The sequence below is a fragment of the Trichosurus vulpecula genome, chromosome 5 (genome assembly GCF_011100635.1).
Source record: "Trichosurus vulpecula isolate mTriVul1 chromosome 5, mTriVul1.pri, whole genome shotgun sequence".
Classification (NCBI taxonomy): domain Eukaryota; kingdom Metazoa; phylum Chordata; class Mammalia; order Diprotodontia; family Phalangeridae; genus Trichosurus; species Trichosurus vulpecula.
This window is the reverse complement of record NC_050577.1, coordinates 57,791,656-58,034,611: the sequence shown is the minus strand read 5'-3', so window position 1 is coordinate 58,034,611 and position 242,956 is coordinate 57,791,656. Positions and strand designations below refer to the sequence as shown.

At 38.3% G+C, this 242,956-nt stretch overlaps 3 protein-coding genes and 1 long non-coding RNA gene across 6 annotated transcripts; 2 read left to right on the top strand and 2 right to left on the bottom strand.

Moving 5' to 3' along the window:
* Positions 1-14,787: 14,787 nt before the first annotated feature.
* On the top strand, positions 14,788-51,566 carry NSUN6 (NOP2/Sun RNA methyltransferase 6). The gene is made up of 11 exons (XM_036762137.1): positions 14,788-15,258; positions 17,254-17,409; positions 18,877-18,956; positions 21,219-21,328; positions 23,637-23,790; positions 31,389-31,470; positions 37,135-37,254; positions 41,324-41,462; positions 44,783-44,931; positions 48,655-48,780; positions 50,840-51,566. The coding sequence occupies exons 1-11, from the start codon at positions 15,184-15,186 to the stop codon at positions 51,050-51,052; spliced, it is 1,404 nt and encodes a 467-aa protein (XP_036618032.1). The 5' UTR covers positions 14,788-15,183; the 3' UTR covers positions 51,053-51,566.
* A 5,648-nt stretch (positions 51,567-57,214) lies between these two features.
* Positions 57,215-235,470, bottom strand: CACNB2 (calcium voltage-gated channel auxiliary subunit beta 2). Of its 3 annotated transcripts, none has more exons than XM_036759212.1 (13): positions 235,182-235,470; positions 169,171-169,290; positions 91,682-91,804; positions 88,506-88,642; positions 84,517-84,593; positions 78,163-78,296; positions 73,373-73,453; positions 72,172-72,230; positions 66,583-66,692; positions 60,105-60,256; positions 59,461-59,556; positions 58,728-58,913; positions 57,215-58,544 (listed from the first exon to the last, which is right to left on the bottom strand). In XM_036759212.1, exons 1-13 carry the CDS (start codon positions 235,230-235,232, stop codon positions 58,053-58,055), a joined length of 1,818 nt encoding a protein of 605 aa, XP_036615107.1. In that variant the 5' UTR covers positions 235,233-235,470; the 3' UTR covers positions 57,215-58,052. The 3 variants fall into 3 exon arrangements, with proteins under 3 accessions (XP_036615107.1, XP_036615108.1, XP_036615106.1); XM_036759213.1 differs by lacking the exon at positions 235,182-235,470 and adding an exon at positions 208,413-208,656; XM_036759211.1 differs by lacking the exon at positions 235,182-235,470 and adding an exon at positions 170,201-170,440.
* On the top strand, positions 122,543-124,279 carry LOC118850032. The gene is made up of 2 exons (XR_005010452.1): positions 122,543-122,657; positions 124,220-124,279. It is a non-coding gene; the product is annotated as an uncharacterized LOC118850032 (long non-coding RNA).
* Positions 201,277-201,651, bottom strand: LOC118850029 (ragulator complex protein LAMTOR3-like). The gene has a single exon (XM_036759214.1). It carries the CDS (start codon positions 201,649-201,651, stop codon positions 201,277-201,279), a length of 375 nt encoding a protein of 124 aa, XP_036615109.1.
* Positions 235,471-242,956: the final 7,486 nt, after the last annotated feature.

The following is a 242,956-nucleotide window of genomic DNA, read 5'->3' as shown; positions in this document are numbered from 1 at the left end:
TATTTTTTATGAAAAATAACTTGTGTTTTCCAAAACAAAAAAAGTGAGAAGAGTGGCATTGTGAAAAGTTTTTGCAAATCTGATTTCTAGCATAATGGAAGACAGCTGATTTCTCCTATTTCTGCATTTAGTTTATTGCAATATGTTGTTCTGGTTGACATATATAAAGAAAATCTAGCCTCAGATACATATTTGGATAGTGGAGTATTGTAATAGCCTTTTCAGATCATTGTGGATATTCTTTGATCTTACACTGAGACTCAACAAATAGTAGTTTCTTAAAGCTTATCAATATCAATAAATTTTTTTGTACTATGTTACCTTAAAATCTATTGACCTATATTGCACTTTTAATGGATCTTTTACCCATGCATGATTTTAACATTATATATTGGTCAAATGGAAAATATTGGTTAACTTAATTATTCAAATCTTTCAAATGTCAACATATTTCATTATACAATATTTAAAAAATTACATTCCTTCATGTCACCATGGATCTCATTAGAAAAGTTTTTAGGTATTGGGAAGCTGTCAAGCTCATGGCGGCAGATAGAAGTCTTCCAAAATTCTAATTTTAACTTGAAAGCTCAAATTTCATCACTGGCAACAGATACTGTCAGTTGTTTTTCTAGGAAGTGACAAGCTTACTTCATTCATTTTCAAGAAAATGTCTGCCAAATGTCTGTCTGAACAACCATACTTTGTCATTCTTTCAAGTGAAAATCCATGAAAAAAAGGGTGGGGGGAGTGTAGCTTGTAACTCAAGTAATCACAGAAGAGCTTTTCCTTAAGACAACCATCACACTTTGATGTAAATCCAAAGTATTTTACTCATAGGGTGTCTAGGTGGCACAGTAGATAGAGCACTGGCCTTGGAATCAACAACTCTCATCTCCATGAATTCAAATCTGACCTCAGACATTTACTAGTTGTGTGACCCTGGGCAAATCACTTAACCCCTTCTGTCTCTGTTTCTCATCTGTCAGATGAGCTGGAAAAGGCAATCACTCCGGTATCTTTGCTAAGAAAACCCCAAATGGAATCACAAAGTGTCAGATACAAGTGAGCAACCACAACCCTTTATGTATACTTCATATTTTGTAACTCAGGGTATTAAAAAGACATACACTCAAAAGTTGAGATTGAATAAAATTAATGGTTTTCATTGTTTCTTTGAGGATATTCTTAAGTGAACTGGGCTTTTTTTTTTTTAAACTGCAAGTGTGTGTCAGTGAAATACACATTACTGTATTACTAGTATAATTTGGTGCCACTACCTTGATTAGTATCAAGGTGCAAGCAGTTTTACCCATCATTACTTTTGCACAGTCAGTGTAAATGTCAATAGTGTTCCAGGATGAATCATGAAATTCAAAGAAGTTACTCAACCCTTTCAATATTTCAGCGTCACTCATGTTTATTGTTGCCAAGCATTTACATAAAAGATCATCAATAATTAGGTGATGCCAACACTTGATGAATGTAAGTAAAACAGAACGTCCAAAAAAATCTGTAGATTCATACATTTGTAAAGCAAAAGTCCAATTCTCCAGACAAGATGTTAAGTTAGTCTTCTTGTTTGCAACTAAATCTTTAATTCATAGATCATATAGCCTCTGGGAAACTCCATCGTACACTGGCAAGAGAATGAGAGTAAGAAAGGCAAATAACGTGTCATTATTATTATTGTGAAAATGGTTTTAGCCTCACAGATCCCCTAAAAAGGTCTCAAGGGCACCCAAAGATTCATGGGCCACATTTTGAAAACTGCTGCTGTAGTTCATTACATTTTTTGACAATTCTAATTATTTTTAAATTTGTCTTTAAAATTTTTGTTCTTCTTTACATTTCTTCTCACTTCCTTATAAATTCTTCCCAACTAGCTCTGCCCTCTGAGGTCCAGTAGACCAATTCCTTTTCTACATGATAATACTTCAATTATTTGAATACAGCTACCATGTGTCAGTAGGTGACTCAGAGGATAGAGTGCTAGCCTTGGAGTCAGGAAGATCTGAGTTCAAATCCAGCTAGCCTCAGACACTTTAACTGTGTAACCCTAGGCAAGTCACTTAACCCTGCTTGCCTCAGTTTCCCCACATGAATAATAAGCTGCAGAAGAAAATGGCAAACCACTCCAGCATCTTTGCCAAGAAAACCCCATGGAGAATGCTGGCATGCTATCGTCCACGTGGTCATGAAGAGTTGGACACAACTGTGTGTCACTATGATTATAGAGATAGTTCAACCTAACATCGTTTCAGTTCAAAATTTCCATTACTTCAAGCATTTAGAAGAAACACCATAATGGGAGTAAGGAGATGTGAGTTCAAGTCCTGTTTCTGTCAATACCTCTGTAATCTTGGGCAGGTCACTTAACCTCTCTCAGCCTCAGTTTCCTCATTTGTAAAATGAGAATTTTGGTCTATATCATCTCTAAGGTCCTTTTCAGCTTTGACATTCTATAAAAAGGAATCCAGATGGCATAGTAATAAGTCAGCTACCTTCTGTCTGACTTTTACTACTCACAGTAAGTTTTAACTGGTGGGGGAAAATGGTACTAGACTATTTGCATAAAATTGGGCTAACTCTCATGCATAAGAACATACTATCACATAGGAACTATTAGGACCTACTGAGGATTGAGGTGTACTATTGTCTAAAAAGGCCCTAAGACTGCAGAGAATTTAAAGGAAATTTGAATTCTATTCTTGGTATTATATAAACTGTAACCTTAGTCACATAACTTCAATTTCATTTGTATACTCGGCAGATTTTCCAAAATAAATCCACTAAGGTTTATAATTTGCTGCAGCTTTTAGAATAATATGTTCAACATTATTAAAAAATACCATGAAATGAATTTGTTCAGTGATGATAACTATAAAGTAGATGATTACATGTACTTAAAGATGTTTTCATCTTCTATATTTTTATGACAGTAGAATGTTACTTTGTAGATGTAAAATAGAATTACTCTACTCAGTTATATTTGAGTGAAATAAAGACTCAAGGAGAAATGCCATTTTTTCCTTTTGAATTCTCAGATAGTTCTGCAAAAATGTTTGGTACCAACATCTTTTCCCAACTATTGGTTTGCCTACACAAAGCACTATTCTATGTTAATAAAACATTTTAAAATGAAATTACGTGTACATTGGTGATCCAGGAAAATTCAATCAGGGCAAGATTAATGAAATGCTATTCTATAAACTACTATTTTAAAAATATAAAAGCACATTTACTAAAGCAATATTTTAATAGTAAAACATCTAAAATTAATTCATGTATATGCTGTCAATCTAGGAATGCATCTAATTATTCGGAAAAGAAATGGAATGAGACTCTCTAAATTACAATTTTATATGTATGAAAACTTGTTCACAAAGCAATACTCTTCAAAAAGCAATGCTCTAAATTCATAAAACTATAAGATGTATTCATGTGTACACTGTCAATCCAGGAAACTTTATCTAGTTATTCAGACAAGATGAATGTAATACTATTATATAAATGGTTATTTTGCAAACATGAAAACATGATCACAGAAAGCAATACTTTAAATTCATAAAAAGTATACAATAAATTCAGGCTTGCAACACTGATCTAGGAAAATTTATCTAGTTATTCAGACAAGATGAATGTAATACTATGCTTTAAATTGATATTTTACATATTTGAAAACATGTTTGGAATACAGAAAAATAAATATGACTTTCAAAAGCAGCCTTTAGGGAGAAAATATGAGTTAAAACTGTTCTTTTTATTGGTAATTACTAGGTTTATACCCCAGTTTGCTTACTATAAATGTAAATTGGCAATTGTTTCCTATGGTTAAAATTTGGGACAGGTCATTTCATTCTTCTTGGGTTGATCCAAATAATTAAACAATTCAGTTTAATTCCATAATTGTTTGTTTCTACCAAAGCACTGTGCTAAGTGCTGGAGAATACAAAGACAAAATCGAAACAATACCTGAATTCTAAGAGCTCACATTCACTAGGGAGAACACATGGAGACAGGTAAGTAGAACGTAATTTGCACATGGAGAATAAGTTCAGGGAAGGCTTCATGGAGGAGATGACACCTGAGCATATTCTTGAGGAAAACAGGATTCTGAGAATTAGAGAAAGGGAAGGAGTCCATTTCAAGTATGAGTGGCTGATTTTGTAAATGCACATGCATGAGAGATAGAATGCCAAATTCAGACAACAGGTTGTCCATTTTGTCTGGAACATAGTGTTCTTTGGCGAGTAATGTGAGATCAAATTCAGCCTTAGGGGGATGCCCCTAATTCCTTTTCTTTTATTCATTTGACCCAGACTTTCCCTGGGAACATCAGACTGTAGCTTATGTCTAGATCTTCACAGCTGTGAATAAAAGGGTGCTGGCTACCGCAGAAGAAGGAAATGGCAAACCACTCCAGTGTCTCTGCCAACAAAACCCCAAATGAGGTCACAAAAAATCAGACACGACTGAAAACAACTGAACAACAAATATCATGGAAGCCCTCAAGCTAACACTGCCAGAGAAGTGCCGAGGGGCCAGCCACTTCCTCTTGCTTACTAGAACTAAAGTGGTAGTGGGGGCTGCCACAAAGACAGACAGCCCTTTCCCTTTTCCCACTCCCCTGACCCTGATCTCTACCCTTCACTGGGGCAACAGTGAATTATTTCCCTGGACAGAGCATGCTTTGGCTCTCTGGGACCCAACCCCTACTGTACTTACATTCTAAAGGATTCTGTGACCCGGAGGGACTCCTGACCAAAAACTGCTGTCAAGTCCTAGCACCTGGTGACAGTTTCTAACAAGGAACAATAGGATGCTCTGCTGGGTAGCATGCTTCTTTCTTGCTAATGTAGCCTACTCAGTAGTGCACATCCTCAAAGACTGTTGTCATGGACCCACAAAACCATACCATGACCACTTTTACCTGCAACATCCACCATGCCTGGCTAATACTGGTGGTGGAGGTGGATGATGTTTACTATGTGAAACTTGGAAACAGTGGCTGGTCTGACAGGAGGCCTGGGGGTTCTCCAGGGTTGTCCAAGAATTGGGCCTGATCCAATTCAAAAGCAACATGACCAAAACCATCACTTTTAATATGTCTTAGCCATAAATCAAGGTGAAGCTCCTTGGTGAAACTGCCCAGGAAATGACAAAGAAGGCAAAGGCAAATACTCTGCCAACAGGTACAGAGGAGATCAAGGATCTGGCCAACGAGGCAGTCACTAAGAAGCAGCAACAGAAACAGTATGCTTGAAGGGTCTATTCTGGGGCCTCCCCTGCAACAAAAGGGCCCTGTTACCACCAGTGGGCTGGTAAATATTTGACAACCAGCTCTCAGGTTAAAAAAAAAGTACATAGGACAGATACACATTTAAGTTTAATTTTTGTTCTTAACATTTTGTGTATCACTTTCTTAGGTCTAGACAATCAAAACAATAAATCAAGCCCTGATTTGTAGCATTTGCTGATTTCTAAGGTTAAATATCTAAAAATTGGCTCTCCAGAGACAGTTTGAGCTTTCACCGGCACACCCTGCTACCCTCCCAGACTGCCAGTCCTCAGGGTTGAGAGTCTGTTGGCAAGAACTGGCATGGGGCACAGAGCCTTAGTCTCTGAGCAGATTATCAGCATGATGCAAATAAACAGACAATCAAGCGTTTGTCCCATTGTCCACCCTGTCTTTATTTCGCTCTAATGAAAGAATATAATGTGTTATCTGGTTTTGCTGAACTGCTTTCCCCTCTTTGGATTTTAATCTTAGTTACGAGAAATAGCTTGGTGGGTTGGAGAAACACATACAGAAATAAAAGTGCTATAAAAATTAAAAGCATCAATTTTTTTTTAAATTTAATAAAGGTAACACCTAAGCCAAAGCCCCCCAAAAGAAAAAAAACTAGTCCCTGTCTTCAAAGAGCTTATTTTCTACTGGGGTTTTAACTGTTGTAATCAGATCTTGTATTTATAATTGTATCAGTGACTATGTATTTATTCTCAAAATCCACAATCACACTAACATATCTGGTGTTTCTTTAATGCTATTGGTTCAAGCCTCCATTCGACCATCTTGTCCCTACTGTCAATGCTCATTTACAAGATCTCCCTTACACAGTGGCATCCCTTTCCCTAGCCCTTTAGCTGAGACCCTGAGCTCCTATCTTACTGAAAAAAGTGAAAACCATTCAATAAGAACTCCCTCCTCTTCTCTCCTTTTCATCTCATGCTACCCAGACATCGTCCTCCAGGAATCTCCTTCTTCATTCTTATCTCTCTTGAAGAGGTGGCTCTTCTCCTTCTGTATTCATCCTTGATCCCATTCCCTCCTGTCTTCTCTAGGAGATTGTCCCTATTATCCACCCCCCATCCACCTCATCTTCAATATCTCCCTATAAACTGACTCTTTCCCTACTGCCTACAAACAAAACCTCACTTGATCCTATCTTTCTGCTATATCTCTCATCCCTTTCTTGGTTAAATTCTTTGAGAGTTGTCTACACTCACTACCACTTTCCTCTTCTCTCTTCTAAAACCTCAGTAATCTAATCTAGGTTTTGACCTCATCAAAACTGTTCTCACTAATGAGTTCATTCTGATTAGGATGAGTAAATTTGCTATAAGAGACTCTAGAATGATCCCAAAAAAAGGAGACTTCATTTGGTTTGAGAGAAGTATTAAAATTCTGGAAATAAAGAGAAGATTCTTTTTAGCAGTCTAGGGATGAAGCTTCAATAAATTCCATGGATAAGAAGAAAAACAAATAATTAAAACAGCCTAATGAATTTTCCCTATCTTTCTAAATAGCTTTTTATGGAGCCAAAGAAAAAAGTCTTCAGGCCTCTTTCTGAATAAAAGACAATGGAGTGTTGGCTCCAAAGAGTTTACAACTTTCCCTTAGGATTCTACGTATAAATGCAATTCCTGACATATAATAATCTCATTGATTGATTGATGGGCATTGGAGGGGGATAAAAGGGAAAGGAGGAAAGCTGCAGGATCTTAATCTTAGGGAGAAAAATATCTCAATTTACTAATAGGGCTACAAAAAGATCTATATGCATATATACAATGTCTAGCAAGCAATATTTTTTTCACATTCACAAAAGGATATTTGCAGTCACAAAAATTCTAAATAGCATCAAGAATTATTAAGCAGGGAATAACAGACATGATCAGACTCATATTTTAGAAAGATAATTTTAGGAAGAGCAATTTGGTAGGTTAATATAGTAGTTCAGTAGAAAGGTGGTGAGGACTTCCTTAGGATGTTAATATTGTTTTCAAGAGCTCTTTAAAACTAATCTCAAATAGCTTTAACTATTACTGTGTTTATATCTAAAGCTGGTTTTGAATTTTTTTAACAGTTAACATCAATTAGTTTCTACAAAGAGATATTTACTTGATGGATATAGCAGTAACATAAGTACAAATATTTCTTCCCAACACCCAGGGACACACTTTCTTCTATACCACCTTGGTCCCAGGGAAGAATAGGTTCAGGCTTAACAATGTTCTACATAGTATTCACTCCACAAGTTCACTTCCAAATGTTCATGGCAGCTGAATAGATAAGTCTTATATCTCTGCTACTGCTGGACAGGGCTAGGTAGGTCATTCAGGATTTCTATCCTCACAGTGGTAATCCTGTGTAATCCTGACACTAACTCCAGCTCCTCGGCTTCTGGTTGTTCCATCTCCTGACCTTCACAAGGTCATAGCTCTTTCCAATCTCCTTCATCTAAAGCAAGGACGCGTAGAATAGAAGCCTCCATTCATGGGGCACATGTAGGCCTCAGATGGAGAGGGCCCTCGGCGGCCTCTCCCTTTACTGAATTATCTCTCTCCCTGGAATTCAGTGGGACAGGAAAGAACCCAGTACCGTTTAAATGCAGATCAGTTCTGGCTGAGTCAACAGTCTATCTCCTCATCATATGGTTAGCAGACTGTACCAGCTTATAGAATGTCTGCACCTGCTCCAAAATGGGGTGAAGGTCACTTCCATTCCATGTCATCATCATGATACCTTTCCAGAAGCAAGCCTGAATCCTCCTCCACTGGGGGTTTACATGCAGCTCTTGCTTACCAACTCCACTTGCACCTTTATCAGTACAAGTTGTCTCCTCTATTAGAAGTAAGCTCCTAAAAAAAAACCTGAACAAACAAAAAAAAAAAAACCCAGAAAGTAAGCTCCTTGAGGGCAGGGGTTCTTTTCACTTTTTCCTTTGTATCTCCAGCACCTATCACAAAGCCTAGAAAGTAGAGTGTTCCTTTCTTTGTATTTAAATCCATAGTACAGTTCCTGGCACACAGTAGGCACTCAATAAATGCTTCTTGACCAAATCGATCAATTGGTGTACAGACTTTAAAGCATTTGACTCAATAGAATAAACTTCAGGTTCTTCTTATATAAGGTGATTCCCAATCATAGGCTAAGATCATTTAAATTTGACATATGCAATTGTAGAGATAACTTTGTTATCTCCTGAGGAGAATATTTAAAAGAGGCATAAATGAGGGCAATATATGTATTTATGCATGGTACCAAATACTCCTATTCACAGAGGACATTGTACTAATTTCATCATCTTTGGAATCCCAGGAAGCTTCAGTGAAATTCACAATGTTCTAGAGATTAGGCAATAGGACACTGGAAAAACAAAATGAATGAAAAACATATTGCATATTGGGACACAAAGGTGGATGATCATTGAGTTAATACACACACAATTCAATATATAGAGAGATTTTTTTAAAGGGGTCTGGAATTCCTAGGGAAGAACTTTTGGTTTTAAGAATGGAGGCAGATTAGCACTTTCTCTACAACTAAGTCTTGGAGAACTGCCTGCAGGCCTTGAGATGCTGTCACATAGCCTCTGTGTGGCATAGGTAGGATTTACATATATAAATATATACAGCATAAATATAAAGTGAAGAACTACAAATATGTACAAAATAAATATAAAGTAGTTTGGGAGGGAGGGCATATTGCTGAGACTAGGAAAGACTTTATGCAGAAAATGGTGTTTGAACTGCATCTTTTAAATTTTTATTTATTTACTTTTAGGACTGGTTCTCCCCAACTTCTCCAGGCTAGAAGAGCAGGACTACTCACAGCTGATTCTATTACCAGCCTGGGAACTTTGACTGCTGTTTCCAACCTGGGGCAGTTTTCTTTAGTTAACTTGGTGGTTTCCTGCTCCTGGGCCTCCCTATATTAATGCTAAATTCGACACATTATCAGCATAGCCAACTGTGGCCCAGAACTCCTGAGCTCAAGGGATTAGCCAGACTCAGTGGACCCAGTAGCTGGGATCGTAGGCACAGGCCACTGTGGCTGGCTTTGAGCCGCATCTTAAAGGAAGAAAGGGACGCTGTGAGGTGGAGGTAAGGATAGAGTGCATTCCAAGCATGTGGGGCACAGAGATGGGAGATAGAGTGTCACGAATGAAAAAAAGAGAGGTCCATTTGGCTGTATCGAAGAATTTGGGAGGGAAAGCAAGGTCTCACAAGTATAGGATGATCAGTAGGTTCGGTTTATGAAGAACTTTACAATCTAAACAGAGGATTTTCTATTTTTGGTCAGAGGCAATAAGAAGACACTAGAGTTGATTGATTAGGGGAATCACAAGGTTGTATCATTATTTAAGGACATTACTTTGGCAACAACGTGGAAGGTAGACTGGACTGTTCAAAATCGACAGGTAGGGAGATTAATTAGGAGGCTGTTGGTATAATCTAGGTGTAAGGTGAACTATGGTCCTAGTCTGGTGCTGTCCAGCTCTATCCCTATGAGCCTTTGAGATAGACAGGGAGAGTTGTTGTTGTTTCACACCCTCAGCACTTAGCACAGTGTCTGGCCCATAAAAGGTCCTCAATAAATATTTCTTGATTTCTTGATTGCCATAATGATATCCATGAAAGATTAAAGAGCCGGGAAGAATGCCTCTAGGTGAATTTCTTATGGACAATTTAGGAAAAGACACGGACAAACTTGCAGGATAAGATGGTATGGAAGGATCGTAATGTGTGCTAATGGAAAGAGTACAGACGTTGATGAGGTGAGGGGTCCATCCAAGATAGATTTGAAGAGCTACGATTTCATCATTGTATGGTAAAAGAGAAATTTCTTGCTCTTTTCCCCTCCCATAATTCATTATGAAACTGTACAATGCTCTAGAGGGTTCCCTTTTGTCCCTTTTCAGTATTTGTACTGTTTAGATCACTCATGTATTGATTCTCATTCTAACCACATAATTAGTTGACTTCCTTTTCTTCTAATACACATCCCTGAGAAAATTAAAATATTATTTATTAAATCTGGAAAAGAATAAATAGTTGTTGAACAATTTGGTGCTAGAACTCAGTTATAATTCAGCTACCTCATCTGGAAACATCAGGGAAGGACAAGATGACTGGTACCAAATGGCCTAGACAGGGCCATTCCTAAGAATGAGATGTAAAGTGGTTTTTAATACTGTAAAATAGGAGCTTGGAGAGAAATTTTGCCAGGGTCTTTTCCCAGATGGGCCTAAATCAGGGGTTCTTAATTAGGGCCCATCAACTTTTTAAAAAAAATATTTTGGTAACTGTGTTTCAATAGAATTGGTTTCCTTTGTAATCTTATGTATTTTATTTGAATGCACTTAAAAACATTGTTTGGATATGGGGCATATATGCTTCACCAGACCGCCTAAAGATCTTAGCATAAGGCAACATTTGAATGACATCTTTTATGAAGAAAACATTCTCAAATAACATATACTGAGCAGCCTTCAGATCTTGGATTTAGTTTCCATATGACAAAACACACCGTGGATTTGGTTTCCAGACAACAAAGAAGTAAAAGAACAATTATACCCTTCTTTGACTGTCTTACTTATTACAAGAAAGTCTATGCTACCATAATTCAATATAGTTGCCATTGGCCATATGTAGCAAACTGGTGACTTAACTGTAGCAAAGTATTCCAACAGAAGTACTAGTAAATGCTAATATGCTAAAACTGCTACATTGATTTGTGATATTATCACTTTCCATAACACCTGCTCCTCCTATCTAATAAGAGCTCTTTCCTCTACGCTCCCAACAGAATCTTCCATTGGGGCAAATATGCAATACTGCTTACTCCAAAGTTGAACAGCAAAATTCTATTAGGAACTAAAGTTGTAGTAATTTTCCACATTTCACATTCAAATGTTTTTTGTCATGAACTAATTCCATGACTATCTCTTAGCCTTCTCATTAAATTTCTAACAATCAAGCTAATAGAAACAAGAAAAAAATGGTAGTGCAAATGATCACAGATAGCTATGGAGAAAAAGAAACCCTTATGTTCCTACTCATTTGTAAAATTCTAACAAGATATGATTGTATTTTAGTGTCTCCAGGATATTATTTATTTGTTTATTTCTATGCATGGGGTGCTGGGTCAATGTGCTTCAGAAATACTGTCAGGGAAGTCCCTTCAATTTGATCAAGTAGTTTCAAGGTCCTGGAATTTCATCAGTGTGTGGTAAAAAGAGAAATTTCTTGCCTCTGTTTTCCCATAAATCCTTCATAGTGAAACTGCCCAATGCTAGTCTAGAGGATTTCCCTTGGTTGCTTTTTCAGTATTTTGCACTGCAACGGATCACCCATTTATTGACTCATTCTTCCTACATGATTAGTTGACTTTTCTTCTAATACATATCTTTGAGAACTTTAAAATACCATTTATTACATCTGGAAAAGGATAAACAGTTGTTGAACAATTTGGTGCTAGAGCTCAGTTATAATTCAGTTAGCTCATTTGGAAACACTGGGGAATGGCAACATGGCAGGTACCAGATAGCCTAGGCAGGGTCATTCCTAAGAATAAGATGTAGTGAAAATAGGATTAGAATTAAGTCCTGACTCTGGTACTTACCAGTTGTCTAACTATGAAGATAAATAATTTAAACTCTTTTTGCTCCTGATTTTCCACAGGGTCATGAGGAAAACACTTTGTTATCTATAAAATGCAATACAAATGTAAGTTACTATTATAGGATTATAGGCTTTACAGTTGGATTAATAATGCCAACAACAAATTATAGTTTAACAAATCAATAAACACTTAATAAGTACTTATGTACCAGTCAGGATGGTAGGGGTTGAATTTACAAAGTCAAAAATGAGAGGGCCCCTGCTGTCCAGGAGCATACATATTATAGGGAGGAGGGCACATAAAAAGCATTCATGAGAATAAGTACAAAATGCACAAAATACAAGGTAATTTGGGGTGCACTTAAACTTGGGGGATCATAAAAGTCCTCAGGTAGGAGGAACTTGAGCTGCGGTTTGAAAGGATTGAAGAATCTTAAGAGGCAAAAGTGAGGATGTAACATGTTTTGGGCTGTGTGGACATCCTAAGTAAAGGCACTTAGGGAGAAATGGATTGTTGGGTGGATGCTTTGTAGTTGAGTTTTGGAAAAACCATGGGTGAGAGTCTCACAGGATGGGCAGGCATGGGTGAGTTATATGCTCTGCCCTGTTGAATCAAATTCGTAAAATCATGAGATCATTTACATATATATAATTGATATATTGCTTACCTTTTTAATGGGAGAAGCTGGCGGGAGCAAAAGAAGTTGGTACTCACAATGAAGAAAAAAAAGAATGTTAAAAGTAATAAATTAAAACAACAACTATGAGTTCATAGATCCATTAGAGTATTTGAGTGCTATACTGGAATCAGACTGTGAAAGGCTTTGAACACCAGAATTTTGTCTTTTATTCTACAGGCAATAGATAACTACCACAAAATTATTTTAGCCGGGGAATGACTTCATCAGACTTGTGCTTAAGGATATCCCTTTAGCAAAATGTATGGAGGAAGGATTGGAGAGGGACAAGGTGGAGATTAAGAAATCAATTATGAGGCTTTGGTCCTGGCCAGATGCAATGAGTGCCTGAACTAAGACGAGTAAGAGAAGGATGGGGATGGAGAGTGAAGCATAACGAAGGTTTTGAATCTAGGTGACTGGTAGAATCGTGATGCCTTTAACAGAAACAGGAAATTAGGAAAAGGAAGGGCTTTGGGAGAAAGGTGAGTTCTATTTTGGATCTGTTAAGTTTGAAATATTTTATATAGTACTTTGTACAGTTATAGATATACATGAGATCTGGAAAGCACTTTGTATTGGAAGGGATGTTAAGAGACGATCTATCTTACTATCTTGTTCACCTTCATTTTATAATTGAGTAAAAGGAAGTGACGATGGCATTACTTCGCTTGTGTACGTCATACATGGATGGTAGGAAGGCAGTCTAGGGTACTTTCCAAGACAGCACACTTTCTTCTTTTTAAATATAAACAGCCTCCTTTATTATGAACTTAGTCATCAACAAACATCAACAGTTCAGTATACAACAATAAAAAAAAAGATTGTACTCAAATCTAGTATACCCTTTAGGTATATTATATCATATAATATATAAATATGTATTACATTACATTACATTATATTATATTATATCATACCCTTTAGGTATATTAAATAACAACTGACTAGAGGGCAGTTGTTTGTGCTTAGCTCTTGAAGAGGTCCATGACATCAGGAAGGTGATGTCATGACTGGAAAGTGAATTGGATTTGAGTGAGGGTGTGTGCAAAGTCACCAGCCTCACTCTCTCCTCCAGAGCCATCTGGGTCCAGAGGCCAGATATAGATCGGGACAACTGGGACGGCCCCCAGGAAGCGACATGGTACAATGGAAAACAGGATATGCAGAGGTGTAATGGAAAGGGTACAGATCTGAGTCACAGAAGCCATTTTCTAATCCCCTCTCTGGCACCAGTGTGTGACCTCGGGTAAGTCACCACCTCCCTGGGCCTGTTTCCTCATTTGTAACGTGAAAAGGTTAGATCAGATCAGCTCTTGAGGTCCCTACTCTATGTGCTTCTGCCCATATCTAGATGAGACCTAGAACCGTAGGACTGGCTTCCCCAGCTCCGCCACTTACTACCTGTGACCTCAGCCATCACATCTTAGTCATCGGCTTCTCTGGGTGTCAGCTTCTTGATGGGTAAAACCAGGGGCTTGGACTAGATGACCCCTTCCCCTGCCGGGGTCCTCTCGGGTTCTAAAGCCAAGATCCTACAACCTCAAGACTTGGAGAAAAGGACAAGGAGGTGATTTGGGAATTAGAGATTCAGAAGCCAACAACGGTATTTCAAATCAACAAGCATTTATTAAGTGCCTAGTACGTGCCAGCCCCTCATTTTACAGATGAGGACACCGAGGGCCAGGGAGGTGGTGACTTTTACAAGAAGACCCCGAGGGGGCATTTGAACTGGTCTGAAAGATGTGGGAAAGCACACCTTCCTTCCCTTGTACCTTCCTGGACTCCAAATGGATAGGAAGCCTCGTCACCATGTATCAGGAATTAATAAAAAGAAATAAAAAAAAATAAGAAGCTGGCCAGAGCTATTAGAGGACAAAGTGAAATTGGGGGGAAGCTGTCAGTCTTTTCGTTAAAGAGCCCACCCACTTTGAGTCTCCTGAACTCGTACGGTTCCGGGTGTCAGCCCCCTCCCCTCCCCTCCCCTCCCCTCCCTTTCCCGACCTCGGAGGACCAGAGGCTTCCAAAGTGCTCCTCCGAACCACCAGGGTCTCCACCGCGCAAATCGTGCGCTCGAGGGGACTTCACCACTACGCAACAGGATGCACATGACACTCGCAGCGTAATGACGCATGACGCACGGCGACGCAGTGACGCCGGCACGTCAGCATCATCCCGCATGCGGTATCCGGGACCTCCTGGAGCAGTAGCGTGTCTGTGTAAGGAGGCGGGAGGTAGAGCGCCCGGCTCTCTGGCCGCAGCCCGAGCACCGGGGACCCTCGTCCCGGCCGTCGGGTGCGCGGCCCGGGTTTATTGGGCGGCTTTGAGCTGCAGGCCGGGGACGCCGAGGCTGCTGCTCTCTACCGCGTGAGCGGAGGCTGAAAGAAGCGCCGCAGTGGGCTTCTGGGCTCGAGGCGCGTCTCCGACCGGCGTGGCGCTGCCAGTCAGCCCTCGGTCCGAGCCCGAGCGGGGCGGGGGACCACGTGTGTCTGTGTTTACAAACAAACCCAAACTCACCGATATTCTAAAGAAAAGCAAAAAAAAAAAAAATCCTCTTCAAGTGCTTTTTCCGTGAAAAGGGAGGAAAAATAAGAAAATGTCCCATTTCCCCAAAATATCTTTGAGACCCGAAGTCGAAGACTACCTCAGGGCGAGCTTTAAGAATAAGGAGGTAGGTCGGACGGCCAAGCGGTTAGAGAGGCCCGGGCGGCCGAAGGTGTGAGGGAAAGGAAGGCGGCACCCCCAGTGGGGAGGGGGCGGCGCCTGGGCCTCGGAGGGTCAGCCGAGGGTCTCTGCGGAAGTGCCCGGGTCGGGAGGAGTCGGGGCGAGATCGGACATGTGCACGATGGATTTATTATAAAGGAAAGCGAGCTGTGCGGAAGGGAAGTTACTTAAATAGAAGAGCGAGCTGGGCCTTTGCCTATAAAATGCTGGTTCAATTTGTTTTTATGAAGGTCAGGCCAAAAAAAACTGCTAGTAAGGAGCTAGAGAAGACGGTGCGAGAGGCATCACTTGGCCACCAGGGGGCGACGGGGAAGTCAGGAAGGCGTGTGTTCCAGTCCCGGGTTTGGTCACTTTGTACACACGTGCCTTGACCTGTCAGTGCTCTGGGTGGCCACCACCCTGAGCGTCTGCAAAGAAAGCGCTAACCTGCTCCGCTAAGTTGGGATTTCCTTACCCAGCGGTTCCCCATCCCATTGAAATCAGCGTTGCATCACGAATTTAAGGTTTGGGTGGGTTATAGATAAACTAGAAGGGACCTTAGAGGTCGTTCAGACCTACTCACTCATTCTACAGAGAAGGAATCAGGCTTTGAGAGATTTGCAGGTAATCATGCAGCATTCTCAATTTGAACCCAGTTCTTCCGACTACAAGTCCACTTCCGTGGTAACTGTACTATATGGGAGGAGGAGGTGGAGGGAGCACAGTAGTCAGTGAAATCAGCGCATAGTAAGGAGTTAAGTAATGGACTTCCCTCAGCAGTAAGGAGTAAGTACCGAACGTTCTCCCTTAGAAGATTCTCCGAAGTGGAAGATGCAGATTTCTGCATAGGTGTATTCAGTCTGTGTCTTTTTTCAGTTTTAATATCAGACCACTGATTTCATCTGGTGCGGAAGCACCAAATGAAGAGCTGCTTCTGCCCAATGGACAGTTACCTGCTCTGGTAGCAGTGTTGTTTCCTTTCCTGGCAACTTAGATCAATGCGTATTGGCCCTTGTTTTGCAACTTATAGGCCTAGGGAGTGTTACCCGAGGCAGGAAGTTAAGTGGTTTGCCCTGGGTCATAAAGCTTGTGTGTGAGAGATGGAACCTGAACTCAGGTCTTCCTCAAAAGGCCCCAAGCTCCCCTACTGCCCCTAATGTTCCTAAGGTGTACTTAGGGACAAAAGGAATCTTAATTTTTTTCTACATTTTATTGTTTTAAGTTAAGCTACCTGCATGTTACTTGTTTTTAATGTTTTGCATTTTTTATGGAAGCTTTGAGTTAACTTCAGAAATCAAGTTCCTGAAAAAGCTATTTAATTGCACTGGTTTAAATAGCACCCCAAAAAGGCAACTATTCACAGTGTCTGTCCTCTTGGAGTTCATAATTAAGAAGCATATATCTAAATTCAAGTTTTGTAAGGCCATAGTGTGGTATAGTTGTGGCAACAGATTTGGAGATAGAAGGCCTTGGTTCAGTTTTATGCTACTCCTAGTTATGTGACCTTGGTAAGACACTTAACTTCCTTGGTTTTCCATTTGTAAAAGAAGAGGGTGGGCCATATGATCCCTGAGGTTTCTTCTACCTTTTGATCCTGCCACATCTAATGCCAGAAAACCATGGGTTACATATGGGTCTTCTAGTATATTTTTTCCTAAATAACATATTGTTAATTCATGCCATAATTAATTATAATAGAAGCTTGAATAATTATGAAAGTTACTCATAGAATATTAATGAATGATACTTTAAAGATTTCATATTTAATTTCTCAGTGTTAATAACAAAAGTAGACAAAACAAAATGCAATGGAATCAGATCGAATGCTAAAACATGCTTCTTGAAATAGAGCAATAGTCATAAAAATAAATGGTTCTCTTGTTTAGGACTTTGTTGTAATTGAGTTTTCCATTTGAAAAAAAGAAGTCAATCTTGCATTATTGTTTTTTTTTTTTCTTTCCAGATTGTAACTGCGGTAGGTATGCGGGAAGCAGAAAGGAGATTTGAAACCTTGTTAAATCACTTGTCACACCCACCAGCATTCACAACTGTTAGAGTGAATACTCATTTAGCATCCGTAAAACATGTGAAAGATTTGCTGCTTGAAGAAATAAATAAGGTTTGTTGAATTCTTTATGCATGTTAGTAATGTTTATTGGACAGGTGAAGTACTCTAGCTAGTTATAGGTTCATGGGCAGGATATCCCTAAATTCTCTGGGTTTTAGAATTTCCTTGGCCATGAAGAAATTTGTGTTGGGGGAGTGGGTTGGAGGGCAGATTCAATGATTTCTAAGGTTCCTTTCATAAAAAAATCTGAGATTTCTATGAAAAAAATTAAGTGTCTTGGCTATCTATGAGTTGACTCCTTTGTAACTTTGATTTTCCCTTCTGCCTACCTGAAAGAAGAAAATATCTATGGCTGTCACATTTCTAAGTAATTGAGGGAGTCAGCCTCTCTTGTCTTTTCCTCCCACTAGTTTTTTTTTTCCCTTTAAAATTGGCAGAAGTAGATAGTTGTGTGATCTGGCCATTCATTTCTCTGAGCTTCCATTTCTTTACCTATAAAATTTCTCCTTAAATGACTTGTACTGTTTAACCTATGAGGTCATTTTAACAGTCAAGTGAAAATGTACATATGCTTTGTACTGTAAGACTTCGTAAAGTGAAACAGCATATAAATCATGTATACTATTATTTCTTTTTATCTTAATTTTTTTCAATTATCAAACTTTTTTCCCCCTCTTTACCTCCTTACTCCCACTGGGGTGAAAAATACAAAACCTTTTAACATAGAAGAGTCATTTGCCATGTCCAAAAATGAGTTTTTTCTTTTTCACAGCAGTCTATCACCTCTCTGGCATAGAGTTCTTCCTTCTTCATTGTCAGTTCTCTAGAATCATGGTTGATGGTTGTATTGATCAAAGTTCTTAAATCTTTCAGAATTGCTCGTTTTTACAATATTGATGTTATATTATAAATTGTTTTCTTGATTCTCCTCACTTTATTCTATTTCAGATCATATAAGTCTTTCAGGTTTCTCTCCCCTCACTCTTAGTACGGTAGCAAAAGTACTACAGAAGAAACTTGAGAACCTGATACACTATTGTGAATCTAGCACATTTCCGGGCTCTTTTTCATAGTGGCATAACAATCACAAATATTATCCAGAGCTCAATCTATCTATCTATACATGTTTGTAAGAGAGATTTCTTTCTGACTAAATACTATCTCTCTCCATTTGTAACGTGTTTGGTAAAGTGCTTTGTCAATGCTAGCCATGGCTGCAAGTATTGTTTAAGTCGTAATATAATCTTGTTTTTCCGAATAAGGACTTGTTCAGAAATTATTCTAAAACTGAGTTTACATATAATTGTATGCAAGGCCAGCTTTGCTAAAGTCAGCAAGGCTCATCATTAGAAGGTTGGCCAGTAAGTGACCCTTTTTTAGGCCACAGCTTAAAGCCTGTTTATGTTTACTAATGCACAGAGGGTGTTGTAATCTTCATCTGTGAATGGAATCGCTACACAGTTGAACTAAGTGTCTGTTATGTTTGTCTTTAATAATTGTATCTGTTTATTTTGACAGCAATTTAATGGATTAAGTCTTCCAATTCTTCAGCACCCAGATGTTCAGGATGTGTTACTTATTCCTGTAATTGGACCCAGGTTTGTAACAACTTGGTTCAAAAACCGTATGTTATTAAATAATAGGACACTTCTCACCAGTATGTTTTGATCATTTTTATGTTTAATGATACATCAAGTTACTCTACCTTGCTTTACAAATTTTATCTGGCCTCATCAGTGTTGGCTGGGAAAATTCATGTTAAGCCTGATAAAGAAGAGAGCTACCTAAGAAAGAGCCAGAAGCATTGCAAAGGCAAAGTGGAAATGGGCCTAGGATGCATTTCTTTTAAATTGAGTGAAGTGAATTTTAGGTTGAACTATGCATAAGCAGCAGGCTTTGTCATCAGGGAAAGTATTGTGCTAAAATCTTTTTCGACAGCAAAAGTGATACATTCACATGTCATAACTTAGATATTGTAAGATAAGCACTAGGCACATACTGGTACTCAGAATATTCTGTCTTGATATTCTGAGATTTAAGCCATGGTTTTAAAGACATGAGATCTGAGCTTCCCTTTGTTATCAGATACTGTTGAGGGGGATGAGGAAATTGAGGAAAGAAAGGAAAAAAAAAAATTTGTTAAACACTTCCTATGTGTCAGGCAGTGTCCTAAGTCCTTTACCAATATTATCTCATTGAAGCTTCACAGTAACTCTGGGAGGTAGGTGCTGTTATTATCCTCATTTTACAGTTGAGGAAACTTGAATCAGACAGAAGAGAAGTGACTTGCCCAGGGTCACGTGGCTCAGTGTCTGAGGCTGGATCTGTATTTGAGTTTTCCTAATTCCAGGCTCAGCATTCTACCTGGTCTTCTAGCTGCCACCAAATTGAGTCTGTATTTATCATTCTTTCTGTTCATTTATGATTTCCTTGTGGGTCATTGTGGTCTGACAGAGAGCTTGTCTTGTAGCCAGGGAGACCTAGATTCAAGCCTCGCCTCTAGCTCCTACTACTTGTGCCCCTGGGTGCCTACCTTATCCTCCCAAAGCTTGAAGTCACCCTGAAGACTCTAGGTGCAGCCAGGTGTGGATCTGCAGCAGCAGTAGAGTCCCTTCTCAGATCTCCCTTTGCCAAGGACATCTTCAATCATTTTCTGATTCCTCGGACTGTCCTGTAGTTCTTCTCACAGCTAGTGTGCAGCATAGAAAATCCCCCATTAAGAAAACAGCCTTTCTTCTTTGGACATGTCTGATATGTTTTCATTATCCAACATGTGCATAGCACTGTGCCAGGAGTAGTGGGGGTGTACAAAAACAAAAGGGAGACTGTCCCTGCTTTCAAGGGGCTCATGTCCTAGGAGGGGGATACAGCATAGATGTGATTAGAGGAAGGGGTGCTCAAAGGACAGGGCTTGGGAAGTCTGTTTGGCCATATAAAATTAACTCTCTCCTTGGGATTTAGCCACTTGGCTGTACATGTAGCATTCCTTGAGTAGAGGTTTTTGGTTTTGAGAATTGCTTATTCTCTATCATCTTTCCTTTGTCTCTTGTACTCATAGGGGCTGGACTTGTGATGTTACTGGTTTGGGGAACTCCTGGGGTGGAGCTTGCACTGCTAATGATGTAGGTCAGAATCTTCACTGTATCTTGCAGTTTGCTTACCTAGAGAACTTCGAGGTTGGGTGATTTGCCTAGGTCACAAAATCTCTGTCAGAGGCAAGACTTGAACCTAAGCGTTCCTGGCTCCTTGGTTTTGTTAGATCCATTCAGGCAAAGGCCTTAGCTTCTGTTGCTTTTGTTTTTGTTCTTCCAGTACTCTGCTACGTACGGATATTCAGGAACTGACTCCATGTTACCTGAGTGATTTCTACCACTGCCTACCAAATGCCTACCAATTTTTTTCCTTTCTAATATTCCTCACTCCTTTTTACTACTTTCCCTTTTTTTCTTTTATTCATTATTTCCTCTTTTGCACCCACCATTTCTTAGATGGCAGTATCTCATGGTTTTGCTTAGCCCCAGTGATAATACTTAAAGCTGAAAAGTTGCTTAAAAAAATAGCCTGGAGTCAGGAAAATTCCTCTTCCTTAGTTTAAATCTGGCCTCAGACACTTAATAGCTGTGTGACCCTGGGCAAGTCACTTAACCCTGTTTGCCTCAGTTTCCTCATCTGTAAAATGACCTGGAGAAGGAAATGGCAAACTACTCCAGTATCTATGACAAGAAAATCCTAAATAGGGTCATGAAGAGTCATACATGATTGAAAATGACTAAACAAAAAGAGGAAAACTGGAATTTGAGAAAACTTACAGATTTTAGGATACATTATTCTGTTTAACTTTCATGGTCTTATATTTTTAGGAAAAATATAAACAAACAACCCTCTGAAGTCATAGTTGGAGCCCACTGTGGTAATGCCGTGTTAAGGGGAGCACATGTCTATGTTCCAGGAATTATATCTGCTTCAAAATGTAAGTGCACATTTTTCTTTTTGAGAGAGTTGTCCAGATGTGTTGGTTGTGTGCCTTTTTCTTCTAATTATAAATTTCCCTTTGCCAAGCAAAATATTAGAGTTAAATGCACATAATTATGATTAATAAATGAATTCCATCCAGCTTACCCTTTCTTCCTTTCCTCTGCTCCCCTCCACACTTGCAGTTCTTGGACCTTATGGCATTACTTGGTTGCACTAATTGGACTCAGTTCTTTCTTGGTATTTTTCTATTTTGTTAGAGGTTAGGATTTATTATTTCAGAATTGGCAAGTGATGTGTTTTTTTCAACATAAATGTTTTTCAGAATTAGATCTATTTCTAAATGGAAAGCCTTATGATTTATCACTGAGTGGATGGGGCATATCTGTGTGTTAGTGTGTATATATATGTGTGTGTGTGTGTATTTGTGTGAGTGACAGCAATATTTTTATTTATTTTATGACTTCATCTTTGTGTGTGGCTTTTCAGTAATACTAGGTACACATACATTCTCATAAACTTTTATAAGAGTCTGTAGATTGGTAACTAGGTTGAAATTAATTACAGTTTAGTTTGATTACTACTTTTCACATGATTTGGATAGCATAGTGCTTAGCTCATTTAAACTGAGTGATTTTTTGTTTTGGTTAGTTTACTGTCAGCTGTAGGATACTGCATGAAGTTTCAAATTAAAAAAAAAAGAAAAATAGCATTGGACGAAGGGCAGCAGCAGACCATGGGAACATCACACTTGTTATTTCTGGAGTTTATTTTTATGATCATTATGAATATGCCTGTTTTAAAAAATTGCTATACATTTGCAAATTAAAATGTGAAAAAATGTTTCATTTTTATATAATTAGTATTTGCTAAAATGTTTAAAAAGAAAATAGCTAGTATAGTGTGGTCTGTTATTTATCTAATAGCTCTAATAGTAATTTCTTGGGGTTGTGCTTTTTTAGAAATTTAATTTTTATTTCATACAATTACCAATTTTATTGCAGTGTTTTGATAATATATAATTATTTGTCAGCTTACACTTGAGTTTCTTACAGGAGAGACTTCATTTCAATGTAAGAAAACATTTAATTTTTTGAAGACATTGAACATATTTAATATTTGCATTACTCACAGTTTTGAGAGACAGCATTGTGTAATGATTACATGGCCAACCTTAGAGTCAGAAAGGCCTGGATTCAGATCTTGCCTCTTAGACTGATATGTGAAGCTGGGCAATTCAGCGAAACTTGCAGTGCCCCAGACGATTCTTTAAAATTAAAAGTTTTAGAATAGCTGCCGATCTCCATTGGCAGAAGGAATTTCTTCGTGGGGGATTCTTGAAATCACAAGTCTAAACCAAATAAAATTGCCCCCATCTTTGCAAAAAACAAAAACCAACTAAGTTAAACTGTAAGATTCAGTGGCAGAATAGTGTAAAGATTGCAGATACAGCTGAATTACTTACCTCAGATGTCTAAGACTTCGCCTATATGAACCAGCAATGCAGTTTGACATAATTCAGAACCTGTAACTGTTCCATCTTGGAGGGAAGCATGCAGAAGTTTTCTAGAACGGAACTGGATTGCAAATAGTTATAACTCTCTTATGTGTCTGAAATTATAAGGCTAGAGGCAGCATGACACAAAGAAGATACTGTTTTATCTATGTCTGGCAAATAGTTTTTGCCAAATCTTCTAAAATTGTATTGTCTGTACAATTTATATGAACACCAAACCAATCTCATTCCTTTCAACTTCACCCACTTTTTACTACTCCTCAGCTGATTAGGCTTAGAGTAAAAGTATCTTCTCATGGCAAATATACCTTAATTTCTTCCATGAACATTGCCTCTTACATGAACTAAGAAAAGTTTTTAAAGAAACCAGAAAAAAAATCCTAAAAATATTGCTGATTTGCATTTGTTCAAGTTTTTCAAAAATTGTGAATACATGTCTTTGTTGTATTGACTCTTCCTCAAAAAGTGGACTGGGAAAATACTTGTATTCAAATGGTATTTACTGAAATAGGATTTGACCTGCAATAAAATGTTACTTTCTTCACAAGAAGGAAGTAAGAAATTTGCCCTTCTGACATTTCTTCTTTGAAAGAATTGCAATATTAAATTTGCTATTAGCCCTGATATAAAAAAGTAAAGCCTGATTTTTTTGATCAAGAACAGTATTAGAATGATGAGATAAGTTTGGTTTGATGCGTGAAAGAACTCTTTAAAGGTCCCTCCCTTGATGTTCATTCTTCTTTGAAAAAGCGTAGTTTAATGGGATCTTTTGATTTTCTCCTTTTTCTAGTTATGAAAGCTGGAGATGTTGTCTCTGTTTATTCTGATATTGAAGGAAAATGTAAAAAAGGAGCCAAAGAGTTCGATGGGAAAAAAGTATTTCTTGGAAATGGAATTTCTGAATTGAGCCGCAATGAAATTTTCAGTTTGAGCAGTCCACTGAAGTATGTTATAAGGTGTTTTATTAAAGAGCTGTATTCTTTTATTTAAAGAAAATTTAAAAAATTTTACATATACTTCAGATTTTATTATAAGAGTGAATAAATTTATTTAATATCAATTTGTGTAGAAAGCAGGACTTAGAGGGCAATAGTTTTTAAAGAAATGAAATTTCTTAGGCATAAGAGTGAAGACAAGTCAAAGAAAGTAAGCAAATGGTTACCTTTTCATTTGTCATTTTTTTTTACTTGACGAAGTAGATTTAATCTATGTATTTTTTCCTTATTCAATTAAAGTATTTACTAAATATTTTAGTTTGAAGGGAAAGAACCTATGGCTAATAATTGGAATTTTGTGAAAAGGCATATTTTTATGATTGAAAGGTCATAAATAGAAAAAAAAAGGTAGAATTCAAATAAATGGTTAAAGTAATTCCTACTTCTGTTGATCCGTGATCTCATCAGTGTTCATACTCCCTCTGTTAGAGCAGACTATAACCCATCAGTGCCTCCCTATCTCATGTGACATATTCACATGGGTAGCCAGGTGAGCTACTAGGCCTAGAGTCAGAAAGACCTGAGTTCAAATCCAGCCTTGGGTACTTACTAGCTGTATGATCCTTGGTAAGTCACTTTCCCTCTGTCTCAGTTTCCTCACCTGCAAAATGGGGGTAATAATAGCACCCATCTCCCAGGGTGTGAGGATCAAATGAAATAATATTTATAAAGCACTTAGCGTGGTGCATGGCACATGGTATAAGCATTCTACAAATACTAGCTATTCTTATCTTTGTTGTTGATGATGTTCCATACATCTTTTACTGGCGATCCATCAACATAAACTTCCCTCTCTCCATCTGCCCAGCTCATCTCATTTCCTCATCATACATAATTTTTCTCAGATTTCCTACATAGCTACTTAGACACAGTCACCGTATTTCACCTTTGAGAATACCTGCAATTTTGTTTTGGAGATTGTAGTGTTTCATGATTTCCCATCCCAGTGTGTTACCAGAAAAACACTGGCGTTAAGATGATGGGCTTTAAAAAAGGAATCTTGGGGGAGGGAGGGGAGAAAATCTGGAACTCAAAATTATGTAGAACCATGTGTGGTAAACTAAAAATAAATAAATAAATAAAAAATAAAAAGATAAATAAATGAATAAATACTGGAAGGCTAAGAGAAGCTGTTAAAGCAAGTTTCTTTATCTTTTCAATCTGAATATTCTTATATTATGAATATATCCATTATATGATTATTAGAGTATATTTTTTAAAAAAATCTAGAAAATAATAATAATAATAATAATAAATTACTATTGGGAGAAAAACGTGGTAAAAATCCTATTAGGAGATCTTTGACTGTGAGGTTCCATGGGTCAAGTCCTACTGCCAGGATATTGTGAAACTTGGGAGCACTGCCATTTGAGGAACTAGGACCTCTCCCACCCAAAGTGGAGAAATGAAACTTTTCAGTAATAAGTGGATGTCATTTGGGATCATATAGATACTCATGTATTTTTATCTTTTAATGCTATTATTTTGAACCAACTGTTCACTGTGTATGAACTTGTGGTAAAGAAGAGGCAACAACTGTACAGTGCTAAGCAGGTCTCTTGGGTCTGGCTGACTGGGATCGGTAAGCCACTCTTCCCCAGTGGGGTCATTGTGGCACACAAGGGATGATAGATTTACTAAGCAAGAGTGGGTAACTCCAGACATCACCCCAGTGACAATTTGCATGAGAGCCTCTTGTCCAACTTGTAAAGCTTTTAATCATCTTGCCTTTCAAGTCATATCCACTGGTGGCCGTCTGCTAGCTTCCACCCCATTTTTGAACACTTACCAAAAAAAAGATTATTATTGGGCACAAGTTAGTCCTTGGCCAAGTTTGAACTAACCCCTAATTCACCTATGGGTTTGAGACCTGTCAGTTATTCTCAGCCTGGTTTAGCTTGTCTGCTGAGACAGTTTTACTAGAGTATGACTGCTGTGCACACTATAGCTTTTTGGAGTCACAGGGGAGAGAGGAAGGAAGGAAGGACGGAAGGAAGGAAGCAATCCTTGAGAGTGCTATGCCATTTTCTAAATGCCATCCATCTTACCTTCTAATTCCTGATTCAGTTCTGAGGCCCAATTCTTTGTCCATTTACACTGTCAGTCCAAAGTAAATCTACTGATGCAAAGCTCAGAATCATAGTCTGATTCAGTCATATCAAGGTGGCATCAATTCTTGATCATTAATGTAAAAACAAATAAGCAGTAGTTTATATAAGTTAAATTCCTATATAATCTTTAAAACTTATTTAAGCCTAAGTTTCAGCCTTCAGCCTTTTCTTTCAAAATTTTGTCAATAATTTTGTGTTCATGAAGTAAACCATTTAAATGGATATATTTGAAGACTGTAGGTAAACCACTCATGTGGATAATGCCCTCAGCTCTGTCTCTGGTGGCAAGTTTCCTTGGTTCTAGCTGATACAAACGAACCATTCTGGAGGAAATCAAGACTCCATAATTTGGACTTTTCCTCTGCCTTCCAAAGGCAGATATGGCTTCATCTCCATGGCATATTTTTCTAAAACAAGGAATAGTTCCATATGATCTATATGCATAGTATGTGATTATTAATGGTATGAAGAGTGTGTAGAACAGTATACATAAATAACAGTGGATTGAATATATTTTTAATACTTCTTTTAGAATACCATAGATAGAGTACTCATTTTCTCTTCCTCTTAGCTCATTTGAAGCTCTAGGCACCTTGTTTAATTTTCTGCCTTTATTTTCTATAGAAGGCTATATGCTTTGCAGAGGGGAAACAGCCATACCTTTAGAATAAGGTTTGTAATTCAGTCTTGTTTAACTGGGTTGCTATAACTTCTGTCTCAGTCTGTTGATATGTAGGGGAAAAAAAGCTTCCATTGGCCCATGGTCTTCAGATTCTGTTCTCTTCCCTTTTTGGAAAGTCAGGACATTTGCTTGTCAACAATCTTGTGATACCTCTCCTATTTTCCAAACAAATGAAAGTTTTCCAAAAAAAAAAAAAAGATAAAGATATGGTAAAACCATAAATGCTAAACTTAAACACAGTTTCCCATTTATATTATTTTTAGTATTTAGAGATGAGTTATCTTAGTATGCTGATGGATATAGTTTATTATCCAAGCAGCAGTGTTGGGACACTTTGGTTTCACATGTTCCAACTGGCTTAAATCTGCTACAATCACAGAGATAGATACTTTCAGAAAATTTTCTCTGCAATCTTATAAACAGGTCTCCTTTATATTGGGTTTATTCATTTGACATTTAAGAATATATTTGATCATATGGAAATACTGCTCACCTGTTAAAATAATTTAAACAGACCCCCAATATTCAAACCACTTAGCAACTCAAGTTGTAACCAATTTAATTAGCCTGAGATCTTCTATTCAGGGTATTCCAAGGCAAAAAGGGTAGATGCTAAATGTTTTCCAGTGCACAGTAAATGGATAATATTTGACTCGTACCAGCCTGTTCGTGGCTGACAGAGCTAGTGAAATGGGCTTCAAAACCAAGAGTACTGAGACATATAGCTGGTAAGCATAGTATTAAAGGTACTAGGGGTCTAGAAAGCCAGGAATTTAGAAGTTTTAGTAATCAGAGCCAACTCAAGAAGTCAGTCATGATGGAAATAAGTCATCAGTGAATCCCAGAATTTTAGATTTCAAAGGAAACCCCTCAGTTATCTAATCAAAGTCATACACAGAAGACATCTCCAGTACAACATATCCAGCCTCTGTTGTGAGACCTCCACTGAAGGGGAAGTTAACACCTCTAGTGGCACTTCTACTTTCGGACAGTTCTAATTGTTAGGAAAGTTTTCCCAGCAATAAGCCTAAATTCATCTCTTTGCCAATTCCACCCATTGCTCCTAGTTCTGCCATTTGGGGCTAAACAGAAAAAGTTCAGTCTATCTTCCACGTAACATACTTTGAAATACTTGATGACAGCTATATAATACCTTCCCAAGTCTTCTCTTCTCCAGGCTAAACATAGCCTTCAACCTATCCTGTTATGTCTTAAACTGTAGGCACTTCATCATCTTGGTTGCCTAATGTTTTTCTTAAACCGTGGCACCCAAAATTGAACACAGTTCTCCAGATGAGGTTTGAAGAGGGCAGAGTACAGTGGGACTTTTATTTCCTTATTCCTGGAAACTGAAAGTTGTCGTAGCTTTTTTCAAAGTTTAAGGTCATTGGCCTATAGCTTATAGACTTCCCTTTTAGGAAAATTGAGACATTAGTCCTTCAGTCTTGTAGTGCCTCTCCTATTTTCCATGATCTTTTGAATATCGCTGACATTGGCTCAGAATTTATATCTGCCAGTTTCTTTCAGAATCTGAATACCTTTAAGAAAGGACCCAATGCAGTTAACCATGTGTTTTGTGAATCCTCTAAGCTAAGCCTCTGTCACAGACTGTAGGAAGCTTCTTAGGGTTCCCATCATTGGCACCTCAGCAAACAGTTCCTTCCTGTAGGAATTAGATCCAGAATAGGATTTTCCCTTGTTGGTTATTCTACCTTTTGAAAGATGAAATTAACATTAAGGCCAGTCAGAAAGTTAATAGCTAGTCTGCTTTTTGTAGAAAGAGAGGGAGCTCCAGCAGGTGTCTGGATGAAGTCTCTCAACACTACTGTATCATCCCTCTGTGCCAGGCTCATGATCTGTTTCCCATACTTTTCATCTGTTTCCTTTTTCTGTGTGTCGTCTATGATATGCTCCAGTGATAAAATCACTGTTTCTCCTTCCATTGACCTTTACTCAGATAGTCTTCTTCATACTTCCCCCTTCTTGTTAACAGATTACTTTACATGAATAACCTTTCTTAATATACAGTGGTACCTATTCTCCTTTTACCTACTGTTCTTTTTTTTTTAATAAAATAAGGCATATCCTTTCAAAAAATAAGTTATTTCAGTCTCTATGAGATCATTTTTGCCTCTATATATATTAGGACCTCTACTTTCTCTTATTTGTTGTCTAAACTTTGGGTATTTGTGTATAGATATTTGAAGCCATGCATTTTAAAACTATCTACTTTTTGGATTTTGTTACCAGTGAACATATTTGTGTCTCAACTACTTTTCTTCCTTCTTTGTTGTTACTCTTTATTGTATTTAACTTGGGAGCTATACATAGGCAGTTTTGTTTCACCTCCACTCTTTTTAGTTTGCAGTCCTTATACTTATTTACAAAACATCAGACAAAGTACATTTGTACTGACTTTTCCTCCTAAAACCAAATCTTTTGTGGGTTTCAGTTTCTTGGTCAAGACTTTATAATCATTAATGATACTTTTAAGGTTCCTTATGACAATGCCATTTGTAAATATGTTAATCACCAAAAGTGGGTAGCTTTCATTCACTGGGGGAGTTGCTCTGTTATATCTCGGATAGCCTGAGGAGATAACAGATCTCGCTTTTGTTGTTACCAGATTTACAGATTGTTGCCTCAGTCAATGTTGTTCTTGACTCATATTGGGTGTTCTTTTACCTAATAGCTTCTGATGCCCAATGTAGCATTCTTTGGAGGACAAGCAACTTTTTTCTCATAGGAACGTAAGAGCTCTTTCCTCTTCAATAAGTCTCATCAGTTTTTAAGGTCTAATTGTACAACTGTTTTTTTCCTTCCTTTTCTTCTCTTCTTTTATGTAACACTCTTACCCTTTTGCATCCTGAGAAGGGTTTTCTCTTAGATTCTATCTCAGATTCCCCTTCCCCCCCCTTCATACTCCTTAACGGTAGAGTATGGAGAAGCGTTTTTTGAGTACCTTTGACTTCTCCAAGAGGGAGATCAGCCTACATTTGGAAAACTGATAACAGTTAGTTGGCTATGGCAGAAATAAAAACATTGCAGACTGGAAGTTTACTGTACAATTTCCCGGTTCCCCAGGAAGGTTGAGATTCTCAGCCTTGTTTCTTTGATCTGCTGATAATTTACACTTCAAGCTAAGGGTCTGGTTAAAACTTTTTATAGTCAGTTATCACCTCTTAACAACTTAACCACCCAACTCAACTTCCTTTCCTTAATCTAAACAGCAACTCCACCCCCAATTCTCCCTCCTATTTAGACTTGCATCAATTTCTTGTCTGTTTTATCAGTTGCCCAACTCACCAAGTTAAGTAAACAAGCCTATTCTGTGCCAGGGCATTTATACTTATTCCTGCTACTTTTCTCTCTTTTAAGAAGTGATACTACTCATAACTTTCTACCACTCTTCTCTCTAGTATTTGAAAAATGAGTTTTTAATTCTAAATGGTGGTGTCTTCTCTCTCTGCTTGACAAGATCAAACGTTCGTAGGCCGTAGCAGTTTCTGGGTTCTCTTGGCCTTTCCCTTGTGACAGCCACTTTATATTGGTTAAACTTTCATGGGAAATGATGACAGTCTTGGTCAGTATCTTTGGTTTTTTCCCCCCACACTTTGGCATTGATAGCTCTTTTGAATATGTCAGGTTCAAGCTGTTGCCGTATTTCATTGTTGTCTTTTTATTTTTATTTATTCCCTAATTTGGTATTGACCTTTGGTCTAACTATATACAGGTAGTTGATTCTGGTATGATTCCTACATAAATGAATAGTTGTCTTGTGTCTGTAAAGGTAAAACCCTTTTCACTTCTTGGTGGTGGTTGTTGGTCACCATGCTGAGAACCTTTCCATGTCTCTTGGAACAAAAAGTATTCCTGGTATATAGGCCCAAGACTTCTGAGTTAGGTTGCAAGCCTTTGACCTCTCAAGTTTCACTGTTAATCTTTATTTTTTAACATTCTTAACCAACTTACCTTATGCCTCACTTTACATTGAAGTTATCAAGTATCAAAATATATGTTGTTTTAATTTGGAGAGTCTTATTAAGTTCTTCATAGAATTTTCTTTTTCGTTAGATGTTGATGTGTAAGCTGCAAATATTTTCTTTTGCTCATGAGTACTGCAAACCAGGATAACCAGATATACTATGAAATCATATTTTACATTTCCTTTGGGTATTAGATTGAAAGCCCCTTTATCAGTTTTTTGTTTTCTTCTATAAGGAGAACTCATGAGCCGTTCTTTTCATCCTTCTCATTAGGGGTAACTTCTTTTTGTCTTCTGACTTTATTTTTAGAATTTCGTTGTTGGTATAATTCAGTTTTTCCAACTGGTATGTCAAAATCTTACATTTAGAGCACACATAATTCAGTTAATATTTATTGGATGATTATAAATTTTATCATTACTATTTTAGGTGTTACATTAAATATATATAGATTCAGGTATTCACTGCTCAAGTTCGTTAAAAGTTTGGGAAATTCGATCTTAGTGTCAATTATAGTTAAATGAAAAATTAACAAAACAAGCTCATTCCCTTGAAGAGTTTTCTCTAAAATTATCCCACAAAATTTCTAGCGAAATCTAAAAAGAATAAGAATAAATTTTTCTTAAAATTTTGGGATATATAAATGTGATTTTATGAAGGCTGAAAAAATGTATCTTTGTTATACCATGTTAACTGTTTTCTTAGAAATGTAAACTGAGTATAGTACATAATTTAAGTCAGATTAATGTAAGGATTCCTACATTTCAGAGGCATAGGTATACGAATGACAGAACCAGTGTATCTCAGCCCTTCATTTGACAATGTACTGTCCAGTTCCTTGTTTTTGCAGGTAAGTGTCTACGTAAATTATTTTGTGATATTTAAATATAGAGTAAGGCCTAGAATGGTCTCCTCTCTCATCTCATCCTAGAATTCTTGACTCCTACAGAAAGCCATTTCTGGTATAGTTTCTCTACTCCCCTCTAACTTAGGTTAGATATTTTTCTACTCTGTATTTCTTTTTTGTATATGACATCTTCATCATTAAAAGTTCCTTGAGGGCAGGACCATTTTCACATTTTATTTGTATTCCCAGTGCTTAGTACAATGCCTTGCACATAATAAACAATAAATACTTACTTGATTCGGCTCATGTTGTTTGGTGTTGTAAATCCTACGTGATCTGTTTTCATATTTTCCAACTTACTTTTGGATTGACAGTAAATATTTGTAATTTTGCAACCTTTATCCTTTTTTTTTTAAACTACCAAGCTACACACAGATGTTCTAATGCTTGATTTTCTCATGACCTAACAGTTATTTTACTTTGTTGTTCATGAACTCTGAAATCTCATTCTTTGATCATAATCTTTTATCATTCTCTTTTCCTGTGCCTTATGGCCTCTAATCCTGTTGTTCATTTTCTCTGTAACCTCTCTTTCTTAGTTATCTCCTAGGCCATCACCCTTCCCACTGGCTACACTCCTTCCTTCCCTTCGTTGACCTCTTGGTGAACCAGTTCAACTGTACTCTAGATTATCCTCTCAAATCTTTTGCCCCATTGTCCTTTTCCTGATCCCATTTTTCCAGTTCCCATTCTTGGATTACTCCCAGCATTTGCCAGCTCTTCTATTTACATGCTGTAGAATGGAGCTGAAAAAAATCACAAATGGGTTGATTTGGGTCTTCTACAAATTTATAATACGTAATCTCAGCTGGCCCTCATTTGTGACAAGGCGTTCTTTTTATGTCTCCCTAATTGATTTGCTGTCCCACTCACCACAGTGACTGGTCCAGTCATTTTTTTTTCCTTCTCAATCCTCCCTCTGACTGTCCCTCTCTGTTATCTCTCTTCTCCTTCTTGGTTAAACTCCTTGAAAAAGCCCCCTTACACAATGTTCTTTTAAAACTTCCTCTCTTTTCACTGACTTCATAACCTTTTGCCACCTAACTTCTGACCTTGTCATTCAACTAAAACTGCCTTCTGCACAGTTAGTGGTGATTTCATAATTGGCAAATCTAGTAGTCTTTTCACAATCCTAGTCTTTCTTTGCACCATTGCACCATCTCCTCCTGGATACTTTCCCCTTTCTAGACATTTCTGAGACTTCTCTCTCCTAATATTCCCTCTTTGTGTCTGACTGATTGTCCTCAGCTTTCTTTGCAAGATCTTCTTTTAGAACATGCCCAAGAACTGTAGGTATTTCCTGGAGCTCTATTGTAGACCCTCTGCTTTTCTCTTTATATGAGGGGTTCTTAATCTGAGGTTTGTGAACTTGCTTTTAAAAAATATTTTCATAACAGTATATCAATATAGTTGGTTTTCTTTATGATCTTATTTATATATTTAAAATATTATTCTGAGAAGGGGTCCTTTGGCTTCAAAAGACTGCCAGAAGCATAAGAATATCTGTTCCACACTATCTTATTTGGTGATCTCATCACTCTTAGGGTTTCAGTTATCATTCCATGCAGATGATTCCCAGTTCTATATTTCTAGCTCTGGTCTCTCTCCTGAGCTTTGGTCCTACATCACCATTTGCTTTTCGGACATCTCAAACTATGTCCCATAGGCATCTCAAACACAGCATGTCTAAAACAGCTCATTATCTTTCTCCCCAAACCTTCCTTCCTTCCCAGCTTTTCTGTTACGTTGCAGTACCACAATCCTTCCAAACATTTCTCACACTTACTCCACATACTCGGTCTGTTGCTGAGTCTTGTCCTTTACACCTTCACAACAACTCCTGTATGTGTCTGCTTCTAAGGCCCTCATCACTTCACACCTAGACTATTGCAGTGGCCTTTTGGTCTCTCTTGCCTTAAGTGTATTCTCCACTAAGCTGCTAAAGTGATTATCCTGAAGCTCAGGTGTAACCCCTCCCCCCAGTCTAAATTCCAGTGGCACCCTGTTACCCCCAGGATCAAATATAAAGCCCTTTGAAACCTGGCCCAGTCCTGCTTTCCAGTCTTCTTTACTCCCATGATACTTCTGCATTCTGGTCACACTGGCCTACTTGCTTTATCTCCTCCACGCCACTCCACATACTGACCACTTGGCTTTTGTTGGCTGTCTCCTTTGCTTAGACTGCTTGCCCTTCTTACCTCTATCTCGTAGCTTCTCTGACTCCTCCAGGAGTCAGGATTCAGCTCAGGTCTCACCTCCTGAAGGAGGCCTTTTCCAGTCCCCACTCTTGAGATTGCCTTCCATCTGCTCTGTTTATCTCGTGTTGTTATTGTTGAGTTGCTTCACTCGTTTCCCACTCTTTGTGACTCCATTTGGGTTTTCTTGGCAAAGATATTGGATTGACTTGCCATTTCCTTCTCCACTTCTCCAGCTCATTTTACAGATGAGAAACTGAGGCAAACAGCGTTAAGTAACTTGCCCAGAGTTCGTACAGCTAGTGTCTGAGGCTGGATTTGAATTCAGGTCTTCCTGACTCCAGGTCTAACACTCTATCTACTATGCTTCCTACCTGCCCTGTCCAGTTATTTACAAGTCTTCTGATTAAAATGTGAGCTCTGTGAGAGGAAGATAAGTGTTTTTTTCTTTGCATTCCTAGTGCTTTGCATAATTTCTGGTAAGTGCTTAATAAAAGCTTGTTGATGTACTGCTTTTAATTTTTTTTTTCCTTACCTGTGATTTCATTGTGGGGATCCACATTGGTAAAGGTAGTTTCTTCAAGGGCCCTACATGGATGAAACCCTAAGTTTGAACCATAAAAAAGTGGGATTGTGTCAACTACCTTAAATAAGGTACACTGGCAGCTTACCTCTACAGCAGCTATGTGGTGCCACAGTTCACAAAGCACTGGACCTGGAGTGAGGAAGATCTGAGTTCAAATGCAGCCCCAGACTAGCTGCGTGACCCTGTGCAAGTCACATAACCTCTGTCTGCCATAGTTACCTCAGTCGTAAAATGGTTCCAGGGTTGCTGTGAGGATCTAACTAGATAATATTTGTAAAGCACGTTGCATGGTGTCTGACACATAGGAGGTACTTAATAAATGCTTGTTTTCTTCCTCTCTTCCTTTATATTAATTTGGATCTTCACTTTAACAAGTCAGTGTTCTGACTGCACACAGGCGACCTTCAGGAGTGACTCCCGCATCAGTAATCAGTTGCTTACTGTCTCTTATGCTTTCCAGTTTGTGATGCTCTATCTCTGTGTGGTAGGAACAGTTCTTGTTTTGGGCTGCTGGTGAATGAGGCACCCTAGGGACCAGCACTAAAGTGGCTGGGCTGCTGTGCCTGAAGATCACTAAGGCTAGGACTGCATCCATGCCTGTGCAGCAGTAGCCTTTTATCTCCCTTTTAAGAAGTTTTATTCTGTCCGCCCCGTCCCCCCTTAATATCTTATTTTTTCCATTTACATGTAAAGATAGTTTTAACATTATTTTTGTAAGGTTTTGAATTCTAAATTTTTTTCCTCCCCCTGCACCTCAAAGACAGCAAGCAGTCTGATATAGGCTACATACGTACAATCGTATTAAACCTAGTTCCACATTAGTCATGTTGTGAAAGAAAAAAATCAGAACGAAAGGGAAAAACCACGAGAAAAAACAAAACAAAAAAAGAAAATAGTATGCTTCGATCTGCATTCAGACTCCACAGCTCTTTCTCTAGATGTGGATAGCATTTTCTATCATGAGTCTAGAAGTTTTATTCTTTCAATTTCTTTTGATTGGTAATTTTTTAAAAATTGCATTTGATGTTCTGTGAGCCTGAGCCTGAATTTCACTAGATTCCTAGAATAGTGTACATCAAGGCTTCTGCGTGATTAGACAGTTTTTAGGCCTCTTTTGTATCTTTCTCCCGATTTGTATTTTCCAACATATTTTAGATATCTAAATTATTCACTAATTTAATTACCTTATATAGTTTAAAAAGAAAAAATTACTTTCTTGTTTGCCCCTTACCCCCATCTCTCAACCATTAACATTTCTATGACTAAAATGGTATTTTGGACTCTAGATATCCTGTAAGCATTTCTGAATGCGGGATGTCCTTGGTGAAATAACTACATGTGGGTAGAATCCAGAATGACTCAGTATTTGAATAAACTTTGTGAAGTTTAAGCATTAAAAATAAATAGTATCATTGATATTCTTCCATATTTCTTTGACAAATGATAATTAAAATTGGGGGAAAGAAAAGAAAAGTGAGAATTGTTTTCTAACGCTCTTCTGGGTGAGGCATAATTAATTTCCTCTACCCCTTTCCCTTCCTGGGCTGCTTGATCTGCATCTTGATTTTCATTCTTTGAAAATCAGAATTTCAAAGGGATTGGATAACCTTGTAACTGTAAATTGCTTTAATTGTTTTTGGGAGGCTCAACCCTCCAATCTGCTGAGTCTGGGATTGATCTGTTTTTGTATTCTATTCCAGACACTTATTAGTTCTGTTATCTTGGAAAAGTCATTTAACATTTCTGAGCCTCAGTTTCCTCAACTGTAAAATGGGAATAAAGGTAGTTGTGAAGACCAAATAAGCTGATGTATTAAACGTGTTATGTACTTTAGAGTCCTGTATCAATGTCGTACCACTGTGGTTAGTAGTTGCTGTAGTAGTAATTATCCTAGCCTTCTATAATAGATAGCTTGGGATTTTAGATGTTCTCATTTTTAGGGGGGAAAAATTGCCCTCTTTCTAGGCAATATCAGAAGCATAAAAGAATATTTCACTTGTTTCCTTCCTTTAACCTTGTTTTGAAAAAAAATTATTGAAAAATAGTGATGGGAAAAAATCGATGGTGAGTGTTGCAAAATTACAAATTTCAAACATGGCCCCAAAGAAGAAGTATGTGAAGACATCCTTACCATACTTGTTGCAGATGTAGGAGGTCTACAAATGTGGAACATGGCATATATCTTCAGACTTTTTCAATTTGTTGGTTGGTTTGCTGATATTTTTCTTTTTCTCTTTTTTCTTCTTAGATATTATTTCTTTATATGTGAGTGGCTCTCCAGGAAAAGGAGGGATACTGGGAGGAATTCTGGTGGTGTAAAAAAAACAAAAAATAACAATAAAATTTATTTTAAAAATATAGTCATGGGAGACAGGCAGGGCTTTACATGTATCTTTGTAATGAATTCAAATGTAAACAAAGGCAAAATTGGTGTATATTCACATTTTTTGAATTTTTGAAAGCCTTGGAAAGTCTAGCAGTACACAAAGGGAATCACTTAAATTCTAGATAATGCACATTGGTCACATTGCCAGAATTTGTTACGTATTAGAAAATATACTTTCAAGTGTTAGTCACCAACTTTAGTTGGTTTTCATTGGTGGCTATTGGTACTGATAGTTTGGTGAGGGAAATTTTATGGGGAGAGAAAATATTGCTTGTTTTCTTCTCATTGTTAGGACTTAAATAGAGGTAGATCCCTAGTGCTTGGGATAGAGGAAATATATTTGTGTGCATTTTTAATATGATGGCTTTCAAGTCATTTAAGTGGTTATTATAATTAATTCAAAATTATTTAGGATTATTTCCTTATTTTGCTGTCTCTAGAATTTGCCTTCTGCAGTGGTAAGCCATGTTTTGAATCCTCAGCCAGGAGAGAAGATTCTGGATATGTGTGCAGCCCCTGGAGGCAAAACAACCCACATTGCAGCATTAATGCATGATCAGGTGAGACTATTCTCAGGGAGATTATATGTTTCAATGAGGAAAGTTTTGGTCTTAAATCAAGCAAGACGTACCTTCTAGCCTCTAACTATGAGGATTCATTTATTTTTCATAGTCAAAATGAGCAATTTAAAAGTAGTTATGAAAGTGAAGATACATATGGTTCTGCAGAAACCTTAAGTAGATCCTAAATATAGGAGTTGTGTGTCTTTTTTAATTGTGAAAACTTGGAGTAAATTATATCATTGCAAATTACGTTTTTTCTTTATTTTCTTGGGGGCATAATAACCTTTTCCTCCATTGTTGGGGCTGGTAGGTGGCTGTATCAGGGTGATAGTATTGAGATTAGAGAAGAGGAAACTGAGGCAGCAGATGCTGCAGAGGTGGGATTGACAAGAGCTGTACCTAATTAGCTATGAGAGGTGAAGGCCCGAGGAATGTCAAAGCTGGCAGTGTTAACATTTGATGCTTCCCCAGACAGAAATAGTAAAATCAAAGGGAGGAGCAGGTTTAGGGGGAAGGATAAGGAAAGAAATAAAGAATAATAATTGGTGGGACATCAATGTAGAGATGTCTTCTTAGGAAGTCTGGAGTTCATGAGACATATCTTGCTTCTGGCCTCAACTTACTGCTAACACTGCTACTGCCTTCAGGCCCTCATCATCTCTCACTTAGATTATTGGCAGCATCAAACAAATTGGTCTTTCTGCCTCATTTTTCATCATTCCAGTTTATCCTATACACAGCTGCCAAAGTAATCTAAAGGAAAGTGTAAATGTGACCACGTGTTTGATTCCCATACTCAGTGAACTCCAGTGGCTTCCAGATGCCTCTAGAATATAAACTTCTCTGGTTCCTTTTAAAGCCATACAAAACCTCATCCCAGCCTACCGTTATAGCCTTATTGGATGTTATTCTCTCTCCCATACTCTTTAATACAGCCAGACTGCTTTTCATTCTTGTTCCAGTCTCAAGATTTTCCATCCTTCTACCTCCTTGCTTTTGCACTGGCTATCCCCTTTGGCTGAAATCAACTCATCTTTATCTCAGCTTCCTAGACTGCTTCTTTTCCTTTAAGATGCCGCTTGGGCACCATCTTCTGCATAAAACCTTTCTTCATCCCTCAAACTGCTAAAGCTTTCCCTCCCAAATGCCTTGTGTTTAACTACTCTATGTGTATAAACTTTATATTTATGCTGTATAAGTTTGTATATGCCTAGTTGTCTTGTCATTAGAATATAAGCTCATTGTGAGTAAAGATTCTTTTATTCTTTGTTCTTGTATCCCTTGGTGCTTGGAACATAAGTACTTGTTGATTGATTAGAGGTACAGATACTATATAATCTCACCTGGGATCTGACTACTGCTTTCCAATCTTTATTTTTCTTTGATTGACAGTTATGCTTCCCACAAGATTCCTACACCAACTCTTCCCTCTTCCTTTCAGAAGAGGCTTTGTGCCTTCAACTTTACTGAGATAATTAAGGCCATCCCTCTTCTCTCCATTGCATATCTTACAACTCCTCAAAACATCCTCGATTCTATCACTTCATCTTTCTTGATAGCAGTTATACTCCCTCAGAAGTGAAAGAGGAAAGAAACCTCATTATCTGGGTCATATTCAATTTTGTAATGACTAATATACTTCTAAAAAAATTTTCTGGTATTTTGTGGTGCTTGTAAATTGACCAGATAAGTGACGTTATTCAGGAAAACAAAATATTACATTAGAAAGGTGAAATTCTAGAATGGGTATGGAACATAATCCACTGATTTGCAGGCTCAGGCTATTCATTATTAGTATTTTCACAGTCCATTTATCTAGAATTTTATTCAAATTTTTTTCTGAACAACTCAAAATATGTCAAATCATCTATTATAGAGAATTGCATTTGTAGCTAATCCCACTAATCAACTCAAGAAAGAGATCTTAGAATAGAAAAGTGGATATATGTAGTTTAATTCTTTGAGGATTGAGCCATCCTATTTCAGCAAACACTTAATATGAAGTGCCAGGAGAACTGAATTTACATCTGCTTTGCTTTATACTGTAGCTATATTTTATGGACATTTGTGTTTAAATTAAGACCTATTTTAAGCACATTTAAGACCATTTTGAAAAGTGAATAATATTCTCTTGAATTTTATGGATTGGTGTATTTCAGATTTATTCAAATAAAAGTATATCTTTTAATTATTGATTTTGTATTAGCAAAATGTCTTTGTGATGTAAATAGGACGGTATAGTGAAGCTGCGTAGAGACAGCTTAGAAAAAAAAAATTAGCCAAAAATCTAATCCCAAATCTAACTTTTATCCGTATCAGCAATTTTGGGTATTTTTGTTTTCAAGGCATTTTAGTTAATAAGTAGGGTTTTTTTTTATAATTTTTAAATAAAACCCTTAAGATGGAGATTTAACCATGTCCTTCCTAACCCATTCCAGTTTCTTATATCTTTCTTTGTCAAGACATTATTCTTAATGACTAGTTTATGTTTTTTGTACTGCATCTTAAACTCATTTCCTTCATTCCTATTCTTAGTTATCAAAATCTGTATCATTGTTCCTCACATATTTTAAGACTATTATATTAATTCGTGTCACCAAACAAGATATTCCCTGCCTTCATCAAAAATATTTTTAATTATTAAAGTATTAAACCCTGTCCAAGTCCTTCATATCCCTCTGAGTTGTAGAATATGCTTCAGTAAGAATAAGAAAAATGTTAAATAAAGTAGGAATGTCTTTAATATTTCAAAAGATCTCTGATTTCAGTTGTGTAAATACTCTTTGGGAGAGACTATTTAAGCTGTTTGAATTAATTAGCATATTTTTTATCCCACTGTGTCATTGATGCAAGTAGAAAAAGGATAAAAAACAAGGTAAAAATTTAAAAGATCAAATCTATTTCATGTAGTACATTACCCTTTAAGTCCCACTTATTTAATACTTCAAAGTTTCATGATTTCATTAGTGTGGATACTTATCTCATATAGAAACTTCTTGAGAGTGGCAGCCATGGCACATTTCATAGAGTGCTGGACTTGGAAATTAGGAAAACCATGGTTTAAGTCTCATTGCAGATACTTACTTGCTGTGTGATCCTGGGCAAGTCATCTCTAAAATAAGTGGGTTAGATTTGACCTCTAAGGTCCCTTTTAGCTATACTTTATAATCTTAAGATTCGTGTGATGAGCCACTCTCACTGTAATGAGCTTCGTTGGTCTTTGTACAATAGAGAGTGATAGAGCTCACTACACTTTTTATGTAACATTAAACTTATCACTTTTTTTTGTTAACATGTACCATTTTTACTGTACAGTTAAACCATAGTATTTGTTCACACTATAATATTATTTGCAACGTGCTTTGGTTTGTATTTTTTTTTTCTGATTTCAACTGTAATGATTCATATAGTTATATCTTGGAGAATATGGGTGCCTATATGTGTGTGTTGTATGTATATTCATATAACATACAGATTAGGGAAATTATTGAGCCATGGTAAGTATTGATTTTAAAAGTAAAATGAATATGCATCCAGTATGAGTATATCTTAGGGTTAAGGGCAATAAGAACTGAATGTCTAGTTTTGTTTTTCGAAAGGTGAGTGGGGTATAGAGTACACTGTCCTCCAACAAGATAATGATTGTTCTGTTCACTTCTGGAAGATATGTTTCATACCACAGTTCCCTTTGGCATTTTGCAAATGCTGTTATTCCACTTCTTTCTGATCTTTGATTAAAAGCAGCTTGACATTGTGTTTACTTTTCCAGTTTTAGTCAGATTAAGGGAATTTTCTCTTAAAATCAAGCTATCTTTCAAGTCAGATAAAAAAGATAAAGTATGTCCTGTGGGCAAAATCATGCTTTATAAAAGAAATGCATTAAAATGTATGGTTAGTTATATGTTTAGTGCCTTTCCTTACTATAATAGTTTATGTGAAACGTATGCGTTTCATGAATTTGTTCTTAAAATTAGGAGTAGGGGAGAAAGACTGTACTTTCTTAAGGATTTTCATATATTGTTAATGACCATATTGGATTTATATTTCATTTTAAAAATTTCTGTAGGGTGAAGTAATAGCACTGGACAAAATACCCAATAAAGTAGAAAAAATGAAGCAAAATGCTGCATTATTACAGTTGAACTGCATCAGGACCTTCTGCTATAATGGGACAAAGGCACTTGGGAAGGTAGTGAATGGACAAGGTAAGGTTTTTTATTTTAAAAGATTCTGAAACTAGATTTTTGAGATAAATATTAACCAAATTTTGGTAGTTGTGTTAAAGCCATGTTAGCATCCATAAGTCTTTGAAACCTTGATGATGAAAATGGGGCACATTAGCACAGTGGGTATATTTTAATTTCTTTTCTCTTCATTTCTTCATCATCCCTTGTTCGGTAACATACTCTTGAACCCTCCAAAATCTCTTCCTCAAAGAGGCATTCATTTTAATTCCAAATATCACAGAAACCTTCTGTTATTATTTAAGTTTTTTTTTTTTAAGACTTTACCTTAGCTCATTTTCGCTCACATATTCTTACATATTTTGCCTGAAGATTGTTTTTAAAGATTATGGTAAATTCATACAATATTATATATGCCATTGATGGAAAAAATTTTTGTTGCAGAAATCTTTATAGATTTTTTTTTTATTTTTCAGTTATTTGTTGTGCTTACAGTCTCATCTTTAAGTAGTCTGGGGATTTTCTGGCTTTATTGAGTCTCTCACTAAACTTTATATAACCCTGTTTTTATTTCTCTTCCAGCTGTTTTGTGATATTATTGAAGCTGATAATCTTCCACAATCCTATCTGTAAAATTTTTATGAATGACTTTATATGTTAAACTGCTGGTGTTCTTGGCTGTCCTATTTCTAGGCATGTCAAGGGAATTGATTACTTGCTAGTTAAGATAAAAAAGTAATAAGATCATGTCTGAATCTAGGTCATCTAGCTCAACTCGGTCATGTGCCTTGGAAAGGATGAAATATTCTCTTCTCCTGTGCATGTCCTTAAAGGTTCTTATTTTGGCAATATTCTTTCTTGGTCATCTCATCTGATCCCTTGCTTCATTTGTCACCTCAGTATAGATTATTTTCAAATCTTTACCTCCCCATCAGCCTCTTCCTAGGCTTCCATTCTTGTGTTGCTAATTGCCCACTAGATTTTGCCACTGGACCCTTTCATTGGCCCCTCAAATTCAACATGCCCAGTACTGAAGTCCTTATCCCCCAAAGTCCAACCTCTCCCTTGCCCTCACACATCCCATCAGTTGTCAAACTTTTCCTTTCTACCTCCACTGTATTTCTTGCTTGTGTTCCCTCTCACCCATTCTCAGTACAGCCATAGGTTGTGTCCAGCTCTCCAGATGGTCTTTCTGCTGCCAGTCTAGCCTTTTTCCAGACTCCTAATGCATGTCTGAATTATCTCCATAATCTCTGAAACCTTAGAGAATGCATGAGCTTGGCATTCCAGAGCCCCTGTCCTCTGTACATGAACCACTTTTCACTTTTCTAGCCTTTCTTACACTGCTTTACATACACACACACACACACACACACACACACACACACACACACACACACGCACACACACACGCACACACACACGCACTCTCTCTCTCTCACTAAACTGAACCTTCATTCCTAGTTTTTTTGACCTTTCCTGTTTTCTTGTGCCTTATCTCCCTTCCCAAGTTTCTGATACCACTTTATAGGGAATCACTTTGTGCTTTTCTCACTATCCCTTCTATTATGGTTATTTACATGCATTCCTTTTCTGGCCTGTTATTAAGTAAACTACTTTTGAGAAGAGTTTAGGTTTAACTGTCTTCATATCCCTAGTGGTTAACAAAGTGCCTTACATATATAAACATTAGTTAATTGAGAGAAGCTTAAAGAAGTAGAGAATGGGTGAAAATGAAAAATAAATTTTGAGTTTAAGAGTATAGAAGTGTATAGAGCATAGAAATATCAGATGATCCCCGAGGCAAGGAGGTATTGTAGTGATCGCCTTTGGCCTCGGGTTGGGAAGACCTGAGTTTAAATCCTGTCTCAGTCACTCATAAAGCCGTGTGGTCCTGGGCAAGTCACTTAACCTCTCTGGGTCAGTAAAATGAGAGGATTGGACTTTGATGGCCCTCCTAGCTCTAAATCTGTGAGCCTAAAGGTAGTGGGGGACGGTTGAGGGAAGGAAAAGGGAATAAGCATTTAGATAGCACCTACTATGTGCCAGCCACTGTGCTAAAGGCTTTACAATTATTATTTCATTTGATCTTCACGAGACCCCTTCAAGGTTGGTAGGTGCTGTTATGATCCCCATTTTACCGATGAGGAAACTGAGGCAGGCAGAGTGGAGGGGACTTGTCCAGGGTCACACAGCTAATAAAATGTCTCAGGATGGATTTGAACTCAGGCCTTCCTGACTCCAGGCCCCTTGATCTCTGTCTAGGCTACTTGACTGCCAGATTATGATTCTGTTAGACAAATAAGCAGGGAAATCCTTCTGAGTGTATGTGTTGGGTTGGCAGCATGAGGAGCGTGGAAGAGGTTTGGAACAGTCTCTGTGAGAAATGAGTAAAGGAGAGACAAAGACAAAAATTCCTGAGCAATGCTGAAGGGCCAGGTGACACCAGACAGCTCGGGTCTGTCATGGCTCTAGGCAGCCAGGCGGTGCGGCTTTCTTTAAAGGGGAATGAGTATAAGCAAAGGATGTCTGATAGAGCTTTATGGTTTGCCAGGACATCCTTTGAGGAGATGTGCAATTATCTTCATTTTAAAGATGAAGAAACTGAGACCAAGGCATTGGTTGAATGACTTGCCTGACTAACTGAAAGTCAGAAAGGTATGGGGAAAGGGTTTCTTATACCAGGATAGTGTTATACTAAGAAGTGACTATGCGGTCTGGACCATCTAGTGAGACAAGTTAAACTCTGGAGGAATTGATGCCTGAGAGAACATGGAGGCCTTTGGGGATCAGAGGTCAAAAGGAAAGTGAGGGAATGGGAACTAGGGGAGCTAAGTAGGTTACAGTCTAAACTGAGAAATGCCATTCCAAGACATGTAAACATGTTAACGTGTTCACTTTCAGTGTATGGTTGGAATAAAGGGTCATCAGAGCTAAGGGCTAGAACCACATCCTCAGAAACTGTCTCTTGGTGGCCTTTTTCCTTGGTTTGTGCCATTCCAGATCTAGAGCTGCACTGGAGTTGATTCTAGACTCATTTACAGTTGCTTACTGAGATTGGGCTACAAGGGGTCATTTTCCTAGACCTTCACACTACATTAAATTGTAATCAGCACACACCCCAATTACTATTAGAGTTTCAGTTTTTAAAGGTAAGCTACATAAAATCTGTGTTAAAGTTTAAGCCAGTGATAACATAGATGAAAAGCTTTTATCTGTTGTTTTTGCTCTCATTGGTCTGTTATTACTAAATGTCTTTTCTGTACTATTTCAACCTTCATTGGTGTCTGTTCCAGATTTGTTAGGGTAAGTTAGAAACATGCTCATAATTCTAATTACAGGGGGCCCACCATTCTTACCTGAGTCCTTTGATCGAATTCTCCTCGATGCCCCCTGCAGTGGGATGGGACAGAGACCAAATATGGCTTATACTTGGACTCTGAAGGAAGTGACATCTTACCAGCCATTACAAAGGAAACTATTTACTGTGGTAGGTATTACTCATTCAGCTTATTTCATTAGATTTACATTTCAAAGAGGCCCTAGTAGAGGTCCATGGAGTTAGTTCCTTTAAATGTTGAGTAAACCTTAGAATTATGCAGAGAGTTAATGTTATGTCAGTGATACCTTTTATATCAGTGATAATTTTTTGACATTCAACTTCAGCTTATTGGGAAATAATTAAATGACTTAATTAGGGTAACAGAGCTAGTAAGAGTTTGAAGCCAGATTGGAACTTAGGAAGATTCCGGAGATCACCTGGCCAGGATAAAATACCAGACAATGAAGTCCTTCCTCAAGCTAAACTGCCAAACATTCAAATTCTGCTGCAGAGAATACAGCTGTAATGGGCTGGCCATGTTGTTTGAATGCCAAAGGTATGTTTGCCAAAAAGACTATTTTTATGGAGAACTAACACCAGGCAAGTGCTCACATGGTGGTCAGAAGTGATACAAGGACACTGTCAAGGTCTCTCTTAAGAACTTTGGAATTGATCGTGTAACATGGGAGACACTGGCATAGAACTCCCTAGCATGGCATGCCCTTATCAGAGAAGGTGCTGTGCTTGTATGAGCAAAGCAGGATTGGAATAGCTCAAAAGAAATTGCGAGATGCGCACATTTAGAGAATCCACCCCAAATGTTCACATGGGCTATTTGTGCCCAACCTGTATGTAGAGTATTCTGAGCTTATATTGGTCTGATCATCTGTAGTCAGATGCATGGTAACTTGGCTCTAGCATAGTAATGTCGTTTTGGTCTTTTTTGAGAATGAAGGCAACCGACCATTGGGAAATAGGCTCTAACTATAAAAATGACCAGTGCATTGGGGTAGAAAAACATAATTTACACCTTTTAACTATTTTCCAGGAATAATAATAAACAGATTTGAGGATGTAATACTCAGCTTGAACTACCTGCTTTTTTAGTTGCTTCTCAGTCCTTTAAAATTGAATATGAGTAATACTTTCTTTGTGGTGAATTCATTGGTACCCATGAAATTTCTTTCTTCTCATGGATATGTAAAGGCCAGATTAGCAATAGGAATGAGAAAATTTTCTTTTTCTGCTTTTTTTCCCCAGGGAATTTTCTGTTTGGCTTTCCACAGGCTTGCTTTCTCGCTCAAGGGTTGTAGTGGGTGGATCATTTGTCTAGTTTTCAATTGAAGATTGAATAGAGAACAGCTGAGAACCAGAAAGTTGCAAAAAGCTATGAGCAGTGAGGAAAGTATTACCAGAAAGGTTTACTTCTTAGGTAAGGTGTGGTGCTGTCTTCAGGACCTCATGCAGTTTATTGACATGGAATTGTGTACAAAATAGGTGCTGATTTAACAAAATTGGTGATTTCTTAGTTACATAAGAGACTAAAGAGGAGTTACACAGTGAAGAAGACAGAACAACTATAAAAGCATGACAGGAGCCATTTATCATAAGGATAAATAGTGTTCCCTAACTTAGACTTATATCCGTGTCCCTAAAGATGATCATGGTTGCTTTGAGTCATCCAGAAAAAAGTTAAATATGCTTACTGTACACAAGAAGGTCACTCTGTTTAATAAGGCAGGGAAATTAATCCTTTAGAGGAGAAGTTTTTTATTCAATTTACTATACAGCTCCTGTGCCCTAAAGGGTACTATCCATTTTGTTTTGTTTTGTTTGTGGCTTTGTTCTTGTTAATCCAGATTACTCAAAAGATTAGTATTAGTAACTACTTTTGTTATATGTGCTTTTTCCCCTTTCATCTTTTCTACTCTCTATTTTGAAGAGAAAATTTGGAAAAATATTTTTCTCGTATAATCCTCTGTCCTGTCTACAGTCTTTCACACCTCTTTCTCCTTTTTGGTGTTGAAATGGCAGCCACTCTTTAGTAAGGGTTATTTAAATACGTTTTGTCCTTATGAAAATGAATGATTACAATAAAGAGCACACAGATGGTTGCCACCATGATAGGGACGGAGTTGATTTCTTATTTATTATATCTTCCCAGTTGCTTATCATTTGTCTTGTTTGGTTTCCCTGGGTACCATTAACTCTGGACTGAGATGAGATATAATATCTTCCCCAGCACCAAAGATTCCTCAAACCTTAAATGGAAAAGAAAAGGACATCTTCAAACATAAACACCTTTCACGTTCATTTGCAGATCATTGCTGGGTTCCGGTCTTTCCATCACTTCTGTAGCTGCTGAAAGCGGCACTTTGTAGATACTAGCGGAGTTACTAAAGGAAGGAATTGTGGTTTGGGAAATCTGTATTCCAAATAACATTCCCACCAATCAACTTAGTCCCTGTTCCTTAGTAAATGGGGGTAAGAGTTCCAAAGACTGATAAAGCTTGCCCAGAGTGCTAACAGACTGGAACCTAAATAGTCCACACCAGATAGCTTATGTTTTCTTCTGTTTGGCCACTCATTTGATTTTGTTCTACATGTTCCTGCTGTCTCATGGAACCATTGATTTTTGTTTCGTCTGTCATAGTTTTCAGGGGGTTTGTTGCTTGGGTCAGGTTTATCACTTTTTCTTCTAAAGTATTTCTTTTCCTTCCAGTTCTTTCTTATAGAGCTTTTATTTCACTTTTGATATTTTGCTTCATTTTTCACCGGGTGTTCATGCAATCCCTGTGGAAAGGCAGTTTTTCCTTTGAGTCTGTGCTTGTAGTTATTACAGAGTGAGGAGGGTCTTTAGATTTGCAGTAATTTTTGGTGCTGGTCAGTGTTTCCTTTCATGTACTCATCTCCAGCTTTAGTTCCTGAATTGGAGCTTTATGCCAGGGCCAGGCCCTGTCCCATGATGTACTTTTGGGGAGAGTGGTTAACCCTGGATCACATGGGTTTCTGTACTAATCCCCTCCTCCCTCACCATATCTTTGAATCAGAGCACTGGGTCTTCAGGGCTTTCTCTGGCAGGCATCTCAGGACAAAATGCTAGGGACCGAAGAGTCCCTGGGTCTGAGGTATCCCAGGCTAAGTGCTTCTGCTGCATGTTGGCTGCTGCCTTATACTTCCCTGGTCTTCACTCTGGAGGCTTTCTGATTACTTAAGAAAGCTCTCTGCTCTTAACTGCCTCTGTACTCCTAGCCTTGCAGGCCTTACTTGTCCCTCGTGGTCTTTGGTTGTGCTGCGACGGCTGGGGAGGGGGACACTTTCTTATTTATTGCCCTTGGGCTTCTCAGTGATCTTTTGTGCAGTTCTGTGGTAGAAGTGAGATGGAGTGTCTCATTGGATTTCTCGATCATCATTTGGTTTGGTGTGAATTTGAGGTTTTTGCTGGTATTAGGTGGACTGCCTCCTTCTCAGGCATCTTGGAGGAAACCCCAGGGAACTTGGACACTTGAATGGAAATTTACTTCCCTCTAGCCTGGTTAGAGTGAAACTGCTTTGTAGAGAATGGGGAAAATCATTCTGGTAAATATGCTGATTATTTAAGAATATCTTCAGGTGGAAAATAATCTAATTTAAATGTGTGAGCCTTTGGGTGGGGGCAGGGTAGGTGTGAAGAGAGAGATTGAGATTGGGCTCTCATACTAGTCAAGTCAAAAAAAGGTGGACTGTGGCTGTGTGCCTTAGACCTTTCATCAACCCCTTCATGCTCTTACCTGGAAGCTCATCTTTTAATTCCTGTTAACTTGTTCTAGTTACCAAAAACTCAATTTTGGTAAGTATTTTATTCAGCCTAAATATTAAAAAGTATTGATTTCCTTACTCTGTGTCCTCTAGGCAGTTCAGCTGCTAAAGCCAGGGGGTGTGCTTGTCTACAGCACGTGCACAGTAACACTGGCAGAGAATGAAGAACAGGTTGCTTGGGCCCTCATGACTTTTCCTTGTCTCCAGCTTCTGCCCCAGGTAAGAGGGAGCCTTGGTTTATTCTTAGCTATTTGGTAGCTCAAAACACCTAGGAGAGAAGAGTCTTCTGCATAGAACTTAACAGAACCTACAGTGGACTATACACTGGGTTTCCCTAATTGAAACCAGAGAAGCCCAATCCATAGAGAATTAAATCACAGGGAGGGAGGAGTGTGTTTTCAGGATTTTTTTGGTTATTGTTTTTGTTTCCCTGGGCCATTCTAGTGAAAGCCACAGAAATAAATTGTATTTCTTTTATGAGGTTAATTATTATAATTGTAGCTCTTCTTATTACTCAGTGTCTTGAATATTTTCTAAGAGGTTTTTTTACCCTTCTCTAAAGTGCTTTATTCCTCATGGTGCCCCATCTGCCTCATGTCATTTCAAAGCAGATCAGACTTTATAGCTCTGTGGCATAGAAGAGTACACTAGTCAAGGGGGGGGGCGGTTGAGAAATCTAATTTTTTTGTAGCTCATTATGTAAACTTTCATAAAATTTGCACTCGATTGTACCTAGAACACTCTGTGTTCTATAGTACAGTTTTAATCTGATAACTTTCATGATTACATTTCTCTCTGGTGATATTTGGGATTAGTTTGATCCTGGAAGAAAACTCTTATTATTCCAAACACATTCAATATTATACGTGGGACTGTATATAGAATGAAGAAGGGAAGGGAGCAAACATTTCTATGGCAGCTGATACGGGCCAGGAGCTGTGCAGAGTGCTTGACAAATAGGGTCTCCTTTGATCCTCATGAGCACCCTTAGAAGTAGTATCCCCATAAAAACTGAGACAAACCAAGGTTAAATGACTTGCCCAGGCTCACAGCTTGTAAGTGTCTGAGGTCATATTTGAATTTAGTTCTTCCTGCCTCCAGGCCCAGAGCTTTATCCACTGTACCACCAGCAGCTTCTGATAATAAACAAGTTTAAGCAGGGTTGGCCCCAAGACAGTGAAATGCTAGCACATCTTTGGAGTAATTTCATAGGTAATCTCTAAAATACTTTGTATATATAAATGGCATTTTCTGTAGTTAGTTGTTAGAGTAGAAAGTGCACTGGACTCGGAGCCTGACGTTGCAGCTCCACTTCTTACTAATTGTGTTACTTTCGGTAAATTGCTTACCCTCTCTCAACTCCACGTTTGCCATCAGGTATTGTCCACAGGGACAATACCTCTTATATATACTTCCTGCCTCATAGGAAGGAGTGTTGTGAAACCATAGAGGCAGAATTTTAGAGACCTTAGAAATCATCTGGTCTCAAACTGTCATTTTACTGGTGAGATAATCTGGTAAGTGCTTTGTAACTAAAAAGTGATAAATGTATTCTTATTCTTCCAGTTAGCACCAAATGAACTACTTTTTCAGGATTGTCTTTTATGAACACACCCATATTGGCATTGTAAGAATGAAATCTTTGTGTTTTGCATATTGTTTTCATGTTGTGACGTGAAGTGGAGATTTGTGGGCTAAGAATTTGCAGTGGTAGCATCGAAGATAGCTCTCTCAGGGTTATGTAATCTTTTTTCCCAGCTAGATGTCGTCTTAAATGATACATTTTTTTTGCAAGTTTTTTGTTTTCCTGAGACATAAAAGCCCTTTTGATGTTTTCTTACCATTCGGGTGCTGTAGATCAAAGAAAAGCACTTTTAAATTTGTCATAATATTCCTTGGAAATTACTGTATCATTGCTCTTTGAGATTCTGATAGATGAAGTGTTGTATCTTATGGCAAACATATAAGGGAGGGTAGAGTAGGTCCTGCTGCTTCTGACTACTGTTCTTCAGTTTGCTACCCTGGAAAATACAAAAACAGTACCTCCAAAGTAAGGGGACCTCGTCATGCTTGTTTAAGTACTTTGTAAACTGTAAAGTGCTTTGTAAATGACAATGTGAGGTTATACTTTAATTAGAAGAAATGTTCTGGTTAATGTCATCATCTGAATTTAGCCTTGTAAGTTGATGTAACCTAATGTAATTAAGTAATGTAAATTAACATATGCACATATTAGTTGCAACTATTGTAATAGTTCTTGATGACTTCCTACAAACAGGAACCACATATTGGAGGAGAAGGAATGATGGGAGCTGGCCTTTCACTTGATCAGCTGAAGCAGCTGCAGCGATTTGATCCATCCATTATACCATTAAAGGACACTGACATAACCTCTGTTAGAGAGGTTGGGAGAGAAGATATGATTTGGTTAGCAAATAAGGACTGTATAGGTTTTTTTATTGCAAAATTTGTAAAACGTGAAAGTGTTTAGGAAAGGAATTTTCAGAAGTCAAAATTCCACCAAGTGTTTGCTACATAAAAATATTACTGCTGCAGTGTTGTTAGGCCAGCAGACTAATAATATGGTTGCTATGGAAGCAGGAAAATCTGCCAGTTCTTTTAAGAATCAAGAGTCACGGGTTAAAGAAGTCAGAAGGATAGGGTGACATTATGTTTATAAATAATGTTTTAGGTTACAAAGAAGATACCTTCAGATGTATGAAAATAACTTCTTTGTTGGTCTGTTTTTGTTCATAAGGAATGTGATGCAGTAAATGTCAGGTTATATTTTCTACATATTTCCTTTTCAAGTGCAAATTTAATTTTAATATATAAATCACTTGGTTACATTAAAAATATTTTCCGTTCCCCTATTTTTGATACTATCAATGCATAAGAAATTCATATTTTTCTATGTTTTGTTAGTTCATTTTTTTCAGCTGTTACTTGGTAAATTTTCTCTCTTCTAACTGAAATAAAGTTAATAGTATTTCTGGAACACTTCTAAATTATTTGTGTTACTTTTCATTTGTATTAAGTATACTGTAATTTTTGTTGTTCAGTTTTTTCAGTTGCATCCAACTCTGTGACACTGTTTGGGGTTTTCTTGACAAAGATACTGGTGTGGTTTGCCACTTCCTTCTCCAGCTCATTTTACAGATGGGGAAATTGAGGCAGACAGGTTTAAGTGACTTGCCCAGGGTCACATAGTAAGTGTGAGACCAGATTTGAACTCAGGAGATGACTCTTCCTGACTCCAGGCTGGGCACTCTATCCACTGCATCACCTAGCAACCTCAGAAGTAAAACAGGTTTTGTAGGTTACAGTTCTGTGTTTTCTTTATGGATTAATGTAGTTTTTCAGGATGACACAGTTACTCTCCTGCCATATGATAGAGTATATCTTAAGTCAATATATTTTTAGAGGCCTCATAACACAACACAGTCTACCAAAAATTTTTGTGATTTATACTTTTTAGGGAGATATATGCCTACCAGAGGTGTTACCAATTATTAATAGGTCCATGCAGAATCTAAGTTGAGAAGGGATTCCCTATAGATGGTGAAGTCCTTCAGATGCTCCTATTTGCAGAAGACGTTCTGATTACATCAAGTCCCGGAACATTGCAGATTGTCCTAAATGAGAGTAAAAATTATTCTAAAGAGTTTGGTCTAACTAGCCACACAGGAAAACACAAGCAAATGAAAGATGCTTCTTGTCCAAAGTACATCCAAGTGGAATGAACAACATATAGAACTAAACACTGAAACCAGACAGTGAGGTAGGCCCAAAATCGAATAAAGAGAAGGACAGCCTGGCTTGTTTTAGGACAATCTCAAAGTTCTTTCAGTGACCCCAAAGCTGCCCCCTGAAGCAAGCTCCATCTTTTTAATACCAGTATTCTTCTGATGATGTATGGCTGTGAGTTGAAGAACTCTAAAGTATCAAAATTGATGGTCACCTAAATGGCAGTAAAGAGGCACATAGTGGGCACAGACAGGTTGCAGCGCATTACCAACAAGGCATTAAAATGGTAAGTTATATAGAAATGTATGATCAAAAAAGATGAGCTGGTTATGGAGGGGGAATGAAGGGTAACCAAAGGTCAGACTGTGCTCTATCAATAGCATGCTCCGTTGATAGCCTCATTATGCCAAGGAAATTTGAGGTAGACCTCCCCTTCCCCTAGCATTTTGGGTTGGTCCCCTTTAGTGAAATTGTAGGACCAAACGGAGAAGGACTGCCCAGAATGAGTAGGCTTGAATGGGTTACATTCTGCATCTTTGAAGGAAGGAAACAAGCATTTATTAGGCACCGCTGTGTGCCAGGCACTGCGCTACTTAAGCAATTTACAGATATCTCATTTGATCCTCACAACTCTGGGAGGCAGGTGCTATTATCCTTATTTTATAGTTTTAAGTTGTACAGCAGAGGCAGACAAAAGTTAATCTGCCCAGTCTCACGCAGCATCTGAGTGCAGATTTGAACTCTGGCCCAGGGTTCTATCTGCTCTTACCACCTAGCTGCCTACCCACAGTGACGAGTATACATCCATCGTAATGATTATATTTTTCCTTTTGCTGACGTTAAATGTAAGCAAGGAAGAATTCTTAATTAGAATGCATTTGAAAAACAGTCTACGTAGACTTGATTGATAATAATGGTGTTAGGAAATAGAGGGGCTTTATGAATCGTCTGCATTATCTATGGGCCAGAAACTGCTTCCCACTATAATGGCATAGCTGAGCATTTTGTCCATTGTCACTGTCAGTGAGTTCTGTATAAATACTGGCATGATGGACTCTGTGGTCCTATACACTTGTTGAGGGAGATACAGAAGATTAGTAAGTAGTAAACTGGCGGCTTGTTCTGTGTGTAGAGATAATTATCTAAGTTAATACAAACTATTGCCCGATGGTTAAAAGTGTCCGTGTGGGCCTGGACCATAATACACAAAGTAAAGCTTAAGGTGGGACGGTGATTTGGAAAAGGGTACAAAGTATGGCCGCAGATACAGATTTCCTTTAGTTCTCTTGTGTTCTTTGCAGTACTGGGCATGTAGGAGATAAAACATTTCTCATATCTTTTAAAGTTATTTAATAAATGACTAGTACTCCTTTTAGAACTTAACTTCCATTTCTAAGACTTGGCATGCTTCTCCTAGATGTAGAACTGAGAGGGTTAATGCATTCACTTAAACAACTGATGCTTCAATCTCTGTCCATATTTTAAAATTTCCACGGCTAGTATCCCTATCATCTTTGGCAAAGCCTCAAGTAATTTATTTTGGAGGAAAAGTGAGCACCCCAATAGCATATCTGCACTTTTTTGGGAGTGGTAGGAGTTATGATTGATAATGATAAATAAATGAACATTTTTGGCAAGAGATGAGAAAAAGATCTGCAGAATGAGACAGAAAATTCAAGGGATATTGTTAAAAGTAAATTTTCCTGGGGAAGAAAAGAAAGTTTGCCGTGGATTTCCTTCCTTTACTAAAGCCAAAGGACAAATTGAAACAAAAGTTTAAAAAATAGCAACCTCAAACTTAAGAGACAAAGACAAAACAAAAACAGTACAAACTATGAAGATAAATAGCTCATAAGAAAAGAAAATAAATACCTTGAGAAATGTGAAAATAGAACTTCAAGATACAATTTGTAAGCTGATAGAAATTATATACAATTTGTATATAAATTCACTAGAATTTATATGCATAGTTGACTGGATATTCTGTAAGACTGACAGTGCATTGAGATTAACAACAAATGTTTTATATTTTTTCTCCCAAACCCTGACTCACATTTTAGTTTAAATAGTGTTGAAAATAAATGCAAAATTATAGCTTGGCAGGGGGAAAAAAATCTGCCTTCGATGCAGCATAACTTCATTCTACTTGATCCATACAATTCAATGGGAATAAAAGTGGTAATTCTCAACTAACTTGTATTATCAGATGAAGGGGAGATAACACCCATGTGGGGTATGATTTATCAAGATGGCTTGTTATTTAAAAATATAATAAAATTCAAAATAATTTTTTTTCATTCTGATCATGAATTTTAGCACACAGGCAGAATTTAAAAATGAAAAGAAAAGATTGCTGAGGAGTCAATTCCCATCTGTCAGAATGGTCGGCATTTTTTTTAGCAAGTCACTTACCTAGTTTAGGTGAAATCTGAAACGTTCCTTGTGAAATTTGCCTCTTGAACAACCTCACGATTGGGCTCACATCATGGAGAGAAGGAAGTGAATTTTGCATTTCTGTTATTCCAAATGCTTTGGGTTCTTCCAAAGGAAGATAAAACAAATCAACAGTACAGTAACAGAAGTAGTAGACACAATGCATTTCCTACTAAAATAATTAGTTCTGGAACCAATTAATACTGCTACTACTAACAAACAGTGCAGAAGCCAGCTCTTTATTTGTTTCATATGAATGATTTTAAACCAGGATTATTGAAGAACAATACTGGGTAGCTGCTGACAAGTGAATGTCTCTCAACAGGAATGCATAGCAAACCATGTCAAAAGGGTGGCGACATCCCAAAGTACAGTATGTCATGTCTAAAACTAGTTCCTGTGTTTAGCAGCACCTTTTTGCAACAGTAAATGAAATCAGTAGTGAAGGAGAGTAGAAAGGAAGAAGGGAAATGAATAGGACAAGAACACAGTAAACTATTTCCAGCATTTCTCAAGACTGACTACCCAAACCATGATGCTGCAACTGAGTATGCTGATGACAAAAGCACTCATGTGAAAAGACTCCATCTTTATGTTCCACAAACTGATAAAATCCCATTTTACCGGGGATTATGCTCTTTGTCACTTTGTTTACACTTATGCCCAATGGACAATTTTTCATGTAGAACGGTTCAAAGATTGGCAACCCTGTAAAAGAATCCATAAGTAGGGACTAAATCCTTATCTAAATGTGTGAGAAATGTAAAAAAAAAATAGCCTTAAGATAAATAGGACGGAATTCCATAGAGCGAAGGAAGGGGAGAATGAACTGGTGGAGACAGTCACATTTTAAGAATATAAATCATTCAGAGCCAGCAAGCTGGCCAACATGATATGTTGGAAGAGTAGGGATGAGTATCATACAGCTGGATATTTTAGCCAAAACATTTTTTAAAGCAAGGTTATTGAAATGAAGTTCTCACTGATGCAACAAGATTTCAGCATGTCCATTATAGCCACTGTTCGTACGGTACAATAAATAAATCTTTTAATAGTGTCAGAGATCTAATTACTGAGCATTGTTTACCTACATTAAAGTGTCTCATCCTGAAGGGGAAAAAAGATTCAGGAAATGGGTTGATAAAACACTCCACTTGCTTTGGTAAGTTCCTCTCAAAGTGTGATTTTTTTTCCCCTCCATGGTGGGGAAATGGGGTTATGGGAAAGAAGAAAGATTCATGATAATTCATGATAAATTTTAATTTAAAGGTTAAAACTACTGGCTAGAGACTGGAATAAACAAGGACATTTGAAAAAATGGAATCTCCTATTATTTTTTGACAAATGTTCATTGTTTGAAGTCAGGCAATTATATCCATCGTTGTTCCAGAATAAACTTCAAGTGCTAAAAACTCAGACACCTAATAATATTACCCATCCAATGATGTCTGGATAACATGTGCACTTATAGACGTCTATATTTGTCTTAAAACTATTAGCAACATTTTCAGTCATTTACAGCAGAGTAACTGGAGGCAGAAGATAGTACCTTCTAGGCATTCTTCTTCAAAGCAGATGTCTAGTGAAGAAAATTATCCCCACGTTTTACTAGTGGCTCAGGTCGACTCATTTTGACCTGGTTAATTCTAAATAGCAGAGACTTTGGTTACAAGAATCACTTTCTAGGTTCCTGACAAACACCAAAATTGCTTGATTTGGAAAGATATGGGAGGGAAGGTAAAGGAGTAGAAGGGTAGGAACGACAGATGACAAGAATTGATGGGAGTAATTGGCAAGTGTAGAAATGAAGTGGGAGAAACTACAAAAATTTATTTTCCCACAAAATAATTCCACAAGCTGTGTAAACTTTTCTTCCTAAAACAAGTACTATAAAACACAAAGATTGTACCATTTCCAGTGAAACACTCACAGTAACAAGTGCCTGTGTTTTACTCTCTAGGAGTCTCACAAAAAGAGCCAGCAGATTATGCTTTCCCATTTACCTTTGGCAGCAAACTTCCTCAAATTCCCTGACTGCACATTGGATTACTAAAGTTTATGTAGAGCACAACAAAATAGAAATCCAATTGGGCAGAATTTTAAGTATCAGTCTCTATTTTTTCTTCAACAGACTCTTTTTTTGCATTCAGATTCATCGTCACCCTTTCACACTCACCGTAACACACACACACACATGTGTACACTCTCTCTCTCTCTCTCTTTCTCTCTCTCTCTCTCTCTCTCTCACACACACACACACACACACACACAAACACACACACACACACCCACCAGCATGCAACGATTTCTGGCTCATATGCTCCAGTGCTTTGACTCTAACAGACACTAACTACTAAGAATGTGTTTGTTACAATCAGTGTGAATCCTATGGACTATAATAATTTCTAGAGTTTGGTACCTTTACCATACCTTATGGTCAAAATGATAAGCTTGTAAGGATGGCATGGCGTTCTTGAATTAAACCTTTCTTTATCTCAAGCAATCACACATATTTACAATATGTACAGGAGACTTTCTACTATAGAGGGAAAAGTATCAAGATTGAATGTTGTTACAAATTTCCTGAATTGAGGGTATTTCCAGTCCCTGTAATTCAAAAGCAAATCTGCTGACTTGGCATTAGGACTCTTAAAAGTGTGATCAAACTGATATAATAAGAAGGTGTTTACAGAAATAACATTTACAAACTGTATATACAGTACACAGTACCAGTACATAGAAAATAGATTCTCACTTTATGATCCCCTTTGTGTAAGGCAAGACTGAATCTGTCCCCCAAATTTAGTCAAACCAGAGGTACAAGCAACAGATAGTGGTCCTTAAATGAATATGCAAATTGGGAGAAAATACATTTTGTTTGTTGTGTAGGCTGACTCTGGCTTGCTGAATACACAGGAGATTATTATATATCAACTCTAGCTTGTTTAAAACACTAACACCACCTGAAGATGGCAACAGATATTGTTCACGGGGCAGCTACCAAAAACAGCTTTGGAAAAGTCAAGTACAACACCAGAAAGCCTGCAACTGTACCAGGTGAGTCAATATAGCACTTCCAAAAATAAAAATAAAAAAGTAGGTGAATATTCTATCTCATGCCATTGCTCGGCAAGCAACAGCAATACAAACTGTACAAGACAGAGAGATACCATTTGATTTGTGATGGAGAACCAAAATATTTTGTGAGGTTTTTTTTTGGCGGGGGGGGGGGAGTGGGGTGGGTGGTTGGGGAGAGTGGCTGTTTTACAAGACTTCCAAGAAACAAACAAAAAATGCCTAAAAGGCTCAAGTTACTGTCGGATATAAATATCCCTATTCCACTCCCCAGCCTCATTCCGTTTTTTGGATATCACTTCTCCATCCTTGTCACAGTATCGATCTTTTGATTTATGTCGGCTGCGCTGCTTGTGGCATTCATTGTGGTCCTGCTCTCGGTCAGCTTCCCTAGATCGGTGCCGAGATTCCCTGTGTCTGTGGTCACTGTTCCCGTGCACATCATCCCTGTGGTTGTGATCCCGGTGAGGGGCGTAGTGGTCTCCGTGCTCATGGGAGTAATCTTCTTTAGGCTCAACATAGGCCGAGTCTCGACTGTCTTGGGTTTCCGACTCAAACGTCTCTTGCCTGGAGAGGCCTCGACCCAGGCCACTACGATGATTGTGGTGCTGTGCTGAGGAGGAGGAACGGTGTTGGGATTTCCTGACAGGCTCAAGACAGGGCTCCTCTTCAGCTTGGGAAGCACAGCGGGTGGGAGCGGAATAGTCATTCCTCTGGTCTTGAGAACCCTGGGTAGGGTCAGAAGAGTAAGTAGAGGTTAGTTAAGGTAAAAAAATAGCAAGAGCATGAATTCTGGGTTCAAGCAGAAAGGGATTGTAAAAGTCATCTACTCCATCCCTCTCTCCCTGTTGTAGATGAAGAAACAGACTCAGATGTTAAGTAACATAAAGAAGAAGGAGAAAATCTCCCACCTGTGAATTGGAGGCTGGGGTGGAGCTGATAGGAAGAGATGCCGTGGCCAGAGTACGGCTAAGGAGAGGGTTGGGTGGATTGCTACTAGGAGGATGCGTGGCCTTCCAGTAAGCCTCCATGTAGTCAGCAAGGTGTTCACAGGCATCTTCAAGCTGGTTTTCATCTAGGATCACATCAAACAATTCCTGTAGAGGGGAAAAAAATACCATTGACGATCCCACTTCAGCCAGACCAACATTATGACATAAGAGAGAATAACAAAACCAAACCCCAAACCTATGAATCCTACAAGTAGAGATAAATTCTGTCTTCTGCTCATTCCATCTGCTTTTTTCTCCCTGAAATCTTCTGTTTCCATGCTTTCAATACCTTCCACTCATAGGTTGCCTTCTCTCAACTCTATAGACATCTTGTGTGTCTCTATTTACTTACATGCCATTTCCCCTTTAGAATATAAGCTCCCTGAGGGCAAGGACTATTTTAGCTTTGCTTTCTATCTTTAGTGCTTATTACAGTGCCTGGCATTTAATAAACACTCAATCCACGTGTGGTGATGCTTGATCTTCCCTACCGTGTTGTGCATATATCCTTGTAGGACTTGTAAAGGTCTGTTAGAGTAAATGTCCATGTTTCACTGTCATGCTAGGGAATCTATAACCTAGAATTTTGGGTCCCTGATCAGGTCTTGTCTCATACACACAGTTTCTACACTGAAGAGAAGTGATAACTCACTGGTGGACACTGGGCCAGTTTATCAGCGGCCACCATCTGGACATTGAGGTGTTTTGCTTGAGATTTTCCTCGAGATTTTATTAGCCTCTGCAAAACCTGCAAGAAACACAATTACAAGGTGATTCCAGGTAAGACGTTCCAGAGAGAACAAAATCTACAGTTAAAAATTCCCATAATCCTTTTGAGGCAAGATGGAATGGTGCTTCAGAAGCAAAGCATTTTGCTGATAATGGACTGAACCGCCATCTCAACGAAGTGTTGAAATTCCAACTGTAAAACGTCTGCATATTTGCGGAAATCTCAATTAAGGGCTTCATAACACACGCCTGACACCAGATGCACTCTGAGTTTCATCATTTTTTCAAGACTCAAAAGTGATAATGATGTTTTGCTCATATCGATCTCAAATCTGTTGCCTGAGATGACAGCTATTTACCTCGAGTCATTTTCTTGCTGGAGGTGTGGAATAAAAGAGGTACACAATTCATCAGTGGTGACTGACATCTAATGGAAGCCACGTGTTCCTTTATAATTTAGGCCCCAATTTCAAAGAAAATATCTCGTTGCGTTAGGAGATGAGAACATAAAACATATTCTGGGGGAAAAGCAAGTTATAGAATAAAAACAACAGCGATCCCATTTACCTTAGGAGAAGAAATCTTTACATAGACTATAATTGGAGCCAGAGAGGTTTTACTGAGCTGTGCCGGATGATTGATGGTGTCTGCATCCAGGACTACCAACTGCAAAGTCCTTGCCAGTTCAAATATCCTTTCGATCTCACTCTGAACTTCAGCTGTGAAGGTAAGCAAGGTCAATTTTTTCAGGTGCAGCCTATTAGGCCAAATTAGGTTCAAATAAAGTGACTGATGCGCTGTTCCTACCACAGACGAGTACATTGAGGCTGACAGTGAAATGCTGGAATTCTAGACATGATAGTGGATAAAAGCTTCCTTTGAAAGGAGGCATTTTCTCCAAAGCATGTGCAGAATTGAGAGAATGTTCTTTCAAGCCAAAGGTCTGATTGTGAGAGGAAAAGCAGACTTCGAAGGGCCAAGAGATTTCCATAGAAATGTACTTCCTGCCTCTCATTCTGTACTCACTTATATTTTCACTAGAAAGCTCTCACCTGATGATACAATTTCATAAAAATATGGCAAAGTAAAACTAAGAGACAGACTTTTTTTTTTGGTTACTTCTTCTTGGCTACAGTCCCCATTTAGAATACTTGCATTTTCCTATTTCCTTTGGTTATGTACCGAAAAACCATCTAGAAGGTGGTGAGGATTACAATGAAAGTATAGCCCTCATAACCTAGAAAAAATGGAAGGTTGATGACAGTGGTTTCTGCTCCCAGTGTACCTAGTGAGCTCATAGTTTCCATGACCAGAGAAGGAGCCTACAACTTTCACATTTCAAAGACAACACCACAGAAATGCAACCTGCCCAGTTCCCAGAAGCTGACAACCAAAGCTGGTCTGCAAGAAAAAAAAGGGGGGTCACTCTGTCTAGTTCCCTTTCTGTTCTCTCAAAACTGATCAAAGCCTAGAGTGCAGCAAACAGGCCTTAATGTCCACAGGTAAAGGGGCTTCCTCCTTTTTATCTTGTGTTTAAAAAAACATTTTCAGATAAAATCTTACTATTATTTTTAAACATCATCTGCATTTCTTGATATACAGCCGTCCCCATATCCCTTTACAGAGAGCCATTCTTCATAATAAAAAATGAGGAAAAAAAACCAGTTCATCAAAACTAACCAACATATGGCAAAAGTCTGAAAGCATAATTAGACGCATTATCTTTAAATTGGCCCCACATGCTTAGCCCTGGGACAGAAGTTTCTTAAAGGCAACCTTAACTAGTATCCATTCCAGAACAACATCAGAAAAGGTAAGTTAATTACTGCCCGAGGAGGACATGTGGATAACTATTAAATGTGGCTATTTGCATAAACCACTTCTAAAATAAGGATGAAAGCTTCTTGAGACCTACCATTAAAGTGACAGTGATTATTCTTATAAAACCCATTGTAAGGCATTATTATTTTACTCAATAGCTCTTGGTTAAGGTTTGGTGTTTGTGATTCATTTTAAAAGGTCCTACTCTGATCCTTCTCTTAATATGGCTTTGTGTTCCATGAAGCATTCTGTTTCATAACAAGCTGGATTATAAGTTCAACTTTTTTTTTTAAACACCAGCATGTAAGTGACCTGGTCATTGTGAAGTCTATGGTGATTCATTATAAGCTCTGGCAGAGTCTATCCAGTTGGAACAAACTTCATGAATGGGCTTAGGGATGGTCCAAGTATTCAGACTCTGCTAATTGGGCAAGTCACTCCCTCCCCACCCCTGCCCTGTCATTTTCCTCTGTAAAATGAGGGGGTTGAACTGGATGGCCACTGAGGTCTCTTCTACCTGTAAATCTAAAATCCTATGATCATACAATATTATTTAGGGGTTCTTCACTAGAACCCTGGACAAAAAAGGGGTAATTAAAAAAACACCACCAACAATATATGAAAACATCTACTAAAGCAGGAGTTCTTAACTTTCTGTCATAGATCTCTTTTGCAGTGTGGTAAAACCTATGGACCTTTTCTCAGAATAATGTTTTTAAATGCATAAAATATATAGGATTGCAAAGAAAATCTATTATATTTAAATAGTTAATATTTTGTTAAATATTTATTTAAATTAAATTAAATTATAAATTAATTATTAAATAATAAATGAAATTATAAAAATTAAAAATAGGAAATATTTATTAAATATTAATTTTTCAAAAACCTAAGTTTCCAGATACCTGGTTAGAACCCCTGTACTAGTAAGGCATGCAGGGCTTTACAAGGTACATTAGCAGAGAAAGCACTCATACTGATGCAATGATGTTGATAACATCTTTTAAAGAAGTATGGAATTACTTTAAGGTTCATATCTATTTCTTTGCTCTGGGACTTACAGCAATATTTATCTGACCTGAATTAAAAGCTATATAATGCATTTAACCAGTTGTGTATGTCAATATCCACTATAAAAATAACTAGAGTTCTCACACACACACACACACACACACACACACACACACACACACACACGCACCATTTTTGATGCATAGAGGCGAGTTTATTTGGGGATGACCCCATGAGAGTTCCAAGCCATCAAAAGTTACTGTCTTGAAACCTGTCCTTCCTTCTCACCTTTGCTTCTTAGAAACGGATTCTGCCCCACCCCCCCAAGACTCATCTCAAGAGACACCTTCAGGAAATCTTTCCTAGTCCCACCAGGTGCTAGTGCCTTCCCCTCTCAGGTTATCTCCTTTCTCCTCTGTATGTATCTTATATGGGCCTATTTACATTCATGTGGTATGTGTCCATCCCATTAGAATGTCAGATCCTTGAGGGTAGAGGCTGGTTTTGCCTTTTCTTTGTGTCTTCCATAGTAAGTGCCTAATAAATGCTTGGTGATTTGAGTGCCTGTTGATTTGTTGATTGGGCTAAGAAGAATTGACCAACATTTTCTAGGGAGAAAGAACGCTGTAAGCACAGGTAGTTTGTAGTCAGAGAAACATGTTAACACCAGGAATCTTCCTTCAGCTCAACACATTATCTTCTTAAAAGATTAATTCAATAAAAGAGATGTCAAAGATTTTTGACATCCATTTCTCAGTCTAAAAACTAAAAAGCCTCCAAAGCCAGCTTCTGTCTCACAGAAGGGGCCACCTTGCCTTGAAGGATGAAGCAAGTCATCTCCTTGAGGAGAGGGATGATATTTATCTTTGTATTCCACTCAGCACTTAGCATACAGTGCTTTGCATATAACCAGTGTTTCAATCAGGAGCATTCTTCAATAAAATGAACTTCAGCTCTGTGATTCTTCTCTTTTCTACTCTTCTAGAAAGAAAAGAGGGCAGCTAGGTGGTGCAGTGCACAGAGTGCTAGGTCTGGAGTCTGGAAGACTCATCTTCCTGAGTCCAACTCCGGCCTCAGACTTTTACTAGCTGTGTGACCTTAAGCAGATCACTTAATCCTATTTGCCTGCATGTCCTTATCTGTCAAATGAGCTGAAGTGACAAACCATTCCAGTATCTAGTATTTTCTGGTTTCTACCCAAAAGGGGTCATGAAGTCACACACAACTGAAAAGTGACTCAACAAGAAAGAAAAGAGTACTCGACTCAGAAGAAAAAATCCCAATCTTCCCCTGAGATAAAAACGAAGATAAGCTGACTGGCTTATGGAGGAACTTCGAAGGAAAACACAATGGTTCAGAAACAATGTGGAGAATCTAGTTAACTTGACATTGTCTAGGGGTAGTGCACCAAGGTACAAAGATAAGAAGGGAGAGATATAGCTCTGGGTTCTAGGTGCTTACAGCCTTGAGAAGTAATACACAGTAATAAAAGTATTAGTAATCTTATCAACTCTCTTGGGTTTACTTATCATCTCCGCAGATAATTGGAGCTATCTCTATATATCTATATATCTTACCCTTATCTCCTTCCTGAATTCTAATATTGAATCTTCAACAGCCTACATTCTGAAATAGATGTCCCACATGGATCCCAAACTCAACATTTCCAGAAATTATCGCTCCCCCTTAAAACTAACCTTCTTCTACATGTCCCTGTCACCCAGGTTTGCAATCTTGGTACCATCCCTGACTTTTCAATGTCGTGCATCTCACTTATACACTCAGTTGCCACAGCAACACATTTCTCATATCTATCTCCTCTTCACTGACATGGTTGCCATCATAGCTCAGTCTCTATCACTGCTTACCTGGATTATTCCAATAGCCTCCTAATTGGTTCTTCTGCCTTAAGTCTCTCTCTGCCCCAAATCAAACTCCATACAGCCACCAAAGTGATTTTCCTGAAGTGCAGAACTAACCGTGTCACCCTTCTATTCAATAAACTATAGAAGTTCCCTATTATCTCCTCTGTTTGGCATTTAAAGCTCTTCACAATCTGGCCCCATCCTACCTTTCCTGCCTCATTACATATTATTTCATAGACTCTATGAACTAGCCAAACTGGTCTATCTCCCGTTTCCATCTATCCCTTATTCCTGGAACATACTCCCTCCTCTCCTACAAGTCCTGGAACCTCTTGTTACCTTTCAGAGTCAGCTCAAATGTCACCTTCAGTATGAAACTTTTCCTGGTTTACCATCGTTAGTTTTCCTCCCCTCTTTCTCCCTTGTTACCTTGGATCTGCTTTGGATGTCTTTTGCATATGCCTGTATACATACATATTGTCTCCTCTTTTAGAATGTCACCTTCCTGCCTTAACCTTCTGTGCATGTATTTTAAAAGTCTAAGTTGGTTGGTAAGCTCCCTGTGCAATTCTCTGTGTTTTTCCCCCACTAATTCCCACTCCCCTTTTTTCTCTTCCCTGAACTTTCTTCGTGTGTGTGTGCTTTCAAAACTTCATTCTTTAGAGTTTTCTGTCCGTTATGCTGATTTTCCCAGTAGAATTTTAAATCATGAGATCCTACCTCTCTTTCCTCCAAACCCTTTGAATTATGCTTTCCAAAAATCCAGAGTTCCTGTCAGACTTATCTTAACTAACTCTAGGATGTAATGGTTACTTCCCTTTAACACTCATTATTTCCAATCCAGGACTCTCTGATGGTGAGAATCAGCTCCAAAAGAGAATTTTCCCTGGTTGGTTCTGTCATCTTGTGAAAGATCTAACTGTCATTAAGGCAAGTCCAAATTAGCTGGCTGTGCTTTCAGCAGTAAGAGAGCTGGTATAGTCTTCTGAATAATTGAAATCTCCCTTTATTTACTCAGACCTCTGTGCTTGGCTTGTGGTCTGTTCCCCAAACTGCTAAATTCCTCTTTCTGGAATCTCTGTAGGCATTAGACTTTTCCTTCTTAGGAAGGAAGTTTGATTTTCTTTGCTTTGTAAGTAAATAAGTGATTAATCTCAGATAGTGCTGATATTATTATAGTATTTACTACCCCAATGAGACCAGAGTAGAAGGGCCCCTCCATGGGAGAGGGAGAGGACAAGAAACTCGGCTCCTCTAGAGCCAGTCAACTAGTGTTGCTACCAAGGCATCCAACTAAATTGGTCTGGTTCCCCAGTTATAGGTGGGTATGGTGAGGGGGTGATTTCCAGTCAACCCCAGCTTTGGAACCCTAGTGGGGAGATCCCTACATGCTTAAGGAATTCTCTAAAGGCCATGCGTTCTCTTTGAGAAAGGAGACTTGCTTTTCTTTCCTTTTCTTTATTCTTTTTGGGTTGGGGAAAGCACTTTTTTTTTACAAGCAACAAGCCAGGCATTAACCTATGATGAATTTTGCCAAATGGCATTGGTTTGTTAAATTGTATCACTAACTATTTGGAAGTATAGAAGATCGCTGTTACCATATTTAATTAGAAACTGTGCTAGAAAGACTTTTCTTGAGACTCTTTACTACAAGGCACCGGGGAAGGCATTAAAAAAAAGATAGCGTGGAACTTCCCTGGGTCACAAAAGAGCTATCCACGATCTGGGACTATGGAATTTCCACACACACTCTAGTAGATTTGCTGAGGATAGCAAACATTTAAATTGGGGGGACAGTGTAAGGATAGGGTCATAACCATCCCATCCCACTTAGCACTGATGGATTTATAAAGTGAGGACCCAATGTCTTTGTTCAGTGCCTGCATATCTCCATATGTAGAAGGAAATCTTTTGATGGACTGAGGACTTTGTCATACTCTGACAAACCAGTGAAGTATAGTCTATTTCCAATTTGGGTTGGTACTTAAGAGACGTGACTCACCTCCTCACAGACTTCCTAGTGTGAATTTCTGGGTAAGTCACTAATGTCTCAGAATCTCAGCTTCCTCATCTGTAAATTAGGCATGATGATATTTGAGCGAACACCTTATAGAATTCATGAAAGGAAAGCACTCTGTCCACTTCAGATTGTTAAAGAAATCAAAATTCTTACATTGATTACAAAATGGAGGATTTTTATAAGGAGAAACCACCTCTCTGCCTCCTGGCAACATGCGAGTTCCAAGACAACTGGCATGATTTAGGTAGATCTTTGCTATCACCAAACTGGAGAGTGTTTGAAATTCTTGTTTGAAGAGCAAAGGTTTATCAGTGTTGTACAAACTTACCTAAGCTTGACCTTGTGTTGGAGCGCTCTATTATCGCATGCTTGCTAGGATTGTTTAATACTGAGCGTTTGGCAAGCGAGATGTCAGCTGTGACCCTTGTGATAGATATCCTGTGCAAAAAAAAAAAATCATTAAACTCAGGCTTCTGGAAAGTGGGTGAAAAAAAGAGACAGTTAAAATTAATTCAGGTAACTGGGCATGTGACATGAAATACACAAATGGGGGAATGCGTGACAAGCTCAACTGAAAAATATCATCACAGCTTGGAACTTTAGATCTTTGGGCCCACGAAATTTGTTACCACCTGCAGGGCATGTCTCATAACATACACTGACTTCTCAGACATTCTAGGTAAACAATCCCAATATATTCATTGTTAAATCAGGCAAATATGGCTATTCATGCTACAAATAAAGGCTACAAAGATGCGTAATTGCCTTATAATAGTACAACAGGGGGTCCACAGTCAATCAATAAACATTTATTAAGCACCTACTATGTGCCAGGCACTATGTTAAGTGCTGGAGATACGTAAAGAGGCAAAACACAGTCCCTGCCCTCGAAGAACTCACACTCTAATGGGGGAAATGTCAAACAAACCAATTTGTACAGTCAAGCTATATACAGGATAAACATAAAGATAGAGAGGGAAGGCACTAGAATTAAGAGGTGTTTGGAAAGGCTTCCTGTAGAAGATAGGATTTTAGTAGGGACTTTGAGGACGCCAGGGAAGCCAGGAAGCAGAGATGAGGAGGGAAAGCATTCCAAAGGGAACAACCAGAGAAAATGCCTAGAGCCAAGAGATGTAGCGTCTTGTTTGTCACTGGATTGGAGTATGTGACAGCAAGGTATAAGAAGACGAGAAAGGTAAGAGATCTCCAATTTACGAAGGGCTCTCCGTACCAAATAGAGGGGTTTGTATTTGATTCTAGAGGTAATAGGGGGCCACTGGAGTTTACTGAGTAGGAGGTGACATGGTTGGACTTGTACTTTAGGAATATCACTTTAATGGCCAAATGAAGAGAGACTTGAGGCAGACAGACCTAAGAGCAGATTGCTGCAATAATCAATATGTGAGGTGCTGAGGGCCTACACCAGAGTGGTGGGCTTAATACTCAGCATTTGAGTGGATTCTGCTGAATGGACAAGGAAAATTCATAAGGACCATTTGAGCCCTGTTCTCAGGGCTCAAACTCTTCTCTGCTATGTCACTGGATTTGTGCTCTGATCAATGTGGTAACTCCCTTCAAAGATACAGCTCACAACCCAGTCATGCTGTCATCCTGTGTAACCTGGATCATGCCCTCTCAGAAACACTCCAGAGGGAGATGACGTTACTGATTAGATAAAAGCTGCTTGCAGATAATCTTCTCTCCTCTCAGGCCTTGAGCCTCTGCTTTGGGGAGAGCCAAGGACTCTCTGGGCAGCAGATTTGGGACATGCTGCTTCATGTTGCCTCAGAAACGCCAGCAGTCACTCCTTTGAGGTATCGGTGCCCTCCTTCCAACTAAGTATACACAAAGCTGCCTTGCATTAATGGAATATCATCCATTTCCCTGGTTTCTTGACTTTCAAAATCACCTCCTCATACACGGCCCAGGAAGAATCTGAGTTATTGTGCACATTCTTATACTTCAATACACATTCCAAAGATTTCACTGTAGATTCTTGAAATCTTCAGAATCACTAGACTGAGGAATTTAATTAGTCACAGATATTAGTTTTGACTATCAGAGCAGGTTTGCCTGTTTAATTCTTCTATTATCTCCTTTCTGCAAGGTGATATTTTTTAAAAGCTCCGTTTACATATAAGGACGGGGACAGATTCATTTTTAAATAAACCACCTGAGGTGTGATGCCAAAGAGTAAAGAATTTTCGTGTCTTGATCTGCTCTCCTCTAGCCTGAACATCCAAAGTTTTAATAAGTGAAATGTATGGTGAAAAGATTGTATTAGGCTTGAGAATAAGGGGTGCATTAAGACTGGGGACTCATGAGGAGGGATCATAAGGAGAACATCTTTCTCACCTATTTTCATCAGTGGAACTCTTTCCAATTCCTGTTACTCTGCCTGAATGCATTGCCCAATGGTTAGCGAATTCTTACCCATTTTTCATTCCCGTGACACTGAATGAGGACTTCTGAAGAGACAGACCCTCTTCTCTAACCATTACTGCCAATCCTCTTTTCCTTATGGACCACATCAAAAATGACCCCCAAACTCCATATCCCTCTCCAGAGCTATCTGACTCTTTTATTGTGGACTCTGCCATCTCCTACTCTACAGTGAAGATATATCTCACTTCAGCATTTCTCCTCTCATTCTATCTTCTGGTCCTACCTGATACACAGTTCTACCCAGATGACACTGTATTCCAGATTTCCCTTTTCTCATACCCCCAAGACTCACTAATCACAGTGGGGAAGGGGGAATACTTCTTGACATTCACTGCCACTCCCATATGCATTTTCTCACCATCCCTTAGAAACTACTTCTACATACCTGGAATGCACTCTTTCCTCACCTTCATCTCTTAGAATATCTGATTTCCTTCAATCTTTGTGTTATCTTTTTTTGTGTGAAACCTTTACTGGGTGAAAAGATCTCTCCATCTCAAAATTACCTTGTATTCATTTTGTATACATTCTAGTTATAGGCGTATATGCTGTGTTTTTCATTAAGTAAGCTCCTCCCAGGCAGGTCAGTAGAGAAGACTCACTTTTGTCTTTTTAGCTCCGGTATAGTACCTGATACACAGTAAATGCTTAATGAACGCTTGCTGATCAAGTCTTAGAGGCCCCAGGCTTTAGAATAAGTGACCAAAGTACCTAGAAAGTACAACTCTAGCTCCAAGGATGGGAATAAGCCAAGGTAGTCTCACTGATGAGAACATAGGTTATTCCTCATTGCTATTTCATTTTTCGCTTAATGAAAACAATCAAGTTGGCTAATATCCTGGCATACAGAGCCAAGACACAGCCTCTGACTTGGATTTCGCCTTTCAAATTCATGGTCTGCCCAGGTCTAAGTAAAGGTTACATTTTTCTAAAGACGAGAGCTGAATCAGAACGATCTCGCTTTTTCTCTTTCTTTCCCTCCTTTTGATATATCTTTACTTGTTGAAGAAGACACAATGGATTTATTGATGCATAAAAAAGCATCAAAGTTTCTCCAGGAGGACATACCATAGTCAGAGAATGCTCACATAGACTGTTTTCAACTGCACTAAGAGACAGAGCCAAGGAATGAACAAATGCATGCTGATTTATTCTAACAGGGCAGATTAGAGGTGCACCTCTTAGTCTTAGCCAGGCCTGCACAATGCCAGAGGCAATAGTTCTTGGCCTAGTATGTAATAAATCATTTCATGAAGTTATGGAAAATTAAATTAGAAGACTTAGGGAAGGCAGGCCTAGCTGATAAACACCTATTTTTCTTTTTCTCTTGAAAAGTACATTTACTCCTTTTCTGATTGTGTCCCTTTCTTGAACTGTTTTGAAAAATTTCATTCTCTGCTACTCCCTAACTTTGAGACTGTGTGGGGAAAAAGCCTTCATTCTACCCCATTTTAAAATGGCAGACTAAAAGGTATAATTATACATGGGGATGCACTTGAGGACCGAGAGGGTCACATGTGTCCTCAAGGCTACAGGTTCCCCACCCACAGAATAAAAGGAATAAGTTATCATATGAAGAATGCTACATGGAACTCCTGAACCCTACTGATATGGTTAATCTGACAATCTGGTCCCAATTCTTCTCTGATGATGGCTGGCAAGAAGGGAGCAAAGATGTAGGGAAGAGGGATAATGTCATTTCCACAGTGAAAATGTAGAGAAATGGTCTTGACATTGCTAGGCTCCCTTGTCCCATTCCCCTGTTTTAAATTCAAGGGGTACATTTGATGACTTTCCTCCTGTACCAGTGATAAAGGAGAAATGGGAAGAGCATCAGGGACTTCTATAATAATAACAGCTCATCTTGATGGAGTTCTTTTAAGGTTGACAAAGCTCTTTTCCTCATAACAACCCCTCGCAGCAGGTAAGACAACATCATTCTTTGCATTTTCCAGATGAAGAGAGAGCCTGGATCAGAGAGGTTAAAGGATTTACTCAGCAGGGTCACACGATGAACACGCCTATCAGCCAGCACTCAGACTCGGATTTCGAAGCCTTCACACCTTCATTGCTTCCTCTAGCTGTCATTCCATTATGACTATGTCTGGTGGAATTCTAACCTTATCCAAACTATTTACCTTCTCTGGTTCCTAGCACAGTGCTCTACACAGAGGTCTGTAGAGGTGCTGAGTCACTAAGCATTTATTAAGTGCCTACTATGCACCAGGCTCTGAGAATACAAAGAAAGATAAAAGATAGTACTTGCTCTCAAATAGCTTATGTCTAGGTCTAGCTCACACAAACAACTATGTATAAATAAAATACGTACGGGATAAGTTGAAGATAATCAATAAAGGAAAAGTATAACCATTAAGGGGCATCAGGAAAAGCTTCTTGCAGAACCGTGGTGTCAAACTCAAATAGAAACAGGAGTCACTAAGCGGTATTTAAGGACCCCTGCTGCTTCCTATTGACTTAGAAAACCCTATATTAACATTATTTATGTTTTATAGCGATTTTTTCTTTTTAAAAACTTTTCCTTTTAAAATTTTTATTATATAAATTTTATATATAAAATTTACATATTTTATGTTATATTATTTATTTAATATAATTATATAATTTATAAATTATATACATTTTATTTTTATTTTTCCCCCAGGTACATGTAAAAGCAATTTTTAACATTTGTTTTTAAAACTTTGAGTTCCAAATTCTTTCCCTTCCTCCCTCCTCCCTGCGCCCCCCCCCCCCACATTGAGAAGGCAAGCAATTCGATTTAGGTTATACATGTGTTGTCATGTAAAACATATCCATAGTAGTCATGTAGTGAAAGAGAACATGTTTTATTGTGTTTTTATTGATTCTGTTAAATATTTCCCAATTAAATTTTAATCTGGCTCAGGACTGCACCTGGGAGTGGGTCACAGATTTGACACCTCTTGTGTAGAATGTGGGGATTTTAGCTAGGACTTGAAGGAAGCCAGGAGGTGGAGAAGGGGAGGAAGAGTATTCCAGGCATGAGAGACAACCAGTGAAAATGCCCAGAGTCAGGAGATAGTGTTTCTTAGAAACAGCAGAGACCAGCATCATTGGATGGCAGACTATTTGGGTGGGAGGAAGGTATAAGAAAACAGGAATAGTAGGAAGGGCTCAGGCTGTGAGGGCCTTTGAATGCCAGCCAAAGGATTTTTTATTTGAGCCTGTAGATAAAGGGAACCACTGGAGTTTATTGAATAGGAAGGTGATAGGCTCAGATCTGTACTTCAGGAACATTAGTTTAGCAACTGGTTGGAGAACATTCTCTACTAAGGAAGACTACATCCTGGAACTGATTAGGCTTCTGAGAACAGTTTTACTTACACTCTGAACCTCATCATGGTAACATGTGCATGTCCCCCCAGGACTCTACTTGAGTACATCTCCAAAGATGAAAAAAATAAGAAAATAAAAAGCATGTTGATGTACTTACCGCCCTTCAAATCTGTGTTTTAAAAAATCAAACAGTGCTTTCTGCATCATATCTGTCACCTAAAAATAAGCAAAGCAACAAATCAAGGTATGACAATCATCACTGGTTAAAAATGTTTTTATTAAGAATGATAGACATGGGATTCATATTTGGAAAAAATTATGTAATTTGAAGGTTATTACTTTCCATTTCTGATTTTTGATAAAAAAAATAAAAGAAGTTTCTAGTCTCTTTTTACTAATATTTACTGTAAATGGTTCATTTACATTAGATTCACAGAGCCAGAGAATAGCAGAATAAGAAGGAACCTCAGAAGCCAATGAGTCCAACCTATTCCAGAAGAACCAACCTATAAAACTAGAGTATTCTCAGTGCTAATCCAGCCTTTGATTGAATATTGCCAGCAACAAGAAATTCATTATCTTTGGAGGAAATCTTTTCTACTCTTGCATAATTACAGCTGTAAGAAGTTTTCCTTATAATAAACCAAAATCTGTCTCTCTGATATTTCTATCTACTAGCCCTAACTCTTCTTTCTTGGGGGCAAATCAAACAAAAATTTTAATCTGTCTTCCATCAGACTGCCTGTTGGATATTTAAGGAGAGCTAGTGGATCATTCATATTCTCCCCAAGTCTTCTCTATATTATGCATTTCTAACTCCTTCAAATGGTTCTCATACCAAGAGCTGTTGTAATCACTCTCCATTTGATGACACCATCAATTTTGTTTCTGCCTGAAAACACAGCCAATAACCAAGTTTTCTCAAGTAGCAGTCCCCCAAACCTCCCTCCCCAAATACTTGTCAACATGCGTCAACAGCTTAAAATAATTTGGTGACTACTTCAGGCTCATCTAAGTTAAAAAACTGGGAGGGGGGACTGAGTAGAAGATTGATTCTACTTGCTGCGAGATGCTACTTAAGAGATGCTAATGTCTAATGACAGCTATCTCTAGGGTGGAGGGAAGGGAAGAAGGGGAAAAAACCTTACATGATAATGTTATATATTTAAAAGGAATAGCAAGTTGTACATAATACATTTTCAGTTTCATGCACATTCATCTTTTTCATTATAGTATGTTATATTGTATAACTATAGTATACTGTATATGGTATAGTACATATGAGCTCTATATAGTATAGTATACAAAAAATGCTTGTTTTATTCCATAAATTAAAAAAAGAGAGAGAGGCTACTTACCTCATAGCCCTTCAGAGAAGGCCCCACTAACACTACCGGTCGCATAGAAGGCACCACATCGTAAGGAGGAATGTGCTCTGTCTGCAGAGAGAGGAGAAGCTTTCAGAACCTTAGCAGGAAGACAGGATGCTTATCATTTATCTATAAGCCATTCACTCACTTCCCTGGGGATTCAACCAAGAGGAATAATAAAAGGAGCTGGTTTTCCAGATTTTTTTGCCTCTGCTATAAATAAACTCAGGCCAAGGTGTGAGTTTATTTTCTTAAGTTTTCCTATGCTTGAAACCATTGTTATTCCCTTTTCTCTCTCCAGACATGGTAATCTGACTTCTTCATAGGCAAGCTCATCTAGAAGAAGGTGCTGCTTCTGACACAATCAGGTGACATGGTAGAAAGACTGCAAGGAAGCATGGGAACATGCCTTGGGACGGATGGGCTTAAGAAATCTTTTTGGATTGTCTGTAAGGCAATGGCAGGTGAGTAGGAGTGTTAGTTTGTATTAAAAACAGAAATAGTCCAGACTGTTGGGACCAATACAGCTCAATAAAGTAGGGATGAAAAAGATTTGAAAGTCTTTTGTCTTAATTATTGGCTTCATCTATGACGGGAGAAAATAAACTACAAATTCCTTTTAAAACAAATGTAACTATCTATTTTATGGTCTGTTCCTACTTCTCTAAGAATAGGGAGAAGGGACAAGTCCTATGGATTCATTGCTATCAGGAAGTCTTGAATGTGGAAGCTCTCTCTACTAATGTAAGCTGGTATCTTCTCTGCAACTTACGGTCTCAGAGGATTGCCAGAGAGCTAAGAGGCTATAAATTGCTCAGGCTCAAGCTAGAGGGTGTTTGAGGAAGGACTCCAATCCCCGCTCTATCAACTTCTAACACCAGCTCTCTAACCACCATGAACACTGCCTCTCTTCCACTTCCATGCAGAAGCCAATCCACCCAGATGTCATTTCTAATAAATAAATACTAGTCGTATATTCATGCTTTTTTGTATATAATGTGTATAGGCTTTAAAAATATTAGCAAGCTAAAAATTCAAAACCAAAGGGTTGAACCACTGAGGTCATTTATGTTTTCATGCACTCAGTAATACTTTCATAAACTGAACAAAATGGTAATCTCTCTAAGTATCTAACATACTACTGGGGAAGGAGTTATAATCATAGGATAACAGAAGTAGTGGAGGAAACTGAGGCCCAGAGACATTAAGGGACTTATCCAGGGTCACACTGTTATTAAGCATCTGGGGCAGGATATAAACCTAGGTCCTCTGACTCTGGAGCCAATGCTCTCTCCATGGCACCATGCTGCCTGCCTTTCTAGCACACGTCTACACTTTGCAGCTGAATTTAAGGCATGTCTATATTACAGGGATGATTTAAATTCCCTCTGCATTAAGAAAATTTGGGGGGTGGGGTGGAGAGACATGGCCAGTTACAAAATCAAGTGGATCATTGGCATAGCTCAACTGATAGATTCAAGATGAAGAAAATAGCCAGAAGATAATGGGTAGCCATTAACTTTATATCAAAGAGATATTTCTATAACAGAAGACATAAAATTGGTCAAGGATTGGGCAGTTGTACTTAGAGACAATAAATGCAGCCTCCAATGCCAAGAAGATCCTGTTAAGATTTCTTAATTAGAGCATCTACTGATTTGTGAATTACTCTAAATAAATTAGTAAGAGGAAATTAATTCTTATCTCTAGCTTCCTTCAAGCTCATGTGCCAACTCCTACTGGAAGCTTTTTCTTATTCTTTTAGTTACTATTCACTCTCAAATTTTCATGTAAATACTTATCTGTTTTCATGTTATATTCCTTAAGTAGAATGTAAGCTCCTTGAGGGCAGGGACGGTTTTTCACTTTGTTATTATATCCTTGCAATATTAGGATGCTTGTCAGATTATAATAATTTTTTTTCAAAAAAGATATGAACAAAAATGAAATGTCTTTTAAATTATTCTGGGCATTTTATAAGTTAATCCTCAAATATGGAAGATTTATGAATTTATTTTCATATCACAGTTTCTTGAGTTTTTTGTTATTAAAACAATTTATTTTGTGCTATTAAAATCATTTTCATTTATATTTATGGTTCCTGAAGTTTGTTTTAGAAATTTTAAAAGCACCTTCAAAACAAATGCACCAATCTGGAAAAAGTCACCATAGTATCCATATTCCCAGAGAAGGGGGAACACAATACTGAGTACTGTGCTGTCATTTTTCACTGTTTCAATGTTTAACGAGTTTCCAGGTAAATTTAAAGAGACATAACAAGGTAAAGAACATTTTATACAGGAAGTAAAAAACCAAGACAAACATGAATACAGTGACAGCACAGAATGCCACACAAGCACCAACCTAAAGCCATCTAAGACATGGAAAACAACCTCGCGGCCAAATATCTCTCTTTTTCTGCAGTGCTACATAAAAGTTCACCACATAATTGATAACATAAGAAGAATGAGTACCAGTGCCCAAGGCATCATAAGCATATAAATGAACTTATTTATATAATGCAGGCGCAGGCTCAAAATGTTTGGAAGCCACGTCCTTGTAACTCTGCAGCATCAAGAGATTTTTTTCTACCTTTGAGACCAGGAATGTAAATAGTTTGATGCATGCATTTTAGTAACAGCCCAAAGAAATTCTAAGTCTGTAATTAATAGAGGGTCAGTGTCTGATGCAATAAATCTTTGCTTCTTTTTTTTTGTGACTGTCAACCAGCAAAGGGCTACCCATTGCTAGTCTTCAACCAGCTACTTAATAAATAATTAGGGTAGATACAGAAATTACCTTATTTGATGGAATAGTGGCACTCTGAGCTCTAACCTTAAAAATAAACCAATGGATTTTCAGCTGCTTTTTCCTGTTATCTCTCTTTTGTTATACAATCTTCACTGGCAAAAATAGCAATAAATAATTAAAAAATGTTTTGGGATATATTTGGAGGTATGGGGAACTTCAGGGAAAGAACAAGGAATATGACCAGAAGCTCTGGTTATCATTTGATCACTTGTTCTAATCTATTTACTGTGGGTTGTTGATGATCAGGTGAAGATAGAGGTTGCACCACTGGAATGGAAGAGACCTCAGAGGCCATTGAGTCCAATCTCTGACACTTCACAGATGTGGAAACAGACCCATTGAGTTTAAGTGACTCACCCAAGGTCATAAAGGGAAGTGTTGTCAGAGGTGGGTTTCAAACCAGATCCTCTTACCCCAGTGACAGTGCTCCTTCCACTCCACTTCAATGCCTTTGGTTGGTGGCATTGATTTGTTAAGTTTCTTTTCAACTATACAACGGATGACTCTGGTGAAAGCCTCAGAAGGACTGCCAACATGAGACCACAAAGACTTGACCACTTTTCTGTTTGAATCTCTGTGTTATGGGATTGGATCATTCTTATACTATTGTTTCTCTTTTTAGATCACTGATGGTCTTAATAACAGAGATCTGCGTGCTTTAATTTAGGCACATTTTTTTTGACTATGGTTCTGTTATCTTCAATTATTTACTGGCAATCATATAGAAAACAAACAAACAAACAAAAACCTTGCAGTTCAGTACCTAACACCATATAAATTACTTATGAGCTCTGGATGCATAAGGCAGAAGACCCATTCCCAGGGAAAAAGAGTCCAACCTTCAGAGAAGGTTGGGGGAGGAGGGTGAACAGAGGAGAATTTATTTACTGCACACTCCTGTGCTGGAATTCACCCACTGTTTTTTGCCAGCCTTGGTAACACTGTCATATTTATCAAAGTGAGGACAGATGGTGGTGTGTAAAAGAAGGGAAGGAACAGGAATTAGGGGATTCCTAAAAAAAGGGAGAAGTAGGCAGCCTCTTTCAGAAGCTGCAAAACCTACTGACAGGAAGTGGACTCTCATCTGAAATAAAGGGTTCTGAGAAAATACCAGTCAGCAGAGACAATCGCATCATTCTTTGACACCTTGGTTGGCCAGTGGCAAAGGCTCACAAGGAGACTGCTAGACCCAGTGTCCAATAGATGGGATGCTGCAATCTGACTGATGGAAGAGGCAAGAACATTGGGAGAGAATTTATATATGACAATAGGAGAAACTCACAGTAAACCGCCAAAACAAGTCTGCAGTTTTCCACTGGTCTTGTTCATCTGCAGATTTTGCACCTAGTGGATTAGAAGTTTAAATACTGACTAAATTAAAAATTGAAGGCTTTTTTTCTTTTTAGTACAAGCTATGTATCTGGATATCACAAATTAGATTCTAGTCATTGTTTTAATATGCTTGATTATGTTAAAAATCTGGAAAAAAAGAAAGAGACAAAGACAGACAGAATAAGCATGCACTATAGAGGTGCATTATGGGGAGTTGTCAGTGTTTGATGTCCCTGGATGTTTCAATCACTTCCTTTGGTGGTCTATTATTCCATCAAAAAGGATAAGTACTGTAATGGTGTTTCACTGAGTCACTCACTGAACTTAGTTGGTTTTAAATGCACGGACTCAATTTGCTGTTTGATAGATCCCTTTCTTAGTACTAGAATGTACTTAATAAAATAGTGAGAATTAATGCTAATGATGCCAGTGGCAGGATAAACACAGCTTATGTCAATGTAAACTTACCGATTTCTGTTTCTGCTTAGCTACAGCGGCATGGAAAAGAAATAAAGAATAACAGAGCATGCATGTTATTGGCTTGGAAGAGGACACAGACAGTCAACAGGACTAGAAACGTGGCGCAGTGGCGGCTGAGCAGGTGGACAGAGAAGAGCTCAGAAGTTCAATGTTACCTTCTTAAAGAAGGGCATTCTTTTCTCTTTGGAGTGGGGTGATGTTACACTGTTTGCACTGGGCTTAGGGGAGCGGTGGTTGGCTGGAATATCATTTTCTTCTGCTTCTAAGCCAGTAGCATCTATGTCTATAGCTATATACAGACAAACAAGTCAAAATCATCAGGTGGCCAAGAGAGGAAAAACAGGTTATAATGAAAATAAAATGGAGTTAGACCCAAATGATCTGGAGTCAAAGGATTACCATGGTACACAAAGTTAAACTTAGAGGCAAAAGCATATAAGGACTGAAAAAGTAGATGCATCTAACAAACCTTGAACAGAGTTTCAAAATATCTGTTTGCATAATTAAATGAGCCTTGTATTAAATCCACCAGCAAAGATGGGGTATTTTTAGAATCAAACTGACATTTGCTAAGTGTGGTTTGGAACATGGCATTGTATCTTGGGTACTATACTCACAGAATAATGTGTCACTTGATTTCTTCAAGTGACACGTTGTAGAAAGCAAGCAAGAGAACACTGGAAACATTCAATCCCATCAACGGCATTCCCTGGACTACTTTGCTCTGTGTCAGAGCAAAAGTCACCTTAGTAGGCCTCCAGAAAATGCAACAAACATTTGAAGGCTACAGAAGAGGACGGATTTGCACTCCAGTAGCCCAAAGGATTCATAGAAGAGGTAGCTAACTAGCCCAAGAGGCTTTACAGGATGGAAGGGAGTGGAGCCATACTAAAATGATCCATGGAAATAAAGACAAACCTGATAAATAGCAAAATAATGAGAAAGTACTTAATTTAATGAAGTCAAATGACATCAGCCTGGGGAAGGAAGACAGCAAATCATTATTTTACTTCTATTGAAATGAGGTAGAATGACGTAGAATGAGAATTGGATCAACAGTCAAGAAACCATGGTTCCAGACTTGGTTCTGCCATAGATTAGCTGAATGACTTTAAGAAACTCATGAGACTCGGAGTCCCCATTTTGTTATCTGTTAAATGGAGGCTTTTTCCAGGCCTGTATCTGATGATTGTATAATCTAACACTTCAAAATGTAGAATTTCTTTTCAAAAACTAGAGCTACTTTATGATAATAACAACTGATATTAAGTCCATTATCCTATTTGATCATCACAACAATCTTGGGATATAGATGCCATTCCTATCCTTATTTTACAGATGGAGAAAAACAGGGAAAGAAGAAGTTAAATGATTTTCCCAAAGTCATTCAGCTATTACCCACCTGAGGTTAGATTCAAACTCAGGTCTTCCTGACTCCCACTTCGGGATTCTATTCAAAATATTCCACTACCTTACATACTAGAATCAAACAGTAGCAGGCCCCTTTAACCTCAGAATCAGTTGAGGAAACTGAGGCTCTCAAAAGTTAAATGTCATAGCCAAAGGCACATGGCTAGTTAGAGCCAGAGTCTGAGTTAGAACTCAGGGCTGCTGACTCCTAGGTTATGATTTGCTCAATATTTTTTTATACCAATATCTTATACCTGTAAAGCCCTTTCTGGTCTATTCACATTACTATCATTTTAACCCCATGATGACTCTGTGAAGTTAGACAGGCATTATTACACTTGTTTTGCAGATGAAAGATGAAAAAGTCAAAGAATCAAAAAAAGTGATTATCTAAGCTATTCAGTGAAAGAACTGGGATTAAATCCCGTCCTTCTGGCTTGAGGACCAGTACTCTTCTGGCTACCATACCATGCTTTTTTTTTCTGGTGTGTTCATCCACTGCTTCACATATTTTAGTAGAGATCATCTACTGTTCACTGGGAAATGACCTCTTCTTAAAATATCACGTTAGAACAATGGGAGGATATCCATTAGCTACAGAGAAATAGCACAATATTTTAAACATAACCTTTCACACAAAACCAATACACATAGGAAACGGAGATCAAAGAAGAGACCCTTGCTTCTAAGCTGAAAGTAGCCCAATATTCAGCAGTAGCCAGCTGTAGGACAGGTTCTGTTCTAAGTAGGATGAGTAACCGTCCTACCCCTTTTGAGCAACAGGAAGCAATCTGAGAGGTTTTGCCTTTCTTTCTGGTTTAGTAATTATGATGGCTATCGAATGATTCTGTCCCATTTTAACCTTTGGGAATCTGTTGTGTCCCTCATCACGTGGCTAAACAGGAAGTGTATGGAGTAATGAAAACAAGAGTCAGCCCTAATCATAGGCAAAATGAACTGAGAACGTGCCTCTCGAGCAGCAGCGGGCAAGCAGTTTAGATGCATATGTATATGGAGAGAGGCAAATTTGTCCCCCTGGTATGGAAAAATCTCTTCCCGAATAGCGTATAGCTGTGAAAGGAGGTGGCCACGATACGACTGAAGATTCATCATCTTTAACAAATGCTACTGTTATCTTGTTTTCACATTGCTTATGTTTCTCAAGTTACCTTCCTCACCACTCCAGTCACTTTTACTATAAAAACATGTTATAATGTTATATAACATTATAAAACCGTTATATAACATTATATAACTTTGTTAAAAAACAAAGAAGAAAAAAGAGGAAAAAGTCACACCTAGCAAAACTAAGCAGTCCATCAAAACAGTCTGATATTATATTCAATGTTTCACACACACTGGTCCTCTCTCTCCGCTAAGGGAGGGGGGAAGGGGCAGTCTCATGCCTTTTCCTTGGGCCCAAGCTCGTTCATTATAATTTAACAGCATTCAGTTTTGATTGGTTTTGACCGTTCTTTCCATTTACCGAATCAGATTCAGTATGTTATTATTCCCGGAATATGGAAGAGCCTGACAAAGATGGTAAGCCTGCCCTCAAATGGTAAATTCCCAAACAATTTCACTTTCCCATTTATACATGTTGGGGAAACAGCAAGCCGAATAAATATTTATTAAGCATTTGGGCTTTTATGAAAATAAGTTGTCTAAACAACAGAAACAAGCCCAGGGAGAGAGTCCAATTCAATTCAATCAACATTTATTTGGTACCTATCATACACAAGGGTGCTAGAAAAACTAGTGAGTTTAGAGGGTATGGCCTGTCTGCCATGAGTAAGGAATTAAATCAATTGGGTGGCTATCTAGATCAGTGGTGTCGAACTCAAATAAAAATAGGCTGCATATTGACTAAGAAAACCACAAATTAATATTATTTACATTATATGGTATTTTTATTTATTTTGTTAGACATTTCCTAATTACAGTTTAATCTAGTCCAGTTTTGGGAGATTTGTGGTCTACTTGCAGACACTGAGCTTGATGCCTCTAAATTTCTAGGTTATAAATTTGTGAATTTTTATATTGGGGAAACTCACAGTTCAATTGTGACATGGTCTAGGTGTCTGGCCACAGATTACTATGGTCAAATTATGATTGATTTTTTTCATCCCTTTACATGGAACATAGATCCTGGAAGAAGTTTCCAATTTACTTGTTGGAACTTAATTCTTTGTTAATATTGCTCATACAACTCTTGTGTATGAGAACACTTGGGTTCATTTGGAAACAGTAATAATGACTTCTAAAGGCTTGATGCTGATGTGTTTTCCTATGAATGTGGCTAAAAGACTTAACCTTCCCTCTCCCATGGAGCCCTTTCTTGGAGCAGATAGAAAGAATAGAATGGCCAACCCCAATTGAACAAATATGGAGATGTAGTGAGAATGGTTAAGGAAGCTTAGCAATTGGAATACTGGACTACATAACAGAAGCATAACATAACATCTCTCTCCTGTGTCTTCTTATCTCATCTTCATTATTACTTCCTTCGACATAATCTCATATAGCATGATCTTCACCATGCCAGTTTCCCTTCTGCTTATCAGCATCTCTATTAAAAGGTGATGCCCAGAACTGAACATGATACTTCTGATATAGCTGGAGTGGGGCAAAGAACTGTAGGATCAGTTCTAGACTCTTTCAATGCCATCTGACATTGCTTTACGCTTTTTGGGGGGGGGCAGCTAAATCATAACTGTTAAATTATACTGAGCTCGCAGTCCCTTAAAGATCTTAGGATAAAAAAATAGCCTTTGTCAATTTTAGCTCATTCTTTGCTTGACCATGCATATTTTTTACAAGGAGTTATGTTTTTCTTTCTTTTTTTTCCAAAGAGGGAAAAAGTGAAAGGGAGAGAAAAGGCATTTTTCTTTAAAAAATTAATGTAAAAAAGAAAAATCAAGATAAAAAAGGACACACTGATACAATTCTTATAGCACCATGCCATACTTTTATATTCATACTTCATTAACTGCCCTTGTTTTCATTTTCTATACATGTCTTTTAAAAAAAATCTACGTTGGTTGATGAGTTTACTCGGCATATCTGCATTTTTTTCTTTAGTGACTCCCCCCTTCTTCATTAGAGAGATTTTTCTTTGTGACTTAAGAGCGTCCCAAATCTCCTAAGCTAGCTTTCCTTTTAGAATTTTTGGTCATGGGGTCAACCCACTGAGCAATCTTCTCCTAAAACAAAGTACACATCACATTATGCCTGGCTTTCCTAGCCTGCTCCATCACAAATTCTAAGTTGGAGTGGTCACTTACCTCCAGGGTTTCCATCAATTATACCCTCATTGGCCCCTTCTCTCATTAGTCAGAATCACATCCAGAATAGAATTTCCTTTGCCTACTCCTTACAACTTAAGCAAAAGGATAGCATGTGAAACAGGAGAGTAGCATCATTCACAGGAGACAAAGTTTCAGAAAAGAGCTGGTAGTAAAATCTTGAATGTTAATGGAGGATGGAGATAAAATCATGTCACGGTGCTGTAGGAATTAAATCACTATGGTTGTATAACTAAAATATAAATCCGTTCACTCATAACTGAGGTGTTATCAATGGAGTTGTCTGAGGAAGACTATTCTTAGGACATAGTGGTTAGTGCAACCTGTTACTCAATTTTATAATTTCGCTAACCTGCTTAGTATTTCCACATTGTTGCTAGACTCCCTGTTCTCAACCTATTTTCACCTCCAATTTCTCCTAAGAATCAGGCTTCTTAAGTGTTATTCTGCCCATCTTTTTTGATAATCTTACTGACTCTTTTAGATCAATGGTCTTTAAAATGTTTCACCAAGAGGCTGTTTTCCATTTATATTTTCCACCCTAGACTATACTCACAGGGTTAGCCAAGGGAATAAGCTTGCCCTTTCTTACACCTGTTATTTCCTAGCCACCATGCCTGTTACTCTCTCTTCCTTCCTTCCAAACTCAAGAGAAGAATAATTTCTTCCATAAAACCATTTTTTTACTAGATGATCCTCTCTGAAATCTTTATCCTTCTCACTAGTAGATTTGTCTCTGAACTACCTATGATTGTATATTTTTGTGCCTGTCATTCTCCACGGTTTTAATTTAGTTTTGTTTGTCCAATTTCTTCAATTAGATTACAAGCTCCTTGTGAGAGCATCTTTTGCACCGATCTACAGCACCAAGGACAGCGGCCTGTACTTGATGCTCAATATATGCGGGCTTACTGTTACAGAAGATTCAGGTCAGTAACCAACACAGTAGAAATTTCTCCATGCTCGACTTCTATTTCTGCTTACAATTTTTAGCTTTCTCAGTAAATATCCTTCATATTTGATGAGTTGTTTTTATAGAAGTGATGATAGCTTGGGCTAAGCCACCCACACTACTCTTGGTTCCTTGTGAACAATCAAAAACATTTCTGACCAAACAGGCAGGTTTAAATGATACAGTCTCTGATTGTGTCTCTGTTTTTTTCTTTTAAGTAATGCTTAAAGTCTAACAAGGACTTAATTTAAAACTTTGGACTCATTAGCTTTCACCCATTGAGCTAATGTCCTAGATCACTACAGTGAGTTGATAAGCTTGTTTACTGACTCCTCGGTCTTTTTTCTGTTATGTTTGTGTATTTGCAGTTACTGTTCCCATCCCATGTGCTTTCCCTTACATATTTCCACAAGAACAATGCTGTTTCTCATGAGTAGATCAGTCAGCCAGTATTTATTGAGCATTTACTAAATGCTAGAGATACAAGGAAATGCAAAAATCAGTCTCTGTTCTCAAGGAGCTCACAGTCTAATGGGAGAGATAACACACAAATCACTATGCACAAAACAAGACACATACAGTCCAAACTGGGGTCTCAGAGGAAAGGCACTGAGATTAAGGACTGGGAAAGGCTTCTCGTAGAAGATAGGGCTTCAGGTGATATTTTAAGGAAGCCAGCGGGGTGGAGATGATTTGAAAAGGTCCTTTAAATCTATATCCCATCCTCAAAGTTACTGGCATCCCAACACAGAGATCCAATGCAAATTAAAGCATAAAATAAGGTAAGTCCTCAAAAAAGTGTTGAATCTATGATACAGTTGTTCAACTCAGCACCTACTTACCAGACGATGGAGGCGTAGATTTTCTGGAACTAGGTACTATGTCACCCAAACTGGATGATGAGTTTCCTCCTGATTTACTGGAGTAAAGAAAAAAAGAAAATCACTATTAAAGCTGCCATTCATCACAGGACTGGCATATTTCAATTGCTTATTAATGGCAATGTTTTCAATTAGTCAGGCCTACAAATATGCAAATGGTGATTGCTCAGGGGAGGTTTTCTTTTTTTTTAATCAGTTATTGAACAGAAGGAGTAAGCAGGAGAGTTTGCCTTTGGGAAACTGTGCAGTGCTTTTATGACCCAAGCTTCTCCCTGAAACAAAGGGCCATCTTTCTGACAGCCATATTCTCCCAGAGATGTGCTGTGGCTATGAGTCATGGAACAGTGCAGCTGTTGAAGAATGTCAGTGGAGGGTCACCCAAAGGGCAAGACAGAGTCTCATGGTGGGCGCGAGTAGGCTGCCACATGCTACTAATGAAGAATTGTGTATGGAAGGCATCATAATACTCAAGAGATCTATGACCAGAAAAAGAGGTTGGCTATCAACTAGAAAGAGGGAGAAGTGACCAATGGAAACTGCATTTGCCATTGTGAACAATGAAGTATACTGATATATTAGATGGATCCCTGTAGAGGACATATGGAAAGATGTGCATAAGGCTTCTGCCTTGAGAGAGCAGGCATAGACAGGCTGCAATATGCATCCTTGGAGGATTAATGCACATCAGCAATATCACAGTCTCTCTTTTCACATTCAAGTTTAATTTTTTAAAGGTCTTGAGGGAATAGAAGGGTAATATTTAGCCATCCTTCAGGTTCATTTAAAAAATTAGTTATAGACATAGCTGAACAGTGAACATGGAATTTGTCTTTAGGGGCCATCAAAGGCAAAGGATGCAACTAAAAGGTTAAAGCATAAAATTAGTCCTTCTCTCTTGCTTGGCTTCTATTTTACCATTCTTAACCTTATTATGTGGACAATGTTTAATGCCTAAAAAAGCTGAAGGGTGAATCTGTGAATACCAAACCTTGCTATTCTTCAAAAATCTCACTAAGAAACACATAACAAGGTTTTTCTTTATTTTGCTTTGAGGCAATGGCTCAGATCCTTATGTAATCCTGTATGGAAAGTGTTGGATTTAATGAGAGGAGCAGGTTTCAAATCCTAGTTCTGCCGCTTACTGGCTTTGCGACCTCTGGCAAGCCATATAAGCTCCTCTGGGCTTTACATTCCCCATCTATAAAATAAAGTGATTGACTGAGATAACCTCCAAGGTCCTGCCAATACTAATGGTATGCCCCTAAGCTGAAAGCATGAAATGGAAAGACATAGGATCTGAAGGTCAGAGCGCTTCCATGCAGATCTACTCTGCTTCTTAGTGCTTCTGTGACCTTGGACAAGTCACTTAAATATTCTTGTGTCCCAGTTACCTCACCTGCAGAATGATACAGGTTGGAATGAATGATCTGTAAGGTCCTTTTCTAGCTCTATATCCTGTATTTACACAATCCTACATTAAGGAAATATTCAATTACTAGGATTCCGATCACAGGCAATTTGATGATTGTATAATACATAATGCCTGGACTCTGAAGTATAACAGAGCACTCATTATGACCTGGGGAAAGATTTCGGGGCAAATGAGCATAAAGAATAACTGGATAGTTCATCTATTTAAAAAAAACTCTAAATGGACATTTCTTGGATAAAGAATGTTGACAAAAGGAAGATTTAATTCTCAAATCGTAATTGGGAACATGAAACTTGGGTAAAGAGATTTCTGTTGCCTGATACTTAGCACCACAATTTTAAGCAGAAGTAAAGAAGCTAGGCCTGAGATAAAAGGGAATATTTACTTATTACTAAATATACAGATAAAAAAGGCAACCTGCAGTGTAAAAATCTTAGTAGGCTGAGTTATTGTATAATGACTTTTTATTGCTTTTTAAAAATGTGTTTCTTTATTAAGGGGACTAATAGGAGGCCCTAAATCTCTGGAAGGCTCTTAAGGGATATGTAAAGGCATTTACCAAGGACCTGGAGCACCACATAAAATGTAGTAAGTATTAAAAAGTTATATTTGTGGTAGCAGTTTCTGGAAATGATGTGAGGACATATCACTAACAGGACTAAAGCATAAAAAACCCAAACTCCTTCTCCTTCTCTCCTTGTCTCTCTCTCTCTCTCCCCTCTCTCCTTCCCTTACTCTCTCTCTCTCTCTCTCTCTCTCTCTCTCTCTCTCTCTCTCTCTTTCCCTCCCTCTCTCTCTCTCTTCTTGCACACAGTATATAGTCTAGTTTCAAATCCAGAAAGTGCATTTGTTTCACATTCTCTTTGATTTCAAATATCAATTAAATATTAGAAAAAATAGAAAGCTGTAATAAATGTTTCAACAAGTTAATCTACTTAGAATGCCAAATGGTTCTCCACTGCTAATCTTGAAGAAATGTCAAATTTCAAACATATTCCAATTCTTCTATCTTTTGTCAGGTTGTGACTTTTGGTACCTCCTCTAAGAGTGGCTTCTTGCATTTTCACTGGCTGTCCTCCATCTCTGGAATTTTCTCCCTCCTCATCTCTGTCTCCTTGCTTCATCCAGATCCCCCAATAAACTCACTTTCTGCAAGAAGTCTCTCTTGGTAATGTTGGCGCCTTCCCTCTGTGATTATATCCAAATCATTCTAGTATATATCTTGTCTGCACATAGTTATTTGTACATTGTGTTCCATGCCCCCTCCCCATTAGACTGTGAGATCCTTGAAAGCAAGGCCTGAAACATAGTAACAGTATAATACTAAATGCTTGTTGATGGACCTTAACACCTTCTAAGTATCACTACCCTTATTCTACTACACAGGATATTGAGACTCTGAGAGGTTGCCCATGGTTATACATCTAGGACTGTTAGAACAAGGATATGAACCCAGATTTTGTGACTCCAGAACCAGCACCCTCAACTCTACAATTTGGTTAGGGGATTGCTTAAGACAACAGTACTAGGGAGTTGGTTAGAGAAGCATAACTAGGGAATCATTTAGGCATGACTACAAGAGTGCTGCTCACATCAGGAAGAATAATTTCAGCTTACTTGAAGTCTGGCTTTCCATTAAATATTTCACATCTGGAGTTTAAAACAGAGTTTCTGAGGTGAAAGTGAAAGAAAGATGTTCTTTGCATTTTATTTCTTAGTTGCATGTTTCTTTTCTCTCCTTCTCTTTACATAAGGTATAGCTGCAGTTTTCTGGGTTGCTTTTATTGGATGTCCTGAAAATTGAGGTCCTCAGATTTTAGAGTCAGAGGATATTCCTAGTACACTTCAACTCTGAATTACTAGACTTTAGGGATGCACTTTTTGGTCTTGAATATGATTTCTTCCCAAGCTGGTTGACAAAGTCAGATGCAATGAGTGTGGATGTCTTATTAGACAGAAGTTGCCTTGCAATAAAAACATGAGGTCGTATCACTCTCAGTGTAATGATTTCCTGACTTCATTATTGTCTCCAGTAACTCATCTTCCAGGCAAGATCGCATCAGTTCTGAAACTCATATCTCCTTAGTGACCCCTCATCCTGGCACCTACCTCTCCCTCCCTCTGAGTGGAGAGGGTCAAAGGAGGACCTTGGAGAGCTCCTCCCCAGATCCTCCATTTAAGGATGGGGCCTAGTGAGGCCAACTTATCATTTCCCGGCTGTAGCTACAGGTCTTCATTATAACCTCATGCTGGGTACCTTTTCAACATTTTTGTGCATTACCTTCCCCCAGATTGTAAGCCGCGTGAAGGCAAGGGCTGTCTTTTGCTTTTCTTTGTATCCCCAGTGCTTAGTATAGTGCCTGACACATAGCAGACACTTAGGAAATGCTTATTGACTGACCACTGATTATTTCATACAGCATTCATAATACAGCAAATACCTGGAGATTCCAAAGACAGTGTTATTAAACGAACACATCATTTTCACACAAATATTTGATTTTTTCCCTTTTTGTACCTGGAGTAGAATTTTCCTTGCTTTGCCCTCTGTTCGTGCTGTAGCCTCATGTTTTCTAGTTTAACCGGACTTGGGATGAATCCTATTTCACAGCCTTCTTTTACCAACCGTCCTATCCACCAGTCATTGTTAAATTTCTGAAGACAGAAAAAATACAAAAATGCATCACAAAGTTATTGTACAAAAATTTTCAGATTTCTTTATTAATTAAGCTTACTTTTTGTATCCATGCTTTTTAGTTACAGAAAGTTATCATTACAAATCTCTTAAAAAATTTAAAATGTAGAAAGTAGAGCACACCCTTAGATTCACATATTCAGTATTCAAAGTTTCAAATACTTAATTGTGGCCAACCTATCAATGGGCTAACTCTTTACTGCTCCCTTGTTCTCCAGACCCAGCTCTACGTCTGCTACTGATGATGCCTACAGATGCCTTGAACAGGGCACAACTTCTTTAATAAAATAGAAATGAACAACATTCTTGATTGGATATAACTCAGTCAAGCAATGCCTTCTGGTTACAACACATGAATATTTTGGATAGGACACTGGCCCTGAAATCAGGGAAACATGGGTTCAAATTCTGCCATGAAGACACTGATGTGTGGCCATTCAACCTCTTTGTGCCTTAGTTTTCTCATCTGTAAAATGAGAGAGTTAGAGCTGACTGATGGTCACTAAGGTCCCATCCAGCTCTAGCTCTAGGATGCTCTGATCTATAATTCTATGTGCCTATAAACTTTAGTAGGGAAGGGATCTTAGAAATCATCTCTCAGTCTAGATCAATCCTCTCATTTTACAGATAAGGAAAGTGAAGCATTGAGTGGGGCTTTCCTAGTGAGACCATTTGATACATTAGGACTCAAAGCCAGGACATTTATCTCCCACTCAAGGGTGCTTTCCACAACACCACAGTACTTCTCAAGACACATAAGCAGGACTGTTATAGCTTTGTAGATAAATTAAAGGTTCTATGTGAAGTATAAACACCATGAGGTCAAAGTCCATGTCTTCATTATCTTTGTACTTCCTTCAGTGCTTTGCACGATGTGTTTACCTAGGAAGAGAATTAGTGAATGTTGTTTTTTGTTGTGGGTCATTTCCCTTTTGTACAAAAATATTTTATGATGTATTGGTTAGATATGGTGATTATTTTCCAGACTAAAATTCAAGGTACATGTTCTGACAAAGCATTGGGGAAGGGTCATTGGTGAGAAGCATATATGGTTTGTGTGGGGAATGAGGCAAAATAGTGAAAATCCTTACTGTTCAGGAAAATGCAAGCTACATGGGCATAAGGTGGACAGGGCCTGAGAATCAACACATGTGAGTTCTCATTCTAGCTCCGCTACTAACCACTTATATGCTCTTACAAAAGGCTGGGAGCCTCAGTTTTCCCATTTGTAAATGAGAGGGTTGGATGAGAGCTGAGGTTCCCAACTTGGGATCTACAGACCCTCAATAGGTCTGTGGACAGATTTCAGGGGATTTATGAACTTGAATGGAAAAAAAAACTTGTTTCTTTGTTTTCACTAATCTTTAACTGAAATGTAACATTTCTTTGAATTGTTTAAATATACTATTCTTAGAAGGGATCCATAGGCTTCACTAGATTGCCAAGGGTGTCCATGACAAAGAAGTTTAAGAGCCTTTGGATTAGAGATTTTTGAAACTCCATTTCCACCCTAACATGCATGATTCAATGTATACTGAATAGTCAAGATTTTGCTATTCCCTCTGTCTCCTAAAATACCATGTGTAAATGGTGAAGGATTATTGTACTTTCTGTTTAGATTTTTCTAAACACGCAGAAAAATTCTCTACTATTCCTTAAAATCTCCAGAGTAGTTGGAGGCACAGTTTTCTTGAGCCCCTTTTCAAACATTTCTAAATAACAGCATCCGTTTTGTTCCTCCCCCTCTGTCTTTCCATGGTGGAAAAATAGATCCTTCTCTCTGAGCTTTAATCGTCTGGGGCAGCTTCTCTGTGATTAAATTGCTTTAGCTCCCTCTTTTAAAATCAGATTCAACATGACCCATGACCCTCTTCCTTGAGCACTCTCAGTCTTTCCTTCCTAATCTGTAATTCACATTTCTTTTGAAAAGTTAATGAAATGATGGGCCCTAAACTGCACCCCCCAACTCTTTTCATTAGAAACTTTCACAGTTTTGTCCAATAGTGTCTTCCTGTCTCAAGATTATATCCACATATGTTATGCATATGATATATCTATGAGACAGAAGTTCCTCCAAAGAATACGGATAGTGATTTCCTTTAGCTATAGAAAGGCTGCATAGAAAACTATATAATACAGTAACCCAATCTTAGGAGACAGGATAATGTTCTTTTTTGATTAGGGTGGAGCTGGGCCTATGATTTTTAATGGTATAGAGAACTCCTAGGAAAGGAATTCCCTTTAGCAAACTTTCTTTACAATATATGGTCTTAGAAAGTTGCTTGGAATACTTGCCCACGCATACACAGCCTGTATGTGTCATTGGCACTTGAGACCAGGTCTTCCTGGATTTGAGGGACAGGTCTCTATCTTGCCTCTGTTCTGTGTAATATACATTTAACAAATATTAATCATCAATTGTTATTAAATAATAATTATTAATAAAAATAATAGAAAATGAACCATCAAAGGAAAGTTTTAATTCGGAGTAACTTTCCCTAAACTCTGTATTTTAAAACTTTATTCCCTGATGATGGGAAGTTTCAGCAGCATTTTAAAGAGGATCAATCCCTATGCCCTACTGCTTATTAATTCCTAATGTCTTTGGTTAGGCATTTATATCATTCTGGCATTGGAATGCAGAGACCTGCCTACTGGTGATGGTAACACACTGGGAGTTAAGTCCAGAAGACCTGAACTCAGTGTCAGGATGACAATGAGGCTCTTCCAGCAAGGCAAATATGATCATTAAAGCACTATCTGAATGATTACTACCATAGGCATGGCATGTGAAAGATCTCAAAATTTCTGAGTTAAGCATTTTTAAAGAAAAATCTACAAAACCAAAACAGGCTAGATATAAAAACAGGAACAACTGCCTAACTTAGATGGCATGGTCATGGACACATTTGTATATTTGGTCTGTTTTTGCAAACCAGGAAGAAAATCTATATAAATGAATATTTAAAAGTAATTTAAAACCAAGGCATTTCCCTTACTTCCTTAACATGCAGAAAATCTTTTGCTTCGAACGAGATGGCCATGCCTGGTACCGGGACATCATCCTCATGGGCTGCGCTGTAGCTGACATTGGTCCGTACTGCAAACGCAACAGGTTTTGTCTATTGGAAAAGGAAGGGAAAAAAAGAGGTTAGGTTGGTTTTGCTCTTAAAAACTGAGAGGTGGTAAACACTTAGAAAAACAAGTTAACATATTTAGCTCAAGTTCCAAAGTGCGAACATTTTCAATTCATGTCCTTACAAATAGTTTGTTTAAGGAGGCAGATCTCTGGTAATATTAAAGTTTCCTACTACCCCAATTCTTTTCCCCTCTCACAGTATTGCTGGTAATAGAAGTATTGAAATATTACTGAAATAACATTTTCTAGTCTGACCTAAAAGTATATAGCCCAAAGATATAACCACATGCATGGCACTCAATGCTCACCACACTGTCCAGCACTAAAATCATCTCCTTTATGATTCTTCACTAAAAATATATAGGCAATTAAATGAACCCTCAAAGAAGTACAATTGTTCTTTAAACTAAAATAGAAGATAAAGAGAATTCACTCAATTTTCTGTAGATAGTCTCTCCTGCAGCTTCAGAATATTAGGGATGCAATCACCATTTGCTACGTTATGTTAACCCTTCCTCTTTGAGCTGACCCAACCTCATGCAATCACTGCCTAAAAAAGAAATCAGTGAAACCATCTACACTGATTATTTGATGTTTCAGCATCTACAAATAGAGACTGCTTCTATAGCCAATGTTGGTGAATAAAGCATCACTGAGCATAACCTGGGCATCTATCTACAAGTTAGGACATTAAGTCTATGAAGGTATCACTTTTAATAGTGGAAAATGCAAATATCTAAAAGGAACGATCCTTGTTTAGCACAGTTAATTGCCATATTATGTGTGTGTGTAGAATTCAGAGCTGTTTCACACTCTGGCTCATTAGGCTTCTCACCTGAGGTTGCTTGTGGGGGAGGAGGAGGTGGGAATGAAGAAAAAGAGTCTGCCACAGGGGTGGAGAACTTGCGGCCTCAAGGCCACATGTGGCCCTTTAGGTCCTCAAGTGTGGCCCTTTGACTGAATCCAAACTTCACAGAACATATCCTTTTATTAACAATAATTAATAAATAACAATAATTTTATATATAATAAATAGTAAAATGATTTGCTCTGTGAAGTTTGGATTCAATTAAAGGGCCACATTTGAGGACCTAGAGGGCCACACGTGGCCTCGAGGCCTCAGGTTTCCCACCCCTGGTCTACCCTTTAGGATGGAGATGGGGTAGTAGTTCTGACATCACTTTGGTTTATCTATACTTCCAGCTAAGGGAGGAAAGACATGCTGTGTAATTGAGGCTAATGCTGTAGAATGGACAATGGAATAAGAAAAGCTGAAATTCAGTTTATAGTGTTATTAACCAGGCCCAGGTGAGCTGCTAGAAGAGGGAGAGAAGTTTGCTACCTCACCTTCTACTAAAATTCTAGTAGTGGGTGAGCCCATCCATTGGTTAGAGCCAGTTTGTATAAGTCGAATACAGATCCAAGGTTTTTCATGATAGCAAAGCCTGCAATGAATCTCAAGTGTCATTCCTTCTTCTTCTTATCCTTGGGAGGAAGATTTGAAGTTTGATGAACCTGAGAGATGTTTTCCATTCATGGTAGTTCAAACCAGGGGTTCTTAACCTGAGGTCCATGAACTTCTCTTCTTAATATTTTGATAACTCTGTATCAACATGGTTGGTTTTCTTTGTAATCAATTGTATTTTAAGCATTTAAAGACATTATTATGAAGAAGGGTCCATAGACTTCACTACATTGCCAAAGAGTCCATGATGCAAAAAAGTTTAAAAATACCTGTTCCAAATTATCATTTGTGTTTGACATACTGCTTTTCTTTCTAGAGGGATCACAGAGAATTTTCAATGTTTTAAACAATGAGAAAAATTTTCAAACATTTAAACAGTAATAAAAATGTGATGCTGGAGTAACAGGAGAGTTAGAGAAGAGAAATGTGATTTTAATTCAGTAATGGTACAACAGTAAGTCTACGATCGTTTTTTAAAAATGAGATGAGTACGTTGACCCAAATGATTCCAAAGTTCCCTTGAGATTACAGAATTTACCTGAAAAACCTCATTTCTTCTATTAAATTACATAAAATTCCAACAAACAGAACCTCAGATGAAAGGTGCAGCTGTGCAAGACAGAAATAAAATCACTGTGAGCTTTCTGCACTTAGCTCAATTTGGGATTCAATACTCTGAAATAAATGTTTTAAGTTGGATTTAATTATGTTCCTCAACCTTCTTTCTGCCTTTTCACAATATTTATATTGCGAAATACACCATATAGTAGGATGTGTATCTGGTACAATCCATTAGACTGTAAAGCACCTTGAGGTCAGGGACCATCTTATGCCTCTTTTTGTATCCTTAGCACTTAGCACAGTGCCCGGTACACAGTAGGCACTTAGTGAAGGTTTATTGAATTGAATTGTGTGTGTGTGTGTGTGTGTGTGTGTGTACACAGTAAATAGTTGGATTTAGAGTTGGGAAGACCTGGATTCAAGACCCACCTCTAACACATATGGACTATATGACTCAGGTAAGTCATTTGACCTCTCAATATTATATTCCAGGTTCAAATCAAAAAAGGATCAAATGAAATAATATTTGTAAAGTTCTTAGTATAGTGACTGGCACATAGTAGGTACTTAATAAATGTTTCTTCTCTTCCTTCCTTTCTCCCAGTTAATTCTCTAAGACTATAAGTTGTTCAGAGGCTGTCACTCTGGTGAAGGGAGTTTCCTCCTCTAGGACTTCCCATGATCAGTTAAATCACATGTTATACATGTAACAATTCATGCTTATATATTTACACAAAAAAGGGCTGAAGTTCAAAAAGAAATGTATGGAGGAGGTCTAACTTTATTTGATAACTCTCCGGTTGACAGATTTATCCACAATACCATAGGACTTCAGCCATAGTACTGTCTGTAAGAACTGCTTCTCCATGAAGGTGGTGGGGCAGCAAGGAGTGTGAGTGTGAGTGTGAGTGTGTGTGTGTGTGTGTGTGTGTGTCTGATAATATAAACTGTAAGAGGGAAGAACATGTGACCTTCCCAAACCATGCATCAGCTGAAATGATGAAACCTTCTTTGCTGCATCAGCACTGCTGTACCAACTGCCAACCTCCAACTTTGATGCGAGTGAAGGGGAAATTTCAAAATCCCCAAGTCTTAGAAGCCTTATGGAATCCTACAAGACTAGAGATAGTCCTTCCCCTTAAAATTGGCTACTTTTAGCATGCCACCATTGGCATGGCAAAGTTATATCTGTTGGAAAAAATAATCTGTTTTCTACACTGCATTCATTCAGCACCTTCTGACCTGAGGTTGAAAGCCAGTGTGAGGTAGTGGAAAGAGAGATGGGCTTGGTGTCAGGTGACTTGAATCAGTTGAAATCTTGGCTCTGTCATTTATTACCTACTCCCTGGGCCTCTGTTTTCTAATCTGCAAAATTAGGAGGTTGGACTAACTGGCCTTAGGGATCTCTAAATATATTGATGACCCAAGATCAGCACTTGCCATTATCACCAGAGTTCTTTTCGTCTCAAATATGGAAGCTTTATTAGATTTGCTCAGTTTAGAGACCTCAGCACTAAATTACCCTGGTGGCTGATTGCATTTACTGAGAAATGTCTTCCAACCATCTGGCTTTAAAAAGCTCTGATCTTGCATACTACAAAGAGTCAAATCACCTGGCTGTGCTCTCTTCCTATATGCACTAAATCATGTTAAAAAATGTAACAGGCTGAGATAGATTTATTTTTTCACTTTTTGGTGGAGGGGAGGAGGGAGGACAGAGAAGAAGGAAGGGGTGAAGGCACAGGAAGAACATGAAGGTTAAGAATGGGATCACAAGAGGCACCTGAAAACACTGAAACCACTTTTTCCTTACAAATTTTTCCCTTTTCTTTTTTCTTCCCCTCCCTAGGCACTCACATTTCTAATTATATATATTTATCCTATTACCTTTTTAAGGAGTAACCCCTGTGGCAGACTTCTGTGGCTAAAATACTGCTTTGCCTAAAGAAAGATACTTATGTGTTATTCATTAAGTGGTGAGCACCGTAGGACACCAAGAGGGCACAGTGAAAAGCAGGTGTAATGAGGAAGGTTGAGTTCCCTTGTGACAATTGTGGGCAGCTCTGTAGGATGGTGTTCATAGGAAAAGAAATATGCATGAGACTGATCAAACAACAGGCTCAGTACAAAAGAGAATACCACTTGTCTAGGAAATATATTTAAAGGCTGAGCATGGCATGTCCTGTATTCATTTTCTCACAACTCCTCAGGAATCATTTATTCTTTGCTCCAAATAGAGCAAGTAAAGATAGGATTTTTTTTTTTACATTCGTTGTATACAAAATGGAATAGAAAGAGAGTTGGTCTTTATACTTAGCCAACTAGTGGTAGTTTTAAGCAAACAGTAACTAGTTACCAGTCTCCCACTAAAACATTGACCAACTTCCTTTGAGTCCGTTAATCAACAAACACTGATTGAGAGTTGACTGTGTGCCAGGAACTATACTGGATGCCGGAGATACAAAGGAAAAAGTGAAATGGTCCCTGCCCTCAAGGAGGTCACAGTCCAATGATGGATCCAAGGCTGACTCTCTAGTATGTCATGGTGGCTCTCACATTTACTACGGGATTTATTTTATTGTTAAGATGCAGTGGAAACCTCTCTATTGGAAATTTTATTTAAACCACGTTTCTTTTCTTGTTTTAATACACACACACACACACACATATTTCTTATCCATTGTGAATAGTAAGGGAAATCATTATTCATTTAAGATAGTAAACAACATCCCTGTTTTAGGGAGGAGCCAAAGCCAGATGGTTAATTATTATCTGAATTTTACTTTGCATATAATTTAATGACTTAATTTTTTTTAATATGGTAGCCCATTGTTGGCACATTTTAATGAACTGAACAAATGAAACCTATGTCATCATGCCAGTAACTAATTGCATTATTATGACAGTTAGCCTTGGCTATCCTTTCCAGCTTCACCCTCTCTCATGCCCTCCTGACCAACATACTAGCTCAGGAGGAGGAGTCACTTCCAGACTCTCCCTTCCCTGACATTTCCCAGCAACCTCTCTGCCTTTCGGATTTCTTCTGTCTATATTATCGCCCAATTCAAGTCTTGGTGCCATTTATAAGCCAGCTACCCACCTATCCTCCTCCTTTTTCAAAGAGTTCAATATCTAGTTCATTGTCTTCCTCTAAGCCCTTACATTTTGGGATTTCAACATACACAGACACACTATTGTTTGACAATCCGGGCATGCCCAATTCCTAAGTCTCAATTCCCATGCTCCACTCCTCATTCCACTTTGGCCACTTAAAGGATGGGCATACCCTTGATCTCAGCATCACCTACAAATGATCTACTTCAATGAAAAGAATTCTGAAATTTCTTTATCCAATGATAACTCCCTGTCATTTCATCTCTCCCTCTGGATCCCTCACTCCCCTAAAGTGAAGTAGTCGAGTGGCATAGAGGATAGAGTGCTGGGCCTGAAGTCAGAATGACTCGAGTTCAAATCCAGCCTCAAACACTTACAAGTTGCATGACCCTGGGGAAGTACTTCAAACGGTCTGCCTCAATTTCTTCGATTATTAAAAGAGGATAATAAAAAGCACCTACCTCACAGGGTTGGTGTAGGGATCTAATAAGTTAATATTTGTAGAGTGCTAAGCACAGAGCCTAACAGAGTAGGCTTTTAATAAATGTGTATTCTCTTCCCCTTCCTCCCTAAAACTATTCTTTGTCACCACTGTGACCTTTCCTTTCACTCCTTGGTATTTTCCCACACAAGGCTCTTGCTTCACTTTTGTCCCTTCTCAGTGTTAACCTTATAGTTGAACAGTTCAAATAAACCCTGTCCTCTACTCTCAAATCCCTCATCCCATGGTCCTAACACCACCTATGCCTTACCAAACATCAGCTCTGGAGTCATCTCACTACTGTGCTACTGAAATAGGCTCTATTGATTGGGAGCTGGAGGAAACCTCACAACCATGTCGATGGGATCTCCTATAAAGTTATGTTATCTAATCTCAGCAGAGCCCTTAATGCAGTAGGATAATTCTTTTGCTCCCCATTAATTGATTCTCTATCCAAACCATCTTTTCTTTCCTCAGATTTCCCACAATATCTCTTTCTTATACCCTCTGAACTGAGGATTTAGCCTTATACCTTAATGTGAAGGTAGAGTCCATTCCCTCTGAGCTCCCTTTTTTCCCCTTCTCTACATCTCAAAACCCACCGAAATCATTCCCCAATTTTTTACTTTTATCTTTGACAATGTCACTCCCTCTATTTATACCCTTGATCCCGACCAGACCCCTCTCTTTGGCACATTGCCCTATAATGATTCCCTCGCTAATCTTCAATCTCTCCCTGTCTACAGGCTGCTGCTTACAAAGGTGCCCAGGTCTCCTCCTCTTTCTCTTTCTTTTCACACCTACAAAAAGCTATCTAATTTTGTTGCTTCTACTTTCTCCCATCCCACTCATTTATCAACCCCTTGCGGTCTGTCTTTAGACCTTATGGACTCAGCTGAAACTGCTCTCTCCAAAGTAACTAACGGTGGCTTTTTCTCAGTCTCAATGTTTCAAGACCTCTTTGAAGCATTTGGAACCACTGACAATCTTCTCTTCCTGGGTAGTTTATCCACTCGGATTTTTGGGTTTTTATGACATGGGCTCTCTCTCTGTCTCTCTCTCCCTGTGTCCCTGTCTCTTCTGTATTACTTATCCTCTCAATCTCCTTTGTGGATCGGCATCCATATCTCCAGCCCCCCTCCTCCATCTGGGGGTTCTCCTCCCCCAAACTCTATCTTGGGTCCTCATCTATCTTCACCTTCTCTTGCCTGTTGAACACTTTAGCTCCTGTGGTTCAGTTATTTCTATACAGATGATTCCCAGATCTAAATATCCAGCTCTACTCTCTTTCCTGAGTTCCAGTCACTGGTAACTGGATATCCCATAAGCATCATATCTATTGCACAGGTATTCTTCACCTGAAAACTAAATCCAATCATAAAGAGCTTAGAGGAAGGAAAAAGTGACATTTTAACTTTCACTAACCTCTAACTAAAATTTAGCATTTCCTTCAGTAATTTAAAAACATTATTCTTTTTTAGGGACTTGGTTTAGTATAATTTCCTTTTTAAATGTTATATTGATGTATTTTGTTTTTATATTATATTTATAAATTACCCTTACTTCATCAAAGACCTCTTATAACCAAGTAAAATAGTTAAGTAGAACTAATAATACAAGTTACATCTGAAAGTGCACACACCATTTCACACTGGTAGCACTCCCTCGCCACTTCCATCCTACTGTTAAAAATTAAAAGAACAAAAACAGAAAAGAAAAACAAATTTCTTGTAACAAGCATACATAGCCAAGCAAAATAAATCCCCTCAATGGCTATATACAAAAATATATGTCTTTTTTGCACCCCAAATCTATAGTACGGTTTTCCATCTGTCCTCTGCAATCATGAATTGGTCACTGTATTATATATATAGTTGTTATAGCTTTCAAAGTTGGTTATTTTCACAAGTTGTATAAATTGTTCTTCTGGTTCTGCTAGTTTCATTCTTTATAAGTTTATAAACATCTTCAATGTATAAATATTTATGGCAACTTTTTGTGGTGGCAAAAAAATTGGAAAATAAGAGGATGAGACTTGAGATTTGAAGGATGGAATTTGATTTAAACAGGGTGGAGAGGAAGACTGTATGATAGCCTTATAATCACAGGGGAAGGTGGAAGGGTGCCCAGAAATAATGGAATGAAGATGAATGTAGTGATAAAGTAGTATAAAAGGATGGGATTTGAAAAGAAGAAAAAAAACTGCTAAGTGATGATGGCCTTGGACCAATTCAATCCAGTTCAATCCCCAAATCATTTATTAAGGTAGCCTATGGGAAGGGTACTCACTGTGCTAGGAAGATAGAAAGAAAAATCAAAAGCAGCTCAAGCTCTTTAGGAGTTTACATTCTCTTTGCATATCCCAAAAGATAAATATACATATGATAAATTGAGGTGGGAAGAGAGTATTACCAACTTAGGGGTTCTAATAATGTTTCTTGTAAGGAAATAGCACATGAGAAGACACTCAAAGGAAGCCAGGGACCTGGAGAAAGAAGTAAGGATACATGGATCCTAGACATGGAGAACAGCCTATATAAAGGCATAGAGGCCACAGATGGAAAAGTTGAGGGGGCAAAGTAGTGCAATAAGTTGGAATGAACCTTGTGCCTAGTGGAGTAATATGCAAAAAGTCTGGAAAGGGGGGCCATGAATGCCAAGCTGTGAAGAGTTGATGTTGGATTCCCCTACCCTCAGAAAGAAATAGAGCAGCACTGAAAATTCATGGGCAGGGGTCTGCCTCATCCAGGATCTCAAAGAGGCATCAGAGAATGGCTGCATGACTAGTACTCACTTTCCTGTCAACACGGAAGAAATAAGTGAGGGAAAAGTGTTGGAGCGCTAGCTGTTCAATGGAGGATTTTCAAGAGGGAAATCAGTCACAGGACGTATTTGTGAGAAAAATAGTGGTTTTCAAGACAATATGATGAAAAATGCTCTCTACCTTCAGAGAGAAAACCGATGAAGTCTAGGTGCAAATTGAAACCTTTTTTTACTATCCATATTTTACTTTTGTGTGTGTGTTTTATCTCAATATAGCTACATATGATTTACATGTATAACTGATACCATACTGCTTGCCTTCTCAAGGTGTGGGGATGGGGGAAGAGGGAGAGAGAAAATTTAGAATGCAAAATTTAAAAAAAGAATGTTAAATCTTTTTTACATGTAATTGGGAAATATTTAATGAAAATTATATATGTACATATATAATGTATGTATTTATGTATTTATGAAAACAAAATGTATTGGTTGTGAGTTTGGTCACAATAGAATAGACATTTCATAAGGCATGACAGATGGTATTAGTAGACGTAAGCGAAAAGGGTATGAAGAAGAGGAAGGCTGAGAGGATGAGAGAAGATAGGGATAGATCTGCACAGAATCTCAGAGTTGAAAGGCATCTTAAAGTTCATATAGTTCAACCCGTATCCCAAAAGGAATGCCCATTCTTCAACAGCGAGGTCAAACTCCAATAGAAATGGATTTGAGGGGGTCGATTTGCCAGCCCATGTGGCTCAAGCCAGGGATTTGAGTTGGCTATCTATGCTCTATAGCCTCTCTGACATGTGGTCATCCCAGAGATTGGAGATGGAGATTTGAAGACCTTCTATGATTGGGAATGCCCCATGTCTAGAAGCAACTGAATCCACTTCGAGACAGCTTTACCTGTTACACTGCCTGTTACTTCCCTGCTTTTCAAAATGGAGGACATCGATTATATGGCTGTTGTGCTGTATTGTTGCTGTGAGTTTTGGCAACAGTTACGTGTGTGCTTTTAAATGTTTGTTTCTTCCTTTCATGCTAGATTGTCAGCTGTCACTGTATCATTTTAACCACTTCCAACATTCCCTTAATCCCTTCTTGTTTGTTCTAATCTTCTGTCTGTGGACTCAGACACCAGATAATTACGCTTGAAAAGAATTTTATGAAAATGAGACAATAAGATTCTGAGACAACTCTAAAGAAATAGAATGGTTTCAGGGCATGACTTTTGTGACACATATTTAGGGTGCTCAAACACTTCTTCCCCAGTCTTCTAGGGTCAGAGTAATGTTTAGGAGGGCTGCCAAATCTGGCTTCTAGAGAAGCAGAACACTTTTATACCAAATTCAAATCAGTTTGGAGAGTTTGAGTCAAAGATGACTTTGAAATCTTAATACCTCAGTAGGCAGACTATTCTATGTATGATTTTTCTCAAGTTATAAAGTCTTGGAGTTAGTTTGAGCTCAATTAATCTTTAACAAGAAGCTTTAGTATCAATTACACATTTTGGTATATGCTCCAAAGAATCAATACTCAGAAAAATTTTCAGTAGAACGACTTCACAATTGTGTTGAAGACTATATCTATGACAATAACTGGCATAAGATGTTCTGTAAAGTATATGCAGAAAATGATCAGTGCTGTAATATGCACCTGTCATGAGAAAAACATCATGTCAAAATTAATTTTCAGACTTATTGCTTTTTCCATTCTAAAAATGTTTCTTTTCTTTGTTTATAATACTTATCTATCACATCTATTTCCACAAGTGTGGGAAAAGCTTCAGGAAAAGATATTTTATCTCTTATTTCATGATCGTCCTCTCAAATGTTGCCTTCTGTCTGCTCAGTTATCATAAAATAACAGAGGAAACATCAATCTTAAATATTGGATATTTTATATAACAGTATAACAGTTAATTTTTGTCATTGTTACAGTAATCTGTACAGTAAATGAAGGAATTACGTAAATATTTGCAGCAAAAGGCAGTAAAACCTCTCCTCCTTTCTTATTCTGTACATAGCTTGTTTATGTCTAGTTCTTTGCATGTTCTCTTGCCCATTATACCTCCTGAGATCAGGGAATGGCTTTTGCATTTCTTTGTGTGCTTGGCACCTAATAGTTACTTAATAAATGTCTATTGGCTGACTGTTCATTTATGTCAATCTCTTGACTTGCATATAGTTCTTTGAACCAATCAAACCTAAGGTCTGAGACATTCCGTGTCTCTTCAATTGGCCTAAATAGAAAAGTGCTAGGTATCTTAGGGATCCTCAATTTAACATTGTCTAATTAGTTTCTTATTAAACCAAATCAACAAATGGTTGTAAATCACATAGATGTTATTAGAAGGGGTCAAGACTTTTTTCTTTTCATATGTAAGATTTTAGCTAATTCGTTCTAATCTTTTTCCCACACATATTATGGCTTTCACCCTAAATTAAAAACCACTTTTTTGGCAGGGAGCTTTGCTTTACTTCTTTTTTTTCAGTCTCCAGTACTTACTTGAAAGAGGAATATCACAAGAACAAAAGCTTTCCAAAGTTCTTTAATGAAGGAGCCGGATGCGTGATAAAAATCTATTTTTTATTCCATAGAGAATGTTGTGTGTTGATATAGACTACTCAAATCACATAAAATTGGGTCTACATTATGTTGGTCACTGGGCATGCTTTCTGAAATAGCCCATTAAAACTGAAAAAAGTCTTTAATGGAATTAGTTTTCTTGGCATTTATTTGCAATAAGAATGATCCTTTGAGAATTTTCTTCTTAATAATTCCTCTCAAATACAAAAGAGATGTTTCCCTGAGAAAATAGAGGTAGTCCATCATTGCAGTAGATGCCAAGGTAATTATATAGCATATTCTTACTGAAATCTCAGCCCAGAGAAGGAGGACCACAATCATTTTATTTTTAAAAAACAAACAATACTCTTTAAAAGAAACTAAACACAAAAACCACCAGGCAGAAAACAGTGCTATGAGGCTGATACTTCAACTGCTCCATTTAATACAATGTTTCTTTTGTTGATTCTTGACCCAATTCTTTTGTACTTACTATTAATAATAATAGCTAACATTTCTGTAGCATCTGCTTACTAAGTGCCAGGCACTTAGTGATTTACAAATATTATCTCATTTAATCTTTACAACAACCCTGGGAGGCAGTGCTATTATCGCCTCCATTTTACCGATAAGGAAACTGAGGCAAACAGAAATGAAGGGACTTTTCCAGGGTCACACAGGCCAGTAAGTGTTTGAGGCTGCATTTGAACTCAGGTCTCCCTGATTCCAGGCCCAGAGCTCTCTCCACTGAGCCACCAAGCTCCTCCAACCTCCAAACCCAAGAGTAACAACAGTCAAAGACCACCATGGAACACCAGGGGCAAAGCATGACCTCCACCAGGGGATACCTACCCAGATTCTAGGCCCAAGGTCATGGGTCTGTATTGAAAGATAACAGAGTTTAAAGGACTCTGGATGTCACCAGTGATTTTCTCTCATGATTTTTCAGGAGTTCATCATTAATTGTGTGAATGGCAGTGGGCAGAGAGGCAAAGGCTACGTTCTAAATAACAATAACTGACTTTTGACAGTTACAAAGTGCTTTACAGATATTACCTCCTTGTCTTGTGTGACTGAAGGCAATTTGAAGAACATCACACTCCATCACTTTACATTTGAATTCAACCAGCGATGGCTTGACACCCTATACTACCACTAGATCCTAACTGTTTAACAGTTTACCAAGTTTAGTCTTCTTGCTTTTGTTCTTGGTAGAAGAATGCCTAGAATTTGAAAAACTTATCTGTGCCTGGCACATAGTAGGCACTTCAATGTCTGTTGTTGAAATGTATTTATTGTTCTATAGGAGGGCTGTAAAAGACAGAGACACAACATCTTTGTCATCTTAGAGAAGAGTCCAAGTACAAAATTGGGGGCAACATAGAAGACTTTATACTGGCATTTTTCTTTTCGGTTTGTATACCAGCCATGGAAATAAATGTAACCCGCTGGGTGTCAGTTCTATTGGCTAAAGGCAATAGGGAGCTAATGAGGATTTTTTAGCAGTGAAATGATCCTCATAGAATCCTAGATTTAGAGCTAGAAAGAACCTTTGAGGTCATAGAGTCCAGGAGTGTCGAATACATGCCCCTCAGGCACATTTTAGTGGCCCCCATTGCCATTTGAGTTTGACATTACTGACATAGTCTACCTCCTCATTTTACAGATGAAGAAACTGAGGCACAGCGAGGTGAAATGATTTGGCCAAAGTCATGGAGGGGATTGTTGACAGAGGCAAGATTTGAACCCAATTCCTTTGACACTCGATCCTTTACTTTTTTTTTTCTAGCATCACAGTGGATAACCCCATGGAGGGAGGATCAAGACAAATTAGAAAATGACAATTATTCAGAAGGAGCACCTGATCTTCTAGGAGTGGTGGGGATACCGGGGTTTCTCGCAGTTGTACATACATGCTCAATGAGTCTTACAGCTGAAGCATTAGCTGAGTTATGGAAATCCCAAGGAGGTTTTCCCAGGCAACTGCCCTGGTGCTTCACTGAAAACCTTCTCTTTGGTAGTCTGAGTGGTATACTATTACAACCATAACATTCCATTCCTTTACTTACTGCTTACTCATGCTGTAAAAACTATGTTGTTGGAGAATTATTCTTAGAATATGTGGAATTCTCATTAGAAATTCTGAAAAACTCAGGGGGCTTTGGATAATCCAAATGCAAGGAGACTGCCAATTTCTGGGCAGCTAAATAACTTGCTAGCTGGCCTTAACTGACCAGGACTATGAAGCAAAACTGACTGTAGCAAAAAAAAAAAAAGGTCAACACAACATGATTGTTTAAAGAAGAGCCTGAACTCTTTCCTGTCGTGGTCCTAAAGAAAGCCCTTGTACTTCCGTTTGGATACAGCTCAGGACAGATAAAATGAGTACTCATGCAGTTTTCCTTTAAATTGGTAGCATAAATCATCTGTCTACCCACCTTGATACAAGTACTTCCCATTGGGGTGGTGGAGGGGATGAATAGAAGCTTCTGGGGGCAAAACACAGAACCTGGCTATATCCGATGCCTACATTTTCTCACCAACCCTTGGAATAGGACTCCTTTTATCACTCAACTGAAACTCCTCTCTCAGAAAGTCATCAAGGATTTCCCAATTGGAATTTGTCTAATTCCAAATTTCCTAAATAAAATTTCCCAATTCAGTTCCGTTGGACCAAACCCAAGAGATCCCCTTCCTCCACGTCATATTTCTTTACCTATCTTTAGCATTAGGGAATGCTGACCACTTCCTTCTACTGGATCACTGGTTCTCAAACTTTATGGTCTCAGGATCCCTGAATATCAGGCCACTGGATCCAGATGGCTGAAGGACAAAGTGAGGCTTGTGAACTTGCACAGCCCTCCCTCACTCAAATCAAAATCAACTGCAAGTCATGTCATCATTTCCCTGATGTCATGGTCCTCTTTGAGAATGAAGGACAAACACAACTTGTGAGTAGCCTCTCCTTTCCTTTTCTCCCCTCTCCTTACCTGACGGTGCTTTGTCCAAAGGAAGGTACATTTTGATGGCTGAAGGCTGCCTCCTTAACTTTGGGTTTACTGGCTAGATTTCTTTCTCAAAAACCAAGCCTTAAACCCACCTCACTCTGGAGTGCATAGGGCCCTGCCCTCCTAGCACAGAGTGAATGTAAATATAAATAGTAACTGTTTCTCTTTTGGGCAGGAACCCTGAGGGTCTCCCCCTCCCAGTTTGATTTTTTTTTTTTTGAGTTTTTGATTAAAGGGGCCGACCCTGGATTAACGTCTTAAAGAGGCCTATTCATTGAACGGGCATTACCTCATTCAAAATGAGAACCTGAAAAGACCTTAGTCTGAAAGGGCCAAGGTTTCCTAATGCATCCTGGGCCATCTCCAGTCATCCCAGTGAATATCAGGCCACTGGACCCAGATGACTCTGGAGGAGAAAGTGAGGCTGGTGACCTTGCACAGCCCTCCCTCACTCAAATCGAAGTCAACTGCAAGTCATGTCATCATTTCCCTGATGTCATGGTCCTCTCCGAGAATGAAGGACAAACACACATAAAAAACCCACTCATAAAAAGGACTCCAAAGAGCTTTTGTTAATGTGGGTACATCCATCAATATTTACCATACTAGAAATCAAAACTGAAAATTTCCATTTATTTATTAATTCATTTAAAATTATAATAATAAATACAAAACATTAATACAAATAATTTAAAAATGCTATATTTTCCCAAAACAAAAGAGAATTAGTGATAGAATGTCATTGTGTTACATATTGTGCACATCTCTTTAATGTCTGGCTTAAGAGAAGATAGCTTGATTCTCACATATGCTTCTGCATTCAATATATTGTGATATGTTCTTTTGGTTGAAGAATATGAAGAAAACCTGCCCACACAGATAAGTGGTTGAAAAGCGAGGAGCATTTTTAATAGGCGAACAACATCTTGACCTTATTAGAAAAATAGTTCTGATCTCATAGATGCCCTAAAAAGGGTCTTGGGAAACCCCAGCTACAGAAGACACTCTACTAACTGCAGTACTAGACATTCTCCACTCCTTCGGCTTCAGACATAGCAAATTCTTCTGGCTCTCTTCCTACCTTTCTGACTACTACTATTTTTCTTTACCAGCTTCTCATCTTCAGGTGGGCTAGATACATAATCTAGTTAGTAATGACAATTAATTTCATTCAGAAACCTGTTCCCCAAAGACTAACATCCTACTCTTTTTAGACTTGTTCTAATAAGATGTTTAATAAAAATAAGCTCAACAAGCTTATTTTCTTTATGATTTTCTACTGGAAAATTTCAAATGGCCAAACATAAAATCTGTGGGAGAGGAAATGCACATTCTAAATATCTGAAGAGAATGAAAAATACACATGAGTAGAAAAAAATGGAAGTTTAAGAAATAAGTATATTTTATATGTCCTTGAATATGGGATTTCAAGACATAAACACAAATTCAGACGGATATGATGAATCTTGAAAGAAATCAGAACAAAAATTAAGAAGACAGCAGTGAAAATTGAACTAAGAACTAGATCCCAAGAGGAAAACTTTAAGTAATTGGGACAACTTAATTTGGAGAAAAGAAAATTCCCAGAATAATTAAATTGGATATATAGAAAGTCTAAGAGTAGAGATCTCATATTTATATGAGCAACAGAGAAGAGAGAGCTGAAGAAAAGGCTTTAGAGAGGAAATAGGAAAATATTGACAATGCAGGAAAACATCAACCATTCATTAGAAGATAAAGGTATTATAACAAATGCAAAGAAAATGTATCTTTAAAAAGAATTGTAAAATAAGAGTAACATTTGAAAAAATAGCTTTTTTCTCATATACTAGCCCAGGTACCTCTGGAGAGAGGTGAAGCGTTGATACCCTGAGATATACCTAAATGACTGCTCTAAGGCTTTAACCCTGACGTTGAAAAGCCATTGGGTACCATGACTCCAATGAAGGCATGGTGACTAGGCTAAAGATGCCCTTGGTAGATAGCTCTTCAAGTGTCTTTCTTTTTGACTTTTTATGGATTGAATTAAGAAAAATGATTGTTCAGTAGATGTCTACGTGACAAATTTATAACCCAGAATGCATTCTTTAACAATTACTGGTTGTGTGACCTCAGGTAAGTCATTTAACTTCCCTGCATCTGGCTTTCCTCTCTTCTAACTCACCTGCACTGAATGGCCTCTGAAGGCCCTTCCTGCTCTCTTTATAAGGCAAGCATCCTCAGACATTCCAATTCTGTTTTATCTGACCATTTCCCTCTTTCCCATTCCTGCTTTGTCTATTCAGAGCTAGGAAACACTTTAAGATAAGGAAGGTTAAAAGCTAGTGACCAACCAGGAGATTGTGACTTATGAATAAGATAGGAAATGAACTATTAAAGACAGTCAAAAGTCTTTTGTTGTTGTTGTTGAAAACTCTACACGATAGAGAAGAAACAAAGTTCAGTCAGGAAGAAAGGAAGACTAAACAAGACGAGGGGCAAGGTTGAATGGATAATAGATCTGATGTCACAAACTTCCACTTCCAAACGTCTGCACTAATTTCATCTCTGCCAAAATATTTGGGTCTGGTTATGAAGATACTGTGCTTAGCCTCCCAGGTTTAAGTCAAACAAAACCCTCAGTACAAAGGAACCAAGAGAAAGAAAACATAATCAATCATGCATAATTTTTGATCACGAAAACCATAAAGACTAAGTGACTAAATGTGCAGATGTTAGAGTGTGGAGGAAAACAGAGATTACTGAATTGAAAAAACAATATGTGTCTCCAAATGTTTGTCAGCAAGCTCTTTATAAATGCTTTCTAGAATTTGTTTAGAATGCTTCTTGACAAATTCTCTGCAGTGTATAATTTTCTAAATAAGTACTGAACAGACATTTCAAAATAGTACAAATGCAAAGTAACAGTTTACAAAGCAAAACGACCACTGCTCCTACTCCATTCTTTCATTCAATCCCTTTTATGAAACCAAATGCCTGGCTCTACTGGAGCAATGTCTTGAATGTACAAAATTCTTCCATGTTCCCCAGTTCTGGATGCACAGAACCTCTGAGTTGAAAGTAATGCCAGAATTCATCTAGTCCAGCTTCTATACTTGAAGCATGGATCCTCTTTCCAACATTCCCAACTAGGGGTCATTTAGTCTCACCTACAAGGCTTCCAGTCACAGGCAGCTCATTACCAGCAAAATGTCAACAGAATGTCTTGGGTGAGGAACAGTATGCCTAGACCACATAATAAAGGGATTAACATACAATAATACCAGAAAGGTAGGCCAGAGTCAGATTGTGTTTAAAATGCTAAATGGAGAAGGTTACATTTTACCCTGGAGGCAGTGGGAAGCCAACAAAGCTTTCAAAAAAATAATTGATACGTTTTGTTTTTACATCTCCTATAATTCTCCTGCCCTTTCAAAGAATTATCCCTTATATTTAAAAAAAATGTTTTTCATTTATTAATCCATTCCTCTAACTACTCTCCCTTTCCGCTGAGCAAAAACAAACAAAAAGCAGAAAAAAAGCCCTTGACACATAGATGCATTGTCCACCAAAACAAATCCCCACATTGGCCATGTAAATCTCTTAATGAATTTAAGGTTCTGGTAAGAGGTGAGTGGTATGTTTTGTCTTCATTTTTTCTGGATTTATTATTGCATTGATCTGAGTTGCTTTTTGAACAGGGGAATAGCATATTTAGACATGTGCTTTAGGAATATAACTTTAGCATCTATGTAGAAGATGGTTTGGTGAGTGGAGATTTAAGGCAGATTTCAATGAGACATTTACAGCAGCCCGTGCCAGAGATGACAAGGGTCTGAACTAGAGCAGTGGCCAAATGAGGAGAGCTGAAGAGAAGCTGTGGAGGTGGAAGTGACAAGGCTCAACAACCAACTAGAATAAATAAGGAACTGGGGATGGCTGAGGCTTTGAACCTGACTGAATGGGAAAATGGTGGTGCCATCAACAAAAGTAAGTATTCTGTTGTATCCTGGACTCAGACTCATCGAGTGAGCCTCTAAGAAAATAACCATTTCCTGTGAATGTCAGTGGGAATGCATCAATTACCTTTTCAAGAATACTAATTGTGCTTCAATTATCTAAGATCCAGGCTGAGATCATGCTCCTCCAAGCAATCATGCAGGATAAGTATAGTACTGAAGAGTGGAAAATGTACTACATTTGAAATCATTAGACTTAGGTTCAAATCTCAGTTTTTCCATCTATTAATTACACGAACATGGGCAAGCTCTTTTACCTTTATGGGCCTTCACTTCCTCATTTGTATAATGAGGGGGCTGGACTAGATGACCTCTAAGGTTACCCGGAGCTCTGCAATCCTAGGATCTTTAATAACCTAGGTAAAATCTGGCCTTTTAAAAAAGGAAATTTAAACATGAAATTTAATTAGAGAGGGAGAATAGTAACTATAATAAAAAGGCTACAACACACACATATGTGTGTGTGCGTGTTTGTGTGTGTGTATCTCTGTATATACACACATACGTGTGTATCTATATATACACACATATGTACGTGTGTGTGTGTGTATATATATGTATATGGGAGAAGAAAGAGTTAAAGGATAACTGCATGTAAAAAGGATACTACTTCCAGAAGAACATGCTTTCTGAGTTTTCCCAGTTGTGAGGATATATTCTGAGTTATCCAAACTTTTTCAACTTAGTCTTCTCTATGGATGTTCTGTATTGGCAGCATGGCTCTCTGGGCTTAGGTATGAGGTGACCATGGAATCACACACACACACACACACACACACACACACTTTCAAGCTCCACCAGTCTATGAATCATTCAACAACTGCATCTGAACATACCAATTCATCTTACTACATTCATCAAATGATGACCTTCCCCTACTCTTGGGAAATTTCAGACACATTAACCCTATTTATAATCCTGAGCTAAACTCATATTTTTACATAGTTCTCAAGCGAAAAAAAACCCTAAAACAAACCATAGAACTCAAATTACTTAACTGAACACGGCTATTTTCTGAGATGCAACTTGTACCCGAAACTTCTAAAGGCTACCTTTTACTATCATGCTACATTGCTGAATGTCATAAATACACACATAATGTTACAGAAAAAAACTTTGCTTAGTAAAATCCTCTTTTTCCTTAAGAAAGGTAAGGCTGCTTTTTAATAATACTTTAATAATGATCATCAGACTTTTATATAATTTTTATATAACTATATAATTCATATTGATCTTAACTCATAAATAAAGGCAGAGGGACACATGCTGGCATGTTGTAGCAAAAATTATCAATCTGAAGAAATTTTTTATACCATTCTTAGGGTCAATTGCCAATTTTCATTTTAATGGAATGACATTGGTCTTGAGCTATTTATAAAAAAGCGGACTTTGTTGTGCTTCCAAGGCATCTTTTTAGTGAAGAGTTTAAAGCCCTATCATTACTGTGAAAATCTACTCTCCGTTATGATTGAATTGTTTCCTCTATGTCGTAGCTTCCTAACCAGACTACGTTCCTAGAGAGCAGGTGCCATATTTGGCTACAATTGCAAAGGCCACTTTCAACCTGCTCTCTCATTTAAGAGATGAGGAAATTGGAGCTTTGAGAAGCTAAGAGAACAGTAAGTGTTTGGGCTGGGTTTGAACTCAAACTCTTTCCAATTTAGTTCTACTTTGTTTAAATGAGTTTCTGGTAAAATGTTGTCCCTTGTTTTAAATGTCTGGCTGTTCTTGTTCATGGTTACTAAGTTTATTTAAAAAAACATTATTAGGCATCACTACATACAAGGCACTCTGCTGGGTGCTGGGGATACAAAAATAAATATGAAATAGTTTTTGCTCTCAGGAAATTTATGTTTTTTTCTCCTCCAACTATGCTAGTGCAAGCAGCTCAGAAATCCTCCTGCTGAACCTGGACATTCTCCTGCAAATTCTTAGATGGTTATTGCCATGCCAATACTGAGAGCCTGAGAGTCTCCTATCCATTAGCTTGGTATGAATTATGGTCCCCCAATATCTGACTCATCCCTTTATCTCCTATTCATCTCCCTGACTCCAGGCATTCCATTTTCTCCACCCTCCCACACACTCTGCTTTGTACTAAGTATTCACTTCCCAGATTTCCTATACATTTTGATTGCATCTCTAAATCCATTGGAGAGGAATTCCACAAATCTAGCCTCAAGGAAGGGCAAGTTTAGACCAAACGTGATGATTGAGAACAATATATCTCTATATTCTTGCTACCTTAGATGGCATACACAGATTCCCTCTAACAGGTAACTTTTCATTAAGTACAAGAAATACTTTAGGTAAAAAAAATTTGATCTAGCCTGGCCACCACCAAAAGAATTTTCTCTAAAAATACATATATGCCTTAAATAGCATTAGTACTTTACTTTTATTAGGGAAATTTCAATAGAACTGTGTGTATCTAGCATCTAATTTAGTTTCTACATGAACCATTATGCTTGAATCTCAAAGTCACCCATCCTTTCAGATAATGAACCATAATATATTTATTATGTAAAGACAACAGAATTAGTGGCAAAATGGAAAACTTGAAATGTTCTTTCCCCTCTAAGCATTTACCAATTGCATACCTGACTTACTAAACCTTACTCCTACAGCTATTTCCTTCTACTGACCTAAATAAACAGCGCTGTATAAATTAGCCTGTTGCAATAGTAATGTAATGTGCACATATACTTACTCATACTCTCTTCAATACCTTGAGTAAACGATTTTCTGAATAAAAGCTTGTGAGATGAATGTTAGCTCTAGCAACTTTAATTCCCCAGCAAAGTTCTAATTCTTAGTCTAATACTCATGAGGATCCCTGGAAACAAAGGCCCATCCATTCAAAACTGACATGCTCCCAGTGTTGCTATGGCAGGGAGACATCAAATTCAACAGTCTATAAAGAACGGACAATAAGCAACACATAGGTGGACAATAGGGAGGTATGAGCAGGCTGTAATAGGTTTCAAAAAACAAGAGCGAAAAAAAATATTAGTCTACCATTCATAACGATTCCTGGAAATAACAGCTATCTAATGAAAATAACACAGAGAAGGCAATGGAGAGGTGCAAAATATAACAAATGAGGAACTTCGAAGAACAAGAATGAAACATGCCAAGAGGGAAAAGGAGAATGGGAAGGGAAGATGGATCGGACATAGTAGCTAAGGCAAGGGATGACAGGCAGGCAGCTTGAATGCTCCACGGTGCCTTCATGATACTAGGAGAAAGAGAAGAAGGCTCTAAGCATGTAGACAATGGTACAACAGAATGAGCAGGCATGCAGAGGCTGTAATCATCATTGTTGCAAGGAATATTCAAAGTAATGAGATTACAGATGCATCTGAGTAATGAGTATTCTCTGGAAATGAAGAGTCTCTGGATCTCATACAGGGGGACCCCTTAAAATGATGCCTTGTAAACTACTGAAAATATGTATTCTCGGGAGCTTCAGGATTCTGGGATTATAGTTTCTGAAGTTAGAAATTAGACTGAATTAAAAGGAAAGCCTTGGGTCATCTATCTGTAAAGGACGGTGGAAGGCAGGATCCCAAGGGGGTGGCTATGTCAAGCTGAGTAAAACCACAAAGTCACAATTCCCAAAGTGGGTATTTTCTAAACCAGAAGAACCATGTAAAACATAATCAGGAATGCCCAAAGGATGCATTCTTCAGATTCATGCATTAGGAGAAGTCTGTACAGTTCAGAACAGGTCAAAACAACAGTGGGAAAGTCCTTCAGCAAAGATAAAAGTTCCTTCCTGGGAAAGAGTTTCAGCAACTCACAAATAACCTTGTTCCTGAGAAAACCCACTCAGAAGAGAACATTCATAAATACAAAGAAGAGGAGGAAAACTTTAGATGGAGCTCACAAACAATTCAACGTGAGCCTTACTCATGCGGAGGAGCAGAGAAACATTGTGAATGAAATAACATTTAGAAAGACAGTCTAAGTGGGGAAAAGGCTGACTTTCTCTATTCCTGTTTGTCTTTGCTTCCCCATGGCAACAACTTCCTTTCTCTGTCCTCAACTCCCTTTCCATCACCCAACCCACACAGTATGAAAAACAATATTTAAGGGATTGCTGTGGCACAAGGTGAATTTAGGCTTTGGGCACAAGGCCATGTGTCAGAGAGGATTAGAAGTACCATGCTAACTCTAAAGTGTCCAGCAACATTCATTCCCCTGAAGCTCTTAGAGAAGGGGGTGGAGTACTATATATTACCTGGCAACCTCAGCATGATGGGATAAGGAGATGGATTTGGGGGGTCATTGGCCTGGGGAGCCATCCAATTCTCTTCACCTTTGTGAGTAGGCAGCAGTTCTGATTTGAATCTCTTCTCTGCCACTAACAGAGGGGTGTCAAACAGATAATTGTCTAAAAAGAATCAAGAAAGCAATTGTAAAGTAGGATATTTCTAACAAAAGAGAAACATGGTAGGCAATACTGCAAACACTCACTGGGACTATTTTTTCTGAAGAGAAGACTGCAAATTTGAGACTACAATGGAGGGGATTGTAACCTGAGCCCCAAAACCCATTAATATGGAACTCAACGCCCCATGCCTGTGTGAGTGGCAGGTCAGAGTTGATGAGAAGAGAGACTTGGTTTCTTCAGTGCCTTCCTGCTCTCCTGGCTTACAGCTTTTAGAGAGATGTGTGATGCCGCCTACTCTTCAGGTTGCTGAAGAGAGAAAAAAGACTCCAGGAAGAAGCTGACATGAGAGGAGCTAACAATCTTTATCATGTTCCTTTCTCCATCTTATTAAATTAGAGGTTTTGGAGGATTTCCCCTTTGGGAGAGATCTGGGACTCTCTAGATTGAGCTGTTATCTCACTCCCCAAAGGAGAGTTCCTTTATTGCCTGGTATATATTCTCCAATATACACTTTCTCTGTTTTTTGTTTTGCTTGGTGAAATGTGTTTGTCATTTGCTATGTGAGGTCACTGTGGAACTGGCCCTTTGGGGTCAAGCCTTGGATCTAAATCTTTGGGCTCCCTTTCCCTCATTATGTAAAGTGATTGTAAGTTTAGCTTGAAACTTAAAATTACTTTCCTTAGACAAACAATATTTAAGAGACTCTCTCATTCTGCAGAGAATGGAGAGGCCAGCCTCTGGCCTCAAACTCCAGCTTCCCCTCCTGGCAGGAATTAAAGTCTCCCTTGAAGAAGGGTGGTGGTGGGGGAGGAGATACTAGAGATATCTATTCTTACCTCTTAGTGAAGGACATTGAGACAGTCACATTGCAAGAGTACCATACAAGGAAAAACCTATAAATGTCAGACCAGAATAGATGGGCAGAGAGGAAACCATGTAGTGGAAATTCAGGGAAAATTCCTTTCCCTAGAGAGAGGTTTCAGCCAAATCATAATCCACAGGCAACCCTCACTAGATAGAAATGCCACGAAGTTAACAAATTTGAGAAACAGAGTAACAGTTTGATCAACCATGGGTTCAACTAAAACACTGGTCATTTAACAATGAATGATGGAGAAGGAAATGGTAAACCACTCCAGTATCTTCGCCAAGAAAACCCTCCCTCCCTCCTTCCTTTCCTCTCTCCCTCCTCTCACTCTGTCCACATAGGGAATCACTCCCTCCTGTGGGAGTTCTGCCCAAAGGAATATAAATTTTGATTGCTGAAAACTTACAAGATATCTTGGGGTTTATGGGCTAGATTTCTTTTTTAAGGACCATGCATTAAACCCAAATCACTCTGGTTCTCATTGATTGGCCAACAATAGGTTCTAGATGAAGCCTCACTTGGTGAATGTTTGGGCTCTGATGAATCAGAGTGAGTGTAAATATCAATTGTTCCTGTTTTCGCCAGAAACCTTGAGGGTGCCCTCCTCCCACATTCATTTTGTTTTTGTTTTGTTTGACTCGGTAAAAGAGGCCATCTTTTGCCTCATTTCCTGTTAAGCCTTAATCACTGAATGAGCATTGCCTCAGTCAAATTGAGACCTGGGAAAGATCTTAGCTTAAAAAGGCCAAGGTTTCCCGCTACATCTGGGGCCATCTCCAGGTGTCCTGATCTATATCTATATCTATATCTATATCTATATCTATATCTATATCTATATCTATATCTATATCTATATCTATATCTATATCTATATCTACATCTACATCTATATCTATATCCAGATGACCCTGGAGAAGAGAGTGAGGCTGGTGACTTTGCACAGCCCTGCCTCACCTATATTTAAATCCAATTCACTTGCAAGTCATGACATCACCCTCCTGATGTCATGATCCTCTTAGAGAATGAAGGACAAACAACAACATTTTATCTGATAGAATAAATATGGAAAAACTGGGACAACTGACTCTTGTCTCTTGATTTCTTGAAATATAGCTCTGGTAAACTAGGCTATAACAAATCCCATTGTGTTTGAAATGGAGCTACCTGACTATACCTTTAAGCCCCAGTTACTCTGGCTTTCACTAATTGGTCAATAATAGGCCCAGCCCAAGCCTCACTTGGTCTTTGTTTGGGTTTTGGTGGCTCAGAGTGAACGTAAATAGCACTTCTTTCCATTCTGGCCAGAAATCCTGAGGGTCTTCTGCTCTCCCTTTGATTTTTATTTATTTTGAGTGTGCCTTAAATCACTGAATGGAGGTTGCCTCAGACAAACTGAGACCTGGGAAAGACTTTTGCTTAAAAAAGGTCAAGGTCTCCCACTGCACCTGGGGCCATCTCTAGTCTTTCTGATCTATATCTTGGCACTGGACCCAGATGACCTGGAGAAGAGAGTGAGGCTGATGACTTTGCATAGCCCTGCCACACTTAAATCCAATTCCCTTGTAAGTCAAGACATCACCCTCTTGATGTCATTGGTCCTCTTCCAGAAAGATGGACAAACAACAACAAAACAAACACATTTTCTCTACCCTGTACATATCATGTACATATGGTTCCCCTCTCCTCTGTTTCATTAGAAAGAGAGATCCTTGAAGGAAGGACTGTGTTTTAGCCTTTTTTTGTATCCCCAGCACTTTGCACAGTGCCTGACAGACACTGAATGCTTAATAAATGTTTGTGGACTGATTGTGACGTCTATTTTTTCTGGCACTGCTGTTAGTACCAACACCACATATATATTGGTGGATGCCACTGTAGGATCTGCAGAGCTGAGTATAACCTAGTAAAGGATATAGCCCAGGTCAGATTCCCTCTGCCAAATAACTTCTCCAGAATTCTTTCTGAGGTCAGCCAAATTTCTCCAAGAGTTGTTCATCAACAATTCCAAGACACATTCAGATGGCTTTTCAACCATGACCAAAAGCTCCTTCAAAATTCTAGGGTCATTGGTTTAGAGCTGGACAGCACTTAGAAGGTCATTTTTGTTTAACCTTATTTTACAGATAAAGAAAGTGAGACTTAACAAGATAAAGCAACTGGTTCCAAGCTACACAGATAAATGGCTCAGCCAGGATTTGAACTTAGGGCCTCCAATGTCAAATGTGAGTTTCTTTCAATCATTGTACCATGCTGTCTCTACCATTCTAATAACTGATGTTTATATAGTGCTATAAGGTTTGCAAAGGCCTTTCCTTATAGTAGAATGATGCAGTCCTAGATCATCATCCTTCTGATCAATGAAAATGGAGGGTTAAAAAAGTGAGAATACAAAGGTTGGTCCGACTCTTTATAGCACTCTTTCCTATTCTATATTAACTATACAAAGTATTCAGTTTCAACTGCAGTGTAGAATGAGAGGTTCATCATGACCTACAGTCTGAATATCAGATGATATGAAGTACCAAAAACTTATTTTGTGATGATGATGAACCGGGTTTAATTAGAAAGCCCATGGGCATATCAAAATGGCCTATTAGTGGCAGACTGAAAGGCAGTGACATTATATTTCAAGAAAATAAGGTAGATTCAATTCTTAATTATTTGCACTAAGGTAACTCTGTAACATGGCAAAAACACCATGCCAGGCATTGGTGCTTTGGCGAATGAAAAGACGTGGTCCTGCCATGGACTTCAGAGTCTAGCAGAGTAAATTAGGCACTTAGTGGGAAAGAGAACGGCCCTGGGAGATAGGTGCTATTGTTATCCTCATTTCACAAATGAGGAAACTGAGGCAGGTATAGATTAAGCAGCCTGCCCAGGGTCACTGAGTTAGTAAGGCCACAACTGAATCAGGTCTCCCTGATTCCAGCATCCTATCCATTGCGCCAGATAGCTGCCTTGTACACACAATGATCATAAATAAAGGCCATATGAAGAGAAAGGCTATCTGATCCAGATAAAGAACTGATAAATAGAAGAATGCATGGGACAATTTTACATATATACATACACAGTACATATATACATGTACACATATATACATATATAATATACACACACGTGTGTGTGTGTCTAAAATTATTCATCTCAAGGCTGGGGGTGGGGGAGGGAAGAAAAAAAGAAGAAATTTACTTGATAACTTTGTGACATATTTGGAGGGAATAGCAAATTGTACATGGTAGATTTGCAGTTTCCTGCGCAATCACCTTTTTCATTATACCACGTTACAGAAGTGCTTGTTTTGCTCCCTGAATTAAAATAAAATAAAGTTTAGAAAAAGACAAAAAAAGAGAAAAGAATGAAAAAGAACAAGTAATGCTGAGGGAGAAGGTCATTACAGATATAGAAAAGAATGTGAACAAAAATATGGGGGAAGAAATGGATGTGGTCTGTTTGAGAAATACAATAATACTGGGCTAGGAAGTCTCATGACATTTACATAAAGGTAATAAACAGGTCACATTCATAGACTCTCCAGAGTTGGAACAGACCTTGAAGGCCCCCGTAGTCCAGCCTTTAACACCTACAGAAGATTGATATGGATACAGCTAGTATAAAGAATAGATTTTTTAAAGCCCTTCTAATTGGAAAAGGAAGAAAGAAACTTCTGCAAAATAATAATAAGCATTTATACACTTTAAAGGCAAAAGGGGATGGGAGGGGAGTGGGGTGATAGAGGGGAGAGCTGACTGGGGAACAGGGCAACCAGAATATACGCCATCTTGGAGGGGGGGGAGGGTAGAAATGGGGAGAAAATTTGTAATTCAAACTCTTGTGAAAATCAATTCTGAAAACTAAATATGTTAAATAAATAAATTTAAATTAAAAAAAAGAAAAAAAAGAGCTGTAGAAATATTCTCATTTCATCCTTACAACCAGCCTGAGAGTAGGTGCTATTTTATCTCCATTTTATAGGTGAGAAGTCTGAGGCAGACAGAAGTGAAGTGGCTCACCTGGTGTCACAAAGCTAGTAAGCATCTGAGGCTGGATTTGAACATGTCTTACTGACTCTAGGTCCAGTGTTCTATCCAGTGTCCCACCTAGCTACCTCAGGAAACTTATCGTACTGTTAGCAGAATAAATTTATCAGAATTTGCTAAATATAAACAAGTATTTGTTGGATTTTGGTGGAAAGACTGATGGATTTGGAATGAGAGGAGTTGAATTCAAATTGTGGTTCTGCTACTGACCTGGGGAACTCACTTAACTTTTCTGAACACCAGTTTTTTAATCTGTAAAAAATGGGAATTGGATTAGATGACATCTAAGATTCCTTTCCTCTTTAGGCAGTTAGGCGGCTCAGTGGATAAAGTGCTGAGTTCGAATTTGGCTTCAAACACTTACTATCTGTATGACCTTGAGCAAATCACTTCACTCTGTTAGCCTCACTTTCCTCACCTGTAAAACGAGCTGGAGAAGGACATGGCAAACCACTACAGTCACTCTGCCAAAAAACCCCAAATGGGGTCACCAAGAGTCAGCCACGACTGAAACCACTGAACAACAAGGTCTCTTTCAGCTCTAAAGTCTCAGTAGGACATGAGTCTTAAAATGTTACTCATTTAAATTTCAATGTGCCAGAAAGCAAACATATAAAGAATAGATTCAATCAAAATCTGAAAACAAAACACCTAAGTGCTACTGGATTTAAAATAAGAATGAATTCATTAAATTAAAATCAACAGTAAAATCTGATGAAACAAAGTGAATTTTCATCATTTTTTTTTTAAAAAAAGATTCACACATAAGATAGAAAAGTCCACAATCTAATGATATTCAGGACACCCAGTATTTTTTATTCTTCAATTATCACTCTAACAAGAAGAAAGGAATTCACGTGCTTTCTTAGGAGATGTTTTTCTCCTCCCCTTTCAAACTCACTTAAATAACTGCCTTCATCTGGAAGATAAATTTCACAGAAACAAATGAAAGAACAGAATTGATAACATGGTTGATAACATTGGAGTTATCAAGACAATGAAACCATAATTTGTTGGTTTAATGAAACATATTTCTGGTCCCAGCATACCAATTTAATCCACCAATTATGCTGAGTAACAATCATCAGGTATAAAACACTGGTATGCTAACGAAAATAAGTTAATTTTATCACTTGGTTCTATAGGAAATATATATATATATATATATATATAATATATAAATATATACACACACATATATGTGTGTGACTATATACACACATGACTAGGATTAGTAATATATACATATACTACACATGATATATACATATATAATAATATATGTGTATATACCAAAACATATATACACACACACACACTACTCATACTAAAAATAGTGATGAGCAGAATATAAAAATGCTGTTGTGCCAACAGAGTTGTGTATTTCAAATCAAGCCCTACTCATCCCCAGTCACATTTTTGTCGTCAAGACATTACGATCTCCCAAGTACCAAAATCTGGATACCTGTCCACATAATAGTGCAAATGTCAGCAATAGTAATCAGCTGTCCCTTTCCATTACTTAGTGAGAAAATTTAAAATGCACTCATTAACTTAGGAGGCATTTATTAATTGGTGAATTCATATATTGGTGTGTGCCCCACTCTTTGATACCTGTAGTCGGGGCATATACAAGTAACAGAAGCTTTTGAGAAACATGATTTAGTTGCACAAAACAGCGTGCAACTACTAGAAATCAATTCATAAAAACATAAGCAATCATAATAGCTTTCAAAGTGCTTTCTTTACAAATATCCTGTGAGGTAGGTAGTACAAATGTTATCACCTCTTTTTACAGATGGAGAAATTGAGGCTCTGAGAGCCCAAATGAATTGTCTGTGGTCACGCAGGTGGTAAGTATGTGAGGTAGGATTTGAACCCACCCCTTCTGATTCCAAAACTGGTACTCTTCTCATTATGCCACGTAATAAAGAAATTATACACAATTTAGACACAGTTTAAACACTTTGGCTAAACAAAAGGTAGGCTGAATTTGGTTTAGGGAAGGGTTTGTAGAATAGGAGGATCTTGAGATCCATCTTGAAAAAATGTACAAAGTAGAAATGAGGGAGGACAGTATCACAAGGGTAGGAAATAAAAGAACAAAGGAGATTGGAAAAAAGAAAGAATATGACTGTAGGAGGGGCTGCCAGACAAATAAGAATGAATGGTTTGTCTGTAATGGAAGAAGAACAAACCCTAAGATTAGGCAGTTATTTGGCCTAGTTGACATAGGGCCTTGAATCCTAGGTTAAGAAATGTCAGGTTCTTAAGGGCGCAGACTGTTCAATTTTTGTCTTTGTATACCCAATATCTAGCATAGTGCCTGGCACGTAGTAGGCACTTTGTAAGTGCTTACTGAATTGCAATAAGGAATTTGGACATGATTTTACAGGCAATAAATAGAATGGCAGATTCTTAATGAAGTGAGACTGACATAATGAAGTAGTCTCTTAGACAGATGAATCAGGTGGCAGTATTTAGAATGAATTGACAGGTGGAAGAAATCAGAGGTCAGGTAGATTTCAGAACAAATATGGTTATAAAACCAAGGAGTATTTCATCTCTTACAATAATTTTGTGTCACTGAAAAACAAATCAGAGTATGTCTTGGTATAAATAGAACTGTCAAGCTTAAAAGACCTAAATGCTACCCTGAGTGAACATCCTTCATGGACCATCAAGCTAAGCCATGCCTCATTTCCCTCCCTGGCATTAAAGTCCAGTCCTACTCTGCTAATGGAAAGAGATTCTGTTGACTTCATGACATTAGCAGACAAATGCTTTTTGGAGCTTTACCCTTACTTAAATAATATTTTTGCATGATCCAATCTTATTTGAGTAATAAGAGAATACTTACATATCTACATATTTATACACACCTATGGAGTGGAAAGGGTTAAGGCTCCAGTATGTGAGCAGATACTAGTGCTTTAAGCTTCTTAACATTCCTAAAAGATAAGTAGGTGGAAAGCATTGCTACCCCAAGGGCAAAATGTAAGTCAATGTCACCAGCCCTTCCTTTCTCTCCGTGTTCATTTCATCAAGTCTCCGAACAGTGCCTACGAGCTATTTTAAGGGTGTTTGGTTTTCTTAGCTGAGCTAAAAGGTTTGTTCGAAATGGAATCACCTCTTGTCACAGAGTTCACTTGGTTGTAAGCCAGAGGCAACTACCCAGTTATCATTTATTCCTCTTAAAAAATTCTTTCACCTTTTTTAAAATTCTCTCTCCATTCCCCCATCTCAGTCTGCTACCCTGCTTCTCCCAGCAAACCTTTCCTATATGAGGCCTATACCTCATCATCTAATTAGTCCTCCAGGCTTCTCTTACTCTTAGGTCATACCAGATGACTTAATTACCCTCTGGTTTATCACTGTCCTAATGACAGCGTGTTCTCTTCCTGCTATCACTCATTCAGCTCGTGAAAGGCCATTTCCTCCTTTCTAAGCAAAGTGAATGAAATGACTGGCCTGTGGGCCAACATCAGTTTCTCCTAAGAATGCCAGCTTGATATCTTCTAAGCAATATTTGGTTAACTTGTACTGGACTCTGGACCATATCATGGACTGGCAGGTATAGCAATAGCTAATAATTGTTAGCATTTATATAACCTTTTCAATTTTGCAAAGCTTTTACGTATGCTAACCCAATTAATCCCCACAGCAGTCCTGGATGAGGAAACTGAGACACAGAGAGGTTAACATAGCTAATAAATCACACAGCTATGAGGGTCTGAGTTAGGATTCAAACCATACATTCCTGACTCCAAAGCCTGTGTGTTAGACACTATGGTACCTAACTACCATTTAATAAGAAAATACTTTCTATTATAACATTGATGATAAATTGTCACTCCAGGAAATAAAAACCACTAATATCATTTACTTTTCCTCCAGTGTTTGGCACACAGTAGGCATTTAATAATTTTTTAATTGATGAAAAGTAATGCATCAGATTATTCCTCTTGGGGCACAATCATGGTCATCTCTCTTTGGGACAGGTGATACGGTAGTTAAGAGTACTGCACTTGGAGTCAGGAAAACTTGAGTTCAAATCCAATCTCAGCTACTTATTGGCTGTGTGACCTGTGGTCAAGTCACTTGATCTCTGTTTGCCCAAGGGTCCATATCTGCAAAATGGGACCAATAATAGCATTTACCTCCCAGAGCTGTTGTGTGTATCAAATCAAATCAGACATAATAATATATGTAAAGTGCTTTGCAAACCTTAGAGCCTTATGTCAATGCTAATTTGTGATAATGATTATTAGTTATTATATTTATTTCTGCAAAGTGCATATCTCTAACAATCATCATCAATCTATTGCATCATAATCAAGCATTTAGTCTTTTAAGCTTGACAGCTCTATTTATAACAAGATATACTATGATTTGTTTTTCAGTGACACAAAATTATTGTAAGAGATGAAACACTCCTTGGTTTTATAACCATATTTAATATCGGAATATTATATTACTTCTTGAATGCACTTATCCTGCATTTTTATCATTACCTGGGTTTGTATCATATCCTTTTGCTGGATTATAAGCTCCAGCTAAATTTCTATCTTTACTCAGCCTGCCACAGTGATCGGTACATTGTAGGCACCTAATCTATGTGTTGAATTTTATTATTGAACTAAATGATGTTAAATGCTCCAATGTGTATGAAAAGGAATAACAAGTAAGCCCAGTAAACTGCCTGCCCTCAGGTGTTAATCTTACTCCATATAGACTGACATCAGCTGGGGGCTTGGGACACTTCCGGGGACAAGTTTGCTTTGGGTTAACTTCATGAGCACAGCTAGTCCTTCATTCTGTTATGGAAAGAGCACAAGACCAGTAGTCAGGAGATTTGGATATGCAGTCATCAATGAGCTGCATGACCTTGGGTAATCTGATTTGACTCTCTGATCTATGTGCCAGGCATTGTGCTAACCTGGGGATTCAAAGAAAGGAATTAAACAGTCCCTTCTCTTAAGCAGCTCACAGTCTAATAAGGAAGACAGAATGCAAACAACTATGCACAAAGAAGAGACATATGGAATAAATTGGGGATAGTCTCAGAGGGGAAAGAATAGTGTTAGTGACACTTGGGAAAAGCTTTTTATTTTTTTTTTTTATTTTTTTTTGCAGAAAGTGGAACTTTGGTTAAGATGTGAAAGAAGCCAGGCAAGCTAGGATCTTGTTCATAACAAAAAAAAGAAAAAAAAGCAACAACACGATTGCAGAAGATTGAAGATAAAGAATACTACTCATCTCCTGACAGAGAGGTGACAGATTCAATATACGAACTATGACAGAATTTTTGGACGTGGACAATGTGGGATTTTTTTGTTTGACTATGTATATTTGTTACAAGGGTTTCATATTTTCTTCTTTTGGAGGGCAATGAAGGAGATAGGAAAGAAAATAAATGTTAATTTAAAAAGTAAAATTTCATTTAAAAAAGTGCAGTTCCAAAGTTCATCTAATATTATTTTGTCAACAACTGGACATTTTTTTCAAGAGTCCTCTATATATCAGGCATATTTTTATGACACGCTGAGGAAAACAGCTAGATTTGATGTTAGAAAAGCTGGGTTCAAATTCCACCTCGGACATTTACCACCTCTGTAGCCATAAGGAAGTCACTTCTCCTCTAGGCCTCTGTTTCTTTTCCTAGAAAAGGACGGAGGTACAGTAGATGACCTTTAAGGTTTATCCTAGATTTAAGTCTGGGATTCAACCATCTCTGGGGATGTCTCAGTCCTAGATCCTCTTTTGAAGTTTATCTTCAAAGAACTTCTTTTCTTTTTAAAAAGATTGTCATAATCCTTGGTACTTTCAGAGTCATAGAAATGATGGACTAAGTTACAAGAAGAAATATTTACAGATAAAAGAGGAAAATACTCTTGATCATTTGATTAGAAAACAGATCCATTCCAGTTTGTGCTGCTCAGGGAGAGGGAGGAGAGAGAGAGAGGAGAGAGAGGAGGAGACAGGAACAGGGAGATGGAGAGGGAGACGGACAGAACTATATAGCACATATCTAACTTTCCAGAAAGTATTCTGGGAAACAGGGTCTGCCATAAATGAACTCCCCTAGGTAAATGTAAGGAAAAAAGAAAATGAGATTTCAGTCCTACTTCTTGAGGTTGTCACAGGACACAAATGGGATTTGACTAGTTTTATTTCAAGTAGGGTAATTTCCATAATATCCAGGACTGGTCCTGGGCAAAACTGTCAAATAAGGAAGCAGCTCTGTGCATGGGGAAGAGTGGCTGGATGTGACTCGGTGACTAGCTTCCCCTCTGCTGCTACCCTGCTCTGTGACCTTGAACAAGGGACTTGACCTCTCTAAGGCCCAGCTTCTTGAGAATTTGTAAAATGGAAGTGGTATGTGCTTTATAAAGTCTCTCTTGCCTCCAAAATACTACGAATCTCTTATGAATCCTGAGGAAAAGAGAACTGTGGTTATCATAATAATAATGATAATCATGGAATCATAACCATAATGAATAGGTTCAGCACAATTCTGGATAGAACACATTCTAACACACTCCATTACCTCAATTCTTCAATACTCATAAGAGCCAGAGATAAATCCAACATTTATTCAGTCGTTTTCAGTCGTGTCTGACTCTGTGACCCTATTTGGGGTTTTCTTGGCGAAGATACCGGAGTGGTTTGCCATTTCCTGCTCCAGCTCATTATACAGACGAGGAAACTGAGGCGAACAGGGTGAAGTGACTTGCCCAGGGTCATATAGTTAGTAAGTGTCTGAGGCCAGATTTGAACTCAGGAAGATGAGTCTTCCTGATTCCAGGCCTGAGCTCTATCCACGGGGCCAACTACCTCCCAACACACCTTCTTCTCCCATCTCCAAAGTAGTCTCAAGCTTAGGGGCAAGTGAAAGATGGAGAATGAGCCAGGTATTTCTGTGATCACTCCCCGGGCACAGCAAAGGGGAAGCAAAGTTCAGAGTTTTTATTAGGAATACATATCTCAGAAAGGGAACATACAATTTTAAAAACTGTCTTAGAGGTTTCTTTAATTTTTCCTTCCTCAACACATTATTTCTCATTGGCTGATCTTCACTGCCCTCATGTGTAAAAATTTGGAGTCAGAGGACCTGGGTTTGAACCCTGACCCTAACACTTACTACCTGTGTGATCTTGGTCAAGTCCCTTAACCACTCTCAGCTCCAACTTCCTCATCAGCAAAATGAAGAGGTTTGACTAAATAGCCCTTGAAATCCCTTCCAATTCTCAATGGACGATTGCAGACCCAACCCAAACAAAAGCAGGTGAGCATTAGCAGTAGATAATGGCCAAAGGAACCATTGTCTAGACACCCTTCCCCCCCACCCCCAGATATGAGAGGCCAGTTTTTGTTATAAATTCCACTGTTCATCACAGCTAGTCATTGGGAAAGCTCCTTATGACTGGGCTGACTTGAAGCCTCATCTTTTCTTAAGCCACACCAATACCCAAATATAATTGGCTTCTCACCATTCAGACACAAAACACTAGTCTCTGGCTCCAGCAGCTAAAATGGAAGCAACTTCTCAGAAGCAACAACCGTCTACCTATCTACCTATCTGTCTATCTATCTGTGTGTCTGTCTGTCTATCTGTCTATCTAATTTATCTATCTATCCAGCCAGCCAGCCAGCCATTCACTGGTTAGAACATTGGGCTTGGAATCAGGAAGACTCATCTTCCTGAGTTCAAATATGGCCTCAGGCATTTACTAGCTGTGTGACCCTGGGCAAGTGTGTGTGTGTGTGTGTGTGTGTGTGTGTGTGTGCGCGTGTGCACATTTTTTCCCCTCCCCCCACAGCTTGGCAAAGAACCTCTGAAGGGGATGGAGTTCATAACCAGTATAACAAGTATTGATTGTGCTTGTTGATGAGCGTGATGAGTTGTTCAGGTTAAGAACTGGATCCTTTCTAGAACACCATCCCCACACTGGGACTACCTTGTCTCATGTGATGCTTGCCTTTCTTGACCTTTCCCGATGCCTATCTGCAAATTCACATTAAACAAGCTGGTTTTCAGGGGCTTCAGTAAAAGAGGATGGATTTAAAAATGTGAGGAAGCAGGGAAAAAAGATCAAACTGTTTTGAGAAGCTCTAATCCACCAAAAGGAAAGGGATAAATTTACAAGTTATATAAAGAAGTGTTTCTTCCCCCCTCAGTTTACACCCTGTGAATCTGCAATATGGCAGAGCTAAAAAAGAAGGCAAAAATTTTATAAGGAGAAACATGGCATGTAGGGCCTGCATAGTAATCATCATACTATACTTGGTCCTCAGAGTACTATTGTCAGTTCAGGAGCATTTTTAATTTGAGAGATGCAGAGAAATAGGGTCTAGAGGGGGAAAAACTTTCCATAACAATGAAAAGGTAGAGCAGGAGGTCTAGAAAAGAAACTACTGCAAGACTGAGGGATAGATTTTTTAAATTTCTTCAAGACTGGGAAAGAGTAATATATAAAGGGTAGCCAGCTATTTTCTAAGGAAAGATGGACTCAGGCTAAAAAGAGCAATGATTTTGGATAGATGCCTTAGAAAGACTCTTCTGGCCAGGGGACCTTGTGTAACAGTAGAATTGAGTGCCAAAGGAAGCTTTGGAGAGGCACACATGTAACAGTCCTTCTGAGCAATGGGACGATAACCCAGATGAGCTCCTGGAGTCCTTTCCAGCTCTTTGATTTTAATAAACCTGGACTAAGTGGGTCATAGTGGCTAACGACTGCAATCCCTGCTACTGAGGAGCTGAGGATCTCTTGAGCTCAGGGGGTTTGAGCTGCAGTAGGGCCAAGTCCAGCAATAATATGGCAACACCTAGGGGCAAGGGACCACCTAGATGACTTAGGAGGGGCAAGCTAGCCCCAGTTGGAAATGGAGCAAGTCAAAGCTTCCATCCATGGGAGTAGCCACTACATTTCTAGCCTGAATGAGATACAGAAACCTGGTCTCAAAAAATGCATATAATTAAAAACAAAAATCTGGATTGACCTTGAAGTGTATATTTTAGAGAAAGATGTGAGCACATTTATCACACATTGACCCCCATGTCTACAAGAAACACAGCTGTACTGCCCTGAAACACCAAAGAGTAACTGAAATGTGCATTTTGTCCTATGACTGTAAAAATACATATGTGTGTATATTTATTTGTGTGTGTATACAGATATACACACATACACATACCTATATAATGTTATGTATATATACATATATATCTATATAAATAAAATAACTAGCACTTATATAGCACTTTAAGATTTGCAAAAAGCATTATATACATTATCTTATTTGATTTTCACAAATACCCTGTGGAGTAAGTACTATTATAATCTCCATTTTACAGATAAGAAAACTGAGGCAAACTGAGATTAAGTGACTTGTCCCCGGTCACATAGCTAGCTAGTTTCTGAGGGAGGATTTGAACTGAGGTCTTCCTGATTCCAAAATCCAAAAGCATCCACTGGGTCAAATAACTGCCACTATTTTTTTTAACATATACACACACAATTCGAAAAAATGTCAGTGTGGCATGGTTAGAACCATACAGTTTTCAAGGAAGTGTGACAATTTGAGGGCAACTGAGAAAGCCTCTTTTTTTTTTAAAAAAAATATGTGAACTATTCCACAAACTACAAATCATCTGTGCCTCCACCTTTTCTATTTCTAGTCCCAGTGTCAGAGGATAATAACTTTCATAGCTATTGGTCTTAATCATAGCTAAACCAAGGATGCTTCAAAGAAGGAAAAGTTTGCCCTCTGGCCATGTCTCTTTAACTTCCAGTTTATCTGAGCTGTTTATTCCCAGGTGTCGTTTTTGTTTCAACATTTTCTACCTACTGGTCAATCGCATGAGATGAATCTTGAAAGAAAAAATGAAACAAGATTATGTAAAGGCACAGAAATCTAAATGAGGAAAATCAGCCTTGAATATACTTTGGAGATTATATTAGGCTTTACTTTTCTGTCAAGTTTTCTACAAATATCATCTTAAAAGAATGCAAAAATACATTTAAGTGTTAAAAATCTTATCTGACAATCTTATTTTAGAATAAGGAAGACAAAGGTTCAAATGAAAGTTTAAAAAAGGACCTTAAAGTGTCATTTTCAGTCAGTTATGCTAAATAATATGCTACATATTTTTTTTCTGTGACAAAACTCCCCTTATTTTCCACCAGTTCCACAATAGGATTTCCTATTGCCTAATAGATGTTTCCTATTACCTAATAGAAATTTGGCTCCAGCCTGATGGGAGCATTTCTCTTAAAATCTTTGCATCAAATGTCTCTGATAAAAATCAGATATCTAAGAAATATATGGAATTATCACAAATATAGACCCAGAAACATCATTCAAAATATATATCCAAAGATCATGGGAACAGTTTTCAAAAGAAAAACTACAATCTCCAATCATATGAAAAAATGCTCCAAATCAGTAATAAAAGAAATCCAAATTAGAACCCCTGAACTTTCACTTTCAGACCCACCAAACTAGCAAAAAAGACAAAAGATGGAAGTAGGGAATGCTGGAGAGTTTATGGAAAGATAGGCACATGAATACAGCATTGATCAAGTAGTGAATTGGCATAGCCTTTTTTAAAAAGCTGTTTGGAATTATGTAAGAAAAACATTAATAAAATATTCCAGCTACTAACCATATAGTCCAAGGGGGTAAAAGATTTTACACATATGTGAAACTAATTGCAATTCAGTACCTTTTTATGGTAACAAAATACTGAAAATAAATTTGATATCTATCAAGAGAACAAATTGTGATACATAACTTTAAAGCACATTGAACTATAAAAATTAACAAATATGAGGAATTTAGAGAAGAGTGGAAAGACTTGTAATAAATAAACAGAACTGGAAGAACAATATCCACCATGACTTGTTGTTTAGTCATTTTCCTGCTGTTTGTGACCCCACCTGGGTTTTCTTGGCAAAGATACTGGAGTGGTTTGTCATTTTCTTCTCCAGCTCATTTTACAGATGAGGAAACTGAGGCAAACAGGGTTAAGTGACTTGCCCAGGGTCACACAGCTAGTAGGTGTCTAAGGCCATATTTAAATTCAGAAGATGAGTCTTCCTGACTCCATGCCTGATACTCTATCCACTGCGCCACCTAGCTACCCCACAATGATTCCCACAATATAATAATCCTAAAATGTGACTGAATTCTGATGAAGTATAAAAAGACCAATCCCAATCCATGTGAGAGTGGAATTAAATGTTTTTCTACTGTCTCTTTATAGAGGTGAGGGAGTATGGCTGCAGAATGCTGTATTTGCTGTTAGATTCAATGGCTCCATCAACTGCTTTTACTCAGCCATTTTTCTTTGTTTCGAAGGACAGTTCAATGACTGAATGGCGTATTAAGAAATGACTTGTAAAAATAAAAGCCACCAAATAAAACCTTTTTGAAAATCTCTCCGCTTTTGAGGTCTATGTTTCTTCCATTTTGACTGGTTCTTTGAGCAAAGAGGAACAGACAGCATCTTACAGGTACTCATTCTGTCATCATCACTTACCCTATTCTCTTTCAAAGTCTACACTATGCATTTATTAACTCTTTTCACTATGTAAGCTCCTAGGGAGAATAGACTGTTTTAGTGTTTTTGCCCTTCTTCATATCCCTGAAGCTTAGCACAGTGCCTAACATATACTCCTTGCTTGGTTTATTTACTGACTTCCAGATACTCTCCCATTTTTGTCAATGAGTTTAACATCTGACTCACCGTTGTTGCACTTCGCAATTTTAAAAACAATTTTAACCTTCTTTGTTTGGTATCACCTCTACTGATTACTTAACACACAACCTCAAAGTTCCCTGGTCTCATAAATTTGAAAGACTTTCATCTCTGCTCCACCTGTCGTCCACCATCATGGTCATACATTGTACTGTATTACTGCCCAGAACTGCTCCCCACAAAGGTTTCAAACTCTGAAATACTTTTTCTAGTCACAACTTCATTACATTTCACTTCTCACATTCCCTCTCTTCAGGTAAACCTGTTATTCACCCTCAACACAAACTCCAGTCCCGAAGCCCTTTCACATTCTTCCATTTCCATCACTGAGTCACTGTGGACCATAAGGTCAGGCTCTTTCAATACTACTTTTTACTGGTGCTCTATGATCAGGTAGTTATTTCCTGTTGCCAAATTGCTATATTCAATCCTAGGTAAATCCTGCTACAGTCATACCTCGTTTTAATGCGCTTTGCTTTATTATGCTTTGCAGATAGTGCATTTTTTGCAAGTTGAAGGTCTGTGGCAACCCTGGGTCAAGCAAGTCTATTGGTGCCATTTTTCCAATAGCACGTGCTCAAATTTTGGTAATTTTCACAATATTTCAAGCTTTTCATTATTATTTTATATGTTATGATGATCTGGGACATCACAAACCATGTCCATATGAGACAGTGAGCTTAAATGTTGTGTGGGTTCTCACTGCTCCACCAACTGGCCATTGCTTTGTCTCTGTCCCTCTCCTTGTGCTTCCCTATTCACTGAGACACAACAGTATTGAAATTGGGCCAAATAACCCTAGTCTCTTAAGTGTCTAAGTGAAAGGAAGAGTCAACTGATTGTGCAAATTTCATTGTTGTCTTATTTTAAGAAATTGCCACAGCCACCCCAACCTTCAGCAACCACCACCCTGATCAGTCAGCAGCCATCGACATCGAATCAAAACCCTCCAATAGGAAAAAGATTATGACTCGCTGAAGACTCAAATGATGATCAGCATTTTTTTAGTAATAAAGTATTTTCAATGTATGTACTTTTTTTAGGTGTAATACTATATCACATTTAACAGACTACAGTCTAGTGTAAACATAACTTTGATATGCACTGGGAAACCAAAAAATTCACGTGACTGGCTTTCTTGTGATATTCGCTTTATCGTGATGATCTGGAACTGAACCGGCAAGATCTCTGAGGCATGCCTATACTTGCATTCTCTACACCTATTCCCTGGCTGCCGAGCAAATGCTAGAGAGTGTCTGAAACAACACTAATCAGGGTCACTAAGAATTCTTATTTTCAACTGAATTCCCACAGAGGTAAAGTGACTGGTTCAAAGTAAACAACAGAGGGAGGATTTGAACTTATGACCTCCCTCACCCAGTGCTTTTTCTACTAAATAATATTGCCTACCACTGTAGAATCCAACCTAGAACTCTAGAATCCACTTAGAATCCAACCTAGATTTCTAGGACCCACTTAGAATCCAACTTAGAACTTAGAATCTAACTTTGAACTACAGATTCCACTAAGAACCCAATTTAAAGTTCTGGAATCCACTTAGAATTCTAGAACCCAATTGGAAGCCAACTCAGAATTCTAGAATCCACTTAGAACCCACCTTGGAACTCTAGAATCTAACTTAGAACTGTAGAATCCACAAAGGAGAAGAATATGAAATCTGAAAGGCTAAATTAGAAGGCATAGAATGAAGGTAAAGAGTTTATAGTTTATCTCATAGATAATGGTGAGAACCACTGAAGATTTTTGAGCAAGGAACTGACAGTATCAAACCTGGGCATTTGGAAAATTACTTCAGCAGCTGCATGAAGACAGAATAATTAGCAAAGTGAGTCTAAGCTCTTTAGCTGGTGATGACTGGGCCCCAACTTTGTTTTCCAGCTTTCTATACAAGGCTCAGCTCAAATAAGTCCCTCTTCCATTTTGCCTTCTCTGCCATTGTCTTCCAGAAAAATATCTCCTCTCTGAACCTCTCCCAGCACTTGGCTTGGTACCTGTCCTGATGTTCATAGCATGCTTCCTTTTATTATTTATATATTATATATATATTTATATTTATATATTATTTATTTATATATGTGTACAAGTCTTGACCCTCCCACTATTAGACTGTAATTTCCTTGACACGACCATGTTTTATTCATCCTTATATCCCCTCACAGTGACTTGCACACAGTAGATGCTCAAAGAGTATTTGTGAAATTAATGAATGAAATCTGAATCAATTTGTGTTGAACTATACATGGAGAGACAGTGGTGTGCTGAAAAGAACTCAGAACTCGGCATCAGGTGACATCTAGGTTCAAACCTTGCCTCTTACACTTACTAGGGTGATTGTTGGGTAAGTCACTTTAACATCCCTGATCCTCAGTTTCCTCATATGTAAAAGAGATAATATCATGTCAAGGAGTGGAGAGTCTGATGGGGGAAGGCGAGGTGGGTCAAGACCTATACTTGAATGACTCTAATAAAAAGAAGAATGCTCTAAATGTCATGGGAGGTACTAAGCAAGTGCCTACCTTCACAGAGTTGCTATAGACCTACAATGAGATAATGCAGAAAGGTGCACTGAAGTATCAGCTCTTTTTGGAGTCAGCATAGGATAGTGGAGAGAGTACTGGGTTCTGAATAAAGAAATCTGCATCCAAAGCCTGCCCTGCTAGGTTGGGCAAGTCACGTCACCTCTCCTGGGCAGTGTGGTACAGTAAATAGAGCCCTGGCTGTGCAACCAGAGGGCATGAGTTCAAACCCCACCATGATGGATGTTTATAATCTACGTGACTTTGGGCAAGTCATTCATTTAAGTATTCTGGGTCTCTGTTTTTCTTCATGTGCAAAATGGGGAAATTGGACTACATGGTCTTTAACCCTGTATCTATGATCTTAGAATCAGCATCTAGAAAATGAGGTTGTTGGTCTAAGATCCATTCTAATTGTAGACCTGTTAAAAAAAGAAAGGCTAAGCCGTGGAAACAGGCTTTGAATCATTCCTTCCCCAGAAGAGGCTGCTTAGTCCATGCAGCTTCATGTGTAGTTAGAGAAGAAAATGTTCCATGTTCTTCCTTAAAATATAAACCACTTTAAAGAATTAAGTGTAGTAATTTGGTCAAATTGCTACTCTACTCATAACTATAAACACTACAGTTCAAAATAAACTATCAGACATAGTAATTTGCCCAGGTTCTGACTGTGGCAGCTGTCAGACAATTTTCTGCCATGTTGACTGACTTGAAAGGAATAAAATTTGTCCAATTTTCCAATAGCTCTTTAATACTTAACTAAAAATGATAGAATAATTTAAAAATATTAATCATGACCACAAATACCAAAGCCGGAAGCAAAATGACCACATCAGACACTCTGAAATACCTGTTACATTTTAATTGGGACAAAGTAGAAAAAAATTTGATCTCTCTCTCTCTCTCTCTCTCTCTCTCTCTCTCTCTCTCTCTCTCTCTATATTGCAGAAACAAACAGCAAATGGGAGTGCTAATGTGGTTTATGGAAAAACCTTGCTAGGCTAATTTCAACAGATACTCTCCAAATTTTGGCCCAAAGCAAAACAAGGGATACGGACAGGCATGGGGTCTCTGATTTCACTGACTGGGCAAACTTCCATTTGAGGAAACTACTAAAGCATGTCGGGCTCCTTTTTTTTGGTATGTACATGGTATTATTTTTTAGCATTGATCTAGTTATCCTACTGCTAGGATTATACCCCAAATATATCAATAAAATCAGAGAAGGCCCAATATGTAAAAAAAATTACAGGAGACTTTTTATGATGGCAAAAAAAACTGGAAACTAAAACGAAGTCCATCAGTTGTGGTATATGAATGCTACTGTGCAGTCAGAAACAAGCAAACAGATGATTTCAAAGAGACAGGGAAAGACTCATACAAACTGATAGAGTGAAGTCAACAGAAACCATAACTTCAATATTATAAGAATGAACAATTTTGGAGACTTTATAAACTGATGAAGAATGAAATGAATAGAACAAGGAGAACAATTTAGAAAACAGAAATAACAATGTAAAGATAGACAACTGTGAATCTGATCAATTCAATGACCACCCATGATTCCAGAGGACTGATGACGAAACCCGTTATCCATTATAGAGAGGTGATGGATCAAGGGTACCAAATGAGACATAGATGTATTTGTATATAGCCACTGATAGAATTTGTTTTTCTTGACTACACATACTTATTAAAACTTTTTATTTTCTTTTTCCTCAATGGAGCGAGAACATGGAAGGAAATAGATTTTTGTTCATTAAAAAAAATTTAAAACAGTAGTGGGGGTAAGTGCCATGGATGTGGAACATTGCATGTCCTTTCAAATGAGGTCACAGTATTGTTAATTGCCTAATTGTTATACTTTGTTCAATAGACATCATGTGAAGTGGGGGGTAATTTGAAAGTGTCCGTAATATTTTTTAAAATGTAAATAAAATAAAAAATCTCTATACCTCTTGGGTTCTCCCCCAAATGATTTCCAGTCAATCTATAAAAGGAGAAAATTAAGAAGTAAATATCAAGGACAGTTGTACTCAAACAGTCATGGTGGCTGTGGATACCCATGTCTTCACATGCAACATCTGCCTCTGGAGAAAAGGGAGGACACACAGGGGAGAGTGGAAAAAATGCCAGATTTAGAGTCTAAGGTCCTGGGTTCAAATTCTGACTCTGTCACTAACTTACGACCTCACTACAAATCACTTAACCTCTTGATGCCTCAGCTTCCCCATCTGTAATAAGAGGGGAATGGAATAGCTTTTTTTTTTTAAAGATTCTTTCCAACGATAAGATTCTGTGAATCTCTAGTTAGATTATTGCCAACTAGGGGTCCACTTCTGGTGGGGGTGGGGACCTGTCTGTTCTACAGCTCAGTGTTATTTTATTCTCACCCATTCTCCCAGACTGAAAATGGAAGAAAAAAATTAATCATATTCTGGAACAGAAGACCCCTTACTACAATAAAGTGTCACAAGATGGCAGAGTAGGGAGTTGGAAACTGACCCAATGTGTCTATCTGTCACTGAAGAGCTGGCACTTCTCTTCTTGTTTAAGTATCTATTTACCCCCTCAGAGAACTCTAGCATATTAATGAGGCATTGTTTCCTTACAGCAAGGTTTCAGAGGGGGAATGGAGACAACTATTTCCCGGGTTAGAGAAACCTATTTGCCCCAATAGATACTTGCTTAAGTTTTCAGTGAAGCTACCAGTTTTCGTCATATGGCAGTGAGGCCCACTAGTAGATCTAATTCTCCTCTGAAAGCCATCCAGAGGGACCACAGTGAAGTCAGGGTTAACACAAGGATGTGTTCTCTGCAGGCTTGGCAGGCAGGTATCGGGAATGAATATTCAGATGCAAGCCCACAACCCACATGGGACTTCCCTCTGTGAGACAACCAGCCCTGCTCGTACAGGCTTTCCATTCTGCAGCAAATGTTGCTGACTCTGTCATCACTTCTGGCCAGGCCTTGCCCTCCTGCTGTGACCCACACGGGCTTGCTGGTCTGAAGCCCCAACCCCTTCCAGCCATCTGACTCTGGACTCTGACTAGTCATGTTACAGTACTACTATGACCTATACTGACCATCACACTTCTGCTGCTGTGATGTTTACTTCATCCCTACCATGGCTAGAGGACCTACAAAACACATTTGCTGGGCATTAAATAGTTGCTAGCTATTAATTTTTGGTCCATTTTGCCTCCGAAAGATGCAAAGAATATTGCCCTCTGCTGCTGCTAACTTCTTGTGGGATCTTAGGCAAATCATTTCAGCTTTCTGGGTTTTGGTTTCCTCATCTGTGCTTCTATACTTAGAATCATGCCATAAAACCTTGAAAGATATTTCACTGAAAAACAAAACAACCCCAAGGTCTGTCACAAGGTCCCTCTTTTCTCCAACTGTACACTCAAAATCACCTCAATGTCATCCCTTAAGAGCAGAAACTGGTTCTTCTCCTAAAGGCCAACCACTCAATTCTTGACTTTGATGACATGGCCTGAGGGTTCTGGGAGCCTGCCCCTTCCACCATCCCTTCTCGGTTTTCAATTTTCTATCTTTTCTTATCCACTGGCTTACAAATGTTTCCAGATCTTCCCTCATCCTTAAAAAACAAACAAACAAAAAACTTCTTTCTGACTCTAAGCCCAGTACTTAACCATTATGCAACACAGCCTCCTCACTGGACTGAAAACTAGATGATTGATCAAGGTTTCCTTCTAAACCTAACATTCTATGACTCTAGAACACAGTTATATCAAATGATAATTCATCTGAATTCAGAAATTGAATATCTTAATTATCTCTTATCTCAATTCATGGAAAAGGTTTATTACAGTCTAAATGGTTGTAAACACTCTGCAAAGCTATGTATCTAATAAACATTCCTCTTTGCTTTTTTCTAGTCTCACCTTTCCTTTAAGGTACAGGTCAAGTACTAATTTCTCCAAGAAGACTTCCATGGTGACCTTACACACAGAAACTCTATTCCATAGGATTTCTCTGTTCTTGGGAGTGTGATTACACTTATCATCTCTCACGTGTGCAATTTAGCCCTTGCTATTAGGACTTGTTGCCTAATTATTTAAAATATTTAAGTCTTGCTAGTCAAGATTATAAGCTTCTAGGGGGCTGGAATTGGACATGTCTCATATTTCTTTTGCATTTCACTCGGCACCAAGTGTCATAATAGTAAAGAGTTGACATTTAATTAAATGACTGATATTCTCATTGACTTCCATCATACAATCACAGATCTATTCCCATGGGGGAAAAAGTCTCCCAAAAAACTGAACTGAAAACTTGGCAAGAAAGGTTGAGTTAGAAGCCAGATCCATGGCATGTTGTGTACCATAATACTCAAATGTTTTTATAGGTTTTTCCAAGCTTTTCAGTATTTTCTCCATTTCTGAGATCTTCTGTCTCCCAATCTTCCACCTCCTAAGATCATTGGAATCTTTCTCTCAGCTGACATAAACGTTGCTAATGATTCTTACAAGCCTCACTTTTCCTGTCTAATACTGTAGTGCCAGGTTACAATTTTACATATTGCCTTTGGGTTCCAGTATCTATTACATTTCCTGTTTGAAAATGCCACTTTGTCAAGATTTAAGGTTCTGAAAACCTCAATAAACCATAATTGCATAATTCTGAAAGTCTCTAAATTTATTCCAAAGGAGGAATAAGTATAATGAATTCTTCACTGTATCTGTTGTTTATTGTTATTCTTTGTAGAGTGATCTCTCTGGACATTATGATGATATGATTCCAAATTAATGGCTCTGAGTTTGTTAAAATGGACCACTGAAAGGTAATGCTGGTTAATATTCATTCAGCAGCTAATATTCAGCAATTATTAGAATAATATGAGACTGTGTCATGTTGATATTTCTGTTTTCAGTCTAGTCCAGAGATCCTTAATCTGGGGTCAATGGACTCCCAAAAGGTCTGTGGATAGATACCTGGGAGGGGGGGTAGTCCAGTGAATTTGGACAGGAAAAATAATACATTTATTTCAAAGTAATTGGCTTCCTTTGTAATAGCTGGTAGTTTATTTGGTGCATTTAAAACATTATTCTTTTTACCTCTATTTTATTTGTTAAATATTTCCCAATTATATTTAATAAAATTTAAACATTCATTTTCAAAAATTCCAAATTCTAAATTTTCTCCCTCCCTCTCACCCCTTCCCTTCACCTCACCCTTGAGAAGGCAAGCAATATGATATCAATTATAGTCATGCAAATCATGCAAAGTGATGCAAAACATATTTTTATATTAACCATATTGCAAAAGAAAACACAAAACAAGAAAAATAAAGAAAACAAAGAAAAACATGCTTCAATCTGCATTTAGAGCTCATCAGTTTTCCCTCTAGAGGTGGATAGAATTTTTCATTATGAGTTCTTTAGAATTGTCTTAGAACATGGTCTTGATCTGAGTAGTTACGCCTTTCACAGCTGATCATCCTTACAATATTTGCTGTTACTCTGTATAATGTTTTCCTGGTTCTGCTCACTTCACTTTGCATTAATTCACATAAGATTTCAGATATTTTTCTGAAACCATCCTGCTCATCATTTCTTATAGCATTTCATCACAATCATAACTTCTTCAGCCATTCCCTGGCTGATGGGCATCTTCTCAATTTCCAATTCTTTGCCACCACAAAAAGAGCTGGTATAAACATTTTTTTGTACATATAGGTCCTTTTCCCTTTCCTTTGATCTCATTGGGATATAATTGCTGGATAAAAAAGGCATTCGTAGTTTTATTGCTGTTTGGGTATAGTGCCAAACTGTAAAACCATTATTCTGAGAAAGAGTCCCTAGGTTTCACCAGATTGCCTAAGATGTCCATGACACAAAAGAGACTAAGAACCTGTATTCCAAAGATATTTTTAAAAAAACTATGACTCCTCTCTTTATTGGGTTTACAGGTATGTCAAAAGAACATGTTTTAGGCTGTAGTTTCAGCATACATAATGACAGAGTTTTATACTATTTTTCAAGCCTCAGAAATTGCTTTTGATCAGAAAATCTTCTTTAGAAAACTTACTAATTGGTCACCATTATTTTTGTCTTCTCGTGGTAATTTTAATAGAATTTATTCCTTTGTAGACACTGATTTCTGGATTCTGTATCCTAAAGATTTGTTGTACATTTCTCTTCTTTTTAAATGTACAAGTTAAAAATAATAAAGTCCTTTGGTTTGGTTCAGCTATACACACTCACTTTGTTTTGGCACCTCTAAGGCATGGGTGTCCCAGGAACATCCTGAACATATGAGGTGTCTGATTATTTTTGCAGTTCTTTCGGATTCTGTAAAACCCTAAATATGCTTTGCAAGCAGCATTTCTGCTGATTATTAAGCCACATGTACTTCAAAAGAAACAGAGTCTATACATTTCTGGTTTAACAGACCTTTTCAATGATTACTTCTTGTCTAAGAAAACTTTCTTAATTTTTTTTAATTTTTGGAAATGGCAGTAGAGGGCTTTTGTTACTCTTGTTTCACCAAAAATAAAATTATTTTAAAAAGTTTAGATTAAACCTTCTGTCGTTAATCAAAAGAAGAGTTTGAACAAAATACATTCTCCTACTTTTTTTTCCTTTACAGGTTTGATAATTTGAAATGAGACTGTACCATCTTAAAATACCATCATGGAAATACGTGAACCATTTTCGTTCCAGTGATGTAACAAAAAGTGAATATAGCCAAGGTAATACGTAAGGACAGGGGATCACAGATTTAGAACTGGTAGGGACTCAAGCAGTCATGTAATCCAACCTCATTTTCAGATGAAGAAACTGACACTTTGAGAGGTCAGTGACATGTAGTAAATAGAAGAGCCCACACGTGCTGATTCCAGAAACCAGTATTCTTTCCTCTGTATGATTTGGGCTAACTCAAATTTGACTAAACTTATATTTTATGCTAAACTTTTCTCAGCAGAAGAATTTAAAAGGTAGCTTTTCTCTACTTCTAAAATATATCTTCTTTAAATTATCTTTTTGGAAGGCTCTACTCCACAAAACTCTTCTCTATACTTTATGAGGGGAAATGTGACCCTGAGTCCGTTAAGGCTTTCGTAGGTGAAACACAAATATTGACTAGTCCTTACTATCTAGAAATACTTTGAGTATGGTCCAATATTCAGATTATTTCAACCATTCTCACGAACTAGTTTTGAAGACTGTTCCTAGGAGAGTGAGCCTGGGGCAGGAATGGGGGAAACTCTTGACCCTTCTCACATTATTTTAACCCCAGAGGGGACAATGAATGTTCTTCTGTGTTTTTTTTTAATGAAACTACAATTGGATTTTTCTTAAATGAAGATTTAGTAAGGAAAAAAATAGGAAACATAGAGAGGCGATTGTCTCTCTGCTCAAGTGGAAGAGAATTTTACCTTTTCTTTTCATTTTAATTACATTTTAATACAAACTGAAGTGATCACATTTTGAATTTCTTGTTCTTAGGGGTATTGAAAGAAGCAACCTGAGAAAGGGAATTACTCCCAAATGGGTGGGGGCTGGAGCACAAAATAGAGAAAAGTTAATATTTTAATTTTCTTTTTTTTCACTTTTAAAAATTTAAAATATTTAAAATATTTGCATATACATTGTGGAATATATGGAAAAGACTATATCTGAAATCTCTTAGTATGTTTTCCCAATGTTTCATTCTTTAGATTAGGAACTAGGAATTAAAATTCTGCTTTCTGGGTCAAAGGTTGAAAGTGGTCACTACATTGTATTGGAAGAATAGCTAAGCATTTGCAGCCTTGACTACCCTCTAAAAGGGGGACCCTGAGGCCTGCTAAAAAGTAGCTATCCTGTGAGCATGAACTGGATATTGGTATGAACCTGCAGGTTAACTCTGATACCTACTCTCATTTAATCCAAGCCACCTTGACAGGATTTTATCCATCTGACAGCAAACATATTTATATGCGCATGTGTGTATATCACACAGAAAGAAGACTGATTTTTATTTATCAGCTTTCAATTTCTCACATTATTCTTTTATTTTTTTTTAAAAAAGGAAGGCAAGGGAAAGAAGAAATGAAGGGGGAAGGCAAAGAAGAGAAGAGAAAGCAATGGAGAGGGTAGGGAGGGTGGAGAAAGGGAGAAAGAGAAGAGAAAATAAAACCAACTTTCAAAAGGCTGACCCCAACCCTGAGGTTAATCATCTTCCTTTCTCCAAAAACAGAAATTTCAGTTGTCTCAAAACTTGTCTAAATTCATCAATGAAAATTTAGTGATTTACTTTTGTGTATTTGTGAGAGGCAGAAGGTTGATGAGATGATGACTGTGGGTGGGGAGAGAAAGGAAAAGAGCCAGTGAAGAATAAAACATGGGGAACCATGCCTCATAGCAATCTGACCTTTCTCCTAGAATCTGGTGGATAATCTATCATTTCCTATCAGTCCTGCTAGTGCTTAACAGGTGGCTGTTCTGTGGATTTGTTTCCCACTGAATCTGTTCCAAGCTGTGAATTTTCCCCCTGTGGGGCACAGGAGCCCACCCACACAAAGCTGTGTTTTCAATCTAACGGCCAAAAACCTCCAAAGGTCAAATATGATTTGCCCTTGATTTTTTAAAAGTGTTTTCACCCTGCTCTACTGGGATAACAATAGGCACACAGAATGTTATATACTTTTATAACTATGTTCACTACAAAACCTGACAAATACCTTTCAGTGTTTTCAGTAGGTGGCACAGTGGACAGAGTGCTGGCCCTAGAATCAGGAGAACCTGAGTTCAAATCCACTTACTAGCTGTGTGACCCTTGGGTAAATCACTTAACCCCATTTGCCTCAGTTTCCTCATCTGTAAAATGAGCTGGAGAGGGAAGTGACAAACCACTCCAGCATCTTTGCTAAGAAAACCCCAAATGAGGTCACAAAGAGTTGGACACAACTAAAACAATTCAACAACAACAAAGGACCAGAAGATGTAGGTGATAAAGGAAACCATGAATGAAATTCTATCTTAGTTCTGGTTGAGAGAGTGTATAGTGTTGATAACTAAAAGTTGCAGCCTAAAGTTCTTTGATCAGGCAACAGCGGCCCTAGAATTTTAGAGCTATCTAGATTAAAATGTGACCTTGATGGGTAATACATTTCAATTCACAAAGGAGGACAAGAGACAAAGTTTATCTACTACTAGGACTACGACTACTACTACTACTACTACTACTACCACCATCACCACCACCACTACTACCACTACCATTACTACTACAAATGTAGCACTTCAAGGTCTGTAAAGTATTGCAAATAATCTCATTTTACCTTTAAAACAACCCTGGGAGACAGGCACTATCATCCCCCTTTTAAAAAATGAGGAAACTGATGCCATAGTACTTAGTCAGTAGGAAGGCACATACTGATGTTAATCTTGGCAATTGTCCTGCAATGACACTAAAAACAAGACATTTTCACTCTATGCCTTGTTGGATTCAAAACCCCAAATTGCATAAATTTTTCTATAAAGATCTTGAAAATGCTGTTTAACATTTAAAAAACCTTTAATATATATTTATTGAAATCTTTAGTTTTCATGTCATCTAAATTTCTTTTATATCCCTCCAGCTCTCCCGTAGAGCAAGACAGCCATTCCTTAGTATGCTAGCATTTACATACAGCTTTAAGGTTTGCAAAGTGCTTTCCATATAAACACATTTGATCTTCATAACAACTCCGCGAGGTAATATTATTGTTAACCCTATTTTACGGATGAAGAAATTGAGGCACAAAGCAGTTAAGTGACTTGTCGAGGGTAATAAATAGTAAGTGCCTGAGGTAGAATTCACGCTCAGGACTTTCTGACTCCAAGTCCTTTGTTCTCCCCACTGTGCCATCTTGCGGCCTTATTACAAAGAACTTTTTCAAAAAGAAACAAAAAAGGAAAAGAGGAAGACCAAAAATTCATTAGAACTGATCAATACATTAAAAAAGGCATTATATGCCTATTATATTCCCTATCCAAATGCCCCTTTACCCAAACCCACCCACACATCTGCAAAAGAGAAGGAATTATCTTCTCATTACCTCTTTTTTGTTGCTCATAATTTTGCAATATTCGTTATGATTATTTTTGCTTTGTTGAAGCTAGGTGTCCCTGTCTCACCCAGGGTGGAAGTGCAGCGGAAATTCACAGGTCTTATCTCAATAGCGATCGGCATGGAATCTGTCAAAGCAAGTTAACTGTTGTTTTTTCCCTCATCTGGGCCAGTTCCCTGCCTCCTTAAGCACACTAGTGGCTTTCTGCTTCTGGGGGCTCACCATGTTAATGACAGACTTCCTGTAGACATCTAAAATCAACTTAGCCCACGGCAGCTTAGAATTCTAAAACTCAAGCAATACTCCAGCCTCAGTCACCCCCAGCAGCAGGGATTTTCACCATGCCCAGACATTTTGGATTATTTTGTGGTGGTTGTTCTTTCCCCTTAAGCTGTTGTCATTATGTTTACTGACTCTTTTCTTGTTTGTGCTTACTTCACCGCATCATTTTGTGTATGGCTTTCCATGGTTCTCTGTATTCATCATATTTGTCATTTTTTTTGCAGCACAGTAATATCTCATTACATTCACGTATCATAATGTGTCCAGCCATTCCTTAAGCCACATTCAACAAGTAGTTTGTACTACTTTGTTTCCAGTTCTCTGCTACCATAGAAACTGCTGCTTTAAACATTTTAGCACTGCTTAGCTTAATTGTGGCGTTGGGGAAGACTTTTGAGAGTCTCTTGGACAGCAAGGAGGTCAAATCAATCAAAATTGAAAGAAATTAATTCAGGCTATTCACTGGAAGGTCAAATACTGAAGCTGAAGCTTAAATACTTTGGGCACATAATGGGAAGACCCTTTGCTGACCCTTTGTTGGGCTATACTGAAGGCAAAAGGAAAAGGGGGCAACAGAGAATGAGATGGATAGATAATATCATGGGAACAATGAGTATGAACTTGGACAGACTTCAGGGGAGAGTGGAAGGGTCCTGGTATGCTGTGGTCAATGGGGTGATGAAGAGTCAGACATGACTGAACAACAAAAACAACAGCTTTTTACAAGTTTTGCTTATTGACATCAGCATGAAATTTTATGAATCCTAAGATTACACCATCTTTGTTTGAACTCAAGCTATTATCAGAGTGAGGAGAAATCTTAGTAACACAAATGACACGGCTGTCATTTTTGGTGGTCTGGAAATACAGCTTTTTATTATTTTCCAAAATTCATTCATGATTCCTGAAAAGAGACCTCATAGGTTTGGAGGCAAATAGTCTTAATGGAAGAGATAAAGCCCAAGGAGAAAATTTCCCATCAGGTACCATCCATTATTTCTCTTAGATGACTGAGTAATGGTTCTGTCCCCCAGCCTAGTCACTCATTTTTTTTTGTCCTGGACTCTTAACAGAGGTGTCAATTATGGCATTTTATTGCTGGGATTTTTTTTTACCCTACAATGAAGTCTTCATTATTCATATTTCAAATTGTTTGAGCCAAACCTATTTTTCAAATGAATGACAGTGTCAGTGACTCTGCTTAAATGTACTGTTGATGGAAATGACACTTGTCTACTCTTGGAAAGAAATTCAAGAGGAGGTTTCTTAAGTCAAAACAGGTGCCTCATTACTCCAGGTGTGAGCCCACCAAGGAGAGGGAAGGAAAGAGACAGAGGGACAGAAAGGAGGAGAGAGAGGACAGATAGGGAGAGAGAGAGAATGGGAGACAGAGAGAAAGAGGAAGAGAAGGAGGGTGCCCAAGGTTTACAGTACATGGAGTACCAGGCCAAGAATCAGGAAGACCAGAGTTTAAATTGAACTCAGACACTTATTACCTGTATGACCCTAAGTAAGTCATTTAATCTGTTTGCCTCAGTTTCCTCATTTATAAAACTGTAATATTAATACCTCCCAGAGTTGTTGTGAGGATCAAATTATATAATGATTGTAAAATACCTAGTTTAGTGCCTGGCACATAGTAGGTGCTATATAAATGTTACCTTATATGATGATGATGATGATGATAACAATGACCAGTACTACTTTAGGGTTGGGTCTTTGTCTCAAGAGTAGAGCTGATTGGGTTCCTGCTAGAAAAAAGGAATGAGCTACAGAGTATTGGCCATGGAGTCTGAGGACCTAGATTCAAATCCCAGATAGGCCACTTATTATTTGTGGAACCATCTGTTTTGGGCTCAATTTCTCCCACTGAGAAAATGAGGGGATTCGATTTGATAGGCTCTAAGGTCATATCCATATATATATATATATGATTTAGGAGAAAGATGGTAAAGGTGAATTGTCCAACTTTTGCAATATGGTTGTCAGCCTTAAGAAGCAGATGCATTTGAATTTAAATCTAAATTACAAAAACATCTTCTAAAGACTATTATAAAGGATTTGGACATAATCCGTGTCATTGCTAGTCTCCAATTTGCATGGACAATTGAGAGATGCCTGTATCTGTATAGAATGATCATTGAACCTCAAAGTAATGCCATTTAGGTACTAACATGGATACCAACCATGAAAAATAAAAATCTATGCAATATGTTGTGATTCCAAAAGGCAGGATAGCTAAGGGGTTAGAGGGCTGGCCTTGGAATCAGGAAGCCAGCCTGGATGACCACTTGTATGGTATGTTATAGTGGAGGTTTCTTTTGTGAATAATTTGTATTACATGACCACTAAGGTCCCCTCCAACTTTCAGGTTTTGTGATGTCTTAGGATCAAATCTGCTTCTGATACATTCTAGTTGTGTGACTATGTGCAGGCCACTTAATGCTTAATATCTAAGGCAACTCCCTATTGAAAAGGAAAGCATTATAAACCAGATGGAAAATCTGGCTCCCTTTATACCAGAATTATGATATAATAATGGACACGTAGACAGAATTTTAATGAATGTTTTCCTAGTGTTAAATATTAGTCTTTTGTTATTGTCGAGTTTGATTATAATATATTTATCAGTGAGACAAATAACTTTTCCTCATGACCAAACAGGAAGTTATTTATCTCCTTTACTTTCAAAGTTATGGTTACAGTTTACAAAGCAAACAGAATGATCTAAGAGGTCTGATTGACATTTTGCTGTTCCAGTGTCTTCTGTATTTCTACGCCCCAATGCCCTTAACTGTTACAATGAGATAGTAATGATCAAATTCAGAGAGAGGCTTTCAGACGTTTTGCATTTTTGCTCATAGTTTCATCATCTAGAACATGGAGATAATAATAACTGTAGCACCTATTTCACAGGCTGCTTGTGACATTCAAAGGAGATAACGCGTGGAATGCAATTCATCAACCTTAAAACACTTGAATGAGTTATCATTATTTGGTCTGCGCCTGTGATTTTTTCCTAATTTGGGGGAAACGCTGGCATGGAGATTCCCTTCACCGATGCAAGACAACAAGAAGTTGTCTATAAAGCAGGATCTTTTGAAAAACTTAACCCATGAGGGGCAGATAGGTGGCGCAGTGAGTAGAGCACTGGCCCTGGAGTCACGAGGACCTGAGTTCAAATTTGACCCCAGACACTTGGCATACTTACCAGCTGTGTGACCTTGGGCAAGTCACTTAACCCCAACTGCCCTATCTTCTCCCCTCCAAAAATAGTTAATAAAAAAACTTAATCCACTAGATGACCACGCACATTGCTACAAGAAGCATCCCTTTTTCAGAAGCAGAGTCTGCCATTCCTCAGAGGATACTCTATCACAGGGAACAGGCCCATTCTACCTATTCCAGCCCCTAGACATGGTATGGAGCCTTGAAACAGTAGTCAAAAGGTTCTCTGACAAAGATTTCTCCTTTGTGTCTACTCTGCCTGGGCCATGGCTCCTTTCCTGATGCCCACATGCGTACTGAGCTCATAATTTAGTCAGGGAATCAAGACATACACACATAAAACAATGAAGGAGCAGTACTGAAGTATGCCATGATTAAGAACTGAATGAGTGGTACAGATAATGGCACTATTAGAATTTAGAGAAAGTAATCTATCAATAGCCATTGACTAATCGTTTGCTAAGCTTCAGGCTAGGCAGGCTCTGGGGCAGAGTGAAATGATCTCTACTTGCAAAGGAGCTTATATTCTAGCAGAGGAGAGAACGAGTACATATGGGGTCCATATGTACATACAAAATCATTATGAAAAGAAAAATCAAATGCATTAAACACAAAGTAGTTTGGGAGGGAGAACATTACGGGGAGACTAATATGTGCTGGAGTGATGGGGGAAGACCAGAGGGAGGGGGTGGTATTTAAATTAGGCCCTGAAGGGTGTATAATATTACAGTTCACATTTCTAGGGCATTTCGTTGTTTAAAAAAGCCTTGTCCAAACCAGAGCCCTAAGAGATAGGGAGAGCCGGCAATATTATTCTCATTTTACAGATGAGAAAATTGAGGCTTGCGGAAGTTAATGGCTTGCTGCTCATGGTCATATTGAGAAATGTCGGAGTCGGGTCTCCTGAATCCAAGCACAGTGTTGGTTTCACTGAAACACAGCTTCGCCTCTAAGAACAAGGGTTGGCTTTTACATTTGGCTTTATGCTTTCAAAGTTCTTTATATAAATTAACTTATTTGAGCCTTAAAACCACTCTGTAGGGCCAAGTTATGTTTAACAGGCATTTTAATTTCCATTCTTAATGTGGAAGGCTTAGACAAGCTCAGTATTGTGTCCAAGGCCCCAGGTCAACACTCAGCAGAGCCAAGATTTGAACTCAGACCTTCTGAATGGGTCTAGAACTCTCTCCACTGCACTACTCTGAGTGCAGAATCACAACATAATTCTTAGAAGGCCGCAAAGTCTACAGAGCACCTTCCTTGAAATAACTCGGTAAAATGGAGAGTGAAGGACATATCCCCCATGTATAGAAACTGAAGTTTGAAAAGACTGAGCAACTTCCCTGAGGTGATGACACTCATAACCGGCAGTGCTTGATCTGACTTTTTGACTCAGTAGAACGTGCTGCGCCACACTGTCTAAAATTTGGATAGGACAGAGGGAGGAGGGACATTTCAGGGAAGCAGAAGTAGAGGAGAAAATAAATATATTGGGGCGCAATGCAGAGATTGCTTGTAAGTCCTTGACGCAACTGTGGCTTTGTCCAACCAGCTGGGTGGAAGTTTTCATGGAATATGATTAACTATCCTAATACTCTCCTCCACTGGTCTGAGTAATTGAGAGGTAACTGTACTTATTCAGTGGACTAAAAGGTCATTATTAGCCAGGTTCTCTTGGTGTATATAACTCCCAGGACAGAAATGAGAAACTTTAGGATGTTTAAAAATGTACTAAATGATATCATTGTATCTCATGCCAAGATAATTATATTATTTCCTCTCCCCAACCCCACCCTACACAAAAAAATCTTTCACTAGAAAGGTGAAGCAGCAGGAACTCCACATGAGGGATTCTTTACCCGGGGTCCCTGAACCCCAAAGGGTCTGCAGATAGTTTTCTGGGGGTCTATGAAGTTGGATGGGAAAAATGATTTATTTCAAAATAGCTCATTTCCTTTATAATCCTATATGTGTTATTTTAGGTATTTAAAAACATTATTCCAAGAAAAACACCATAGAGTTCACCAGAGGGGTCCAGGAAACATGAAAAAGCTTAATAATCCCTCCCCTAAATCATCTTCTATGTAAAGTAAGCTCTGGTTAAGATGAAGGTTACTATATTTTCTCCAAAACTATGGATTTTCAGTGGATTGCTTATTTCTCTGTTGCTGGGAGGAGGAGGGGGGGCAGAATTATGAATGTCCCTGTAATTGCTGTACGTGAAATCCTGCTACTTGGGAAGTGTTTACCAACACAAAGCTGAAACCTTATAAGCTGGATGTAATCGATGCCAGTGCTGTGAGCTCATCTTTCAAACAGAAGGGAAGGAAAGGCAAAGCAATGTTTTTGGTAGAGATTCTTAAGTTCAACTAATGCTAAATATAATACACTTGATGCTAATTTACCTTCGAGCAATCTTAGTAATTAATTCACAGGATATTACTTTTTTTAAAAACAGCCTGTTAGTATGTTAAAGCTTTGATGACTTTTATTTTCTTCGCTCATGCTTTCTATGGGCAGTTCTTAAATTGTGGCGGGGCGCTACTCTCTGTTAGGATCAGTGACTACGGGAGGAAGTGGGATTGCATTTCTGGCTCTACTGCTGGGTAACATTATCCATGAGAAGCAATATTTTTAGACAGCTAGGTAGAGCAGTGAATAAGCACTGGGCCTGCAGTTAGGAAGACCTCAGTTCAATTTCAGTCCCAGATACTTACTGGCTGTGTGCAAGATGCTTAACCTCCATCTGCCTCAGTTTCCTCAACTATAAAATGGACATAATAATATCACCCCCCAGGGCTGTTAAAATAATAATAATTGTAAAATGCTTAGCATAGTGGCTGACACGTAGTTCCACTTCCTGATGGTGGGGGCTGACTGGTTTTTAATTTTTGAATGCTCAGCTCTTAGCGTGACGCCTTGCACATAGTGGTCACTCAACAAATGTTTACTGAATGGAATCGGCAGGTGACGATATTTGAGAAAGTGAGGGAGGGGGAGGGAGGAGCAAGGGCAATCAGCATCCCTCTATCCCGGATCCCACAGCAGAGAGCCAAGAATGTTATAGTTGGAAGAAATCTTGGAGATTAACTAAAACCCCTCCTTTTATAGGTAAAAGGAATTGAAACCCAATGAGGCAAGCCATTTGCCCAAACCCACATATAGAGTTAGCTACAAAACAAATACTAAAGCTTCACTCACAGTAGAGTTATCTTTCCATCCTATCATTCATTCTCTACCACACAGTTGGATGGGGTTCATGGATTGGGATACAGTTCATAACTGGATACGGCCAAGTGACAGTACAGATGATCCAAGCAAAGTTTAACGAGCACTGGCTGAAGAATAAATCTTTTGTAACAAAGATGAAATATCATGGAAATGAACATAAAACACCCCAATAGGCCAAACTCCACAGGAAAGTTGCTCTCTAAGTTTAATGGACCAAGCAAGTCAACAAAAGAACCAGCCCTCATATTTTGCTGAACCTGAAAGGATTCTCATTACTGTCATCTTTCATATACGAAGTTCAAAAGCCTAAAAAACTATCATTCTTCTTGAAACTGACAATGACTGACAATCGTTTAAATGAAACCCCTTTAACAGCCATGGCAGATGAAAGTACTTAGAGAACTGTATATTTGCTCAGCCTCCTCTACTAGACTAAACACCGTAAGTTCAAACCAGATCTCCAGAAAGAATCTGTGCTATAATCTTCCCAGGCATCTTCAAGCAAAGGAAAACAATTCCCAAACTGAGAGCCACACAATACGGCCACCATGCAGTTATTTCTGATGGGACTAGTAGACTTCCTTCCCTGTTCTCTTCAAAAAATTCTGTCCTGCCAATGACCTTAAGATGAAATAGATGAAAACGTTCAAGTCCTGTTTGTAACATTTATCATTTCCAGAGGGAAAGAAACCAGTCTAGTTCAAAGGCTAAACTAACTGGGGAAAATAAACATTACAAAATTCTTAAGTCCAGTTCAGTTAACTTGAATTGACAGTTTCCTTTGGCTAGAGATAGCGATGGTTGGCTGATCCCTACTGGCGTTAAACTACAAAGCAATACTTTACATTCTCGAGTAGAAATGCCACATGAATGTAAGCTATTTTATTATTACCAATGTTACATGTTTATCTGTAGAATTATCCTTCCATGCCAAAACATCTACTGAGATTTTCAGACTTTAAAACGTTCTTTTCAAGATCCAAAAAAACTTACTAGAGTTAAAAAATATATATTTTCAAAAAAATATGAAATGAAATATAAAAATCAACACAAACATTTCCAATAAAGAACAAAAATATTGTGCGTATCTATCTATCTATCTACCTATCTGTGTGTGTATGCATATGTATATGCATACACACATCTTTCTCATACACACATCTTATGTAGCTTGGTTTTTAAAAGTATGTATCAAATTAAACACAATAGCACCAAACCTACTCTGCTCCTCTGTGTCCCCTTCTGAATTTCATTTTATGTTTTTTAAAAAAACGTTTGCTTGACACTCATCTTCATATTTCTTTTTTGAATCACTGTCACAAACCTTAATTCTGGGGCAGGTGGTAGTGCAGTAGATAGAGTGCTGCTCCTGGAGTCAGAAAGACTTCTATTCAAATGCCACCTCAGACAACTCACTAGCTGTGTGACCCTAGGTAAGTCACTTAACCTGTTTGCCTCAGTTTCCTCTATTGTAAAATGGGGATAATAATAGCACCTACCTTGCAGGGTTGTTGTATCATATGAGATAATATTTGTTAAAGAAAAGTGCTTAGTACAGTGACTGACACTAGATAAGTATTTATTCCCGTCCCCTTCTTTCCTTACCTACCCACTCTCTTCTTCACCCTCTCTTATAACAGATAAGTACAGTCAAGCAGAAGAAATTCACGCAACAGTCATATTTGAGAATGTTCACGTCATTGTGTAGATGGGACATCACATCTCTCCCAAGAGGTGAGAGGCAATACTTTATCATCCGTGCTTTGGAGTCATGATTGGTCATTTGCATTGATCCAAGTTCTTGAGTCTATTGAAGTTTTTCCCTTCCCAATGCTGCTGTTATAAAGGAAATTGTTCTTAGTTTTGCTTACTTAATTATATATCCGTTCCTACAACTGCACAAGCTTCTCTGAATTGGGACATTTCCCACAGCACAAGGGAAAGGAATAAGTAATTATTAAGAACCTACTATGTGCTAGGCACTGTGCTGAGTGCCTTATAAATCCTCTCTTTCAATCCTCACAGCAACCCTATGTGTTAAGTGCTATTATTACTCTCATTTCACAGATGTGAAAACTGAGGCATACAGAAGTTAAATGACTTGTCCAGGATCAGCTAGTTAAAGTCTTGGGCTGGATTTCAACAATGGTCTTCCTACGTCCAGGCCCAGCACTCTATCCACCGAGCCACCTGCCTGCCAAAATGTTCTAATACATTCCTATACCATGATCTGATACATACACTATGTTTCTAGTTTTTTTATAATAACGTATGGCCAAAAATATTTTTATGCTTGTGGTTCCTTTCTTGCTGTCTATGACCTCTTTGGGGTATGTGTACATACGTACATACATACTGGAATAACTGGGTCAAAAGGTATGCATAGTTTAGTGACTTTTGAGGTCCAGTTCCAAATTGCTTTCCGAGATGATTGGATCAATTCATGTCACCGCCAACAGTTCATTAGTGTGCCTGTCATCCCAACACTTCTCCAACAATTTTCATTTTTTTTTGGTGGGTGTGATGTAAAAACTCAACGTTGCTTTTATTTATTTTTAGTTATTTGAAGCATTTTTCCATATCCCTGTTGATAGCTTTCATTCTTGTTTTGAGAGGTGCCTATTAATAATTATTCATATCTTTTGATCATTCATCTATTGGGGAATGACTTTTGTTCTTATATATTTATACCAATTCAAAATACAAAGCGTCCCCAAAGCCCCAGTGCAGGTTCAGACCTTTATTGGAGAAATTTTTTTTGCGAAGATTTCCACCCCCACCCCCAGTTTTAAGAGTTTCTCTTCTAATTTTAACTTCATTGATTTTGTTTGTGCAAAAGTCTTTCAATTTTCTGTGGTTAAAACTGTCCATTTTATTTTCAAAAGAGTACTCCATGGGAACTTGGATATAACTTCATCCTGGGAGTACACAATGGGGGTATATTGTACTCCTTGTGATATATCTAATAACTCCCTTTAGCCATGGTCTAACATAGACCTTTATATCAAACTAAACTGTGCTATACAGGGTGTTTTGTATAAATGTGTATTTGTGTGCATAAAGGTGTACTTGTATAAAAGTGTATTTTATGCAGATGGAAAAAGCTCAAATATATTAAAGACAAACTAATTCTTGTAGCCAAAGTCTTCTTTGCTTTTACAAAGATGATCTCAAGGCTTTTAGTTAGTGATCCCTTTCAGTGGATTTTAAATAAGGATTGAATTTATAAAAATGTTATTTATACAAAGAGGTTTCAGAAACTTAACTGCTATTGCGCAAAACTTGAGGTGAGTCCCCAGCATACACATAGGTGGTCCCTGGACCTTGCTATGAAACTTTTCATTCTATAAACAGAATAACTATGATATTCAAAATGAAGTTTCCTTTATAGTTCAGTTTAACAATTTGACTGAGCAGCAGATGCCAGGCATCATGTGAACAATGGAAGAGACCTTCTGAATGCTTTATTTGGCAGGGTGGGTAGATAAATTTTATGGACCAAGGAGGGAATGAATTTCTGATGATGACTACAAAAGACATTGGCAAATATTGTAATGTATTAACTGTATTTTGCTACTAATTGCTACTTCTGAGTAGCAATCATACAGACTATTTGTGCCCAAACTGTGATAGAGCTTTTTGAGTTTGTATTGGTTTGATCAGGCACAGTCAGACATGCTGTACATTGACCCTGACATTGTGATGTCATTTTGGTCCTCTTCAAGTATGACAAAGACAATGAGTGGCAGTGTGGGCATAGTACAAAGTACTTTGCACATAGCAGAAAAATTCCAGAAGCTCTGGGGTCTAGTTCCTGTCATTAACACCTATATGACCTTGGGCAAAGTACTCAACCCTCTTTCAGACTCAGTTTCTTTGTCTGTAATTTGGTTGGGTTAGACTAAACAATCTTTATCTATGGTCCTTCCATTGTTTTGATTCCATAAGTTTTTTTGGCTTAGCAATCTATGGATGGATAAGTGATTCTCTAGTTATATGTGATTAAGGGAGAGTTTACCCAATGAGCGCATGTGCCTTGCTTGGCCACTTTTCTCACTCCTACAATTCTCCCTCAGTTCCCATTAACTAGTCATCTGTTTCAGTTGTGAGTAAATACATTTGCAACCAGCTTTGTGCCTGGGAATATCTAGTCAGACCAGTGTACCGTAACTTGAATCTTCTTCATGGACAAGATCAGAGTGTTTCTCATTTGGGGATATAATTAGCTCAAAAGCATTTCATTGGAAAACTATCATTTTTCTCAGAGCAGGCAACAGAGCATAGTGACCTTATTATAAACCTGGAAATGACCAAGAGGCAGACAACAGAATAGCCTGCTTCCTCTTTACGTCACAAGGGCACACACTGTCCAACATCCTGGTCTCTATTTGTCCTAATCCCTGAAGGAATAAAATACCTGAAGGTAAAATATAGCCATGGCAACTAGTGTGTGTGTGTGTGTGTGTGTGTGTGCACACGAGTGCACGCGTGCACATGTACACATACATATATACGCACAAATATGTATATATATAGGTATATACATACACACATGTATATATGTATGTATATGTGTATACATATATATATATTTTTATCTTTGAAATCTTCTTTAAAACAATGGGCATCTAAACATCTCTATTCTCAGTCACCAATATTAATAATTTTTGGTCACAGGATAATAGAACTTGAGTTTGTAAGGGATCTCAAATGACATTCGGTTCAACCAACCTCCTCATTTTACAGATGTGGTAACTGAGACCCAGAAAGTTAAGGGACTTGTCCAGAGTTACAAGTGTGAACCTTAGAGGTAGGATTTGAACTGAGGTAATTTGACTCCAAGGTTGGTACTCTTTCTCTTACATCGTGTTGTTTTGACTCTTACTTTTCCTTTACCTCCCCATATCTAATCAGCTGTCAAGCTTTATCAATTTTATCCCTTCAATATCAAAATTCCATTTGGTTCCTTCTTTCCACTCACTTTGACCATGCATAACCCAATGCCCACTCATCTGGAAACTCCTAAGTTTGCAATTTTGGAGATTATTCTAATATTCTCCTCAGTAATTGCTCTCCTTTCTTCCAGTTTTGCCCTTCTTCTCCATTTCCCTCAGCTGCAGGAATAACCTTAGTAAGGTAGAGATTTGATCTTGTAACACCTCTGCCCCAAAATTTGTGGCTCCCTGTTATACTAGGAAAACCCACACATTTCTCAGCCTGGCTTTTAGGCCCTCTACATTCTGAATCCAATCTACCTTTCCAGGATTTGCCCTCTCCCGAAACCCACCTCCCCATAAAACTATATTCTGGATAAACTGGGCTATACCCAATTCCTTGAACTCAGGATTACATTTCCTGCCTGCATACACTTGAACAAGCTCTCTTCCTGTTAATGCATACCCTCCTCATACCAGCCTCTCAGTGTCCTTATCCTCCTCCAAAGTTCCTTATGAATAGCTTTGCTTCTGGGAAGCTCTTCCTGCTGCCCCCAGTTGCATATGCTCTTTCTCATGTCAAATTATCTTGTATTTATTTATCGATGAACATGTATTCCTCCACTAGAAGATAAACTTGAAGGCAGGGACTGTTTCATTTCTATCTTTATTTCCCCTGCACCTAGCACAGTCTCTGGCATATATTAAGCACTTAATAAATGCTTGTTAAACCGAATTCCTTAAATGCCTCAACTATGAGAAGAATTACTAACTGAATAGCTGGGCTCTCAGGAATTTTGATAGGCAATTTCATTTATAGATAGAATTGTATTCAATGTGTTAAAGAAATGACTTCCAATCGGTTTTTTCAAAATCACCAATGACCAAAAGTTCTGAGCTTCCCTTTCCAACATGCAGCAGTATTTGGCAGTTTTCATGGTGAGAAAGCTCTCTTAAATAGCTAAGAAATCTTCAGATCTATGATTTAAGCTCATTCTTCTTGTTCTGATCTTAGTTGAAACAGACAAGAGCTGATCAGCATCACCCATGAAATCAAATACTCTTCAAATACTAAGGGTTCAATTAAGTCTCATCTCAAACTTCTCTTTACTAGGGAAATACTTTTCAAAGGGCCAATTTTCTGGATCTTCAATAGTCTTATTATATATCTTCAAATTCCCTATATTGCACATCATTTGTTTCTATGTGTTCATACAAAATGAATTTTAAAAAATTGGCCTGATCTTAAAAATATGAACAGACTAGCTAGTTTCCTTCCAAAAAAAAAACCCCTCTTTCTTCTACTTGGTAAAATTTAGGTGAAGAACAATTAAATCTCTTCCTGGATTTCCTTCCTAATAGCACAACAAGTCCAAGCCAGTCCTATCATGATGCTCCATAGTGGGTGGCTTAGAGGTAACTCTGGGTGTTACTGTTCAATCATTTCAGATGTGTTTGACTCTTCAAGACCTTGGGGTTTTCTCAGTAAACATACTGGAGTGATTTGCCATTTCCTTTTCCAGGTCATTTTACAGAAGAGAAAAACTGAGGCCACCAGGATTACACAACTTGCTCAGGGTAATACAGCTAATAAGCATCTGAGGCTGAATTTGAACTCAAGTCTTCCTGAATCCAGGCCCAGTATTGGATCCACTGCACCACCTAGCTGCCAACTCTGGGCACCTGAACGCTAAGCCAAGAAGCACAAACCCAGACAGGTTGTTTTTTTAAAAAAAAGTTTTTTAAACCATTTTAAGGCTTTGACTACCGAGAAAGACTCTCTATGATCTGGGAAACATCCTAAGGGGTAAGAACCTTGTTACTAGAAGGGCAGCCAAGATGTGGTGAACATTTTGGTCAGAGTGAAACATCAGTACAGAAATAGAAAATATCCCCTAGTCTTTTTTACCCACCCTTTGCTCTAGTCACTGTCAGAGCAGTAGAAAATGGTGCTATGAATTAGTTATTAGACCATCTATCAACATTAATTTAATGGTCAGTTCTTTCAATGCATAATCATTATCTAGTGACCAAAGGATTAATAGACTGCTGAAGGAATAGAACCACATTCACACTGATATCCTCATTATAAATAAAACCAAGACACAAAAAAGTCTTGCAGTTAAATGAAAGAATGGTTCACGGCCCACCCCTCCCAGAGAGGAGACCATTTTCTATAGCAGATCGCATCACCATAATTTTATTTACATATTGCTTTAAGGTTTGCAAAAAAAATTTTTTTTTCTATGAATGTTCTCCTCTTTGGTCCTCAAGATAGCTCCAGTGAGATAAATGCTATTATTACTTCCACTTTACAGATGAGGAAACTGAGGCTAGGAGAAGTTAAGTGACTGACCTGGTCTCACAACTGACAGAGGTGAACATAAGATCTTCACTACACCTATCTTTAGCTTAAAAATAAGGATTTGACTCCGCGAACAAAATGCCACTTCAAAAGCGCTCCTCAAACAAGGTTATCTTCCTGAGATACTCATTAGCTTTGTGACCTGCTAAGGTCTCTCCGCAACTCAGTTTTCTTATTTGTAAAATCAGAGTGTTGGGCTTGATGCCTCCAAGCCTCCTTTTTGCTGTAAATCTATAACCCATAATCTCCCCCGTGTATGCTGAAATTATATAAGATTATGACAGATAGGACAATGGAGACAACTTTGCTCAACAGATTTCTGAATATTAACATCAAGCAAGGCATAAAATCAAGAGCCATATGTTCACTTAAGGTTCGCCAGTACCCAGTAGGCAGCCAGGTAGCACATTGGACAGAGTGCTGAAAGTGGAATCATGAAGTTCAAATAAAGCCTCATAGACTTTTTGGGCTGTGTGATCCTGGGCAAACCACTAACTCACTCTCTGCCTCGATGTCCTCGTCTGTAAAACGAAAACAAGAAGAGCAACCTTCTTCCAGGGCTGTCATAAGGATAAAAGGAGATATTTGTAGAGCACTTTGCAAACCTTAACATGCTACAGAAATACTAACTATTGTCATTAATAATTATTACCCTGGAGGATGTCTCGGGCAGAGGACAAACACAAAGTTTCTTTATTATTTACGTTATCCAAATACCTCTATTTGCAGAAGAACTAGTATTAATTGAGAGTTAATCCAGAAAGAGTGTAGCCTTCTTAGTAACATTTGTAATAGTAAATGAAAATTTTAAAAATATTGTTTTTTTGGGGGGGGAAATGGGTAGATGGAAAATGTGTATTGTCAAGATTATGACATTGAACTGGACTGAGTTGTTTTGTCTGTTATCAATACTTCAATAATTCTCTGGATTTGTAATGTAGTAGGATCAGAGATTTTGATCTGGAAAAGAACCCCAGAGGCCATCTACTCCCAATCCTTTAACTTTACAGAAGAGGAAACTGAGCTGTATAGTGAGGTTAATCGACTCGCCCAAGGTCACAGGAGTGTGAAATATCACAGGTGGACTTTGAACCAAGGTCCTCTGACTTCAAAGTCAGATGTAGTACTTTAGGCCCTCCAGTGGTGCAGGTCACAACCCATTTGCATCTTCTTGCCCATTATGACTCTTGTCTATGTCCATCCAATATGCTGGCAGCTTTCCACTAACTGTCCTGATGTTGGATGAAAATGAATGAAGTCTGTAGGTTGTCCCACACAGGAGTATCCATTGCCCATACTGCATCACTTCTTTTCTTGTCATACATCCCTCTGATGACATCCTCTATACCACTTTTGCACCATTAGTCATTGGTAATATGTGGTCTACTCACATTTACCACGTGGCTAACCATTACCCTTTGGGTGAGTCACAATGTTAATTCTTTGGAAGAAATGGGATAATCTGTGACTTGTAGACACACAGACATAATTCTTTTAGAAAAGAACGGGATTTTACTTTTTTATTTTTTAAAGATCAGGTGTCCCTATCTCACCCATGTAGCAGAGGTTACTCACGGGCCCAGTCTCATACGCCTTATGACAAAGGAGCTTTGGCCTGTTCTGCTTCAGATGTGATCTAGTTGTCCCTTCCTTAACTTGGTCCAGAGTAATCATCATGCCAGACTTAGCACAGACACCCAGTCAGCACAGCCCATTGCAGCTCAGAATTCCTTAAGAGATCCAGCAGCCTCAGCCTCCCGGGTGGCTGGAATTACAGTGTATGTCACCATGCCTGTCACCATGGGCCTTTGGTGTGGAAAGAACCTTTAGATCACTAAAGCACTGAACAATTCTCAAATGCAATCTTTCCTGCTCTTGTTAGTCAATTTTTGGGCTAGTTCATTGTCTCTCCAGAGTGTTCACCCAAGATAGATGTACTAATGGACCAGCTTACAAGGCAGTCTATCTAACAGCACATCAGAGTCTGAAAAATACATGTTCCTCATTCACTTGCTTTTTCCTGCGTCTATAATTAAGCCAAGTTCTTTTGAGTGATTATGGATCTAATTTGGGAGGCCCTATGATGTTCTGAGGTTTGACACAATTAGCACAATGTCATTGGCAAATGAGAGCATCTAGGGGACCTCCCATTTATACAGAATCTCTCTGATCTCTACCCTGCACTGGACATTCTCCACAGTAAATACCTTTGATGAGCATGTCTCCCCGCTTAATATCTCACTTAATAATCAGAGGGTCATGGAGAAAGAAACTGCTATGGTTACATTTTTTTCAAGGAAATTTGTACTATTGCCACATGTGAATCAGAAACTTCATTTTTTTCTTTCAACTTTAATTTTATTTTTTCAATTAATGAAAATCAAGCTCTTTCTTTCCTACCTCTCTCCCCTCAATTGAAAAAGAAAAATAAAACCCTTGTAAAAATATGCAACACAAATTCCTGCATTGACCATGTCCAATATATATATATATATATGTCTCAAGCTGTACTGTGAGTTAAAAAAAATTCTAAGAGGAAAAAAAATCTATCATTTTGTGGTCTCATGACCTGAGTTTGAATTTTTATTATGACACTTGTCAGCTTTGCTACCGTTAGTACAAATATGTGGAAAGAGTGAACTTAGATTGTTACAATCTTTTTATATCCTCTTATATACATTCAATATGTATGAGATATAAATGTGGAACTGAATGTCATTTTTTTCTGTGTGTGCAAAGAGACAGATAAAATACTCTTTAAAATATAAACACTCAAGGTGGCAATGAGGGGAGGAGGGGACTAAAGTATATTTCAAAACCAGGATTCTCACTTCAGCTACTATAATTTCGTTAAGTAGAAAAGACAAACTAATGTTCTCCAACAAAATGAAGTTATTCTTATTGCCTCCGTTCAAGTTTGTAGACATTAAATGATGAATATGGGATGTGCTTCCTATTTGTTTTAGCATCATTTTGACAAACATATTAGGCTAAAATTTGTTGAAAGTCTAAAACTCAAGAGAGTTTTTGATATTTTTTAGTTGGATTAGCCATTTGTCTTGATAATATGACAGATCTTAGGTCTTATAATTCATCCATTTATCCCATTCTCAGCCACATCCTTTGAAAAATCTTTCATAGACAATACATCAATCGTCAAATACGGAGGAGACTTTAGAGACTGCTGAATTTAAAAAATCATTTTGAGGGTTGGTAGGGACCTTAAGAGTCATCTAATTCTGTGGTCACTGGGCCACATCCAGTCTGCCATCTGTTTTTTGTATGACCCATGAGCTAGGCATAATTTTTTTAAAATGTAAAAATTGTTCTTAGCTTGTGCACAATACAGTAACAGAAATCAGGCTTAATTTGGCCTGTGGACCACAGTTAGCTAACCCTTTACTTAGTTCAATGTATACTTATAAAGAATCCCCATTATAACATACTGGACAAATGATTGTTGGCCAAGAATGGTGAGGCATTGCCTCTTTGAGAAAATTTATTCCACTTCTGGACAGCTCGTATTGTTAGGAAGGTTTTTCTGACATCATGTATAAACTTGCCTCTTTGCAACTTCCTTTTCCATATTTGTATAGTGCTATAATTGGGAAATTGGGGAAGCTGATACCATGAAGGAAAGGAAGAATGAAGGATCTCAAGGAAATAAGAAAAGGAGAAGGGCTACTTTTCAACTAGGATGAGTTGCTAGCTTCAAAATCTTATCAATCAAGAACTGAAGTCACATTAAACAGATTTAGAAAAATCTTAAATTTTATCCCAGATGTTTCAAGTGAAAAGAGTTCTTTTTCCTCCTTAAAAAAGTCTTTCTGATTGCTGTCTTCAAGAATTCTACAGAACTCATTTTTCAACGTACTATTTTGAAATTTAATCATTATTAGGGAAAAACAAATTTGCCAGGACTCCTTTTCTCTTCATCATTGCCTTATGACTGTCAGGGTTTTGGCTTGAAGGGATCTGCTGCTTCTTTAAACAGGTAGATCCCACGTGGCCCTCTTCAAATATACTCACTACACTCCTGCCACCAATGTGCTAATGCCTGACAGTTGGTTCTTGTATCTTAACAAAGGTTCCCACCCCACTAACTTAACAGTCTGTTGGAAGTAGCATTTGTTTCTACTGGCTATCCATTCCTACTGTTAATCTTGGAGGAGTTGAGTTGCCTGCATGGCTGAAAAAAAGTTCAGTATCTGGTACAGAAAGAGAGTGATGGTGTGTGGTATTCTTCTGCATCCTTCTCCTCTAATCTGCATCTCTCAAAAACCTGGCATATGCAAAATACAGGGCTCATGCAGCTGTACCCAGAGGAAAATGGGCCTGGAGAATCAGATTGCTTCTCAAAAGGCCAGAAGTTCAGTTGCTCACTATTCTGCCTGTCCATAGCAGTGACTGCTAGGGGAGGAGGAAAGGGGAGATCACATGTTTTTTTAGCTGTCTTTGCAGCTGTACCACCAGGGCCTCAGTCCACAGCTGTCCAAGGAAAAAGAAAAAGCGATCTTGAACCATAAGATAGAAACAAAGTGGTCCCTTACCCATTCCACTTATGGTTCTGAAGTACCCAGAAAATTTGATGATGCCAAAAGCTGTTAACTGGGGCCTGTTATAACACCTGCTAGGCATGAGAACCAACATGGGCTCTCCTACAGCTATCTAGTTTCAAATCTTAGGCAACGGGCTTTGCTGTTACCTTCCTAAACCATTCATAGTACATACTGAATTTCCATTGTACATATGTTGTTGGGCTAGGCACTGTAGTAAGTAAAAGATGGGAATGCTTGCCCACTAGGAGCTTAGAATTTACTTGTGCAGGAAACAAAGTATACAGAAATGGAGATTCGATACATAACATCCATTCAAAAAGTTTTTAATCATTGCTGTCATTTGAGTTCAGAACACACACAAAATGAAAGAAGCTAGTCAGGACTAGCATAGGCAGGGATGTTGGTATCATTTTTTTCTATACAAACTTATGATTTCATTAGTGTGAGGAAGCTCCCTCTTCCAATCCAACGTGAACCTGTCTTGTCATTTATAGTCTTGGAGAGTTTATCTGAGGGCTGAGAGGATATAAGTAATTCCCTGAGGGTCACATTATGTACCTGAGGCAGGATTTGAACCCACATCTTCCTAACTCCGAGGCCATTTCTCTAACACTATAATGAAATGTTATTGAACATCAGTTGTGCATGTGAGCTAGGCAGTAGGATATGGAGATTTAGAAAAAGTTCCTGCTCTCAAGACCCTTAAAAATGAAGCTTTAGAAAAGTAATGAGAGATACAATCAATTGTACAGAATTTGATACTTTTTGACAGTTTCCCTTTTATCAACCCGTTCAATCCTTGGAGCAACCCTGTAAAGTTGATGAGCCAGCCAATGCAATTTTTATGTTTTAAATATAGAAAGTAAGGCTCAGAGAACTTACAATTTGTCTCAGGTCACACAGTAAGCAAGTAGTAGGGCCAGGATGAGGCAATATTGCATCATCAAAATTCCAATGCAGGAAAAAACTTACAAATTTACAATAAATTATTAAATTTAAGATGCGTCATTTAAAAAATTGTATATTTTTGAATGACACAAACTTTTAAAAAGCTGTTAAAGGGCCAAAGAAAGTAGATTTCCAGGGGGGTGCTGAGTAATTTTTTTTGAAAAGGGGGCCGTAGGCCAAATAAGTTTGGGAACCTCTGGTTTAGGGGAAGAATTGATGACTGAAGGCACTTAAAGTAGGCCTCACAGATGAGCTGGGCCATGAAGGAAGAGTAGGCTAAGGTAAGTGGTAAACAGGGAGAAAATAATTCCAGATGGGGTGGGGGGCCAGGGCAGGAGGAAGGGAGGTAGCAAGCAAAGACAGGGACAACAGCAGAGAACACTGGGCATATGGACAGTGGCAAGTAAAATGGCTTGGCTGGAATGGAGTGGGGACACTAGTGAGAGAATATTGGTAAGATAAGATTATATATCTATGTATAATCTAGCTTACTATAGAATAGAGAGCTATATAATCTGGCCCCTATAGGTAGAGGTCAGATTATAAAGGGCTTTGATTGCCAAGGCAAGGAGTTGGGGCTTCATCATGTAGGAAATGAGGAGTCATTGAAGGATTTTGAGTAGGAAAGTGTTGTGTGCAAAGCGGTATTTTAGGAAGATCAATCTGGCAAAAGCATGTAGGATTGATTCAAGTAGGGAGATTACTTAAAAGACCTCACAGGGTTGTTGTAAGAATCAAATGAGATTGCACACATAAAGGTCTTTGCAAATAAGAAAGTGCTATATAAACGCTACCTATTATCATCTGTAATAATTCAGGCATGAGGTTATAAGGGTCTAGGTTAGCATCGTGGTAAAGGATATAGAAAAGAAAAGATGGAGAGAGGAAATGAAGAAAACTGATAAGATGCATGCAGAGAGGAAGGAATCAAAGGTGACTAATTCTTAGGTCTACAAGACCAGAATATCATTAAATCAAATAAAAACAAAATAGTACATACCTACTGATACAGAAAATTGGGATGAGGGCTGGAGAAGACACAAAGGTAAATGGGATATAGTCCCTATCTTTGAGGAGTTTACAATACATAGGGAGAAATAAGACATGTGCACCAATAAGTTTAAGATAGATGAAAATTTCAAGTGCATAGGAAAAAAACAAAGTGCTATGAGAAAAAGAAATTCAGCTGGAAGGATTTGGGTAGGTTCCATTTGAGTTGCACCTGGAGAGATGGAAAAAATGTCCATAGGTACAGAGGAAGGGCTGGCATTACAATATAAGAAAAGACACGGAAGAAGAGGATTGTGAGAAGTCATTGGGAATGGTGAGTGATCTAATTTTTTTGGAATACATGAGGCAGAGTAATATTAAATAAAGCTGCAAAATAGGGTAGAGCCACAGATTGTGAAGTTGAATATAAAGCTAAGATGCATTTCGAAATATTTAGTAGGTCACAGGGATCCAGTGATGGATCTACAAAGTGATACAATGTGATTATTCATGTACATCATGGTCAGAAATCTGACAGCAATATGTAGGACTAGCTGTTGTTGCAAGTGTCCCCATTGGAGGCTATGAGGCCCTGAGCTAGCGTTGTGATAGTAAGGAGGGAATGGATGGGAGAGCTGTTGAAGAAGTACAATTTATAGGACTTGGAGATGGAAGATGTGTGGGAGGATAGGGAGCAATGAGTCGAGGACGACTCTGATTTATGACTAGTGTCATTGTCAGAGATGGAGAAATCTGAAAGAGGTGGCAGGATTTAGGAAGAGAAATGCTGGATTTTGTCTTAGTTATGTTGAGACCGGGGAATTGGTGGGATGGCCAGATGAAGGTTATCAGGTAAACAGAAATATCAGTCTGGATTTTGAAAAAGAGATCAGGGATAGAGATGTATATTTGTAAATGGCCTGCATAGAGCTGATAACAGTAGGAATGAATGACATTGACAATGGAGAGGATGTAGGGAAATAATAAAAGAAGTTGTAAGGCTACAGCCTTGTGAAATAGCTAGGTCAAGATTTAGAAGAATGAAGAAAAACCAAAGAAACACAAAGAAGCAGCTGTTATTGAGGCAACAGAAGGATAATGAGAAGAGGGTATCGTGAAATCAAGGGACCTGAGGACTTTGGAAAGGTCAGAGACTTAGTGGTTAAGAAATAAAAAAGAAAAACACCAGTGATTTTTGAGAAAGCAGTTACTGTAGAAGAGTTGGGATGAAAGCCAGACCAAAAAGAGAGTGGGAAGAGAAGAAATTGATCCATTGAGCACAGACCACATGTTGGAGAAGTTTGGCAGTGAAAGGGAGAACAGGCAGAAAATGGTAATGGAAGGAAAGGAATGAGTAGAGAGAGAAATTTGAAATGCAAGAAAAGTGGGGGATAATTGATGGAGCCTAGGAAGAGTAGGTAGGGAGGAGATCAAGAGTACAAGTAGAAATATGAATACTGCAAAAGAGCAGGACCATGTTTTCAAAGACAGAAGAGAAGAAAAAAGAAGTTGGGCAAAGACATGATGAGACTAAAGGAAGAGAGGAATATCAATGACAGGCTGAAACAAGAGAATGGTAATATGAGAGGACCAGAGAAGTTTGGCTCTACCATTATAAACCCATCCATCTTGGGTAGATCCAAAGTGTGTTTTCTTAACTTCAACACCCCGTTCAGCAGTAGCTAAATAAAATAAAGGCAACTGCTTAAGCCTTCACTTCACAGTCTCATGAGAGCAGGGAGAAGTATGACTTTAGCTAGTACTAGCAAGTCATGTCAGTTAGACTTTATATGGAGGGATAGTGTCAGCCCAAGGAGTTCTTGTACAGTTTGAAATTCTGCATTTGTCAATAGCTAGGTCTGTATTTTTGGAGGAAAAAATGGACCTAGATAGCAGGAAAGTTCAGCAATATTTATTCACTACTCTTCTTTTGTCAATCTAAATATTTGGATCCTTGATAGTAGTTAAGTGTCCAGAAGAAGGTGAAGAGAACATCATAAAGCAGAGGGCCAATATTTTCTACTGCAATATGAAACTTTACAAAATAAGCCAATGGAAAGGTAGGATTAAAACTGACTGGGAAAATAATTTTTAATCTAAATTTTTTAAAAGCTCTATGTCTGAGGGGTATATATATATATATATATATATATATATATATATATATCTCACTACTCTAAGATTTTCTTGACTTGAAATTTCTCTAAATAAATGAATAAGTTTAAATAAATATTCATTCAGATTTTTACTGTTCAAGCAGAATGTATACCCTCGAGAACAGGGCCTGTTTCACTTTTGCATTTTTATTCCTAGCACCCTGCACAGTGCATGACACATAGTAGGCACTTAATAAATATTTGTTAATTGATGAAGTGCTCAGTATGTGGAAGGTGTGATACTAGGTACAGACATACCAAGAGAAGTAACAGCTCACATTTCTGTAATACATAATGCTCTATAAAGTCCTTGCCTTTTGATATCTCTGAAGCTGATAATACAAGTAACAAATGGGTCCTGCCCCAATTGACTTCTTTTTTATGTTAAGAGTTCTTCCATCCCCTCAGTGGTAACAATATTAACTTGCTATTTACCTTCATTCTTAGAGACAATGTAGGGAGAGCAAAGGTTTACAATGTAGCAAACCTATATGTCATTCAGACCTTTAAAAGGGTTGCTAAAATCAGCTCCTGGCTCTTCCATTGACCTACTAGATTGCTCTTGTGAAAACCTATATCTATGGAAGATCAAAGAAATTTAAAAGCTTGGAAGAATTTGGCCTTATAGGACGAATAGGACTCTGGCATGTATATTTAAATATCTAAACTATCATCCTGTCAAAATCAATCAATAAATATTTATTAAATATCTACTATGTGCCAGACTGTCTCAATAAGTCATGATGATATATTGGCATAGGAGGAGATAAAATGATAACAGAAGAGATAAAGCTGATAGATAGATAACCCCCCATTTTAAAGATTGTTTACTTTCCTTCTTTAAGGAAGTATCTATTATTAATATGTGTATGTACATACATATATACACACATATATTATACATACACACATATACACAGATCAAATTTTCATTTAAAAATTAAGTCAGTCTGGGAGCTAAAATGACCTTTTTTTGAGATGAAATCCTGATTATGATCTATTCTGATGTAGCTCACCATTATGTTCCTGAGGTTTAGATATTGACCTAGTTTTAGGAAGTGAAGTGGACTCACTTAATCTATTTCCATTCGACATTAGCAACAGTTTTTCAGTGGCTTTGTATTTGCTCTAAATTCTCTTCAATTTCCTCTTCCTCTCAATTATCCATACAGTTTGTTTTCCTTTTCTTGTCTGTATGGCAAACAGAATTCTAATGACTTCTTTTAGATCAACACATTTACCAAGAGTATATTCCAAAGAATAAAAATAAAAAAGTCAAAAGCAGCTGCGTCACTTGTTCCTGCGTGCAAACGGAGTCATGAAAGAGGCAAGAAACTCCGATGAGACAGCTACAGATTTGGAAACCAAATCTATGCGATGCTGTTTTGTTAAGTAATGTGATAGGAATCTAAGATGGGGTTTTGTTCATTTTAATATGTGGAAATTAAATGAATAAATCATCTACAAATGGAAAATCTTATCTCTAGGAAATTAAACGAAATATAATTTCTCCTGACACCTCTCTGCAAGTTGGTAGAAAATAGAGAAGCAGCTAGAATATTTAAGACTATGTATGTTACATGTATCAATGATATTGGAATAACACCGCCTACTGCACATACAGATAGACGATCAGCTTCTTCTTTCCATATTTTTATCCTCCGTCCAAAACTAGTGATGTTTTAAGCCTTTAACTTGGGAATAGCTAATGAGTTCTTGGAAGACGAAGCCACACCTTGCTTTATCAGCGTTCCTTGTCACAATACCTCCCTACTCCCGCTGTTTAGGAGTTGTCTAGCAGTCAGAGACAGTGTTAGACCTGGCGTTGACTTCTCAGCCAACTGAAGGGAGAACATTGTTTTGATGTACAGAAATACAGCTTTTAAAAAGTCAAGGTCTGCTGGTAGTTTCTCTGTAAACTACTATGGCAGCTGTGCTACAGGTCATGAATATTACATAAGGACTGTCCATGCATTCAAGCCAATAGTGCGAAGCCAGATTCCCATAGCAACACACATAGATTTACTTATCCCTGAGAGATGCATCCGCTCAGCAGTATTGGCTCTAATGTTACCCATATTTTTTCAACAAGATAATCACAGTACTTGATCCCTTTCCTTTCAGATCTGTGACTCCTTTAAAAAAACAAATAAAAAAACCTGACCGACCAATAATCCCAATGAAACATATCCACTCAGAAGTTACCTAGCATCCAAAAAACTTGTTGGATTATCTGGCAAAGCAATTATATAGAAAGAGGAACCACCTAAGCCCATCAAATCTGGAGAACCAAATCCTTGTTCTCAGCATGAGCTAGTTCTAAAATGTGCTACTTTCCCCCTTCTTTTTTAAGGTAGTGGAAGAGAGACAAATCAACTGAAGGGAAGGAGTCACTAACTAGTGTGAGGAAATGGGCTGTACAAATGGCCATTATTATCTTACCCATAAAATCCTAAACTCACAGTTCTCATTTCTCTTGGCCAGTTCAAATCCGAGTACTTTTTAATGCAAAACATTTCCCTGCTAAATGAAAGATGTAAGAAAACACTATTGCAAACACCCATCTGGGGAAATGACTGAAGCTTAAAGTTTACATATGATAACTAGAAATACCTTATTTTAAATGGTTTGTTGGAATAACTTGTGGCATTCATAAAGCAAAATACTTTTCTTAGGAAGAAGAAATGTCATTTTCCTTCTCAGACACACAAAGTTCCTCTATAACACAGGTGCCCCCAATAAGTGGACAATATATGTGAACAAACAAGAAAATAAACCCTTCCCCCACCCCCCATGCCAGATTGTTCTCTAAACAGCGAGTGCTCAATAAATGCTCTCTCTCTAAGCCAATTTCATTTATATAGCAAATAATAGGAACAAACAGCTTTTCCTACACTTTGCTCAAGCCAGACAGTCTGACAGAATTTCCAAGGGTCCCAAAATCAGCTTTCTGGGAAACATCCACAGGTGGCCACTATGGACACTAGAGGCTAGCTTGAAAAGACATGATGTGAAAACATGCTTCACCTTGGCTTTTTCCAGCTGGGCCTGGGCCTGTCTCTCTGCCTCTCTCCGCACTGCTTCCCTGTCTTCCTCCAGAGAGACATCTGAATCAGATGGACGGCTAGTGTAGGAGTCTGCCGAACCCTGAAGAAAAACATCAACGTTAAAAGAGATTAGAAAGAGACACCTTGCATTGGGGGAAGAAAAGTCAACATTAGCATTTCATCTAGAATGTGAGAAAGATCTATAGGCTATAGAATTATGGTGTGGTTTGTTTTTTTTTTTTTCCTGGGATGATAGTGATGACATGATGATCATGGACCAGGACAGGTGTTCCAGACAGGCCATATCTCCTGTACAATCTTGACATCTAATTAGTCAGCTTTTTGTACCAGGAGCAAGTTTCTGTGTGGTAAAACCAGGTGAGTGCTGCAGTGCAGAGCTGTAGGACAGAGGGGTTTCAAGGATAGCTCTGGGCAAAATAAGGCTCACATAAACAAAGGTAATTCAGAATAAGCAAAGGGACAACTAACTCTCTCCCCTCCCCTCCGCTTCTCTCTCTCTCTCTCTTTCTCTGTCTCTCCTCCCTCCTTCTCAAAGGAAAATCACTGTGAACCAAAGCTCTTGAAAATATCATGGCCATGATCTGACATCCCTGACAATTTGAGAGCTTCTCTACACTAGGTTTTACCTGACACGTTCTCCCCATGACAAAATCACAAGGTGCCAGTACGACTCAACCTTTGAATAACATACTTAGGCATCCACAAATAATGGGGTCCTAAAGATGTCTGCAAAATAAAAAAAAACCCAAAACAAACAAACCCAAACAAACCCACACACATAAACAATCTGCTTTTGCAGCTAGGCACGGCACAAGGGGATCTGAGAAACGTGAGCCATCTCCCTCACTACCTTGTCATCATGAGCATATTAATTCAATCATACAAGCTTTTGCTTTCAGTCAATGCCTCAGTAGCAGCAGCAGCAGCCTTAGCAGCAGCAGAGACCAAGAGCAGACTGATAGCGCCCCAAAAAAGCAATTGGTTCTTACACAGATATCCGAATTCTTCAGCCGCCCTCCTTTGGCTCTTTTCAGAAGCCTGATCCAGGTGGCCTTCATTAGCCAGACAGCTCAGTTATTGTCCGCAGCTGCAGCGCCCAGCACAGACTCTCACCCGGCATGTGTGCGCTGAGCCCTGTGGAATCACTGAGCCTTCCTTGGCCATACTCTGCTGCAAGCCCCTTCGTTTCCTTCCTTCTCTCAGTCTCTCTGCTCGGAAGGACTCTGATCCGAGCAGGTTCTCATTTTTTTTCCATCCCAGAAAGCGAAAGAGCACACCTAAATCTGACTGTGCGCTGCTACAATAAACAGAGAACACTTCCAAGTAGATTCCGAAGAGAGGCTTCAACTCCGGCTAAACTTGATGCATCCTGCTATACAGAGGATGAATGTGGCTGCTTTTTTTGTGGGTGGGGGTGGTTCAAAGAAATTACTTGTAAGACATGAGAACCTTTTAAAAATCCAGTGCAAAATGTATTCCATGACATTTGCAAGTGCAAAGTTCAATCCATATCTTCAGAGATCTGATTGGGGTGGGGGAGGGAGGGAGCCCAGCACATCACTGGGCATGCTCTATATGTCGCCTTTTACGCAGATGCTCACATCACACTGGGAGTCTATGTCAAATTGCTATTTCACGTCTCAAGTGTAAACAGCTGGAAAGGGCCCTTTGGATCTGAAGTCGTTGGCAGGGTGTCATATTTTTATCATGTCTCTGCCACCAGTGAAATTCACTCTCAGGGATACAGTACCTGTTCTTTTCCTCTAATGCCCTCTTCCCATTGCTATACAGCATTTTAAAGAACACCTTAGCTGCTACAAAAATGTGGGGCTTCTGCTGTAAGACATCCATATGAAGAGCAGAGAGAAGAGAGATGTCATCCAAAACATTCTGGGCAGGGAAGAGCACATGATTTTCATCCATCATAATGCAAATTTAGATTGCTATTTGTCGTCTCCTAAATCAGATGCAAGAGACACGTCTGCACACATTTAATTAGGGCATGAATTATGATCATGGGTTTCTAAAGCAATCGCTTTAGCAGAACTAAAAATGACAGGGAACTGCTTCCCAGTGAGAGACTGCTATTAGTAACTGTGCATGCTAAATTCAAGTGTGGACTGTTGTAATACTAATCATGGAGAAATCTGAAAGCACAGATTGTTAGTTATTGGCTCTGGCTAAGGAGATACTTCAGTTGGTTGGATGTAAAAGTATTATTAACTTCACAAGCTCATATTCACAAATCCCCAGAATTTTAGAGCTCAAAGGGAGCTAAGAGATTACGTAACTGAAATCCTTTTCTCTCCCTAAAAGAAGGAACGGCAGTTCAGAGAAGTTAATTCCTTGTCTAAAATCACAAAGCTTGCACTTGGCCATGGAGAGGTCTAGAACCCAACTCTCCTGAGGGACTTGAAGTGCAATGTCTAATTTTGAAAGATTCATTGACTAGTATGCAAGTAATTAGGCTATGGGGTAAATGTAAATCATCACGCTTTGCTCTTTCAAAGCAACTATCTCTAGGAATAGTGTCTTACTTATTCTATCCTCCCATCACCCAGGCTCCCTTATTGAATCTTTATAATATCTCTCATGTAAACACCCTTCTCTCATCTGACAATGCCCCCACCCACGTGTGGGTCCTCATCACCTTACACCTGAACTACTGAAATAGCCTGCAATTTGCCCCGACCGCACCCCCAAGTTTCTCTCCCTTCCAATGCACTCTCCATAGAGTTGTCAAACGGACCTGCCTAAAAACCAGGTCTGACCATATCATACCCCTATTCAATAAACTCCAGTGGCCACCTGTTAATCACCTCTGGGATTAAATATAAAAACCTGTTTGGTTTTCAAAGACCTTCATAAACTGCCTCCTTCCTACATTTCCCCTCTTCCCCATATTCCTCTCCATGACGCAGGTAGGTGGTCCAATGAACAGAAAACACTGGACCTAGAGTCAGGAAGACCCGAATTCAAATCCAGCCTTATACACTCACTAGCTATGTGATCCTGGGCAAGTCACTTAACTTTTGTTTTCCTCAACTGTAAAATGGGGATAATAATACAACCTACCTCTCAAGAGTTGCTGTGAGGACCAAATGAGATAATATTTGTCAAGCACTTATCACAGTGCCTGGCACATAATAGGTGCTTAATAAATGCTTGCTTCCTTCCTTCCTCCCTCCCTCTTCTCTCCATTCCTTCCTTGTATTCTGTGATATAGTGAAACTAGCCTCTTTGCTGCTTCTCACACAAGACACTTCATCTCCAGATTCCCAGTGTTTTTCCTGGCTATCCTCCATGCCTGAAACTCTTTCCCTCCTCATCTCTGCCTCTGGTTTTACTGGATTCTTTCAAGTGTCAGCTAAAGTCCCACCTTCTTCAAGAAACCTTTCCCAGTCCTATTTAAAGTTTGTCTCTTTCCTCTGACAGTACCCCCAATTTATCTTGTATATATCTTATTTGTGCATAGTTGTTTGCATGGGAGCTCCTTGACAGCAGGGACTGACCACTTTTGGGCCATTCTTTGTATCTCCAGTGCTTAGTACAATGCATAGCACATAGTAGGCACTTAATGTTCTTTGACTGACTGAGAGAAAGATAGAGGAAATAGAGGTAAGCTGGTCATGTGGCAAAAGTAAGAGACAAAAGATAAGGCAGTATGAGTACTTTACTGCTCTCCTCGAGTTAATAAGAAAACTAGAAAAAAGTCCTAGTACATTTGGCAGATCCTTTAAAAGGGATTTATGGAAAGATGTAGATAAGAACCATAGACAACAAGAAATAGTGGAGTGGTTTTAGGCTTCATTGATGGAGGGAGTACAAATATGGGCAAAATCACGTAGTGTTCTGTCACCCCATCATCAACTGAATCTATTTGTTTTAAACTTTTAGGCAGTGTTTATTATCGTTGTAATTAGCCAACCCATCAAAAATAGCAAACCTATACTTTCAGAAATCTTTCCAGAAAGTCTGGGTGCACATGTGCATACCCTGAGAAAAATTCAATCCCAAAGTTCAACAAACATTTATGTTTATGTTATGACTAAACACTAAGAGGTTCAAAGCATGAAAGCAGAAAGAAAAAACTGAAATAGAGAGCTTATAAGGAAAATGGCATTCCTAGCAATCATAGCATCAACAGATAATACTCCTAGTAAGTTAATATAGAGGTCAATTACTTCAAGGACTTGTGGTTTCATTTGGGGCAGACCACAAGCTCTCTTCAAGAGGATTTGTGACCAAGAATTTGCCACCCATCAGTCAACCTAATAATGGGGATCTCCACATTTAGTTAAGTTGATCCGTGGACAGTAGAGATGTTGTCTCTCACTGAGCTCATATTAAAGCTTTTTCCAGCTTGGCAGGACCCATGATAAATTACACTTGCCTGGCACAGCCTGTGAAATACGGGAGTACTTCCACCTCCTGAGGAGACATTGGAGTAGAACTGCTTAAAGTTCGATTTTACATGGCAATTTCAAAAATGTCCTTATAAAATTAGGGCTAGGCCACCAAGTATATTGAGTGGATAATCACTTCCGTGACAGTGTCAGAGGCAACTGACACAGCTTACACACACATAGCATAGGTGATTGTGAACAGAAATGATAGAAGACTTGAAGGTAAGGGGATGGCAAGTTGTGGAAGGCTTAGAATATCATGGTGAAGATAAGTAATTTGATATCATTTGATAAACAATTCCAAGCCTTGGAAGTGGTTTGAACAGAAGAATTACATGATCAATCAGTAAGCATTTATTAAGTGCTTAGTGTCAGGTACTGTGCTAAGTGCTGGTGGTACTAAAAAAAGGCAAAAAAATTAATAGAAAAGAAAAAAGTCCTTGTCCTCAAGGAGCTTACATTCTAATAGGGAAATCTACATGCATACATAGATAGGCACATACACAGTAGATCTAAGGCAACTTAAGAGGTGAAGGGTCTAGCATGTGAGGGAGGGGGAAGGGAATAAGGAATCTGTGGAATGTACCATGGGAGCTTAATCTTGAAGAAAAATAAGTGAAACTAAGAAATGGAGGTGAGGCCAAGCCTTCCAAGCATAGAGGATAGCCAGCGCAAAAGCACAGGGACTAGAGATGGAGGGACATGTACGAAGATCAAGAAGGATAGCAGAGTTGAAATGTAGAGTTCTTGGAAGGGAGTAAAAGATGAGATGAGTGGAAAGATAGGAAGGAGTCAGGTTATAAGGATCTTCAAATGCCAAACAAAAGATTTTATATGTGATCTGGGAGACAAGAGAGAGCGTCTGGAATTTACTGAATAAATGGAATGGAGTGGGAAGACCTGCACTTTAGGAAAGTCACCTTGGCAGTTACATGGAGGCTGGATTTGATTGAGGAGAAAATTGAGACATGAAGACCAATGTGAAGGCTTTTGCAATAGTCTTGGCAAGAGATGGTGAGGGTTTGTACTAGGGTGGTGGCTGTATGAATGGATGGAAAGGGATACATACCTCTAAATCACTATTGATGAGAGCAATGCAAATTATAATAATCCTGAGGTACCACCCTACACCTAACAGACTGGCTAATATGACAGAAAAGGAAAATGATAAATGTTGGAGAGGGTGTGGGAAAATTGAGACACTGATGCATTGTAGGTGGAGTTGTGAATTGATCCAACCATTCTGGAGAGCAATTTGGTACTATGCCCAAAGGGCTATAAAATTGTGCATACCCTTTGATCTAGCTATACTACTACTAGGTTTACATCCCAAAGAGATTTTTAAAAATGGGGGGGGAGGACTGATTTTTACTTGTGGTGGCAAAGAACTGAAAATTGAGGAAGTGCTCATCAATTGGGGAATGGCTGAACAAGTTGTAGTATATGATTGTAATGGAATATTATTGTGCTATAAGAAATGATAAGCAAGATGGGTTCGGAAAAAACTGGAAAGACATATATGAACTGATGTAAAGTGAAACGAGAAGAACCAGGAGAACATTGTACATAGTAATAGCAATATTATATGATGAAAAACTGTGAATGACAGCTAGTCTCAGCAATACAATCCAAGAAAATTCAAAAAACAAATCCAAAGGATATGAAATGCTATCTACCTTGAGAGGAAGAACTGATGGAGTCTGAATGCAGATTGAAGCATACTATTTTTCATTTTCTATATTTTTCATGTTTTTTCCCTTTGGGTCTGTGTCTTCTTTCACATCATGACTAATATGGTAAGAAGTTTTGCAAGATTGAACATATACAACCTATATCAAATTTCTTATCATCTCAGGAAGGGGGAAGTGAGGGAGGAAGACAGAAAATTTGTAACTCAAAATTTAAAAAAATGTTAAAAATTGTCTTCATATGAAACTGAGGGAAAATAAAATATTATTCAAAGAAAAAAAAGAAAGGGATGCATACAAATGGTGTGAAGGTATAGATGATATGATTTGGCAACTGATCAGGTCTTATGCATAAGGAAATTATTCCAACAAATATTTGTTTAGCATTTTTAGCGCACTACAATGCATATAGTAGGCTCTTAGAGTCCACAGGAAAGATTACTTTGGTATCACAATTAAAGATTGGAGGAGGAAGGGATTGTAGGTAGGGACATTATTAGACAGCTATGGCAAAGGCCCAGGGAGGAGATAATGAGAACAGAGAGGAACACATTGGTGAGATACTGCACAAGTAGGATCAATAATGTCAGTATAGTAGGAAAAGGGGGCAATGGTATGCTGTCTAGCATGAAGCACATTGTCAAGTCAACAGACTTTTAAGTGCCTACTGTGTGCCAGATACTGTGCTAAACACTAGAGATATAAGGATAAGAAAACAACTCCTTCCCCATCCCCCCAATCCCAAACAAACCAAAAACAGTCCCTGTTTTCAAGAAGCTCAGTCTAATGGGAGAGAGAATGTACAAACGACTATGCACAAAAAATGCACGATAAATTGGAGGTAATTAACAGAAGGGAGGCTCAAGCATTAAAAGCGGATAGGAAAGGCTTCTTGTAGAAGGTGGGATTTTAGCTGGGACTTGAAGGAAGCTGAGAAACCAGGAGGTAGAGATTAAGACAGAGAGCATTCCAGGCATGGGGAAATTTCAGCCAGTGAAAATGCACAGCTGATAGATGGAGTGCCTTCTGGGAAGAATAGCAAGGAACTCATTTGTCTCTGGATTGCAGAATACATAGGGGGTTGGGGGAAGCAGTGGGGAAGGAGTGAGGTATAAAAAGCCTAGAAAGGTGGTAGGGAGATAAGTTAGGAAAGGCTTTAAAAGCCAAATAAAGAATTTTATATTCGATCCTGAAGACGATAGGGAGCCACTGGAGTTTACTGAGTAGAAGGTGATATGCTCAAATGTGTGCTTTCAATCTTACGGCTGAGTGAAGGATGGGCTGGAGTAAGGAGAAATTCATGGAAGGCAAACCAATTAGCAGCTATTGCAAGAGCCCAAGTGTGAGGTGATCAGGGTGCATCAGTGTCAGAGGAGAGAAGGTGGCATATATGACAGATATTACAAAGAAAGAATGAACAGAATTTGGTAACACACTGACTATGGAAGCCCTCTCCATCGGCCATCTAGAACATGACTAATTCAGGTATAGATCACTGCCCCAAGACTTCTACCTCAACATTTAGGAAAAGACCCAGACGGTCGGAAAGGGGCTAATGTATATCATACAAGGTGACAAGGAGAACATGGAGCAAGAGTGAATGCTATGAACATCAGCATAGCCTGAGAAGCGACTGGAGGTTGAGAGGGGAAATGCATCAGAAGCATTTATGATACGAGGCTAGGGCCTTTCCTTCTTTATACTATCCATGTGCTAAGCAGGGTAGTTCACAAGCATCTGTGTTGTTCCATAACCAAGGCTAATGTTAGCCCAGAGCCCACACAAAGAATGTGCAAGAATTGGAAGAGTAATCAGCAGTCAAATACAGCTGCCAATCTGCATTACACTATCTGAGATTATTTTAAATAAGACACCCCAAGAGATGGGGTGTCTGGCTACTGGCATTAAGCATTTAAGAGATGGGGCTTAGTAAATGATTGGATGCAATGGACAGATAATATACTGAGGTTTCAAATACAGGTGATGGGATGAATCGCGATATTGCTAGCAAAAAGAGAATTTATAAGTAGGAAATCATTTTGGGGAAAAGATGTTAAGTTCTGTTCTGAACATGTTGAGCTTTAGGTAGTACAAGTACGCATGAACAGCAGGGCAGCTGGAAATGTGGGACAGGTAGTTGGTGTAGAAGGTAGAGTACTGGAGTTGGAGCCTGGAAGACCTGAGTTTGAATATAGCCTCAGACACTAAACAGGGTATAACCCTGAGCAACTCATTCTACTTTTCTCAGCCTTAGGTTCCTCATTTGTAAAATGGGATTATAACATCATCTAGCTTTCAGGGTTGTTGTGAAGGTCAAATGAGATAGCATAAGTAAAATGCTTTTTAAATCTTAAAGGATGATGATAATGATGATGGTGATGGTGATGGTGATGGTGGTGGTGGTGGTGGTGGTGGTGGTGGTGGTGATGCAGGCTGGAGATAAGCTTTGGAAAGTCTTCCACTTAGCAGTGATAGTTGAAGTCATGGGAGCAGTTGAGACTATTAGGGAAGAGAATAAAGGCAGAGGAGAGCAAAGGGGAGACCACTTTGAGTAATCGTTCGCTTTAAGGGGTAAAAAGAAGGTAAGGAACCAGCCAAAAGAGACCAAGAAACAGTAGCCAGAGAAGTAGGGAAAGAAGTAGGAAAGTGGTATATTAGAGAGGCCAAAAGGGGTAAGAGTATAATAGAGGAAGGGTGGCTTAACAACATCCAATACTGCTGAGAGGTTGAGGAGGATGAGGAATAAATGAAAGCTATTTCAATTTGCAAAAAAAGATTGTTATAGACATTTTAAAAAGTCATTTATGTATAGTGATGGCGACAGAATACCAATTACAAGAGGATGAAGGAGACATCCCATGTAGACGAATTTTTCGATATTTCAACCACAGAGAAGGTTTGGGAACATCTTCATTATCTGTCTATGGTCTTCATAGATTGCATCAGGTTCTTCTTGTAATGATATTGAGCAATTGTTGTCAATGGGGGGAAAATCTCATTACTTCAGAATCACATCTTGTATTTATGTTAGTGCTATGATGGCCTATTTTAACCACTATTCTTCTGGTATTTTTGAAAGACAAACTTTCCAAACTGTGTATAATAAATAATATGTGTTACATCTGGGAGTGTGAGTTTGTACCACCAGAATTGGTACACCAAAGTAAGATACCACCTTTGCAAGCATATGGGCTTTCTTGGTCAAGGAGCTTGAAGCAGTCTTCAGCCAGAAACAGCTGGTATTCATTTCGATTCCTCCAGAATAAGTTCATTATTAAATAGGGCCATGGTCTTTCTAGTACTTCTGATGACATTAGGTTGCCATTTGTATGCATCCTTGGGTCAGCTATACTTCTTTTCTCATTTCTTCATATGGTCATCCTTGGCATACCAAGGGTGGGGTGTATGGAGTGTTCAGGAGGACTAGCACCTCCTGCGTGAGGGCTTGCCAACCCTTTCTCAGGACTGCTCATGCATTTTCGGTGTCCACCTTCATCTGGTGTCCAACTCTCACCTGTGGCTCCAAGAAACTGTAACATACGTAGTGGCTATATCCCAGTAGACCACCTCAGCAGACAGGCTAAACCAGGTTGAGGGTAACTGACAGGCCTCAAACCTATCAGTGAATTAGGGGGATGTCTACCCCACACATGTAAAGATTTTCCCTGGCAGAATAGGCAGATGAGAAGAATTTGTTCCAATGGTCATGAAGGTAGCTGAAGCAGCTGCTGTCCAGTGCTTAAGAGTTTGGTCAGAGCTTGGTGAAGACACCAAGGTCATCCATGGCATCCCAGGCCATCATCAGTCATCTTGCCTTTTCTTCTGCCACTGGACTTTGATGACTCAGGATGAGAAAGTGAGGCTGATGACTCTGCACAACTCTACCTCACTTAAATCCAATTTATGCGCAAGTCAAGACATCTCCCTGTGATGTCACTGGTCCTCTTCAAAAATGAAGGACAAACAACATCCTATGGGTATTACATTACTCGCCTGTATATATTACTTTCTCTTTGATTAGGTGTATGATAAATGCTAGTTCAATTGACTTGGAAAAAACACACCTTTCCAAATTATAGCCTGGACCATCATGTCCAACTATATGGACATAACAATATCTTCTAATGTTAACAGGGTTATAGGAACAAGAATCTTTACAATTTCTATTGCTTATGGATAGATTTACTTTAGTCTAAGAGAGCCCTCTAATGTTCCTCTTCAGTTCCTTTTTATTATCATGCCAAATATTTGATGAAAAAAAATTTGCCTATGCTTATTTTTTCCATTCTCATGTCTTAGGATGGCTTGAAACATCTGTATTCTTGATATTTGAGTCGACTAATGTTATCACAGCTAATCCGAAATGATAGTTTTGTTTTCTTGAACTTATTGTTTTGATCCATTCCTTTTGGAAACACAAAGGAATTAGACCCGTATATACACGCATTTCTTATGAAGTAAGAATATTTATTTGCACATACTTATACAGTATAACTGTCAAACCACCCATCATCCTTTAAGCAATCTTAACTTGAAGCCCAGTTCAACAAGAACCTTGTCCTTCTGTCCTAGAAGTCAATCTTTCTTCATTTTAAAAATATATTTCTGTATAATCTGTACGTATTCATGTTGTACCAGTAGAATGTAAACGCTTTGAGGGCAACGTCTTTGAATCCTTACTGCATAGCACAAGACTTTGCATCAAACAAATATTTAATAAATACTTGATGATTCATTGATTGATTCTATATGCCTGAGGCTCAAAGCACTTTCCTTTAGCATGGGCTCACTTGGTTTGGATTATCCCAGACCTGAACACAGCTGAGTGACACCAGATTCACCCTTAATTCCTTGGGGTTGATGCATGGGACACTCTTATCTGAGCTTGAACCCATATTACCATTCTAGTCATGCCTATGTTCCTAGAGCCATTAAAACTGGACTAACTGATAAAGGGAGAAAAAGAATCAGAAACACAGAATTCCTTGGTAGTTTGACCTGGACGGGACTCGAATTTTGGATATCTTATTCTGTTTGCATTATTTTGAAGTAGTCCCACTTTCACAAAGAAACACTCAATTTTTAGATCACTATTTCAATTTTCCATTTCCATGGTAGTCTGACCTATTGGTGCCTTATTAATTAGTGCCCAGATTGGAGCAGATTTCCGAGCAGGAGTACTTGTCAGTTATAGTGGGGAAAGAAGCATTCAAGTCTCCACTCTGCCATATAGTAACAGAATGACTTTGGGTAAGTCATTTTGCCTAATCTAAACATCATGTACAAAATGGGGATAATATACTACTACTTAACCTCGTAGAATCAAATAAGAAAAAAATCTCTAAAATACTTCAGTTTAATTCATCAAATATGTCTCCTGTTATTGGAATTATTTTTTCAAATTTATGAAAAATAAAATATTCCTAATTACATTTGGAATATACATTTGGAATACATATCAAGAGTTCTCCTACCCCCCAAGTCCTCAAAGTTAATCTTGACAATTACTTCTAAGCTTATTTTTGTATGGCATGCAAGCAAGCATTTCATGTATTTTTTTTCCACAATAATTTATCACTTCAATTTATCCTATACAGATGGTGCTCCCAAAGCCTTAGTGCTTAAGCCTCAGTAGCTTAAAACTTCCCAAAGACTTTGGGAATATTCTGTATATCATAGACACACATAGCTATTTGCATGATGTCTTTCATTCATTGGAAGGCCGGATCTATGTTTTTGCCTCTCTTTGTATCCCTAGCATTTAGCATAGGGCTTGGCATATAGTGCTTGATGAATGCTTGTCCACTTGTTGACCAGACAAGGAAATTGATAATGATTAAAATGTTAACTTTCAGTTTACCACAAAACATCTGGAAATAAAAAAAAAACCTTCCGAATCTTATTTCCTCTTTATCTGCTGAATTACTATCCAACTTGCCAATGTCAAATTCAAATACTGCCTCCTTTATGAAGCCTTCCTTGACCTCTTCACTGAGAGACAGAGACTGACAGACAGACACACAGACACTCACAGAATTCCCTGTACTAAACTCTGAGCTCCCTGAGAGAAGGAGCTGTGTTCTCATTAAACTTTGCCAGTCCCTTAGAGGAGCTTTGTATAATGCTCTGCAAACAATAAACACAATGTTGTCTGAATAGAAATTCAATTGCAATATGGTGTGTAATATTTCAAAATTCATAAAATACATCACAATGATGCTTTAACTAGAGTCTAGGGTGGAGGTGATCCTGGCTTCTCAAAGGGCAGGGGAACACAAAGTCTTGCAGGTCCTGGAAAAGCTCTGAGCCTGTGATGGGTTAGGCAAGGCCCCTCACCATGGTGACTGTATGACCACAAACTTTTTGGCCCCTACTCCTGACGACCATCGACTGAATGAATCTAAATTACTGAAGGGAACAGCCTTTGTGGACAGATGGGTAATGTTCTGAAGTATTTTCTTCCGGCTCTGTTCTACAATACTACCTCAGTATGCAAAAGCCTTCTTACCGAAGGCTGAAAAACTACATAAAACCTGTAAAGGAAAAAAAGGTTACATTCTCCAAGGTATAAAGAAATAAACTGTCTTTTTGAGGGTAAAGTTAAGTATTCTTCTCTCTGCCTCCCTTCCTTTGGTAAAAGATGTCCCCAAAGTCTTAGTCCACTTTCAAGCTTTAAAGGCATAAAACTGCACTAAGATTTTTGGGACCCTCTGTATATCAGTCAATCCATCGATAAACATTTATTAAGCTCCTACTATGTTCCAGGAACAGTGATAAGTGCTACGGATAAAAAAAGGGGCAAAAAACCATCCTTGCCCTCAAAGAGCTCATAATCTAAAGGGGGAGACAATATGCAAACATATATACAAGGCAAGCTTTAGGAAGGATACGTAGAAAATAATTGACTGAAGGAAAACACTAGAATTAAGAGGGGTTGGGGTAACCTTCATTACTATATGAGATGTGCATATGTGTATACACATATATGATACACGTATGTATGTATATATATATATGTATACACACAAAGAGGTGTCACCTAGGTGGCTCAATGGATAGAGTGCTTTATTTTTTTTTCACTGTCAATGTGATTAATTTTATTTTACTTTCAATTTATGGAATAAAATAAGCATTTCTATAACACAGTATAATAAAAAAAGATGACTGCACATGAAAGTAACTAGGTGTTACAGTGGATTAAAGTGCTGGGCCTGGAGTCAGGAAGACCTGAGTTCCAATCTGGCCTCAGACACTTTTTAATTGTGCGGCACCGGACAAGTCACTTAACCTCTGTTGGCCTGAATCCACTAGAGAAGAAAATAGCAAACCATTCCTGAATCTTTGCCAAGAAAACCCCATGGACAATATTGGTGTGCTATGGTCCACAGCGTCATGAAGAGTCAGACATGAGTGAACACCAAATACACACACATAATTGCACCAAGACTCTTGAGACAACATATACATACATATAGATGTATATGTGTATCCATATAAGTACATGTATGTGTGTGTGTGTGTGTGTGTGTGTGTGTGTGTGTGTATACCCTTAGGAAGCAATGCTAACCTCTCTTCACTACGTATCTTAGAATGGCAGTTCTCAAACTCCTGACATGTCACAAATGTATATTTAATTATAATACGATGTTCTATATTATAATTATTACAATGTGACATGTTACATCTAAGTATTATAATAATCTATTATAATTACAAATATCACATATAATCAATAGAATATAGATTCTAGAGAACTGTATTCCTTTGCATAGTTTCACTGATAAAACTATTAGGGTTCTTGATAAATATTCCCCTAGGTTTCTTAATTTTGAACAGCCTTCAGCTTCAGAATTCTGGCCAATAAACCCTGTAGCATTGGCCCAATTTTGACTTTTGAAATTTGAACTCCCCCCCCCCCCCGCCCCAAACAACTAAAGATTCCTTTCAAAGGCCCAGCATGCAAGGTAAGTGCCAAGCTATAATGACATCCTTAATGAGATTATATTATCAAATGTGTTGTTCAGTCCCAACAAATCACTTCATTAGTGAGATTAGAGTTCCGGCAATAAATATTAAATCAACTGACTGGCAATTTATTTTCAAATGTTTCCTTACTTTTGGAATAAAATAAACCATAATATATAGAAGTAAAAGAAGGGAAAAATCTAATACTCGTTGGTTCTATTAATCAAATGTATATATATGTATATTATATATATGTATGTATTATTCTTGGACATCAGCCATGGCTCCCATAAAGTAGAGTTGCAATAAGCTCCAAGTTCTTAGCTCTGTACAGGTGAAACTTGGCTTTTTTGCCCACAAACATACATACTTCGAAGACTGGGCCTGACCTTCCCACAATGACTGGATCATGGAATGTGGCCAATTCCTGATTCATCAGTGCAGTGCTGTGAGGAAAACTCTTCAGGGATGAATGTTACCCTGCAATTTTTCCCATTTTTACAAAACCTCAAAATTTTAAAGCCTTATTTTTCATGATCAAATCCATTTAAATGGAGAGTAGACATGTATCAGAGAAAGACAATAGAAGTCAAGAAGCTAGCTATTTTTTTTAACTTCTCTGAAAATGAATGTAACCCTGGCAAGCTGGACTTCAATAGCTTCTTTGGCAGCTAACCTAGACTGCAGCTGGATAGAATTCAAGGGTTTTTCCCTCTCCTAAGTAACCTTAACTTAACAGGAGCAGCTGAGCATTCTCTGCATAAGAGATGATCAATGAAAAGTACAAATGGCCATAGATCTAGACACTTCACTTTAAAAACCCACCATATTTTTAATGCAAAATTAACACTTTATATGTATAACACTTTGATGCTCAGTTAATGAATAAAACCCTCACTATTCTTTTAATAATTTTACATTGATCAAACTGGTTTAATATTGAGAGTAGCCAGCTAAATTTCTAATTTCTTTGAGAGCAGAAACTTGATGATAGGATGAATAATCCCCTGTTCTGAGTAGTATTATTGGCATTTCAAATCATTCTCGTTAGTCTTAAATAGCTGATGCACCATTATATTTTGTTGATTAACTTCCCAAGTTAATATCAAGATTGAATCAAATACTATTAATGTCTACTGCTTTTTGGTGGAAGGTGCCCTTTAAATATTTATAATAATAAGACAAGAACTCTCATGTATTTATTTATATTTATCTTTTACCTTATTTATAATGATAAAACAACTTTCCACTGTAAATTCTGTTCCTTCGTGAATGTAAGCTTATTTTGGATAAGTGATCATTTTTGTAAGGATCAGGTGAAATTTAATCATTCCAGAAAAGATGGTGATGTCCTGGAGGCCGAGGACAAGGGGATCCTAAGAAAAATGTTGAGAGATGAAGTGGAATAAATGGGGAAAAGATTGAACTAATCACTTTGAAGTCTATTGTTCTTGGGGATCAAGGAAGGAGAATACAACCTTTTGAGGAACTGTTGGAAAAAGGAAACAGTTTACATACATATATGTATATATATGTGTACATATAATATATAAAATGCACACACACATACATATATTTGTTGTTTTCGGTTGTGTTCAACTCTTCATGACCCCATTTGGGGTTTTCTTGGCAGGGATACTGCAGTGGTTTGTCATACCCTTCTCCAGTTCATTTTACAGATGAGGAAACTGAGGCGAATAGGGTTACATGACTTGCCCAGGGCCACACAGTTAGTAAGTGCCTGAGGCCAGATTTGAACTCAGGAAGATGTCTTCCTGATTCCAAGACCAGGTCTTCATCACTCTCCTTCTGGCAATCTACTCTTCAGGCCCCTTCCTGCCCTGATAGAATATAGCTTGCAGTCTGAGACAGTGCATGCTTTAAGAAAGTGCCTTTTCTTGTATTATAAAAACACTCAAAAGCTGAAATTGTCTTTATAAATTATTAGAGCTCTCTGGAATTCTTAGTAGAAATTATAGGACTTTAGAGGTAAGGGCTGGCAATTCTGCTTTCTCAGAAATAACTCAAGTCGTATTATCTTAATGAGGTATCAGTAAGATACGGATGCGTCCATTTGGGTACCTTTCACAGGTTGCTCTTTTATCTCCATTGTCCTCTATCCCTAGATCTAGCTAGTTTAAGAAAGAAATCTTTCCTTTCCTCTTATTATAAGTTTCAGTTTGATTCCTTCCGTCCTGCTAACAGTCTCAATAAGAGAGTTTTCTTTCACTCTTCTGGGGTCCTGGCTTATGCCCGCTAATACTATTTTCTGTACTCAATTTTTAACATCAATAAAAATCTGTTTTCTCATCTCACAGCAAACATAGGACTGTTGGTATTTCAAATCTTTCTATTTAACTTGGAAGAGTTCTTCCATTTTGTGGGTGGATTCTGGAAACTGATTGAGATGCTTTGCTTATTTTGCTCTCAGTTTTTCTTTTTTAAGGTTTAATCATCTTCCCCCCCCACCCCCACACACCCCACCATCTCCACCAAGGATGAAGTCCATCCTTTTCTTTAAGAACATGCATTAAACAACTCTGCTCCAGATATTAGAAGGCTGTATTATCCTCACTTAGATGGTGAGCCTCTTTCTGGTCTCATTGGACTATGGCAGCTAATTGGTGCTGCTGCAGCTAGAGCATTGGTCCTGGAGTCAGGAAACATGAGTTCAACTCCAGCTTCAGACTAGCTGTGGGACCCTGGGCAAATCACTTAACTGCTGTCTGCCTCAGTTTCCTTAAGTATAAAATGGGGATAATAATAGCAGCTACTTCCCAGGGTTACTGTGAAGATTAAATGTGAAAATACTTGTAACATACTAAGTAGAGTGGCTAGGACTTTATAGTAGGCATTTAATAAATGCTTGTTTCCTTCTCTCCTCCCTTTCTACCTTTCCTCCCTCTCTTCTTCCTTTCTTTCTTCCTTCCTTCCATCCCTCCCTTTCTCTTTCCCCCTCTCTCCCCTTCTTTCCTTCCCTTTTTCTCCCCCTCCTTCCTTCACTCCCTCTCTCCTTCCTTGCTTCCTTCTTTCCTTTCTTCCATCCCTCCCTCCTTTCTCCCTTCCTTCCTTCCATTTAGCAATAGAAAGGATATTAGAGATCATATAGCCCAACCTTCCCAATTATGCATGAAGGAAACTACAGGCCAGGGGAGTGAGGGGAATTACCCAGTTACATGCAGGTAATTTCTAGGATGAGAGGATAACAGATTTAGAATTGGAATAGACCTTAGAGGCTATCTAATCCAATCTTCTCATTTTACAAATGTGGAAACTGAGTCCCAGAGGGCTTAAGCGACATGCTCAAGGTCATGCAGATAGAAAATGCCAGAGAGTGGGATCTGAACTCAGGTCCTCTGATCTCAGAGTCTGTGCTTTTTTGGTTTCAAAACTATGACCTATAGATTGTAAACCACGCACAGTCCAGGATTGTTGTACCTCAAAAGTCCTATGTCTAAATTTCTAGTTGTTCTCAGTCACAAACAAATGATATATTTAACCAAATAAAAACTTGTGGCTTTGATGACTCACTAGGAAGGAGATATAATGAAAAGAACCAAGAGAAATGGCTCCCATCCATCGGTCACAATCTAAAAGAGGGAAAATCCCTTTCCCTCCTGAGTGCTCCTGGGAGAAGACCAACAGAGAACTCAGGCAGGCTTAGTTAAGAGAGACTGGACCTCTCCTCCTAAGCCATAATTATTGATGGCAACAGCCACACTGAGTCTCCTTTACCCTAGAACAGTCAGCAAGATAAAAGTGTTTCCAAGATTATTGGTAAGGCAGCCTTCATGAAGAGGAGAAAATACAATTTATGTTTCTATCAAAATGACCGATAGCATTTATCTCCAACATTTTAAAGATTTCAGATTTTAAAAACATGATTAGAATTCGGTTTCTGTGAGATCTTTTTTCAAATTTAGGAATTCTACTTTTTCCATTCCAGGAACTCTGAGTTCTAGTCTCAGGTCTGCCAGTGACTCATTGTTTGGGTCAAGGGCAAATTGCATAAATACTCTCCATGCCAGTTTCACTGCTCGCAAAAAGAGGATGCTATGAGTGGACTAGTAGGAAGTCAGATTTTGAGACTTTTCTTCGAGATGGTTGAAAGCTCATCGAATGAAGCAGTGTTTTTGTTGTTGTTTATAAATGCCCATCTATTCTCATTAATTACCCTGCGCTCCCCCCTGGCCTTGCCTTGATTAACTCTGAAATAAACTTTAAATTCACGATGAAAAATGTGATTATTCAGAACACTGGAAGCAGAATGGACTGTGAAAAAGGAAAGAAATGTTCTCTGTGCTGTTTTGGGTTTAAAGAGATTTATTTAGAGACTGCAGTTTAGTTTTCATCAGCCACTCCTCCTTATGGATGAGTATTTTTGCATACTCTGTCTTGTTAAAAGCTCAGTGTGGAGACCATGAAAACTCTAGGGACATCTCAATAAGATTTTTATTTGTAAATAAGAGCAGTTTTTTATGTACATTTTTGATGGTACTTTCCCCCCTGGTATGTAGGAATAAATGCATAAACTCAACTTGGTCATAGGTACAATGCAAAGAATACTGGATTTGGAACCAGAGCAGCTGAGTTCAAATCATTAATCACTCTGCCTCTCACTAATCTAATATGACCTTAGAGCATTTTGCTTCCTAAGCTTCAGTTTTCTTAACCTGTACAATGAGGGTGGTCAACTAGATGGCTCCTATGACAGCTTTTCTATCGTCAAATCTATAATTCTATCATCGTCAATTGCCACCATCAACAAACATTCCTTGGAAAATTACTGTGGTATGCATTGAACCCTGGAGAGCTGTTGAACTTTCTGTCCTTGGGGAGTTTACCATCAAAATCCTTTTGCTGTTGAAAATGCTAATCAAACACCCTAGGGAGACTTCTGTATTGCTGAAGTAAGAAAACAGATTTTTGGGGTGTTGGGTTCAGATACTAATTTTCTCTAATTGTTCAATTTAACCTTAATGATGATGGGTTTATTTATTTTGCTACCTAAATTTTATTTCATGTAAAAAGTATCTTGGTATACCTTCAAAATAGAGTGAATGTGAACATAGAAACTATATTTGACAATACTTACAAAGAAACTTAGAAATAAAAATGAAATTTTCAAACACTACTATTGTAGTAAAAAAATCAATGTTACTCACCATCATAAAAATAGATTACGGGAATTTTTAACTTGTCCTTAAGACCATGCGCTATGTCCACTTTCATGAATGCATAAATCATTCCTGGGTGGTAGTGTAGGTACTTAAAGGTTTCAATTAATTATAGCACTTACTGTAATTGAATAGGAAATTGCTAATGCCCTTCCCCAAATTTCTAACCTGTCATCTAGAAATCACTCTGGCTTATACAGATTTCATCTTAAAAACAGGATAGGGTTGGAGAAGTGGCTATAAATATATCACTGACACATGGCATCTGGTAGCAATGCACTAAATGGTCCCCCCGGATACAAAAATAGTTAATATATCCTCTAAGCAACTAACTTACCATCAGGAAGTGACTTAGACACTGTGGACAATCAGTTTTACAGAGACTAACATTTTAAAATAGGATATAAATTTCAGTTAACTTGATTAACAGCAAGGTGGGTGCTATTTAGCGAGGAACCTGGCTAGAAATATGCCACTATTAGAAAAATAGTCATAAAATGAATAGTTAACAAAATAAGAAATACAATAGGAAAAAAAGTAACTCATGTAATGCTTCCTCATCTCACAGATGAGAAAGCATTTAAATACCAAAATGTTCAAAGACACTAAAATAGAGCATACATTTCAAACTGAAATGTGTAATGAGATTTTTTTTTGTTATTAAAATATTCTAAAAACTGCTCCTTAGCACAGCAACAGCTTGACAGTTTGGCAGGAAGAATACCGAGAGTCAGGGATGTGTTGGAGACTCTTTCTTCTTAAGCCAGTCATTCCTAAATATGTTATGAGAAATGTTTTTACTACTGCCTATTACCTATTAGCATCAGGTGCTGCTCCCAAATAAGGAGACCCATGCTGATCTTCCAGAGGTATCAGCCATGTTGTTTAGATACTGATTTAGCATCAGAGAGGTAAGTATAGCATGGTGGAGAGGGTAATGGGTTTGGCATGAGGAGGTAATTGAGTTTGAATTCTGCATCTGGCATATATTAGCTATGTGACCACAGGGCAAGTAATTTTAGCTTAGGACAGCCTAACTTTGCTCGTTTGTAAAATGTGTCTACAGCAACTATGGTGCCTTACTTGCAGGGGTGTTGTTCAAACAAGGAATTAAAAAAAATCTAACTTGAAACCTTTTTTTCTGTGATGCGTGCCGTTGTTTTTTATTTGCTGATATCTTTAGCCACCTAAAAATAGTGTTTGGTTTTTAATGTCTTTTTAAAAATTTGTCTGTGAAAGTTAATGGTGTTTTGAAATTTTCTTACTTTGACATTTGTAACTGATACAGCCTGAACTATCATTATTATTACTGTTTGGTCATTTCAGTTGTGTGCTACTCTTCTGTGACCCCCTCCCTTTGGGGATTTCTTGGCAAAGATACTGGAGTGGTTTGCTATTTCTTTTTCCAACTCATTTTACAGATGAGGAAACTGAGGCAAACAGGGTTAAGTGATGTGCCCAGGATGACAAAGCTAGTAAGTGTCTTAGGCCAGATTTGAATTCAGGTCTTCTTGATTCCAGACTGGGTGTGCAATTCACTGTGCCACCTAGCTGCCTGAACTGTCATTAAAATTGTCTTAAAAATCACTGCCCTAAAGAAAAATATGGGCAGGGTAGAGTAGTAGAATTGGAATCAGAAAGATCTGGGTTCAGATACCACCTCTGACAGATGCTAGCTCTGGGGACCCTGGGCAAGTCAATTAAGGTCCTTGTATCTCAGCTTTCTCATTTGTAAAATAAGGGCAATGGACTAAATGGTCTCTAAGGTAACTTCTGTCTCTAAATCTATGATCCCACCATGGAAATTTGACATCTCTTCACATACTTTCCTTCAATGATACCAAAGAAATTAAATTTTAATAGTTTTCTTAGAATGAATACATTAATTCAGCTTTACTGACCAATCTATCTGTTATCTCTTCTACTTTCCTCAAACCTATTCTTATTCCAAATAACAAATTACTGGATTTTGTCACAGAATCTTTTTCCTTCCTCTCAATTTTTGGGCAAATTTATTTTTAACCAGGGAAAGATAAATATACTTGGATTTTATTTTGAAGAAAATCAAGTCACTTTCAGGATTCCATTCATTAGTGGTATTCCTATAGACAAATGCTTTCTTTCTTTCCCCTGCTATTCAGATTCCCACTGGGTATTGCGGGGGAGTCCGGGAGGGCTAGCAGGAACATGGTGCTGAAGGGAGCACCACTACCCAACCTTCCTGTCAATGGTGTTTAAAGAGCAGACATGTGATCATTCATATTGCTTGGATGGGGGATTTATCTAATACAGTTGTATTGGTAAGCTAGAGAACCATGGGGTCAAACAACACCTATATGCTACAGGTATCACTCCCAGGTTTCCCCAGAATCACATTAAAATGTAATTGGGAATTATTTAACAAGATAAAAAAAACATAGGTAATAGTGGTTTTCTAAGTCATTTTAGAGCCAGCAGGGATCCTCATGTACAGCTTAACAACCCACATTTCTATTTGAGATTGACACCACTGCTCTAGACCACCTAAAGCCCAAGGATGCCTGGATCTTGACATCTGTCCTACCATCAAACCTTAAGAACCATCATGCCTTTCCATCTGTGGGACCCTCCTATATGCGTTGTCTCCCCCAATTAGAATGTGAGCTCCCCAAGGGCAGGGATTGTAGGGTTTTCTACCTGTATCCCCAAGACAGAGCACAGTGCTAGGTACATATTAAATGCTTTTTTCATTTGTTCGTTCATTCATTCATAAGGCACTTTCCCAAGGTCTGTTATAGCTCTATGAATGACTAGTAACGCTAGTAAGAAATGGTCAGATTCTTTATAAGTGTCAGCTCAATTAGTGGACCTCACTAATAGCCTTGAGTTTAAAAAAATTTTCCATAACAAAGGTCATAATTAGAAACAAATCACTGTAGATTCTGCTTTGCTGGAGTGTTACAGGTGCTACATTACCTAAGATAATCAAAGTAGATGGGAATGTTCACAGTTTCTTTGATTCTCAAGCCAAAAATATAAAGCAATGAGAATACATGTCGGGACAGGTAGAACATTTCCTGGGAGAAAGTTTAGCTGGTGGGAATGTAAAGGAATTCCTAGGAGAATGAATAGTTTAATCCTTGCTCCAAAAGTTAATGTATAACCTTGGGCAATTAACCCCACCACCCCAACAATTTCAGGGGCTTCAGTTTTCTCTTCTGCAAAATAGGGCTAATAATACTTGTGTTATCAACCTCACAACCAATCTTTTGTGAGAAAAGGAGTCTCTAAACCTTAAATGCTTGATACCACCCAAGGATACTGTAAGGCTCAAATGAGAAATTGTATGTAAAGTACTTCACAGGCATAAAAGTGCCATTTAAGCGTCAACTGATTTTTCAACCAGAATTTAAATGTCTAAAGTGTACCAGGCATACGAAATACTGGGGAGAGAGACAACAGGGAAATAGTCATCTCTTTCCTCAAGGAGCTAACATTCTACAGTGAGAAACATTTCCTATGTAGGTAAAGAAATACAAAAATATCTAAACTTCTTGGGATGGGAGTTTTGGAGCCCAGTAATGAGGAATGAGCCCTCTAGGGGGAGAACCTGAGCAAGATAGAAACAATGTAAGTGAAGAAGGTTTGGGGACTTGTGCTTTCAGTTTTTGGGGAGACAGAGGGAACTTTGATGGAGAAGTAAATGAACTCAGTGGGTAGAGTGGCTATGTTTTGAAAGACTCTGATATCAAGGTGGCATCCTGAAGACTCAAGCTTCCTCTCTCTATTCACACCCTTGTTGAGAAGTATGGCTGATCTATTTCTCCCTAAGATACTGAGGAAATCAGTGAAATGTTTCCTTTTCCCTCTTTCTCCACCCCACCTCTGCCTATAGACAGCAAGGTTTACTCCAAGTTTCTTTGTTCTTGAAGGGTATTTATAATTCCTGATTTAATCTGCCTTTGAAAGCATCTTACCCTTGAGATAAAATTATCACCCATCATAACTACTTTGGGATGTGTGTCTGTATATTAACTGCATGTAGGGAGGTTTACAAGAAAGCCAATGACTAGCATGGTATACAGAGGACTACATGAGCAGAGACTGAAATTGTTGTTAACACATAGATTTTGCCTACTGGGGACTCTGATCAAAACAGAGAGAATATCAATGAACTGTGATGAATAATTCTTGAACAATTCCATAAAAGGCAGCACTAAATTAACTCTTCCCTCTTTTCCCACCATTTACTGTAGCCTAAGGCTTTAGGCTAATACAAGTCAGATCACTGTTTTTCCTTTCAGGGATAATATCAGGTCACATATCCTCAGCATCCCCATTTCTTGCTCTCTACAGAGGCAGAGTTGAGGATGTAGGGAACAGGAACAATCCAGTGGGAGGAAAAATAGGTGGGGACACACCTGGCCTTTCACTGTCAAATTCCTAGGATGGGAGGAAGTCAGAAGAGTCTCCTCTTTCACTTTCTCCCCGAAACCCCTAAACTTTGACAGACAGTTTGACCTGGTGTATTTACATATAAAAAAATAAATTAAAAATAACCCAAGGGGATGGGGAAGGAGTACTCTCTATGAAGAGTGGAGAAGGAATCTTAATAGGCTTCCTTTAAGAAGTGGCATTTGAGCAGAGTTTTGAGAGATCTAAGGACAAGAGGCAGAGGTGAGGAGGGGGTGCATTCTAGGAATACGCTTGCCTCACAAAGGCATAGAGAGAGATGACTCGTTTTGTATTTGGGCTGCAAGAAAGCCACTTGGAATTGTAGAGTATATGGCAGGAGGAATGAAATTAAAATCAGTCTAGAAATATATGCTACACTGAAATTGTGTCAGTTATTATATTGCATCAATTCATGTAGTTATACTCAAAATCATAGGACTCAGGGCTAAAAAGAGTATTAGACATTATCTAGATAAATTCACCGTACAGTAAGAAAAATAAGGTGCAGAGAGGGTAAGTCACTTGGCCAAATACACACAGCTGATAAATAAGACAGAATTCTAACAGTGGTCTTCTGGACACCAAGTCTCACAATCTCTCTACTCCTCTCTATCCTCCCCTTCAACTCCCTCCTTTAGCTGATTAAAAGTAGAGGGAGATTCCTATTTGCTCCTGCTGACAGTACAGCTAGCACCTAATACAGTGTTTTGTATACAATAGGTACATAATGAATATTTAAAAATTAAATTAGAAAGAGTACCTACTATGTGCTATTTACTGGGGATGCAAATACACTCCAAGTAAAGCCACTGGTAACTCAGTCCAAATAGCTAAACATTAGCTTGTTATTACTTTCAGAAAATACCTTCTAGATCCTATACTCATAAGGGCTTCTCTTGTAGCTTATTGCCAAAACTTCCTGCCAATAGCAAAATAACATGGAAGCCAGTCTCCCTCCCCCAGGGCCCCCATCACTTATCTTTCTCAAAATTGGGCATATGGTAGCAAATACTTAGGACTATTTTTTTTTCAAAAAGTGTTTGTATTGGGGGAGGGGGTAAGTGTTCATATTTTCTAAAAAGTAAGATTTTCTCCTTTAATTAATATGATTTACTTTCCTATCTGTACTTTCCTATACTAATGATTAGAAAAATCAAGACTGGGCAGTTGTACCTTATTAAGAGCAAATCTTTTAGAATTAGTTTTCCTGTATAACTTCAAGGAAAACATTAAAAGCAGGGTCATGCTCAAAATAGCTTTTTTTAGCACTAGGCAAAGAATCCTCTTTGGTTCTCACAGTTTGCCTGTAATACCCATGGGTTTTGAACTAATAAAAATCTCTCCTTTTTGGCTCTAAAGTAACCAAAAAATAAAAACATTGTTTGGGGTTTCAGTCAACATTTATTTTAAGATTTTTATTTTTGATGGAATTGAAAGCACTGCTCTTGTTTGAGGCTAGGAAGTCTTAATTCCATTGATTTGGCTCTAACAATTCTAAGAAAAGCTATGAAGAAGGACTATTTCAAGTAGAAAAATCAAAGACTTCAAGAAGCTTCCAAATCAACATACAAAAATCTATGTTTTTCTAAGTCAAGTGAACAGATATGTTAAATAAAGCAGTAGCTAGAGTTCACATTCTAATCATCCCCTTAAAATGCTCCGAGCTGAGAGCGAGAGGCTTTCCAGAAGATTCTTACAATTCTGTCCTTGTAAAGACCGTATTGCTCTATTGATGGAAGGAGGGTAGTTTGCTTCCAACATTCATGTCATAGTTACATTTTGGATAAAGGAAACAAATCTGGAGAAAGCAATTAGGCATATGTTTTGTAAGAGTGAAAACAACAACAACCACCACCAATACACATGCACACACACACACACACACACACACACACACACACACCCCAGAGGAATTCTAGTGTGTCAGTGTTTTACATAACAAAGAGCCCTAGTATTAACCACCTAATTACCTCTTATTCTTCAATGAAAAAATGTTGACATTTGTATTCCCCAACATACTCTGCCATCATTAATAAGATATAATAACTCAACAGGAAAATTGACATATCTCAGGGATTTATTTGGGCTCTGTGAGTTTACTATAATTATAGGTTTTTCTCTTTGCTGTCACGGCACCATCATTACCAGAGGCTTATTATTTTTTTCCCCTCCCTTACGGCTCTTGATTGGACTATTTGTCTAATCACAATTACCTTCCTGAAAGGTCTAAAGCACTATGTACATAGTTTTAGAATCTTGGATTTTAGAATCTCTTAATGTTGGCAACCCCTAGAACTGGAAGGCATTCCAGGATTTACAGAATTGAATGGAACAAAGGCTTTTTCTTTGTTGGGAGGGAGGAGCTGAGCAGGGCTCCATACTTGTGTTTTTATAGGCATAAGGAATTCTAGGTGTGGAAATGTCTTCCACTGATTCAGACTAACAACTTGTCTGTAATTTATAGTCTTAGAGCTCCTGGGGTCACTGAGAAGTTAAATTTTGGGGCCAGCCATGTATGTATAGGCTGGTACACATAAGGGGTGGTACTCGAACCCAGATTTCCTGACTCTAAGGTTTACCCATTAGAAAACAATGCCTCAGTAGTGTCACACACAAATGTGATTTTTTTTACCTTAAATACCAATTTTTGCAAATCATCTTAAGCCCCAAATGCTAAACCCTCCTCATTCCCTCCTATAGAATACATACATAGCAATTTATTTTAAAAAAGCTCCAGGGTTATATCTACATAGCCTACCTAATCAGAAGGGGCTTTAGGGGTCACTTAATCTAATCTCCTATCCAATAACAATACATTGCAAATATGTAATGATTATAGAACATAGACCAAACATTATCTCATTTGTTTCTTACAATAAATAGGTAAGAAGTTCAAATACCAGTTCTTTATCTGGTGTGAAACAGAGACTCAGTGGTATTAGGTAATTCAATAACCTGTCAAGTAAAGGCTGAAACCAAGCCTTGAACCCAGAGCTAATAATGCTAAATCCAGTGTTCTTTCCAACAAAACACTCTGACTCTCCATGCTAGAAATCCATCTCAAAACATGCCTAAACCCACAACCTGGGGAGCTTTTATCACTAGGTAAAATTTCCTTGTATTAAGTAAAAAATCGACTGTCATGTCTACCCTTAACTGATCGGGGGATACAAAGAAAAAGCCCTTAAGGAGATCATATTTGGGTGTGTGTGTGTGTGTGTGTGTGTGTGTGTGTGTGTTCTGGCTGTTGACAACACATATACAACATCAGAAGACATGAGGTAAATACAGAGTATAGACGGAAGGATTCTTAGGGATGATGGCACTAGCAACTGGGCCAAGGAGGCCTTCTATAGAAGGTGGCATTTGAGTGAAATCTTGAAGGAAGTGGGGATTCTAAGATTGAGAATTTGGGAGGGAGAATGTCTCAGGCAGGGCAGTGACATGGAGACGGGAGATAGAATGTCATGTGTGAGGAAGAGCAAGGAAGCTGGCAGGATTGCCATAATGCAGGGAGAGGAGATTGGAAAGGTTGGAAAAACTCAACATAGGATTTTTATATATCTGATACCAGAGTTCTGCTCTATGAAGCAACACAGAATAAATGCAATCAGTGCTTTCTTAATCACATAATCCATCAATAATTTATTATGCACCTACTATGTGCCATTCAATGGAGATTCAAACATAACTAATTGAACTCATTGTTGTCGTTCACTAGTTTTTCAGTTGTGTGGACTCTTCATGACCTCATTTGGGGTGTTCTTGGCAAAGATCCTGGAGTGGTTTGCCTTTTCCTTCTCCAGATCATTTTGCAGATGAGGAAACTGAGGCAAAAGGGGTTAAGTGACTTGCCCAGGGTCACACAGCTAGTCAGTGTGTGAGGCCAGATTTGAACTCAGGAATATGGGTCTTCTTGACTCCAGGCCCAGCACTCTATTCAGTGTACCACCTAGCTGTCCCTGAATGAAATAATACCTACTGGTAAGATGCTTATATTTTAATGCAAGAGACAACAATGCTATAGATAGATAGATAGACAGACAGACAGATAGACATAGATATATATGCACACATGCATGTATACAGAATCAATAGAAAATACATATATACATACAAATAAAAACAAAATATATACATACATACAAATAAATACAAAATACATATACACAAATAAAAATAAAAAGAATAAAAATAAATATGAAGTAGTTTGTGATGGAAGATACTAGCAGTCGAGGGGATCAGGACAGGCTTCATTGACCTGTTTACTAAAGGAAGAGTAGGGTTCTCTGAGGCAAAGGGGGAGGAGTAGTGCACCCTAGGCACAGGGAACAGCCCAGAGCAAAATTGGTCAGCGAGCATTTATTAAGCACTTAGTGCGTTTCAGATACTGCGCCGAGTGCTAGGGATATGAACTCTGTCATGTCTATACAAAAGCTCATATTGTAATGGGCAAGACGTGAAAAGAACTAGGGACATACAAGGTAAACAGAGCGGAGCTGGAAAGCACTTAGCCACATTGGGATTGGGAGAGGCTTCTGTGGAAGGCAGAATCTCAGCTGGCTCTGAACAGATGGCAAGGAACCCAACTTGTGGTGCCGAGAAGGAAGGGCATTCCAGGCATGGGGTCAGCCAGTACAAGAGCAAGGAAATGGGAGATGGAGTACTACATGAGCATGCTGGGGAATGTACATATAAACATTTTTATTGCTGAATGAATAGTCTATGAATAGTTAATCCCTGCTAAGTTATCTGTTGGATTCATTCTTGAAAATGCCCTTCTCACCCGACCTTCCACCAAACCTTCTTTTATAACAAAGAAAAACAGTTAAGCAGAACCACCCAATCCATTGATCACATGTCTGAGTCCAAAATAGTCATCTCGCCTCTCAAATCGACATTGGTCACTACATTTATTCTACATCTCCTCTTTTCCAGGCTGGACATTCTTTATTCCTTCAACCATTCCTCAAGATGTGATCTCTTCACCATTATGGTACCCTTCTCTAAAACAGAGGTACATAAAACTCATTCTGCTTGCAAAACTCCTGAGTGCAGCCCTCATCAGATTAAAATGTAATTGGGAAATGTTCAACAAAATAAGTAAAAATACAATACAACATAAATAATGCTCATTTGTAGTATTTTAAGTCAATAAGCAACCTGCAAGGATCAGTTTCTGAGTTTGACACCACTGCTCTAGACAACTACAGTTTGTCAAAGTGCTTCTTGATATGTTTCACTTAGAGCTAAATATGTCAGATATGGTCTGAGCAGAATGGAATAGTTTCATTTACTTCATTTTTTTTTCTTAGAAAGTGTACTTCTATTAATGCAGACTAAAATTGCATTAGTTTTTTTGGACAGCCACATAACACTATTGACTCATTTTTAGCTTGAACTACTGTTGATTCAGGTCTCCATAACCTTGCATTTACAAAAGCTTGTTTTCTTTTAAACCAAGTATAGGATTTTACAATTATTCACTTAAAATTTTTATCTGATAAGTGATGTCCTATCTTTTTAGATTTTAATTCTGTCACTCAAAGTATGTTATTCCTCATCTCCTGTTACTCACAAATTTTTGAAAGTGTATGCCTTCCATGTCTAAGACCAAACCATTCCCTGAAAATTTTGGCCATGACAGGGCCAGAATCAGAGCCTTTCCTGGAAGAGAGATTTAATGGTGCACTCACAGGAGGAGCAGCTTACATATACAGGTACTTAGACTGAGCTAATTTAGTAAAAAAAAATAAATCAACCAAATAATCAAAATTCCAATTAATCTTACTTTTTTTTAATGGACAAGATAACAAGACTATATTGAGGGAATGATATAGACATAGCATATTTAGATTTCAAGAAAGTATTTTACAGAGTCTCTCAAGAGATTTGTAGATAAAATGGAGAGATACAGGCTAAATGATACTATCATTTGGTTGATTCAAAGCTGGGTAAATGGCCATACCCAAAGACTAGTGGTTCAGCTCAATGTCATACTGGAGGGAGTTCTTTAGTATTTTATGAATCTATCTATGGTGCTGAGACTGAAAATTTTTATTAAAAATCTATAAAGATGAATTTATAGTAGAAGGTACACTTGTAAAATTTATAGATGATAGAGGATATCTAAAACACTGCATTATGGTAAGGATCCGAAAAGAACACAATAAGCTAAAATGATGGGCTGAATCTATTAAGAAGAAATTTAATAGGAACAAACATAAAGTCTTATACTCAGGATAAAAAATCCATTTCACAAGTAGAAGCATGGTTAGATTGAAATTTGTCTAAAAACTATCTGGGTGTTTTTTGTTTTTGTTTTTTGGGTTTTTATTTTAGTGAACTACAGGATCAATCTGAGTCAACAGTGTTTGGTAACAATGGCAGCCAAAAATGCCATACTAGTTGGCATTAAAAAGGAATGTTTTTCCCAATAATGAAAGTGGTAGTTCCATAGTACTCTGTCCTGCTCAGGTATCTGGAGCACTCTGTTCATTTCTAGGCGCCACATTTTGCAAATAACATAAATAACCTAGAGTAACAATCAAGATAGTGATGGGACTCAGAGACCATACAAAGACTAACTGAAAGAACTGGGGATGCCTAGCCTGAATAAGAGAACACTTAGCTAAGAAGGGAGATCAACCTATGAGCATGTTAAAGGCTATCTTACAAAAGAAAGGTTAGTCTTATTCTGCTTGGCGCCAGGGGCCAAAGGGAGAAACAATGAGTAAAAACTACAAGGGCAAATTTCAGCTCAAAGAGAAAACTCAGTAGTAATTAGAGTTGTCCAAGAGTGGAAAGGGCTTCCCCTGGGAAGCCCTCCATGACAGTTCTCCCTAACTGGACATCTTCGAGAACAGTGGATGAATACTTATTGGGGACATTGTAGAGAAAATCCTAGATCAGGTATAGGTTACATTAGACGGCCCCTTGCAAGGGCTTAGATTCTGTCATGACCAATGTTTATTGAACAGATGAATGAATTATTCATTCCCTAATGGATCAAAGGATGTGTTACCCAAGAAGGAAAAACACCTTGATAATAACTATTCAAAAATTGCCCAAACTCTAATAATTATAGAAATACAAATTCAAACAACTGGAGTACTAGATTAAAAGGTAACTAAAAATAAAATTTGATGCTGGTAGGGCTGTGAGGAAATAGGTATACCATTATATTGTTGGTGCAGTGAAATGACAAAATCTTTTTGCCAAGCAATTTAGCAATATACGAGTGTTTTGAAATTCATTATAACCTTTGATTCAGTGATCCCCTTACTAGAACATGTTATTAAAAGAAAAATAAGACCTCAACTATACATTCTCATAGAAACTTTATTTTCAATAGCAAAAAATTTGAAGTAGCTTGAATATCCAATTTTTAAGAAATCTGAATATATTCCGGCACATCAGTGTAATAGAATCATACTATAAAAGGATAAAATTGAAGAACACATAAAAATGTGATTTATATAAAGTGATGTAGGGTAAAGAAAGCAGAGCCAGAAAAAACATTCACAACTATGACTTCACAAACACGGACAATAAAAACTTAAGAAAAAAGATAGAAGACATTGGAAGAGAATAAAGAACAAATAATGTTTTATTTTTTTTTTAATTTTACAAAATACTGTTTTATTTAGACCCTTATTTAGCAAAAGGAAAAAAGAACTGCTGTATTATGGTATTCATATAAATGTTTCAAACCAAAGCTTGGTATTGATTTTCACCTGTAAATTATACAAAGAGAAAAACATCAAAATACTGATTGGTTATTGATAACTGAATGTAAAAGTAAATCCAAAGCAAGAGATTTCTTTTTAGACATATAACACCCTAAAGAGAAATACCAATTAGTAATGCTTTCTTAAATCTCTACCTCACAATGATATAAACAAGGGTAGTTAGTGATTGTGCTGGTTCATTACTGCTGTTACAGGTTATCTTCCTCTCACTCAGTGCAGACATATGCCATGGCACACTCAAAAATAAGTTCTCTATTATTCACAATAAAGCACTAGCATATACAGAGCAGGGCCTATATGTACTGTACACAACAGGGGAGCTTTAGGTGGCTCATCTGGATTTTGATACACTGGATGAGAATCTTATCCCTCATTGGTGGCTGAACTAAACTCCATGGGAGCTGTGATAGACACTGAACCATTTTTAGTGGTCTCCCCAGAAATCATACTACAGAAGAATTGAGCCTAAACCCCAATACAACAGTCCATCCATTTAGAAATAATAAATAAAATCTTCTTCTTCAGTCTAAGTTGGGGAAAGTCATCTTTTCTGAGTGTGTGGAGTCACGTTACTTGATGCAGTCAAGGTTGCTGGACTGGACTCACTAGGATCACAACATGGCCAGGGTCAGGCCACAGTCAGGTTAAGAACCTTCCATGACCTGTCTCAACTCTTCAAATAATGGGGCAAGTTCCTTTTCTAGGCTGACAATCAGTCCACTATTTGCACTGCTGCTTGCTATGAAACTCACCACCAATGGTAACTGATTGAATTGGACTACTTGGTATGCGTCGTAGTAGCAAATGATACTTTCGTTTTTTGAAAGTCCAAGTTTGCTGCCCAGGTTTGTTGCAAGTGCAATAGTAGACAAGAAACCATGTCTTAATGCATGCTCTGGAGCATTATCTTTTGCCACTTTGACAACAGGCACTCCATCCCTGTCTGAGACTATAATGGCATGAAGACCTTCAACACTTGGTAACTTTTTGTAGAGTAATCTCTTCAAATCATCCATCATGATGGGCCCCTTCCTTCCTCGGGGATGCTCCCTACACCTGCAAGAGATACACCCGCTGAAGGTGGAGCCCGACGGTGGGGCTGGGGACGACTCCTAATGTTTTACTTTTTAAAAAAAAAATTTGGACTGTTAATTTTTTTTAGCAAAATGTAAATATGTATATCAGGAGCTTTTAACCTGAGCTGTGCAAAAGTATTTTTAAATATTAAATTTAAAATATTAAATTATTTTAAATATTTTAATAACAGTATTTAAACATAATTGTCTTCCTTTGTAATCCAATATATTTTGCTTTATGCATTTAAAAGCATCCTTCTGAGAAGGGTCCATAGGCTTCATCGTACTGTCAAAGAAGTCCACAACAAAAAAATATTAAGATCCTCTAGAAATAGTTTGACATTTGTCATTTCATTATAATTATCATCCCCATTTTGTACCTTTAAAAAAGATAGTTATTAAGTTTATATTTTTAAATAAGACATCTAGGAGAAAAGAAACTGCCAAAGGAAATGTTATTTGTCTCTGCAGAAAAACACAGAGACCGATTCTGAGTAATCATAGGATGGAAAAGATGGAATTTCAGAGATCACATAGTCTAACACCGTAATTAAAAAACAAACCAGGAAACTTAGGGCTCAGAAAAGTCATTGATTGAATCAGTGGCATAATTAAGACTCTAGTCCAGATGTCCCAACCTCCAGTCCAGATCTTTCTCCACTACGCTTGGCTCCTTCCTGTGTTCTGATTGTGACTGATTGGCCAAGTATTTCTACAGACTTGTTTAAGCTAAGGATCATAGGGGCTGCTGATGGCAGGTGAACCACGTCTCCCATTATTCCCAGTAGCTGTCACTTAACCTGGTAAGCACATGGAAAGCAAGTTTCCTCATTTTACAGGGCTGGAGAACAGGCTTCATTGGCCTTAATTGACCCTTGGAGTGGGGAGTCGGGGTGGACATCAGGCACAGATCTTGGTACAAAGAGATCCTTTATCCAAGAATATTAAATGACGTTGGGCAATGTTCATTGTGGGACCAGCCTGTTTATAATTTCGCACTTACACAACAAATATTGGTGCTCCGGGTTTTAATAAAACTTCCTTTTGCTATGTTGGGATCAGTGTGCTAATGTGAGAGGAAGTGGCTGAGAATCTACTGGGTCCATTGGAGAGATGTTCTTAGGTTTCTGGATGGAGATTTGAGCCAAAGTATGAGAGTCCTAAAAGGTAATCTGGACTTTGAGAACTCTTTGTGGTCACTGATTTTGTGCCAGCTTCTCTGACAAGGTTCTTCTGTTGTTTATTTTTTTGCTAGTCCACACCTATGATTCTACCTCTTATAGAATCCTGTCGTGTAGAATCCTAACTTTCGAAAACCTTCATTTGTCCTGGATCACACATCCAGGGTCTATGTCAGAATCAGGATCTGAACCCCAATCTCTTTGACTCCATGGCTAACTCTTTCTTCACTATGCCATACTTCCCTTCACAAGGGAGAGTTATCTCACAAGGGATATGCATGACAATGAAATTCCTAGAAGTGATGATTCTCTCTCTTTCTTAACTGTGTAGGAAACCCTTGAAAGTGTTTTTAATGAGAAACTTGGGAATAGCATCTTCCAATTTACCTCTTCCTAATTCAAGCCAAATTTGCCTCACTCAGAATTAATAGAAGGAATAGATTCTATCACTTCTTTGAGATCTAATCTAATACTCTCCTTCTGGGAACTCTAAATATATAGCTTTCTCTAAACCTGCTCTATTCCCATCCCTTCCCAATCCACATTCTGCAAAAAAAAAAAGCAAAAACAAACAAACAAAACCTCCTTTTGCATTCATCAACTGAAAAAAGTTCTAAATCCTTCTGGCAGGATTTAGAAAATATGACACATGGCTTGCCCTGAGTTCATCCTTTATAAAACATTGAATTTATTGAAAAGAAAATTCTGGCCTCTCTTCAGCAGAATGCTACTCAATGATGCCATTTTGGTTTGGTAAGCAGAATTGGAATTACACTTTTTGATGTGATTGCAGCTGAATTGCCAATAGACAATTAGTTTAAAAGAGATTTTTCAATTATATGGTGCCTTCCACAAACTCTATCTCAGATGATTAAACACAACAAAAGGAAATTGGACCTAGGAAGGTCCGGGATGCATGCTGTTTCTATAAGGGATCAAAGAATGACAGGTATTTTTACCTCAATTCTAAGGATATATTAGCTAAAACGTATTAAAATATGTCTTTCTAAACCTTCCATCAATGCTATATTTTGATTATATAAGCACTCTTGAATCAATCAGTAAGCATTTATCAAGCACCTATTAAGTGCTGGAGACTGAGTAGGAATACAAATACAAACAATGAAACAATACTTTTTTGTATTGGGGGCATAACGTATATATAAATACATATATACAGAAAAAATACAAAATAAATCCAGGAGAGTAAGAGATTCAGGATGTAAGCCATTGAGGGAGAGGGAAAATCAGATGATACCAAGATTATGAATCTAGAAGAATGGTGGTGGGTTTGGCAACAATAGAGAATTTTGGAAGAGGGCTAAGTTTAGAGGGGCACGATAATGAATCCTGTTTTGGTTATGTTAAGTTTGAGATATCTCTAGGATATCTAGTTTGAGATGTCTAATAGGCAGTTGGTGATATGGGACTGAAGCTCAGGGGAGAGACTGGAGCTTGATATATAGCTCTGTGCATTATCTGCATAGAGTTGATAACTAAACCCATGGTAGCTGATAAAGTGACAGAGTACATAAAAAGAAGAGGGCACAGCATAGAGCCTTGGGTAATACCTACAGTCAGGGCACATGATATAGACTCTGAGTCATCAAAGAAGTTTGAGATGTGTTCAGAAAAGAATCAGGAGGAAAGAGTAATAGGAGAACACCCAGAGAAAAGATAAAACTCAGGGGGAGAGGATAGTCAATTATGTCAAATGTAGCAGAGGAATAAAAAAAGGATGAAGATGAGAAAGACTGTCAGATTTGCCAATTAAGAGATCATTGGTCACTTTAGAGAGAGCCGTTTCAGTTCAGGGATGAAGTCAAAAGTGAGATTACAAGGGATCTAGAGAAATGAGTGAATGGAAAAGAAGTGAATAAAGGAAGTGCAGACAACTGTTTCTAGGAGTATGTCTGAGAAAGGGAGGAGAAATATACAGTAACTTGAAGAGATGGTAGGGACTAGTGGAAGTTTTAAGGATGGGGAGAAATTAGGAGACAACAAGATATTGAACAACGGTGATAAGGGGGGATATTTGAGTGGGGGTGATATGCTGGAGAAGACACTAGGGGATAGGATCAAGGGCAAGGGGAAGGACTCCTTCCTCATCAGAGCCTTGGCAAAAGGAGAAGAGAGTAAGGAACAATTTCAAACAGTTCTGAGATAAAGAGGAGAGAAGTGGGAGTTCATGGGAAAAGTCCTCATTTCTCTCCCCAAATTAAGAGGCAATGTACTCAGCTGAGAGAGTAGGAGGGGGAAAGGTATAGAAAGTTTGAAGAGAGAAGGAAACATCTGAAAGAATTTCTATGGGGACTAAGATAGAGAATTAATTAGAGAAGGATAAATGGCCTGCCTTGCTGATGTGAGGAAATCGTTGAGACCGAGTATCACACGATTTTCATCTAATCGGCAAGATTGTGTGACTTCTTGTCCATTCAAGAGCATGTCAGTTGGAGCAGAGGCAGAGGGTAGTAATAATCTGGGACTGGTGTTTGGTAAGGCAAGGGGACAAGGGGCTGAGCAGAGAGAATGGTACGGAGCTGAACTGGTTAACTGTAAGCTTGAGACTGGGGGTGGTGGAAAGGGAAATCAGAGCAGGGGTAACAGCTTCAATGTATTAAGGGTTAGAGGAACTGGAGATTTCAGTGGGAGACATTAGGTCCAGGAGGGGTGAGTCAGAGGGACAGACAGAATGACAAGAGGTTGTGGTCAGGTAGGAAAAACATTGGAAGAGCCTTTCTACTTCCGTATTTATGATCTTTATCTCCTGGATGAAGAAACTGAGGCTCAAAGACTCAGAAATTGCCCAGTCATGGCCAGGATGTGTCCGAGACAAATCTTGCACTTAAGTCTTCTGGATGCCAAGGTCCACGCTCTATCCACCTATGCCACCTACTGACTTTTAAGATCCCAGGATCATAAAGACAGAGCTGGAAGTTATTTTAGAGGCCATCAAGTCTAGCCTCCTCCAGCTTAAAGACTGCTAGAAGGGGTTGCAGGATCTGCTCAAGGTCACACAAATATGGAATGTTAGAAGTGGGTTTTGAACACATGTCCTTGGCCCCTAAATCCAATATTTTTCAGTACATCATGGTATAGCAGAGTCCAGGAAAAGATTCCAATTTGGTCTCAGCCGGAAAGAGCTAAAATTAATGAATTTACAGGGACTGTACATTAACACAATTGAAATGAAAATAAATCACTTGGGTATTCCCTGTTGCCACACTTAAGGCTGTGCTTTTTGGTATGATGACTCACGCAATTACTGTTTAACTCATCTGCTTACGTGAGTGTCCTTTCTTGAATTAAGAGCATATGGTTTCTCAAATAATGAAAAAAAAAACTCCAATAAAATTATCAGATGAAAAATAATCCAGCAGGTTAAAGGTTTCAGTCTCTGAGACTGTGGATGAATACAACTTTTCCTTTAGGCTATGTTTTGAGAAAAAAATTGATAAATGAAATGTTGCTGATTATTTAAATGATATAGACAGCTAGGTGGCACAGTGGATAGAGCATAGATGGGCCTATAGTCAGGAAGACCTGAGTTCAGATCTAGCCTCAGACACCTACTAGTTATGTGACTCTGGGCAAATCACTTAACCTCTATTTGCCTCAGTTTCCTCATCTGTAAAATGGGGATAATAGCGCCTACCTCCCAGGGTTATTGTGAGGTTCAAAGGAGATAATAATTTTAAAGCTTTTAGCACAGTGCCTGGCATACAGGGCGCATTATCTAAATGCTAGCTGATTATTATTACATATTAAAAACCCGGAACTAATTTTTAAGCATGCTTTCCTCAAGTATGTGACTTGCCTTACAATTTTTCATTTGATCAATAAAACCTTGAGGTCAGGAGATACCTATCTTAGAAATTCTGCTTGTTTCTCAGCGCAATGTGTATGCTTAATATTCATGCAACATTTATACGGTAGATATTTCTTCAGAATAATTCTGGCAACTTATATTTAGCTTCCCGAGAATATTCATAAGGAATCACAGGTTATTTTTTTAAACCTGGCAAACGATCTGAATGAAAGTGACCAAAGGCACAAATGGATTGCATTCATTTATGAATATTCCCAGTATACTCATGTCTGATAAAGCTATGTAGATCATTTTATAATTATAGGGGTTTTAACAGTGAATTGAAACTACCTCTCATAACCATAGTGACTCATTGATTGGCCAAAACCCAACAAAACCAAAAGCAAACAAATGTCAAAGCTTAATATGATTAGGAAACAGTTAATTCATATATGTGTTAACATTTAAAGAAGAGGGCTTGTTATGTGGAAGAAATTTTCTTTCTTCCAGAACAAGTCATTAAGAAATAAAATCATCCCCCATTCTCCCCTCCTTCTACATAAACAACTAAAAAAGGGAATCAGTTTCTAATAGCCCTAGGCCAAAAGTCCAAAATTCATCCCTTAACTCAGGTTTGCTACTTAACAGTTAACCAAACTCTCACAGTACCATTAGGGAGACTTGGATCCATTAGATTTTTCAGAGCCTGAATTAGTGAGTTATTGATTTATCAAATTACTAATGAATCAGAAATATAATTACTGAAATTCAGTGCTAAAGCCTTATAGCTAAATCATTAACAACATAGAATAGGAATTTAGCCATGAATTTTGAAAAATGTACATTTTTTGCATTGTAAAATATAAGCACTAATTTAAAAAAAGCTTCATCAATGAGGAAAAATATTGGCTCTATCTTAGCAGAGTTTATTAAACACAGGAAACCAATCTAAACCTTTAAAAACAGCAGTTCACAATATGTTTTAACAATCTCAAAAAATTGCTAAAACCCTTGAAAAGGTTCATTTCAGATTTTATGTACATCTAGGTCAAGGATTAATGGTTAATTGTTCCATGTTAAAATTTAAGCATATAGAAATGTGAACTTTTCCATAATTCTGAGGATTAGGGGCATTGTAATACACTGATTCTATCAAATTTTAATATATTATCACTTTAAAAATAGTCTTAGGGAACGTTCACGCTGACAGTTTACTAATTCTAGGCATATGTGTTAAAGAAAATTATCTGATAGAACATGACATTTCCAATTCAGTTACCTGACAGAGAAAGAAAGCATTATGTTTTGTTCTTGCAAAAAATAAATTAATTTTCTCAGGGACCATGAGAGAATGTTAAATGTATCACTGAATGAAGAAAAAGGTCCGAACATGCACAAATGTTTTGCACAATTCTTATCAAGCACAGTATCATGAATCCAGACAACTTTAAAGATATAAGCACAATCTCAATACTATTAAATGAGATGCCTATTGAAGAGACCTGATTGATATTTACATTCTAACCATGTTGCCAAACATGTCCACATGAGCATCAGATCTGAAAACAGGCTGTTTGCTTAATAAGTTTTTAAACGGGCAAATCCTTCATGGTCAACTTAAAAAAAAAACAACCCCAACAACAACAAAAAGCCTTAAAACTTGGCGTCAACTAACTTTTAGGCGTGAACTCATGAGCAAAAAAGCTGTTTCTTACCGCTTCGGAGTCCTCATGGCCATAAAGGTACATGCTTTCAGACTCCTTATTTCAGTTTTCCTGTTTGTCCACAAAAGACTGCTCCCAAGGGAGACTAAGCTGCGATATTTTAGCGATTGTCCTTTCCACAGCTGGAATCCAGAGCAATGTGTTTCCACGCTTGCAATGCTTTTAAAATATATTCTCAGACACACAAAGATACAAACTGTTGCTGCCAACAGTCAAGGAAATGATAGCCTGGTGAGCTGATTGAGTCTTCCAAATCAAACAACCACCATTTTGGTCCTTTCGGGGTGTTTTATTAATCCATTACTAGAAATAAAATTGTAAAGCGAGAGCAAAGGCTAGTCTGGGGGTAGAGGGCACTCATTCAAGGTTCTGCTAGATGAGTTAATCACATGTTGCCTATCTACAAGCTGATTGGATCTTAGGGAAAGGAAGAAAATATTCTAGTAACCTAAGCGATGTTGACAGAATTCAATGATGAAAAATCATTTCCTTTCTCTTTCTGTGCATGGCAGCATATTTTCTGTATGAATTTAAAAGGAGTTTGGGGAAATTCAATGCCATTCAGAAAAAAATCAATAAAAATTAAATAGCATGTTAATTTGCAAAGAAAACAAACCCCCCTTTAAAAAAAATCTCTTCTGGTAGTTTCTTACCAGATTATTAACTTTTAACAGAAATGATTTCTGCATATTTCTTTGTTTCTCAGTATTTCTTTCACGTTGGGAAGAAGATACGTGGGAAGGTTGGCAAAGATATCGGTTAATGGGGGCTGATAACCACGATGATCTAATGGGGAACAATGTAACACTTGACAACTCCCAGGTACAGTACAACAAAGAGATCACACCTCAACTGTCTCAACATTAGGATCCAGGAAAAAGAATTCAGAACAATATTTCATTTTCCTACCATCGTGATACAAAATGCTTTTACCATACATAACCATATTAATGGATGAGTTGTTATTTCTCATGTATTTCCTAACGGCTAAAGCTGTTAAGAGATGGGACGGGCAGCTGCTCAGGGCATTCCCCATCACTACACGTCTTCATGCAGATCCTCGAGGAGAATCTTTTGAGATATTAGAGAGGATTGTTGGACTAGATGGCCATGGTGGTTCTTAAGATTTTTATTAGTCTGTGGAAAGACTTAAGAGGTGGAGGGGAGGATGTGGCTAACTGGCTTTTAAGTGGATGATATCCCAAATTCCTGATTTTTGCCCAATCTTCCATCCAATCTCTCAGGTTCTTAAACTCAGTATTGTATTGGACTGCTCATTTTCCCTCACCCCAGGTCAAGAAACAATTGTTAAGTATTGACTATGTACCAGGAATGGTGCCAAGTGCTGAAGATACAAATTAAGGGAAAAACAATTTCTGCCTTTAAGGAGTTCACAACCTAATGGGAGAGACAACGTGTAAATAACTTTCGGGGGGGGGGAGGGAGAGGGAGATAGGGAGGGAAGAGAAGAGAAGAGAAAAGAAAAGAGAGAGAGAAGTGAAAGAGAGAGAGAGCTCCAACAATAGAATGAACTGAAGTTAGTTTCAGGAGGGAGGCACTATCATGCAGGGGGAATGGGAAAGGCTTCTTGTAGAAGGTGGGATTTTATTTGAGACTTGAGGGAGGCCAGGGGAGCTGGGATGTGGATATAAGGAGGAAGAATTCCAGGCATGGTGGACAGCCAGGGAAAGTGCTCAGGGTCAGGAGACAGGGTATTTGGTTTGAGGAGGCCAGCGTCACTGTATTGCATATTATGTGGAAAGGAATAACATTTAATAAGACTGGAAAGGCAGTCAGAAATCAAATTATGAAATACTTTAAAAGTCAAAGGGAGGATTTTATATTTGATCCTGTATGCAATTAGGAGCCAATAGAGTTTATTGAGTAGGAGGTGACATGATCAGACCTGTGCTTTAGGGAGGTAAATTTGACATGAGACAGAAAGACCAACCAGCAGGCTATTGTGGTAGTCCAGGTGTGAGGTGATAAGGTCCTGTACCAGGGTGGTGGCACTATTAGAAGAGAGAAGGGAGACTATGTGAAAGATGTTTCAAAGGTATAATCAACAGGATTTAGCAATGGTTTGAATGTGCAAGTGAGGCAGAACGAGGAACCTCCAATGCTACCTAGGATGCCACCATGCTGGGATTGGGAGGCTGGTGGTGTTCTCAACAGTAATGGAGAAATTGAGAAGAGGTGAGGGTTTGGGGGGAAAGATAATGAGTTAAACTTTAGACATAGTAAATTTAAGATGTCTATGAGACATCTACTTTGAGATATCTAATAGGCAGTTGAATATACAAGATTAGAGGTCGGGAGAGAGGTTAAGTCTGATTAAATAGGTCTGAGAATCATTGAATCTATGTGGGCTGATGTGATCACTAACTGCAATAGTATTGAGGAAGGAAAGAAGAGAAGTAGATTTAGGACAGACCTTCAGGGGACAATCATAGTTAGGATAGGACCTGGATGAAGATCCAACTAAGGAGACTGAGAAGAAGCAAGCAGTTAGGTAGAAGGAGAAATAAGAGAGAGCAGTGACCCACAGAGAAGAGAGTATCAAAAGGAGAAAAGACTGCAGAGGTCAAGGATGATGAGGATTTGGATAAGGCCATTAGATTTAGTGATTAAGAGATCACTATTAATTTCGAAGAGAGGAGTTTCATTTGAATGATAATTAGAAGCCAGAATGTAGAGAGTTTGGAAGAGAGAGGAAAGGAAGTAAGGACAGCCTTCTCAAATAGTGTAGCCACAGAAGAGGAGAGGCAAAAGATGATAACTAAAGGGAATAGATAGATCCCTTGGAATTAGGGTTAGAGCCCCAACACTAATGCCATATGTGGAATTAGTCTTGTGGGATTCCTCTTTTCCTTCATGATACAAGTTAACCACCAACTTCTATCAATCAACAAATACTTTTTAAGGATCTAATATTTACTCCGCTGCTATGTGAAGCCTTTCCTGATCTCTTTAAATGTTAGTACCTTTCCTGCCACACTATCTTCTAATAACATGGATTTTACAGACTGCTTGAGCTTTGCAGGACCAGAGTCACGGAAGCTGAAGTGAATGCCAGAATTAACCCTTTCAAACAGTCAATCACCTAATTGCCACAAGATCAGATTCCTCAGCTACATTTGAAACACAGAGATAACACGTCCTATTAACTTTATATGGAAAGAACTTGGAATCTTCCATTTTCTCTCTGTGACACTGGTTTTTGGGCCCTATGTTGACGATGTGATAGCTAGCATCCATATGGTGCCTACTGTGTGCCAGGCACTATGCTAACTGCTTTACAAATATCTTATTTGATCTTCACAACAACCCTATTATTATCCTCCATTTCACTAGTTAGGAAACTGGCAGACTGAGGTTAAGTGACTTGCCCAGGGTCACACAGCTAGCAGATATTTGAGAATGAATTTGAATTCAGGTCTTCCTGAGCCCATTGCTCTATTCACTGCACCACCTAGCTGCCTTTTTAATACCCTTAACCCTCCAGATCAACAAGAGATGGTCTCCTAGCTTTCTTAAGGGGAAATTACCCCAGCCTATGTAAAATATGTGTCATTCCTATATACCATGGATCTAGTGATAAGCAAAATCATGAGTTAGGTTACAGTAGTTAAGAAGGAACAAGTAACAGAATGTCAGGCTGGACAAAGAGGGAACTCCAATTGGAGGGCTCAACTTGTCTTTGGACTAATATAACTTTATTTCCAGATGGCTCCAACTCCAGTTTTCTTCTACTGGAAAGTAAGGCACTGAACAACAACAACAAATTATTATTCCACTCCTCCAAAATGGCTCCGATTGGCATGGTTTTCTTAGTCGTAGTTATTAGAGCCAGAGTCAGGAGGAAATAGACTGGAGTCCTTACTGTTCCTGCCACAGAACACTCCACTTCCTCTGTGCCTGGAATTTTCTCCCTCCTTGTCTCTCTGCCTCTTGGCTTCCTTCAAGTCTCACCTCCAGCAAGCTTCCTTTCCCAGTCCTTCTTAACCGTAGGGCCTTCCCTCTGAGACTATTCTTAATGTATCCTCCATGTAACTTTATTTGCACATAGTTATTTGCACATTGTCTCCCCCACCAGACCATAAGCTCCTTAAGATGAGGGCTTTTTGGCCTTTCTTTGAATACTAAGTGGTTAGTACGGTGCATGGCACATACAAGGTCCTTAGTAAAAGCTGGGTGATTGATTTGGATGGATGATTAAATTTATCTAAAAAGTCTCCAACCTCTTTCTAATGATCCTGCATGCCACTGACAGCTAAGCCTCCCTAACACGATATTCTTCTGTTCATGTCAAAAAAACTGACCCTGGCATTTAAAGACCACTAGGTTCTGAGGCTTATTTCACACTAATCTGCTTCATCTACTACGTCTTTCAGTCAAACTGGGTGACTCGCTTTTCTTCTGAATAGGTACCATGCTTTCCCACCTTCACCTCTTTGCTTATACTCTTCCCTATATTTAGGATAACTTGTCCCCATTGCCTCCTGACATCTTACTTCTTTTACAAGGCGTGGCTCAAATTCAGCTTCTTTCAGGAGGCCTTTTCTAATTTCCTCAGCTATAAGTGAACTCTTTTTCTTCATCTGATATCATTATATTTCTCCTGATCTCATCCTTATGGAATAATCATACTTTAATTTGCATTCTATTTATCTCTGTCCATGTCAGGTCACTCCTACAACAAGAACCCTGAGAGCAGAGACCTTTTTGTTTTAATCTTTGTAACCCCTAGTACCTTGAATAAAGAAAACACTTCATCAATGTCTGCTGAGCAATGAAACGGCATATTTTTTAACCACAGTATTTAACTAACCTCCAACTATTCCAGAGAAATAGGAGACTACTTAGAATTTTAAACTCTGCCCCCCACCCTGACAATTTTGTTCATCAGGGGAACCTTTGTAACTACTTTCTATTACTAATGGCTATCAGAAGTAATTAAAAAACAGGACATTTACGCTTTGATCATGCCTAGAGAGATTTATTGCTTTTACTAGAAATAACTTTGTGTATAATCTTTCATCATAATGCCTCTGGGAAGACAAACAGAAAATCCATGGATATCATTGTCAAAGTTAATAGACTAAACAGACATTATTTGATAAACATAAAGCCTGAAACTTCAATGTAATGGTATGGGAATCTTTTCTTTTTTTCTTCCCAAGACATAATATGGAGATCAAAGCCAAAATGTACAAATCAACTTCAGATTAATGAGAAATGTCAACAGTTTAAATACTTGGAAGGACTTCTTACTATATAATCCTTCGGGGAGAGGTGTTCTTTCTTATCTTAAAATTTTTTTTTTGTTTTTGTTTTGCCTTTTTTTTTAAAAAGCCCTTACTATGCTTCTTTCAATCCACTAATTCCTTTTGACTGAACTGACAGTAAGTAAAATAACTAAAAAGAAGAGAGACAAGAACATACTTATTTCACATAGCAAGGTTTGTAAACTGAAATTAGCCTAGTACATTGTTATAACAAACTTACCTGTGATTGTTAAAAAGGCATATAAAGTGAATTCAGAATTATAGCTCTATTTTTGTTTCCATTCTTTTTACCCACAATATAGGGTAGTTAAATTGTGACCATTTCTATTATGATCGAGTGATGATTTTCCATAATCCCCAATAAACAAAGAAAGAACTGTCATTACCCTTTCCATTTATTTGAGGAACTCATCTTTCCCTCCTGCCAAACAGCTTATAACATTTCACGAATGGGTAATTTTACCCTACTGAAGAAAATGCTACAATTTACAAATTAGCTACAGTCAACACAAGACCTAAAAGATGAAGTTCTGCCTTTAGGTTCTCCTGTGTAGCAGCCATTAACTTAAATGCATTTATTTATTTTTCTCAGCAGATGAGCCTGATGACTAATATGTTTATTTCTTATCTTACAAATTGTTGAAATCAAAGATAATGTCCTTTTAAGAAAAGAATTTACTAGGTAGATGACTGTTAACTAATGTTTCACTTCATCATTATTTGGTAAAGTATTTTGCTGAGGTGCCATAGTTTTAAGATACTCTTCCGGGTCTCCACAAAGCAATTAAAAATCCACTTGGGGAAAATGATGGTACTAAAATTATTCATTCGTGCAAGGAAGATCCAGTCCCTACCATGTGTAAGGCACTGTGCTACATGACTGGAACATAAAAGCTGAAAAACAACATATTCTCTGCCCTCATAGAACTTATAACTTATTGAAGGACAGGGAGGAGAATATCACACAGTGGTACAGCAGGAAAAAAAAAACCTTGGTATTAGAATCAGAACATGAGTTCACATTTTTAGCATTGTCAGCCATGTCACTTTCTGGATGTCAATTTCTTCATGAGAAAAAGAAGGTGGATTAGTGACCTATAAGATCTCTTGCAGATCTAAATCCTATAATCCAAAGTATAATTTTTTTAGGGGCAAAGGAGAGATTCAGACAGGGTGACCTAGGTAAATTTGAGGAAGGATCTAGTGTTTTCACCTGAGTAGAGGTTAAGGGCCATGGGAGTGGTGATGTCAATGATACATTTATGGATTAAAAAAACAAAAAAAATCTAGCCAAAAAATAGTGAATGGAACTCTTGGAATGCTTTTAAGCCATGTAGTTGCTTATCATTCACTTACTTGGTTAGTTTTATTACACAATTTATCATCACTACTGGTTTCTATTTCAAGGGTCTCCATGATAACGTTAGCTGGTAAGCAAGTTCCACAAATAAAGAACATATGTACAAAGGTGCCATGTGTTATCTTCATGGCTGTACAAGATAAAACAATCATGTTCTCTCCATGCTGGGAGAATTAATCTGCCTGGATGCCATTCTTTCCTTGGCTTTACAGAGGGGCCATGTGATGCTACATGGTGTAAGAATCACATCAACTCACACAGTTGGAAAGATAACACGCAGCCCAACTGAATCAGAGAGGTGCCATCTTTTTATAAGGATGAGAAGGCAAATAGAATAAAGCATGCATGGCTATTAAAATGTACTTTGAGGATGAAAGCTGTCTTTCCTTTGGATCCAACGTTTTTTTTTCTTTAGGTGAATAAGAACAAACCAACCTAGTGCAGCCCAGAAACTACAATGAACACAGAGAAGAATTGAATCTGTAGAAATAGCATCCTTGTCTCCTGTAAGCAGGTCACTTTTTGTATTTAATTGAATTGACTAGCCTTGAAGAACCAGTAGGAGGGAGCAGAATTGGAAATTTTTCTCTCTCCATTTTAACCACCACCTCTCTTTATGCTTTCATATCTTCTAGGCTTCAAAGAAATAGTGATAGTCATGTGAGTGTATTCTGAAATGTGTTGTTGTACCCATGGGGAAAAGAGCAATTAAAAACTTCATTTAAAAGGGGGGTACTTGGTGAATTTGTAAGAAGTCTCCATTTTTCATAGAGTCTTGGTAGGAATCCAGATCTGACCTCTTACAGGACTTTGAAGCAGTTTCTGACTTAAGAGTACAGGAACAGAAATAAGTCATGCAAGAAATTTTTTTTTTTTTTAAGATTAACTAAAGAACATTTATTGTATTTTCTACTAAGCCTTTGAATTTTGAGGACCTAACTAAATTCTGGAAAATCCTCACACAGAAGGGTGAGTACAGTGAACATTATAAGCAGATATGAACAGCTGGAAGAACTGTAACCAAGTGCTAACTGACCAAAGAGAAATTTTCAGCTACTTCTTCGTAAAAAAGAAAAAGAAAGTAGGGAGGGCCAGGGGCTTCAGATTGAATGAGACAAAAATCTTCTAATACATTCGACCTTGGCTAGATTGTAACAAAATGGACAAGAAATTTAAAGTTGCATAACTATAAGAAAGAGATTCTCATCATTTTTGTATATTTTGTTTTTGTTCTTTGCGAAGACACTAAGAAGATTTACTACAGAAAGCAATTCTAATGCAAGAATAATTGAAAATATAAAAACATTCCTCTGGGCTCTTCTGGACTTACTTTGCAAAGTAGTAAATTAATAAAAGCAGTAAGGTGATACTACGAATGATCTCAACAATGGTTGTTGTATGTGACTCTTTGTGACCTTATTTGGGGTTTTCTTGGCAAAGATACAGGAGTGGTTTTCCATTTGCTTCTCCAGCCCATTTTACAGATGAGGAAAATGAGGCCTACTGGGTTAAGTGACTTGCCCAGGGTTGCACAGCTCATGTCTGAGGTTGGATTTGAAATTGGCTCTTTGTAACTCCAGGCCTAGTGCACTGAACCACTTAGCTGCTGTCAAGAATAGATGTTCCTAAAGAAACTTTGTAAAGCAAATCTTGCATTTAGCTGACCATTTAATGCATTGAGAATATGAAATTGCAGAGATATATAAAGTCATGATACTCAGAGCAAGAAATAGAGAGTACTGTTCTGCTTACCCAAACACCTTTCTTGTCTTTCACCACTTAATTTATTCCTGAATGAATTGTGGTCTAATATGTATTTCAACTGGATAAAGAGAAATACTTGTCTAAAAGAAGGATGCTTACTTTTACTAAAACTCAAGAGAAGTACTATGAATTGTTGCTAAAAAAATTGGATTATCAACAGATCTTTGGGGATGGAAAAATAAGTGGCATGTCTTTGGCAAATATCTACACATTGCACTCATAGATATTAAATGAGAATTCTTTTGTCCTTTAAAAATGCTGGTAAAGCTACCTGGGCAAAACTCCAAATTCTTGTTGCTATTTTAAGGTATATAGGCGCATTTTTAAAATGACATTTTATTTTTAAATAGGTCATCATAGAAGAAAATCATTTTAATGAAAAGGCCCCATTCATTTATTGTCTGATCAACATCCAAATAAGGGCCTGAGTGCAGATACTACTTTCAGAGCTTACCATATTCTAAGCTATGGGGAGACTGCAAGACACATTAGTTATGGTTGCAAGGAGGAGCAGGAGGAGGAGAAGGGTAGGGAGAAGGATAATAAACTTGTAGTTGAGTGTGTTGGGGTTGGCAAGACTGTTGTTTGGCTCTTTCAGTCATGTCTGACCCTTCATGACCCCATTTGGGGTTTTCTTGGCAGAGATACTGGAGTCGTTTGACATTTCCTTCTAAATCTCATTTTACAGATGAAAAACTGAGGCAAACAAGTTTAAGTGATTTGCCCAGGGTCACACAGCTAGGAAGTATCTGAGCTTGGATTTGTACTCAGGAAGACGAGGCTTCCTGATTCCAAGCCTTGTGTTCTATCCGCTGTGCTACAATAGCTGGGTAGAGATAGGTTATAGGTAGTAAGTATTTGTAATATAAATTACAAAGAGGATAGAAATGAATTTAAAACATGAATTAACTTTCTGTTTACTCTGATGTAACAGATTTAAGATTAAACAAAAAAAATAAACATTTGGGTCTGGATTTTGCAGGGGGAGGAGCTGATAAGGTTGTCTAAATGCCCAAAGACTTTGGAGGGTAGGCAGGCAGGCTGTTGACCCCATCTACTGCAGGGAGGACTAGCAAACAAAATATTTTTGCATCTCTTTGGAGGAGCTTAAACGTGCATGGAACCTGTAAGGCTTCAGACCCAAAGGTATGGAAGGGAGCTGCGAGAATAATGTGGGGGAGGGGGAGAGGGGAAAGAAATGTAGAGCAGAGACAATGGTGAAGCTTGAGAGTTTCAGTCCCAGGCAGTGGAAATTCTCTTTCCTTTGTGTGACAGGCCACCAAGAGCTTTGAGGCTTTACTACGGCAAATGTATCATTTTTGAAGAATCCACAACATTGTGAACATAATTTGACATGGGCAACCTACTCCAATCTGCTTGTAGCCACCAAGTGCTTTGAAATTCTCCTTTGGGTCATTTGTAATTTTTATTTTTTTGAGATCATAGTGTTGTACCAGAAGCGAGCGAGACACACCACAGAGTATAAGTTTTAAGTGGAGAATTAATTAGCCGGCGGCCATTGGGGTACAGCACTACAAATCAATGGCAATGTGTTGGGGTGATGGCTTGGCTTATATAGGATATGGGGGTACAGAGTGGGGGGGGAACAGGAACAAAGGTCCTGGCTGATCAAAAGATTCAGTCAGGTTATCATACTAGTGGGATAATCTCATTTACATTCCTTGGTGGAGTCACGGAGCCCCAGGGATATCTGCTAGAAAGGGTCTGCCAGGTTATCCTTCAGTGGGATGGTCCTATCTATTGACATTCCTTGGTGGAGTCATGGAGTCCCAGGGGGTTTGCTAAATGCCAAAGATATCTGAGTCCATTCTTTCTGGGGGTGCTTGTCAGTAGCTAGGGGTTTCTCGGGGGTTCCTAATTTTCCTTGTATTTCCTTGTATTACAAATATCTATTGTTGGAAGAGACCTCTGAGACCATCTAGTCTGCCTTCTTCATTTATGATAATGATAATGATAGCTAGCATTAATATAGCTCTTTAAGGTTCGAAAAGTGATTTAAAAATATTATTGCATTTTGTCCTCACAACAACCCTGTGAGGTCTTGAGAAACTGAGGCATAGGCATAAGGAAACTGAGGCACGCAGAGCTTAAGTCACTTGTCCAGGGTCTCATGGATAGTGTCAGAGATCACATTTGAGCTCCTCCTAACTCCAGGTGCAATGTTCTTTCTTCTGGGCCACCTAGTTACTCTTTTCAATTGACCAGTTAAATGACTTGCCCAAGGTTACTTATTTAAAATTGGAGGAAGGATTTGAACCCAGATCGTCTGCATAGGTCAGTTCTTCTAAGGGAGGTAATGTAAAACAGGGCAGCTAGACGGTTCAGTGGATAGAGCAATGGGGGCTTGGAATCAGGAAGACTTATCTTTCCTGCCAAACTACCTTCTATTTAACTGTTTTGGATTTATTTGTATTCTCTTTATAGGGTCAGCTGGATGGTGCAGTGCAAAGAGCACTGGGCCTGGAGTTAGGAAGACCTGAGTTCAAATCCAGTCTCAGACACTCACTAGCTATGTGACCCTGGGCAAGTCATTTAACCCTGTTTGCTTCAGTTTCCTCATCAGTAAAATGAGCTAGAGAAAGAAATGGCTGATCACCCCAGTATCTTTGCTAATACAAAAACCCCAAATGGAGTCACAAAGATTCACACATGACAGAAATGACTGAACACCACCACCAACAAACGCACAGTAAGTCTGGAAAGATAGGTTTGTGAAAGACAAACTAAAGAATTTTTTTTAACCTCAGTGGAAATAGGGAGCCACAGGTGCTTTTGCGTAAGGGAGGGACATGTTAAATCTCTGCGTTGGGGATTTCACTTTGTCACCATGAGGAGGAAGGATTTGGGAGGGGACAAACCGGAGTTAAGGCGACCAACTGGAAGCCTTAGAAATATTTCAGGAAACAGATGGTAAAGTCCTGCCCTAGGGCAACGGCTGTGATCACAGAGCAAGGGGGATGAAACGAGAGACATTGTGAAAATACAGTCGACAAACCTCGGTAACTGTTTGGATACGGTAAGTGAGGGAGAGTGAAGTATAAAAGGGTGACTGAGGAAGTAAACTGCATTCAACAGAAATGAGGTTAAAAGGGGAAGGTTTTGAGGAAAAGATACTGAATTCTGTTTTGGATATGATGAATGGAAGTAATTGTGGATATCTACCTGGAGAACAGAAGACTTCAGGGGCATGTGGCAGCTGTCATCATATATCTAAATGACAGTCCTACGGAGGAGGGTTCAGACTCATTCTGCCTGGCCCCAGAGGACAGAACAATGCACAGTGAGGCAAACTTTGGCATAATGTGAGGAAATGTCAAAACGACTTCCTAAAAATTAGATCTATGCAAAAGAGTAATGGGCAGCCTCAAAAGAGGATGTCTGGAAGTCTTCAACTAAAGACTGGATGTCTGTCTATTTACTGTGTTGTAATGACCGTTATTGTTCAGCTATGAGATGGGCTAGATGACCTCTGAAATGGCTTTTTGTTCTGAAATCTGTGACAACTTCTATGGGTTTTGTGTTGACATTTATTAGGCCTTTGACCCTGGGCAACTCAGTTCTCCCCCTTTGAGCATCAATTATATATGTAAAATGCTCAATTCCTGTCCTGATATATGTATATGTATATATATACATATATATATATATATAAAATGCATATATATACATATATATGTTATGTAAACAAGGGCAAACCCTTTACCTTCTATGCTGTAGGCAACTAAGATGACAATTAATAGGTAAGTTGATGATTTGTATCCAAGGAAGGGATTTCTATGCTATGGCAAAAGAACATGAGGAAGGCCCTCAACACGTAATATGGAACCCTTGTGGGGAATTTAATAGAAGACATGAAGGAGAATCTCAAAGGATGGGCAGGCATGGACATGGACGGGTTACGATCTCCATCTTTAGACTGCATCCTCACATTGACAAGATCACAGATTTACTGGACTATATTAATGGCCTAATTCAATGAGATTTTCATGCCAGAACTTGGGCAATATTTGTTTTCATCTACTTTGGTTTTTCCAATGTATACTGTTAGACCCATGCTTCTCCTATTTCTATGGATTTCACTGTGGAGTACTTGTAGTATTCTATGTTGGTTTTGATGTAAATAATAGAATGCCATCTAGTAATGGAAGCTTTTGGAGAACCTCACAACCAATGATAAATCTTTGTTTAGGTCTTATCTTCCATGACTTTGATGTACCCTTTTGACGTACATACATAACTTTGTTTTTCACACTGATGTCAACATTAGTTATCTCTGTAATTCTGTCCATCATGGTGTCCTATATAGCTTCAGTGTGACTGGAAGAAACATCTTGTCCCAGGAAAGCCTTCCAGGTGGCATTTTTATGTAGAAAGTGAAATGCTTTTATGAAATCAATAAACAGCAAACACAGCAGGATCTGTATTTGCTAAACCTGTCAGTCAGTTGCATGACCATAAAAAATGTTGTCCATAAAAGAAAATTAATTTCTAGACTTAGCACAAAGTAAAAACCTATATAGTATGGAGAGCAGAATTTTAGGATGCTAAAATTTGGAAGAAATGTGCAATTTGTAAGAAATAAGGTTTCAAAATGTCATTTGGTACAGTGTTATTTCCCTCTTCCCCTGGTATTATGACTTCTTACCCATGATCTCAGTTCTTTCAGAGACAAATAGAAATAAAGAGACAAAGAAGGAGACACAGAGAGACAGACATAGACCATAGAGATGTGTGAGCCAAGGATTATGAAAGACATAGGTGAAAGTGCTCCTGTTTGAATGGCGGCTAGATGTAGGGGTAATGGGAACCCTCAGTGGTAACATAACGGTCCACTGGACACAATGTTGGACTTGGAATCAGTGGGACCCAAGTTCGAATCTTCCCTTAGACATTTCCTAGCTGTGTGATCTTGGGAAAGTAACGTTACTCTCAATCTCAGTTTTTTTCATCTGTAAAGTGGAGATGAAAACAGCACCTACCTAAGTGAAGTGCTTGACGAACCTTAAAGCACACCATCAATGCTATCATAGCAGCACACAGACAAAAGGCTCAGGATTTTCAAAAAATAATCTGAATATTCTTAATTATTTATCTAGCCAGCCTGCCTCATTACCTCCTGTCTCCTTGGGAATCAAGGATACCAAGAGAGCCAGGCTCATGAAAAACATTTCTTTCTGATGAAAAACCAACATTTAAAAAAAAAGTATCTTGCCTCCTGAAATTATAGCAGCCCTGACCTAGTGTAAACTGTCACCTAAGCAAGGTAAAGGTCATGATCCCCACTGACTAAGCTGCCCTAGCTGGATCACAATGACCCTATAAACCAAGAATTCTTAACTGTTTTTATGTCATGGCTCCCTCCTTAGAATATACTATTACAAAGGAAACCAAAAGTTAGTGAAAATAAAGCTGTAATTTCTCTCCCTCATCCAAGGTCAGATCTCTAGAAATCTACACAGCAACTCCAAGTTAAGGAATTACTTTAAAGTAAATTGAGAGAGAACCACTCCAAATGATGGACAAATGCAGGATATAATCTTATGAAAATCCAACATTGCCTCCCTATCCTCAATTCAGAAAACAGGGAAGTCATTAACTCATAGACATGAGCAGGACTGAGGCCTAGCGAAGAGTCAGGGTTTAATAATAATAATAATGATATTAAAAATAGCACACATCGACACAGCATTTTAAAGCTGGCGAACCACTGTCCATACATTGTCTCATTTGATTCTCATATCCATTGGCATTGCAGTGAATACCAAAGCCAACATCTATTGTTCCTGAAGCTATAACTTTTCCTTTGTTTGTTTTTAATCTCCTTTCTTTCTTGTTGTTAGGAGGAAAGGCACTTACAAAATCTCAGACTAAATGTCTGCAGGGAGGACAGGAAGACTGGGGAAAGAACCTACATTCTCATTTTGCAGCTGGCTCTGGGAATGGGAGCCGCCATGATTCTCATCTGTAGAAGGAGAGGGTTGGATGCAATGACCTTTGTGGGCCCTCCAGCTCTAAATCTGTGATGCTAGGATGACCAGAAAGAACAGCTGGTGACCATGAAAAAGGAAGTGGGCTGACCAGTTCTGGTCTCCTGGGGGGTTAATTTCAGCTGAAAGCTCTGGCCCTCAGTAGAAAGAACAGAAGGAAAGAGGATTAGTGAAAAGTTGTTTTTGTCTTTTCCTCCACCCCACAAAAGAGTGTACACACATGCTTCCCTCCCCAGAACTCCTCTGCATAGAACCTCCATCTCAGTTCCTCACTGCCCTGAGAGTCAAACCCTCACTCACCCCAGATCTTCACTCCTCCCCACCCTTTGACATACTCTCACCTCATTTTACCCTGGTTTCCATGATTCATTTCTCCACTCCCAGGCTCTCATCCCCTTGACCTCCATGTCTAGTCCTCTGCCTCAGGCCGTAGGAGTAACACTCATCAACAGTGGCTTGGAAGAACTGGAAGTGGTTTTCTTCCATGCTCCATCGGGTAGGGAGATGGAAAAGACATGGGAGGGGCTGAGGAGAGGATTGGAACATTCATGTTAGAACACATGGCATCACAGGCTTTCGGATGTCTGAACTCACAGCCTCATGGACCTCGCTGGAGGAGGGGAGAAGCCTCAACTTCTCCAGAGTGAGGCATCAGGTAGCAGTCAGGGAAGCAGGCTTCTGGCAGAAAAGGGCAAAACCTCAGGCAGTGGCATGGTCACCGATACTTCCAGCAGCAGAACCCCTGAGCTCCCCACAGATCATCCTGGCCCAAGCTATGGTTCTAGTCACCCACTTCTCGTGCCTGCCCCAAGTCTTTGGATTGGATACTGCAAAGCAGCTGGCTAGGCCTTTTGCTTTGAATATGCTTCTCTTCTCCCATGGGAGAATTTCCTTTAAAGCTTAGCCATTACTCTTACCTACCTGTCAAATTTAACATACTTTGACAAACTTCCAAGTGCCTACCATGGGCACACCTCATGCCCATTGTGAGAAACTGATACTGGTGCACCATAACTTGAGGAGACTTTAATGAACCAATAGGACATGGACCATCATGTCCTATTAACCAACATTCCAATAAAGGAATGATTTTGAGCCCCAGGCAACAGACTTATAAAAGGTACCTGATCTGTGGAACTTAACTTCTTCCAGGCTTGAAAACAGACTGTACCTCTGATGTCTTATCACCCCACTGTCTAGAGGAAAGCAAGAAGGGTTTAAAATCTCTGAAACACAAGTTTAAAATTGACCTTTGTGAAAACTTAGGCAGGAAATCTTAATGATTATTTAGACTTCCCCACAGAGGACTGGACTGAACTATTTTAAATGACAGGTGACAAATCTGTTCTGTAAGATTGCCATTAAACGTATTAGTGTAATGAAATATTATTCAGAAATAAGAAAATATGGTTTCAGAAGAAACTTGTAAGACTTTTATGAACTGATACAGAGTGAAGTAAACAAGGTGAGGAGAACAATGTATTCAATGATGATGGCGTTATGGCGTATGTTATCTGCTTCAGACTAGAAGCTATAGGATAGTTTAATATATAGCATACTGGATTTGAGAGTCAGGAAGACCTGCGTTCGAATCCTGTCTCTAATGCTATAACTCCAGGCTTAACTTCTCTGGGTCTCTGTTGCCTTGTCTGCAAGAAGGAAATAATAGAACTTTTACCTCACAGAGTGTTTGTGGGGCTTCAATGAGATAAAGAACTCTGCCTTAAAATATAAGTCAACTATTGCTATCTCTAGAGAACAGAGTTCAAGTGCTGTTCAAAACCCAATAACACTTTGTGTATAAAGGTGCTTAATATTGTTCATAATAAATTACGAGCGTATAACTCTAAGCTTCTTAGAATAACTATGAGCTAGCCTTTCATTCATTTATTCAAGGATGAAATGATTGATCAAAATGCTCAGTAAATGGAACACAGAGACGGACAAAAAGGTTGTTAGAAGCATGTGTCCTCTCTGTACCACCCCATCCTCACCCAATTGATAAGCATTTATTAAATGTCTACTTTGTGCCAGGCACTGGAGATAAAAATAAAGACAAAAGTGAAAAAGTCTTTATCTTTAAGGGGCTTACATCAATTAAGATGGGCATTAAGGAGGGGGCGGAGCCAAGATGGTGGCTGGTAAGGAGAGAATAATGTGAGCTCCCTTCGGAGACCCTCCAAAAACTTATAAAAAATGGCTCTGTACCAATTATAGAATGGCTGAACCCACAAAACAGCAGAGGGAAGCAGGGCTCCAGCCCAGGACAGCCTGGATGGTCTCTGGGTGAGGTCTATCCCACACGGAGCTCAGAGCTGGGAGCTGGGAGCTGGGAACGGAGTGGAGCAGAGCCCAGCCTGAGCGGCGTGGACCATCCAGACTAGAAGCTGGGCGGAGGGGGCCCTAGCGCCCTGATTCAGCGAGCTGCGGCAGTTAGGAGACTTCTCAACCCACAAACACCAAAGACTGCTGAGAAGGTTAGTGGGAAAAGCTGCAGGAGTAGAAGGAGTTCGCGGTTCGGCTTCCAGCCCCGGGGGCAGTGGAGGTGGGGCAGCTACAGCTGTTGTTACTTCCGGCTCCAGGCCCACCTGGTGGGAGGAATTAAGTGGCAGATCAGAGCAGGGGTGCACAGCCTGCCGAAGATCTAAGCCCAGTTCGGGTTGGGGGCTGGGGAAGGAGCAGCGCTGGGGTGGCAGAGCTGGCACCTCCCCCCCAAACGTGGAACATAGAACACTGTAATCTACAAGCTGTCGTACCCCACTAAAAAACTCAAGGGTCAAGTTAGTTGGCTGGGAATATGGCCAGGCAGCGAAAAGGCACCGAGATTCAGTCTCAGACTTTGCATTCTTTCTTTGCTGACAAAGAAGACCAAAATATACAGACAGAAGAAATTAATAAAGTCAAAGAGCCTACAACAGAAACCTCCAAGAAAAACAGGAACTGGTCTCAGGCCATGGAAGAGCTCAAAAAGGAGTTGGAAAAGCAAGTTAGAGAAGTAGAGGAAAAATTGGGAAGAGAAATGAGAAGGATGCGAGAAAACCATGAAAAACAAGTCAATGACTTGCTAAAGGAGACCCAAAAAAATACTGAAAAATATGCTGAAGAAAACAACACCTTAATAAACAGACTAACTCAAATGGCAAAAGAGCTCCAAAAAGCCAATGAGGAGAAGAATGCCTTGAAAGGCAGAATTAGCCAAATGGAAAAGGAGGTCCAAAAGACCACTGAAGAAAATACTACTTTAAAAATTAGATTGGAGCAAGTGGAAGCTAGTGACTTTATGAGAAATCAGGATATTATAAAACAGAACCAAAGGAATGAAAAAATGGAAGACAATGTGAAATATCTCCTTGGAAAAACCACTGACCTAGAAAATAGATCCAGGAGAGATAATTTAAAAATTATTGGACTACCTGAAAGCCATGATCAAAAAAAGAGCCTAGATACCATCTTTCAAGAAATTATCAAGGAGAACTGCCCTGATATTCTAGAGCCACAGGGCAAAATGGAAATTGAAAGAATGCATCGATCACCTCCTCAAATAGATCCCAAAAAGAAATCCCCTAGGAATATTGTCACCAAATTCCAGAGCTCCCAGATCAAGGAGAAAATACTGCAAGCAGCCAGAAATAAACAATTTGAGTATTGTGGAAACCCGATCAGAATAACCCAAGATCTGGCAGCTTCTACATTAAGAGATCGAAGGGCTTGGAATGCGATATTCCGGAGGTCAATGGAGCTAGGATTAAAACCTAGAATCACCTACCCAGCAAAACTGAGTATCATGTTCCAAGGCAAAATATGGATTTTCAATAAAATAGAGGACTTTCAAGCTTTCTCAGTGAAAAGACCAGAACTGAATAGAAAATTTGACTTTCAAACACAAGAATCAAGAGAAGCATGAAAAGGTAATCAAGAAACAGAAATTGCAAGGGACTTACTAAAGTTGAACTGTTTTGTTTACATTCCTACATGGAAAGATGATGTGTATGATTCATGAGACCTCAGTATTAGAGTAGTTGAAGGGAATATTCATATATGTATATGTTTATGTATATGTATAAGTGAATGTGTATGTATGTATGTATCTATGTGTATATGTATGCATGTGTATGTAGGTATATATATATGTGTGCTTTTATATATGTATATACATATATATATATGTAAAAGAGAGAGAACAGACACAGGGTGAGTTGAAGATGAAGGGAAGATATGTAAAAGAAATAAAATGAAATTAAGGGATGAGAGAGCAACATACTGAGAGAGGGAGATAGGGACAGATAGAATGGGGTGGATTATCTCGCATAAAGGTGGCAAGAGGAAGCAGTTCTGTGGGAGGAGGGGAGAGGGCAGGTGAGGGGGGAATGAGTGAACCTTGCTCTCATCAGATTCGGCCTGAGGAGGGAATACCATACATACTCAGTTGGGTATCTTACCCTACAGGAAAGAAGAGGGAGGAAGATAAAAAAAAATAAAAGGGGGGGGAATGATGGAGGGGAGGGCATATGGGGGTGGAGGTAATCAAAACAAATACTTTGGAAAGGGGACAGGGTCAAGGGAGAAAATTCAATAAAGTGGGATGGGTTGGAAAGGAGCAAAATGTAGTTAGCCTTTCACAACATGAGTATTGTGGAAGGGTTATACATAATGATACATGTGTGGCCTAGGTTGAAGTGCTCGACTTCTTAGGGAGGGTGGGTGGGAAGGGAAGAGGGGAGAGAATTTGGAACTCAAAGTTTTAGAAACAGATGTTCAAAAACAAAAAAAAGTTTTTGCATGCAACTAAAAAATAAGATACACAGGCAATGGGGCATAGAAATTTATCTTGCCCTACAAGAAAGGAAGGGAAAAGGGGATGAGAGGGGAGGGGGGTGATAGAGGGGAGGGCTGACTGGGGAACAGGGCAACCAGAATATATGCCATCTTGGAGTGGGGGGGAGGGTAGAAATGGGGAGAAAATTTGTAATTCAAACTGTTGTGAAAATCAATGCTGAAAACCAAATATGTTAAATAAATAAATTATTTTTAAAAAAAACAGAAAAAAAAAGATGGGCATTAAGGATTTCAAGGGACAGAACTAAGTGTGCCCAGATCAGTCTGGAAGCTTCCATAATTGTTTTTATGCTAGATCAGCCTGGTGGTAGACGAGCAGACGAGAGGTATAGCACTGTACTGTATGTAGGATTTTGTTTTGACAAATTCCAAGCACATTTGAGATTTGATGTCCCGAAACAGTCAAATGACCCCAAACCTGAGCAGCCCAAGGAAAGTCCCATACTCAAAAGTTCCAAAGCAGCCTCACTGTCTTGATGCCAAAACAGGACGAACCCAAGAGAATACTATATTAGCACAAATTAGGAGAAAAAAAGGTTGGCTCTTACTCATTAGAGCTTTGTGACTGAAGATAACATATCTAATTACTTCTAGCCACTGCTAGGGCTTTTTGGGAAGAAATGACCATAAAATACATTTCCAAGACACTCCAAGTACATTGCATATATTACCTCATTAGTCTTCACAACCACACTATAAAGCTTAGAAGGACCAGGAATTATGACCCTCATCTTACAGATGAGAAAATAAGCTTAGAAGAGCTAATTGACTTACTCTGAAATCCGCTGAAAGCAGTGAGATGGCTGAGAATAAAACCTTGTTTTCTTGTTTTACAGGCCATCATTAACTCACTAGACCATCTTGCTATTTTCAATTCAATATCACTTCCTGTCCACATTTTTCAAAGGGAAAAAGTACAAAAGATTCTTAGGATAACACCAAGTGAATGATATAAAAGTGGAAACTTCTATCATTATATCAAAGGATATAGAACCCTTTGGAGAGAGAAAGAGAGACAGCGTCAATCTATATGTTGTGATTTCAAGGGTAGGCCTTTTCCACATGCTCTCTGGAACCTAAAATTATTTTAACTGAGGACAAAGCCTTTCATTTGGCAATCATATATAAATCTTACATTGTAAATAACTCCAAGTTTAAATTCACATTAGGATGCAATAACTAATATAGATATCAATGTATTACAATTAAACCTATCTACATTTACCTGGAATGATGTCCCTTCTTCCTTCTGAATCTTGGTTTCCTGGGCTATCTTCAAGGTTCAGCTCAAATGCTTATCCAAGGCCTTTCCTGATACCCTCCTTTGTTAGAAGTCATCTCCTTTATTTTATATATTTTTATATATTTTACTATACATAATATGCAGAAAACATTTTTATTATTATATATTACTTATACATCATGCATATATTTTATATTTTTATATGTGTGCATGCTTTTCCTTCAATAGAATCCTGTAACAGCCCTCATTTTGAAATATCTCATATCTACTTCTTTGTATGCATAGTCTTTATCTACAGTAGAATGTAAGCTTTTTGAGGCAAAGATTTCTTTTTGTTTTCTTTTTCTCCCTAGCACTTGAATTAAATCAATCCTGTTCTTAAAATGAAGGGTCAAAGAAGTCCACAGAACCAGAGAGGCTCAGAGGTAAAAGGGACCTCTGGAATCAAAATTGAACAAGAATCCCTCATTTGAAAACCTTCCAGTTCTGGTCTTTTCACCAGAAATGCTTGAAAGCCATTTTTTTCATTAAAGGTCCATTTCCCCCTTTCCCCACCCGTTATAGAATTAGTTGTGCAGGCAAGTTATTCTTGGTTGTAAGCCTGTATCTTTTGCCTTTTGGAATACCCAGGATCTGTCCCTTCCTGTGCTTTTGTTTATTGTGGCCACTCCTCTGGATCTCGTCCTGGTGCCCACAGCTTCCTTCGCTGACCTTCACCTCTTCCCAGGGTTAGGCCCTCTTAGATCTTTGAGGTTCAGAGGACTGGATCTTTAGGGTTTCCATGACTTCTCAGGACAGAGTGCTAAGCACCTTAGAGGCCCTGGGTGTTGAGTCTTCTAAGTCTAAGAGCTGTTTTCCTGCTGTTCCCAGTTGTTTCCAAAGTTGATGGTACAGGTTTTTTGCCACAGTGGCACGGTTATAGGGGAGCCCTCTGTTCTTGATATATCTCTGGATACAGAGCTCTGAAGGCAAAATATGCCTCTGGAAAGTCCCTGGTTATACCAAGAAGATACTTTTTTATTTTTCTGTGCTGCTGCAGATTTTGCATTTGCTGGTGACCTCCTTTAAGGTCTCTTTTTGTCCATGGGCTCTGGGCTGACTTTTTGTGTAGTTCAGCAGTAGAAGAAGCTTACTGTGTTTTCCATTGGATTATTTTTTTCCTTAGTGGATTTCTTTATCACTACTTGCTCTGGTTTTTAGGTTTTTGTTGGAGTAGTTGTATGACTGTTCAGGCAGATATCTTGCCCAGGAGTCCTCTCTAATCCCTCTTCTAGGGGATGATCCTTTAGATACTTGAATGTTGTAATTATGTGCCTTCTAAGTCTTCTCTTCCAGGCTAAACTTCCCCTATTCCTTCACCGATCTTCATGTGGCGTAATCTTCAGGCCCCTCAACATGCTGGTCACTCTGCTACAGATCAGCTTCAGACTTTGAATGTTTTTTTTTCCCCAGAAACTAACACGATACCACAGATGAGGCTGGACAAAGGAAGAATACAGGACTGTCACCCCCTAACATTCTTGGAAACCATGCCTCTCTTACTACAACCTAAGAGTAATGACATTGGCTTTTGTTGGCTGCCATGTTTCCCAATTGGGTCATAATAGGCTTAGAGCCTACTAAAATCCCCATTTCTTGTTTAAATAATAGGTCTAGTCACAGTTTCTCCCATCTTGTACTAAGAAAGCTGATTTTGGGGGAATAGAAAACTTTTCCTTTAACCTCATTCAATTTCATCTAACTAGATATGGTCCAATGTTCTTGTCTTCGATCTTTTTGAATTTTAACTGCACTATTCAACAGGTATCGTTTATTCCTCCCTGCTTTGTGTTGTTTGAAAATTTGATAAACAAGACATCTCTTATTTCATATCTAGGTCACTGATAAACACTTTAAATGATACAAGGCCGAATACAGATCCTTGAGACACTTCCCTCGTGTCCCTTGCTTTACTTTGAGTTGGCATTAAAGTGCTCTTTAGGTCCAGTTCTTCAAGTGGTTTTGAATTGGAGAGACTATAGTATTGCCTAGCCCACATCTCTACATCTTTTAAACAAGAATTGTACAAAAGAACTTGCTAAATGCTTTGATAAAGCAGGTAAACAATATCGACAAAACTGATGGGTCTTATTGATATATCAATCAAGGAACCCTACCAAAAGAAAATAAAGTTCATCTGCCTTTAGTTATTCTTGATGAAGTCATAGTGGTTTTTTGTGATCATTGTTTGTTTCTCTATAGTCATTAACTAGCTCTTTCATAGTATGTTCTAGAATCTGGCTAGCAATTGAAGTAAAATCCATTGGCTTACCGTTTGTAGACTCTATTCTCTTCCCTTTTTAAAAAAAATCAAGTCAACATCTTTTCTCCAACCATGAAGGTCCTCTCCATTCTCCCTGGATTATCAAAGATCTCTGATAATCAGCAATCATACCTGTCATAGCTTTCACTATCTGGGAATCAAGTTAGTACATCTGGTGACCAGCTGACCTAACTCATCAAGGGCCCAGATAATATTAATTCCTGACATCTATATAGTACATTTGTATAGGTTTATAAAATGATATATATCTTTACATACATTACCTCTTTTTATGTTCAAAACCATAGCATGAGTACGTACTGCATCCTATACCCCCATTTCACAGGTGAAGTAACTGAGGTTCATAGAGACTTAACAACTTCCCTATGGATACAAAGCTAATTTAGTGTTAGAAGCAGGATTCAACCCTAATCTCTACTGACTCCAGGTCTAGTTCTATTTCTGCTATAGTATGCTGTCCTTCTGAAGAGATTTATCTTAAGACATCGGGGAAGGGGGGAAGGAGGGAAGGAGTTGGGTAGGGGAAGGTAGTATGGAGAGGCTAAAAAGGAAAAGTGTGACAAAAGCAGGAAGGAACTGAGCATTTCAATGGAATATTGGGGTAGAGGAAGATAAGTGAGGTCATTCTCTTCCCCGAATTGCTATTACATTCAGGAATAAAGCAAAGCAGTTTTTACCTTATTAGTAAACTCGTTACCTTATTAAATTGTATAAATATATAAACATATCTCCACATATATTTATATATGTATGTATATGCATATATATCACATGTGTGCACGTGTACATATATATAAATATCACATGCATGTACTTCTTAAAAACATCATACTATACACAAAATTTCAGGTTCTTATACAAGCTGTTATATTTCACATTTTTATATTTTGAAATGTTTTGATATGTTTAATATAATGAATGTTAATAACATTCTCCTACATACAAAGGAGAGATTTTGCTATGAAACTGAGGCAAGATTGGATAAACAGTACATTGCAACTTGTACATAGTGGATACTCAGTATTTGCAGACTGACTGCTTCACATGCAAAGACTGCTCTTCCTCCCAACTTTCCTGTTTCTGTAGATGGAATCACCATCCTCCCAGTCACTTGGCCTCAACATTTTGTTGTTCTCATGAATTCTAACTCTCTTCTTCCTCCTCCATACTATTTCTGTTCTTTTAACTTGTCCCCTCTTCTCAGGTCATACTACAGTAAACCCTAGCTGTGGTTCTCATTACTTCTCACTTGGATTAGAAATAGTTGATTCCCAGCTGCCTTTGGTATCACTGCTATCTAATATGCCCTTAGCAAAGTTGCCTAAATAATCTCACTAATGCACAGATCTGGTCATATCATGTTCTACCTCATAAACCCTTCGTGGCTCCCCATTACCATTAGGGTGAAATACTTTTAGCTTGGTATTTAAGGTCTACATCTATCTGATTTCAACCTACTTTTCCCATTTCTCTTTACATCCTTTATGTTCCAGTCAAACCAGGCTACTCCATTATTTCCTGATCTCATTCTGCCCCCTTCTGCCTCCATACATTTACACATGCTACCTTATATACCTAGAATATACTCCTGCCATATTTTAGACTATTTAAATCCTGATTCCTTTAAGGCCCAGTGTAGGTGTACCTCCTTCCTCAGAGTGATCGTTATCTGCAAATTTCTTATCCCACTTTTATAGCTCCCCTTTGCCCTAAATCACATTCAACCTCATATCATACTTATTCATAGAAAGGGCTTATCCCTTTTATTAGAACAAAAGCTCCTTGAGGTGAGAGATTATGATTTTTATCTTTTAATGCCAAATATCTAGCACATAGCAGGGGCTGCTTAAATATTTGTTGAATGAGTAGTTAGGTTAACAGAATCAATATTTAATTAAATTTTATTTAAGTTCTATTTTAATTTACTGCTTCTATTTTAATTATTGGGAAGAGTGAGAAAACAATTTTTTCATGAATGATTCAGAGTTTTCTTTGTACTTGGTGAAGGCTTCTTATCATTGAGAGGAATTTATTAGTCTCATGACTCAGCTCTATCCCAGAGGCTCCTTACACCACAGTTAAGTTAAACATATTCAGATATGCAAAATACTTTTAAAATAGAACAGAAATCGTCTAAAGAATGAGTTTGTCTACATCAAAAGGCCAACTTAAAAAATATTACAATTTATTCTATCAGAATGATGTATTATTCTGGTGAATTAATCATAAATTAATTCTACTTGTTTACCTCAAGAAATTCACATTCTAGTTATAGACATTGAGTGTAAAACCACTTATGTCTTATGCTGTTAGAAAGTTTCAGATAATTCACAAAGTTGGATTCCTTTTCCTTTTGGTTGGAGAATCCTGTTTTTGTCAATTTCCCTCCCGCCCACCTCCCAGGAAAATGGAGCCATTCTGAGGCCAATAGTCTTAGAAACTTGGCAAAGTGGTTTAAAATTTTTTTTTAATTTTTTTTAGGAGTAGGGGGTGGATGGTTTATGCTATCAGTCGAAACAGCCGTGTATTACTGAAAGCTTGCCTCATTTGGGAAGTTTTGGCTAGACCTCTTTTTAGCCCTTAATCACATTCTACCTCTAGATCATATTTATTTGGGAAGATATTCGAAACCCTGGGAAGCATCTACTGCTTTTTGCAAACATCTCAGAAAATGATAATGTCCTCAAAGCTTATGGGGGAAAGAAGCCTTAGTAGGTAAGTCAGAGCTTAGAGAAAACAGATAATGACAGTTCTGAGAATAAATGTTAATGGTCACTGGCATGAAGAGTCAAATTCTAAATTGTTTCCATTAAATATTCAATTCACGCATTTATAAAAGTCAGCTACCCAATAAACTATCATCCCAATAGTCAGTGATGTATAAAAATGGTAAGAAATTAGTCAGACACATTGATTATACCTGCAATTTCAGAAAAGATAAGACAGATGGAATTAAAAGCATAAAGAAATATTTCTTAGACATCTCAAGAAGCATTTTTTCTTTCAAAAAAGTTGAATGTCTTAGAACAGTAGGAAGTAACATACAGAGTGTCCCCAAACTCTTAGGGCACTTTTAAGTTGGTAAAGCTGAAAACTATACTAAGCCTTTAGAGACACGCCGTATATATCTGGAAAACTATTTTAAAACAGAACTCTAATATTGGATTTTTAAAAAATCAAGTTGCCTTGCCTAGAGAGCATTTTATAAATATTCATGGAATTTAAAATCTTATGATTCGATGCTCTGTTTTAATGTTATATTCAGAAGTTATAGCTTGTTGTGAAACTTGTCCTACCCATAGGGGAAAAAAATCTATTCTTTTATAAATAAGTGTAAACTGAGCCCCTACGACCCCACAGTTCTTTTATGTTTGTACAGGGATATCCTGTACTTCCTGGTCATTAACAATACATTTGCCTTTCATTACAGCCTAATTGCATGATTCGGATCATGGATTCAGGGTTTAGAAGTGGCAAACAATGACCAAATCTCATTACGCAGCAACACGCAGGAAGCAAGAATCATGTTGATTACATTAAAAGGCCCCAGACACAAAAGTGCTCACTCAGATGTTCTGACAGCCCGGATTCAACGTAGTCTAAGTAATCTTTTGCAGAGGCTATAAGAAGTATTTCCACTTCCCACAGTAAACAGACACACATCACCCATCCATGATCCACCAATGTACCTGACTTAACATTAACTGCTTTAAAAACAAGGAGCCGTCCTTGTTTAAATACCCCCAAGACATAAGTCGTTAACACGATCCACAGTTTCTCTGGAATTGTAACATTTCTGGCAAGATATGAAAAATGTTGAAAAGCAAGAAAAGTAAAATTCAATTAACTTAAGTTTGTTAGTAAGTCTGCACTCTCCCTTTTTTTCCTCTCTTGACCACACTGGGCATCTGGCCTGAACTCCTTTACCATATGCTTACCCCAGGAATAATGCACTTAGTTTGAGGAGACAGCAGGCGTCTGTCAAGCATACCAGACTAGTTCCAAGTGGGCCAGCCACTCCAGCGGGAATAGTTCTCACAGGAACGAAAACTCAGTAAAATCTAAAAGCAAGCAGTCTTGTTTGTCGGAACAACATATCAACTGGTTTCCTTTTCCTTCTTGGCTTGGGGTATATAGCATTAGCCAGTGTGTCGCTATAAAGTTTCTCAGATTGCACTTTTTCAAACTAGTTTTTTCTCTACTCCAGAATGGCCTCAGCAGAGCAGAGAAGCCCATCACACTCAATTAAGAAACCAGAGTGGGAGGGCTCCTCTCAAATTTGAATGACGTCAGCCGGCAGAGAGGGGAAGAGCAGCAGACTTGTCAAAGCAGAGGGGGCATTTCATTAATATCAGCTGCATGTCTTGAAGCAGGAGCAAGCCAGAATCCTGGGGAGTGATAGTCTCTCAAACACACAATAACTTGAACAACTGAAAAACAAGCTGGTCCTATTCAAGTTGACTACTGTCCTGAAATATATTCTGGAATCAAGGGGAAAGATCATTTTTCAGTCTTGAAAAAAGCCTCCTTCCATTCAATCCTTTTCCAAGTAAACAAAAAACTTGCCTTTCTCTCCCACATCAGAGACATACCTAGGGTGGGGCTGCTAGACCTTCCTTGTAGGTCACTGAAATTTGGAGGGGGCACTTGTCTTTCATGAGTACAGAAATTACTGAACATGGCTTTTACTTAGCAAGCAATTTTCATTAAAAGGGGAGGCTCAAGAAGTTTCCTTCTTTGGAGACCTAGCTCTGAGGTAAGCTCCAAAATGGCCACCCTCCCCAGAGAGTCTCCCTAGAAGCAGCCTCAAGGTGTTCAAGGCCCGTTTCTTCCTAGTGGCCGCCATACTTCCTTGGCTCAGACCAATCCTGAGGTATTTGGGGGTCATCCCCAGTAGCTCGAGATTGCCGTCTGCCTCCTTATCTTTGGCTTCTACTTCTTGCTAACCCTTTTTATTTTATAAAAAAGGCTTCAGAAGGATAGCAAAGTTAAACCACAGTTTAGAATTCTCACTATCTTCTATCATAATCCTATTTACTTCAAGTGGCAATGCAGCCTTTAATAATAATAATTAAAAAAACTCCTCTTGTCCCCAATCCCCAATCTACTTTAAAATCCTCTTCCTCCTCAAAAACACTGTCTTTTTTCCATCCTATTTTTAGTATCATTGGGCAGCTTTAGCTTATTTTGGCATTCACCCTTGCAACAGGGTGCTATATATACACGTGTGGGTGCTACTCTTTCAAAAAAAATCTTCAATCTTCTATACATTCATCCAAAGTTACTTGTACTTTCATCTTTTAGAGTGTTGATGAGGCCGTCTCTGAATTCACATCAGTTTTTTTTAGGTATCTCTCCTTTTCCTCATGAGAATTCTACTTATGTCTGCAGAATATAGATTTCCACCTCTCCTGGGCTGTCTTGTATGTAGAATTGGATTCCATGTGATTGTACCTCGAGGCCATATGTAGCCTCAAGTGTGGCCCTTTGACTGAATCCAAACTTCACAGAATAAAGACTGCAGGTTCCCTACCTGTACTCTACACCCTTTGAAATTCATTATCTCCAAAGATAGAGTGCAAGTCAGACATTGATTTCCTTTCCATAATAATATAATATAATATGATATGATATGATATAATATAATATAATATAATATTAACTTTACATAGCATTTAAGATTGGCAAAACATTCGTTTGATCAAGCTCAAGACAATGCTGTCAGGTAGGTGCTACTGTTATCCCCATTTTTAGCGATGAAGAAACTGAGGAAGACAGAGGTTAAGTGACTTGCCCAGGGTCACACAGTTAAGAAGTGTCTGAAGCTGAATTTGAACTCAGGCCTTCCTGACTCTAAATCTGGTCCTTTAGCCACTGCACCACCAACCTGCCTCAATCATGAATTCGATTTTGTTTCCTTATATTTCTTGCAACCAGTTCCTCCTTGTTGGTAAAAATCAAGTCTTGGAGAGCCACGCCTCACCTTTAGAATAATGAGCTCTTGAAAAAAGTCATACTTAGTCTTTGGGTCACTTGCTTCCTTTCCCAAATATTCACAAGGTATAGGGACAGGTACCAAACTTAATTTAATGATAGTGAGACCTCTTGGAAGAGGAAATTCTCCTCTACTAATGAAGATGACTTCTAGTTTGCAGAGTCTGCTCCTTTCCCTTTTCAAAAAAAAAAAATCAAGATAATACCTGTTCTTTTAAATCGGGCCACACCTCTTCCATTCCCTATGGCCTTATTTCTTTTTTTTTATTGATATTACACTTTTTAAAAGAAAATATTTTATTTTTAATTTATAGAATAAAACAAGCATTTCCATGACATAGTACAATAAAAAAGTTGCTTGCACATCAAACTGCAAATCCATTATGTATAACTTGCTAGTCCTTTCAAATACACCACAAAATTATTGTGTAAATTTCTTTTTTTCCTTTTTTTTCTTCCCTACCTCCTTCTCCTTGCCCCAGAGATGGCTACCATTAGATACAAATAGGTGTATGTGTGTATGTGTGTGTTTATATACATATATGTTATATATGTGCATATATGTATATATGTAAAATTCTATACATACTTCTCTTTAACAGTTCTTTCTCTGCATGCAGATAGCATCTTTCTTCATATATTCCTTATAATTAATATGGGTGTTTATAATAGTCAAAACAACTTATTCACTCAAAGTCATTCTTAAAAACAATATTGCTATTACTGTAAACAATGTTCCCTTGGTTCTGCTCATTTCGCTTTATGGCCTTTTTTAAAAAGTTTTTTTTTTATTTTTTTTAACACCTTTAACCTGGGATCTTAAGATAAATGAATCATAGGTTGAGAAGTAGAAGAGACCTTAGGGGTCTAGAGACATTAGGTGAGACTTTCCCAAGGTCACTAGGATTTGAACCCAGATCTTTTGATTCCAAAGCCATCACTCTATATACTGACCGAGGCTGTCTATAGGAAGGATGGTGGTTTTCCTGTTGCTCCCTGAGTACCAAACAATTACTGTTTATACAAACAGAAGGCATGAGAAGTTACAACGAAGGTACACTCAGAAGCAGCTTTCTGTTAGGCAACTTTGTCTTTAAATAGACGAATCGGCTCCTGTTCCTGTGCTTAGGAGTCATGGCTCAGGAATAAGGATGTTATTTTACCAGAAGTCCCCAGTGGCAGAAACTCACAGGGCACCTTGCAGGTCTTACTGCAATTCAGCCTATTTAGGAAACTAGCATGGGCCATGTGAGAAGGCCCCCTTGACCCCACATACCTTCAGAGCTAATGCCACCCATGGCTCGTTAGGTTGTGTGCAAACATGAATATTCATGACTGCTGCCAGCCAGCTCATGAATCATAATAACAAAGGAAAACACACACACAAAAGCCCACATGTGTTTTTGATAACAGCCAAATTCTATTTTTCCTGAAGTGGAAATGAGGAAACAACCTTTGCAAGGGTTACATGGTTACATATAATAGCTGGGAAAAATGCAAAAGGGTCTCACACACACACACACACACACATACGCACACACAAATCAAAATCAAATTTTCTTTCTGCAAAACAAGTTACACTGTCAGTGATAACTAACTGTAAATGCTTGCTTAAAAAAAAAAAACAAAACTGAATAGAATGCTTGGCTATTGATTGAGAAAGCTGTGGCAAAAGAACAAAGCAATATCTGAGCCTCAGCTCTTATTAAATTGTTCTCTTACAATTTGGATTCCGATTTTTACACAGAATCGTTTCCTGCCAAAGTCACCCATGATTTTATAAGCCACCCTGGAGGGGGAGATGACCACCGTCTAGTACTTAGAATTCATACAATGCAGTTTTCCGCATGGCATAGTGGGAAGAGGGTTGGGATTAGAGGCTTAAGCCCCAGCTTTGAATCACTCCCCTTACTAGCCAGGAAGCTATCTAACTACCAGGAGTCTCAGTTTCCTAAACAGTAAAATGGTGAAAACAATACTTGAGTTGGGTGCATGCCTGAAATTCCTGCTGCTGGGAAAGCTGAGGCTGGTGGATTGCTTCATTCTGGGAGCTCTGAGCTACTAAGCTGATTGGCTATCTGCTCTAAGCCTGGCACCAATATGATGAGATGTCAAGAGAAGAGTCTTTCTCCCTACCTCCACTTCCTGCTTCCCGCCCGCCTGCCTGCCTGCCTGCCTGCCTGCCTCCCTCCCTCCCCCTCCCCTCTGCCCCGTCTCGCCCCAGCTGATTAAGAAACCAGGTTGGAAATAGAGAATATCAAAACTCCTAATATTGGGATCAGTTCAGTAAGTGGATACTGTACATCCAGTCTGGACAAAATAGAGAAATTCAGTCTTTAAAACAAACCATGGACCTTACAGGGTTCCTGTGATAGAAACATTCTGTAAATATAAATATTAACTATTAGTATTCCGTCTTATAATAATTTATGTTTCAATAGCACTTTAAATTTGGCAAAGCGTTTTACATACACTATTTCATCTGAGACACAAAATAATCTTGTGAAGTCTTAAGATACTACAGTTACTACGTTGAAACTGAGATGAAGAGAAATCACCCTGGTCACACTGTTGAGTAGTTTTTCAGTTTTGTCCAACTCTTCATGATGCCACTTGGGGTTTTCCTGGCAAAGACACTGGAGTGGTTTGCCGTTTCCTTCTCCAGCTCATGTTACAAATGATGAAACTGAGGCAAACAGGGTTGGGTGACTTGCCCTGGGCCACACAGCTAGTAAGTGTCTGAGGCCAGATTTGAACTCTGGAAGATGAGTCTTCTTGACTCCAGGCCTAGCACTATGTCCACTGTGCCACCTAGCTGCCCACATAGCTAGCAATAATAGTAATAATGATAATAATAATGGCATTGAATTTATCGAATGTGGTTGCAAATGGCTTGCCTTTGGATGGAGCTTATGGAACAACTAAGACCCAAGAATAGAATCAAAAGGCCCTTCATGGGCAACATCCACATAAAGTCAGCCAAGAATATGTTGTCACAGAAGTGGCACACTTAAGGCACGCAGATTTCTTTGTGTAACTAGAAGAGTTTATCATGGCAGTTCAGGACCAGCTAATCACTTCAAGAAATTACAGAAAGGTTATCTTAAAGGAGCCCAATCTTAAAGTAGATTTTGCCAAAGAACAATGCTGACAGTGCAACATATCACTTCAAGCTGTAAAAATTTAGTACCTGTTGAATACCTACTAAGATGTTACCTGGGAATTGTAACTATGCATCATAAACTCGATATCTTTTCATGCGCCAGCAGTCACAAATCCTCAATCTAGAAATAAAGTCCTTAAAATATCTTAGAGAATTCAACCAAAAAAACTGCCCTCATACCTTACCATTATGCAGACCAAACAGGTTGTGATACTCACCCGGCTATAACATTGATTTACAAAAACTTAAGAATAACATTTAAAAGATGTTGCCATTCCAATACCAATCATCTCTGAGATACATGGAATAAAAAGCTTTCAAAATACTGAGACCTGGGTGAGATCAAAATCATGTGGGATCAGGATGAGTGGGGTGCCTGAGAACCACCAGCTCATACCAGTTCTTGGGCCAATTGTTTATTATCAGTGTGAATACTTACACCTTGGACTCTGACAAAAGCTACAATCAGGGTTTGATTTATTCTTTTGTTGATTTTCTAAACTTAAAAATGTGATGGACAAAGTGTTAATTCAAATCAAACTTAAAAGTGTGCCTTAAATGCACTTTGTTTTTTTCTGAGATCAGCTGTTTTTTGGAGACCACCACGTGCAAATATCAGGCCAGTCTCCTACTAGAAATATACCAAAGATGCTTTTGTTGAGCCCACAAAAAACGAGCTTACCTCCTAATGCTTTTATTTAACTACACAAACAGTTATTTTATCCAATTAAAATGACTATAAAGAAATAATAGTTGGATAGTAGTTACTTGCCCCAGAACCATAGAAAAAGATGAGAATCACCTCAACAACCATAACAATACCTAATACTTACACAGTAACTGGAGGTTTGTGAGGCAAACAGATATTATCTCAATTAGTCTTACTATTATCCTATTATCTCCATTTTACAGATGAAGAAACTGAGGCTGAGAAAGGCTAAATGACTTATCTAGGGTCATAGAGCTATTACTCACATATAAACTCAAGTCTTCCTGACTCTGCAATGGAAGGAAGAGATGAAACAAGCATTTATTAAGCATCTACACCTGTGTGTCTATGTGCCAGCATCTGTGTGTCAGGCAAGATGCTAACTAAGCCAGATCTTCCTGACTCCAGGCCCAATACTCCACTACTCAGCAGCCTGTCTGATTCTCTAATCCCTGTTCTATGCTGCCTTGCTTGTAAAAGAGAGTGGCAAACATGGATCCTTAAAACAAACTTGGTCGAGCTTTTTGTCCTTTTCTCCATAAAGGACAGCGCCTACCTTCATATTATTGTATTACAGTGCACATTTTAAGTGTGCCAGATTGATATGTTATAAAAGGAAAGTGAATTCATATGAACAAGAACAACATTGACTCATAATTAAATAACTCAGAGCTATAGATAGATGTTATCTTTCTGCTGTATTTTCTGGTTTATGGGAGAGGGATATACCTAGAGATGAATATTTTATCTTTCAGCAAAGGGTGTATATTGATTTCAAACCCCTATTGTCACTAAAAACACTTTGGACAAGTTAGCTGGCTCCTTTCCCTTCACCCCAGCCTCAGCAAGGGACTGTGGCAGGCTGGAAAACCAGTCCACCTGACGATGGGTGAATCATCCTAATCACTGACTTTTACTAGCACTTTATTGCTTACAAGACGTGGGGCAACCTTTTTATCACTGATCTTCACAATAACCCTACTAAATATTATAGGATTAGTATAAATACTATAGGCATGATAAATATTATTGGAATTATAGATGACATAAATATAAGTATTACAAATAACATAGGTGGTATAAATACTATAGGTATAAATATAGGAATTATAGCTAGTATAAATCTTATTATAAATATTATAGGTAGTATAAATACTATAGATAATATGAATATTATCAGAATGATAATTAGCATAAATATCAAATATTGTAATTATCATGGATAATATAAATGCTATAGGTATTCTAAATATTGTAGGATATATGTAGACAGTATAAATGTCAGTATTATAAATATTATAAGTAGTATAAATACTATAGGCATTCTAAATATTATAGGATTTATAGATAGTATAAATATCAGTTATAAATATTATAAGTAGTATAAATACTATAGTCATTCTAAATGTTATAAGATTTATAGATAGCATAAATATCAGTATTATAAATATAGGTAGTATAAATATTATAGGTATTCTAAATTTTATAGTAATTATAGAAAGCATAAATATCAGTATCATAAATATTATAGGTAGTATAAATAAGTATAAATATTATAGGAGTTATACACAGTATAAATATTATTGGTATTATAATTATTATAGGTAGTATAACTACCATAGGTATTAAAATATTATAGAAATTAGAGATAGTATAAATATTATAGATATTATTCCCATTTTATAGATGAGAAAACTGAGACCTATAAAAGGTAAATGGCTTATCTAAGGCAACATAACTGGGAACTAGGAAATCTAGGTCTTCAAATGCCAAATCCAGGGCTCTTCCTACTAAATGACATTGCTTCTTTCATGTGAAATATATTGAATGAGATCCTACAAATTTTT

Coding starts and splice junctions, on each gene's coding strand:
- NSUN6 (XM_036762137.1), top strand. CDS start 15,184: ATGTCCCATTTCCCCAAAATATCTTTGAGACCCGAAGTCGAAGACTAC. Junction 17,410..18,876: donor TGCTTGAAGAAATAAATAAG/GTTTGTTGAATT, acceptor TTATTTTGACAG/CAATTTAATGGATTAAGTCT. Junction 37,255..41,323: donor CAGCATTAATGCATGATCAG/GTGAGACTATTC, acceptor AAATTTCTGTAG/GGTGAAGTAATAGCACTGGA.
- CACNB2 (XM_036759211.1), bottom strand. CDS start 170,269: ATGAAGGCCACCTGGATCAGGCTTCTGAAAAGAGCCAAAGGAGGGCGG. Junction 84,594..88,505: donor CAAGGAAAATTCTACTCCAG/GTACAAAAAGGG, acceptor TCTTTACTCCAG/TAAATCAGGAGGAAACTCAT. Junction 58,914..59,460: donor AACTGGCCCAGTGTCCACCA/GTGAGTTATCAC, acceptor TCCCCTCTACAG/GAATTGTTTGATGTGATCCT.
- LOC118850029 (XM_036759214.1), bottom strand. CDS start 201,651: ATGATGGATGATTTGAAGAGATTACTCTACAAAAAGTTACCAAGTGTT.